The 288,358-nt window shown below is 31.5% G+C and overlaps 7 protein-coding genes across 15 annotated transcripts in view; 4 read left to right on the top strand and 3 right to left on the bottom strand.

Moving 5' to 3' along the window:
- The window catches only part of pr (6-pyruvoyl tetrahydrobiopterin synthase purple), a 12,598-nt gene extending 9,845 nt beyond the window's left edge, over window positions 1–2,753 (top strand). For all 3 annotated transcript variants that reach the window (XM_087165856.1, XM_087165855.1, XM_087165853.1), the window contains exon 7: window positions 2,533–2,753. In XM_087165856.1, the coding sequence (XP_087021982.1) occupies window positions 2,533–2,665 (133 nt within the window). In that variant the 3' untranslated portion in view covers window positions 2,666–2,753. The remainder of the gene's footprint in view (window positions 1–2,532) is intronic.
- Window positions 2,754–10,234: 7,481 nt separating this feature from the next.
- Window positions 10,235–17,313, bottom strand: RpLP2 (ribosomal protein LP2). Its single transcript, XM_087165852.1, has 4 exons — window positions 17,237–17,313; window positions 16,371–16,543; window positions 11,991–12,089; window positions 10,235–10,329 (listed from the first exon to the last, which is right to left on the bottom strand). Exons 2-4 carry the CDS (start codon window positions 16,540–16,542, stop codon window positions 10,256–10,258), a joined length of 345 nt encoding a protein of 114 aa, XP_087021978.1. The 5' UTR covers window position 16,543; window positions 17,237–17,313; the 3' UTR covers window positions 10,235–10,255.
- A 698-nt stretch (window positions 17,314–18,011) lies between these two features.
- On the top strand, window positions 18,012–55,153 carry Chc (clathrin heavy chain). Of its 2 annotated transcripts, XM_021148191.4 has the most exons (31): window positions 18,226–18,403; window positions 22,422–22,629; window positions 24,359–24,370; window positions 25,930–26,079; window positions 27,518–27,636; window positions 27,714–27,875; window positions 28,328–28,441; window positions 29,084–29,257; window positions 30,750–30,947; window positions 31,024–31,224; window positions 32,227–32,319; window positions 33,209–33,391; window positions 33,471–33,608; window positions 35,749–35,841; window positions 35,924–35,995; window positions 38,011–38,191; window positions 39,167–39,237; window positions 39,312–39,530; window positions 39,614–39,879; window positions 41,607–41,987; window positions 43,379–43,562; window positions 43,670–43,862; window positions 45,461–45,618; window positions 45,699–45,863; window positions 46,620–46,776; window positions 49,495–49,613; window positions 49,695–49,976; window positions 51,798–52,079; window positions 52,164–52,385; window positions 53,221–53,296; window positions 54,133–55,153. In XM_021148191.4, the coding sequence occupies exons 1-31, from the start codon at window positions 18,359–18,361 to the stop codon at window positions 54,234–54,236; spliced, it is 5,022 nt and encodes a 1,673-aa protein (XP_021003850.1). In that variant the 5' UTR covers window positions 18,226–18,358; the 3' UTR covers window positions 54,237–55,153. The 2 variants fall into 2 exon arrangements, with proteins under 2 accessions (XP_087021977.1, XP_021003850.1); XM_087165851.1 differs by lacking the exon at window positions 24,359–24,370 and having other exon boundaries at window positions 18,012–18,403; window positions 25,917–26,079.
- A 5,087-nt stretch (window positions 55,154–60,240) lies between these two features.
- On the bottom strand, window positions 60,241–71,424 carry Sbds (SBDS ribosome maturation factor). The gene is made up of 5 exons (XM_016062846.4): window positions 71,086–71,424; window positions 67,831–67,960; window positions 65,357–65,557; window positions 61,880–62,041; window positions 60,241–60,464 (listed from the first exon to the last, which is right to left on the bottom strand). Exons 1-5 carry the CDS (start codon window positions 71,211–71,213, stop codon window positions 60,336–60,338), a joined length of 750 nt encoding a protein of 249 aa, XP_015918332.1. The 5' UTR covers window positions 71,214–71,424; the 3' UTR covers window positions 60,241–60,335.
- Window positions 71,425–140,497: 69,073 nt separating this feature from the next.
- LOC107457372 (neural cell adhesion molecule 2) lies at window positions 140,498–173,461 on the top strand. The gene is made up of 10 exons (XM_043051556.3): window positions 140,498–140,651; window positions 148,181–148,255; window positions 149,694–150,035; window positions 154,533–154,640; window positions 155,986–156,201; window positions 160,128–160,421; window positions 165,666–165,956; window positions 167,659–167,946; window positions 170,747–171,037; window positions 173,309–173,461. Coding segments are annotated over exons 1-10 (2,040 nt in total). The 5' UTR covers window positions 140,498–140,650; the 3' UTR covers window positions 173,443–173,461.
- Window positions 173,462–175,936: 2,475 nt separating this feature from the next.
- On the bottom strand, window positions 175,937–236,139 carry LOC107457377 (putative carbonic anhydrase 3). Of its 5 annotated transcripts, none has more exons than XM_016075530.4 (7): window positions 236,002–236,139; window positions 197,864–197,983; window positions 195,702–195,869; window positions 194,705–194,856; window positions 184,176–184,253; window positions 179,767–179,994; window positions 175,937–176,081 (listed from the first exon to the last, which is right to left on the bottom strand). In XM_016075530.4, exons 1-7 carry the CDS (start codon window positions 236,078–236,080, stop codon window positions 175,959–175,961), a joined length of 948 nt encoding a protein of 315 aa, XP_015931016.2. In that variant the 5' UTR covers window positions 236,081–236,139; the 3' UTR covers window positions 175,937–175,958. The 5 variants fall into 5 exon arrangements, with proteins under 5 accessions (XP_015931016.2, XP_087021974.1, XP_042907487.2 ...); XM_087165848.1 differs by lacking the exon at window positions 236,002–236,139 and adding an exon at window positions 235,383–235,517; XM_043051553.3 differs by lacking the exon at window positions 236,002–236,139 and adding an exon at window positions 216,931–217,117.
- A 6,000-nt stretch (window positions 236,140–242,139) lies between these two features.
- Window positions 242,140–268,832, top strand: aub (piwi like RNA-mediated gene silencing protein aubergine). 2 transcript variants are annotated; one of them, XM_043051552.3, is made up of 19 exons: window positions 242,140–242,209; window positions 244,667–244,815; window positions 245,643–245,880; window positions 249,039–249,256; window positions 249,342–249,466; window positions 249,554–249,634; window positions 251,068–251,265; window positions 251,365–251,473; window positions 253,217–253,346; window positions 253,432–253,549; window positions 253,633–253,747; window positions 254,918–255,105; window positions 258,097–258,251; window positions 259,045–259,169; window positions 262,183–262,366; window positions 262,995–263,148; window positions 266,136–266,261; window positions 267,187–267,334; window positions 268,539–268,832. In XM_043051552.3, the coding sequence occupies exons 2-19, from the start codon at window positions 244,684–244,686 to the stop codon at window positions 268,653–268,655; spliced, it is 2,661 nt and encodes an 886-aa protein (XP_042907486.1). In that variant the 5' UTR covers window positions 242,140–242,209; window positions 244,667–244,683; the 3' UTR covers window positions 268,656–268,832. The 2 variants fall into 2 exon arrangements, with proteins under 2 accessions (XP_042907486.1, XP_071034776.1); XM_071178675.2 differs by having other exon boundaries at window positions 242,140–242,268.
- Window positions 268,833–288,358: the final 19,526 nt, after the last annotated feature.

Here is a 288,358-nt window from a genome sequence, read left to right as displayed (position 1 = left end):
ATGCTTACAATATTTAACATCATTTTTCTGTCAAGCCATTTACAATAAGACTTTTTGAAGCACTTTATGATACCATGATCCATGGGCTGCAACTTTGCTGTTGTGTGAAACTGCAAGTTTACTGCTTTCAAATTAGGTTGATCACTTTGCGCTGTGCATTTATCATAAAGAGTATCACTTTTCTTTTTTTAGTGAAGAATTTCCGATCCAATTTTCTTACATAGTCTTCAAATAAATCTGATGTCATCCAAAACTTTTTGTAAGACTTGTAATCCAAAGGATACGTTTTTACATTCTTGAAACATCGAGGATTTCGGTATTTTCCGATAACAAGTAAGGGCAATTTCTCTGTCCCAGACGCATTTCCTCCATCTAGGACAGTCAAACGTTCCTTGTTCATTTTACCCCCTGAGCAGTTTTCATCCATAACATAGTCTTATTTGGAAGACATTTAAAAAATAAACCCATTTCATCAATATTGAAAACATCATTTTAACCGTATCCTTAAAGTAAATTTGGTAACGTTTCATTTAACCACTGTTCACATACTTCAAGAGGGTCAGCTTTAGCTTCTCCATGAAGAGTGCGAATGACATTGTGTGTGTGTTGCAAAGGAAGGGGCAAGATATCAGCTCCTAGGTTTTTTTCTTGCTTTAAAAGATCCAAAAAAAATCGAGTTAAAGGGAGTAAAATTCAAGTAATCGAGAATAATTAACATGAAATTGAAGATAAAAGGGTTGGCACCTCATAAAAAAAATCGAGTTATAGTAATATTCGAGTTATCGTACGTGGAGTTATAGCGAATTGACTGTGTATATACTAGTGGGCTGCGCCCCCTGTTCGCTAACCCCCGAAAATTGCATCTCAATCTTATATGGTTTGCTTCGCAAACCGGGCTCGCTTCGCAAACCGGGCTCGCTTCACTCGCTACTGACTTAGGTACATTGCAAAAGCACAAAATTCTAAGAATTCAAATCCTTGCAATATAAAAACTTTTTTTGAAAAAAAAAATTACATCTTTTTAATAAATACTAAGTCATTAAAATAAATTTGAATTCAAATAAATGACATGTAATTGGTTAAACTTATTAGAAATGTGCTATAGTATAAAATGTTAAGATAACATTTTTTAAAACTGATATCTCTTTAAAAAGATAAAAATTTTGGCTATAATTAAGTCTATTAAGAATTGAAATAAGTGAATTGCAATGGAAAAACCTAAACAAATAAATTCTAGTAAAACAAATAAATTCGCGATATAAATAAAAAATCGTCAAATAAATTCGTGAAAAAAAGCGCTTTCGACAAAATACTAAAATAGAGATCTATCGACAAAGACTACTCAGTTCTGTCTAGCTTATGCTCTCTCTGGTTATTTCAGTTTTCGTTTTTAAAAGCGCTATATGTTGAGCCATCTCAGCTAGATTTGGCATGTGACATTTTTAGCAGCAATCATTGATCGATTTTCTAGCGTTGCCATTCGGGGAGTTGTAATGAAGTTTTTTTTGTCGCCGTGTAAGAGAAATATATATATAGATAGTACTCTCAGATATAAATAATAGTCATCCAAATAGTGTTCTCTTATAATAAAAAATATCACACAAAAAGAAGTCTAAGAAAATAGAGAATATACAGTGTTCTGTAAAAACTGCCCTAAATGTGTTTTTTTATAATCTAATCATAAATGAATTTAAAAAAAATATCTATATATTGTGTGATGCAAATTATTATTCAAAATAAAAACGTTATTGAAATCTGACTAATGAAAGTACAAGAAAGCAAATTTAATAAACAACAAGACTTGTTTGATTACATCGAGAAACAGAGGAATTGAAAAATGATTATTCGGAGCTCAAGTTTCTGCCTCCATTCAGGTTCTTAATTTATTTTTTTTTCCAATTAAAAAAAATGAAATTTATTATTTAAATGTAATTTTTTATTTAAGAAATTTGATATATTTTATTTTAAAAAACTGAAACTTCAGTTTAAAATTATTCAAATTTTATAATTATAATTGGAATATCATGAAATATGAATTATAACAATACATATCGTGTTAAGAATTGTATTATAGTAGATGATACATGTGTTTTTCAAGTTTGAATTTTCATATTTGATTATTTTCTTTAGAGAGTCTTAATGCACCAATTCAATCAACAGTCCATGTTGTTTTCTTGCCAGTTATCTACGGTTTTCTCAGATACCAGTATTTACTGTAAGCTTTCTTTTTTCACTTATTATTTTTCCAAACCATTTCCACATGGTTTTCAGAATTCCTATATTTAAAATATATAACACTTGAATTTCGAATTTGAGTAATCACTTTCTAGTGGGCAAGATTCATGACTCTACTATTCCAATCATATTTAAAAATATTAAGAGCAATTTTTTTTTAGAATAGGCGCCTTTTATAAAATTAGCTGTTCTAGCAAAATCGCTTTCTAGCTGGTTTATTTTTGTCACCAGTGGAGGCCCTGACATTGTTATCAAGTGATTTTTGTGTTTAATGATAACTTTGTAATTCTTTTACAGTACAACTGAAAATCTGTGTGTTTTCATATGGAAGCAGTTATCAAAGCATTTACCACCTGGAATGCTTCATTGTGTAAAAATCCATGAAACAGATAAAAATGTTGTAAAATTTTACGGCCAATTCGATTCATGAAGTAACTGTTCTTAATCTCGTTATATTTATATTTTATAAAAAATGTTGATTTAAAACTGGCTTTTATTAAAATTGTATTTCATTTAAATGACTGCTTTATTTATCTTAACTGGTAAATTTATTAAGTATTTGGGGTTTAGCAGTGGGGCATATACAAGGAGACAATGTACCTTTTCTTGTTTTTTGACAACGCCCATTTCATTTGTCTATTTTGCAGTTTTTAATGGATAGTAATTGTTTTTATTTATAGTAAGATTTTTTTATTTTATTTCTGCCTTTTTTAAATGTTTTGTTACTTTTTAAAGTTGATAACGTAAAAAGTTCATCATTTCTTTCTGCTGTTGCAAACATATTTTACACAAAATGCCAAGGTCACGAATGTTTTTTTAAATTTATTATTAAGCATTAAATTATGTCGCAAATTTCTATTAAATTCGAAAAACTTTTCTTTATATCAAGTGAAAAAATTCTAAATCAGATCACATGGTATTTTTTTAAAAAAAATGCTCACAAAATGTTTTACATTTCCACTTTGAAAAATTTACTACTACAACACTGATAAGTTTCTATGATGTATGTTCAAGAGGCAAGCCAGTAAAATTAATACAACTCCGTAGCCTTGAAATTTCGAACCCAATCTAGAATGCAAAGGAACTCCTGGATCAAGTATTGGGAAAAAATTACCTTTGTGGAGAACTTGTGGATGGAACTAACCCACATTTACATTACATGGAGAGGAAAACCTTCCACAGTTAGCCTGACGACAAAGAGATATTTCACATTGTCACTGTTTGATGCAGAATTCGTATCTACTAGCCATCACTGGGATTCGATTCCGGGTCATCTTGACTGCTCTATTCCTTGAACAACCACTGCCCATAAAGGATGTTTTATAAATTTGGGAATGTCCGCGATTCAGCTCTAAGCCGGCTTTGAAAAACACATGGGGGAAAATAGCATTTGTATCATTTATAACTAATTAATTTTAGAATAAATTTTTTTGTATATATGAACCATTTTATTAATAGAAACAAAGAAAATTTTTTAAATTAACCAAATATTTAGCTAAATTTGCTCACAACTGAATAGGTGGTGCATCTCATCAATAGCAAAATATAAAAACTTTTTCTTCTAATAATTTTTTATGTATAAAAAAATTTGGAATTTCAATTTCTGGACTCAATTTAACAAGCAGAGAAATTTTTTTTTTATAACTTAATTCAATTTGAAAGAAATAATGGAATGTGAATTAGTTTCATAGATGTTATTAACCCATAACAATCTGAAAATATTTCAAGTTTACTTCCAACCATTGTAATATTTATTATTTAAAAAAAAGGTATAATTAAATCAATTGTAAATAAGACAATAAATTGATTTTAGCTACCAGTTACCTGCATTGGATAGAAGTGAATGAATTTAGATATATTAAAAAATGCAAAATTAGTGTATCTAAAGCTAAGCACTTGTAATAACGATTTTATTAATTTAAAGGCACATTAGTATGCTCTTGAAACAATGAGAATGGAATTCAATTTATGTAACAAGTTGAATTATCTTCAAATATTTGGATGTCTTGTACTAAGTACAATAAAGTTTGAAGTGGGTCCACTTTGGTGAACTCTGGTAATAAATAAAACTATGTTAGTTCTTGCATTATAATAAAATTTTTATTAAAGTAATGTAGATAATTGGTACTGTCACTGTGGGTATGTGTATATTGGATGATAAGCCTTTATACTATTACTGAGGTCCTTAATATTTCAAAAAAAGGGTAAATTATTTTTTAAAAAAAAGCACAACTTTTAGTTTTGATAAAAAGAGTGAGAACCCTCTGTATTTTTTCCTCTGAATTCATATTATACTTTCCTTATACATTGTGTAATGTGATAGCTACCATCCCCTCTGCAGAGGATTAAAATTGTGATGACATGTCCCCAGGGATGCTTCCCAGACCGTTGCCAATAGCCCATTGTGCAGCTCTATTGCATCGTAAATGAACTACTTCTCTTAGCATCAGGTTAATTTTGTTTGAACAGGCTTTATGATAAAAACACCGATTTCTTGTAGACCAACAATATCCTTTCAAGAAAGTCAAACTGTTGTAAAAAATTACACCTATATATTTGAAAATTTCAGAGGAAAGAACCCGCAATCAAAATATATTAAGGGCAATTCCACGGTAACTTACATTACATTCACATAAACTTTATTGCACTGAGAACTTAGAAACAAACAAATAATACTAATACACATATTAAAATAAAGTTATTTCTTAAAATTACAATCAAAACCAAAAGGAACCTAATTAAAATAACTAATATTTTTCAGTTTAAACAGCCTAAAATTAGTGTGGTTACTTACTTTACTGAAAAAGGAATGGCATAAATTTGCAATATGCTTGAATACAAAATTCTGTTCGTGTATAAATGTTGTATGATTTAAATTATATGTATCATTTTTCTGACATGTTTAAATACTTCTTATGCCTAGATTTAGGATTTTATTTCAAAATTTAAATTAAATATAATTTTTTAAATGGGTAACTTACGTTACAAAATTCACATTGTATCAAACTTTTATTCCAATGATGCACAAATGCAAATTAAGATATTTTAACAGTATAGTGCAAGGGAGAAAAAGTGTACATGAAGTAAATTCAGAAACTTTTGATTTACACATTATTATGCAAACTTATATTGTTCTCTGTTATTAACTAGTACAGGGGGCTCAATTCTTTTCACCATGTTTTCATTCTGGTAGAATATTTCATCTCTTTTTTTTTGTGGACCATTTCCAATAGATTCCCACAGCAGTCATAACATTGACTCTAAATTCTTGCTCTTCAAGACATTACCACAGGAGGATATAACCATAGAGTTGAAATACTGGGTAGAGAGAGTAGAATAACCCCCGACCCGTGGACAAGATAAAGTCACGTGACTGTAGCCCAAACTTGCCGTTCACTGAGACCGCTTCGATTCCCGTCCATTCGTTTAGCATTGCGATCGTCTGATGCAATTAACTGTCTGTCTTTTAAATTCAGAAATAAGAATGGTACAAAAGTCCTGAGCATTTTGCTGCACGGAGAAGTTTTCTAGGGACTGTCCGATAACTTTTTACAAGAAAGGGCGACATTTTTTTTCACTTTTTCTATTTTAAAATTGATTTTGAAATTTTTCCGATACTCAGTCATGCTCTGATAATCATGTTTTATTTGCTTTAATAATCAATTACGCTCGTTTTTGCTCACTTTTTTTGCATTTAACATAAGTTTTTATTATTTCTTAAACTTTAAACTTATAATGTTTAAGTATATTTCAATATATACTCTATTTTTAGCTGCAGAGCTTTGTTGGCTTCCTTGGCGAGATACTTTAGCGCCAAGGAACAGTTGAGTAAACTTTCGGTTTTGTTTTAGTTCTCTTTAAATGTCGATATCATTTCTGTATATTCTGAAGATTTTGCATATCTTTACCTCTTGATTACTAAAACCCAATATTTATCTTGTTCTAAAATGTTTCCTTTAAATATATATATTTAAAAAAAAAAAATATGGTACATGAGAAGTTGTGTTTTTTAAATTACATAGGAATGCTTAAAAAACAAATTATTTGTATATTCTTATGTTTGATGAATAATTAAATTCTATGAAATATTTTTAGTATTTAAATATAAAATAGTGTATAGTAGTTTTAGTGTTAATTTTTAATAAAATTGTGTAATTCTGTTACTATACATAAAATGAATACAAATTATGTACTATTTAGAAAATAAATTAAGGTATATTTAATTATTAAGGTTATTTTTTATTTGTAAAATAAAATATTTTTAACTGTTACTTTTTAAGTTACTGGTTTTCTGTATAAAAATTATTAAATATAGATTGACCTATAATAGTTGCATAAATTTACCTCATAAAAAGTTGCATAAATTGCAATTTCTATCACAAATAAAAGTAAGATATTTTAATTATAAGTTCGTCATTAGTTTCAATCTCCATTTAGTACAAAGTAAAAATTCTAATTGCTTTCTCTTTTATTTAAATTTCGAAAGCTTTTCTACTAGTCTCTTTGTGTGTACAATTCAAATTCCTAGTAATTTATGGAATTAGATTGTACATGAAATACAAAGTAAAATTTCTAATTAAACTCTTTTATTATTTTCTTTGATTAGTTTAATGCTTTTAATCTTATATTTTTCTCTATTCGGAGCTGAAAACTTTTATATTAGAATAAACATTTTATTTCATATTTAGACAAATTGTTGAGTATTAAGTTAAAATGCAACAGCAGTTTATTTTTGAAAATATCTATTTTTAAGTGTCAGGAAAAAAAGAAGTCAAAATTCTAAATTAATAATGTAAATAATCTTTATTGTATAAATAATTTAATGTATTCAATATATGAATAAAATTCTAAACGTAATTAAATTTAATCAAAAATATGTTTTCTAACTAATCTATTCTACTAAAAACGGGTTTTATTTTCCTCGAAGCTATTTTTCCCGAAATTTAATATTACCTCTCGAGCAGTCTCTTGGTGAGCATAAATAAAAATGATAAAAGTGTTGCAACATTAACGTTATTTCTAAGCATCGAACTTTTTACAGACAATCTGTTTAATTTTACAATTTGTTTTATCTAACAGTAATAAAACTTTTAAAACGTAAAGATTAAATTTATTTTTTAAACGAACTTATGCTTCATTAAAAAAGAAAGGCAACATTTTCAAATTCACATTTTAAGCCCTGGTAGATTTATAAGAAATCCTGATTTTTGTATCGAAGTTATTATTTTTTTTTAAAAAAAATAACAATAGTTAAATGTAATAATAGTTATTTATTACAATATATATTGTTAATTTTTTTTTTAAAAATAGGTCTTTGCAATAAAAGCATTTAAAAATTTTTTCTTCTGAATATAGTAATAAATATAAGTGATGCAGAATATCGTTTTTTATTTTTATATAATGAATAATTTTTAAGGAATAGTGTTAAGGGTAAAGACGAGAACTACTGAAATTTTTTTAATAAAGGCAGTACTTTAATAAAAAATTATTTGTTAAGAAAAAAAAACTCCTCATGTTTTAAAAACCCATTTAATAATATTAAAGAAATGTGATTAACGAAAATATTTTTTTTCTCTCTTTCAAATGCTCCGATTATTTGCGCATCGGTAATATCGAAATAAAGCTGTTTAAAAACTTAGTGCGCCAACATTTGTGATACTGCGCCAAGTATTGCACTCTTTCCATCACGTGATTGTAACTCTTTGCTTGCTATCTGTGGCGCGTCTTTTCGGAAGGAATAAAGCGAACTTGGTTCCTCTACCTACTATTTCAACTCTATGGATATAACATGTCCTCCTATCTAACCATATACCAATCCCCCGCAGCTCTTATCTTGGATTCATCATTTTGTTTTTCAACATCTTTCACTAAAAAACCCCTTCTGGTACTCTTAAATCGTGGATATGCTTGATTTTTTTAATCTGAGGAACTTTTGAGTATAGACTAGACAGATGTAACTTTTTCTGACGTTTCTTAATAACTTCTGGTGTGATTTCTAATACATTTATTCTTGTTGAATGCTCTTGTGTTGCTGCCGCAAACTCAGAGGCATTGGTGTCAATATGTTTTCTTCTCAATGCGACATTTCCCACACTCCTTTAAATAGATCCACCTGTTCCATCAACAGGCCTTTGCCGTGTCACGTGGCAAAATAATTCCACGTCCATTTTTTCCCATGCTGAAGCTCAAGAACAGGCAAGACCTAAACTATATATCGATTCTTGAAATGGCTGCTTGGCCCATCTGACCATTTTTGATATCCGCCGGCAAATTTTCCAAAATGCAATTCCATGTATAGCACTACCGTTCCTTTATTGTGATCTCAATCATCACTTATATTGAGGTTTCCTTTTTGGGTTATTTTGATCAGTGAATCTTAAAGTTGATGAGAACAAGTTTCACATTCTCCTGGCCAGAACTCATCTTGTTTTTTTCTGAACATAAAATAAAATTTCAGAAGAATTTCTAAGATGGAATTAAGGCTTCAGTAGCCAATCCGTAGTTTTCGTGATACTTACAAAGACAAAAATTTCTTGGAAGCCTGCTACTAAGCAAGACATGCTTTGGTTAGTTTTCTCGATCAAATGGTTCATTTCTCGAACTGATGCTGCACCATTAACATCTCCAATTATAACTAGACCCTTAACTACTGGCGCTTGTCGAGAAATTTCATCCAATTTTGAAAGCATATCAACGCCAACACGGAATTAAATAATTTAGTGCAAAGATTTTTAGTGAAATTAATATCTTAAAACAGTGATAATTTACTTACATTGCATGCATGTCAGTAACTTACTTAGTGTTTTGAGCACTATTCAACATGTGTAATGTAAGTAATATTTGAAAAGAAAACTATTGCTGTTTATTTAGCGCTAACCTCTAAGAAAGAAAAAAATATTATTCTTACTTTTGTATTACTTGCTCTTCACCCAAATCAGAACAAATGCCAATGGGTTACCAACACTTAAAAACTAAATGATCGAAATATTATTTGAAATCTCCAATACTCATGGAATTGCCCTTAACTAGTTTATGCTCTGGTTAAGCTTGATAGTTAGAGCAACGACTCCCAAACTTTTGTCTGTTAGACCCCCTGCCAAGATTTTCTGTAAATTCAACAATATCAAATGTACTTTTTTGACAGCTGGTATAGCGTTTCTCTCTGAGAGATATAAATTCCTAACTGAAGTGTGAAAAAGAAAAAAACACGTTAACTTTACTATATAAAATAAGAAATAAACAAATGATTTTAGTGGGAGGGATGAGGCAGATGCACTTATTATAAACTATCCACATTTGGCATCAATTTAGTTAGGAAATTGGCAACTGAAACCCTTTCCACTAGGCATGAAGATACCATAATACAGGATAAGGATTTGTGTAAGTTTTAACAAGTTCAAATTGTCAACCTGCACTTACCCCCCTGACCCAGTGCACAGATAAAGTTGAATTCATCGCGCGGGGGGGGGGGGGGGTGTGTGTGTGCATGCAACCGTTAGTTAATAATAATTCAGATTCAGAAAAATAATCCTAATAAATTTTGATTTACAAAAGCAATGGTGTACATCTTTTCTTTTCGTAGCACAGTGTGTTCATCTGTATATTCATTGTTTTAATTCTTCATGAACTAAAAGTTCTTTTTAAGAAACAAAAATAGTAATTAAAACATTTTTTGGCTCTCCGAAAATACCCACTTTAATCCATAATTTCCGCTAAATTAAGGCATCAAAATTAATTAATCACTTATCTTTCAATAGACACATTTCATTCCCGGTTTTAAAAATTTAACGCTAAGTTTATTTTTTAATATTAGATTCAAAATATATTTATGTTGATGTATTATTTGCTCTGACAGATATTATAACTTGCAGTGAAAACACAGCTTAGCAAATAGTGAAAAGCAACATGCCCGAAACATAGGTATGAGTATCAGAAAATACTATTTATGTAGAACGAGCAAATGAGAATGGAATAAAGAAATCACAAAATACAAGCTGGATAAAAATATAAAAGCTATTTATTAATCAAACAGCCCGAATCCCATGTCATCATCAGACTCTTCAGATTCCTCCTTCTTTGCTTCTTTCTTGTCTTCTGTAAAAAGAAAGTGAAACAGATCAATGCTTAATAACTTAATATGCAACTCAACTTAATTTATAAGCACAAGCTTCTACAAGCTACAGGAAAAGCTTCTATAAAAACCCTAAGATTTGCTCCAAAAAAATAGATTAGATTAACTTTCCTTTCCGATAAGCATGCAGAGAAAATACCCTTGAAATATTTCCATATAACTTTATAATCCTTTTTAAGCTCTAATTACTACATGTTGATGCAACAAGCGTTTTATCCACTGCAATTTATTAAAAAAAGGTCAAAATTCCCCATTTCAATTCGGAGAACTTAAAGGATTGCATAGACTGATAGTATGTTAACAGGGGTGATTGTGAGCCCTACTCAAAATACCTGAAAATCCCTTCAGTAAAATTAATGAAATCCAAATAAATTATATGCAGCACAATTTAAATAAATAATTATTTACAAGCTTACTTCTATCTCTTATCACATTTATCATTCTACCAGAAAAAATATTTACAAATGAAAGAGATACCAAGCAAAAATTTTAGTTTTAATATTTTAGGTTAGTGAAAAATCATGAGCACAATTATCCCTGATTTATAACAATATAGCTTCATAAATCTTTTTGTTCTTATATATGCAGCATAGTTAAAAAATATTTACATTGAATGTAATACATTATAGTACCCACATCGATTCCATTCCCCGAAGTCATGAGTAATATACACAAATGGATGTATACCATTAGTTGAAAATGATGTCTCACTATCCAAACAAGCTTATTACAAGTAATTATCAAAAATTCTTTATCCTACCACATAGGCAATAATCTGTTTCACTATTTTGACAAGCTCAGAGAAAGCTCCTTCATAAAACAAATCAATCTATTAACATTCAGGTTAATCAATATCCAAACTACTCAATGAGAGGGTGCTAAGTAACCCCATGAGAAAGTAAACAGATCTGAATAAAGAGAACTAAAAAAATTTCAAAATTAAGTACAGTAGAGAACCGATTATCCGGAACGATCGGGACTATCGCTATTCCGGATAACTGATTTTTCCGGTTTTCTGAATCGCTACAAAAAGCCGTTTTTTTAGTGTTAAACCCAACTAAAAAAAATAAATATTTGGAAATAATCTTAAAAATAAGAAAAAACGATGAGGTAATACACTAATAATTATTTCTGAAATGATGGTAAGGTAAACATCTTTCAAAAAAGAAAGAAAAATCCTAAAATCCTATGAGGAAAAAAAATTTTTTTTTAAAAAATGTCGGGAAAACTAATTGAATTTCGTTCCGGTTTTTTGGTTTTCCGGTTTTCTGATTTCCGGATAACGGGTTCTGTACTGTATGACAATTATGTGAATAAACTAGTCCTAAATTAAAAGGTACCAAACATGTCAGGTTGAAGAAACAGATTCTATTATTCAAAATTAACATCTATCACCTCACCAAGTTCAGTAGTAGAAATACTGCCACTTTCTCCAAAAACTATGCAATTAAAAGATAATTTTTTGAAAACAGTTTGCAGAACTTTACTCTCCTGCTAACAATCGACCGTCGAACAGGACGACCACGGAAAATTGCCCTTCATTGAAATTATGTTATAGCAATCAATTTCTTAACCACTAATGTGTAAAAAAAAAAAAAAAAAAAACTGTACACATAATACACACCTTTGTCAGGAGCTCCACCAGCTGCAGCACCGCCAGCAGAACCTCCACCAGAGACAACTACAGCTCCACCAGAAGGTACAGAGGCAAGCTTAGATTTACCTACAAGAGAAGAAATTCAAACAATAAATATACTGCTGCATTACAGTGTAGGATGGGTATAAGAAAAGTGCCAAAATTATAAAGTATTTTATTTAAAATGTCACCTATTTAGTACATCAATCTTGAAAAAATAGACTAAATTGTAACAATGCATCAAGATTTTTTTAAAATTTAAATTTGGGGGCATTACCAACTTTCAAAATTTAAGCAGAAAATAATGTTTAATTTATACAATTTATTATTTTTATAGAACAAAAAGGTTTTAACATGCTACTATAAGTGGTGTTTGCAGAGTACCAAATAAAAGAAATACAGAATCACTCAAAAAACTTTGAAAAAGGATCGATATATTTTCATTAACTAAGAGAAATTCCAGATGACTATACATCAATAAACTTTCATACAGAGCCTTTTTTAAAAACTTTCACACAGAGCCCTTCCCTAAACAGTACCTGTTAAAAAAAATATATTGATCGTATTCATTTTAAACAAATATCCGAAGTCAAATTTTTTAATAAGGTTGTTTTGAATTAGCACTATCATGTTAAGAGTTGTTCAGCATTCTAAAACGAATGATCAAATGCAAAATTGCTTAACTTTTTTTTCCTTTTATAGTCAGGGATGAGATTAGCCAAAAGACAAAAAAGCTGAATTTCCACGATATTAAATTTTACGCAAGCACAACAGTGTTACCAGACAGTGTTATAAATGTGTTGACATACAATTGTGTACTAATCTATTATATAAATGATTACATTGATACTTAACATTTAGTAAAAATAAAAATTACCAATTGAAAAAATAAAGCTGGAAATTATATTCTTCCTTCAGTTCACACAAGAGACAATTATTACTTGAAAAACTACCCGGTTTAGCAAATTAAAACTACTGAGAATATACATTAATATTCCATTTATTTTAATAAATACTCAGTGTTTTCACTACAGCGCGAGAACCTCGCATATTTTTTTCTTTTCTCGCATTAAAAAATGATTACCGCGAGAAATTCGCGCATTCTATAAATCAATTTCAAAATTCGCGAATTTCTCGCATTTTGGAAGAAGCTTCGAATTACGCTATTTAGAATAAAATCCGTTTCACTTTTCTTCCTGGATCTCTCATCATTTTCAACATTTGCTCCGTTATCTAGCTTCCCTATTTACCAGTATTGTTCAGAACCTTTTTGAACAACCGAACCACGGAACCCCTTTCAGAACACATTTTTCTGCAACCACGTGTTTACCATTGGTAAAGTTTTTTCATGTAAGACGTTCAAATTTTTTATGCACTAATGTAAGAGGGACAAATACCTAGTAAAGGCAAAATCTTCTATGATAATGAAGCAAGAATATTCAATGCTTTAAAAAATAGAAGACGTTAAAAATGTATTATAATAAAAGAAATGATTTTTTTTCCAAGTCTATTTGTGTTTTTTAAGTTTTTGGAAATCTCACTTAACTTTCTGAAATCTCACCCTGTTTTTGAGAAAGGGTGAGAAATTCTCACCCATTTTTTTTCTATGATGAAAACACTGATACTGCTGTGATTTATAGAAAATATATCAGTAATATTACTTTTTAAATTATATTGGAGAAAAAAAAAAAACTTTTAACAATGGACCGAGTCATTATGTTCATATTATAGTCTAATCTAACTAGAGCCCTCTGAAACATATCAATAACAGTGAAGTAACATACAAAACAAACAAAAGATACAAACTTAACATACAAAAATTGCTATTTTAGTTTGACAAATTACATGACAATCAGCAACTGTTTAGACAATTGTTTTTTATTTGATAAGAATTTTGCATTTTATAGCATAAATAACAGCAATCATAAATAAAATTCTGATGATGAGTTAATTAACTCTTCATCAGAAAAAAAATTAAATCCCTTTTTAAGTGATTGCTTTTGTTTGCTTTAAGTCGTTAGTCCATCTTCAAACATCTTGTGACAAATCCCATTTTTTCTTCTTTGCAAGCACAGAATGTAAGTTTTGAATATATTCCCTTCCAGTTTCTCTGATGTTGTAACACTTACATATACTAATAATCGTCGTTAGAAAAACAGTCACCTTTATTGTAACTAATTTCAATAGTTGATCTTAAAATTGCGTGAACATGAATAACAATTATATGAATATGAAACTAGATATACGAATTTGAAAATGAGAAAATACAAACTGGGATAGAGAAATTTTAAAATGCGTAAATACAAATCACAATTCATAATTTTCAGAATGCGTGAATGTGAATCCCAATGCCTTATTTTAAAATCACATATAAATACGAAAATCAATGTTTGATGATATAAACCGCATGAGCAAATCAAGACATTGAATTTTAAAATTCCGTGAATACGAATCGCTACATAGGTTTTTAAAAAGGAGTAAATGAGAATAACAATATCGGATTTTTAAATATCGTAAATAAGAATCACAACGTACAATATTCAAATCGTGTGAATAAGAATCACAACACGCAAATATGAAAAGCTATGTTTGATATTAAAATCGCGTGAATAAGAATTGAGATATTAGCAGATTCCAGGCTTTGGACCTCTAAAAGGCTTGTCAGAAGCAGCGTCGTTTGAACTCCAAAAATCTGATCTGGAGAGCGGGTAAAAAATTAGGAAAATCTTAACTGCTGCGTGTAAAAGGGGAGAAAATTGCTAAAATAAGTAAAAATGAGAAAGGATTGGTAGTTATGTAGTTTGAATTTTCTGCTTCTCTTTGAAAATCGGTGAATTCTCTGAAAAAGCAGAATGCTTAAAAAAAAAAAAAAAAAAAAAGTGAAATCTTTAGAAAATCTGAATTTTTGATAAAAAAGCTGAAATTCAAGAGATAAAAGTGAAAATACACTAAAAAGCGGAAAAATCTCATCCCTGTATAGTGATGCAACAAGATATGTTCCTTAATATTTTAAATAATTCTATTCTAATCACACGATTATTCAGTTTAAAATGTTTTTACAACTATAAATCTGCACAGCAAAGAATAAAAAAAGCTTTGTTTCTTCTTAATAAACCAACAAATATTTTTTTAAAAACAGATATTCTAAATGTACATATCATTTAACAAAATTCCTAAACATTCCTTAGATTTCGCCAGCTTTCCAGGCTAAAAGAAACAGTTCTGAGAACATAATCTGCAGAATGCAAACACTGTGATTACTACACAATTCAAATATATATATATAAAAGAATTTCTAATACATATATGAAAAAGTTTCATGTGGCATTCTAATTTTACGAAGCTATAATGGAGCAAATTCCGATACAAGCTAAGTACTACAAATTCAACGATATTGCAACTGTTTGGCGATAAATTTCAGACGTGTGTAAAATAGGGAGCAGGGACAGAAAAACCACACAAGTTTAAATTTGTAAAATTGAGAAAAAATTCCCCGACTTTCAATCGAAATTTCCCACCGTAAAAAATTCACTGAAATTTTCAGGTTAATTCCACCCCGATATACCTATATCTGCAAATAAATAACTGTAGAGCCAGAGATCACGTAAGCTGTCTCTTAAATTGAAAAGTTAGCTTAGGAAAGAAGTTACGTGCATGTGAAATTGAGCAATAAAAAGTCATAAGCAAATAAGGATATCACAGAAATGTAAGAACTTTTCTAAAACTTTAATAACCAATAAGATATTGCCAAAGTATAAGAAGTCTTTGCAAGATGCAAGGAAAAAATTAGCATAATAGCCTCTGGCTTCATCAAAAACATTAAATGTTAAACAGAATAGACTGCATGATTGAAAAGAAAGGTGCAAAGCAAACCTTTGAAGCATGAGCGTCAACATAAACAGTGTCATTAATATTTCAGTATAATGCTATTATTTTTAGGCATTTAATATTGTCTTTAAGACCTCATAACACTCTGTACTTGTTTTACTGAGCTATTACTGTATAGTAAAATAAAGGAGCTAGAATGCCTTAAAACATATATACTCCTGAACAATAGCAACTATAAAAATTCTATGTTCCATGCAACGATACCTCAAACTACATTTAACACTAATATAATACAACATAAAAAAGCTAATGGAAATTAAAATGATCAATGGAATTCTAAAATATACTATTTCTCCAAACTGTGGATATTGAACACTACCAATTTTTTTCTAATAATTAAATTCATGAATAAATCTGAACTCTTAATATCCATAATCTAGGTAATTTTTCTTATCCAAACAACTGACCTACATTTACAATGTAATCTGTATAACAAAATAATGAAACCTAAAATGTAGAAATAAAAAAACACTCAATTACCAGCTTGAATCACTTCATTTATATCCTTTCCATTAAGTTCAGATATGACTTTCTTCACCTTTTCTTTGTCTACTTCAATTCCAACACTTCCCAAGATCTTTTCAACGTCACTAGCTGATGGACTCTTATTCCCGCCAAGGGAGGCCAACAAGTAAGCGGCAACGTAACGCATTCTGAAAATTAAATTTTATTAGATTTAGTAATGACATTACACTTGTCGAGTTACAATACTTATTTCCTTAGACACGAGACAATTAACTACTCAATTTTCAGCAAGAATTAAAATACACAGGTAAAAAATCAGTATCCACTTTCAGAAGGAACTAGTAGAAAACCACAAGGCATCTGATAAAACTCTAAGCAGTGGTTTCTTAAAACAATCGACAAGCTTAAAATTCATTTTGGGATCACGTGGTCTTCCATGTATAAAAGAAAGATTAAAAACGCAGTAGTGAAAAAATGGGATCTTCTTTTTTTTTTCATTTATTGGTGAAGACATCTGGGGGGAATAAAAAGTCAAATATATTGTCTACACAAACATATTGTCTATACAAAAACAATATACGCCGTCTAAGCCTAACATTCAAGAACACCTAAGGGCAGTTTTTTTTTTTATTTTTTTAAAATAAATTTCCAATGGAATTAATTGATAAGGAAGAAGGTTATTGGCAATAATCTTAATTAAATAAAGAAAACCAGGCTATGAGTTTAACATAATCTAAAAGCATTGTTCTCAAACACGTGTATAAATTTTATAATTTGGAAGAAATATAATCTCCATTAAAACTTACTGACATTTAGTAAAGCTTAATTACTATAAAAAAAAAAGTTTTTTTATATTTTAAATACAAAATTTAATACTTACTTTTAAGTCGCTTGGACACGAAACGAACACGCTTACAAAATACAAAGGGTGGTAGGTACGATAATACCGAATAAACGGGGGTTAAACAGTGAAGTTTAACACGCGATTGCTTTAAGCGTGTACAACTTGTGGTTAACAGTTAAAATGATAAATTATTTATTTCAGAACCGCGATAGCCAAGTGTTGAAAACTGGTCACTGAGAAACAGTTCTTGCTGTATAAAAAGGGTCAATTTCACTTGCTTGGAACTTTTCGCGTGCGAAAGTATCGCATGAAAAAATATATCCATGAAATTTACTCATGAGAAATTCAATGCATTGAGAGTAGCTCATTAATGTCATTCTCTTTCTCATTATAATGGCAAATTTTGAATTGTGATTTGAAAAAGATGGGATCATAAGCTCTTGGCTACCACAAATTATAAATTTTGTTTTGGTTTTCACTTTGAAAAGTTTTTGTTTTGTTTTTCTATGGATCTTTTTTTTTTACTCTGGTTAAAGTGTTTCAGTAACTTTTGTTGAGAAGCCTGTACTGATTTCTTTGTTAATGAACTTATTAAAATTGAAATTATTGTTAAATATTTCGAGAAAATAAAGAATTTTGTTAAATAACTAAAAATAAAATTTATAAATGCTATGGGAAATTGCGACTTCTCGAAAGCGTTTGCTCAGAATTTATAGTTTATCGTTCATTTTGTATAAAATTAAACCACTTTCAACAGTTTAATTCATTTTTTTCTATTTTTCCAGTTTAAAAAGTCGATACAAAATATTTTCAGACCGTTTCACACGACTTCTATATATAAATCCGCCTCCAATAAAATAGATATGGAGAAATAAATGATCACTTAATTGGATCACCGAAAATTTCGCATTTAATGATAATTGCTTTATAATTCTATGTTCATCTGATAGTATTTGATTGTTTAAATAATTTCTTTTGCAGATTATTCTTTAAATTTAAATAGCCGGTTGCTGTATACGCCATTTTGGATTTGGTTTGTACCGTGGCGCGGTGGTGGTCGTAGGTGGTTACATGTCAATCTGTTGGTCACTTAAATACTTCAAACTTTAGTGTTCATTACTTTTATTTTCATTTTTGTGGTAAACGTTTGTCGTTCAAAATGACGGCCCAGGGTTTACCAATCCATTTTCAAGAGCATTTGCAGGTAAATAATCCATTTTAAATACTAAAATCATAGATATTCAAGGGTGATGACCGCTTATTCTATACGATGAAGAGGAATGAATTTATACAAATGTTGAGAAACTCTTTTTAGTCATCATATATGTAAACCAATATTTTTTTATGCATGCACTAATAGCTGTCTTTAATGCCTACATAATTTTATTAAACATACTCTTAATAAACTCTATATCCACGTAGTATAAGAACGTGAAACGCCCCTATAGTAATAGTTGCATAAAGGTTCAGAACGTTCTTATTATCTGTTACGATAAATGGTTGTTTTCTGCTCCGGAATAATCTTAAACATTTCATGCTTGTTTTAATAACTTGATTTGATATCTGTAAACACATTAAACTTTATTGTAATAATAAATAATTTGAATGTTTGACATGAATTTTTCTTATACTTCTTGCTTAAATTTAAAGTTTCTTTTGAGGTGAAACATTAAATCGGCATAGTAATAATAATAAAAAAAAGAAATCAAAATTTAGTTTCTATTTAGAATTAAGAAATACAGAATGCTTGATCGCTACAGAAATAATTCATTTAAAAACAACAATGTTAAAATCATGGCACGTTTATTAAATCTCCCTTGCTGATTATGTTGATAATTTGATGTTTCAACTTTGAATTTCAACTCTAAAAGAAAATTTATACTTGATTTGTGTAAATTAAATTTTCATTGTAATTTCTAAGACTGAATTTTGACTCCTGTTCACATAGCTTATAAAAGTCTGAAACAGAATAAATAAAATGAATAATCAGTGTGTTATTCATTTAAAAAAATTTTGTTATTGGCTTAAGAAAGTTACACTTACAATGTACTACTTAAGATATGAAATTTTGAATTATATTTATTTTTAATAAAAATATTTTGCCTTAGCCTTTTTTTAATTTTTTTCTGTTATCATCAAATCTAAAAGATAGCAGACAATTATAAACTTTAACTGTTTGTTCGAAATAATGATGCTCGGCTGTAAAAGTTTAATTAAAAGTATGTGTAGAATTAATTAAATATGTGAATAATCTAGAAAAAGGGTTAGCATTATGTTTAAATTTTTTTTTATTATGCAAATTCATCTCTATTGTTAACAGAGTTTAACCATAGATTATACTGCTTAAGATCAAAAATGATACATATTCTAAATTTCATCATTTTATATTTTCTGTAAAATAATGCAACAACACAGAAATAAATTAAAAATAAACTTTTCTGACCCTGGGTGTGTCTATTGGTGGCCAGACAAATCATGCTAAATTTTTTGAATTTAAGTTTTATTTATTCATTTATAATAATTTCAACTTTTCCTTTTTGTTGATGGTAATATCAGGTACGTTTTAGTGTGCACTGCATTTAAACTATGAGGTAGTATCAGTGCAGGTTTTGACATTGATAATACAGTAAAATTTAATATTACATATATATGAAATTAAGAGTAATCTCTAATTTATTCCAATATTACTAGTCAAACATTTTAAGTAATAAAAATCTAAATTCAAAAGATATCTAAAAATAACAATCTGTAAAGAATCTATAAACAAGTTCATTGAATACTGACATAGAAATTTAATGAATAATTAATAAGTAGATTTTTAAAACTTGTTCTTCATTAAGTTTATTACATGGAATTATTATGAACCAGGCAAAATGCAATGAGATCTTATTTCTATGATTATTTTATGAGTTACACTATTCTAAAGTCTTAAAGTGTGCTGGTTGTGAGAGAACATACGTAACATAGATTTGAGTGTATTTATAAATAACATTGTAGTATATATGAATCGCAAAGTCTACTTTGAAGATTATGATTTTGTGTATTTAGAATATAGAGATCTTCCTAGAAATAAAAAGGACAGGACTCTTCCTATCTGAAAAAGGCACTTTGACTTTATCAAATTGTATAAAATTATGTACTGAATTTTATTCTCAATTTTTTTTAACTAGGTTACTTTTTTACTATTTATTTCTTATTTCATATCTATTTCAAAAAGTAATTCTTTCATTATCAAAATAAGAGAAATTTTAGTTTATAAAAATAAAAGGCAATTGGTGCTATTTTTTTTTTCAAAAGAAGTAAACTAAAGTGATTAAAAATAACTTGAAAGCTTTTTTCTATAAATATAACGGAAAATTATGACAAAATGTGCATTAAATTTTTTTAATAAAGAATTTAATGTTTAAAAAATAGTTTTAAAACTTAAAATCACTAAAAACATATTTTAATATCCTCCCGAGAAAAGATCATTATGAAACTTCAACCAGTTGAGAATTATCCTAACAAAGTAAATACAGTGGAGCATCGTTTATACGACGCCGAAGGGACCACCGAAAAACGTCGTATAAACGATAACGTCGTATAATCGATTTTTACTTCTAAAACTGAAACTAACTCTGTTTTCAGTTAATTTTAATGTTTAGCGTGTTGATTTGCATAAATTTCTAAATTAGACAAAGCAAAACAAACAAATAACCAAAGAAGAAAAATTGCAGTGAGCAATTTGAATGTATGTTACTTTTAATTATATTTTCTTGCTATTAGTCTCTACAATGCAATGCTTTGAATAGCGAGTTGAACTTACTGCTTTCTATGATGAAATTTTAGATTTCTAATCACGGCCAAATCTAATGGCTGAAGCGCACTTGTGCAATTTGCAGGAAAAAAGAGAGCTTTTACATTTTCCAAAATAATTAGTATCGATGGGTGCGCTGGACATTGGTCGATGAATAGCAAAATTTTTATTTTTTCCCTCTTCATAACATTGTCAAGTTTTTTCAGTCATTTAGTAAAAATTACGGTCGTCATCCAAGCATTCTTGTTGGCACCCTTTTCTGTATCACTCATGTTGGCAAATTCCGCCCTTTTTTAAAATACACAAGAAAAAATAAAAAATTAAATAAAGAACAAAATCTAAAAATCGACGTATAACCGATTCTGTGCGTCGTATAAACGATATATTTTTACATTAAAATGAATAGGAATGATTTGGGACCACACTAAAACGTCGTATAAATGTGATCGTCGTATAAGTGATCGTCGTATAAACGATGCTCCACTGTATTTGTAATAATAAACAGAATTAAACCTCTAAACACACATTTTATTTATTTAAGCAGTGAATTAATTTTTTTCAAAATGAATATGAATGAAAAGGCAGTCCTTTTAAAGAATAGTGGTTTATTTTTACCAAAAAGGCAAAAAGGGGCACATTTATTGCTATCAAAGGGCAGACAAAGCATAATGTATTTTTAAAAAAACTTAGAGAACATTGGAATATATAATCTGAAGACATTCAATACACTGTTTGTATATGTAGGTGGAGTTGTGATATTTTTTATTTGCAATATTAGGCACAGTAACAAAAACTATTAAAATGTTAGTGAGCTTTTTATTTTAGACTTGGCTTAAAATTTCTTGTATAGAAAATGGATTTGGCTCAAAATATGTGTTTAAAAGCATGGATAATTAAAGAAATCACATTTTCAGTGTTAAAGAATAAGCAAGATTTTAACAACCAAATCGAATGGGTGTTTCAGTTGATTTTTTAAATGCTTAGCACAGCATAATCTTTATGAAGCAAAGTCTTAGCCTTGAGGATCTACATGGCTGTGTGTATTACTTGTGCAAATTTTGAAATTATTTCCTTGAGTTATGAAATAAAAACAAACCAGAGTTTATATCTTAGGATCTGAAAATATTTTGTTTCCACCGTGTCATAAATTTTATAAAATTTTTGATCTTTTATTTAAAAAAATAAAAATGTTTCCCAAGAGTTTTAATGTAATGAAAATTTTTTCTAAACATGCTTATCTAATATTTGAACAATCCATTATGATCTGTATTTCAGAAGAATCTGAATTTGAAACTTATTTTTTTGAAAATTCTTTTGTGGGCTTGTTTTGTTATTTTTTAAATAGAAACTTTCCGATTTGCTATAATATAAAATCTATGTGAAGTATTTTAAGTATTAGAGTTTTGAAATATAAAACTTTTTATAGCTCACCACTGTCGGAATCAATGCAGCAAATATTACATTTAACAACCTTACAATGGAATCTGACAAATTCATCTGTGTCAGAGAAAAAGTGGGAGATTCTGCACAAGTTGTTATCATTGACATGAGTAATCCGACAAATCCTATACGAAGACCAATATCTGCAGATTCTGCTATTATGAACCCTGCTTCTAAAGTTATAGCTTTAAAAGGTAAGAAATCCTTACACTTTATAATGTAATTTAAAGTAAAAATTTTAAATTTAAATAAGTTTATAGAGTAAGTGTTTAAGTAACTTTAATTAACTTGTGTTAATTTTTTTGAAATTTTAAAGTTAATATTTTGAAATCTGACCTTTGAAACATTAATAATAATAATAATCTTTTTGATAAAATTAAATGCATTAAAATTAAAATACATTATATGAATTAAAATTAAACACATTAAAATAAGTTTGCTTCCCCCCCCCCACCGCATTTTGACTGTTTAAGAGTGAGGGTCATGAAACTATTGTGGCACCTAAATTGTTATAGAATTTCTCAAGGTTGAGTTTAAAGTTATGTTAAAACTAGATGTATTAAATTGGGCAAGTTCCCTGAATTGGCATTAGTAGTGCCCTAAAATTATTGGAGCAATTAAACTTTTCCATAATTAAAGAAAGGTAGGGAAATTTTCAACTGTTTATAATGTAAGATAACAAAGTTAATTTTTCTAAATTTTTTTAAAAATTTATGTGTTAAATTTTGATAGTTTTTATTAGTAATTGAAATATTATTTGAAAATTAAATGATCAGTGGTTTTGACCAGCAATCAATATGAATTGCTTTGTTTATAGAATTAGATTTGTTTTAATCACAAAGCAAATCATTTCTAGCATGTGATGAAATATGCTACTTTGAAATGATATATGTTCTCTGCATAGCAATTTTTCATTCAAATTCTTTTTCTTTTTTTTTAAAAAGCTTATAGAAACATCTAAACCGCCCAGTTAAAGATTTACTAACTAGTTATCTCTTAATTACTGGTCCTTAGGACTAGGGACTTAATTTCTACCCCTAATACAGTAAATCATCTATGCAATAATTTTTTCAAAGTGATATATACTATTAAATAAAATTTTATCTAAAATTAAAATAACATGAAAATATATATTTTTTTAAAAAATAATTTTAGTTTTTAGCAGATTTGTTTTCAACACTTTTTAGTGAGTAAATCAGTGAAAAGATCTTTTTCTTTTCTTTCTAGTTTCTCTACATTTGAGGTATTTTAACTTTTCAATATCAGTTTGTGGTATGTGTAGACCTGCTAACTGTTCTGGATATTCCAGAAGATTTTATTTTTATGCCTAATGTGCTAGCAAAATTTTTCAACTAATGCTTGATTTTTGTTTTAATAAATTTGATTTATTTTAACCACCATTACATTTTAAAAATATAAGCATAAGGAAAACCTGTTAGTAACTTTGCTATTGATCACTTTGTCTGATGAGAACTAAAGTTGCGTAGCATTTCTTAAATGGTCCTAAAGATGATGAATAATTTATTGTTGGATTTGTCTATTTAGGTTTTGTTAATGGCAATTATTGATAATTTGAAATGTTTTTTGATTGTTACTTAATGTTGTGTGTGGTATACCTTGTTTCTAAATGTATTTTTACAAAATTCTGAATTTCTATATTTAAGACTGATTGCAATTTGAAAATAAAGAAAAGAAAGATAAAATTTAATTTTACTTATAAATTTTTAATTTATCTTTTTTTTAACAAACTAGATTTAAATAAGTTTCATTTATGAATAAAACTCTAAAAATTTGTTTTGAAATTTTGAGTTAAGTAAATCTTTCTTAATTAGTCTATTCAGTTACTAAAATAGTATTTTAAGTTGTTAAAATAAAATTTGTGTTTTGATTTTATAATAATGTCCTTTCTCTTTTCTCCTTCAGCTTCTTCTGGAAGTAAGTTTGTTTTATTTATTACATTTTTAGGAAAAAATGCTATGTTTTTTAAAATTTTTGTAAGAGAAACTTTAAGATATCGAGAATATTAAAGAAAATTAAAAAAAAATGTTGATTTTTTTAAAAATTTTTGGCATCAGTATTAGCTGTTACTATATGCATAATGTAAAATATTAAATTTACATATGTAATTTATGGTAATTTCAATTTAATATTAAAACTTGTATTTGTTGTCTTTTCTGTTGAAGTGTTAAAATTTAATTTCAGTAAATTAACATTTTGTTTACGGCTGATACCAGAGTTCTCCCTATGAATAATAAAAGGGAAGGATTTTCCTCACAATAAAAGGCAATTTGAGTTTTGAAAGAGCACTCACCTTAAACATTTATCAAATTGTGAAATATTGCGTAATAACTGAATTTGATCCTCAAAAATTTTTAAATTATCCTCTTATACTAATGTATATTTTTTTTAAAAAATAACTCTTACATTATTAAAACAAGAGAAGAATTTGTAGTTTATAAAAATATTTAAAAACATGATGCTAAAAGACAGTCTCTAAGCATATTTTATTTTCAAAATAAACTAAAGATTAATAGATAAAAAACTTCCAAGTTTTTTTCTATAGTTTAAACTTAAAATTTTGAAGGAAAAAAAAGATCATTTATAGGTCTATTTTTTTTTAAAAAAAAGTTTTAAAATAATTTAATTCATTAATATACCCCTGTCGTAGAAAGAAAGAAACTTAATTGAGAATAATCCTAACAAAGTAAATATTTGCAATAGTAATTAGAATTAAACTTACAAACACAGATAATTTTACCAATATGTAATTATTTTAACAGTGAGTTATTTTTTAATTGGAATATGAGTGAAAAGGCAGTGTTTTTAAAGGATGGCGATTTATTTTTTACAAAAAGAGCAAAGAGGGTGTATTTATAGGGATAAAGGGTAGATAGGGCTGGCCATCCTTCTAAAAATGTTTAGGGAGAAGACTGCTAATACAAGTGCAGGGGTCTGTCTAGGTTTTTCTGAAAGGTACCTATTTTGTGAAAATTTAGACATAATTTGTGAAAAATTAAAAATTATATTAAAAAATCAATACAAAAACATGGTAAAAATATAGATTTATCGTTTCTTAAGGGATACAAAAATAAAATTTTAAGAAAAAGTATTTTGTGAAACTACCGTTTTTCCTAAAGTTGAATTTGTGAAACTACCGTTTTACCTAAAATTGAATTTGTGATTGTACCGCGAAACGGTAGTAAATTCGGCCTGGACGGATCCCTGAAGTGAACCATACTGACTGCTGGTACCCTGGCTTCACCATGCTAAGTGTTTTAAGCAAAAGGATAAAGAAACTTTAAAAATCACAATCTTAACTTTCTTCCGTTGTTTATTTTCTAAATAGAAAATAAGTTTGATAAAAATAAATTAGTGAAATTTTTATCGAATTAATATTTAACCATATTGTCTATGTTTAAATTATAAATATCTATTTTCTAAATGATTTTGATAAATTTGTCTATGTGATATAAGTTTTGAGTTATATTCTTCAGCCATGAGAACTTTACAAATATTCAACATTGAAATGAAGAGCAAAATGAAAGCTCATACCATGAATGAAGATGTTGTGTTTTGGAAGTGGATTAACGTTAATACCATTGCCTTGGTCACTGAATCAGCTGTGTTCCATTGGAGCATGGAAGGTGGGTCTTTTAATGCTATTTATTTTAATGTTTATTTAATGTTCTAATTCATTTAGTAATTTTATTGTTCAAAGAGCTGTGTAATTTAGGAATGGATAAGTTTTCAATTCATGATACCAAAATTTTTCTTTTTAGAATATTTAGTTTAGACAACGAAATTTTATATGAACTATGTGGTTAATATAAAACTTTAAATAAACTGCCAAATTTTATAGAAATAAAATGAATATACCATTCTATTTATACCCACTATACACATTCAAGTTATATATTCTGTAGAATTAACTTATGTTGGGCAACGCTAAGAAAATAAATTATGTAAATGATTATTAATGGGTTTATTCAGTACTGCATGTGTGTATTTTAAACAATAACCTTTTTTTTTCTTTTAAAGCTAAAAGCTCAAGTTTCAGACAATAAAAATTAAGTTAGCTAACAAAAGTTTTTAGCGCTTATGTGAAAGTTAGTGAATATTTTTATGAGCTACTGCTAATTTTATGGCTTATTTTTTCAGGCATTCGTTTTTTTTTTTTTTTTTTTTTTTTTTTAATACAGAAGATAGACAGGACAGAAATAAGGATTATAGTATCTTATTTAATCCACCAAAGCCAACTAAAGATTAAAAAACAGAAGTATAAAAAAATATTGTTGGACAATTAATGAATGTGTTAATTTCTTTTTGTAGCTTTCTTCATTTTTTTTTTAAAATTGCTATACTTTTGTCCCGTTTCTTTATTTAAATATTTTTTATGAATAAAAAAAAATCAGATATATTTATATAAACTAAAAAGCCTCCTTAGGATTTTTAATAACAAATATTACTTATACTTTCAATGAGGACTTTACTTTGATTACAAATAATAGCACAGAAAATTAACTCATATGCAATGTTTTTGAATAATTAAAGAATTGAAAAGTGCAACAAACTGAATTAGCAATAAATAATTACTATACAAACTATTTTATATGCTTTCTATATATAATAGGCAAAGTCCGTATAATATGGTATATTAATTACTGAGGAACCACTAGATTAAATTGTACCATATCCTGTACTATAAAAAATTTATTAATAATTTGGAAAGAGGCATTTTTTCCCCCAAAAAGTTAATGCAAAAAATTGAAGATCAAAACTGCAAATTGTGGAATCACTTTTATATTTTTATTCTTATTATGGTTTAAAATTAAACATCCATGGTTAGGATAAAATTTATTTGGTTTGCCAGTTTCAAGTCTAACATTATTTGCTATGCATCGCTGAAATGAAAAGAAATATGTGAAATCTATTTTTAATGTTAAAAAAAAAAACTGCATTTATAAAATTTTCATGCATTTTTCTTTTTTATTCAAATATTTTTTAATTGTGATCAGTTTATATTTCACATTAACTTATCTAAACTATTTTTTCTTTTTTCAAATTCATTTTGAACATTTTTAGGAGAATCTCAGCCATTAAAAATGTTTGACAGACATACTAGTTTGAATGGTTGCCAGATTATAAACTACAGGTGTGATCACAAGCAGCAATGGTTACTGTTAATCGGCATTTCCGCACAGGTATTGTACTCAATTAATTTGAACCATATGAATTTTCCAGAGTTCTCTTGATATTGATTAAAAATTTTTTTTAACAGCAAAACCGTGTGGTTGGAGCTATGCAGTTGTATTCTGTTGAGAGAAGAGTAAGTCAGCCTATCGAGGGTCATGCTGCCGCATTTTCTCAGTTCAAGTTGGAAGGTAACCCTGAACCATCTACACTATTTTGTTTTGCTGTAAGATCAGCCCAGGGTGGAAAGGTAATTATTGTTTGGTATACTTTTAGAAATTTATATATATTTTTTTATTTTTTACAGTTTGTGTATCTGTAGTTTAACCTAGCTGTAATGGGTTTATAAGAGAAAAGACAATATATAAAATTTTGTCTCTATTTAAAAAAAAATTTCTCATAGAAATGCAGCAGTGTTAGATGAAATGTTAAATTTTAGACATTTTCTTGAATTCACTGGTATTCTAAAATATTCATTAGTGCAAACTTACGTAAATCGTTTTGAATTATTATTATTTATTTTTAAGTGAACATATGTTATACATCTTTTAAAATGTCAGTTCAGTTATTAGTTTGACTAAATTTTTAAAAATGTTTGATTAGAATACTTTATTTTTAATATATTAAATTTTTTGGAATCTCCGTTAAAATTAGGCATTTCTAGATTTGAGTATATGTAGATTCATACTTTTTCTCCTACAGTTGCATATAATTGAAGTTGGTCAAGCTCCTGCTGGTAATCAGCCGTATCCGAAAAAGGCAGTAGATGTGTATTTTCCCTCAGAAGCGCAAACTGACTTCCCTGTTGCCATGCAGGTAATGATATTTTGTTTTTAATTCATTTTTTTAGCTTTTATCTTTAAAAAAATTATCAAACAAATTGTTAATTTTTATCCATTATAATTATATTTGTTTCTTTTTGTTGTATGAACTGTGTAAAGATTAAACAGCTTGTTTACTGAAAAAGGTTTTGGGCTTGAATTCGTGATAATCTTACTTCAAAATCTTACTGCTTTGTAAACGTTTGGTTCAGTTAATAACTGAAGTAAAAAAAGTAATTTATTAGGTATAAAAATTATATATTTTTTTACTTTATGAGGCTAACACTAGTTGTCAAACTTTTATTTAGCTTGAGATTTTAATTTTTGGTAGTTATCTTGAGAGTTTTGTGCGTACTATATCGGGCATTGGACGCTGTTCCTTGATAAGTGGGTATAAGTGATATATATAGAGTTAGTGCGTGGCGAACTTGGCTTTCGAAAGATAGTGAGGAATTCTGATATATTTGGTAGTAAAAAGTAATATTCATTCAGACCTCTCAAAGAAAGCCCAAACTAAAAAGTGGTAATTCTAAAAAAAAAAAAAAATTATTATATGTAATATAATATATAATTATTTTTAAAATATATAAAAATAATTATATAATTTTTAAAAACATTTTTAAAAATTTACTTCCAGATAAGCTCAAAGCATGATATAATTTACCTGATAACAAAGTATGGATATGTTCACCTTTATGATATTGAAAGTGCTGTTTGCATTTACATGAACAGAATAAGTAGTGAAACCATCTTTGTTACTGCACCTCATGAACCAACTGCTGGCATCATAGGAGTCAACCGCAAGGGACAAGTAATATTTTTGTTTGTTCTGTTAAGTTTTTATTTTATTGCCTATACTAATCAATTGTAGATTTCAACATAAATGCTACTTTTAATTCGAAAAAAAGTTTTTAAATAAATATTGAATTTTCAAATATCTGCTTTACTATTTATAAGTGCAGAGATGATCATGCTCTGGAAAAATCCGGTTTTCCGGATTTCTCACTAACCAGGATCCGGAAATCCATGGTCTAGAACAGGGATGGCGAACCAATGGCACTCGACACAATATTTTAGGCACGCCACCGATCATATTTGTTATTACACTATGAATTGTTATTACTGAAATGCTATTACACTATGAAGCGTTATTACTGAAATGCTATTACACTATGAAGCATATGTAACTATTAAATTAAAATTCACAAAAAACATGCAAAATAATAAACAATTAATTATTAATAAAAAAAATTTACAATAAATGCTAAAAAGCAATTAATAACCATAAAAAACAAGCTAACAATAAATAACTAACAAAAAAAATAAACATTCCTGCTTAAACTAACATCTTACAACCTAATATAAGTTATTTGTTATCTAATCTGCAACAACAGAAGTCATACTGATGTTACTTTAAGTTGAATTACGCGTATAACTGAGACATTGCAAAATATATTTTTTTCAATGTAATTAAAGAGTTTTGACTTGATAGTATTTAGTATTATTATTTTCCCAATAATCACGATGGCAAAATTATTTGACGGCACGTCTATGTCCTCATTAAACAATTTTCTGGAAAAAATGGCACGTTGCTGTATAAAGGTTCGCCACCCCTGGTCTAGAAGTTTCAAAAAGTCATCTATCACATTTATGTATAAAAATTCTTGTATATTTTATTTAGAAATATTAAAACTACTTGGCATCTTTTATTTGTAAAAAAATTTTTCTGGTAGAATAATGTGATTAGAGATAAAACTAAACTTATGCATATTTATTCTTTTAAATTATGCTGCATATAATTTATTTAGAAATTTATTTTTTGAAAATATCAATGATTTAAATTTATAAAGACATTAATTTTTTGAAATGTGTCATCAATGATTTTACTAAAGAAATTTTCAAGATTATTGAGTTGGGCTCACAATCACCTCTGTAAATGTTATTTTAAAATAAGCATGTATGACTTTTTTCTTGACCTTATCAATTAGTGATAAAGGTTAGCTCTTTCTTGTTTTGAACAATTGCCATATTTTTTTAAAAATTCAGCTTAATATATCTTACCAATAATTAGTTGGGTAATAATAAGACACTAAAATTAATGACACAGTCTTGGCATTTGTTTTTTTTGGTTTATAAGTTCAGTGTAAGTTTATTATGCATTCAGTGTTTCTTTTTATTCAGTATTTTTCCTATATTTTGAATCCTTCAACAAATTAGAAATCTCTTTAAATACTGGTGTTATTTTAATTCTCTAGCTCATAATATAGAAATCGTTCCATCCTGTAATAAATATTTTTTTGTAGGTACTTTCAGTTAGTGTTGAAGAAGAAAACTTTATTCCATATATTAATAATGTTCTGCAAAATCCAGATTTAGCTTTGCGTGTAGCCACACGTAACAACCTCTCAGGTGCCGAAGACTTATTTGTTAGAAAGTTTAACACATTGTTCACCAATGGGAATTATGCTGAAGCTGCTAAAGTTGCTGCCAATGCCCCAAAGGTATTGTTTATATTCTACAAAAAATTTTGTTATAAATTTGATTATTTTGTTTTACAAATTTATTCCTTTTTCATAGGGAATTTTAAGAACACCCCAAACAATTCAAAGATTTCAACAAGTTCCAACTCAAGCTGGACAAACTGCACCTCTTCTGCAGTATTTTGGAATTCTTCTTGATCAAGGACAACTAAATAAGTTTGAATCTCTTGAATTGTGTCGTCCTGTTTTGCAACAAGGACGAAAGCAACTTCTTGAAAAATGGCTTAAAGACGATAAGGTTAATATTTTCTTTAAATTTTAGGCTTGTCTTGTTTGCATATCCTGTAATTTATGTTTATTACCTTTATGAAAATATGGCTCTTCTGCAAAAAATTGTTTAAAATATCTTTATAAGCAAGTCTTGTTGCATTTTATTTGTTTCATAAAGAATATTGCAGTGGAAAAGTAACTTGCTGAACCATTGTGGCTGTATAAAATTAAGAAAACTCTTCTGGTGAAAGTTGAATTTGAAGTTTAGAGATTGATATTTAAATGACAAGAGTCTTGAGTCTAGTAAATGATAAAATTTTAGTAACCATTTCATAAAGAAAATCTTAAAATTTAAGTCACAAGTGACAGATACTAAATATTATCTAAGTCAAAATTGTTTATGTTCTGTGTACAAAATAGAAAACGAAGCATAATAGCACATTTACAGCAGGTATTAAGCTAGTTAATTAAAAAATTTATTGATAAATCATGATACATTTTTAGATGTAGTAAATTGTTTAATACATGTAAATGTGTGACTCTAATTTATTGCAATTTATTATTAACTCTTAATCAATTTTTTTTTCTTTTTCTGAAATTGCTATTTCACTTTTTTTTTTAATTATCTTAAATTTACTTAAATTTATGTTCACTAGCTGTGATAAATTTTCACTTTGTTCTTAGTTTGCTATCTGAAGAATTAGCATGAATTATAAGATTTGTCAAAATTTCTCCTTCAAAATTACTGTAATTTATTTCTTGTTAAATTACTAATACAACTTAATTTTCTAACACAGCAGTTTACTATAAATTTTAAAATTTCGAAAATCAATGAAAAGTTTAAACAATGTTATGTTAAAATGCTTTAAAAATTCTATAATCAATAATTTCCTTATAAAAATTATGATTTGAATCAAATTAAAATTTTAGTAAGGCTTTTATATGCTTTAAGTGCTTTGTATATAAACTAAATTCAGTGGCACGACAGTGCTTTGTATATAAACCCTTAAATTATACTCTTACATTTCAGCTTGAATGCAGTGAAGAACTTGGGGATTTAGTGAAGCAAGTTGATCCTACTCTGGCCTTGTCTGTATATCTGCGTGCTAATGTGCCCAATAAGGTAATTTATTTGAATATATGAATGAATGTATAAACTTTTACAGGGTTCCCACAGGTCAGTGAGAACAGGCTGGAATTGTCATGGAATTTTATTTTAACTCCAAAAATCAGGGAATACTCCAGGAAAGTTGCAATTTTTTGACTAAAACCTGGAATATTCCTATAACATACCTGGAAAATAACCAATCTTAAAATTGTTTGTCAGTTACTGAGATTAGAGTTAAATAATTTTTACATCTATGACAATTATTTTTATAAAAATTTCACATTTTAGTCAAACTAAAATGTTCCTCTCCTCATTCAATATTTTTAACACAGAAAATCTAATATTACACAAAACAAATAAAAGAATCAGTTTTCTGATGAAAATATGGTCTCAATTTTCATTGAAATTTACCTGGTATACCTGGAAAAGTCGGAATTTTTTTTGCAAATTGAGTGGGAGCCCTGTGTTAACTATTAAGAATATATTAACTCTATATTTATTGTTTGCAATAATAATTTCTGCAATATTTGTAGCATGAAAGTAAACTGCTACTTGCTATATATGTGGCATAATTTTAATGCTTGCGTAACTTATTGAATTATCTTTTGTAATGAACTTTATTGAAAAATTAGTACTTTTATGTTTTTATGCAATTGTTTTTAAAGAAAAATAAATTTATCTCTTGCATGAGTTCAAGGTTCAGGGAACTTTTAAAATATGTTAAACTTAATCCATAAATTAATTTTTAAAATTTAATTATCTGTTTATTTTTAAAGGAATTATTTTTTCCTTTAAAATCTGTATGTTTTCATTTTTTGTTGTATGAATTTATAAGTAATGCAAACTTATAAAATATTATAATTTATTTGGTTTATGTATAGTTTAAAAATGTGTTTGTCTTTAGGTTATACAATGTTTTGCTGAAACAGGGCAGTTTCAAAAGATAGTTCTGTATGCAAAGAAAGTGGGTTTCACCCCTGACTATATAGGTTTATTAAGACAAGTCATGAGGATCAATCCTGATCAAGGAGCTTCATTTTCTCAGATGTTAGTGCAAGATGATGAACCATTGGCTGACATTAATCAAGTATGACTTTATTGCCTTATTTTCATCTTTTCATTTAGTTGATTGTGGCTTAACATTTACAAGAATTTTATCTTTTTAGATTGTAGATATATTTATGGAACAGAACTTAGTACAACAGTGCACCGCTTTCCTACTTGATGCTTTAAAAAATAATAGACCTTCTGAAGGTAGTTTGCAAACCAGACTTTTGGAAATGAATCTTGTAACAGCTCCACAGGTAAAATTTATCAGGATGCATGTACAGTGTATTATATTTTAGCTTGAAATTACTTATGTACATAAAACTCTTTTGAATTTTTTTTATATTGAAATGTTAGAATTTTTATATTGAAATGTTATTGAATTAGATTAAATGAATAAAAAAAATTTCATTTAATGGGTTTAAAGGGAGTTCCATTCATGCTAAATTGATTTTTTAAAGGAAGGTAATTTTATTTTTGTCACTCCTAAAATAAGAAAAAATATATATATTTGGGTTGCATCTGTTTAGTACTTAACTTTTATAACCACCAGAATTACTAAACAGTACTTGAAAAAGATAATTAATCATTTTCAAACAATAGCGATATCTTAAGAGATCTTAAATTCCTAAATTCAGTGAATCAGTGTATGTACTTGAAAATGATTAAGTATCATTTTCAAATGCATACACTGAATTTAGGAATTTAAGATCTTTTTAAGTTGTGAATTTTTACTTAACAGAAACTTATATTCCAACTAAATAATTCAGTCTTGTAAAGTCTAAAATTTGAAATTTTAAAACTTCATCAGTCCTTTGGACCATATTATGCTAATTCCTCCTTTTTTCTGCTTGACCTCTATCCTTTTTCTTCATCTGTTTTTAAAAAGAAGGGTGATAATGAGTACTACTGCAGCATTTACACTGAATTGTTGCCAATGGAGTTAGACCAACTAAGGAAAATATGGGTCTTTAAAAAATAAATAAATCCTTAATAAAAAAAAATGTGATGTAGGATTCTTGCTAGCTTTACTTCAACAGCATACTTAAAAAAAAAAAAAAAAAAATAATAATAAAAAAAAACTGACAGAAGCATTTGAACTTTGTTGAAATAAAGCTTGGCAAAAAGTAATTACTCAGATGCTGATCACATGCTAAGTGTGACAATAATAAAGTTTTTAGTTCATTTTCATCAGGGTAATTTTTTTTTTTTTTTTTTTTTTTGAAACTTAGAAAAAAAATTTAGACTTTTTTTCAGATAACACTTTATGTTTAGAATTGAAGATCAGAATTATTTTGAACTTTTATTAACCAAGTATATGCTTTACAGTGAAAACATATTTAGACTAATCAACACTGAATTTTTTTTTTTAAAGTAAGGATATTGGGATTGTTAAATATTTTATATCACCAAACTGTTATGCAAGGTGGCACAATAAGTATCATGTGTATGAGAGAGAAAAATAATGTAAAAAAGCTTGAGCAGGTGCTCAAAACCATTTTTTTTTTTTTCCATCCTGAGATTTTTAATTGTCTGATTTTAAGTAGTTGATAGAAGTAGTCGGCAGGATCTAAGTCTAATATTCAGATTTTGAGTATATCTTTTAATGTTTTATGTGCTTCAAGTAATTTTCAAAAAATTGAAAGGAATACAGAGGTCCTTCAGTTCAAAAAGTGACATGCTACCTAAATGACTCATTTATAGAAGTTTTTCTTCCAATTACTAGTTTGCATGTTTAATTCCAAAAAGGGTATTATATCTATTCCTAAACGTTTACAAATATAATCATCCTTTCAAGAGGTTTTGCTTTAAATTAAATATTGCACCTCTGGTTTCAATGTTTAGAGGCAAATAATGGGAGAGAAAAAATTGACTTGTCCCTTATGTATTAATTTTAATTTATATGTGTGTAACATATTTTTAACTAATGTTATTTTTTTAATCCTAAGTTCTTAATTTACTATTCAAAATTAAACTCATTCTCACATTTTATTCACATCAGCCTTTTGATTTTATTTTTAGATTGATTGATGTAAGAATGGACATTTTTTAAGTTTTCCCTTGACCGAACCGTGATAACTGAAAAAATCCCTAGGCCTATTTTTTTTAGTCTAGAGAAATAATTCTGTTTTTGCATGTGACTTAAGATTTCACCAGGATATTTTTGCCAGATTTTCCCAAATTTTTATGCTGGAGCACTTCGATTTTGTGTCACTTGGATGATCGTTCTATTGACAAGTATGGTTGAGGAAACATTGATGTCCTTTTCCAAGGCTTCAGACCTGTTTTTATCCCACTTCTTGTGTGTATATCTATGTATTAAACTTAAAGAAATACTATACAAATCTATATTTCATTGCTTTAGAATATAGCTTAAACTGTAATTTGTTTTTACAGGTAGCTGATGCTATATTAGGTAATCAGATGTTTACTCATTATGATAGAGCTCACGTGGCTCAACTGTGTGAAAAGGCTGGATTGTTACAGCGAGTAAGTGTCATTGTTTAGATTTCAACTGTTTCAATTAATATTTTAGAAATATTATCATACTTTAATTTTTTACTTTTTTTAGGCGTTGGAACATTATACAGACTTGTATGATATTAAGCGAGCAATTGTGCATACTCATCTTTTGAATTCAGAGGTAAAAAAAAATTCTTAGTGGTATTTAATTTCTTAACCCTGTAGTAAAAACTTAGTTTTGAGCAATTTAATTCTTTTAAGTTATTAAATGAAAATTTGGTCTCATTAATTGAGTAATGCTATAATTTTTCACTTAATTTAGAGCAAACTTGATTTTCTTATTTATGCAGTTTAGTGCATAATAGTTGGAACATTATACAGACTTGTATGATATTAAGCGAGCAATTGTGCATACTCATCTTTTGAATTCAGAGGTAAAAAAAAATTCTTAGTGGTATTTAATTTCTTAACCCTGTAGTAAAAACTTAGTTTTGAGCAATTTAATTCTTTTAAGTTATTAAATGAAAATTTGGTCTCATTAATTGAGTAATGCTATAATTTTTCACTTAATTTAGAGCAAACTTGATTTTCTTATTTATGCAGTTTAGTGCAAACTGTTCATTTTTATATTAATTTAAAATTGATAAAAGTTAAATGATTTAAGCTTCTTTAAGCTGTTAGAATTAAATTGCTGTTTTGAAAAAATATTTCTGTGGGGTATTAAAATAAGATATCAATTAGGCTTGGGAGAAAAACTTAATAAAAATAAACAAAATAGTTGATTTTTTTTTATACCTACAAGTACTTATTTTCAGGTTATATATGTACAAATTTTATATATTACAAGTTACATACACTCAAGTTTCAGTTATAAGTTGTTGCTTTCATGAAAAAATATTTGTGAAAATTGTTTAAACTTCCGTTTTCTTAAAATCAATATGTAACTAAATGTTAATAAAGTGTTTAATCTTTTCCGCTACTCTAATTAAAGTAACAACATGAAGTTTTTACATGAAGTAAATTTTTTGCCATAGGACACTCTTTTTTAAAATAAATCTAATGTACATGTGACCTGTGTAAATCATTAAGGATGTGCCGAATTTACAATACACAAATACAGATTTGCAGATTATCGGAGCATCTGCAAATTATTTTTAATGACAGATTTAAAAAACAAGCCTAAAATATTATTGAGAGGAAAAATAAAATTATTTTTAAATCCCCTACTTTCTCCGTTACTCTTCAGATAAAACAAAGTGATGGCTTTCAAAAATTCTAACTAATGCTCTTTAACTTTAATTTTTAAAAATAGAGTTAAAAAAATAAATAAGAAAACTATAACTGTTTTTCGATTGTATAGGTACTAATTTGATTTTTTAAATTTCAAATACTCTATTATACCCTTCATTTAAAAGTGTTTAATAATTTTCAATTAACAATTTTTAAATATTTTTTTTTGCATATATTAAATTTTTTTTTGTCCTACTTCATGTGCTAATTTTGCAATATACATATTAGATAAAGCATAGTTTTTACATTACTAGTCTCTGTTTGTGTTATGGTCACAGACATGTTTGAATTTATGAAGATTGCTGCAGATTGACTCTGTAAACTCTTCTACACAGCTTGGACAATGGTTATTTGAAGACTAATATACCACAAAGAATGTGTAAAACATAACAGAATGTTTAATTGTATTTGGCAAAAAATAATACACTTCAATGATAAACCTGGTAATTCTAATAAAATGCCTCTTTTTTTTTATCACTATAATCTTCACACCAGATGTATCTCTAGAAAGAACTAGGAACTTGAGTCTAGAATAGGGCAATTTTAACTTTAAAAGGATATTGCAATTTTAATTTTAGATTAAGAGATGTTTTTACAATTAAGGCTTAGTTTCTGCACCTACTTATTTACTAGCAGATAAGACTTCGAAGTTTAGAACTTGATATTGTTTCTTCGATTAGTTCTAGCAAATGCTACTTCTTGTTCAATTTCTAACTGTTGATATTAGTCATTACCAATTTAAAATATAATATTAGACTATTTCTGAAAAGCACTAATTTATATTGCTTATATTTATATTTCTTACAACATGAAGATTTTTATGTTCATTCTTATAAAATTTAATTTTGTCAAAACATTTTTTGTTTTAAAACAGATTTTCCCTCAATATTTTGAATTTTTTTTTAGTGGCTGGTTAACTATTTTGGCTCCTTATCAGTTGAAGATTCTATTGAATGTTTAAAAGCTATGTTAAGTCACAACATTCGTCAAAATCTACAAATATGTGTCCAGGTAGCCACAAAATATCATGAGCAACTGACCACCACCTCTCTAATTGACTTATTTGAATCCTTTAAAAGCTATGAAGGTAAGTGTCACTGTCTCAATATTAGGTTGTTTAAGTGTATAACGCAAATGTGATACACTGGCTGTATAACACTTTAAAAAAAATAGCAAGTAAACATAAGGATCTATAAAGACTCATTAAATACACTGTTTGTTCATTGTTATGTTTTTATTAGGCCCTGTTTCCCCCCCCCCCCCCCGAAAATAATTTGAAAAATTTAAATTTTTGGCACTCTAGTATACTTTGCATATTCAGAAGGTTAGACTCTTTACTGATAGTCAAGCTTTTACTATGTGTATTGATTAGTGTCTGAATTTGTCTATAAATATGCAGTTGGACTAGTGTATCCACAGTGTCAAGTCTAACAAATCTAGGTTTTACTAAAATTTGTTCTTAGGTACTTTTAAGAGGTATAATAATTGATGCTGTGTTGACAAACCATTAGTATCTCATTTCCTCGCCTATCTATGTTCCCCTTTCAATGCTGCCTTAACAGTATATGCTGATGTTTCTGGTAATGAATTCTATGCGACTATTTGTTTGCCCTATGCAGCCTATAAGTTAATCACCTTCTATAATAGGACTGTACTCATCCTATAATAGTTGGGCATATTTTTTTTGTTAGTTTTCCTATAAAACTTTTAAAATATTCAATTGAGTTTTATAAAAAGCAGTGCTGCTCATTTACATTAAAATTGAGTTACAGGTTTCAAAAGAATTTTTTTGATTTCATTTTTATTTTGAGTTTTCATTAGTTGATTTCATAATCTGGTATTTCTTTCATTTCTTTCCAGCTGCCATGCAATATTTTCTGCATAGTGGCTTAATAAAACTTGTGCCATCAACCTTTACATTTAATCATCCAAAAATTAGTTATTTTTAATGCATCTAAAATTATTTATCATATTATGAATATCTTTATTAACATAAGAGAGACAATAATTAATAATATAATCAACTTTCATTTTATATGCCTAAATAGTTAATATTTTTCAGGTTTATTCTATTTCTTGGGATCTATTGTAAACTTTAGTCAAGACCCAGAAGTTCATTTCAAATATATACAGGTAACAGTAGTTTATTTCTTTGATAATTAATATTTATATATGCTTTTTTCTCTACAATGGTTTTTATTTTTTAGTCTGCTTGTAAAACTGGTCAAATCAAAGAAGTAGAGCGAATCTGCCGTGAGAGCAACTGTTACAACCCAGAAAGAGTTAAAAATTTTCTTAAAGAAGCAAAGCTTACTGATCAACTTCCTTTGATTATAGTCTGTGACAGATTTGATTTTGTGCATGACCTCGTCCTTTACCTTTATCGAAATAATTTACAAAAGTACATTGAAATTTATGTTCAAAAGGTAATTAACAATATTTTATTAATTATATCTTTCTAGACTTTATTTATTTTCCATTAATTTACTGCATATTAAATTTTTTGTAGGTAAATCCATCTCGTCTTCCTGTTGTGATTGGTGGCTTATTAGATGTAGATTGTTCTGAAGATGTAATTAAATCATTGATAATGGTAGTGAGAGGGCAGTTCTCAACTGATGAACTTGTTGAAGAAGTTGAAAAAAGGAACAGGCTGAAACTCCTGTTACCATGGCTAGAGACGAGAGTCCACGAAGGCTGCAATGAGCCTGCCACTCATAATGCTCTTGCGAAAATATACATAGACTCCAATAATAATCCAGAGAGATTCTTAAAGTTAGTGTATTATAAATCATATATTTTATAGCATTACTTAAAGTTGTATAGATTTGTCAAAAAAATAAGTTTTTTCTTAATCTGCAAAAGTTAGCTTGCAACTACTTACTTATTCCTTACTATAGTCAAACTAAGAATGTGTTTTAAAATGATTTTTGTCTCTTTAAACCATGGATGCCAAGTTTCATCTGGAGGGGGGAAGCAGCTTCCTTGAAGAAATAAGTTTTATCCAGCCTAAATGAAAGAAAATCTTTTTAAAAAAATATTAGTTTTTTAAAAAAAACAAATTGAAGTTTTAATCTAGTTTAAAAAATAGTACTAGTTTTTTAAACTAGTAAAAATTTAAAAAAAATAATAAAATTTGAATTTCTTAAGAAATTAAAAAAATTTTATTAAATGTTTTAACTAAGAAATTGTAGAATTTATTTTTTATGATTATTTAAAGAAATAAATATCATGTTTTTTTTAAAGTGCAATAAATTAACAAGTCACATACACCCCAGTCACAACTACAAATAGCATATATCACAGTTACTACTATAATACTAAGTTTCGTAATTATATACTGTTGAACATAAATATTTTAAATATCTTTCTGATATGCTACAGGTAATTTTAGTACAATACATATGAAATATTAGAAATATTTTGAGTTAAAATATATACTTAAGGATTTTTAGTCTGGAATTTTATTAACAAATTAGAATTTTCAACAATTCTTATTTCTAACTGCTAAATTTATAAAATTTCAAATGTTAGAGCTTTTTAATATTCTGAACTGAAAATTATGTAAAAATGAATATTTTAAAATTTAATTTATTTTATAAAGTATAACTTGTAAATTTTCAACAATATAATGCGTCATAGCAAATCAAAAAATTTAGTTCTTTTTCACATTTGATAATTTTATAAAAACAAAATAAATTTATTGAAAAATACATAAGCATGAAAAAATATGAAAATTTAACCAGTTGAGAAAATCCTTAATTTTTTCAAATTAATATTCTAAACATTTATATAATTTTAAAATAAATCTACTCTAAAACAGAATATTCATTTAACTAAAAATATGAGTACAAATAATTTGGATATAAATGAAAGAAGTTCATTTATATCAAAATTATTTGTATAATTATTTATTAAAAGAAGACTTGAATCTTAACTTAAAGAAAATTTTTGTATAAAACTGTAATATGCATATGATTTGAAGAAAAAAGATTGAAAAAACTTTTAAATTTCACTTATTATATTAAAATTAAAACTATTCTTATAATGCTCATGGCTGAAAAAATTTATTAGTCATTTCCATGATCAGTTTCTTTCATTTTTTTTTTCTCTCCAGGTTTTTCCACTTTCCTGAAAAATTGGAATTCTTCGGAAAGAAATCCTAGTCACGTTTTTATTAGATTTGGATGTTCAAATTGTTATGTATTATTAAATCTGTTTTTCTAAAATTTAATTTATATCTATCATATATTTCTTGCACAGAGTAGTGTCATATGTCAAAGCAAACAAAACATTAGGTTGCTTTAAATGTAATCTGAGAGATTTCTATTCATAAAAATAATTTAACAGAGACTTAGTGGTTTTAAACTGCTAGATTTTGAAACTGAATAAAAATGTTTAATAATTGTATATCTTTAATATGTTTATATAAGAAGGAATTAAGTATAGTTAAATCTAGCCTTAAACATGATTATTAATTAGACTTATTACATTTATTCTAGGGAGAATCAGTTTTATGATAGCAGGGTTGTTGGTAAATACTGTGAAAAAAGGGATCCTCACCTAGCCTGCATAGCGTATGAACGCGGTGAATGTGACAGAGAATTAATAAAAGTGTGCAATGAGAACTCTCTCTTTAAAAGTGAAGCTAGATATTTGGTAAAAAGGCGGGATTCTGAACTCTGGGCTGAAGTTTTAAATGAAAACAACCAATTTAGGAGGCCTTTGATTGATCAAGTTGTACAAACTGCTTTGTCTGAAACACAAGATCCGGAAGATATATCTGTAACAGTGAAGGCCTTCATGACTGCTGATCTGCCAAATGAACTGATTGAACTCCTTGAAAAGATAGTTCTTGAAAATTCAGTCTTCAGTGATCATAGGTAAGTTACTATTACGTTTGTAGTTCTTGTCTTGATTATCAATAATTTTTAATTATACTTTTCCAATAAAGTGAATATTTGATCTGGATGATTAGTCTTGTTGAAAATATTATTTTGAAGCTTACTGTTTAGGCCTGTGTTCAGAATTCATGCATAAATCAAAATAAATTGTTTTAGGCGCACAAAAGGAATGCAACATAAACGTTTCTTATTGTAACCAGGCATCTGATTTTTCTACTAATTCACAAAACTCTGTGAAACTGATTCGGGGATTTCCGTGAATCAGAATTTTTTTTTCAGACAGAATGTTCTTGGAGTTCTGCTAATCTGAAATTTAAATTTAGTAGCTTTCACAAAATACTGTTAATGAGAAGTTTTTTTCCTCTCTTACTAGCGTCCTCCTTTTTGTTTCAGAACTTCTTAGACACCTTAAGACTGAAAAGTCCTCAATAAATTCATAATGCAACAAATAATTTTAAAAATTGCATGCACTTAAGAGATTGTTTGGTTTTCCCAAAAATGCTGTTTAATTTTTTTAAAAACATAAATTTTTTGAATTTCTATTTGTTAACGAAGAAATATTAAATTAATGTGGTATATTTTTGTCCCATTTTTATTGCATTCAATTTGATTGAATCATTGTTTTTAAATGAATGATGTAAAACTTATGAATCTGGCATTTGAGTATCAACTTTTCAAAGTGCTAGATTTCATCGTAAATTTGAGCAATTTTACATTTAGAGAGAAAAATATTGTTAATTAGTTATTGTTTATTAGTTATTTTTACTAAATAGCTCTCCTCGGAAAATCAACATTGAAACAAAATTAAGAAAGATGAGAATGCTGCATGATTTGACACGAAAATACTTGGTTACTTTCAAGCTTAAAATCTGTTCTATATTCTGAAATACATATTTTCAGCCATAATTAAAGATTTTGATGTTTATTTCAGCATGGTTTATGGTTGTAAATTTCATTAATATTAAATGTTGAATACAGAATGTTGAAGTGTAGGAAAATTTAATATACTTGTTGAAAAATGTTTTTTTGTGATAAAAGTCAGATGCAATGAAATCTTACGAATTTTTGCTGTTTTTTTACTGGTTTGTAGAAAGTTTTTACTGTTTTTGGGAGTGCAACCAGTAAAAAAAATTAAGCAAAATACTTATGTAGAAGCAAGTTTAAAATTTGGTAAAAGTTTACAAATTTTATACGAAAATAAGCTTAATAATGTCCTTTAAGATTATCTTTAAATTTAATAATATATCTAAAAAAAATGTGGTTTATCAAACATAATACAATTTAGGTTATAAATAACATGTTTTTGAAATATTTGTTTCACATTCATTCCTTAATATGTCACTTTAATTGATAAGTGTTTTAATTTTTAGGAATCTACAAAACTTATTAATTTTAACTGCTATAAAAGCTGATCGCACCCGAGTGATGGAGTACATTAATCGTTTGGACAACTATGATGCTCCTGATATTGCCAATATTGCCATTGGCAGTGAATTATATGAAGAAGCATTTGCTATTTTCAAGAAATTTGATGTTAACACATCTGCTATTCAGGTATATTGAGTATAATCTGTTTTGATCCTTATGATATAAACTTGTGCTAATTGTACTTAACTCTTTTATGGATAGTTTTAATTGAGTTTTTTATTTATTTAAAAAAGGTGCTTATTGAACACATTAAAAATTTGGATAGAGCTTACGAATTTGCAGAACGGTGTAATGAACCAGCAGTTTGGAGTTTGTTGGCTCAAGCTCAATTGCAACAGGGCATGGTAAAAGAAGCTATTGATTCTTACATTAAAGCTGGTGATCCTTCTTCATTCATAGATGTAGTTCAAACTGCTCATGAAAATGGTATTTTATTCATATTTTTGTTTAATTAAATTTTATATCTATAATTTCGGGAAATGTATTTTATTAACACTGATAAGCAAAGATAGACAAACTTTTGAAATACCTTCCTAATAGTTTCTTAAAGAAAGATGAAACAAGTCACTTGTTGCTTTACTGAACTTTTTATACTACCACAGATAATTGTTCTAATACCTAAACAATACTTTTTTTTTTGTAATTTTTTTTGTTTACTTTGAAAAGATGTGGTTTTATTTAGGATTAATAAACATTTTCATTTTTTTTAAATTCAATTAACTGGAATATAAAATCTTAATTTTTTTTTTCACACATGAAAAGCATTGATTCTAACAAAAGCATGCGTAGTGAAAAATAATGCAGTAAAGTGTTTTTTTTTTGTGATCTTTAGTAATGCTAAAGTTGAACTGAAGTGAGTATTCTCTTGCTCAATAGGTCCTACTGCCTATTACTCTTATTGCAATTTTATCTATAGTATTTGAGTATATGATTTAAATACTATAAATAAAATAGAAAATTTATTTATGGCATTTGAGTATTATTATTATATAGTATTTTTTTATAATTTGAGAACAAATCTCCCACTTGTAAGATTTGTTCACAAAAGTATAATTTAATTAGATTAAATATCCTATTAAGAAAACTTAACTGTTTCTCAGTATAGTGCTGATAAAGGTTACAATAATTTTTATAAATATATACCTAATAAATAAATCCCATGTACTCACTAACAGGTGATAAGAAGGCATTGTTGAGCTTTTTTTAGAATTAGCATTATGGTTTTCATTGAAAAAATAACATAGTTGAAAAGTGAATGTCAAAAGTTATATAAAATTTTATGTTATAACAGAAATTAAAATCCTGTAACATAATCAATCATGCTACAAAATAGATGATATATAGATATTATAAACTGTAAAATAGATGTATCAAATTCATATTTTTAGATAAAGTATGAATTGAAAGATAACAATGTCTTAATTTAACTATTCTATGAAAAATCACAAAAATTAGCTGTGGTAAAAAAAGTTTTTAAGAATAATTTGAAGATAAAACTTAGTATTTTGACAATGGTTGATCATGCTTTGTTAAATTGAAAGTCTGGCAACTGTATGAACAATGGATGACAGACATTTGAAGTCTCGGGAAGTGTTTTTTAACAAATGCTAAGTTAAAAAGTGAACTTAAACTTCACTGTTTTGTAGTTAATCAACCTAAATTTTAAATGTAAACATTTAGCCATGCTGAAGACCCACATTTAAATACAGATTTAAATTAAATTATGTATTAGAATGTCATGATTCAGATGCAGGTACTTGAGATTTTGTGGTTAATTGAATAATGCAACTTTTAAATTCTATAATTTTTTATATCATAGGATTAGTTGCAGTTCTACATGAAACATCTGATACTTTGATTTGTATTAATAGTAAAGAAATTCTGTATTCTTTGTTAATAATTTTTTTCTTCGAATTATGTACTATTAGCAAATACAATTGTGTATTACTACTTTTAAAAAATATATAAATTTTTAATAAGTGATTTTTTAAACATAATTATTATAATCTCATTCAATTTTATAGAGAGCTGGGAAGATTTAGTACGTTACTTGCAGATGGCTAGGAAGAAAGCTAGAGAATCATATGTAGAATCAGAATTGATTTATGCTTATGCAAAAACAAACAGATTAGCTGATTTAGAAGAATTTATATCTGGCCCTAATCATGCTGATATTCAAAAGGTTTGATATTAATACTCAAACTAAAAATTGCATTTAAACTTGAGTGAAATGTTTTATCTAATTCATTGTTATCCTTACAGATTGGTGATCGATGCTTTGAAGATGGTCTTTATGAACCTGCTAAACTGTTGTATAATAATGTTTCCAACTTTGCTAGATTAGCAATTACATTGGTTCACTTAAAAGAATTTCAGGGTGCAGTGGACAGTGCAAGGAAAGCTAATTCAACTAGAACTTGGAAAGAGGTAATTCAAATTGCCTTTGCTGGAAATAAATGTAATATAATGTAATGATCGGGAGAGTGGGAAAAGCAATGGTTTTGACTTTTTTTTGTTGTCTAATTTTAAATGAGATTGCTTTATTTTAATTTGTAAGAAATTTTGCTACATTAATAGTTTTTATAAGGTAAAAAATTGCCTGGCTGTTAGAACTAGATTTTCATATTAACTTTGAAGTGATACGCATGCACGAAACCTTCATCCATGTTCATTTTTAGTTTAAATGCGATTGAAAAGTGTAAATATGCAAGGAATTGACTATACTGATTTATTATTATTTTTAAGATAAAAGAATCATCCAGATGTTTCTCAATCTATATACATTGCCCTAATAAATTAAGAATGCTCAAATTTTGAAGTGATGGGCAGAATCTTAATACATGAGTTTGAGACTATAATTTTTAGTTAAAGGTGTTTTGAAAAGCACCTGGGGATGTTGACATAGCTGAAGGAAGTATATTTGTTGTGTGAGAAAAAATATACGATGCCATTGGAATTAACTTTGAAAATGCATTGTTGTTCATTCGCTAAAACAGTGATTTAAGATTGGCATTATTTTAAGGTATATAAAGGATACTTTGTAATGCATTAAAACAAAATTCATGTTCTTATATTTTGATAAAATTCATAAAATTTGTCTAGGGGTTAAAATTTTTTGGGTCTACCATTTTTTAGATATTGTAGATATTTTTTTTATTCTTACCTAGGTTTTTATTTTTTTAGGTATGTTTTGCTTGTGTTGATAATGAAGAATTCAGACTTGCCCAGATGTGTGGTCTTCATATTGTTGTTCACGCTGATGAACTTGAAGATCTTATTAATTACTATCAAGACAGAGGGTATTTTGAGGAACTAATCAGTCTTCTAGAAGCAGCTTTAGGTAAGTCAGTTTTTATATAATATCAGGTTATGAGTTTATTGAAGAAAACCTTTGTCTTGAATGTTTCATCTTATAAAAGACAAAACAATGAGAATGGTTTAGTATATATAATAAAATTTTTTTGTTCTTTTATCTATTCAAGCTATTTTTTCTGCCTCACTTAAATTTTATAACTTCTGTTGTATTTCACATGCTACTACTATATGCAGGGTATCTGCGCACCTTGAAAGTGATGAAAAATCATGGAAAGTCATAAATTTCGGTATTGAACAGAATTTGTCATGAAATGTCATGATTTTAACTATTTAAAAAAAAAAAAAAAAAAAAAATCGTGGAAAGTCATGGATTTAGGTAGCCAAAAAATCTAATTTTTAAAATGGAATTTATCTCCCCCCAATTTAATGATGTTCTGAATATCTGAATTTGTAACTAAATCCCCACTCAGTCATATTTTATTAAAATATAAAATGTTTTTATCATATTCTTTAAAAATTATAATATTTAAAAAAATGAAAGAAAAGTATCATTTCTAGAGCAAAATATTTTTTAAATTTCTGTGATTTCAGAATTTTTTTTTTAATAAATTTAAAATTTTAGCTGAAGCAAGCCAGCCATTGGCAAATTTTTTTAAATTCAGAAATGAGAACAGAAAAATGAGGAGTATTTCTTTCCTTTCCGATGAACCAGAAAAGTATATTTAAAATATAATTCTGCAGAAAAAAAGAAAAAAATTGTTTTTTTTTTCCAGCTATTTTATTACTTCAACTCTTTCTTTACTCTGTTTTTTAAATTTAAAATCTATAAATATGAAGTAACAATTTTGGTTATACCTATCATTTCAATTAATGTTATTATAATGCTTTATTAAATTTATTGTGTTTTTGTCGGAGAAAATAGTAACTTTGTTAAGTCATGAAAAATTCTTAGAATTAGTCATGAAAAGTCATGGATTTGAAAATCTGAAATATAGCAAATATATGAATATTTATTGTATTTAAAAAGTATTATCATCTATGAATATTTCCTTCACTATTTGCATAGAACTAACTAGACTCAAAGCTTAACTTTTAAAATATATTAGAATTTAAAGCACAGTTTTCAAACAATTTCTGAGTTAGTGTAAGTGAAGTATTCTTGCTCTCCATTCTCTTGGAAAGTTTCAACTCTTTTCTAGACATTTTTTTTTTTAAATCTTCAATCTACTCTTGAATGTTCAGTGTGCTTGAATTCACTTTAAGAATTTCAATGACAAAAACTTAGACAAAGAATATGCTAAAGTAAATGAACACTATTTCAGCCCCTTTACAGGATTAAAATGGTGTCTTTGTTTTTTTAGTGTGATTGTCATGGTATTCCTGATCTTTTTTATTTGTTCAGAACCTACCATTTCAACTAGCAGGCGAAAAGAATCTTAGATAGTCTGATTACTAATTAGAAAGTGGTGTTAAAAAGATGAGCTTATTAAAATTTTGACCAGTAATTTTTTTCCTCTTGTTTGCTAAATTGTCGTGAAAACATAATTTTTTGTACTTTTTATTTCATTTTTTGCCACCAAAAACTTCAAGAGTACTAATGTTTATATACTTTAAGTAATGGTTTAAAACATTAGATTTTTTTTTCTTATCATTTTGATGAACTTCCAAATTATAATTTTATTAATTACAGTGGAACCTGCAAAAGTGACCACCTGGGTAAAGTGATCACCTGAGTAAGGTGACCATTTTCTATAAGTTTTATTTAAAGAATCCTTTTTAAAGAGTTTTCATAAAGTGACCACTTCTATATAGTGGCCATTTGACTTGGTCCCGAGGGTGGTCAATTTAGACAGGTTCCACTGTATATAATTTTGCATACATTTTTTCTTTAGTATGTAGATAATGTACAATTTTATTGTTGTTTAAGTACCTGTAAATATCAAAACTTATTTTGATTTTTATATTTTTTCACTGTATGTACCTGTGAGCAAAATCGTGTAATTTTCAAAATTCAAATCTGGTCAACTTGTTATCTTAATTATTTATTTGAAATCTTTAAATGTATTTTTTTTTTAAGACTTCATACATTTAAAGAAATGTTCTGCATAAAACCAAGTTTTCAAAAATAGTGGTTGTCAAGTATGTGTACCAAATTATTTCATTAAAATTCACAGCTATAAATAGTAAACTATTTTTTTAATACCTTTTATCTATATATTTTCTTTTTAATGCCTATTTAAAGTACTATATTCAGTGATGAAAGTGACTGCCATGTGTGTGGTAGGACTTAATTCTGATAAATTCTAAGCTAGCTCTATTTCTTACAAAAGTTGTTAAACTTTCTGCTAAAGATAACTAGTGAATTAATTTGCAGTTACATACTCATAAAAATATATAGTATTTTGAACTACATAGGTTATAATTTGCCATCTGTTTAAGTTCTCAAAATTTTCATTACTTAATCTGCATTTCTTTATTTTTAAAAGCATAGAATTTCAGCACTTAATTCTTTATAATTTGTACATTTTAAATTGTTTTGGTACAAATGATTGTCTCAAATATTTTCTTGCTGATTTAAGATTTATTAAGTATAATATTTTATTTGCAAGTGCTATTTACTATTAAGTTATAATCTGTTTTCTACAGCTGTGATTATCTTTTATATCTGTGATTATAGCCTTAATATATGCTTTTAATTTTTAAGATGGTGTTATTTATCTACATAATTTCTTTGTATTTGTAGGATTGGAACGGGCACACATGGGAATGTTTACTGAATTGGGTATTTTGTATTCTAAATATAAACCTTCAAAAATGAAAGAACATTTGGAACTCTTTTGGTCACGTGTCAACATACCAAAGGTATGAGTTTATTTGTGTTACGTTATGAGTATGTATTTACTTAAATAACATGAATTCACCTGCAATCTTATTAATGTTTAGGTGCTCAGAGCTGCAGAGCAAGCTCACCTTTGGGCAGAATTGGTGTTTCTCTACGATAAATACGAAGAGTATGATAATGCTGTTGTTACTATGATGAGCCATCCCACCGAAGCTTGGCGTGAAGGACATTTCAAAGAAATCATTACTAAAGTCGCAAATATAGAGTTATATTACAAGGCTATTCAGTTTTATGTGGATTATAAGCCTCTGCTGTTGAATGACTTGTTGATTGTTTTATCACCGAGAATGGACCATACCCGTGCTGTTAATTTCTTCACTAAGGTAATCGATTTGCAGCATTTTTCTTTTAGTTTTGATTTTAAACTAAATAATTTTATGCATTTAATTTTCCTCGTCAATTGTTTACATTTATTTTTTCAAACTGAAAATGAAAATGTTACCTAATGTTAGGCCAAGAAATTCATTGATCCAAAAAAATAATAAATGAAAATAAAAAAATAGTGGGATGGTGTAAATAAAAAATAAACTTTTGCTATAGTAACATATTTTAATGGTTTAAAGAATTTTACTTGACAGTTAAAGGATGTTTGTTACAAAAATAATTATCAGAAATGCTGATAATGCTTTTTATTTCCTTAAATTTTATTTATAATTTTTCATGTTTGTCATCTTTCAATTTAAATGAAGCTTTTACATGGTCTCATCTAATATTTTTAATTTCTGATTGTTGCATTTTACAGAAATGATTGGTCGACACTTTGCCATCATATGAATTTTTATAACTAAACAATAGTGTGCATGTTTTGCTATAAAATTTTTTTGCATCATTGAATTAAAATATTAAACTAAAAGGAATTAGTTATTTATTGATTTCCTAATTATGATTTTCTTAGATTCTTTATATTAAGTGTTTCATGTCATGTGAAGGCAAATCCATTTTATAGTTTGCTTATAAACTATAATTTTTCTCATGTTCAGTTAACTTTTTTCTTCTAAAAAAAGTCTGAGGTCAGCTTCTGTTTTGTAATTTATATTTAATATATATTGAACTATTGTGTAATGTGTAATTTATGTATTTAATATCAATATATATGAACTAATTAATTTTAAATTCTAAAATTTGGAGAAAACAAAAACATTTTTGAGTTAAGAAATAAGCTTCATATAATTTCATTGATTCTCAGTATTATATTCTCTGCACCAATGTAAAGCTGTAAGAATTTTGAGGTAATTATTGAATTTTCATATTGTTTGAGGGGTAGATATAATAATAATAATAAATAAAACAATATGAAATTATTTGAAAAATGTACTTCCTTTGAAGGAACGTACTTAATTTTTCATGAGCAGGAGATTCAGATTTTATGACCTTAAGTATAGAGGAACCCACAATCAGTAATGCATTGCCCCATTAGTTAAGTTGCAACTATGGTGAAAAATTTGAATACCTTTGTTAATTTCTATTTATTTTTTAAATTTTGACAATCTTGAATTTCTTTGAACAAAACGAAAATTTTATGCTGTTATATTACTTATTTAAAGATAATATTGTGTTAAATTTTTTTTAAAATTATTTTTTTATTTAATATTCAAGAAATTTTTGTAAAATGCATAAATTTGAATAAAATATGTTGGAAGTTTTAAAGCAAGTTTATTTTTCTAGAATTTTAAGATCTTTCGCCTGAATTTCAGTTTTTTTTCCCTTCATTATTGAAATAACATAGCTTAAAACTAAATGAAAAAAATTTATCTTATGGTTCCTAATTTTTTTTATTATTAAATAATTGTAGGCATTGAAGTTTTAAAATTGTATTTTGTGCTCAGAATTATCCTTGGATAAATGTGCTTTATAATTATGTGCAAAATTTATTTCACTTAAATCAAGTAAATCAAAAAGTAAATTAACATTTATTTTATGGACTCAAACTTGATACTGCTCTCTTAAGTAAACTATTTAAACCATATGTTTCAAATTGAGCTTTGAAACCTGAAACTAATAGCTTTTTCAAGCTATGATATTGCATCTTAGTAAAATAAATTTAGATCTATGAAAGTTAAATCTTCTATTTTTTATATATATATATTTTATGAATTGTAAATTTTTTTCATTTATTTTAAACAATTTGAGTGTTTGTGTTTTAGGTCAATCACCTCCCTCTCATTAAACCGTATCTTCGATCAGTTCAAAGTCTTAATAACAAAGCCATTAATGAAGCATTGAACGGATTACTCATTGAGGAAGAGGATTTCCAGGGACTTCGTACTTCAATTGATGCCTTCGACAATTTTGACAACATTGCATTAGCTCAGCGATTAGAGAAACACGAGCTGATAGAATTTAGGCGAATAGCTGCTTATCTGTACAAAGGGAATAATCGCTGGAAACAATCTGTTGAACTTTGTAAAAAGGATCGCCTATTCAAGGTTATAAATTTATGTATATTTTATAGACTTGTTTTATTTCTCAAATTTAGTGCAATAAAGTTAATTTTTAAATGATCTTTAAAGGATGCGATGGAATATGCAGCTGAATCAAAAATGGCTGAAGTTGCAGAAGAGCTCCTCTCCTGGTTTTTGGATGAGAAGAATTTTGAATGTTTTTCAGCTTGTTTGTTTCAATGCTATGACCTTTTGCATCCTGATGTTATTTTGGAATTGTCTTGGCGACATAACATCACTGACTTTGCTATGCCATACCTGATACAAGTCATGAGGGAATATATTTCTAAAGTAAGAGTTGAAAATGTATACAAAATTATAAATTGCATGCCAAAATGTTTTTTTTTGTAGAATTTTAAAAACTAAAAAAAAAAAAAATTTCTTTTCCTCTGACTGAGAATTTTTATTAAATATATTTTTCATTATTTTGTATTGCTTTAGGCCAAAATAAGTGAAAATATATTATATTTAGTTCTTTATTAATTTATGGTTATGAAATGCAGTATGAAACACTAATGTCTTTTTGCATTAAAGGTAAAATCTTACAAACGAGGCTCACTTCCAAAAAATTTTTTTAATTTGCTGTTATTTAGATCTAAGAGAAACAGTTATTCATCATTGAAATTTCTTTAATATACAAAATCAATTATTGATAAATTTTTCAATATGAATGAGAAAGTTTTTTTTCTTAAACTACTTTTTTGTGTTAATAATTCTAATAATTTTTAAGATGTTTTTAATTTACTATTATGTTAAGACTGTTTATGATTTAAAAATTGTGAAATATATTCTTGATTGAAATTAATCTAAAAAATATATAAAAGTGATACAGGGGAGGGTTCCATCTGCGTAACAGGGTTAAATATGGTGTAATAAACTTTATTGCTAAAATTTTACTCTATTTGTAGTGTCTTAAGTAACACCATGGAAATATTTAAAAGGGTTTGTAATCAATTTTCTATGTAAGAAATTTTTACAAAAATGTATAAAAGACTTCTTGATAAATTTAATTTTTAATACATTTTAATTGTTTTGAAATTACTTAGCTGAAGGGATTTTGTGACATGCTTGAGTTTAATAGCTTAAAAAATAAATCTTCTTAAGACTTAATATATTTTATTTACAGGTAGATAAATTAGAAGAATTGGAAACTCAGAGATTAGAAGAGTCTGCGCAAAATGAAGCCAAGCCTATCGTTTATGGTAAAAAAATATTTAAGCTATAAGTTTTCAATGTTTAGTTGTTAAATTATTCTTTAAACATTTTTTGTAGATTTTTTGATCTTTCTATTCAGATAAAAAAATTTAACTTAAAATTTTAAAAATATCGGAATGCAAATTTGTTTCAGTGCTATTTAATTTTATGCTTGTGATTATCATTAGATAACAGTAATTGCATATAAACACACTTAAATGTTGTCATCATTTGCTCGTTAATTTATATTTGAAATGTGCTTCTTTCTTATACTCTTACATGTCATTAAAAAATTGTTTGTTTTGATTCATATTTATATGCATTGCATTAACTGTTTCTTGGCGGGGGAAAAAATCCTAATAGTCTTAAAATGAGTGCAATGAGTAATGAAAAATAAAATATAATGAATAAATGAGAAAATGAAGAAAATAAATTTTATCATTATGAAATGAAATATTTTGCTACAATAAGGCATTAAAAATATGTTTTCATATTCATATAAAAAAAATCATATTTTAGTCAGTCACAAGCTGGGTATTGACATACAGTTTAGTATTAATGTTTTGTAATTTTCCATCATAAGATATCCAGAGTTTTTCATTAATTTATTGTAAGATTTCAAGGAATAATAACAGGTTTTATATGCATATATCTACATTGCTAAATATTTAGGAAGGATTAAAACAATTGTTGCTAAGAAGGGCTGTAAAAAAATTTCCCATGAAAATACCATGCAAAGTTAACCCAAACTCTAAATTTGTTTCAGTTTTCGCAATATAAGTTGAAGAACTAAGCATTAGATTTGAAAAAATTTATACTTTAAAGCTCTATTCCTTGTTTTCAGCCCCGGAACCGCAACTTATGCTGACTGCTGGACCAGGAATGATTGGTGCAGGGTATCAAGCTTATGCACCACCCATGCCAGGCTATCAAAGTTATGGAATGTAGGATACAAATATTAGTATGTTTTGTTTATTTAGTGGAGATAATCTGCCTGCAGGTACCGGGCCATCACTGGAAGAAATAGAACTATTTAAATGTTTGCAACTTGTTGTGTATATGAAACTGAAAAGGATATGGTGAAATAGATTATATGAACTATTATTGTAAATCTAACATTTCGTCATCTTGTCAATAGATCATTGTTTTTCCTTTCATAAATGTAAAATTTGTTAAAGGTGTTCTATCACTGCACTTAAAAATTTTAATTGATCCATTGACTCCTTGAGTTATTTTATAAAATTTAAAATTGGTTTTGGGTACCTCTTTACTTTTATTATTGTACATTTATTCAAAGTTATATTTATTGTGTGTTCCCAACCAAAGTTTAAAATTTTTTTTTATTTGTTAAAATACTTGTTTATCTGAAACTTAAACCTTGTTCTTTTAAAGTTTAACTCTGTTTTCTGTATAAGGTAGCGAATGTAACTTTCTAAAATATTTACTCTTGTTAGAATTGTATGTGCTGTTGATATTTGCTTTAAATTCTTATTATTTTGTAAATTGTGACCCTTGTATATGAGTTAACTTTGTTTTAGTTAACTGATAAATATATATTTAAAATCTCACTGTATGTATATTCTTTCAAGCGCAAGATTTCTATTGACCTTGTCTAAATCAAATTAAATTACAACTAAGTTTGCTACAGTGTAGATGAATGTATAATAAGAGGTGTATCATTTTCACGTCTGAATACTAACTATGCCACTCAATGTGTGCGTTTACAGGAAGTCTATTATTTTAACTTCCTGACTTCTGTAGCTGAAATAGACTTGACTTCTGATATGCAATGTTGTAAGTATTTGGTTAATGCATTCCGCCTGAAGTGTTTCACTGGAAAAAGAAAATAAATTTAACTAAACAAAGTGTTAGATGTTTGTTATTAAATGGTTATTGCGTTTTGTTGTTAGTGGTTCAATATTTATATTTTGCATCCTTGTCTTACAAAGCAATTTTAAGAAGAAATCATTGAAATATATATATTTCACTTACTAAAAGATCTAGAGTTGAATTTTTTCATACTTCCAATATAGACTTTGCTAGATCTTAATTTTGTTCCAGCCAACTTTCAAAGAACTTTTTTTTAATTAAGAAAAAAAATCTATGGAGTTTAGAATAGAAAAGGAATTTATTTTTCTTTTGAAGGTGATAGTTTTGATACTTGACCTGTGTTTACACTTTGAGCTTCTTAGAAGAAATTTTTAAACTGAACTTATTTTTTGACAGATTTAATCTGGCTAGCGTTAATTAGAGTTTTTTTAGAAATTTACAGCTCACTTTCCATCAAAATGGCCCACATGTTATTTCAATGATATGTATTGTTGTTTTCGTGAAGGAAATTTATTTCTCTTTTTATTAAGTGATTTTTTTTTACAGCAAACAAAACAGAAATAACTGACCTCAAATATCATTTTACATCAGTTGCAGGGTTGCATGACAAACTTTTTCTTGGTGCCATTTATCTTTGCTTTTTTCACTTCATCATTAAGAATTTTTTTTTAGATCTATAAATTTAACTTTTTTTAAAAATAAAAAAAAATCTTATTTTAACTTTGCTTTTAAAAAGTCTGGAAAAGAATAACTCTATCAGATTTAGATTCAATAATACAAAATTTGTTCAAGCAGATGTAGAAGTTCAGCCAAACCTATTTTTTCATTGTGGTGTAACATCATTACTTGATCATTTTGCAATAATTATGGAAACTAATGTTCTCATAAACAGTATTAATCTTGTTTTTTTTATCAGAAAAGAATTATTTTTTTAAGATGAATTTTTTTTTCGAAACTTAATTTAAAAAACAAATTGGAAATATTCATTGGAAGATGGAACAGAATCCATTGATCTTTTCTCAAGACTGATTTCAATCCTCAGGGCTGAAGAGTGACACACATGTTTAAGGGATATGTTTAAATTAGCGAAGATGTATTTAGAAAATAAACATCGTTTCGAAAGCTACTTATTACGTTATTTCTAACTTACAACTTTCTTATTACTCACTGTATTTTAAATTATGCAGAAAATTTTTGTCTTTGTTTTGTACAAAACCTTTTTTTATTCATTATCAGTAATTTATAGCAATACCTAAACTGGAATTTTTTCAAGTGCATAATAAGGTGAAGAAAGTTTGAAAGAAGACTAGAGAATTAAATTACTAAATGATCCTTGGTATATGTAATGGAAAGTAAAGCAAGGACAATTTTTTTTTTCTTTCTAGAGCAATGGTGACCAAATTACAGTGCAATGGATGATTATAAATGTAATTCCAGTTTTGATATTGCTAGTTACTGATCCTCTTACTTTTTCATGAACTTAATTTTATTTCTTTATTTTATAACTAAACTTATTGACACTGGATAAAAGTATTTACCCAAAAATTAATCATAAATATAGTACTCTGAACCAAATGGTCAGAAAAATTGTTGCATAAGTTTGACAAATAGCTATCTAAAGAATTTGGGATGGACTAAAAATGAATAATGAAAGTAGACAGCATATTTTTAAAAATTGTTAGAAAAGTTTGAATTTTCATATTAAAAATTTTCTCATGCTTGTCGTAATAAATAGAATTATAAATATAATAATTTGAACAAACACTAGGAAGTTAAGTTTTCAGTTCAGTGGACATTTTGAAGTTTGAGATTAATGTTCTTTTATTTTTCAGGAATCGGTTCATATTTGAATTATAATTAGTAGTTTTGTAACATGTAGTCATAAAGAATGATAGGCCACGTAATTTTTTTTTCTCTCTAGCATTACAGTACTTTTTCCTGAATGCAATGAGAATAAGTGATAGTGTATAAAAGACTTTATTAGAGGGGATAAAAGCCTTTGCCTCTTACTGAGCGTAACCCAGGTTTGAGTCCAGACATCGGTTTTTTGATGCGAATAAGTAAGAATTAAAGTGTGCCAAAATTATTTTTCAGACCAAGTAATAAGTAAAATTGGAATAAAGGATTGTTCAACGTTTAATTAGAATGAGGAAATTATTTAATAGGACACTTATGTTATTAATTATTGCTATTATAATGTTCAATAAACAGAATGCTTTGTGTGCCACTAGGCTGGAAGAGAAGTAATGTACAATAAAGTAAAAATTTATTTAAAGCTATATGTACAAGAACAAGTTAATTTTAAAACTTAATAAAGTAATTTTTTTAAATGTCTACAACATATAAATTGAAAGAATCTGTTTATTTATATATATACTAAAAATACAAAATTAGCACTATAATAAAATCAAATTTGGCAGGCAGGAGTTCTCGAGGCTGCCCTGTTAGTAGATGAAATCTCATTGATTATACATTGTTTCTATAAGTTGTACGGATATTTAAAATTTGCCTCTAGATGAAATAGTTTATTTCAGAATTTTGTTTCAGGTGACATTTTTAGTCATGCAGCAGGCGGAAACCTAAGTAAAATTGGTAAAAAAAATATTAAAGCTGAAAACTGGAATTTTGTGTGGTGGCTTATTTTTTTTATTTAGTTTTTATAATGCTAAAAATATATTTATATACTCAGAGGTAATAGTGAGCCCAACTCAAAATCTTGAAAATTTTTTGAGTAAAATCATTAATGATGCATTTCGAAAAAGTGATGTCTTTATAAATTTAAATCATTGATATTTTCGAAACCTGAAATTCTAAATTTATGTACAGCCTAATTTAAATGAATAATTATGTATAAGTTTACATTTATCTCTAATCACATTTATTAATCTAACAGAAAAAATATTTCCAAATGAAAGAGAAGCCAAGTATAAATTCTAGTTCGAATATTTTTAAATAAACTACACAAGAGTTTTTATACATAAATGCGATTGGTGATTTCTTTAAACTTCTGAACCTTGGATTTCCGGATTGCGGTTAGCGAAAAATCCGGAATTTTTTCTGGAGCACAATCTTCTCTGTATACTTTTATATTATGTTAGGATTTATGTATTCGTAATGTCTCTCAATTTAGCGTGATTGGCCATACATAATGCAATTATTGCCCATATGGTCATTGCGTAGCATGTCATTCGGTCAAATAAGTTATGTTTTACTAATAAAATAACAATTATACCTTTAATTATTAGTCTTTTATAATTACTTAGAATTTTTTAAAATAACTTACAAATAGAAAAAAATATATATCAAAAATCTGCATTTATAGGGAATTAACTAGTCTTGGTTTCGTTATTGCATATTACACTATCACAAAAAGACTTGTATAATTACTGAACTTATTCTAAATTTTATATCACTTATTGAAAGAAATAATTTAGCAGTGCACTTGTGCAATTCTAAATAAATGTAGACTAAAAAAAAATGGAGAACCTGGACTTTTTTTACATTCAATGGTTTTTCTTTTTTTTAAAACAATTTCTGGACGTTTCAGCAAAGACAATGCACTTTTTGATTTATTAACTTGTGTGTGTCTGTTATTTCTAGCAAATAGCATTCATTAATTTTTACCTGTTATCTGTTCTTCCATTTAGAATATTATTTAAAATACTAGAGCATTCATCAGACTCATTGTTACGGATGTACAAAATATTTTATACACTGAGCAATTGTTGGAATTTATGATTTTATTGCCGCAGCGCTGCATCTGATGGTCACTTGCTATTCATTATGGAAATTCAGTAAACAATTAATCTCAATTTTGCCATTCCATTTCTCTACACAGACATCCTTACGACATTGTAATACATTGATACATATTTGCCTTTTTTGAAACTATGCACCAATAATAAATTGGCAGCTAAATAGTTGTAATAAAAATTATCCATGAACATTGGCATTAAATTTTGCACCATTTTTTTTCTTTGTGGTCTTTCCCATTAGTTGCATGTAACATGCTGGTAAAAATTTGCTTCCTTTGAGTAGTACATGCAACTTCATTCCATATTTGTTTTTCTTCTATGATAAAATTTCTGAAAATAAGTCTATAAAACAATCAATTCATCTGATTTTTACGGAGGTGATAAATACACTCCATAACATTACTGAAATTATCTATTACTAATTTTCATTTAAAGAAACATATCTTAGAATTATTTCGAGACATATTTAGGAAAAACTGATTTATATAAACTGTGAATTTACCGACATCATGGACACTAGACCTGGAAATTTAGAGTCAGTGGCTGATATTGATAGGTCGCTTTCATTAAATAGCCACTTTTTACAAATTTTTTTTATAATAAAAATATAAATATGTGACAAAATTTAGTTCATCATATTGGCTTTAATGATTCATTTAAAATATTTAGCTAGACAAAATACATTTAATGTATACATTAAATTTTTGAAATAGTTAAAAAACTCTCTTTCTACATGAAACTTTCCATCATAAGTTGATTGATTCTGATGGATCAAGATTTTGAATGGTGCCATTGGACATTATAATGAAAATTGTTATCTAGTCTTTCTGCATTGATGTACTTTTATCATCAAGCGCTTTTTAAAAAAAGATGGGAAAAGTGGGCAGTTGTTTAGATAATTTAAGTTGCTTCTCCCCACCCCATGACTAGAAGTTATATTCAAAAGCAAGCACAGAACATGAAGGGGAAACTGGAATAACTAAACAAAGTCATCGCCTTGTCTGAACCGAATGGTATGGAAATATATAAAAACAGAACTTCAACCATGCCAAATCAACAAATAACTAAACGAAATCGTTGCCTTGTTCGAACGGAATGCACTACTGTGCGCACTGGCTAACATAAACAATAGTTAGCAATCATGTAAATTTTAAAAAGAATATATTCCAGAAATCTCTTTTTGCATAGAAAAATGTTGCTGTTACATAATTATTTCATCGTGATCGTTTGTATAGATATGACCTGTTCTGTACTCATTAATTTGTATAATTAATAATTTCCATTAGATATTTCGTAACATAGTAATGCTAAAAATGTTCCTGTAAGTAACACAAAAGAAACTAAGACTATTGGTGCAATAACTTAAATGCAATTAAAATCAATTTTTATTTACATAAAATATATGTTAAAATTAGATTATTAAACAAAAAAATAAATAACATCAACAGGCAGTATGAGACAATTATTCCAAGGCTTCATCACCTTCTTGCATTTCTTTTAAGCTGATTACTTCTAGTTGGCCTTTTCCCTTAGTTTCACTAGTAACAATTTCATCTACTTTACGAAAATTTCCTGGATCAATAAGAATCACCTAAAGAAAAAAACTTCTTTTGATAAAGAACAAAAATAAATCTAAGCTTGATAAGTCATTATGTAACAATTAAAATATCTTCTTTTTGGTGCTAGTATAGTTCTAATATTAAGAGCTTGGAGCAACAAAATGATAAGCCACATTTAAAAATTGCTTCCACTCACAAAAGCATTTTTGGTGTGGAAAAAAAAAAACATGGTTGTAAAATGTTTCTATGCGTTGCGCCATTTTCTAGTGGAAATTCTAGAAACACCTTAAAAATTGAAGTAAGAATCGTTTGTAAAATATTGTCCCACAAGCCTTCATACGTAATAATACCACAGCTAGATGAACAACTTTATATGGTCATAAAGCTTGAGAAATCATGGCACAGAAAAAATTCAGTAAAATAGCAACCATTTTTCAATATTCTGAATAACTTCCAATATTCGAACTAGATAATTTCAAAATATAATACATGGTAACCATAATAAAGTAATTTTAGTAATCATGCTTGAAAAAATTCAAAACAATAGATACTTTTCTTTACTAAAGAACATCTAGAATTTTTTTGAAGATAGTATTTTAAAAGAATATAGCTAAGAAAATTAAAATAAAAATGACTTTTCTATTAAAACATAATTCACGGTTTCAGAAAATTCGATAAGACAATTTTATAATTTATGCAATTCTAAAACAATCCTATTTAATGCAATGAAAGTATAGTTTGTTAGAAAATGGAAACTCTAACTATTTATCAATATATGAATTGAAATACTAAGCGGTACACTAGGATTATCACTTAGCCAGTTGTGACTTAAAATTCTAAATTCACTATTACAAATGTTTAATGAATGATCTAATTTAAATAACCACTAATGTGTAGATAGTTAAAAAAATAATTTTTTTTCCAATGTTGGCAAGAAAGAATAGAAATATCAAGTGAGTGAGCAGTTGTAAAAATTAACATTGAAACAAACATGTTAACAAATTTCTTAATGAAATTTTTTTCTTGCATAAAAAAGAAAGAACTGAATTATATTTTTGTTTGTTTTTATTATACTTTACTTCATTTTACGTAAGAGAGAAGTTTTATTTTATCAACGGAGATCTTTTTTTCTCTTCATTTTCTGAACTTAATTCTTTGGTTTATATAAATTTTATGATTTGAAATTAGAATAAAGGGCTTAGAACCTTTGAGCTTCCAAATAATTGTGTATATGGGAAAATTTGATGCATTATTTGTTTCTAATGTAATTTCATTTCCAAGCATCATTGAAATATATATAATGAATTGAATGAAATGTATGTAAATAAAAGGTTTTATAAAGGATGTACAGTAGAACTTAGATTATCTGATGCCGGAGATCCGATCCTTTAGTTTTCCCCTTCCTCTTCTAATGCACATTCACCTATTGAATATGTAAACCACTCACCATCTGTAAGTTACCATCATCCGTATTTTGAGATTCTACAGATGCAGCTAGGTCCTTCAATTTATTTCTGTAGCTTTTCCCACCAGGTATTGAAACTCGTAATTTCATCTGCGATCGTGCTATAGGCATCACATCTTCCAATTTCTTAATAACTTCTAAAGCCTTAAAAATTAACATTAATATTGGGTCACAAATCTTTAACATGAAAATACAGGGTAATATATAATAGAAAACTACAGAATCAAACATGATGAAATTTCAAAGCCAAAAATGTTATTGTAAAATATAAAATTTAAAACTAATTACAGAGCATCAAAAAAATAATTCTTCTGCTTTAATTCAATAGAGAATTTGAACATTTTTTCAAGAAAGTATACTTAGTTTATTTTTGAACCAATTTGCTTTTAAAAGTCAAACTTTTGTTTTTTTATTAAACAGATAAATGTCTGTATTTTACACAATTTGATTCTCTAATTTATAAAAATAAATTATTCGAATTTCTAAAAAATGTTATCAAAATAACAACAGAATGGGATATATGTTTATTAAAAAAATGTAACTACACATTTAAGATTTTTTAAATGGTTGAAAAATTCGAGGTTATTAGTGACAATGTTTGCATGATCAAAGGCAAATGGGAAAAAGTTATTTTATAGAATTTTTTTTATTTTTATATTATAGTAAGATATTAATATTGCCAGTTTCTACTGGAAATAGATAAAAAAAAATATATTTATATTTTACAAAACAATAAATATTTTATTGAATATAATATTTTCCCCTCTAAAAATTTATAATATGGTATTTAAAAACGCACACATCTTTATATTTTAAAGTTAATTTAAGTTTTGAATTTTGGAATAGCCTTTTATGTAGTTCATTATAAGTTTTTATGTTCGAAATTACTTAACAAAACAAGATGTATTTTGTTATTTTAAATATTTATTTACATTTGTTATGAAGCAAGGGTTATTAATTGCCAAAAATGATATTGATAAAAATATGGAATGTTCCATAAGCATGTCAGTGTTTTAAATCTTTCCCTGGATTTCTAAATATTATAAATGAAATGAAATACAATTTTGTGTGAATTTTTAACCAAATAATTTGTTAAAGCTTAGCGACATTATTTAAATTTGTACTAAAAGTTAATTTGTTTTTAAAACTAAATTTTGCTGAATAGATGGACAACAAAATGCAGAGACAAGACAACAATGCTGGATGAAATATAAAAAATATATTATGTATATATTTCTAATTAAACTTTCTTTTTCTTTTTAATTGAAAAGCAATTTGTAAGTATTAAAAAATAAAATAAAAAATCTTTCATAATATGAGTATGACTGCGAGAGCATATGAGAAATACACAGGTATTAAATTCCTGAAGCAGATAATGATTTAAAAGAAAGGGTATCTAATAAACTAATCTATAAACTTCCAAAGACTCTGCAGGCAATGTAAGCTTCAAAAAATAAATACGAATAAGCAAGAGAAAAAACAAAGATTTTTGAAGTTCTTCAATAATTGATTTAAAAATTATGTTTCTGTTTATTTAAATTTCAGACAATACTGTAAAAAAAAAAGATTATGAATTAGCTAAAAAATCCCTCTAACTTCATTTCAATCTGATTTCTTCCCTTTTTTAAAACTATCTTAACATCTCACTTACATAGTGAAAAAAAAACTCAAGTTTTAGAGGATATAATTAGTTGAAGCTCTATACACGCTGTTAAATTGTAAATATATCAAGTTATTACTATCTGTTAAAAATAAATGAAGAAATCCATAAGGAGAATCTTATAAAAATCTGAGAAATAAATAATACTAGGTGTAGTTAAAAAAAAAACTTTCAAGAGACAGGTAATTAAAATTTATCCGCAAAAGTATCAATAAAATTGTTAAAAGATCAAACGTGAATTCATTGTAAAAAAACATGTGCAAGGAAGCACCAATCAAACTGAAGGTTAGCTAATTATGTAGTGACAGTATACATTTGAATACAGAGTTTAATCTCCAGTAGACTTCCTTAAATGTTTTACAATTCTTAAAGGTCTACTTAATATTATCAAATGTAGATGAAAATCCAATACAGTTGCACTTGAAATTTCTTTCTCTTTTCATTAATTCAAATGTTATACAGTTAAACCTGTGTTACTGGACTGGCTAGAGTGCATTGCTTAAATGGACGTGGTCAACTAAGACCGATGATCAACTTGCATAATAGTTGAGTCATTTTTAATATGTTATTCTTACATACATAAGAATATTATATCTATACATTAATGTTTTTCTTTCATTAGGTTAACTCTTAATACTATTTTACCAATTTAGTGAAATTCTAATTCCTAACATAAAATCGCAGAAAATTTCTTAAGTTATTTTTTAGTTGGTCAACATATGAAATGTTTAGATCAGCATTTACTAACAGTTTAGACCTACAATAATTTGACTTCAGAGGATTATCTTTTAAAATGTTTTTTTTTTTTCTTTTTTTACATAACATTAATTGGGTTTTTGATAGTGAAGGTCAATTTGACAGGTTTCACTATATTACCAAAATGCCAAACCATGTAATAAGAACTGTATATCTCAGTTTATAATTCGACCTACTATATTTGATTATGATATAGCAAATTTCTGGCATGTCAGGCGTATCAAACGTGGAAAAAACAAAATATGACTAAAATAAAAAAATATTAAAAAAATTATTATGCCTACAAATTTTTTTAAATTAAAAAATATATCACCAGTGTATAACTTGACCACTTGATTTTCGGAAATAGTTAGGGGGTTTGGAAAATCAAATATACATTGAGGAAAATATACATCAAGATATATGGTAGTGAGAGTAACTAAGCAGTTTGCTGTAACAGCTAACATATGTTACATTTTTAAGCATTAATGAATGTTATTATCTAAGTATGTAAGTAAAAAATGAAGTAAAAAAGTAAAAAATCAAGTAAAAAATGAAACGAATTTCATACAGTAAAATGTTAGGGAATCAGTTTTTTATGTAACTATGTTTAAAAATATAATTAAAAAACTATTTTTATAGTTCCAAATATATAAACTTAAAAAATGAATATAAATTTATAATTTATTATCAGTTTGATTTTTTGCGTTTAATTTGCTAATTATTTGTTAAAACTTTTTTGAGTTTGCATTTTGTAAAATTGATATTAATTTTTAAAAAAAATTTAAAAGTATAAGTTTAATAATAATTTAAAACCAATTTAATAAGTAATAAAAAAACATAAATTCCTTAAAAACTCACTTCTGCTATATATTGTGCTGTATGAAATAGAATGAATAATTCATTCATTCTTCAGTAGTAAACACATAATTGCAAATCATGAAATTTAAAAGTGTTTCTCTGAGTTACAGTTGCATATTGCATTTATATATATATATATATTAAATGAAGTGAGAGTCAAAAAAATTACTGATTTAGTTCAAAGAAATTAATTTTAATTATACCTGTTGTTTTGAGTTTTTGTTGGGTTTCAAGGATATATGAATTTCTTTCATAGATTTCTCAATTATACTCATAGGATAAGGCCTTTTTGTGTCTGGATTAATACATTTATCAGCAACTATAGTCGCAACATCTTTAAACATGGACTCTAGTTGGACTGATCTTTCTTTTTCAGAAATTTGAAGTTCACCTTTAGCTAATATCTACAAAATAGAATGTAGTTTTGTAGAAAATGCAGATTAAAATAATACATTTATAAATTAAATAGTTACTAAAAATATCAGTAAATATTTTCTTTGCATATAAATAACTCCTTGTATACAACATTAGATATATAAATTTTGAAGCAGTGTTCAAAAGGAAGACAGAGACAATTGTCTAAGTGTCTGAGACTGCTCAGAGCCCAATCGAATTTCCTTCAAAAAATGCAGTAATTTTTAATTTTTTTTTCTAGTTAAAAGAAATTGTAGAGAATTCCATTACATCTACATAACTACAATTTTAAATAAAGGGTTTTCAAAAATTTTATAAAATTTGAAAACAAGACATTTTGTGCTCAGGGTAAGGGGCCCAAATAAATTTCACTCCTAGGCTTATAAAACCTGAGACTAGCCTTGCTCAATTCACATTCCTTTTGTTGAAATATTAATTTTTCATTAATTATTTTCTGATAACTTCGTAATAAAAATTATATTTGTTACGTTAGAGTATATCCTAGCTTTATGGTATGTTTCAAAAGTTTTCATTATAATTTTTGAAATACACTTGAAAAAAATTTTCTTATTTTTAATTTTTTTTACAGAACGTAATTTAAAGTATTGTTTCTAAGAAATCCTCTATATGCAAAGAAAGTAAGAAAATATAATGAGAGAGAATTCAAAATTACTTGTATGTAAAACATATTAAAATTAGTTTCTGAAAGGGGTAAATTGATACAAAGTTATTCATATCCAAGACATTGTTTATAATGCATTGATATTTCACGATCAACGAATGTCCGGCTATCTAGCCGAGTGTCTGATTTTCATCAGATTTTAGGGGTTTTGAAATATGAGTTATACATTGGCATGACATGGTATATCGTAAAAATATGTATTAATAAGTGATAATACAATAATATTTAAAATCCATTCGCATTTACACTGGCATGTATGGTATATCTTAAAAATATGCTTTAACCTTTTCGCGCTGACTGTCACCTGTATGTGCCAGCAAGAAACGCATCCACTTTCCGGCCGACACGACAGCGTTTTCTTGCTCACCCCCGGCCGTCATCCATTAGAGCCAGTGCCCTGGAACGTTTTAAAAAATATTTTTGCCAGAAGATGGCAATGTATGTCCATATGGTTTCAGATACATTTAGATTTGACCTTCTACTCAAAATGAGAGTAGTATGACTCACATACACGTAGTTTATAGGTGGAAGGAATGAAGGAGAAAGGAATGTTTCCGAATGGCATGCTTTATGGCGGCTCTTTAAATTTGCACGTGGTATTTGTTTACAGTAAGCAGGGGAGGTTTTTTTTCTTTTTACTACATCGTTGGGTATTTCGATTTGCGGTCCAGTTTTTAGTGGAATGTTAGTATTTTCAAATTTTTCATACGAAAAAAGAATTTTAAGTCATATATTTAGTTTTCAGATATATAATGTTAAAAGTTATTAAATGATAAGTGCATAATGAAAGTAAAATGTGTAAAATATATATTTAAACAAAAAATAACTTAAGTATACAAAGTATCTATAGAAATATATATAAAGCATATGCCATTTAAATACTCTACAGAGTATTATTAAACAACGCTTTGATATTTCAGTAATTCCATAGATTTAGGCTTAACAGCAAAAAAAAACCTGGGCTTGGACAGACACTCGCGAGAGAGACTGCCGGCCTCAGTGATAAGAGCATTTGCGTTTCCTGTTGCGAAAGGGTTAATAATTGATAATACAATAATATTTGAAATCCATTGGCATTTACACAGGCATGTATGGCATATCTTAAAAATATGCTTTAATAATTGGTAATAAATTTTATTTAAAACCCATAATTTATTTTGAAAAAAAAAAAAAAAAAAAAAAAAATTATCAAAATTTTTTGCCAGTTTTGTTCAAACTGAAAATGTTAAAACTAAAAGAAACATAGGAAATAAAATCTTCCATGATTAAAAAGATCCATCATCCATCAATAAGAAAATTTTATGGTACTTTTAACAACTGCACGATTTAAATTTAAAAAAAAAAAAGAAACAAGAGATTGAAGCTTAAAATAACTTGAAACATGATTTTAGATACAAATTCAATTTTCGTTTTTAATAAATCAGAATTTTTCACAATTGTTATCAAAATGGAGATGAATTGTACTAATTTACTCTATTCCCATTTTGCATCAATATTTTTTTTAATGAAAATTATCAATTTTATGTAACTATAATAAATAGTTTTCTATATTTTTTTAAAGAGTAAATACGTATAAAATACTTCTTCACAAATTTCTGTTTGATTGTCCTTTCCAAAACACTTTATAAGATCCTCCTTTTTGGCTGCTTGTCCTTTGGAAACATTGGTGAAAACAACGTGTGTCTGCAGAACTTCATCAATGTCTTTTTCACTGAAACATCATTTTATAGAGATATCACAAAACACATTCCAACAACTAAATGTTCAGATTGTAAAATTGATAGTAGAAATTTAATAATCAATTATAGTTTATCTGAGATAAACTTCAATAAAAATTGAATGTGTTCAAATCCCACCCATGGGAAGGAAACATTTTTTGGCACTAAGTTTTTATTTTATAATTTTTTTTTATCAAGCTGCGTAAACCGAAATCAACTTTTATAAACTGCAATTAGGCAAGACATTTTTTATTTACTTTTTCAATTTATCATTTCTTTTTCTTTATGTATTTCCAGACATGCCAACTGCTCCGGACAAGCCATAATTATTTAAAAAACGGTAAACAACTACAAATTAAAATTTGTAAATAATCATCTAATTTTGCTTATTTTTTAGACGGTGAAAATGAAGCCTGAAATTTAGAATATCTAACAAAATGCAGCACAGTTGCACATGAGAGTAAGAATCTCACAGAACTCAGCTCAATAGAAGCACGTGTGGACTTGCAAGTATTTTATCAAATATGTAAAATTATTGGCGCTTTCATACACTATGGACTGACAGGATGCCGAAATAGATTTTGGTTGAATGTAATGGGAAAATGTAGAATAGAACAATGTGAAAAGCACGCTCTGCATAATACGTGGCGAAAATTGACATGGTATAGAAAAGAAAATTGAACCCTTTTTAAAAACACCCAATGAAAAAAGCACCTTTAAGGGCATTAAAAAATGAAAATAAGCACCTTTAAGCACCTGATGAAATAATATTTTGTGCATTTTCTTTGCCTCACAAATGTTAGTTTAAAAATTTGTAGTTACGTATTTACAACAAGCCCTTGTAGTTACGTATTTACTATTACTATTTATTAGTAATCAACAAGCCCTTTGGTCATTCTCTAGAAATAGGCTATTTTCAGATAGCGACAAGAAAAAGAATTATGGCAAATATTTCTAATTTTTTGTAATAAGGTACAAAGAAGAAGGTACTAGACAAGAAAAACGTAAGTTTATAAAACTTTTTTAACTAGCCTTTTAAAACATTAGAATCACAATTCCTCACAAAATAGTCGTTTTCTCACAGTAAGGGAATCATAATATGGGAATAAGTTTATTCTCTTATAACAAATAAATAAAATCAAAATAATGTGATATATTCTTTAACTACCCCATTAGAGGAAATGAAACAATTATTAATACATTTTTAGAAAATAAACTTGATAAATTTAAATAAAAAATGAGAGTATCAGCTTGACAGCTATTCAATATGATAATACAGTTTCCTTTTACACGTTGATGAACTTCTCGTAATTTACTAAAATTTAATTTTCATTTTTCTAAGAGCATGTTCTTAAACATATGCAATGCTTACATACAAATAATAATGCCCTTGATGCAAAACATTCTGCACTTCAAAGTGTAGGGGAAAGATAGGACTTACGAGTTCAAACCTTTTTACAAAATTAAAAACCCATTTAAAAACTAAAAAATTAACTTAATACATAGAAACAAAACTACAATGTTTATTTTATTATAAGATAAAATTTGATTTAGAAAATTATATAGGTATTTCAGAGGAAAAAAACTTTTTTTTCCTTCAAATTTGTAGGTACAAGACAGAAGACTTTGTGAGTGAAGGTTTAAGATTTCATAGGCCCAAAAACTAATTAAAAAAATAGTTATTTCAAAGATTACTTCAGACTTATATACTGGACAAAGAACGTATTCATTTTTTTTTACAGAAAAAGCTGAGATATCCATCATTTTAGCCTATTTACAGAGAATTACTCCCTTAATTATTTTAATTGAATTTTAAATAATTTTATTAACTTGTTAACCTACTAAAGCTTATACCACAATCTTTCAATACATTTGTACATATAATATTAGATATTATGATCTAAAATAACATCACTAAAGTATAATCCAACAACTTTTTTTCTTCTTTATTTAACCTAAAAACTATAATTTAACAACACAATGCAAAAATCTAAATTTTTGTAAGAATCAACTAAAATCTTTGCTGAATGTATAACATAAAACAAAACTAAAAATTTTGTCAGTGAGAAAAACGACTTCTTAATTATACTTTATATAATTTAGCAACTGAACATTTTATTTGCAATTTGGATGTATACACCTTGACACTTGATTTTTATACAACTAATTTATTCCACACAAAAAACTACTGTGGTAAGTGCACTACTACTAATGTGAATAGTTTTAAATAAAAATTAACATCACACTTAATAATTCATTTAGACAATAGGGCTGTTTAACATGATTCTTGTTATTTACAAAAATAATCAATTACTATTACTACTAATGTGAATAGTAGTAATGGTAATACTACTATGGTAATACACCACTACTAATGTGAATAGTTTTAAATAAAAATTAACATCACACTTAATAATTCATTTAGACAATAGGGCTGTTTAACATGATTCTTGTTACTTACTTAAATCAATATTAAATCAAATAATCAATTATTATATAATTAAATCAAAATAATCAATTATTAAACCTGGAAGAATGTTTTAAAATTAACAAGAAAGCATCTGACAGTTACAGGGAAAATGCTTAAAAACAAATTTTTTATTTTGTGAAAGTACATAATTACGGTCTTTATTTTACCAGTTAAGTTAAAATTACGAATTTGTTGTTCAGAAATAGCAATTGTATGAATAAACCCAAAAGTTTTTATTTAGAGTTATAAGTATAATGTATTCACGATACAGCCTCTTAAAAGAAAAATGTCTTCACAAAATCAGTATTAATCATCATAATTGATTGTCAAGCTAAGCACTAAGTACAATGAATGAAATGCAGCCACAGTTCAAGATATTAAATTTTTAAACAGTTATTCTTATTATTTTCTAAAGCTTTATGGCAGATTATTAGCAAGTTGTCAAACAACAATATACTCTATTTGTATAATTACAATAACAAAATCTGATTTAAAATACTGATTATATCATATTTAAGTATGAAAAATCATTTAAACAAAAACTTAAGGTAAAGATTAAGAATTGCTGTGTAAGTAATAGTATACATATTTTAATATGTAAGATTCTTATAAAGTAAACTAACGAATCAATGAAAGAAAATTACATACACTTTATTTCTCCACGACATAACTTTGTTTTTGTAACATGCTATTTCAAAACGTTTACCCCCTTTTTTCATACGCACAACAGCAACGTTTGTTAACCTAATCTGGTTCGTTGGGGTAAATATCGACATAGTGATTATAAAAAAATTATTGTTCAAAATTACAAATGAAAAGAATAACTGGAAGTTTAATATTATTAAAACTTCCAAACTTGATTTTGTGTTTTCCTCTTTGGTATTTTTTATGACGCAATTTGTTTATTTCTAGAAAAACTCACGGTCACAACAATTTTGTAATGCGTCAGAGCCCGTAAAATTGAAACTAGATGGATGGTTGACCGAGCAAAGCTAAACACAGATGGCGCTAAGGGTTAAAATTCATCATAAGACTTCCGGGCTGCGTAATGACAAAACATACCGTAGATTATAAACGTGGCGATTGCAGGTGGAATTGGCGATGGATTACGCGTAAATGTGGTGGGAGAACGAAATTACATTAACCTAAACAGTGCAATTCGATATTCTTTTTCTCCCCCCCTCCTCGACTAGCCACGATGAATAAAAATAACTCATTAATTCTCTTTAGAGGAGAATTAAAAAAAGAAAATACCTTTTTACTATCAGGATCACTTTACAAATACACTGTATTCATATTTTATTAAACGCTATAATTTATATTTTATAAAACGATCTAGTTTATAACAGATTCAATTATAAAAGATATATTATACAAGATATATTTTATAAAACGATCTAGATATAACAGATTCAATTTTTTAATTTTTTTAGAAGAAATAATTTATTACTGAACCAATCACAAAAAATAACGTAACATTTTAATACTATGTTTTATTGAAACGCTATTTTGAAGAATTAATTCTATTTAGCTTTTATTGTAAGAAAAGATAACCTGTTTCATTTTAGTGATATTCTCTATTAAATCAATATTCTCTATAAAAGAATAATGTAAACTTTTTTATAAAGATTATTTTCTTTAGAAATTAACAAAGACATATTATTTACTAGAAGAAAAATAGAGTATTCAAAAATGTTATCACGCTTTAAAGTAATAGTTTCTTGTAAACGAAATAATCAATATTTTTAAAATAAAGTTTGAAAGCGTTTGTTTCATCACTAGAAGCATTCATTATAAAAAAAAATATATTAAATTATTTTGTTTGCATAATTTTATTAAATAACTTTTTTTTGCAATGAGATGAGATCTTAAACTTTGTGAAAAATTGATTTAATTCCTTAATATATATGAAAGTCGGTAAATACTTCATTCATTATGGAGGTCATAGATAACTTGATAGTTTTTTAATATAAGAATAATAAATGCAATTAATAGAAAATGCACAATTTTAAAAATATATTTTATTTACATATATTGCTTACAGGTTATTCTGCAACTATCATACGTAACATAAATTTATAGATTCCAAAATACAGTTATATGAGCTTGGTAATTAAAAATATAATTAAAAAATAACTTAATTAAAAAATAACATAATTAAAAAATAACATAATTAAAAAAATAACATAATTAAAAAAATGTCAACCTTCAATTAAAAATTTCCTGCTGCCAAATATTAATAATAATTATAATTTTTAACAACTTTTTTGGGCACAAATTTTTAATTCTCGAACTTAATACTATCCTTCATATGAAAATATCAGAAAATTTATAAAAGAAAAACTATATTTTAAAATTGAGACATTGGCGACAACAGAGGTTAGATGTATGTGCTGAGTTTATATAAATTATATGTTATAAAACTCACATTTAAGACTTAGATCAATTTATTATCAGGTCATAAGAGTGTTTTTTAGTAAATAAATGTAGTGATTGTTTGATTTACAATTGTAAGTCCAGGGTGTTTAATTTTAAGTTATACATTCCTTTAGAAATAATATTTGAAATATGCAAAGCAGGGCGGCATTCATTTCAACTTAAAAATCATCAACTTAACTTTAAATTACTATAGATAAATAAAAAACAAAAGTTTGATAAAAACTTTAAATGAAATACTTTTAGAAAAATTCTTTCTGAATAATATTTAAATAAAACACAATCTCTTCGTCTGAGTGATTTTGTAACGAATTCTAAACTTTATAATTTTACAAGTTAGGTGAAAAATAAATATCTTACAATAGTAGTAGGGAATTAAGGAAATTCTAAATCTAAAGTTTGAGTCCTAGAACGTAAACATCTGATCATTAGATCGAAAGTTAGTTTTAGATTTTTCGTTTACTGCTCACTGTACACTAAAACGTGATTTTTTTTTCTTTTGAAATTTTGATTTTAATGCCCTTACTTCAACCTCCTTCGAGTTATGCTTACTTTATAAATTTAATCTCAACTTTATTTTTCCCTTAAAACTGTAAAAGACTTTTTCTCCATTTGTAAATTATGAAAAAAGTTATTAATCTGATTGCGTAAACAGTTAATTTATTAAAATTGGATATTCTCAATTAATTCCTTTTAATAGTCATTTATATTATTAATAATAATTATTTGCACAAAATTATAATAAAGGAAAGTTTGATTAGAAATTTAAAAGTTCTTGCTGCAATAATTAAGGAATTTCTATTGACAAATTCAAGTAATTTTTTTTCCGGAGCAAAATGCATTTTTATTTAAAATGGAACAGTACTGACTGAATATTTATACGATAAAACTCTCTCTAATCGCTAAAACCGATGACAGGAAAAAAATTTCGTTTTTTTTTCTTTTCCACAAAAAGTTTGAAATTTAAAATGTTGTTCTTTCATTATAAAGCAATCGCATAATATTCAAGTATCATGTAAAACTTTATGACGAAGTTACTTATCTACCGTTTTACAATTATAAAATGAAATCATTATTGAATTCTACTTGCATTTTAAAATGTAATACTCAATCGTTCAATGAATTTTACGATTATTTTTATAAAACTGTGTATAATGAACATTTCAACTAAAATAATTAGTACAAAATAGCTGTTAAAAATTCTCTTAAACATTTATAAATATTATACATTTATAAATTTTAGCTTTTCGCATTATTGCTAAATAATCTCTACGTCGAAAAATATTTAAGGAATTACATAATAACTGAAAATTATATAAAATTTAAAAAAAATTGTAAATGGTTATCGAGCAGAACCATTAAGTTTAATCAATGAATATAGAATTAGTAACAAAGTCTCTGCTGAACAATAAATTTTTTTAAAAATCTTTTAAGTAAACAAACTTTATTGTATTAATCATTTCATTGTTAAGGATTAGAGATTATTGTGAAATTATTAATTTTAATTAGTGGATGAGAAAGTAAAGAAGTTCACTACTCGAAATACATTTAATGAAAGTTATGAAAATACAGAATTATGGATGTAATAATATATAATTTTTTTTATCTTAGTTTTATTACGACCTTAAAAAAAACGCTAATAAACACAATTATGTTAACAGATACTATCGATTATGTCGGCGCTATAACAAAAAAATACGCTTTATATTTCATTTAATGCAGAAGAATCTAATGAAGATCAGCTTATTTGAAGCTCTGAAATGTCACACCCATATGTAACTTGGTAAATGATAGATACGTGATACCAAAAAAACAAAACAAAAACATAAGCACACAGCTGTTTGGCGATTTGCGAGAACGTTCGTTTAACGCCAATTGAAAGTTTCACCAACCCTTTTATAATCTACGGTATGTTTTGTCAATACGCTTCCGGGCTGTTATTTCCGAAAATTTTTAATTTCAAAGTTTGAAAAAGGTCACCAGTGTAGTGTTTACAATCAGTGCCAGATTACCCATTAGATCAGACTAGGACATGGCCTGGGGTCCCCAATGATAAAGGGATGGATTTTTTGAAAAAAAATTTAAAAATTAAGAAAAATAATGATTTTTTAAAAAAACAATTTCAATTATATATTAATAAATAACACATATTTTTTATATAATGTTAATCATATTTATTTATTACTTATTAAAATTTAATTTAGTATTATTTATTTTAATTTTAAATATGCTTTCTTAATGACAGATGCGAAGTTACGTAAAGTTTGAGCTGAGCGTATCCCACCTCCACCAACCGACGCTACAGCATTGCAACGTGTAAGCCCAGCAGCATTAACTCCGGGAGCCACAGCTACCGCTACTCACCACAGTTAAAGATACGAGGCTCCATAGTAACGTTTGAGCTGAGCATATCCCTCCACCCGACGCTACAGTATTGCAACGTGTAAGCCCAGCAGCATCAACTCCGGGAGCCACAGGTACTCACCATAGTTTAAAGATACGAGGCTCCATAGTAACGTTTGAGCTGAGCGTATCCCACCACCCGACGCTACAGCATTGCAACGTGTAAGCCCAGTAGCATCAACTCCGGGAGCCACAGCTACTCACCATAGTTTAAAGATACGAGGCTCCATAGTAACGTTTGAGCTGAGCGTATCCCACCACCCGACGCTACAGCATTGCAACCTGTATGCCCAGCAGCATCAACTCCAAGGACCACAACCACCGCTACTCACCACAACTAAAGATACGAGGCTCCGTAGTAACGTTTGAGCTGAGCGTATCCCACCTCCACCTCCCGACGCTACAGCATTAATACCTCTATGCCCAGCAGCATCAACTCCGGGGACCACAGCCACCGCTACTCACCACAGTTAAAGATACGAGGCTCCGTAGTAACGTTTGTGCTGAGCGTATCCCACCTCCCGACACTACAGCATTGCAACGTGCAAGCCCAGCATCATCAACTCAGGGAGCCACAGCCACAGCTACTCACCACAGTTAATGATACGAGGCTCCGTAGTAACGTTTGAGCTGAGCGTATCCCACCTCCACCACCCGGCGCTACAGCATTGCAACGAGTAAGCCCAGCAGCATCAACTCCGGGAGCCTCAGACACCGCTACTCACCACAGTTAAAGATACGAGGCTCCGCAGTAACGTTTGAGCTGAGCGTATCCCACCTGCACCTCCCGACGCTACAGCATTGCAACCTGTATGCCCAGCAGCATCAACTCCGGAAGCCACAGCCACCGCTACTCACCACAGCTAAAGATACGAGGCTCCGTAGTAACGTTTGAGCTGAGCGTATCCCACCTCCACCTCCCGACGCTACAGCATTGCAACCTCTATGCCCAGCAGCATCAACTCCGGGGACCACAGCCACCGCTACTCACCACAGTTAAAGATACGAGGCTCCGTAGTAACGTTTGTGCTGAGCGTATCCCACCTCCCGACGCTACAGCATTGCAGCGTGCAAGCCCAGCATCATCAACTCAGGGAGCCACAGCCACAGCTACTCACCACAGTTAATGATACGAGGCTCCGTAGTAACGTTTGAGCTGAGCGTATCCCACCTCCACCACCCGGCGCTACAGCATTGCAACGAGTAAGCCCAGCAGCATCAACTCCGGGAGCCTCAGACACCGCTACTCACCACAGTTAAAGATACGAGGCTCCGCAGTAACGTTTGAGCTGAGCGTATCCCACCTGCACCTCCCGACGCTACAGTATTGCAACCTGTATGCCCAGCAGCATCAACTCCGGAAGCCACAGCCACCGCTACTCACCACAGCTAAAGATACGAGGCTCCGTAGTAACATTTGAGCTGAGCGCATCCCACCACCCGACGCTACAGCATTGCAACGTGTAAGATCAGCAGCATCAACTCCGGGAGCCACAGCCACCGCTAATCACCACAGTTAAAGATACGAGGCTCCATAGTAACGTTTGAGCTGAGCGTATTCCTCCACCCGACTCTAGAGCATTGCAACGTGTAAGCCCAGCAGCATCAACTCCAGGAGCCACAGCCAAAGCTTCTCACCACAGTTGAAGATACGAGGCTCCGCAGTAACGTTTGAGCTGAGCGTATCCCACCTTCACCACCCGACGCTACAGCATTGCAACCAGTGTGCCCAGCAGCATCAACTCCGGGAGCCACAGCCAACGTATACGAGGCTCCGCAGTAACGTTTGAGCTGAGCGTATCCCACCTCCACCACCCGACGCTACAGCATTGCAACCTGTATGCCCAGCAGCATCAACTCCGGGGACCACAGCCACCGCTACTCACCACAGCTAAAGATACGAGGCTCCGTAGTAACGTTTGAGCTGAGCGTATCCCACCTCCTCCTCCCGACGCTACAGCATTGCAACCTGTATGCCCAGCAGCATCAACTCCGGGGACCACAGCCACCACTACTCACCACAGTTAAAGATACGAGGCTCCGTAGTAACGTTTGTGCTGAGCGTATCCCACCTCCCGACGCTACAGCATTGCAACGTGTAAGCCCAGCATCATAATCTCCGGGAGCCACAGCTACTCACCACAGTTAAAGATACGAGGCTCCGTCGTAACGTTTGAGCTGAGCGTATCCCACCTCCACCACCCGACGCTACAGCATTGCAACCTGTATGCCCAGCATCATCAACTCCGGGAGCCACAGCCACAGCTACTCACCACAGTTAAAGATACGAGGCTCCGTAGTAACGTTTGAGCTGAGCGTATCCCACCTCCACCACCCGACGCTACAGCATTGCAACCTGTATGCCCAGGAGCATCAACTCCGGGAGCCACAACCACCGCTACTCACCACAGCTAAAGATACGAGGCTCCGTAGTAACGTTTGAGTTGAGCGTATCCCTCCTCCACCACCCGACGCTACAGCATTGTAACCTGCATGCCCAGCAGCATGAACTCCGGGGACCACAGCCACCGCTACTCACCACAGTTAAACATACGAGGCTCCGTAGTAACGTTTGTGCTGAGCGTATCCCACCTCCACCACCCGGCGCTACAGCATTGCAACGAGTAAGCCCAGCAGCATCAACTCCGGGAGCCTCAGACACCGCTACTCACCACAGTTCAAGATACGAGGCTCCGCAGTAACGTTTGAGCAGAGCGTATCCCACCTCCACCACCCGGCGCTACAGCATTGCAACGAGTAAGCCCAGCAGCATCAACTCCGGAAGCGACAGCCACCGCTACTCACCACAGCTAATGATACGAGGCTCCGTAGTAACGTTTGAGCTGAGCGTATCCCACCACCCGACGCTACAGCATTGCAACGGGTAAGCCCTGCAGCATCAACTCTGGGAGCCACAGCCACCGCTACTCACCACAGTTAAAGATACGAGGCTCCGTAGTAACGTTTGAGCTGAGCGTATCCCACCTCCACCTCCCGACGATACAGCATTGCAACCTGTATGCCCAGCAGCATCAACTCCGGGGACCACAGCCACCGCTACTCACCACAGCTAAAGATACGAGGCTCCGTAGTAACGTTTGAGCTGAGCGTATCCAACCTCCTCCTCCCGACGCTACAGCATTGCAACCTGTACGCCCTGCAGCATAGACTCCTTGGACCACAGCCACCGCTACTCACCACAGTTAAAGATACGAGGCTCCGTAGTAACGTTTGTGCTGAGCGTATCCCACCTCCCGACGCTACAGCATTGCAACGTGTAAGCCCAGCATCATAATCTCCGGGAGCCACAGCTACTCACCACAGTTAAAGATACGAGGCTCCGTCGTAACGTTTGAGCTGAGCGTATCCCACCTCCACCACCCGACGCTACAGCATTGCAACCTGTATGCCCAGCATCATCAACTCCGGGAGCCGCAACCACCGCTACTCACCACAGCTAAAGATACGAGGCTCCGTAGTAACGTTTGAGTTGAGCGTATCCCTCCTCCACCACCCGACACTACAGCATTGTAACCTGCATGCCCAGCAGCATGAACTCCGGGGACCACAGCCACCGCTACTCACCACAGTTAAACATACGAGGCTCCGTAGTAACGTTTGTGCTGAGCGTATCCCACCTCCCGACGCTACAGCATTGCAACGTGTAAGCCCAGCATCATAATCTCCGGGAGCCACAGCTACTCACCACAGTTAAAGATACGAGGCTCCGTCGTAACGCTTGAGCTGAGCGTATCCCACCTCCACCACCCGACGCTACAGCATTGCAACCTGTATGCCCAGCATCATCAACTCCGGGAGCCACAGCCACAGCTACTCACCACAGTTAAAGATACGAGACTCCGTAGTAACGTTTGAGCTGAGCGTATCCCACCTCCACCACCCGACGCTACAGCATTGCAACCTGTATGCCCAGGAGCATCAACTCCGGGAGCCACAACCACCGCTACTCACCACAGCTAAAGATACGAGGCTCCGTAGTAACGTTTGAGTTGAGCGTATCCCTCCTCCACCACCCGACGCTACAGCATTGTAACCTGCATGCCCAGCAGCATGAACTCCGGAAGCCACAGCCACCGCTACTCACCACAGCTAAAGATACGAGGCTCCGTAGTAACGTTTGAGCTGAGCGTATCCCACCTCCACCTCCCGACGCTACAGCATTGCAACCTCTATGCCCAGCAGCATCAACTCCGGGGACCACAGCCACCGCTACTCACCACAGTTAAAGATACGAGGCTCCGTAGTAACGTTTGTGCTGAGCGTATCCCACCTCCCGACGCTACAGCATTGCAGCGTGCAAGCCCAGCATCATCAACTCAGGGAGCCACAGCCACAGCTACTCACCACAGTTAATGATACGAGGCTCCGTAGTAACGTTTGAGCTGAGTGTATCCCACCTCCACCACCCGGCGCTACAGCATTGCAACGAGTAAGCCCAGCAGCATCAACTCCGGGAGCCTCAGACACCGCTACTCACCACAGTTAAAGATACGAGGCTCCGCAGTAACGTTTGAGCTGAGCGTATCCCACCTGCACCTCCCGACGCTACAGTATTGCAACCTGTATGCCCAGCAGCATCAACTCCGGAAGCCACAGCCACCGCTACTCACCACAGTTCAAGATACGAGGCTCCGCAGTAACGTTTGAGCAGAGCGTATCCCACCTGCACCACCCGACGCTACAGCATTGCAACCTGTATGCCCAGCAGCATCAACTCCGGAAGCGACAGCCACCGCTACTCACCACAGCTAATGATACGAGGCTCCGTAGTAACGTTTGAGCTGAGCGTATCCCACCACCCGACGCTACAGCATTGCAACGGGTAAGCCCTGCAGCATCAACTCTGGGAGCCACAGCCACCGCTACTCACCACAGTTAAAGATACGAGGCTCCGTAGTAACGTTTGAGCTGAGCGTATCCCACCTCCACCTCCCGACGCTACAGCATTGCAACCTGTATGCCCAGCAGCATCAACTCCGGGGACCACAGCCACCGCTACTCACCACAGCTAAAGATACGAGGCTCCGTAGTAACGTTTGAGCTGAGCGTATCCAACCTCCTCCTCCCGACGCTACAGCATTGCAACCTGTACGCCCTGCAGCATCAACTCCTTGGACCACAGCCACCGCTACTCACCACAGTTAAAGATACGAGGCTCCGTAGTAACGTTTGTGCTGAGCGTATCCCACCTCCCGACGCTACAGCATTGCAACGTGTAAGCCCAGCATCATAATCTCCGGGAGCCACAGCTACTAACCACAGTTAAAGATACGAGGCTCCGTCGTAACGTTTGAGCTGAGCGTACCCCACCTCCACCACCCGACGCTACAGCATTGCAACCTGTACGCCCAGCATCATCAACTCCGGGAGCCGCAACCACCGCTACTCACCACAGCTAAAGATACGAGGCTCCGTAGTAACGTTTGAGTTGAGCGTATCCCTCCTCCACCACCCGACGCTACAGCATTGTTACCTGCATGCCCAGCAGCATGAACTCCGGGGACCACAGCCACCGCTACTCACCACAGTTAAACATACGAGGCTCCGTAATAACTTTGTGCTGAGCGTATCCCACCTCCCGACGCTACAGCATTTCAACGTGTAAGCCCAGCATCATCAACTCCGGGAGCCACAGCCACAGCTACTCACCACAAATAAAGATACGAGCCTCCGTAGTAACGTTTGAGCTAAGCGTATCCCACCTCCACCACCCGGCGCTACAGCATTGCAACGAGTAAGCCATGCAGCATCAACTCCGGGAGCCTCAGACATCGCTACTCACCTCAGTTAAAGATACGAGGCTTCATAGTAACGTTTGAGCTGAGCGTATCCCACCTCCACCACCCGTCGCTACAGCATTGCAACGTGTAAGCCCAGCAGCATCAACTCCGGGAGCCACAGCCACATCTACTCACCACAGTTAAAGATACGAGGCTCCGTAGTAGCGTTTGAGCTGAGCGTATCCCACCTCCACCTCCCGACGCTTCAGCATTGCAACGTGTAAGCCCAGCAGCATCAACTCCGGGAGTCACAGCCACCGCTACTCACCACAGCTAAAGATACGAGGCTCCGTAGTAACGTTTGTGCTGAGCATATCCCACCACCCGACGCTACACCATTGCAACGTGTAAGCCCAGCAGCATCAACTCCGGGAGCCACAGCTACTCACCATAGTTTAAAGATACGAGGCTCCATAGTAACGTTTGAGTTGAGCGTATCCCACCTCCACCACCCGACGCTACAGCATTGCAACGTGTAAGCCCAGCAGCATCAACTCCGGGAGCCACAGCTACCGCTACTCACCACAGTTAAAGATACGAGGCTCCGTAGTAACGTTTGAGCTGAGCGTATCCCACCTCCGCCACCCGACGCTACAGCATTGCAAAGTGTAAGCCCAGCAGCAGCATCTCCGGGAGCCAGAGCCACCGCTACTCACCTCAGTTAAAGATACGAGGCTTCATAGTAACGTTTGAGCTAAACGTATCCCACCTCCACCATCCGTCGCTACAGCATTGCAACGTGTAAGCCCAGCAGCATCAACTCCGGGAGCCACAGCCACCGCTACTCACAACAGTTAAAGATACGAGGCTTCATAGTAACGTTTGAGCTGAGCGTATCCCACCTCCACCACCCGACGCTACAGCATTGCAACGTGTAAGCCCAGCAGCATCAACTCCGGGAGCCACACCCACCGCTACTCACCTCAGTTAAAGATACGAGGCTTCATATTAACGTTTGAGCTGAGCGTATCCCACCTCCACCACCCGTCGCTACAGCATTGCAACGTGTAAGCACAGCAGCATCAACTCCGGGAGCCACAGCCACCGCTACTCACCTCAGTTAAAGATACGAGGCTTCATTGTAACGTTTGAGCTGAGCGTATCCCACCTCCACCACCCGGCGCTAGAGCATTGCAACGAGTAAGCCCAGCAGCATCAACTCCGGGAGCCACAGCCACCGCTTCTCACCTCAGTTAAAGATACGAGGCTTCATAGTAGGTTTTGAGCTGAGCGTATCCCACCTCCACCACCCGACGCTACAGCATTGCAACGTGTAAGCCCAGCAGCATCAACTCCGGGAGCCACAGCCTCCGCTACTCACCAAATTTAAAGATACGATGCTTCATAGTAACGTTTGAGCTGAGCGTATCCCACCTCCGCCACCCGACGCTAAAGCATTGCAACGTGTAAGCCCAGCAGCATCATCTCCGGGAGCCACAGCCACCGCTACTCACCACAGTTAAAGATACAAGGCTTCATAGTAACGTTTGAGCTGAGCGTATCCCACCTCCCCCACCCGACGCTACAGCATTGCAACGTGTAAACCCAGCAGCATCAACTCCGGGAGCCACAGCCACCGCTACTCACCTCAGTTAAAGATACGAGGCTTCATAGTAACGTTTGAGCTGAGCGTATCCCACCTCCACCACCCGACGCTAAAGCATTGCAACGTGTAAGCCCAGCAGCATAAACTTCGGGAGCCACAGCCACCGCTACTAACCACAGTTAAAGATACGAGGCTTCATAGTATCGTTTGAGCTGAGCGTATCCCACCACTCGACGCTACAGCATTGCAACGTGTAAGCCCAGCAGCATCAACTCCGGGAGCCACAGCCACCGTTACTCACCACAGTTAAAGATACGAGGCTCCATAGCAACGTTTGAGCTGAGCGTGTCCCACCACCCGACGCTACAGCATTGCAACGTGTAAGCCCAGCAGCATCAACTCCGGGAGCCACAGCCACCGCTTCTCACCTCAGTTAAAGATACGAGGCTTCATAGTAGCTTTTGAGCTGAGCGTATCCCACCTCCACCACCCGACGCTACAGCATTGCAACGTGTAAGCCCAGCAGCATCAAATCCGGGAGCCACAGCCTCCGCTACTCACCAAATTTAAAGATACGATGCTTCATAGTAACGTTTGAGCTGAGCGTATCCCACCTCCGCCACCCGACGCTACAGCATTGCAGCGTGTAAGCCCAGCAGCATCAACTCCGGGAGCCACAGCCACCGCTACTCACCACAGTTAAAGATACGAGGCTTCATAGTAACGTTTGAGCTGAGCGTATCCCACCTCCCCCACCCGACGCTACAGCATTGCAACGTGTAAGCCCAGCAGCATCAACTCCGGGAGCCACAGCCACCGCTACTCACCTCAGTTAAAGATACGAGGCTCCATAGTAACGTTTGAGCTGAGCGTGTCCCACCACCCGACGCTACAGCATTGCAACGTGTAAGCCCAGCAGCATAAACTTCGGGAGCCACAGCCACCGCTACTCACCACAGCTAAAGATACGAGGCTCCGTAGTAACGTTTGTGCTGAGCGTATCCCACCACTCGACGCTACAGCATTGCAACGTGTAAGCCCAGCATCATCAACTCCGGGAGCCACAGCCACAGCTACTCACCACAGTTAAAGATACGAGGCTCCGTAGTAGCGTTTGAGCTGAGCGTATCCCACCTCCACCTCCCGACGCTTCAGCATTGCAACGTGTAAGCCCAGCAGCATCAACTCCGGGAGTCACAGCCACCGCTACTCACCACAGCTAAAGATACGAGGCTCCGTAGTAACGTTTGTGCTGAGCATATCCCACCACCCGACGCTACACCATTGCAACGTGTAAGCCCAGCAGCATCAACTCCGGGAGCCACAGCTACTCACCATAGTTTAAAGATACGAGGCTCCATAGTAACGTTTGAGTTGAGCGTATCCCACCTCCACCACCCGACGCTACAGCATTGCAACGTGTAAGCCCAGCAGCATCAACTCCGGGAGCCACAGCCACCGCTACTCACCTCAGTTAAAGATACGAGGCTTCATTGTAACGTTTGAGCTGAGCGTATCCCACCTCCACCACCCGGCGCTAGAGCATTGCAACGAGTAAGCCCAGCAGCATCAACTCCGGGAGCCACAGCCACCGCTTCTCACCTCAGTTAAAGATACGAGGCTTCATTGTAACGTTTGAGCTGAGCGTATCCCACCTCCACCACCCGACGCTAGAGCATTGCAACGAGTAAGCCCAGCAGCATCAACTCCGGGAGCCACAGCCACCGCTTCTCACCTCAGTTAAAGATACGAGGCTTCATAGTAGGTTTTGAGCTGAGCGTATCCCACCTCCACCACCCGACGCTACAGCATTGCAACGTGTAAGCCCAGCAGCATCAACTCCGGGAGCCACAGCCTCCGCTACTCACCAAATTTAAAGATACGATGCTTCATAGTAACGTTTGAGCTGAGCGTATCCCACCTCCGCCACCCGACGCTAAAGCATTGCAACGTGTAAGCCCAGCAGCATCATCTCCGGGAGCCACAGCCACCGCTACTCACCACAGTTAAAGATACAAGGCTTCATAGTAACGTTTGAGCTGAGCGTATCCCACCTCCCCCACCCGACGCTACAGCATTGCAACGTGTAAACCCAGCAGCATCAACTCCGGGAGCCACAGCCACCGCTACTCACCTCAGTTAAAGATACGAGGCTTCATAGTAACGTTTGAGCTGAGCGTATCCCACCTCCACCACCCGACGCTAAAGCATTGCAACGTGTAAGCCCAGCAGCATAAACTTCGGGAGCCACAGCCACCGCTACTAACCACAGTTAAAGATACGAGGCTTCATAGTATCGTTTGAGCTGAGCGTATCCCACCACTCGACGCTACAGCATTGCAACGTGTAAGCCCAGCAGCATCAACTCCGGGAGCCACAGCCACCGTTACTCACCACAGTTAAAGATACGAGGCTCCATAGCAACGTTTGAGCTGAGCGTGTCCCACCACCCGACGCTACAGCATTGCAACGTGTAAGCCCAGCAGCATCAACTCCGGGAGCCACAGCCACCGCTTCTCACCTCAGTTAAAGATACGAGGCTTCATAGTAGCTTTTGAGCTGAGCGTATCCCACCTCCACCACCCGACGCTACAGCATTGCAACGTGTAAGCCCAGCAGCATCAAATCCGGGAGCCACAGCCTCCGCTACTCACCAAATTTAAAGATACGATGCTTCATAGTAACGTTTGAGCTGAGCGTATCCCACCTCCGCCACCCGACGCTACAGCATTGCAGCGTGTAAGCCCAGCAGCATCAACTCCGGGAGCCACAGCCACCGCTACTCACCACAGTTAAAGATACGAGGCTTCATAGTAACGTTTGAGCTGAGCGTATCCCACCTCCCCCACCCGACGCTACAGCATTGCAACGTGTAAGCCCAGCAGCATCAACTCCGGGAGCCACAGCCACCGCTACTCACCTCAGTTAAAGATACGAGGCTCCATAGTAACGTTTGAGCTGAGCGTGTCCCACCACCCGACGCTACAGCATTGCAACGTGTAAGCCCAGCAGCATAAACTTCGGGAGCCACAGCCACCGCTACTCACCACAGCTAAAGATACGAGGCTCCGTAGTAACGTTTGTGCTGAGCGTATCCCACCACTCGACGCTACAGCATTGCAACGTGTAAGCCCAGCATCATCAACTCCGGGAGCCACAGCCACAGCTACTCACCACAGTTAAAGATACGAGGCTCCGTAGTAGCGTTTGAGCTGAGCGTATCCCACCTCCACCTCCCGACGCTTCAGCATTGCAACGTGTAAGCCCAGCAGCATCAACTCCGGGAGTCACAGCCACCGCTACTCACCACAGCTAAAGATACGAGGCTCCGTAGTAACGTTTGTGCTGAGCATATCCCACCACCCGACGCTACACCATTGCAACGTGTAAGCCCAGCAGCATCAACTCCGGGAGCCACAGCTACTCACCATAGTTTAAAGATACGAGGCTCCATAGTAACGTTTGAGTTGAGCGTATCCCACCTCCACCACCCGACGCTACAGCATTGCAACGTGTAAGCCCAGCAGCATCAACTCCGGGAGCCACAGCCACCGCTACTCACCTCAGTTAAAGATACGAGGCTTCATTGTAACGTTTGAGCTGAGCGTATCCCACCTCCACCACCCGGCGCTAGAGCATTGCAACGAGTAAGCCCAGCAGCATCAACTCCGGGAGCCACAGCCACCGCTTCTCACCTCAGTTAAAGATACGAGGCTTCATAGTAGGTTTTGAGCTGAGCGTATCCCACCTCCACCACCCGACGCTACAGCATTGCAACGTGTAAGCCCAGCAGCATCAACTCCGGGAGCCACAGCCTCCGCTACTCACCAAATTTAAAGATACGATGCTTCATAGTAACGTTTGAGCTGAGCGTATCCCACCTCCGCCACCCGACGCTACAGCATTGCAACGTGTAAGCCCAGCAGCATCAACTCCGGGAGCCACAGCCACCGCTACTCACCACAGTTAAAGATACAAGGCTTCATAGTAACGTTTGAGCTGAGCGTATCCCACCTCCCCCACCCGACGCTACAGCATTGCAACGTGTAAGCCCAGCAGCATCAACTCCGGGAGCCACAGCCACCGCTACTCACCTCAGTTAAAGATACGAGGCTTCATAGTAACGTTTGAGCTGAGCGTATCCCACCTCCACCACCCGACGCTAAAGCATTGCAACGTGTAAGCCCAGCAGCATAAACTTCGGGAGCCACAGCCACCGCTACTAACCACAGTTAAAGATACGAGGCTTCATAGTATCGTTTGAGCTGAGCGTATCCCACCACTCGACGCTACAGCATTGCAACGTGTAAGCCCAGCAGCATCAACTCCGGGAGCCACAGCCACCGTTACTCACCACAGTTAAAGATACGAGGCTCCATAGCAACGTTTGAGCTGAGCGTGTCCCACCACCCGACGCTACAGCATTGCAACGTGTAAGCCCAGCAGCATCACCTCCGGGAGCCACAGACACCGCTACTCACCACAGTTAAAGATACGAGGCTCCGCAGTAACGTTTGAGCTGAGCGTATCCCAACTCCACCACCCGGCGCTACAGCATTGCAACGAGTAAGCCCAGCAGCATCAACTCCGGGAGCCACAGCCACCGCTTCTCACCTCAGTTAAAGATACGAGGCTTCATAGTAGCTTTTGAGCTGAGCGTATCCCACCTCCACCACCCGACGCTACAGCATTGCAACGTGTAAGCCCAGCAGCATCAACTCCGGGAGCCACAGCCTCCGCTACTCACCAAATTTAAAGATACGATGCTTCATAGTAACGTTTGAGCTGAGCGTATCCCACCTCCGCCACCCGACGCTACAGCATTGCAGCGTGTAAGCCCAGCAGCATCAACTCCGGGAGCCACAGCCACCGCTACTCACCACAGTTAAAGATACGAGGCTTCATAGTAACGTTTGAGCTGAGCGTATCCCACCTCCCCCACCCGACGCTACAGCATTGCAACGTGTAAGCCCAGCAGCATCAACTCCGGGAGCCACAGCCACCGCTACTCACCTCAGTTAAAGATACGAGGCTCCATAGTAACGTTTGAGCTGAGCGTGTCCCACCACCCGACGCTACAGCATTGCAACGTGTAAGCCCAGCAGCATAAACTTCGGGAGCCACAGCCACCGCTACTCACCACAGCTAAAGATACGAGGCTCCGTAGTAACGTTTGTGCTGAGCGTATCCCACCACTCGACGCTACAGCATTGCAACGTGTAAGCCCAGCATCATCAACTCCGGGAGCCACAGCCACCGCTTCTCACCTCAGTTAAAGATACGAGGCTTCATAGTAGCTTTTGAGCTGAGCGTAATCCCACCTCCGCCACCCGACGCTACAGCATTGCAACGTGTAAGCCCAGCAGCATCAACTCCGGGAGCCGCAGCCACCGCTACTCACCACAGTTAAAGATACGAGGCTTCATAGTAACGTTTGAGCTGAGCGTATCCCACCTCCCCCACCCGACGCTACAGCATTGCAACGTGTAAGCCCAGCAGCATCAACTCCGGGAGCCACAGCCTCCGCTACTCACCATAGTTAAAGATACGATGCTTCGTAGTAACGTTTGAGCTGAGCGTATCCTACCTCCACCACCCGACGCTACAGCATTGCAACGTGTAAGCCCAGCAGCATCAACTGCGGGAGCCACAGTCACCGCTACTCACAACAGTTAAAGATACGATGCTTCGTAGATACGTTTGAGCTGAGCGTATCCCACCTCCTCCACCCGACGCTACAGTATTGCAACGTGTAAGCCCAGCAGCATCAACTTCGGGAGCCACAGCCACCGCTACAAACCACAGTTAAAGATACGAGTCTTCATAGTAACGTTTGAGCTGAGCGTATCCCACCTCCACCACCCGACGCTACAGCATTGCAACGAGTAAGCCCAGCAGCATCAACTCCGGGAGCCACAGCCACCGCTACTCACCTCAGTTAAAGATACGAGGCTTCATAGTAGCGTTTGAGCTGAGCGTATCCCACCTCCACCACCCGACGCTACAGCATTGCAACGTGTAAGCCCAGCAGCATCATCTCCGGGAGCCACAGCCTCCGCTACTCACCATAGTTAAAGATACGATGCTTCATAGTAACGTTTGAGCTGAGCGTATCCCACCTCCGCCACCCGACGCTACAGCATTGCAACGTGTAAGCCCAGCAGCATCAACTCCGGGAGCCACAGCCACCGCTGCTCACCACAGTTAAAGATACGAGGCTTCATAGTAACGTTTGAGCTGAGCGTATCCCACCTCCGCCACCCGACGCTACAGCATTGCAACGTGTAAGCCCAGCAGCATCAACTCCGGGAGCCACAGCCTCCGCTACTCACCATAGTTAAAGATACGATGCTTCATAGTAACGCTTGAGCTGAGCGTATCCCACCTCCGCCACCCGACGCTACAGCATTGCAACGTGTAAGCCCAGCAGCATCAACTCCGGGAGCCACAGCCACCGCTACAAACCACAGTTAAAGATACGAGGCTTCATAGTAACGTTTGAGCTGAACGTATCCCACCTCCACCACCCGACGCTACAGCATTGCAACGAGTAAGCCCAGCAGCATCAACTCCGGGAGATACAGCCTCCGCTACTCACCTCAGTTAAAGATACGAGGCTTCATAGTAGCGTTTGAGCTGAGCGTATCCCACCTCCACCACCCGACGCTACAGCATTCAATGTGTAAGCCCAGCAGCATCAACTCCGGGAGCCACAGCCTCCGCTACTTACCATAGTTAAAGATACGATGCTTCATATTAACGTTTGAGCTGAGCGTATCCCACCTCCGCCACCCGACGCTACAGCATTGCAACGTGTAAGCCCAGCAGCATCAACTCCGGGAGCCACAGCCACCGCTACTCACCACAGTTAAAGATACGAGGCTTCATAGTAACGTTTGAGCTGAGCGTATCTACTCCGCCACCCGACGCTACAGCATTGCAACGTGTAAGCCCAGCAGCATCAACTCCGGGAGCCACAGCCTCCGCTACTCACCATAGTTAAAGATACGATGCTTCATAGTAACGCTTGAGCTGAGCGTATCCCACCTCCGCCACCCGACGCTACAGCATTGCAACGTGTAAGCCCAGCAGCATCAACTCCGGGAGCCACAGCCACCGCTACTCACCTCAGTTAAAGATACGAGGCTTCATTGTAACGTTTGAGCTGAGCGTATCCCACCTCCACCAACCGGCGCTACAGCATTGCAACGAGTAAGCCCAGCAGCATCAACTCCGGGAGCCACAGCCACCGCTACTCACCTCAGTTAAAGATACGAGGCTTCATAGTAGCGTTTGAGCTGAGCGTATCCCACCTCCACCACCCGACGCTACAGCATTGCAACGTGTAAGCTCAGCATCATCAACTCCGGGAGCCACAGCTACTCACCACAGTTAAAGATACGAGGCTGCGTAGTAACGTTTGAGCTGAGCGTATCCCACCTCCTCCTCCCGACGCTTCAGCATTGCAACGTGTAAGCCCAGCAGCATCAACTCCGGGAGCCACAGCCACCGCTACTCACCACAGCTAAAGATACGAGGCTGCGTAGTAACGTTTGTGCTGAGCGTATTCCACCACCCGACGCTACACCATTGCAACGTGTAAGCCCAACAGCATCAACTCCGGGAGCGACAGCTACTCACCATAGTTTAAAGATACGAGGCTCCATAGTAACGTTTGAGCTGAGCGTATCCCACCACCCCGGCGCTACAGAATTGCAACGTGTAAGCCCAGCAGCAACAACTCCGGGAGCCACAGACACCGCTACTCACCACAGTTAAAGATACGAGGCTCCGCAGTAACGTTTGAGCTGAGCGTATCCCACCTCCACCTCCCGACGCTACAGCATTGCAACCTGTATGCCCAGCAGCATCAACTCCGGGAGCCACAACCACCGCTACTCACCACAGCTAAAGATACGAGACTCCGTAGTAACGTTTGAGTTGAGCGTATCCCTCCTCCAACACCCGACGCTACAGCATTGCAACCTGTATGCCCAGCAGCATCAACTCCGGGGACCACAGCCACCGCTACTCACCATAGTTAAAGATACGATGCTTCATAGTAACGTTTTAGCTGAGCGTATTTTACCTCCGCCACCCGACGCTACAGCATTGCAACGTGTAAGCCCAGCAGCATCAACTCCGGGAGCCACAGCCACCGCTACTCACCTCAGTTAAAGATACGAGGCTTCATCGTAACGTTTGAGCTGAGCGTATCCCACCTCCACCACCCGGCGCTACAGCATTGCAACGAGTAAGCCCAGCAGCATCAACTCCGGGAGCCACAGCCACCGCTACTCACCTCAGTTAAAGATACGAGGCTTCATAGTAGCGTTTGAGCTGAGCGTATCCCAACTCCACCACCCGACGCTACAGCATTGCAACGTGTAAGCCCAGCAGCATCAACTCCGGGAGCCACAGCCTCCGCTACTCACCTCAGTTAAAGATACGAGGCTTCATAGTAGCGTTTGAGCTGAGCGTATCCCAACTCCACCACCCGACGCTACAGCATTGTAACGTGTAAGCCCAGCAGCATCAACTCCGGGAGCCACAGCCTCCGCTACTCACCATAGTTAAAGATACGATGCTTCATAGTAACGTTTGAGCTGAGCGTATCCCACCTCCGCCACCCGACGCTACAGCATTGCAACGTGTAAGCCCAGCAGCATCAACTCCGGGAGCCACAGCCACCGCTACTCACCACAGTTAAAGATACGAGGCTTCATAGTAACGTTTGAGCTGAGCGTATCCCACCTCCGCCACCCGACGCTACAGCATTGCAACGTGTAAGCCCAGCAGCATCAACTCCGGGAACCACAGCCTCCGCTACTCACCATAGGTAAAGATACGATGCTTCATAGTAACGCTTGAGCAGAGCGTATCCCACCTCCACCACCCGACGCTACAGCATTGCAACGTGTAAGCCCAGCAGCATCAACTCCGGGAGCCACAGCCACCGCTACTCACCTCAGTTAAAGATACGAGGCTTCATTGTAACGTTTGAGCTGAGCGTATCCCACCTCCACGACCCGGCGCTACAGCATTGCAACGTGTAAGCCCAGCAGCATCAACTCCGGGAGCCACAGCCTCCGCTACTCACCATAGTTAAAGATACGATGCTTCGTAGTAACGTTTGAGCAGAGCGTATCCCACCTCCACCACCCGACGCTACAGCATTGCAACGTGTAAGCCCAGCAGCATCAACTGCGGGAGCCACAGTCACCGCTACTCACAACAGTTAAAGATACGAGGCTTCATAGTAACGTTTGAGCTGAGCGTATCCCACCTCCTCCACCCGACTCTACAGTATTGCAACGTGTAAGCCCAGCAGCATCAACTTCGGGAGCCACAGCCACCGCTACAAACCACAGTTAAAGATACGAGGCTTCATAGTAACGTTTGAGCTGAGCGTATCCCACCTCCACCACCCGTCGCTACAGCATTGCAACGAGTAAGCCCAGCAGCATCAACTCCGGGAGCCACAGCCACCGCTACTCACCTCAGTTAAAGATACGAGGCTTCATAGTAGCGTTTGAGCTGAGCGTATCCCACCTCCACCACCCGACGCTACAGCATTCAACGTGTAAGCCCAGCAGCATCAACTCCGGGAGCCACAGCCTCCGCTACTTACCATAGTTAAAGATACGATGCTTCATAGTAACGTTTGAGCTGAGCGTATCCCACCTCCGCCACCCGACGCTACAGCATTGCAACGTGTAAGCCCAGCAGCATCAACTCCGGGAGCCACAGCCACCGCTACTCACCTCAGTTAAAGATACGAGGCTTCATTGTAACGTTTGAGCTGAGCGTATCCCACCTCCACCACCCGGCGCTACAGCATTGCAACGAGTAAGCCCAGCAGCATCAACTCCGGGAGCCACAGCCACCGCTACTCACCTCAGTTAAAGATACGAGGCTTCATAGTAGCGTTTGAGCTGAGCGTATCCCACCTCCACCACCCGACGCTACAGCATTGCAACGTGTAAGCCCAGCAGCATCAACTCCGGGAGCCACAGCCTCCGCTACTCACCATAGTTAAAGATACGATGCTTCATAGTAACGTTTTAGCTGAGCGTATTTTACCTCCACCACCCGACGCTACAGCATTGCAACGTGTAAGCCCAGCAGCATCAACTCCGGGAGCCACAGCCACCGCTACTCACCTCAGTTAAAGATACGAGGCTTCATTGTAACGTTTGAGCTGAGCGTATCCCACCTCCACCACCCGGCGCTACAGCATTGCAACGAGTAAGCCCAGCAGCATCAACTCCGGGAGCCACAGCCTCCGCTACTCACCTCAGTTAAAGATACGAGGCTTCATAGTAGCGTTTGAGCTGAGCGTATCCCAACTCCACCACCCGACGCTACAGCATTGCAACGTTTAAGCCCAGCAGCATCAACTCCGGGAGCCACAGCCTCCGCTACTCACCATAGTTAAAGATACGATGCTTCATAGTAACGTTTGAGCTGAGCGTATCCCACCTCCGCCACCCGACGCTACAGCATTGCAACGTGTAAGCCCAGCAGCATCAACTCCGGGAGCCACAGCCACCGCTACTCACCACAGTTAAAGATACGAGGCTTCATAGTAACGTTTGAGCTGAGTGTATCCGACCTCTACCACCCAACGCTACAGCATTGCAACGTGTAAGCCCAGCAGCATCAACTCCGGGAGCCACAGCCACCGCTACTCACCTCAGTTAAAGATACGAGGCTTCATAGTAACGTTTGAGCTGAGCGTATCCCACCTCCACCACCCGACGCTACAGCATTGCAACGTGTAAGCCCAGCAGCATCAACTCCGGGAGCCACAGCCACCGCTACTCACCTCAGTTAAAGATACGAGGCTTCATTGTAACGTTTGAGCTGAGCGTATCCCACCTCCACGACCCGGCGCTACAGCATTGCAACGTGTAAGCCCAGCAGCATCAACTCCGGGAGCCACAGCCTCCGCTACTCACCATAGTTAAAGATACGATGCTTCGTAGTAACGTTTGAGCAGAGCGTATCCCACCTCCACCACCCGACGCTACAGCATTGCAACGTGTAAGCCCAGCAGCATCAACTGCGGGAGCCACAGTCACCGCTACTCACAACAGTTAAAGATACGAGGCTTCATAGTAACGTTTGAGCTGAGCGTATCCCACCTCCTCCACCCGACTCTACAGTATTGCAACGTGTAAGCCCAGCAGCATCAACTTCGGGAGCCACAGCCACCGCTACAAACCACAGTTAAAGATACGAGGCTTCATAGTAACGTTTGAGCTGAGCGTATCCCACCTCCACCACCCGTCGCTACAGCATTGCAACGAGTAAGCCCAGCAGCATCAACTCCGGGAGCCACAGCCAGCGCTACTCACCTCAGTTAAAGATACGAGGCTTCATAGTAGCGTTTGAGCTGAGCGTATCCCACCTCCACCACCCGACGCTACAGCATTCAACGTGTAAGCCCAGCAGCATCAACTCCGGGAGCCACAGCCTCCGCTACTTACCATAGTTAAAGATACGATGCTTCATAGTAACGTTTGAGCTGAGCGTATCCCACCTCCGCCACCCGACGCTACAGCATTGCAACGTGTAAGCCCAGCAGCATCAACTCCGGGAGCCACAGCCACCGCTACTCACCTCAGTTAAAGATACGAGGCTTCATTGTAACGTTTGAGCTGAGCGTATCCCACCTCCACCACCCGGCGCTACAGCATTGCAACGAGTAAGCCCAGCAGCATCAACTCCGGGAGCCACAGCCACCGCTACTCACCTCAGTTAAAGATACGAGGCTTCATAGTAGCGTTTGAGCTGAGCGTATCCCACCTCCACCACCCGACGCTACAGCATTGCAACGTGTAAGCCCAGCAGCATCAACTCCGGGAGCCACAGCCTCCGCTACTCACCATAGTTAAAGATACGATGCTTCATAGTAACGTTTTAGCTGAGCGTATTTTACCTCCACCACCCGACGCTACAGCATTGCAACGTGTAAGCCCAGCAGCATCAACTCCGGGAGCCACAGCCACCGCTACTCACCTCAGTTAAAGATACGAGGCTTCATTGTAACGTTTGAGCTGAGCGTATCCCACCTCCACCACCCGGCGCTACAGCATTGCAACGAGTAAGCCCAGCAGCATCAACTCCGGGAGCCACAGCCTCCGCTACTCACCTCAGTTAAAGATACGAGGCTTCATAGTAGCGTTTGAGCTGAGCGTATCCCAACTCCACCACCCGACGCTACAGCATTGCAACGTTTAAGCCCAGCAGCATCAACTCCGGGAGCCACAGCCTCCGCTACTCACCATAGTTAAAGATACGATGCTTCATAGTAACGTTTGAGCTGAGCGTATCCCACCTCCGCCACCCGACGCTACAGCATTGCAACGTGTAAGCCCAGCAGCATCAACTCCGGGAGCCACAGCCACCGCTACTCACCACAGTTAAAGATACGAGGCTTCATAGTAACGTTTGAGCTGAGTGTATCCGACCTCTACCACCCAACGCTACAGCATTGCAACGTGTAAGCCCAGCAGCATCAACTCCGGGAGCCACAGCCACCGCTACTCACCTCAGTTAAAGATACGAGGCTTCATAGTAACGTTTGAGCTGAGCGTATCCCACCTCCACCACCCGACGCTACAGCATTGCAACCTGTATGCCCTGCTGCATCAACTCCGGGAGCCACAACCACCGCTACTCACCACAGCTAAAGATACGAGGCTCCGTAGTAACGTTTGTGCTGAGCGTATCCCACCACCCGACGCTACAGCATTGCAACGTGTAAGCTCAGCATCATCAACTCCGGGAGCCACAGCTACTCACCACAGTTAAAGATACGAGGCTGCGTAGTAACGTTTGAGCTGAGCGTATCCCACCTCCTCCTCCCGACGCTTCAGCATTGCAACCTGTATGCCCAGCAGCATCAACTCCGGGAGCCACAACCACCGCTACTCACCACAGCTAAAGATACGAGACTCCGTAGTAACGTTTGAGTTGAGCGTATCCCTCCTCCAACACCCGACGCTACAGCATTGCAACCTGTATGCCCAGCAGCATCAACTCCGGGGACCACAGCCACCGCTACTCACCACAGCTAAAGATACGAGGCTCCATAGTTACGTTTGAGCTGGGCGTATCCCACCTCCACCACCCGACGCTACAGCATTGCAACGTGTAAGCCCAGCAGCATCAACTCCGGGAGCCACAGCCACCGCTACTCACCATAGTTAAAGATACGATGCTTCATAGTAACGTTTGAGCTGAGCGTATCCCACCTCCGCCACCCGACGCTACAGCATTGCAACGTGTAAGCCCAGCAGCATCAACTCCGGGAGCCACAGCCACCGCTACTCACCACAGTTAAAGATACGAGGCTTCATAGTAACGTTTGAGCTGAGTGTATCCGACCTCTACCACCCAACGCTACAGCATTGCAACGTGTAAGCCCAGCAGCATCAACTCCGGGAGCCACAGCCACCGCTACTCACCTCAGTTAAAGATACGAGGCTTCATAGTAACGTTTGAGCTGAGCGTATCCCACCTCCACCACCCGACGCTACAGCATTGCAACCTGTATGCCCTGCTGCATCAACTCCGGGAGCCACAACCACCGCTACTCACCACAGCTAAAGATACGAGGCTCCGTAGTAACGTTTGTGCTGAGCGTATCCCACCACCCGACGCTACAGCATTGCAACGTGTAAGCTCAGCATCATCAACTCCGGGAGCCACAGCTACTCACCACAGTTAAAGATACGAGGCTGCGTAGTAACGTTTGAGCTGAGCGTATCCCACCTCCTCCTCCCGACGCTTCAGCATTGCAACCTGTATGCCCAGCAGCATCAACTCCGGGAGCCACAACCACCGCTACTCACCACAGCTAAAGATACGAGACTCCGTAGTAACGTTTGAGTTGAGCGTATCCCTCCTCCAACACCCGACGCTACAGCATTGCAACCTGTATGCCCAGCAGCATCAACTCCGGGGACCACAGCCACCGCTACTCACCACAGCTAAAGATACGAGGCTCCATAGTTACGTTTGAGCTGTGCGTATCCCACCTCCACCACCCGACGCTACAGCATTGCAACGTGTAAGCCCAGCAGCATCAACTCCGGGAGCCACAGCCACCGCTACTCACCACAGTTAAAGATACGAGGCTCCGTAGTAACGTTTGAGCTGAGCGTATCCCACCTCCGCCACCCGATGCTACAGCATTGCAACGTGTAAGCCCAGCAGCATCAACTCCGGGAGCCACAGCCACCGCTACTCACCTCAGTTAAAGATACGAGGCTTCATAGTAACGTTTGAGCTGAGCGTATCCCACCTCCACCACCCGACGCTACAGCATTGCAACGTGTAAGCCCAGCAGCATCAACTTCGGGAGCCACAGCCACCGCTACTAACCACAGTTAAAGATACGAGGCTTCATAGTAACGTTTGAGATGAGCGTATCCCACCTCCACCACCCGACGCTACAGCATTGCATCGTGTAAGCCCAGCAGCATCAGCTCCGGGAGCCACAGCAACCGCTACTCACCACAGTTAAAGATACGAGGCTTCATAGTAACGTTTAAGTAGAGCGTATCCCTCCTCCACCACCCGACGCTACAGCATTGCAACCTGTATGCCCAGCAGCATCATCTCCGGGGACCACAGCCACCGCTACTCACCACAGCTAAAGATACGAGGCTCCATAGTAACGTTTGAGCTGGGCGTATCCCACCTCCACCACCCGACGCTACAGCATTGCAACGTGTAAGCCCAGCAGCATCAACTCCGGGAGCCACAGACATCGTTACTCACCACAGTTAAAGATACGAGGCTCCGCAGTAACGTTTGAGCTGAGCGTATCCCACCTCCACCACCCGACGCTACAGCATTGCAACCTGTATGCCCTGCTGCATCAACTCCGGGAGCCACAACCACCGCTACTCACCACAGCTAAAGATACGAGGCTCCGTAGTAACGTTTGTGCTGAGCGTATCCCACCACCCGACGCTACAGCATTGCAACGTGTAAGTCCAGCATCATCAACTCCGGGAGCCACAGCTACTCACCACAGTTAAAGATACGAGGCTCCGTAGTAACGTTTTAGCTGAGCGTATCCCACCTCCTCCTCCCGACGCTTTAGCATTGCAACGTGTAAGCCCAGCAGCATCAACTCCGGGAGCCACAGCCACCGCTACTCACCACAGCTAAAGATACGAGGCTCCGTAGTAACGTTTGTGCTGAGCGTATCCCACCACCCGACGCTACACCATTGCAACGTGTAAGCCCAGCAGCATCAACTCCGGGAGCCACAGCTACTCACCATAGTTTAAAGATACGAGGCTCCATAGTAACGTTTGAGCTGAGCGTATTCCACCACCCGGCGCTACAGCATTGTAACGTGTAAGCCCAGCAGCAACAATTCCGGGAGCCACAGACACCGCTACTAACCACAGTTAAAGATACGAGGCTCCGCAGTAACGTTTGAGCTGAGCGTATCCCACCTCCACCTCCCGACGCTACAGCATTGCAACCTGTATGCCCAGCAGCATCAACTCCGGGAGCCACAACCACCGCTACTCACCACAGCTAAAGATACGAGGCTCCGTAGTAACGTTTGAGTTGAGTGTATCCCTCCTCCACCACCCGACGCTACAGCATTGCAACCTGTATGCCCAGCAGCATCAACTCCGGGGACCACAGCCACCGCTACTCACCACAGCTAAAGATACGAGGCTCCATAGTAACGTTTGAGCTGGGCGTATCCCACCTCCACCACCCGACGCTACAGCATTGCAACGTGTAAGCCCAGCAGCATCAACTCCGGGAGCCACAGCCACCGCTACTCACCACAGTTAAAGATACGAGGCTCCGTAGTAACGTTTGAGCTGAGCGTATCCCACCTCCGCCACCCGATGCTACAGCATTGCAACGTGTAAGCCCAGCAGCATCAACTCCGTGAGCCACAGCCACCGCTACTCACCACAGTTAAAGATACGAGGCTTCATAGTAACGTTTGAGCTGAGCGTATCCCACCTCCACCACCCGACGCTACAGCATTGCAACGTGTAAGCCCAGCAGCATCAACTTCGGGAGCCACAGCCACCGCTACTAACCACAGTTAAAGATACGAGGCTTCATAGTAACGTTTGAGATGAGCGTATCCCACCTCCACCACCCGACGCTACAGCATTGCAACGTGTAAGCCCAGCAGCATCAGCTCCGGGAGCCACAGCAACCGCTACTCACCACAGTTAAAGATACGAGGCTTCATAGTAACGTTTAAGTTGAGCGTATCCCTCCTCCACCACCCGACGCTACAGCATTGCAACCTGTATGCCCAGCAGCATCAACTCCGGGGACCACAGCCACCGCTACTCACCACAGCTAAAGATACGAGGCTCCATAGTAACGTTTGAGCTGGGCGTATCCCACCTCCACCACCCGACGCTACAGCATTGCAACGTGTAAGCCCAGCAGCATCAACTCCGGGAGCCACAGCCATCGTTACTCACCACAGTTAAAGATACGAGGCTCCATAGTAACGTTTGAGCTGAGCGTGTCCCACCACCCGACGCTACAGCATTGAAACGTGTAAGCCCAGCAGCATCATCTCCGGGAGCCACAGACACCGCTACTCACCACAGTTAAAGATACGAGGCTCCGCAGTAACGTTTGAGCTGAGCGTATCCCACCTCCACCACCCGACGCTACAGCATTGCAACCTGTATGCCCTGCTGCATCAACTCCGGGAGCCACAACCACCGCTACTCACCACAGCTAAAGATACGAGGCTCCGTAGTAACGTTTGTGCTGAGCGTATCCCACCACCCGACGCTACAGCATTGCAACGTGTAAGTCCAGCATCATCAACTCCGGGAGCCACAGCTACTCACCACAGTTAAAGATACGAGGCTCCGTAGTAACGTTTTAGCTGAGCGTATCCCACCTCCTCCTCCCGACGCTTCAGCATTGCAACGTGTAAGCCCAGCAGCATCAACTCCGGGAGCCACAGCCACCGCTACTCACCACAGCTAAAGATACGAGGCTCCGTAGTAACGTTTGTGCTGAGCGTATCCCACCACCCGACGCTACACCATTGCAACGTGTAAGCCCAGCAGCATCAACTCCGGGAGCCACAGCTACTCACCATAGTTTAAAGATACGAGGCTCCATAGTAATGTTTGAGCTGAGCGTATCCCACCACCCGGCGCTACAGCATTGTAACGTGTAAGCCCAGCAGCAACAATTCCGGGAGCCACAGACACCGCTACTAACCACAGTTAAAGATACGAGGCTCCGCAGTAACGTTTGAGCTGAGCGTATCCCACCTCCACCTCCCGACGCTACAGCATTGCAACCTGTATGCCCAGCAGCATCAACTCCGGGAGCCACAACCACCGCTACTCACCACAGCTAAAGATACGAGGCTCCGTAGTAACGTTTGAGTTGAGCGTATCCCTCCTCCACCTCCCGACGCTACAGCATTGCAACCTGTATGCCCAGCAGCATCAACTCCGGGGACCACAGCCACTGCTACTCACCACAGCTAAAGATACGAGGCTCCATAGTAACGTTTGAGCTGGGCGTATCCCACCTCCACCACCCGACGCTACAGCATTGCAACTTGTAAGCCCAGCAGCATCAACTCCGGGAGCCACAGCCACCGCTACTCACCACAGTTAAAGATACGAGGCTCCGTAGTAACGTTTGAGCTGAGCGTATCCCACCTCCGCCACCCGACGCTACAGCATTGCAACGTGTAAGCCCAGCAGCATCAACTCCGGGAGCCACAGCCACCGCTACTCACCACAGTTAAAGATACGAGGCTCCGTAGTAACGTTTGAGCTGAGCGTATCCCACCTCCGCCACCCGACGCTACAGCATTGCAACGTGTAAGCCCAGCAGCATCAACTCCGGGAGCCACAGCCACCGCTACTCACCACAGTTAAAGATACGAGGCTCCGTAGTAACGTTTGAGCTGAGCGTATCCCTCCTCCACCACCCGACGCTACAGCCATACACCGTACAAGCCATGGTAGAACCGTAACTTAACTCTCTCGTTACGAATGAGTCCGAGAATTAGGTGTTTCCTGATACACATGAACTTGTTCAAATATCTTGTTAAAAATAATTTTCTTTCTTAGGCTCTGATGAAAAAATAATGATAAACGTTCCGAGAGCTTGCAAAAATCGGTCCACTTTTACTAATTTTACTTTTTGTGATAATAACCGTTATACATGGTAATAATGTGTTTTTTTCACGTGTAAAATATTATGACACACGCGATATCCAGACTTGTTTACTGGAACATGGCTTAGCTGAAAATTAATTTTAATAATTTATTATTTTTGATTAAATAGAGATTAAGGTTTTAATTAATTGTAAATTACATAAAATTTCGCACTATCCTAAAGATTAAAGGTCAAATTATCCTAAAGTGAATGAGTTTAATATTTGAGTCAATACATTTTTTGATTCCTACAACTAGATTCCGAGAGAGTGATAGAAAAACCGATGTGAAAATTATATTAAGGCATCGAAAGTTTCAACCTTTCTCTTTACTCATTTATGAAGGCCATATATTCCAAATTGTCACTTTTTGACTACTTGTGTTTAATTTTGCGTAGCAATCAATAGTTAAAATGAAATAGTATGCATATTCTAAGTGGATCTCTCATAACGAAAATATTACTTCTTATCATAAAATAGAATCATTACTCAAAATTATAAATTTGATGCGTTTTTAGAGTGTTTTATTGAATACAAAATCTTAGGATATTGAATAAAATAATTACAATGATTAAACTGACTAATATCAAGATCAACAGTTTCATCTTAATAAACTCGGCCTTCACATAACATGTTCCCCATTATTTAAGCAAGAACATTCTACGGCCTTCGAATAGCTCCATCGCCTTCTTTAACTTTAAATAAAATTATCACAAAAACTATTTCTGCATCTAGTGGCTACAAGTTCTCAAATTTTACTTGAGAGTTTTAATCTATCATTGTTTGAGGGTATTGTTAGAGATATATGGTTAGTTTATGATTCAGGAATCAGAAAGATGAATTTAGTATTTTTTCTTCTTTTTAGTTGAGAGAAGTTAGTTGTAAAAATAGAATACTGTCGCTTTAGTTAATGCGTACATAATTATAAGATATAATTTACTTTTAACCGTGTAAGTGTAATATTGTTAAGCAATTATTTTGACATTTATGTCTGATTGAGAAGCTGATTGTAGTGTATCTACCACTACAAAAATATTACTTCAATTCACTAGTATATAAGACATGTTAGCTTGTTTCCATTAAGGGGTACCTTGCCATAGATGAAGATCGACATTGTCGATATCTACTCTCCCCACATTGGTGACCCGGCAGTAATGTGAACACGCCTACCTTGACAGAAACTCACACTTCGATTTGAACACGCCTCCTTCGATGGATTCCCCATTGAACAGTTGACTTGCTACTTGTGACTGCGACATTATCCACCTTCTGGCACAGTTGTTACTCAGTCAAGATCACACGCAACGTCAGCCTGCTGCACTCGACTGCTAATGGCAACACTGGAACGACCACGACCGTGAACTTAATACATCTCTCACGATTAGCATTTAAAAAAGTCTGGTGACCTTAACACAGCTCTCTCGGGTTCTCCCAAAACAACAAGGAATCAACTAGTTGCATCCTTTCATCTAATTCCATCACAGATATAATTCTAGTGGGGGATTAATGTAGTGTATCTGCCTCTACAAAAATATAATTCCAATTCACTATATATAAGACATGTTAACTTGATTCTTAGGTGGGGTACCATTTCATAGATGACATAGTAGAGAAGACTCTCCCCACACTGATATACAACTTTTTTCAGTAAAATAAAAAAAAAAGTTTTTTTTTTAATTTGAATATATTAATTTGTCAAAGTTTTTAAACATAAGTGTTTTAAGAGTTATATATTTTTTTTCTTAAACCCATTTTGCCATGGAATCGAAATTTGTTTCATCTACGGCGCTAAAATTCTAAAAATGAAATAAAGAATATCTTTAGTTCATTGTTTTATAAAGCTCGACACATATTTTTTATTGACTTATTTTTTTAAAAAACTAAAATGTTTCATTCGTGTGGTTTTTTTCCTACCAGCTGCTTACTGCAGCTAATTGTGAGTGGCAATATTTTCAAACAAACAATTTTGCTTCTAGTAAAATAAATAATATAATTCCTGAGTTCAAATCTGCTTCATTTCATAAGATATCAATGATGTTAAGTAATTCTGATATGTTTGAAGTGAAAAATTGCTTTAGATATTTATAGATAGATTGCTGAAAAAGGCAAAATGGCTGCTGTATTTGAAAAAAAAAAACTCGTTTTTTTGGCAGTTCAGATATCACTTCGTTTGACTTATTACTCCTATTTGTTCTTAATGTGCGTCAAGCATACAATAGAGTTAGTATTTAGTTCGAGTACGAGACAAAGTTTATTTTGAAAAATATCATTTCGATTTAAATTTGGAAGTTTATACACCGAAGAGCCATTACATTATGACCACCCAGCTAATAACATGTAGTACCACCTTTAGCCCTCAAACCTGCTAGCACTCGCCGTGGCATTGATTCCACAAGGTGCTGATAGGTAGTCTGAGGTATCTGGTACCAAACGCTCACCAACTGGTCCTGCAATTCCCTCACATTGCGAGGGGGTAGCATGGCAGCACGAATTTGGTTTTCCAAGTAGGTACACAAATGCTCTATTGGATTGATGTCAGGCGAATTTGGGGGCCAAGACATGACTTGAAAGTCACTGGAATGTTCCTCGAACCAATCCATGACGATTCGACCCTTATGACATGGTGCATTATTCTGTTGGTAAACAGCATCCCCGCAGGAAAAACTGTTGCCATGAATGGGTGAACTTGGTCTGCAACTATGTTCAAGTAGCTTACAGACGTCAGGGATTGTTCTATGAGGATTATGGGTCCCAATGTGCCCCATGAAAACATTGTTCCTGGGCGAGAAACCATGAAAACCTGGGCGAGCCAATTGTTATAGATGGAGGGTGGTCATAATGTAAAGGCTCTTCGGTGTATAATATTGATAAAGTATTAAGTGTTTTATAGCGATTTTTATTCTAATCTTAAGTTTTTATCCCCTCTCAAACCACTTGTTTAATATCTTATGCAGCATTTATGTTTATTATTATATTACTACGTGTACTGCTTTCAATATAATTACTATCTATTTATTTTTCACAGTAGTAACAGTCGACACAGTGAACACGTTGAGCCAAATGGTCTCAAAATGCTCAGGATATATTAAGCCGAAAATATAGACGATAAAGAGTCTGTAGCTCTCCCTAATGTATAAAACAATTTTTCTTTCTTGTGTTTTCTGGCATAAAATTGTATTAGCGAAAAAGGATATTTTAATTGCTTTCTTTCACAAATGAATCTTTATTTATTAATTGTATGAGGTGCTCCTTCTCTAAAAGAATGGTCCCAATGTTAAATAATGAAATGGAGGAGAATTTCAAAAGTCGAAATGCTAGATAGAATATTATTTAATATTCTGAATAATATTAATGGATACATATTATGTATTATTGAATATTAAATTAGCTCTTATATTAGTAGTAATTAAGTTATTGCACAACATGTTCATATCAAAAATGTCATCACAGACTATTAAAAAAGCACATGATAGTTCGTTAATGTGTCTACTTCTCTATTTGGAAAAAGTTTAAACAGCAGATAAGCATAAGATGCTTATATATAGCTTATCATGCTATTGCTGTATAGATTAGCTATTTAGAACTTGATGCCGGTTAGCATTGTGAAGCATATAATCTTGCAGACATAAGATTGTAGTTATAACAATACAAAGCAGAAACTAGCATATTCCTGTTGTTACTATTGCTATTACTAGAATGGTATTTTTAACTTGGAAATCCTTAAATTTTATTATTATTATTAATTATCCAATTTATGATCTCTTAAATTATCTGATTTTAAATTTTTATTCTATTATTTTAAACTCTGTTTACTATGTAATTCGAACTTCATTACCTGTTCATTTGATTGCCCGATGTCTGCCATATTTTGAAGATAACTGTACTTCGTGGAATTATTTGTAATTGTTTCTATGATATGTCATATGAATCTACAATGATATTGATATGTGATCTTCTCGTTGATTCACTATAAGATAGCGGAGTGGTTTGGGAAATTATAATCAAGACCACTATAGAACAGAATTGTTGGGGCAATATAAGTAGGGTCCTATTATAAAACACTCTGTTTGTTGGAGCATAAATTTGCGATACCTACTATTTTGTTTTAGACTCTGTTGTAAAATAATTAATTAGATGTGCACTTTTGGGCCAGTTGTCATGCCTAAAAATTTATGTATTTTTTGGATTTTAAATTAACACCACGGGTGGTGGCCTGGCCGGGTGGTTTGACTAGGGAGCCGGACTTGGGTGGTTCCCTCCTTCAGGAAATTCGATGAGTTCACTAGATCAGCGTTTCTTAACCTTTCAGTATTCGCGGCCCAGTTTTCAATCATAATTTTAATCGCCGACCCCAGCTTACAATGAAATGTACACAACAATTATGCATATTGAGTATTTTGGATTCTGTTTTTAAATTATTTTTAACTAACTACCAAAAAACAAAAGCAAAATCGAGCCAACGTTGGCGAGTCACATCTCGCGTTTTGCCAAGCGGGCTGTGAACAGATGAAGTGAATAAAAGCAGGGGAAATTTGAGTATTATACTTAAAATGGAAGCCAAACAGGGAGATAACGTTAAAAAAATATGAAAGTAGAAAAATTCCTGAATAAAAGTTAGCCTAGACTGGGTGAGCTAAATGCAGAAACAGTGAATACATTTTTTCGAATAATAAAAGAAATCAAACAAAAACATAACTAAACGAAAGAGAAAAAAAAATACTAGCCCTTGATTCTCACAATGAATCTGAATGAGACTGGATCATTCCATTTATTTCAAAGGTGGGGAAAGTAGAATTTACTGCGCATGCGTCGGAATTTACTTTCATATGTAGTATTTTCAATAATATGTATGGCAAGTATTGTTTGACTTAAAATAGGGGTGTGGTATTTTTCGTAGTATTTTTTTTAAAGTGTTGTACTTATGCTTTTTTTAAAATCAATTTTGATATCTGTTACCGACAAAGTATGATATCCGGCATTATATATAAAGTCAGATGTTATTTAGGCAAAGTATGAAATAAACGTCCTGATGAGGTTATTATGTAAATGATGTGCATGTTACTGTGAATGACCGAAATCGGTGGTTGTTAACTTTCACCGGTGAATGTTGACAATCACATAGTCGCTTTGGTGAATGTCCGAAATATTTATTACATCCAATTTGATATTAATATATTCGTGGATATAATTACATTTATTCGATATTTTAATACTTACTGACGATAGATTAGAAGAAACATCAGTGTTTGGAGTATCGGGCAAATGTATACCGGGCAGAGGCACTTGACTTTAAAAAAGCATCAGTGTAGGGTATACCGGGCAGTGGAACTTGACTTTAAAAAAGCATCAGTGTAGGGTATACCGGGCAGTGGCCCTGACCTTAAATAACATCAGTGTAAGGTATACCGGGCAAATGTATACCGGGCAGTGGCCCTTGACCTTAAAAAAACATCAGTGTAGGGTATACCGGGAGAATGTATACCGGTGTAGGGCATCAGTGTAGGGTATACCGGGCAAATGTATACCAGGCAGGGCAATTCTATACAATGATTAATCTTTCTAGATTTTACTTAGATTTTCTTACCTCAACTTCATAAAAATACATAATGATATATAAAAAAATATTTCAGATACTATATGAAATCAGTTACGATTTAAAAAAAATGTAATCAGAGTGTAAAAAATATTATCTTTAAAAACATCCGATTAATTTAAAACTTTTTAGAAATGTATAAGTTAATGTATATATAAATCCAAATTGGTAAATGGCGCCATAGTTTTAATTTTAAAAACCTGCTTGCAGAAAGAATAGGAGCTTATGTGTCTTCAAAGAAAATATTGCAATCGGATTTACTGTATAGTTCCTGCGCCGAAATGATGCGCAGTAAATTCTATTTTCCCCACCTTTGAAATAAATGGAATGATTAAGTCTCATTCAGATTCATTGTGAGAATTAAGGGCTACTAAAAAAAAGTAATGTTTGTGGAAGGGAATACACAAGACCGATGCCATCTCGACCATGCGCAGAGTAAATGTTTTCTCAAAGGAAGAAGGAAAATTTTCGATAACGCAAGTTTCAATTCCAGCCAGTCTCATTCGAGTCGATCCTTCTATCGCTATTGAATCTATCGTGAATGTGTATGTTATATATGTTTTCGTGTTAATTGCAATTCACCATATTAAATATTCACGGCAGCAGATTTATGCAGCCTCATGGATAAAGTTTTAAGCTAAAGTAAGCGAGCATAAGACGATAGTCAAACATCAACAAGTACACAGACAAGCGTGGTTGCGAAAGTAAAATCAAGAAAATATTTTCAAGAATACTTAAATTTTGGATTTACCAGTACTGAAGTAAATAAGGAAGAAAGGCCTCTCTGTATCATTTGCTCAAAAATCTTGGCCGCAGATAGCATGAAACCTAATAAACTTAAACGACATTTGGAAACACTTCACAGTGAGTACGTCAACTAACCCAGAGAATTAAAATCATATAAAAAGCAAAAATCATTTTTTAAAGAAACTTTGTCTGCGAATAAAAAAGCTTTGATTACATCTTACAAAGTTTCATATAAAATAGCCAGATGTAAAAACCCTCCCACCATTGATGAAAAGTTTATTTTGCCAGCAGCAATTACAATTGTAGAAACTATGTTTGGAGATAATTTTTCAAAGCAATTGCAGTCCATACCTCTTTCAAATAGTACTGTTGCTCGTCGAATTGGTGATAAAGCTGAAGATGTACAGTGTCAGCTTGTGGCGTAACTACCACTACAAATATTAAATACCAAATCACTAGTATATAAGACATATTAACTCGATTCTAACTTGAGGTACCTTTTGATAGATGAAGGTTGACATAGTCTAAGATAAATCCCCCACATTGGTGACCTGCGGACGTGATAAGGACATGCCAATATCGATGGATGATCTACTTAAACAATAAACAGTTGATTTGCTTAAAAATATACTGCTCGAAAAAAAGTTGGTGAAGTAAATAAAGTCTCCTGATCAACAAACAAACAAAAAAAAAATAGCAAAATGCTATAAAAAAGCACCAAAAAAATAACGAGCAAAGAGTCATAAAGAAAAAAATATATATAATGAGCAAAAATGTAATAAATAAATAAACAGCATGAATCAACTAGTGGCATTCATTCATCGAATTCTATCACAGATAAAATTCTGGAAGGGGAGTAATGTGGCGTAACTACCACTACAAATATTAAATACCAAATCACTAGTATATAAGACATGTTAACTTGATTCAATCATGAGGTACCTTTTGATAGATGAAGGTTGACACAGTCAAATAATTAATTCCCCACAAGTTTTCTAGAAGTTGCGTGACAAATTGTTTTCAATACAGCTTGATGAAGCAACAGATAGTAATAAAGATGCTCATTTGATTGCCTTAGTTCGATTTTGTGATAATATGTCAGTAGTAGAAGAACTACTTTTCTGCAAAACAACAGTGCTCACATTATATGCTATTTTAAATGATTTTATGAGCGAGACAAACATAGATTTGAAAAATTGCGTCGGAATATGCACCGATGGTGCTAGTTCAATGTCCGACAGATTCCAAAGTATACAAGCACTTGTAAAATAAAAATTGCCTCAGTGCGTCTGGACACATTGCATGATCCACAGAGAAGCTTTGGCTTCGAAGGAAATGAGTCCTGCTCTGAATATTGTGTTAACTACAGTTGTAACCGTAGTAAATTATATAAAAATGAGACCCCTGAAATCGAGAATCTTTTCCGCACTTTGTAAAGACATGAATTCAGTATATTCAGTGTTACCATTTAATTGCGAGGCAAGATGGTTATCACGTAGGAAATTTTTGCAACTTGTTTATGAATTAAGAGAAGAAATCGCTATTTTCCCAGAAGATAACAGGAAGCCGAGAATTTTCGCGATAGTTTACTTGTGATGAAATTTAACTACTTGGTTGACATATTCGAGAAATTAAGTAACTTGAATCTTCAACTTCAAAGAGCAAATACACATATGTTGGATATGAGTGATAAAGTTAATGCTTTTGAAGAAATTGGAATTGTGGAGCAGAAATTTATAGTAAAAAAAAAAAACCAAACAATGTTTTCAAATGTGGATGATTGTACTAAAACTTGCAAAGCTGGAGAAAAACAAGAGAAAGCTATTTTTGTAACCATTGAAAATCCTTTAGCCATGCTGGCAAAGAATTTTAAAAAGCATTTTTTTGCTGATGACAAACTGATAGCAAGTTACGAGTGGGTTCCATTTCATAAGACTTCCGAAAGGTTCTCAATTGAAGAGGAATAAAAATTCATAGACTTCATGACAAGTAGCGAAATCAAAAGACAATTTAGTAATAATTCACTATTTGGATTTTGGGTAGGAGTAGAGGATGATTTTTATGCACTAAAAACAGGGGCTTTTCGCATTCTATTACCAATTTCAACAACCTACCTTTGTGAAACTGGATTTTCTGCTGTGGTTTCTTTGAAGACAAAATATAGATTTCGGATGAATACAAAAACAAAACTGAGAGTGGCTATTTCTAATATTTAACCTTCCTTCGAAAAACTTTGTTCTGCAAGACGGGCAAAAGGAAGTCACTAATAAATAATAAATTTGATTTTATTTGAGTATGTTTCGATTAAGTAAGGTGGTTGAGCCAAAGGTGGCCAGTGCTACTTACGTAGCCTACCCCCTAAAAGTAGAATTAATTTTATTTTGAATCGCAAGATGGCTCTTCTGCATTGTAAATCTTGTATCTGAGGTACATGTGACTGAATTGGAAGAGATTTCCTTGAATGGCCTCCATTGTATGAAGTGATTTAATTCTTGCAGCTGTCGTACTAATTTCCAGGTAAGATAATATTGTGATTTATATGTATTTAAATTCTTAGAGATTTGAGTTATGATATGTTTTCTGAAAGTTTATTTCTTTTTCTTTTACCACATTACTTCAATTCTAATTAATTTATCAGATTAATAGTCTTAAGTCGTGCAAATGGTGACCATATGCATATTCCCAAGGTAGCCCGACACCGGTGCCACCTTGGGAGCACGTGGGCCACTTTCGGAAAGAAGCTTGAAATCTCTGAAAGATTTAATTATAAATCAATATGTAGTATGTATTTTTCTAAAAGGAATGATTTAATTGAATACCAATTGATTTATTTCATTTTAAGCAATTGTGGAACTTTGGTATTTTTTAAATTTTTATATTTTGGCGTTTGCATTTTTTTCGATGTTTACTGCGCTTACTGCGATTTTGCGATGTTTTGTTTCAAGTTCTTTTGTTTTGTTTGCATTTTAATGTATTTTTTCAGGTATTTTTTGGAATTTTTGTGGTAGTTATTGGTGTTTTCTGGTAGATTTTGGTATTTTCTTGTAAACTTGGGTATTTTTATACTAGTAATGGGTTAGGATAGCTAACTCTAGTATGGTTAGTTAATTATTACTTACTAATTATGGTTAACTAAATCTTTTGAAAGAATTAACTCAGTAATTCTTGATTTATCCTAATGAGTTAGCTCAAAATAGAGCCCCTGAATTAGATAGGGCGACTCATCATCTATTTTTGCTCCAAAGAGCTAACATAAGCACAATACTAACATAACGTTAACTTGCAAACTTTTTTGCTCCAATATTGCTTGATAGGTCAGCTCTGATAGTATAGGAGCCTTAGCTCAAAAGAATAGCTAGTGACGTCACACACGAACTATCAATCTAAATGATAAAAAAAAATTATGCACTCTAAAAACAAATATGACCCTATCAGCAAGACACTTAAAGTGCCTTTTTAAAAGACGTTTGCCAGTCCAAGTGTCTTTTCTAAAGATAATTTGAGTAAGTGAAAAAGTGATTTCAATATATAGGCCACCTTTGGAACCCGTGGGCCACCTTAGGCGCAAAAGCTACAATTTTGAAATTTTACTATAAAATAAATGAAATTTTATTTTACAAATAAAAGTATACGTGATGCGTATTAGAGATGGGTGTAAGATGTTACAAAAAACATTTCAGCCACACTGACTCAACCAGAAAATTAAGAAAACCCTCTACGTAAAGCCACCTTTGGCTCCCCCACCTTAAGTTTTGATTTTTTTCTAAATCAAAACTTAAGGTGGGGGATTTGTGGAAATGTTTTTGCAAATTTGTGGAAATGTATTTTGTTTTCTACGTGTATGTGTGCTGTCCTTTCATCCAGTTAAAAAAATTTTAAAAATAATATTTTCTCTTAGATATTCTCGCGCCTCCCCTCCAGTGTGTTCGCGACCCCTTGGGGCACTCCCCAAAGGTGCAGAATCGCTGCACTAGATTACTTGTTAAGCATTTTTATGAGGAAATAATTAAATACGTAATTCTTATTCTGCTTCCTGAGTAAGTATAAAAGTAATCGAACTATGTATATAAATAACTGCAAATGCTGTATTGCAAAAATTTTGCAATATCTTATTAATTATAAGATATTTTGCAATATCTTATTAAGAAATCTTAATTTCTTTTAGGAAATCAACGTTGTTTGGATAAGGCCATGTACAAATTCAAGATACGTTCAATGCAAAGCTGAGAGATACAGTTGCAAGTTTTTCAGAAATGTTATACATACTGATATCGACACTTACGTCCCATAACTATGAATTAAGCACATAAGAAATCAATGACGGGTTGGATACACTGATCTACATATAAGTTTTTTTAATACTAAACGTTCGGCCAATGATCGAACTAACTAAAAAGTGATCTAATTGTAGGACACAGAGGCTATAATTAACCAAAATGAGAACGTTTTTCTTTTCAGTTAAAAATACTGAATTAAGGAGACTTAATTCGTACTACATAAAATTCTTTAGATGTAGGAAACTACATATTTTGAAAATAGCAAGTAGATAGAAGCATTTTTACTTATTTTATCTGCTGCCATTAATTGAGCGTGTTTCTATTCTTGAACGTTATTATTTGTAAGACACTAGATTTCGCACTTAAAAATTTTTAAATTAAGGAACATAGAATAATGTAAAAATGAATAAAGTCCTAATACTAGGACCTCAGACCGAAAGAGTGAAATTTTTTCTTGTATGTTTAAATATTTTCATTAATATACTGTAAAGAAAAATCATGTAATTAAAACAACAAAAACTGACATATTTAAAAATATCATTAAAAGGAAATCACTTACAATTTTCTTGCGAACTTCATAGTCGACATCTCTCCAGAAATCCGATGAATAAATGAAAAACCCATTATGATTTAAAAACAACCATTGTTTATATCATTATTAAAATGCATGATTACATTGTTAAAGCATATTGTTAAAGCATCCAATTTACTTAGACATTTTATACAAAAATGAATTCTGGTTTGTTGGAAAAAAAGAAGCAACAATGCTTGCTCGTGTTCTTTGTTTAAATAATAGATGTTTTAGTATTAAAATATGTTGGGGTATTTGATAAAAGACAAGGTATTAAAAAAATATGGAAACGATAAAATACCACGAGAAATACACACATTGACTCAAAAATTTAAAAGTACATTCATAAAATCATTTCAAATGGAGGAATTTCTACCCCGGTGGTAGTGTGGGGTCAACTTCAGCATCCTAAAATTATAATCCTGTTTTTTTATTTCAGATTTGAATTTGCCAGAAAAAAAAAATAGACTTGACTTGCAAAATGTTGCATTTTGGTTCCTAGGTTGTGTTATTATTTTATTTTGTATAATAACCGGTGTGAAAGAGCCAATCCATTTTCAGGTTTACAACTACCCATGCTCACCTCCGTCTTTAGCCCAGCCCAAAAAAGACAAGGGAACTCCTAGATCAAACATTGGGATAGACTAGCCTTTGTGGAACTTACTTCTATTTGCACTAAGTTCAGAGGAAAACCACGAAAAAGCCCAACGATTAGTCCGATGGCAATAGGATTCTAAACCCGCATTCAATTTACCACTGAGAATATTTTAAGGGTCATTCTAACGACAGGAAAAAAATTGCGTAAGCAAATTCGGTGATAAGAACGAGATGCCCGACGGGTGTAATTTTTCCATGTCTCATTTCACCAATCAAGCTCTTATTTCAATCTCTGAATTCTCTTACGTGAATGTTTCGCATGCTGTGAACGATGATACAAGTGAACTGTTCCTGACGGTTGGTTAGACTCTACAGATATATCTGTAGGAGCAGAATTCACATCTACCAGCTAAGAATGCTTCATTAAGCTAAGGATACTTCACTAAGCTAAGGATACTTCACTAAGCTAAGGATACATACATGGTAACACTATCGGTCGGTGGTTTGATATGTGATTTGGTCCAAGAACATATATTGTCATATAAACAGACATAATACAAGTACAGTCGGACCTCTATTTAACGAACTTCTATTTTGCAAATTTCTCTATTTTGCAAATTTTTTCAAGGAACCAAGAACATTTTAGAAATTTATTTGTGAAATAACTTCCAAATAGCGAAGTGAATTTTCTATTTAACAAACTTTTCTTTGAGATCCACTTTCCCTATTTCCCAAAATGTTTCAGAATATTTCAAACTGGTTAATGCATTTTATGGGGAAATGACCTTGAATTGATTTTCGAAGCCACTTACCTTTTAGAGAAAGCTGTATAATCCCTTTTTGTTTGCATTTCAAACGAAAACCTCAGACAAAATTAACGGATTTTATCAGTAGCGATTAAACCTAAGAAGGCATGTGGTAATATCTGTTTAAAACTATTTTATAATAAAAACAGCAATAATTTTATACATAAATTTAACTTTTTTTCAGTTGAAAATGTATGCAGCATGATAGTGTAACACTGGATAATGTTTTTCTCTATTCTTGTTCTTCATGCAGATTTCCTTTATGGTTATAAAATAAATGGCAGATACCAGTTTACAAGATGAAGGTGTATCCATTGCTATTTCAGTTATGTATAGTGTTTGTGAATTAAAAACTTGTTTTGTGATGCTTAAGTCTTTCAAAAGGTGATTTTCTATTTAACGAATTTTCCATATAAACTTATTACCGGGATTTAGCGACTTCGTTAAATAGAGGTCCGAATAATGGAGGTACTGTATAATGAACGTATAATGTTATATAAACAGACATAAGATCGTTTTCGGAATCGGCTTGTTAAAAATATCGAAATGGTGTACAAGACTCGTAGTATGAGATTGTTTCGTGTCAAAATATTGAAGGAAACTAGAGATTCACCGGGTTCACGGTAATCCCGGTACATAGCTAGTTTTTTCATCTTCCGATTATTACCCGAACTCGGCCGAAACATTTCATTAACCTCTACCGGGTGCGTATTGACAAAACATACCGTAGATTGTAAAGGGGTTGGCGAAAATATCTATCAGTGTTGAAGGAGCGTCTCGCAAATCGCCAAACAGCTGTGTGCTTATGTTTTTTTTTTTTTTTCGGTATCACGTATCTATCATTCACCAAGTTATGTATGGGTGTGACATTTCAGAGTTTCAAATAAGCTGATCTTCATTAGATTCTTCTGCATTAAATGAAATATAAAGCGTATTTTTTTGTTATAGCTCCGACATAATCGTTTGTATTTGTTAACATAATTGTGTTTATTAGCGTTTTTTAGAAGATCGTAATAAAATTAAGATAAAAAAATTATATATTATTACCTCCATAGCCCCCTTCTGTATTTTCATAACTTTCATTAAATGTATTTCGAGTAGTGAACTTCTTTACCAACTCATCCACTAATTAAAATTAATAATTTCACAATAACCTCTAATCCTTAATAATGAAATGATTATTACAATAAAGTTCGTTTACTTAAAAGATTAAAAAAAAATTACTGTTCAGCAGTGACTTTGTTACTAATTCTATATTCATTAATTAAACTTAATGGTTCTGCTCGATAACCATTTACAATTTTTTTAAAATTTTATTTAATTTTCAGTTATTATGGAATTACTTAAATATTTTTCGACGTAGAGATTATTTAGCAATAATGCGAAAAGCTGAAATTTATAAATGTATAATATTTATAAATGTTAAGAGAATTATTAGCAGCTATTTTGTACTAATTATTTTAGTTGAAATATTCATTATACAAAGTTTTATAAAAATAATCGTAAAATTCATTGAACGATGGAGACATTGACATTTTAAAGTGCAAGTAGAATTCAATAATCATTTCATTTTATAACTGTAAAACGGTAGATAAGTAACTTCGTTATAAAGTTTTACATGATACGAGAATATTATGCTATTGCTTTATAATGAAAGAACAACATTTTAAGTGCTAAACTTTTTGTGGAAAAGAAAAAAAAAAAAAAAAACGAAATTTTTTTTCCTGTCATCGGTGTTAGCGATTAGAGAGTGTTTTATCGTATAAATGTTAAGTCAGTACTGTTCCATTTTAAATAAAAATGCATTTTGCTCCTGAAAAAAAATTACTTGAATTTGTCAATAGAAATTCCCTAATTATTGTAGCAAGAACTTTTAAATTTCTAATCAAACTTTCCTCTATTATAATTTTGTGCAAATAATTATTATTAATAATATAAATGACTATTAAAAGGAATTAATTGAGAATGTTCAATTTTAATAAATTAACTGTTTACGCAATCAGATTAATAACTTTTTTCATAATTTACAAATGGAGAAAAAGTCTTTTACAGTTTAAAACTGAAAAGAAAAAAAAGGTTGAGATTAAGTTTATAAAGTAAGCATAACTCGAAGGAGGTTGAAGTAAGGGCATTAAAATCAAAATTTCAAAAGAAGAAAAAAATCACATTTTAGTGTACAGTGAGCATTAAACGAAAAATCTAAAACTAATTTTTGATCTAATGATCAGATGTTTACATTCTAGGACTCAAACTTTAGATTTAGAATTTCCTTAATTCCCTACCACTATTGTATATATTTACGTTTCACCTAACTTGTAAAATTGTAAAGTTTAGAATTTCTTACAGAATCACTCAGGCAAAGTGATTGTGTTTTATTTAAATATTATTTAGAAAGAATTTTTCTAAAAGTATTTCTTTTAAAGTTTTTATCAAATTTTTGCTTTTTTATTTATCTATAGTTATTGAAAGTTAAGTTGATGATTTTTAAGTTGAAATGAATGCCGCCCTACTTTGCATATTTCAAATATTATTTCTAAAGAAATGTATAACTTAACATTAAACACCCAAGACCTTACAATTGTAAATCAAACAATCACTACATTTATTTATTAAAAAACACTCTTATGACCTGATAATAAATTGATCTAAATCTTAAATGTGAGTTTTATAACATATAATTTATTTAAACTCAGCACATACATCTAACCTCTGTTGTCGCCAATGTCTCAATTTTAAAATATAGTCTTTCTTTTATAAATTTTCTGATATTTTCATATGAAGGATGGTATTAAGTTCGAGAATTAAAAATTTGTGCCCAAAAAAGTTGCTAAAAATTATAATTATTATTAATATATGACAACAGGAAGTTTTTAATTGAAGGTTGAAACTTTTTTAAATTATGTTAGTTTTTTAATTATATTTTTAATTACCAAACTCATATAACAGTATTTAGGAATCTATAAATTTATGTTACGTATGATAGTTGCATTATAACCTGTACGCAATATGTGTAAATAAAATATATTCTTAAAATTGTGCATTTTCTATTAATTGCATTTATTATTCTTATATTGAAAAGGTATCAAGTTATCTATGACCTCCATAATGAATGAAGTATTTACCGACTTTCATATATATTAAGGAATTGAATCAATTTTTCACAAAGTTTAAAATCTCATCTCATTCCAAAAGTTATTTCATAAAATTATGCAAAAAAGTAATTTAATATATATATTTTTTTATAATGAATGCTTCTAGTAATGAAACAAACGCTTTCAAACTTTATTTTAAAAATATTGATTATTTCGTTTACAAGAAACTATTACTTTAAAGCGTGATAGCATTTTTGAATACTCTATTTTTTTTCTAGTAAATAATATGTCTTTGCTAATTTCTAAAAAAATAATCTTTATAAAAAAGCTTACATTATTCTTTTATAGAGAATATTGATTTCATAGAAAATATCACTAAAATAAAACAGGTTATGTTTTCTTACAATAAAAGTTAAATAGAATTAATTCTTCAAAATAGCGTTTCAATAAAACATAATATTAAAATGTTACGTTATTTTTTGTGATTGGTTCATTAATAAATTATTTTTATTTCTTCGCAAACACAATTCTTGTAAAAAAAATTAAAAAATTGAATCTGTTTTATCAAAAAACTAGATCGTTTTATAAAATATAAATTATAGCGCTTAATAAAATATGAATACAGTGTATTTGTAAAGTGATCCTGACAATAAAAAGGTGTTATTTTCTTTTTTATTTTCTCTACTAAAAGGAATTAATGAGTTATTTTTATTCATAATGGCTAGTCGAGGAGAAGAAGAAAATATCGAATTACACTGCTTAGGTTAATGTAATTTCGTTCTCCCACCACATTTACGCGTAATCCATCGCCAACTCCACCTGCAATCGCCACGTTTACAATCTACGGTATGTTTTGTCAATACGCCTACCGGGTAGCCAGAGCCTGTATCAGACACTCGAAGCCAACCCTATTTATCGGGTATCCAGTGCCGGGTAATAACCATTTATATTCCACGCAACTATGTTCGAAATTAAACTAACCTTAAATCTTTTCATATAGAAATATTTCCTCTGTAGAGAGGCGCCCTAGTAGGAGACGGACGGACATGAGAGCTCAGAAACTTAATGCTAACGAATATTTTAACTGAATTAATAGGACAGTTAAATAAATATCAAACTAGAAATAAATAAGGAATTACAGTGATATTTTCTTAAAAAAAACTAATAATACTACATTGAAAAAATTCAAAAATAACTGATGAAAGAGAGGACATATATGTATTATTCTCGTACAAAATTTACTTTCATCAAATGAGTAAATGTTTGATAAATGATTCATCAAATGAGATATGTTTTTATAATTTGGATTAGCAGGCTTGGAATTTTAAATGAATATCATCAACAACAGTTGCAAACAGAACAAAAATATTTTCTTAAAAACAACATATTAAGTATTTAAATGCTATTACTAATTTTAATATCATTAAAGGAAAATTTCCTAGTGAATGAGCCTCTTGTTAAAAGCGATGCAATTGTCTTATAAAAGTTGTTAAATAACTTTTTTGTTGGTAGTTATAATTTTAAAAACCAACTACTCGGAAATGTTTAATCACATTTTAAGTATAAGCTTATTTACGATTAATATTGAAAAGAAGCAGACACGAATAAAAATGGCCATCTTTAACTTTAAGGAATGTGACTGGGTAAAGCAAAATTTTTATTGAAAACTGTCTTAATTAAAATTTGAATTTTATTTTAGATAAAATAGATAAAAATCTAAACTAAGATAAAAATCTAAACTAACTTATTAAGATAAAAATCCAAACTAAACTTTAAGGATGTATAAAATATGTTTTATTTTTTCAAAATAAGGGCAAATTTGAGCATAAAAACTACTGATTCTTTTATATTACGCTAACAGCTCTACAACGAATTTTAGAGCATAAATATTAAAATCATTTTTTTCTTCTGGATCAATGATATAGTTACCTGTGTTTTAAATTAAATCTTAGTAAAATTTTAAGTGTACAATGATTATTAATTAGCATTTAAAATTAGCATCATTCCAAAGGATTCCGCTGTCGACAATGATTAGGGCCAATAATATAACCAGCATCGAAGCTCTGCAGATACTGGCGGAAATCAAACCCATTCATTATAAAATAATTGGTGAAATATACTCTAAAAGATGGGGATTGCATTTGGATGATCTGAATTTTGTTAGCACTGATCTAACGCAAACTTAATATCTGGAACCTCTGCCACCTGCCAAGCACCCTCGGTGAACCCGGGAGCAAAGGGAAGCCGGACGATAAAAACATCGAAATCTACCCAGATGGATCTAAAATTAATGATAATGATAGTAAACTAAATCAGAGTAAAGTAGGGCATGCTATCGTCATCAAGCAAAATGGACTTACAATTGATCTAATCTTTAATAGATTAAATGATGAGGCAAGTATTTACCTGGCTGAGTTAAAGGCTATTAAACGAGCTGTGATTTGCATCAAAAACAAAAATTACAAAAATGCAAAATTTTATACTGATTCACTCTTCTCGTTACAAAGTCTGATTGACCCAAGAAATAGAAGCAAGATTATTGAAGAAATGAAAGAAAATATTACACCAAGCATTAGACTTTACTGGGTAAAAGCCCACATTGGGATTGAAGGTAACGAGGAGGCGGATCAGCTGGCTGGAAACGATGCCCTCTACGGAAAGAACTTTCATCATTAGATACATCAAGCAGGCCATTATGAATAAATGGAAAGTAGATTGGAATGAATCAGCAAAGGGCATGCATCTTTTCTTTAAAGATCTCACACTAACTCGTCTGCAGTCAAACTTCTACTTAAATCAATTCTTAACAGGCTAAAGGGTTTTCGAAATATATCAACAGAAATTCTTCAATAAGCAAGCAACTTGTAAATTTTGTGGGAAAGCGCAAGACATTGAGATGTTATTAAATTTTGTCCCAAATTCCGGACGCTCCGTGGCAGAAAATGGGACTAATATACTCAACATCAATTTTATGCTGATATTGACTGCAGGAGAAAAATCATTGAAATTCTTAAATATACCTTAGAAAATCTGCTTTCCCCCGAAAGCACACCTAACTAATTTCATCTGGCTTATGGCTTTTAGATTTCCTGGTTTTAATATTTGCCTTTTTTTCGCCGCGCGATCTGTGTAGGGGTTAGGGAACTGCCCCTGCATCAGAAAGGTTCTGGGTTCGAATCCCGGGCAAGGCATGGATGTTCTTTCCTTCGCTGTTCTATCTGTCTTTACTGTGGGAGAAACGTTGGCCCACTTAATATTGTGCCCCTGAAAAAGTGGCCAACAAATCTGCCTTTGGATGCCTGTATGATGCCCAAGCGGGTCATTCTAAAAAGGTGGGCATTGGGGAAAAAATATTTGCTTTTTAGTATTTGACCTTGGTTTTTACTGTGCTCTGGTGACTTTGCCCTCCTCTTGGACTAGAATCCTCATCATATGTTGAACATTCGAACTGAATTTTTTGATCTTAGTGAACTTCAGCACCCTCAGCTTCACCTGGTGTCATTTTTGAATTGTTATCTTATTAAGAGAAACTTTGGCATACCTCAGAACATTTTTAATCCCAGTGGCACTTTGCCTTGAAGATGGGACACTTGAACTTTTGAACTTTTAATCGACTATTTTAATTATTTTATTAATCGTATTTTAGATCCTATATGTTTTAATGTAATTAATCTTATTTTTACCATTTGATGTCTCACCTGACCTTACTTTATATGTTTTTTTACTGTATTTTTGACAATTTTATTTTTGGTTAATTTTACTCTTTTAGATGTTTCAAGCGCTTTCGACTTCCTTTTAAGAATTCTGATTCTCTTCAAGATCCCTTTGATCTTTTATTTTAAGCCGGACACTTGAACTAGTTGCTGTTCCGGGGTTTTTCCCTTCCATGGAGAACTATTGGTCATTAGTGACCTCTTTAGTGATAGCCATACACTTTGATGTCTTACTCCGAAATTTTTTATTTGTTTTAACTATAAATCCCTTTTGGAATTATTATGATTGATTTTAAATTTTATAAAACTCATTGGGGATGCTAAACTATCTATTCTTGCACATTTACATTTTGCGTTCATTTAGCCATTTCGTATTTTTCACTTTTCTACATGGTTTACAATATTTGATTTATTGTTTTAAATTTACACGTCATTGATATTGTGATAGTTTCTAATGTGTATCAATCTTTATTAGTTTGAATTTTATTTTACTGTAATTTTTAAATGTTTGCTTCTCACGTGGCGACGGGTCGAACCCTTATCCGAGAACTGCTCCGGGGGTAGGTCAGTCACTAATTAAAGAATGAAAAATTAAAGAATGAAGAATTGAAGAATTAAATATATTGCTCGATATAGATTTTTTAAACAAAAATTCTAAATATTCTTACTTAAAGTATTGAAATAAAGACAAAAATAGTTGTTTACAAAGCTATTGTTAGAGCAGTTCTATTATATGGCGCAGAAACCTGGAAACAGACTAAGATCGAAATACAAAAATTAGAAACCTTTCAAAACAAATGTTTAAGATTTATTTTCAAAATTTTCTGGCCTTACAAATTATCAAGTCAAAATCTATTAAAGAAAGCTAAAATAAAAACAATAGAAGATGAAATTAAAAAACGAAGATGGAGCTGCCTCGGACATATCCTTAGAATGCCCAAAGAAAAAATTACATCTGTTGCGCTTACATGGGCTCCTGATGGTAAAAGAACAAGAGGAAGACCCAGACTTACCATCCAGCGCATGTTTTTAGGCGAATTAAAAGAATGTAGAATATCTGGCTGGAAGGAAGCAAGATCTATTGCTAGAGACAGGAGGCGTTGGAGGGATATGTTAGAGGTCTTAAGTGCCCAAAGGCACGTAGAGGATAAGTAAGTAAGTAGGTCCTAGCTTTTAATTTGAAACTTAGTTAACAGTGTACGAAATTTACATTCGAACTTTCAAAGAAAAATTCTGTAAAAAAATTTCTTTTGACATGTGTGTTTGCGCAAAGAAATTTTCATAAAATCAACATTTTTCTAAAATTGCATTTAAAGTATGTAATTGCTATTCTGTTTTGTCTGTCTGCGAAAAAACAACTATAGCTTTGATTCCTAAGATTTCAAAGCAAAAATTTAAACAGATTTAGAAAGCCAACGAACCGAAGTTCAAATATTCGAAACACAACTACACAAAATAATATACTTTCCTGCTTTGTCTTAAAAATTGAACTTAAAAATTAGGATACAATATTCCTTAAAAGAAATGTTTAAAGAATTACTCTGCTTTCAAAATATTCAATGAAAACTTTTATTCGTTAGATTTACTCAAATTTTATATGTATTTAGTTTTCGTAAACTAAAAGCACGGAAATATTAGGGGAAAAAATATTTAATTTCCAGTTAGTTCTAAATCAAAATATGCAAGCAACGGAAACAAGTTTTGAATTTAAGGGAAAAAAACATTCATTATAAACATTCAATGACATTCAATTACTCAGGCTGAAAAAAAAAAGATATTTATAATATATTTTAAAGTTGAATGTTATTATTTGAGTCAGATGCTTACGGTAAAAAATATTTTAAGCTTCCTAATGATGCAGCGAAAAAATTCTAAAATATACGTTCGACAATATAAATGCTGCTCGAACGTTAAAAAAAGAATTTTGAAACACCTATTCATATTAAAAAAGATTCAGATTTACTGCAAAATATTTCTTTTAATTCAACAACTTAAACAACTTTAATTAGAGCAAAGGTTACTATATTTTAATTACCGATAGCAAACATGCTCATTTTCCATTTTCAAGGCTGAATTGCTCCAAGTCGCCAAAAGGTTCCCTGTGCATGATGATTTCAAAACTCGTGGTAATCTAAATTTTACTGAGTACACGAACGCTGGCCGAGTAAGAGATTTAATTTTCTTCGAGCTCCTGGTAAACAGGTTTCTTTTTTAAATTTCATGAAACTGTGTGTTATTAAAACGTTTCAGTTTATAAAAAGAAAAACTACAAAATTGTACATACCTTTGAAGCGACTAAGACATTCATTCTAGTAGCTGCCAACCACAATAGAAACTATGTAATCTGGTGTTGTAAGCAAATGTGAAGAAGTTGAAGTTGCAAAATCTAAAAGTTGAAAAGGTTTTTCCAGTTTATCGCCACCAAACATGATTATTTTCCATTTTCAAGGCTGAATTGCTCCAAGTCGCCAAGAGGTTCCCTGCTCATGATGATTTCATAACTCATAGCCGAGTATGTGGAACTGGCCGGGTAATCTAAATTTTACTGAGCAAACGAAAACTGGCCGAGTAAAAGATTTAATTTTCTCCAAGTTCCTGGTAACCCGGATTTATTTGAAATTTCATGAAACTGTGTATTATTAAAACGTTTCAGTTTATAAAAAGAAAAACTACAAAATTGTACATACCTTTGAAGCGACTAAGACATTCATTCTAGTATCTGCCGACCAAAATAGAAGCTATGCAATGTAGTGTTGTAAGCAAACGTGAAGAAGTTGAAGTTGCAAAACCTAAATGTTGAAAAATGCTTCCAGTTTATCGCCACCAAACATGCTTATTTTCCATTTTCAAGACTGAATTGCTCCATGTCGCCAAGAGGTTCCCTGCTCATGATGATTTCATAACTCATCGCCGATTATCTGGAACTGGCCGGGTAATCTAAATTTTACTGAGCAAACGAAAACTGGCCAAGTAAAAGATTTTATTTTCTCCGAGTTCCTGGTAACCCAGATTTATTTAAAATTTCATGTAACTGTGTATTATTAAAAATTTTCAGTTTATAAAAAGAAAAACTACAAAATTGTACATACCTTTGAAGCGACTAAGACATTCATTCTAGTATCTGCCGACCAAAATAGAAGCTATGCAATGTAGTGTTGTAAGCAAACGTGAAGAAGTTGAAGTTGCAAAACCTAAATGTTGAAAAAGTGTTTCCAGTTTATCGCCACCAAACATGCTTATTTTCCATTTTCAAGACTGAATTGCTCCATGTCGCCAAGAGGTTCCCTGCTCATGATGATTTCATAACTCATCGCCGATTATCTGGAACTGGCCGGGTAATCTAAATTTTACTGAGCAAACGAAAACTGGCCGAGTAAAAGATTTTATTTTCTCCAAGTTCCTGGTAACCCGGATTTATTTAAAATTTCATGTAACTGTGTATTATTAAAAATTTTCAGTTTATAAAAAGAAAAACTACAAAATTGTACATACCTTTGAAGCGACTAGGACATTCATTCTAGTATCTGCCGACCAAAATAGAAGCTATGCAATGTAGTGTTGTAAGCAAACGTGAAGAAGTTGAAGTTGCAAAACCTAAATGTTGAAAAATGTTTCCAGTTTATCGCCACCAAACATGCTTATTTTCCATTTTCAAGACTGAATTGCTCCATGTCGCCAAGAGGTTCCCTGCTCATGATGATTTCATAACTCATCGCCGATTATCTGGAACTGGCCGGGTAATCTAAATTTTACTGAGCAAACGAAAACTGGCCAAGTAAAAGATTTTATTTTCTCCGAGTTCCTGGTAACCCAGATTTATTTAAAATTTCATGAAACTGTGTATTATTAAAACGTTTCAGTTTATAAAAAGAAAAACTACAAAATTGTACATACCTTTGAAGCGACTAAGACATTCATTCTAGTATCTGCCGACCAAAATAGAAGCTATGCAATGTAGTGTTGTAAGCAAACGTGAAGAAGTTGAAGTTGCAAAACCTAAATGTTGAAAAATGCTTCCAGTTTATCGCCACCAAACATGCTTATTTTCCATTTTCAAGACTGAATTGCTCCATGTCGCCAAGAGGTTCCCTGCTCATGATGATTTCATAACTCATCGCCGATTATCTGGAACTGGCCGGGTAATCTAAATTTTACTGAGCAAACGAAAACTGGCCAAGTAAAAGATTTTATTTTCTCCGAGTTCCTGGTAACCCAGATTTATTTAAAATTTCATGTAACTGTGTATTATTAAAAATTTTCAGTTTATAAAAAGAAAAACTACAAAATTGTACATACCTTTGAAGCGACTAAGACATTCATTCTAGTATCTGCCGACCAAAATAGAAGCTATGCAATGTAGTGTTGTAAGCAAACGTGAAGAAGTTGAAGTTGCAAAACCTAAATGTTGAAAAAGTGTTTCCAGTTTATCGCCACCAAACATGCTTATTTTCCATTTTCAAGACTGAATTGCTCCATGTCGCCAAGAGGTTCCCTGCTCATGATGATTTCATAACTCATCGCCGATTATCTGGAACTGGCCGGGTAATCTAAATTTTACTGAGCAAACGAAAACTGGCCGAGTAAAAGATTTTATTTTCTCCAAGTTCCTGGTAACCCGGATTTATTTAAAATTTCATGTAACTGTGTATTATTAAAAATTTTCAGTTTATAAAAAGAAAAACTACAAAATTGTACATACCTTTGAAGCGACTAGGACATTCATTCTAGTATCTGCCGACCAAAATAGAAGCTATGCAATGTAGTGTTGTAAGCAAACGTGAAGAAGTTGAAGTTGCAAAACCTAAATGTTGAAAAATGTTTCCAGTTTATCGCCACCAAACATGCTTATTTTCCATTTTCAAGACTGAATTGCTCCATGTCGCCAAGAGGTTCCCTGCTCATGATGATTTCATAACTCATCGCCGATTATCTGGAACTGGCCGGGTAATCTAAATTTTACTGAGCAAACGAAAACTGGCCAAGTAAAAGATTTTATTTTCTCCGAGTTCCTGATAACCCAGATTTATTTAAAATTTCATGAAACTGTGTATTATTAAAAATTTTCAGTTTATAAAAAGAAAAACTACAAAATTGTACATACCTTTGAAGCGACTAAGACATTCATTCTAGTATCTGCCGACCAAAATAGAAGCTATGCAATGTAGTGTTGTAAGCAAACGTGAAGAAGTTGAAGCTGCAAAACCTAAATGTTGAAAAAGTGTTTCCAGTTTATCGCCACCAAACATGCTTATTTTCCATTTTCAAGACTGAATTGCTCCATGTCGCCAAGAGGTTCCCTGCTCATGATGATTTCATAACTTATCGCCGATTATCTGGAATTGGCCGGGTAATCTAAATTTTACTGAGCAAACGAAAACTGGCCGAGTAAAAGATTTTATTTTCTCCGAGTTCCTGGTAACCCGGATTTATTTGAAATTTCATGAAACTGTGTATTATTAAAACGTTTCAGTTTATAAAAAGAAAAACTACAAAATTGTACATACCTTTGAAGCGACTAAGACATTCATTCTAGTAGCTGCCGATCACAATAGAAGCTATGTAATATTGTGCTGTAAGCAAACGTGAAGAAGTTGAAGTCGCAAAACCTAAAAGTTGAAAAAGTTTTTCCAGTTTATCATTCACGAATTGAATTAACTTTCAATAACTGCGGATGGTGTTTTCAATACAAATGTAAACAATATCAAATTTCAAGCTTTTCACTTGCTCGATGTTCGGTTAAATAGTTTACAGCTGCACACAACAGCTTATTTTACGAAGCGATATTTTCAAACAGTTTTGTTCTCAATAAAAGAAATGAATAATAAAATTTCTGAGCTTAAATTCGCCGCATTTCATAAGATATTATTGATATTAAGTAATTGTGATGAATCTGAATTGAAAATTTGCTTTAGTTATTAATAGATATATTGTTGAAAAAGGCAAAATGGTTGATATTTTAAAAAATAGCTCGTTTTTTGGCAGTGCTTATTTGGTTTCTTTTAACTTGTTTATTACTACTTCTTCTTGTTATGCACCGTTCATACGTAAGAGTCAGTAGTTAAAGTAGTAGAGTTCCTTTCGTAATTTTATTATTTAGTTGTAAATTTAAAAAATATTTTTAAGGTATGTTTAGAATTTTGTTTAAAAGGCAATAAGTATTTTAGAACTATTTTTTAAAAAATTTTAATTTTAAATACTACCTGTGTTTTCTGGCATAAAATTGCATTGACGACACAGGATATTTCGTGGAATATTTTAATCTTGTGTTTTCTTTCATAAATAAATACTTATTATGCGAGTTCCAAAAAAAAAACTTCTTTTCCACTCTTTCCCCAAAAAGTAGTCTTAGTCCTTAAGTAATAAAATAGATAATTTAATAACATAACCTCTAATATTATTATATCATTTTATGACATTAGCTCTAATATTTTTTTAATTATTTTTTATTTAAACGATTGAAAACTCCTCATGCACCACATAGCATGAGGCTTACAGAAGTAAGTAGAAAACAAACAATTTACAAATTTACATTAGAAGCAAAATTCCGTAAGACAGCAAGACTTTCGATACTTGTGACCAGTTCTGATAAAACAGGAGGCCAACATTAGAAAGACGCTTCAAATCAGTCTTTAATTTAATTCGGGAACTCGCATACAGAGTGCAATGAAGAAGAATGTGCTCAGCATCGCCACAAGCACATATTCCACTGGTCTCCAAATGGAAACGAAATAAATATCTCTTAAAATTTCCATGGTTTGTTAAAATTTGGGTTAATTTGAAATCACTTGCAAAGAGTTTACATTGCAAACGGTGAGAAATGCAATCTATATGCGCTATAATAAACCTATATAAGTTTCTCGCTACTCCAATATTAGTAGCGAGAAACTTATGTGCAGAAAGTTAGCCTTTCTTACTGGCCCTTCCTAAGCTGCCTTTATAGCAGATTAAGCTAAAAATCATTGACAAGCGCACAATTGTTTATTGAAGTACCTACATTCTCAAGATTTAAAAAAACTTGCACAGCAAATTAACACTTCTTACAGGCGTATGGCATGCATTTTGCTCAAAGCATGGTATTCTGCATATATAGCATGCTGTGTGCTAGTACCATGGTATTCAGGGTTCTAGCACACAGCATGCTACTTCTGCCTAAGCTGCCTACGTAGCATACTAAGCTAGCAAGCATTTATAACTCTTTAAGGAGTCTATCTCTCTATGCTTTGGAAGAAGCCTGCTAAGTAGCAAATAAGCATAAGATGCTTGTATATAGCTTTACATGCTATTGCTATTTATATCAGCTATGTAGTATTAGATGCTGTCCAGCATTATGAACGACACAATAAGATGAAAATCTAGCGGACATAGCAATACATAGAAGAAACTAACTTATTGTTGCTGTTGGTACCAGCGTGAATTTTGACTAAAGAATCCTCAAATCTCATAATTAATTACTCAATTTATGATCTTTTAACTTCTATGATTTTTTTTTAATTTTTATTCTATTATTTTAAACTTTGTTTACTTTGTTATTTATACTTCATTACTTGTTCACTCGTTTTCTCAGGCCTGACGAACTCAAGTGTACTAAGTTAAAATGTTTGTAATTGTTACTATGATATGAGACCTTCTACTATGATAGTGATCTATAAGATATGCGATCTTGGCTCCTTATAAAACAACGGAGTGCTAGGGAAATTTTAATGAAGCCCTCGATAAAACAGAGTTGTGCTGGGGTAATATAAATAGGATTTCATCAGGGCATTAATCTGTGATACCTACTATTTTGTTTTTTTATTTTGTTGTAAAATAAATAATTGGAAGTGCATTTTTTGGGCGTGTTCTCATTGCGAAATCCTATATATTTTTAGAATTTTAGATTAACGCCCCGAGAGGTGAAGCAACCAGGTCACTTGGCTTGGGGGGTGAACCTGAGTTCCCTCCTTCAAGAAATTCGGTGAGTTCATTAAGATATTTTTTAAGCACTCTTATGAGGTAATGATTAAGTACATATTTCTAATTCTGGCTTTCTGAGAATGAATAAGACTAGTCAAATTATGCCAGTATCGACAAATATTGCGTTGTAAAAATTTTCATTTCTTAATTTTATTTCTTAGGAAATTAACGTTGCTTAGATAAGGCCATGCATGAATTCAAGAAATATTTAATGCAACACTGAGCGGTACAATTACACACGTTTCAGAAATGTTATATATACTGATCCTTACGGCTTATTATTATAATACATTTGGACAGATAAAAAAATCGATAACTGTTTAAATACACTAATCTATATTTAAGTATCTAATATATGAAGTATTATAACATTCTATCAATTACCAAACTAATTAAAATTGCTTTAATTGGCTATAATTAAAAAAACAGGCTAGGCACGCAGGCTATAATTTAAAAACAAAATAAGCACAATTTTTTTTTTTGTTAAAGTACTAAATTGGTCATTAAGAGTACCACTTTGTACCACGGAATAGTTTTAAGATGCAAAAAATAACGTAAAATAACGTTTGAAAAACTGCAAGTAGCTGGAAGCAATTTTACTTATTTTCTCTGCTGCCATCAATTGAGCAAATTTGATAGCGTGTTTATATTCTTAAATGTTATTATTTGTAGGACACTACGCTTTGCCATTAAAAAATCGTAAAAATAAGGAATACAGAATAATGTAAAGATGAATTCTAATACTAGGACGCCAAGGCCGAAGCGGTTTAATTTTCTCTGTTATATTCAAATATTTTTATTAAGTCGCTCTGAAGAAAAATCGTTTTATTACAATAAAAATTTAATAGTATTAAAATAAAATCACTTACAATTTTTGTGCAAACTTCATTGCCGTCTTCATTCTAGAAATCTGAACAATAAATGACAATGCAATAAAGTTATCGAAATAACATTTGTTTCTTTCATTGTTTAAATATATGGTTATATTGTTAAAGCGTACGAATGCTGCTACAACTTGCTTTTTCTACAAAAATAAATTCGTGTTTGTTTAAAAAGTATTAGCAACAATGTTCCTAGGTTTTTTCCCCTTTGTTTCAATATCAGCTAATTTCATATTAAAATGTTTTAGTTAAGCTAAGACAAGATGAAAAAAAAATAGTGAAACGGTCAAATATCACGAGAAATGCTCATCTATTCCAAAATTTAAAATTACACACGTGAAATTATTCTAAGGGAGGAATATGCAATTATACAGCGCTCGTCCTTCCAATCTCTTTCCTTTGGGTTAGAGTGGATCAGCTTCAATATCTTGATATACTTATAGATATAAATATCTACAAAATAATCTCATAAAACTTTTATTGAATTTTTACCTACTTCTGAAGCATTAAAGTTATTGTCCTAGATTAGAATTAACTGTCAAAATTTTTATTCCAAAATTTCTGTGAAGTAACCGGCAACAGTCTGTCCATCCATTTAACCGTAAAGTTTACGGTAAAGAACATTTTTACCTTTATGGTTTTGAAACCATATACGACTAGTATGGTTAAAATATCATTAATACAAAACTATACGGGTTTTTGACCATTTACAGCAACATTATATTTTCACATGTAATATTTTAGCTATCAGAGAAAACTATATGAAAACATGTTTAAATAATGATAAGTATGTATTATTATTAAATAAGAGTTAGTGCAAAAAAGTTCTTTGCCATAATGCTTTGACGAATCGCAAATCTATTTCATGTCACGTGCTTTATGAACCTTAATTTATTTAGTTGTGTTATTTCAGTCTTAATTAAAAAATTAGAGCATTTTTAGCCAGTTACATAACTAATCGCTACATATTGATAGTAGTTACTCTTGTAATTAGTCAATTGTGTACTTTATTTGACAAAAATAAAAATAAAAGAAATTCAAAAACAAAAATAAAAGATTCAAAAACAAAACAAAAAATTCAAAAACAATTCAATTATTAAAAATAAATTATTCGTAAGTACTTTGGATGATAATTAAATATTCATTGATCCATTTCTGCTCACGGACATTGACAATAAACATAATATCTGTTGCATTTTTTATCTTGTTGTTTAGCTTTAATCAATTTCTGTAATGAAAGTGAAAAAAAAGAGAATAATGCTTTGTATAGATGAGTCAACATAGCAGCAATTAATGTCCTTCTAATAATTAATATCTTTTGAGAACGAAATGAACGAAAAAAATAAATAAAGCAGATATTAATTTCAAAAGTTTTTTCTTAAACAGAACTATGTTTCGACCTTGTTTGCAAAAATAAATATGCTGCGATAATTAAATATAAATTCTTTGATACAAAAGAAGTAATTAATTTTGCTGTGAAAAGTAGTGCTGGATTTAAATGGAATTCATTGAATAATAAATAAATCACTTATAATACTGAAATAAAGAAGTCTTATTCAGAATAAATGGACAATAATGTCATCCTTAAATATTAAAACGTAATTTTTCCTTTAAAAAACCCCATAAGTATCATCTTTTTATTAAAGATAATTGAAAAACTTAAGTCACCACTCCTGGTAACTGAAGTACTCCTGATGTGCTTGTTTATGAATCTGAATTGCCTTCTAAATGCAATGAAAATTAACGTCCTTCTATGTACTTTTAATTAGAAAAAATAACACTTATGTTTTAATGCTACTTAGCGTTATATGCAAACATAAGTATCAGCATACTTAATTTTAACTAGCATGTTCAGTTATCATAATCCTCCTGTTAGGAGAAGAAGAAAAAGAACATTTGAAATTCCTCCAAACATTCATGTCGACGATTGCGTCACTATTACATCAAGTAAATCTTTAACAGACCCTCAGTACGTTCTCAGATTGTTTTTCCTGGTCCTTTTTGTGTTTGAAGTTCCAGATCCGACAAGAAATCCATTACGATATTGCTCAGTTCATGCTTTCGACGCATTCGCCATTTTGTTTTTAGCTTTCACGACTTGCTCCGATATCTACAACATAAATGTAGTGATTAAAAATATTCCAATAGGTATGATCTTTTCAATCATATTAACTGACGTTTTTGGCTTGTTGTTCAGGATAATTTTAATACGAAAAAGAATCATCGTGATAAAGATGTTAAAAATGCTGAAAAACATGAGTAACGGAAGAGAATTGATTCAGATTGAAAAAAATAAATTGTTCATTCATGTTGCCTTTTTTATTTTCATATTTACGAGGCCAATACTGTTTTTTTGGAATCAAATTAAAAATAGTAGATCTGCTGAATGGAGAGTACAATACCAAAAAGATACCTTTTTTGGTTGGTACTCGAACAATACGTTGTTAAGCTTAGGACTGCTTTTTGCTGTCGACATCATTCAAGTGCAACAAATGGAACTCATGCCGCTTTTGTGTTTTATTTTATGCTGGTATACTTTCAGCGCAATGTCGAATAATATTTTAGTTTTGAAAAAAAGAATAACTCTTTCCGGAGAAAGAAACTTTGAGAACATTTTGTTTCTTTTGAATCAAGAATCACCAAAAATAATTTCTATGATTTCTTTGATAGAAGAATCTCTTTCCCTGATTTTAACTCTGATTTATGCGTTTATGATTTGGAATATATTTAACGTTGCCACGTTGCTGGTTACGAGAGAAATGGTACAGATGGAACTTTTTTTTCTGGTTCAAGAAGTAGATTTTTTGTTGATTATTGTAGTAATTTTTGTACGTTTGAGTTTAAGTGCATCGAACGTTCATGATGTTGCTGTTTCAATTAAGCAATGCGTTTTTGCTTCTGTAGCCAGACAGAGAAGTTCACGCGAAAAAACCAGCTCATTGGTGTTGGAAATGGTCGATAACTTTTCTGCAAAAGTAATATTAACTGGATGGGGTCTTTTTTCCTGCGAGAAAGATATTATTTTGAAGATGGCTAGCGCAGTTATTACGTATGAAATTATACTTGCACAACTAGACACTTAAAGTCCGTCTAAGTATAAATTTGGACAGTATATCAAGGCTCTACAGTTTTTATTGCTATCTGACATTTGAACAATTTGGATTTCTTTTTTAATATTTTCAAATGTACAATCTTATACACCAAAGAGCCATTACATTATGACCACCCTCCATTCATAACAATGGGCTCATCCAGGTTTTCATGGTTTCTCGCCCAGGAACAATGTTTTCATGGGGCACATTAGGACCCATAATCCTCATAGAACAATCCCTGACGTCTGTAAGCTACTTGAACACAGTTGCAGACCAGGTTCACCCATTCATGGCAACAGTTTTTCCTGCGGGGAATGGTGTTTACCAACAGGATAATGCACCATGTCATAAGGGTCGAATCGTCAAGGATTGGTTCGAGGAACATTCCAGTGACTTTCAAGTCATGTCTTGGCCCCCAAATTCACCTGACCTTAATCCAATAGAGCATTTGTGGTCCTACTTGGAAAGCCAAATTCGTGCTGCCATGCTACCCCCTCGCAATGTGAGGGAATTGCAGGACCAGTTGGTGAGCGCTTGGTACCAGATACCTCAGACTACCTATCAGCACCTCGTGGAATCAATGCCACGGAGGGTGCTAGCAGTTTTGAGGGCTAAAGGTGGTCCTACATGTTATTAGTAAGGTGGTTATAATGTAATGGCTCTTCGGTGTATATACAAGTATATAGAATTTCGTATATACACATGTTGAATCCGAGAGATAAAATGCAAAACAAACGCACTATGCCTATCAAAATATTAATAAAATGAAGTTAGTTTGCTTGTTATAATTTTGTAGAATTTAAATAGTACGGGATTAATTTTCAAATGCAATAGAAGCTTTTAAAAAATTGATAACAGTCACCACTAGTTTTGCTAATAACAGTAAAGCATCACTTTTAAGTAATACTATTTTTTCATAGATATGTTTTTCAGCATAAAATATTAAGCAGTTCAGAATGTAAATTCTATTTTTTACTTCCCCTCTGCTTAGGATCAAAATTGTGGCGACATGTCTTCGGATCAACCTCAGGGATGTTTCCCAGACCGTCGCCAATAGCCCATTGTGCAGCTCCAGTGCGACGTAAATCAACTACATACATACATCTATTTTTTACTTAAAACTATTTAAAAGAAAATACGCTTTGCATGAACAAAAATGGTCTAGCAAACAAAAAAATTCACGTATCGTATGAATTGAAATGATCTTGGAAATTATGTATTTAAGTAGATAAAAATGATATGGAAAAAAAAAGTAACTTTTTGACGCAGAAAAAAACACCGATGTCCCTTTTATATATATTGTGTTTCACCAGTGTTTCATGTTGTCGTATCAACCAGACAACGCTGGGATTCGAATTCGGCTCACCTCATTAAAAGGCGAACTCTCTACTTCTGTATGTATTTTTATTTTGAAAGCTTGTTTAAATGCTATTAAATTTAAATTATTAAATAGTAACAATCTAAAATATAAGCAAACTATCAATGACCAACCTTTCCCTCTTATATATATATATATATATATATATATATATATATATATATATATATATATATATATATATATATATATATATATATATATATACATATATATATATATATATATATATATATATATATATATATATATATATATATATATATATATATATATATATATATATATATATATATATATATATATATATATATATATATATATATATATATATATATATATATATATATATATATATATATATATATATATATATATATATATATATATATATATATATTATAAAAGTTCAAAATGTAGAGAAAACAAGAGAAAAATTACAGAACAATGAAAAAAGGGGAAAAAAAAGAAAAATTATGATAAAAATAACAAAAAACCGGGGAGAAAAAAACAATTTCCCCCTGTTTTTTCTTATTTTTATTTTTTTTTTTTTCCTTTTTTCAATGTCCTGTAATTTTTCACTTGTTTCCTCTACATTTTGAACTTTTACATCTATATGTTACCGTTAAAGTATGAAATCCGTTATTTTATAGAATACCTAGTTATTCCATGAAATAACTGATCGTGTCCGTTAAAGTGTAAAACTCTCTAGTATTTCATGGTTTAACTAGTTATTTTATAGAATAACGATCTGCAGTCCGTTAAAGTGTAAAATAATCTATATCATATATCTCATTCTGATGCATCTGTGGGATTTCAAAGTGCCTGAAGTTGACAGAGGAAAAGGTGAAGCCAAATCTGTTTTAGCTATCATCATAAAAATAACCGAAGAAGGATTTTTCCAATTGGGCACAAGAAATGGCTGCATGAAACAATTATATTCCCGATCCCAGTTCAGTGTCTGCGAACAAAAATTAATTAAAATCGAAGAAGTACCGGATGTAGAAATATCGCTCCGGTCGGTTGCTACAGCTCAAAGTTTAGGTACTGGTCAGGGATTTAAAAAATGTTCGTGTAAAACCCAGTGTGTCAATAAAAAATGTTTTTGTTTTAGAAATAATGTTCTTTGAAATTCCAAGTGTCATTTTAGTAATCCTTGTTGTAACAAATGATTTTAAGGTACGTTTCCATAAATACCATTAATACGATACATAAATTAGATAAATTACTTCTTTTTCATTTTAATTGTCAATCATTAGTTTATTTATAGAATACCTAGTTATTTCATTTGAGATAAATTGTTTATTTTACACTTTAACTCTCTCTCATTAGTTAATTTATAGAATAACTAGTTAAAGTGTCAAATTAATAACATATTACACACTTTAACGGACACGATCAGTTATTTTATGGAATAACTAGGTATTCTATGAAATAACTGCATTATATACTTTAACGGTAACTTATATACAGTCAAACCCCCATTTAGAGAACCTTCAAGGGACCGAAATTTCTGTTCACTATAACCGGGAGTTCACTATATCCGTTCCGCAAACAATTTTAACTAATGGTTCCAAACTTCTTCTTTTTATTATACATTATTTAAATAAATGACCAATAAAAAGAAATACAAAAATGACTGAAAAATAATACGTAGTAACAAATAATGTGTTAACTTGCTTTTATTTCTTATTATTCTTCGTTTTGCGTACAAAAAAAAAAAAAAAGAAATTAGTAATCTTTAGCTGATGCAAGGAAAAATTTGTCCATACATCTGCCTGGGTAGGCCTTTGCGAATGGAAAAGTGTGATAAAAGAAGCAAACAAAAAAAATTCTTATCGCTACTTTCCACTGTATCGATGGTTTTAAAAAAGTATTTATTTTGAAATAAGTATTTATTTTGTATAAGTGTTTATTTTGGAGTAGACATTTCAAAATCATTAAAAAAAATCAGTCGAAGACAGAAAAAAGTTCATAATATCCAACTTCCTCACTTTTTTAGTTTACTATATCTACAAAAAATTACATTATGCGTGTATAGAAAGGCACGGGACCGAACATTTCGTTCACTATATCCGGGAGTTCACTATAGCGGGGTTTGACTGTATATATATATATATATATATATATATATATATATATATATATATATATATATATATATATATATATATATATATATATATATATATATATATACTCATTCAGCCTCATGTTCAATATCAAATTTCAGCAAAGTACAAACTATTTATTCAGAGCTTAGTCATTCTTTTTGGATGTTTTGTTTTCTCTTCATCAAAAAAGATTCTGCAATTCTATATTCATTCTCTTGGAGGTTAATTCTAATTTATGCACAAATACAAGAGAATCCAAATTAAACTTATCCTCCCCCACCTGCTTTTGAGAGAGGGAGGAAGAATAAATTACAATGAGCTTAACACTCTACTCCCAACCCGGAGAATTTATTTCGCTATTTTATTTCTACTCAAAATAAATCAATATATGTCCAGTTATTATTTTTTTGACATTTAAGAACGTAATCTATCGAAAATCTCCCAAAACGATATGGAAAATTGTTAACAAACGTCGGAATATTTAAGCATTTTTTTTTTAATAAATTATTTGTTGAAATTCCAAACGATCGAGTCATTTCTTTCATGAGAATTAAATATTTTAAATATAAATACGAATACAAAAATTAATGTTACTTCGAATGATATTATGGACTACAAATTTTATTCGAATTATATGTTCTGATAACTTAAATAATATATTTACAATATTCATATATTTTTTTCCTATTATTGGGTATGCGTCGTGGGGGCTCAGGAGATAGAGCGTTCGCCTCCAAGTGATGCAATATTGGTTCGAATCTCAGCTGTGGCTTGTTGATGCGAATTGTTTTTCTTCTGTGCAATCGATCATTTGATCGTTTCTGATCAATCATTTGATTATTATGATCAATTTCTGAGTTCATTTGTAGCTATAGTCATAGAATATACATATTCGGTTACTTATACCACAAAATTTTTTTGGATGATGTGACTCGTACACTGTTCAGATGCCCTAAGCTTCGTTCAAAAGTTGTTTTAAAAACATTACTATTGAACATTATTTGCTTGATCTTGTAAAAAATCAAGTTAGCAATGCTTATGCACACAAAAAAAAAATTTAACTTTTGGTCTAATAATCTAATTTTAGTTACTAGAACTTAATCTTTATTTCTTTATTTTATGGTCCGAGAAGATTACCTGGAATATTCAAATTTTCTGGTGTCCTCAATATTTTAAATTACGAAATCGCACACGCGAACGTACTTTTTTTTAATATACATATTTTTTGTCTCGACGGATTTGGATTACTGGCTCTCAAAATACGAAATTGCCGCAATCTAGTAAAAATGGTCCAAATAGTCTGCAGAGCGATAGAAAATGAAGGCTTCTTAACGTTAATTTCAATTTTGCTTTGTTTTGTTTTTCGTGTGTGTTTCGCCATTTCAAAGAAGTTGTATTCTTAAACTCTTATTTTTTTTATTTTCCAAACATATGATAAATATGGACAAAATGTTAAATTAGGATTAATGGATCCAAACTTTGGACTGCTCTCCTGCCTAAACTATCTGGAACATATTTTTCAAATTGTGGCAACCTCCCTTCCATATTTTGAGGGTTAAGAATCTAAATTCGTTGAAATAAAGATATGCTTACATTTTTAAGCATGATTTCGTAACTTACATATCGTTGTCACTAACATAGTTAAGGTTAGGCCCTCGAGCCATTAAGATTGTGTCCTAGTACATGAAACTAAGATTCTTAAATCAAAACTTATTGAAAGTGACATTTTTTTTTGACCTCTGTACAGCAAAAATAAAAAACAGTTCTTCATGATAGAACCGAAATTATATCTTGTCTATTTGCCCTCATTTTAATGTTTTTTGGTTTAATTCTTGTTTAGCACAAAGTTAACACATCCAAAGTAAAATTAATAGATGCTATAAACACATTTAATAGACATAAATTTTATGGACATACGTTTAATAGATATGTTCCAATAAGCCAATTAGGAATTAAAAATAATATACTTCATCTGTTTTTAATCCAGTCTCCTCTTTAATTACCAATATTTGAAAACAGTAATTGGAAATTATGAGGTAATTATTAATAATAACCGAGTTAAGTATTAAAAATAACTCCTGTAATTATAAATAACTGCCATTTTTTTGTCGTATGCCTGTTTATGCAGCGGGGATGCGATTGTTCCTGTTTTTCAGTGGCGCCATCTATGGCCAGAAATTCGACTTCTGCCACGCCATTCACACAACCATAACCCGTTTATAAGGCGGGTCGCATTTTCACACATTCACACACAATGGAGAAAGGACATAGAACACACAGAGAGAGAAAGAAACATTCATGCCTTGCCGGGATTCGAACCCAGGACCTTTCTCATGCAAGGACAGTTCCCTGCCCCCTACACATGCTGGTCGGTAATAACTACCATTAAACATAACTATTAAAAAAATTTTAGTGGTTATTTTTAATGATAGTCGGCTCTTATTAGTAAACACCAAACATTATTGATGGAAAATCATATTGTAATAACCGATTGATATGATAACATTGAGCATTATTTATAACATTTACCTAAAGACGGGTTAAATATTATAATAATTTTTGTTTAATTACCTTAACCCGAAGCAGGGATGCCATCCCCTATGCGGAGGATCAAAATTGTGATGGCATATCTTCGGATCATCCTCAGGGATGTTTTCCAGACCGTCGCCAATAGCCCATTGTGCAGCTCTAGTACGACGTAAATGAACTACAACTACAACAACAACCTTAACAGCTTGATATATTTATATAGGATGTTTCAAAATGACCGCTATTACCTTAACCCAAAGCAGGGGTACCATCCTCTCTGCAGAGGATCAAAATTGTGATGGCATGTCTTCGGATCATCCTCAGGGATGTTTTCCAGACCGTCGCCAATAGCCCATTGTGCAGCTCTAGTGCGGCGTAAATGAACTACAACTACAACAACAACCTTAACAGCTTGATATATTTATATAGGATGTTTCAAAATGACCGCTATTACCTTAACCCAAAGCAGGGGTGCCATCCTCTCTGCAGAGGATCAAAATTGTGATGGCATGTCTTCGGATCATCCTCAGGGATGTTTTCCAGACCGTCGCCAATAGCCCATTGTGCAGCTCTAGTGCGATTTAAATGAACTGCAACTACAACAACAATCTTAACAGCTTGATATATTTATATAGGATGCTTCAAAATGACCGCTATTATTGTGTATTTATTTGAATACTTGGCAAAAAATTAAAACAAAAGATGATATGCATTGAAATTAGCAAATTAATACTTAATTGGTGTTTTATTTTTTTTTTTTTTTTTTCGTTTTTTTTTCTTTTCTTTTTTTATAAGGTTTCTATTAAAAGTAAATACCTTAAATAACGGTTCATCTTCCTGAATGTCATTGTGATCAAATTTTCAAAACATATTAAACTAGAACTGTTATTTAAAAAAAAAAAAAAAAAAAAAAAAAAAAAAACAGATTTTGAGGATGAAATTTTGTTGCTACAGAGGAAAAAGATTTCAGAAATGAAAAAGCTGGCAGGCAGCTACGCTTAAAAATACTTTCATTTTTATAAGGACTAGTTTTAAGCGTTTCTTTCTTTCTTTCTTTTTCTATCTTTTCTGAAATTATTACATATATTTCAGTATTTAAGGACAAAATTTCTAATGAATTTGTATTATAAATACATTATTGATTGATAGATTATAGGCATAAAAGATAGAAGGTAAGATATCCAATCACTCAAAAAATTTTTCTTTTTTTTTAAATTCATAAATTTGATAATATCTGTACAAAAATACCATTTTTGTTTTTTTTAGTAGAAATCTTGATTAAACAAAAATCCTTTATTCATACTTCTTTTCAAGATTTTTTTTTAAATCATTGAAACGAAACTTTGTCAATAAATTTATACTTTTGTTTTAAACATTTACTTTCCTCGGGGAAGAAATTTGTCATTAAAAGGACAGAGAGGAGAGAAAGAATATTAATCGGTATAATTTGCTAATTGTTTCTTTGCTTCTATTTGCATATGCATATACTCGTTTTCATCCATTGTGTCACAACCATTTTTTTAAAGTGTTCATTTTCCGACTTTCTCCTTAAACATGTTCAAATTGCATAAAAGAACAAAAGAAGGGAAAAAAATCGTCTGCAACAAAGAAAAGCAAAACTTTTTAGAAGAAGTTCAGTAATAAGAACATATTAAATAAAAAAGTTTTTTAATTTTTTTTTATAAATTTTCATTTCAGCAATTATACGATTCTCTTTTCTAAAGCCGACGGGGAAAATATAATATCTCTTTTTCCCTTTTCCCCTACTCCACTACATATACTTTCCAACTCAATACACATATCAGAATATTCCATGCATCCCCCCACCCACTTCTTAAAAGGAGAGAAAAAAATGAATGAAAATTTAAACATAGAACACTAATCTGAATAATTAGGTTTTTGTCAGCCAGTACCGCGTACAGCTGTAATCACACTATCCAATAAACAATGAGACGGCTGATTTGCATTGCTTATAAGCGCCAACAGAAGCTCTCACTCATTCTTTGTAATTTTTATATTTTTTCAGAATTTGGATTCACTTAAATTAAAAAAAAATGCCCAGGGTATTTTTTTTTATTTCATTTGTTACGAAGTCGAGTAGAAACACATTTATACGCCTTATTAGAACATTCTTGTCCTTTCTTCGCATAATTTTGCAAGTCTCGGAAATTATCTTTTGCGTATTGCCAGGTAATTGTTAAACATGTGACATTCTGGGATCTGGCAATATGTGTAGGGATTCGAATTCTCATTCCGATTTTCAAGTTTTTGCTCCTCCCACTTGGATTAGAACTTTAATTTAAGCGCACGGGGTCGCAACAGTCCGAAAATTCTCCATTTTATACATAAAAGGAAATGATGAGTTTACTTTCATTTAACAGCAATGGTTTTTCAAACAAAGTTGGCAATATTAAAATGTCTTGTCGACTAAAGGTTACAATGTCTACTGTGAAACGAATAAAATAATTTGAAAAGTGAGTAATTATTATTTTTTCAAATTTAATTTGAAATGTCTTTTATGTAGAATATATCTTATGTATTTTGTGAACAGGAATTAATTAAGGTAATTTTAGTATTAGTTCAAATGTTACGTAATTTTCTTTAAGAATTAGTTATAATTGAAAACTATTATTATTTTTCTTGTATTCCTTTTTTATAGTTTAACTTTTTTTTAAGAATGATGTAATTAAAACTTATAAATACTAATTCCAAATCTAACAAAGTAGTCTTTTTCGTCTGCCTTAATATTTTTTAGCTTATTTGAAAAATGTTATTTAAAATGTTAAAGGTTGTTTTAAATTTACTTATACCTTTATTTAAGTGTATACATCTTTAATTTATTTGTCTGAATTGAAATAATGCAATTAGATAATAGAAGGAAGTTTTTTACGATGATGATTATTAGGATCTTAAAATGCTTTTTTAGGGTCCTCTGACTACTAAGAGGTTGTCGTACATTAACATTTTAACTAAGATGATTTTGATAAGTTTACGCAATTTGATTTATCGGGATAAACGACAGGGAAGAAATTATGAAGAAATTTTTTATGATTATTTGTTTTAGAGTTACCGTATTTAAATTTTAATTAAAATGATTACGATTTCACACAATTTGATTTTTCGGGATATATGGCAACATCGTAAAGAAAACTTTTTAGGATCCTTGGTCTTCGTGTTCTTAACCTTTATTAAAATTTCAATTATCATGATTATTCTAAACTAATACAATTCGACTTATCAGGATAAACTGCAACCTCTAAAACAGGAGAATTTTTAGCAGAATAATCTATATAAATGAAGTGGAATATTTAGATGTATGTGCGTGTGTCTATGTACCTTATATAAATTCGCAATTCTAAATCAATTCATAAATTTCGTGTATAAACGTTCGTCACGAATAAAATAAACGTAAATAATTCCGTGACGTATGATTATGACGTCACTGAATTCATATTTTGAAGGGTATATGAAACTATGCGTTTCTAGCATTGATACTTCGCTTTTAAATCTCTATAAATTTTAATGTTGGAAACTAAACAAGAAGTCTCTAAATTGTTATCTATTGAACTTTAGAAAAATTCTGGTAATTTTTTAATATAATAAATTAAATGATATTATTACATGCGTGCCAATAAATTAGAAACCTTAGTTTATTTTTTTTAATTTTTCTTATTTATTTATTTACTTATTTATTTATCATTATTATTTTTTTGGAGGGGAATTCCTTTTACACAGATAACGATCCATATTTATGAGGGCATTGATTCTACAAATTTCAGGAAAGCATTTATGTCCAATACATTGGCTACACTGACTTTAAATTAGATGGAAGAGGAGATTGCTGTTGGATGTGAGTTTCCAGCATGTCCTAAATATTTTTATTAGGTTACGTTATGGATTTTGTGGTGGCTAATGAAAGTGCTAGAAGTCAGAATGTTCATTGAACCAATTTGTACGTTTTTGGCTCAATGTACTATTCCATTATCGTCTATGAAGTATTCGTAACTTTCGGTGCAAAAATGTAACATTCTAGGATGAATTTAATTTGCTTATATGCCCAGGTGCTCGATGACTTTTTGTTTATCCTTGAGAAAAATCGAGGCTCCACTCCATACCAGCAGAACAGGTTTCATATCATGATACCCCCAAAGAATATATAAGAATACAAAGAATACACTTATAATACATTCTTTGATACACCAACTCATCTTGCTCAGTTAGAAAAAGGCATGAGAAAATCTCTCAAGTTTCTAATTCATTGGCAAGTGTGTGTATGCATATTTAACCTTTTTTTTTTTGCTCAGTGGGATTTCTAACTTATATTGTGGTAAATTCAACAGTATGAAACCTTAACGAAATATTAGTTCGCCGAAAATGATAACTAAAATATTCGTGTCTTTACTAATTTTTTTCCGAAATATTACAATTAAGTTATTTGGGTGGTAAGAAAAAAAAATGTGTTGAGAAGCTAAATTATTAGAGAAAAAGTTCTTATTCGTACATGTGAACCGTAAAAATGTGCCATACTGTTCTTGATCTCAATGATACTTCATTAATTTTGGTAGGCGGTATAGCTCTTATTAGGTTAATTGGTGTTTTTTTAACATGTCCTAATTGTTCGAATGCACCAAAGTACTTGCAGGTTTTGATAGGAAATAAGGTTTTCTCGGCCAGGAAAGACAGGAATAGGTACCAGAAGAAATTGTTGATTATGATAATTTTTGACTGTGAAGATTGACTTTAAATAACTGCATTATGCCAAATGATACGGAACATAATTAATCTTTATTTTGATGTGATGAACTTTTAAAAACTTCTTATGCTCAATTTAATTAACGAAAAAAAAACAGGAAGGAAAACACATAATAAAAAAAATAGCAAACATTAGAATTGTTTTCACTTAATTAATTGTGTCCGTACTTGTCTTCCAGTTCTGTGCATGATTTCGTAGAGTTGATTTATGACAATTTATTGATTATTTACCTTTTTTTCCAGCCTGTAAAAAAAAAAGGTATTCAACTAGTAATTAGATACTTTATAAACAAATAATCTTTATTTTTTTCTTCATTTTTTTTTCCTCTCCCGTTATCTTTTTATTTATAAAAATATCGATTTTTATATCGACTATCCATAGCTGAAAAGAAAGAACGAAAAAAAGATTAATGAAAGGCAACTACGGGGATAGGTGATCGGAGATTCCTAAAACAGCGGTCCCCAAAGGGTGTTCAGCGGGATCCCACGGTTCCATGGAAAAATTGCAGGGGCTCCGAAAAGTAGGGTTTGATTAAGCAGCAGTAATAATATTTATATCCAATCCAGAGTACATTACTTATTTTGATTGTTTTTTTGAGAACTTATTTATGTGAAATGCCAATAAAAAAGTAACAAAATTTAAAAATAGTAATATATTTTCTTCAATAACGATATATTGAATAAATCATGAAGAAGATATGCTATTATAAAAAAAAATTCAATAAATACTTCTCATCGAGCTTTTCAATTCAAAATAAAATAACTAAATTCAAGAATAGAGACACTTTTCTGTGATAACTATTATCAACGCTTATAACAGTTTTTCCTTGAAAACCGTAATTCAGCTTATTTTATTCATTTTCGGCTTGTGCATACATCAAGAACAAATTCAGAATACTAAATACTTCATTCTTCATAATAAATATTGTCCAACAATTAATAATATTATTTTTGGTTAGTATCTTCACAGTTGCTAATGTGCCGTGGTTCCGCTAAAACAAGCGTGATCCTTTAGGGTTCCATTGAAAGTCGGGGTAAAACTAAATTGTGAATGGTTTAACCTGATGATCGCTTTCATCTTCTAACTAGCAATCGAACTTAACGAAAGGATGTAAAAGTTTTTTCTTGTTAGTGAAAATGAATTTCAACCAATTTAAATTCGAGACAGGAAAATTTGATCTTAAAATAAAAGGGATTAGAAATTATACATTATTTTGGGGAAAAATTAGTTAAAATTTTTATAATTAAAAATATATTTACAATATATTAAAGAAACATTTACAAAAATGTATATGTTTAATAAATATATTAGTTGTATATTGTTTAAAATTTATTTTTCCTTCAAAAAAAGAAGAAGAAAAAAGCTCAAATAACTGTAAAGATGTTGCAACTTTTGTTTTCAGCCACTTGTTTGTTGAATTGTTGGATAAAATTGTTTTTGAGAAACGAATTTTTATTACAATAAATTTTGTACTCTATATATGGTTGTACAACGAAACAAATTTATTTCTTTAAATTCATTCTTATTGTGAACTTACGAATTTATTGAGCTGGTCTTGTAAAGTTCTGAATGGAATCAGTCAATAAGCATTAGAAGTACACTGTTCGCTTGCAACATAGCTGTCAATTCTACTGGATTTACCAGCAGACTACTGGATTTTGCCAGTTTTTCCAAGTCTACTAGTTTAATGAAAATTCTTCTGGATTTTTTACATTTTAATATATGTCCTAAAATTAAATAAGTTTCCTAAAACAGTTCCTATTGAAATAGAATTTTTACACAATTTATTGCTTGCTTGAGTGTTTAAATTAGTATTACTAATACATAATGGGCCAAGCCTCATTCATAGCAATCATTTTATAGCTTTTCTTTTTAACCTGAAATTTTCAGTTTATTTTTATTCAGAATTCCCTTTTTAAATTAATTGAAAAATCTTTTGCCCATCAAAATAATAAATTAATTTTCTATTACTATTCAAAGTAATGAGTTAACATAATAAAAAACATTTCAAATTAAAGTTCATTTAGTGTCGATCATAAGTGGGAAATATTGTAGACCATTTATAGTTATTAGTGCAGTAACGCTTTGTATTTTGATGACAATAAAAATTCCTAAAATTCCCTATATGTAAAATATTTAGCATATTATGTGAAACAGAAATTTATATTATTTCGTAAAGTCTACTGAATTTTTCTGAAGTATGTTGGCAGGTATGCTATTATAGAAACTTCCTATTTTACTGAACAAATTTTGCATACTAACAATATGATATATATATTTTTTTAAATATTAATTTTCAAAGCAATTGTTTCGTATGAACTTCAAAAATTTTTTTTTAAACACCCAGCCCCTCCGTACGAAGCTTAACAACACAATTGAAATGCTTGAGTCAAACGCACGATTGTTTGGAGTAAATATGCTCAGTTGTATTGTTTTGTTTTTCATTGTATGAACATTTCGTTGCAAGAGTGTTACCATTTTCTAGCGCTAAAACAACAAACAACATTTTTGAATACTAGTTTTGAAAAGCTGAATTTTTTAAAAGTTAATGAGCTTGTAAAATGATTTCATGCGTTCTACTTACATATTTGCATTCTTTAACTGACAATTTTAGTTAAGTAAAATATTTTTTTCGTCAAAAATAAATTTTATAGTTAAAAATTTCAAAAATTTTAGCATCTGTTCTTACTTTTGATAGCTGATAATAAATAAAAAAAATCCAAGTTCAGTCGGTTATTTCAAAAACACACTCAAACAAAAAATTTCCTTTGCTATAATATTTATTGTTCTATGAGCATCAAAAAATAGCTTTATCAAAATAAAATTATTAATAGTTTTTTATTTTCTTTGCTCCATCTGTTTTTCAATTCGACCATTGCACGTTTTGTGTAGGTTAATTATGCAATAAGGTTAATCAACACAAATGAATTCTCGATCTTTTGAATTTTGATTTTTTAGAACTTTTTTGAAGCAAATATGTGCAAAGAGACTTAGCACATACTTGCTCCAAAAAAAAGTTCTTATAATATTGAGAGAGACTCTCAATATTGTGTGTGTGTATTTGTATAACTGAAGAACTTGGAACAATATTGTGATAAACCATACTTTTTCTAAAGGTAATATTTTTACACCAAGCTCATCTTAAATATTGTTTTCAGATAAGAGTTTTACAAGTTTCTGAAATTAACACTAGATTACAACACAATACATTTAATCATCTCATTTCTTACTTACTTAAAATTAATGATATTTTGCAGCATAAACTCCTCCCTCAACAATAAAAATGAAAAAAACGTAAAAATATTGCTTAAATTATATTCCAAAACGCCCTTCATTTATTGTCAGCCAGGCATTATTTAACATTAGATTGCCTATGGAAGTCATTTTGACTGCTTTTAATTTCAATTGGAAAAACAATGATGTATATAATGACACAATTTCTTAGAATTTTGCGACTTTTTGTACAACATATAATTTTTTTATTGTTAATATTTACTAATAACTTGTTATATGACTGTAAATAATATAAAAAAATGTTAAAAATTAATTTTAAACAAATTTATTTATGCCTTCACAATTTTGACTGCTTTTGGGCAATATAGGTATATTATACTAATTTTCCGTTTTTCTAGTGTTAATACAAATAGCATGTTTCTTTCACTTAGTTTACTTAGTTTATTTCACTTAGTAGTCAAGTTAGCTTTCAATGAGTCTATGTTCGTTCTAAGTTTTTTATTTGTAAGCTCAGTAATACAAGGTTTTTCGTAACGGCCACTCTTACTGCGTATCTTTAGAATCCTTTTCAAACAGAAAAATGAAATGTATAAACATTTGGTGTCACATATAATTATCAAGCGATGAAAAAACAAAAACAAAATTGCAATCGAACTCTTAACTAATCACTACTGAAAAAGGCTTAAAAGGAATTACCGAAATTTATTTGTTTGACGGCGAAAACAACGAAGAGTTCTCAGCAGATTATTGGAAATACCCACACTGAATTTCATCAGGAAATCAAACTGATTTTGATATTTTTAGTCCTGCTTTCTTCAGTTTATTCGTAACTGTTTTTCATCATCTTTGCTTAAATATTAACTCGCGACCCTTCTATGTGTAACTGCCGTATTTGAACTTGCTTCTTTGTGAAAGATTTCCAGACTCCATTAACTCTCTGCTCGGATATTCATGGCAAATATATTGAAGCAAATATAAAGTAGCTGTGAATGATGGTACATGTAGTTAGGCAACGAAATCCATTTTGTTCCCAAGTCTGTTATTGATAGAGTCCAACTATCTAACGTAATTAGAAAGTTACGGCAAGAAGCTTCAAAGCTGTTTAAAAGAGAAAGATTTCGGAATCGTTTGTCACACTAGGCGCAGTTTATCTTTAGCTTCTCTTTTTTAGTCCGTGTTAAAATATGGAAACAACACCTCCTACAAGAAAGAATGCCTTCGCGTGGGTTACCATAAACGAAAAATCCGATCTTTGGTATTCCAAACGTTGTGACATTTCTTTACCCACCCCACTGCGCAGTTTATGTTCGCTCCTTCGGACTGCTAAAGTGATCCGTACGAAGACCTTCTCTCTTCTAGCAAATGTTGAGCGAGCTGAAATTCGTTTTCTGATTTTACTAGCCAAAGGATATGCCAAACTTCACCATGCTAGTGCTAGTGATTAACTTATTTACCTTTTTAAATATAAAAAATGTAGCTTACTTTTTAGTTCATTTGTAAACTTTTATTCAAGAAATAACTTTTTAGCGAGATATCCATCTGACGTTCTAGCAAAGCAAATAATTGCTTATTTGACATATGATGGCATAAATAACTTTATAAAAGTACCAAGCAAAGCTATCATAATTTTTAAAAGCTAATTATTTCTCAAAATTTACTGACATTTAACGTTATTTTTTTTAAAAAAAATAAGTACTTTGAATACTTAAGATTAATTTTCACAGCAAGAAAAAAAAAGAATACATACTTAAAATTTCGAAATTCCGCTGATTAAAGATGCCTTGTTGATCTCCCTATGTAAAATCTACAGGGAAATTTTTGCTTTGTACTCGTAAACTTTGGTTCCAAGCCAATCACAGCTTGTACCAAAAAGCCTGTATGTTAAAGGTATCTATATTTTACTAAATTTGATACTCAGACTTTCGTTTCTTATGGTTCATCAGAGCTTGTGAAGTGAATGATTTTCATACAATATTATGTAGTATAACCATAAAAGTATTTTCATGTTATTTTTAGTGAGAAGATTCTCTTCGCCCTTGAGATTATGTATAGATATTTGTTTCCTCTTTTGGTCAGCAAAGACAAGCAGTGGTAAATATTATTTTATAACACTTTTATTATTATTATTATTATTATTATTATTAAAAATATTCTTACACTTTCAAATTAAATGCCACCGATATTAAAACTGTTGTTAATTCTTGCAGAAGAGTACTTAAAAAAAAAATAAAAAAAAAAAGCTAAATCGATGCTCGTGCCTGGGCAAAAATTTTTTCCCCTTAAAACCTGTACCCTTTCTTTAGATCTGTTCAGCAAATGTAATGTTTCTCGCTGAAACTAATGTATTTTTAATATGAAAATATGTTTGGCTACGTATATTAATATTTTCAACGTATTCTCTTTTAATTCTCTATTTTTTTCTCAACGTATTTTCTATTCTCTCAACGTATTCTCATTTTTTCTCTACTTTTTTGTAGGTATCATTATTTAACAGTGATAAAACTAATATTTTTAGTTAAAATTGAAGATTGTAACCGGGTGTTTGATCCTGATGTTGCATTAGTAATGAGCAACTTAGAATCCGAAAGAAAATTAAATAAATGAACTGAAAAACGATATCAGATTTTATTATAGCATTAGAAATTGTAGAAAAAGAAAAAAAATTATTAAGAGCTTGTACAGACAGTAAACTAATAAAACTCTCCCTGCAATAAAATTATATCGATAAAATGTCGTTTCTTTTACCACTTTTGTTGTTAAATTTTGCACTAAACAATCCTCATTGCTCATGCAAGTTTCATAAAATAATAATAATGATAGATAAATAAATAAAGGCTTAGATACATTGAGAAGTTTTCTAACAGCTGAAAGGAGTTGAAAAAAATAAAAACCTCTTTTTGTCTAACAAAATTAGACTTTTGATTCGAAAAAATTAATAACCAAAAAAAAAAGAAGTTTTTTTTTCATAGAGAGCTTTGTTAGTTCCTTTTAAATGGTACCTAAAAGTAATATTCTTTATACGTAAAAACGCTTATAACTTTGAAACTATTCGTTCTATTGACTCGTGTACGTAGCCCTTCGAGCCTACGTAAAAGAATTACATAAGAGGCAATCTCCCCCTTTTGCTTCTCTTGTTTCGATAGCAATTTAAGATTCGTAAATAGGTACAAGTACAAAATTGTACTTTTTGCGCATAAAATCTATATAACGTCTTAACCATTTATCCGATCGTTTCTAAATTTGATCTCATTCAATTGAGTGTCCATAATTACATTGGAGACAATGATTCACTTGCCTGTTAAGAAGAAATTTAATCTCTGCCTCAAAAATGCCTTATATATAAATTTTTCCGAGGAAACTTTTCTTCTTATTATTATTTCTTGCCTACTCCGAAATAAAACCTGCTGTGGGATATCAACTTGGTGTTACTAGGTTAAAAAATAAAATAAATAAAATAAAATTTTGTAAATCATGACTGAATAGTTCGAATTTTTCCTTTTTACCATTAATCTAAGATATTCTCTTCTAGAAAACTTAAAAGTTGAAACATGTCCTGGATCGATCGCATCACTTCCGTGTCCAATTCTGACGCCAACTGAGGATGACGACAGATCTTTGGCAGCTTTTTGGTACAAGGATGATCACGTGGCACCTTTTTATATGGTGGATGGGAGATCCAGTGCTTCCATTGAGCAAGGGATTCACAGGCGGCTTTCTTCTTTGGGCAATCGATCCACTTTTGATGTGACAACCACACCAGCTGTCCTTCTTGTGAGCGTCGAAAATAAGGAGGATGCTGGGACTTATGTGTGCAGAGTGGATTTTTACAAATCCAATCCAAAACCATCCGTTGTCGAATTAATTGTTCTGCGTAAGATACATACTTGTTATTGATTTACATCTGAGTAATGCCGAAAAATTATACATTGATCTTTCTGATCAGTGTAATACCCCTTTTCTACGAGCGGCAGATAAACTAGATTGCTAGTAAGCTAGATCAGGGGTTTCCAACTTACATGAGGCCGGGGGCCACAATTAAAAACATAAATCAGATGGCGGACCGCAGCGTTATAAAAATTTTATGTGGGGGCTCTTTTATATTTGAAGGAACATTAAATACGTATTACTGTCAGATTTTTACCAAGTTGTACAAAACAAAAGCATTGAATTACAAATTAAAATAAGAAGTAGATTTTTAAAAATATTTAATTGCATGTTAAAAATTCGGACAACAATAACTTTAATGTGCACCTATGTATTAAACAATTAATGTGCAACAGATATCTAATTGTTAAGATATAAAAGTTTAAAAAGGTTGGTATTAAAACTTTCATAGTAGCACACAAAATGTTCAATGACAAAATTGAGGTTTGTCTGCTGCAACCATCAGAGAATAGATATTTACAATTAAAATTTACAAATTCGTGTGTGTAAATATTTTCGTCCAAAATGAGTGGTTCCAAAAAGTTAAATCGGAGAATTTCTTCGAGAAAATTTCTGGTACACACATGCTAAATTATATTCACAAAATGTAAAAAAAATTAAATAAAAAAGAGCAACATATACAATTATTTTTGTATTTGAATAAATATCTTCTTGGATGCAAAACCTGAAAATATATTTTTTTGCATCTATGGTATGTTAAACTTCACAGAAACGAAGAAATTAGGTTTTAATTAGCGAGAAAAGTATTTTAAACCCATACAGATTTTTTACGAAAATTGTCCGCAAAAAAATGACGACTAATATATTTTAGTTCGCGGGCCGCCAGTTGAAAACCACTAATCTAGATCATACCAAATCCGATCATCAAAAGAGCGTTTCCATTTATGTACTCTCGAACTGGATTTTACTAGAAATTGCATCTGGTACCAAGATTATTTAGGGTCAATTATGCTGAGGAAAATTAGCTATAGAGCTATATTAGCTATATTACAAGTGATCAAAAGGATTCGAAACCTAAAGTAAAACTCCATTTTGCGTATTTGATAGTCATTTCATTTTGATTTGTTTTGTTGTTATACTAAATTTTCTCTCCATTGCTCATTATTCAACATTTTAATTCGAGATATCATAATTTTCTTTGCCTTAATGACAAAAAATGTAATAGCAGAACAGAGAATTTGATTTATTTCATTAAGCGAAACATAATCACTTACTCAGTAGTAAAATTCCTTAACTTCAGTTGAATAGCAATCGGTGTTTTGTTAACTGAATAAAATGTCACATCGTTATTAATTTTTTGATAAAACTTTTCATTTCTTTTTGCCTTCAACGAATCATTCTGGTGTATTTTCCACAAATTAATTAAAAGTTCAGTTACCCTTTATGACTAAGAAGCTTTCTTTTGCTTATCATCCGCTTTTCGTTTGCGAATCTCGGTTTGTGCGGGCTAATCTAGTTTTTCAAACTGCATCAACTACAATCCAGATCACCCAGACTTAATTCATCACATGACCTACTCAAATCCAGAATACACTTTAACCCGGGATTTACTTGGGCTTGTAGAAACACGGTTTAAGAATTTGGGCCATTCTCATTGAATGCAATTCGCATATGTGATCGAACGCGCACATGCGAATTTGAATGTAGTTAGATGGGTTTCATCTGAATTATTCTACACACCAAAATTTTAAACTGCCCGCTTGTTGCAACAAGCGGGCAGTTTAAAATTTTGGTGAAACTTATAAATAAATTAAACTTGCTTTCAATTCTTTTCATAATTATTTTAATGCAAAATAAGTGAAAATAAAGTACATTACAATATACTTTAAAATTTTATTGAGAAATGTGGGGAGACAAAAAAATCTTGATAAAATTAAAACAATATCACGTAGTTCTTTTTTTTTACCCCCACTGGATTTTGGATCTGGAGATTTTGTAAATAGTTTCACGGAATCTCAATGTATTCCAATGCTGATCTTCGCAATTACACTTTGCTTTACGAATGTCATATTTTTAGACTTTAAACGCATAAATCTCATTTAAAAAAAAAGTCAAGTAACCCTCCAAAGTAAAATAATTCCTTACTATTTACTTATTAAAGTAATTTTTGGTGTAAGTAAGCTTAAATTTAAATAAAAATAAAAATTGGATATCACGGACGTAACATCCAGTTTTAAATTTAAGAAAAAAAATTTAAACTAACGTTTCTAAAATTTCGAGAAAATGTAAATTACATCAAAAGTTATTTTAATAAATATTATTGGAACTGCTTTTTATTTTTTTCTGTCTGAGTTATGTGTTATTAAAGTCTGCAAATATGACATTTGTAAGTAAGGGAATTGTCTTAAAGTTGCTATCCAACAGGTTCACAATAGTTTATCATTCTATAAATTTTTCTTCCTCTAATTTATTCAGATTTTTCTCTTTTTAAATCGTCATCTGATAAAATAACCGCAGTTTACAAAAATGCATTCTATTATGAGTACAAAATCTTGATTTTTCAAAAACAAAGAATATATATATTTATAAAATATTAAAAAATAAATAAAATTAGGATCTTAGAAAAAATGAAATGAATTAGGAGGGAAAAAATGAAAATTAAGTGGAGTTCCAGGCAGGACCTCATTATCGCCTAGGCCCCACAATTTCTGAGTGACTTTAAAAATTAGTAAAAGGTCTAATGAAAGGTGGCCTAGCTTGTGTTGGTCTAAGTATTAACTAAAAAACAGTGACTTTTGGTAAAAATTACTGATTTCAAATGTTTGTGGCCACCAAACTATTTTTATTTTGATATAACATTGTTTGGTTGTTTTATATTTTGCTTTAAATTATAGATACATAAACTTTATCTTAGAAAAATAATCATCAATTGTCTGCCTTCGAAATTTCTTAGGATGTTTCTCTTTAATCATGCAGTTCAATACATTATTTTTCATTGTTAGGACTACTTTTCAATAATTTAATTTCACAATATCTTGTAAGGGGCCCGGAAAATTTGGTGGACCTTGGGCCTGAATTTGTCTTGATCGGTCCCTGGTTCCAGGCTCAGGTCCCAAAAAGTACCGACAAGTTTTTCCCAGACAACAATTTTCTCAAATTAGATCTTTAATTATTTTGAAAAAGCTAGAGAAATTACGTTTTTTTGATCAAAATAAACTTGATCATTTATTTATTATTCCGATTAAATGGAATTCCGGATCGGCGTCCCGTTTCCCAAAAGTTCCGACGCGTTCTTCTCCGACTAACCCTAATAACATTTCCTTTGAACAGATCCTTTAATAATTGTTTTGCAAAAACTGGAAAAATTTCATTTCTTGATAAAAAAGCAAGTTCAAATTGATTATATAAAACAATTTCAATACGATCAAGCAATTTAACGAAATATAAAAATAGGATTTAGAATCTAAAACCGAAAATAATCCGTTGGTGAAATAGCTTCTTCTGAATTGAAAATATACTAAAAAGACTGGCGTTAAAACGTGTGATATTAAGTTTAAATAAAGATCTAATTTCTATCTAAAAGTACGCTGTAGATTTTCGAAAAAACGTATCTTATTTGATTTAGATGATAATTTATTTATTTATTTTTTTGGTTATGTAAAGAAACAGAAAACATAACTTAATTGCCTACCTTTAATATAAATAAACTTCCGAAATTATTTATGACCAATTCAAAGATTTAATAATGTATTTATTATTTATAAAAAATTGCAATTAATGTGTATTCTTAGCAAGTAAATTTTCAAATTAATTTTTTTATAAATCTAAAATTTATTTTGAGCTCATTTAGGTTGTAGGTTACAGTCTGTATACTTTCGATGTATTCTATTTTAACACCAGCGGTGATCAGCTGAAAGATTATGGATTTATGGCTATCAAGTTTATAATTTTGCAATTTTGAATCCTCCCCCCCCCCAAAAAAAAAAAAGATAAGGGAACTCTGGTCCAAGAGCAATCTGATAAACTTTTTGATGGAACTAACTCACTTTTGCAGACGCAGAGAGGATATATACGAAAACCTCCCGCAGTTAGCCCAATGACAAGACAGGGGAGATTCTAATCTTTGCTCAATCTACAAATGGAGAAGCAATGTGGAGGGGGCAAGCCGCGAGTATCACCCGGATTAGAATGGGGGTCACTTTATCTAGAGGCAAGCATCTATCTCCCGAACCATCCAGTTTCTTATTTAGGAATATTTCATTAAACCTGGTGAGCGAGTTACTGAGTCCTTAGATGAAATCTTTTCACTTATCTAATCAACATTATATTCAGATTATCGTTAGTTTGGAGTTGATATCTTTATTATATATTTCATGATTTATCTATTTATTGTTTAGGAATCCATATTTTTATGCATTTATTTATTTATTTTGTTGAAATATTGACTTAATTGTTTTTAAATTTTTTTTTAATCGTTTGACAGCCCCTACACCAAAGTTAATTATTTATGAAGGTGGCTCAATGCTTACCGGTATAGCTGGACCTTACAATGAAGGTTCTGATTTGGAGCTCTCTTGTGAACTGACTGGAGGTAATTATGGTTACGTTATCTCCTTTAGTGTCATTATAAAAATAAAGTTTACATTGTCACTTTATTTTCAAATCGTAAGATCTAGGTAGGAATATTTTGAATTATTGAAAACAATTTAGATTTGAAGGATGTTTAGTTACTTAGACATGCATACAGAAAATAAAAATGGATAAATTGTGCAACGGTACTTACAAATACCTTCCCTAAGCAGAAAAATTTCTCAATAAGAGACTCTCTCTATAATATATATATACACTGAGTGGCTAAATTATTATGACCACCCCTTCAGTACGGCGCAATACGCCCCTATACTGCGCAATGTGCGTCGAACAGTCCGTTCAGAGACGTTCACAGTTGCTCCTTGATTAAGATCACTTGCAATTTGTCACACTGTTGCTATCCTGTTGCTCTGCACAACCCTGGCCAGCCTTCTCTCTGACGACCACAAGTCTGACGTTGAGACCCGGTTTTTTGCTTGATTGTCCATTCTTTGTACACATTAACAACTGCTGCTCTAGAACACTCCACAAGTGCAGCCGTTTTGCTGATACTCGTTCCGACACATCTCGCACCCACAATCATTCCACGTTGAAATTCAGTTAAATCACTTTTCTTTCCCATATCTGAGCAAGCAACACAGTATAACTGATTACTCACTTGTCCAGCATTCCCGTGTTATAGTTATCTTGCCCTCTAGCGGCAGCGCTGTGACGCAATAACTCATTTGCATAAAACTCTGAGGTGGTCATAATAATTTGGCCACTCAGTGTATATATATATATATATATATAAGTTCAAAATGAAGAATAAAGCAAAGAAAAATTATAGACATATGAAAAAAAGGGGGGTGGGAAATAATAAGTAAAAAAATAACAAACATTTTATTAAAAAAAAATAAAAAAATATTCTCTACCTATAGCAACTCTTCGCATGCTATAGGTAGAGATTTCTGCTAGAGAATGGCATACATTTAATAATTACTTGTTTCGAGGGGTCATTTGCGTGTGGATAGTCATAGGGGATAGAAGTAAGTTTTGATTTTTTAACAGATTAAAATTTTTTTAAGTTAGGAAATTATATGTAACTCAAAACTGCATTAAACAGAGTTCTTAAAGAAAGCGTGGTGGAAATTTCAAAAAGAAATTTTTGTTGATAATTAAGCACGAAAAATATTATGAAAGGGGAAAATATGGGCTAGATATATAATCCCATTCAACTGAGCAGAGGTGGAGAGGAAAGGGTAGTGTCAGGACATGGAAGAGTGGCGATCCGAATAATGTTATTCATATTACAAATAACAACATAAACTGCTTTTTATTTTAATATTTTTTGCTTATTTTCACAGTTGAGTCGGGACCTATGCAAGTATTATGGATGATAAAAGGGATGGTTATTGACTCTACGTTTAAAGTGCTTCCTAATGGAAAACGGAGGAATGATTACTTAATTCGAAGTTTGGAAAGAGTTTTATGGATGGTGAATATTACATGCCTAGCAGCCAAGCATTTGAACTCAACATCGAATCCCTTCCTCACAACATCTATACAGCTTGATTTATATTGTATGTTAGTGTCTTATGTTCTTATAAATAATTTTAACAATCTGAATCATTTTATTTGGTATTTTACCATATTTTCTTTAAGTGCCAGTCTTTAAAATAGTTAGTATACTCTACGTTTGAGTTCTAAAATTTTACCAAATGGTTTTAAAATATCGATTTTTTTTTTTAACGAAATAACGTAGCTCATGTTCTACAACATTTGAAATTAACATTTAAAAATTAATATCATAAATTTGTACAGCGAAACCTATATCTTCATAACATATATATTTTCTGCGATTGGCATTTTGTAAAAAGGTGCTATGTAAGTAATTTCTATTTGTTGTTTAACTTTTAACACAACAAATGATGTTAGAAATTTAAAGTTAACGCTCTGTTTTTAAATGAAAGTTGGAACTTTTTGTTAGAAGTGAGATTAATTGAATTTTATTTATTTAAATAGAAAAATTTTCATAAAAAATTTCTTGTAAATCATATTAAATTTAAGTATATATTATATTAAATATTGCTAAGAGCAATAACAATTCTAACAAACTTCGATTCTAATGATTTATGTTAAAAATTATAATTTATAATCCAAATTCAACTCTTTTGTTTCTTTCGTAACTCTAATATTTATTATATAGCGTATTATACAGCATAAAAGTATGCTAAAAAAGGGAGGAATTAAAGTAACTTATGAAGTTGTAGAAAGTGGTCAAAATTATATCAAAGATTCGTGTGTGTGCACACACTATCTTTACTATCATTGTTTCCATTTGCAAAATCCACTAAAATAGTAAACATGCATATCATGCGTTGAATTTTTATTTATAACGGTGAAATTTTCATGCTTGAAAATTGTTGCGTATATATATATGGTTGCATAGAAACATATATGATATACATTCAAGCAATAATGATTTTAATACAATTAATTTTATTGTATTGTGGAATTTTTGATAAGGTAAACGTTAAATTTTTTTCTATTTACACAATCTCAGATGAAGTTCAAATATACTACTCTCAAAATCGAGTTTGCTGTGATATTTATAAAATAAATAATTAATCTTTTTTATGAATACAAACCGATAGTTCTAGTGCAATTTAATAAACTTTAATGGTAATTATTACCCAGCCAAGGTTTTTCATGCATTGCATTTTAGACTTGAAAATGTTTCAATATAAAAAATAAAAAAAATTAAGAATCCACATGATTGGTTAGTGACACTTACAATAGCTTTCTTGTCAGTCGACTATAATGGACTTTCATATAAATAAAAGGTTAAAATTAATTAGCTTGTTGGCATATAACGAAAATCTATTTATTTATACTTTCTTTATTAGTAGTAACTTTTCTTTAGAATTCCTGTTTTTACCTTAGCTTTGAAAACCGTCAAGTCCTAATGGGAATTCCTTTTCATAACTATCAAAAACATTGGGTATCTTTTATGAAAATGAGTCTTTTTATCGTAAAATATGAACAACCATGACGATGAAAATGACATTTTTAATTTACTTACAACAATTTCATTTCACTTTTACTTATAAACTAATGATTAATATTTAATTGATTTGGAGAAGTAGCTTTTTTTTTAAAAAATAATCTTTTAAAATACAAATAATAATAAAGGGGATAAAGTACAGAGTATAGTTAGTCTATCAAAATAAGAGACACAATAGTGAATGCCATATGGTAATGAAGTTTTTTTTCCCACAAATTGAAACAATGCTCACTAACAAACTATAACGCATTATGAACTTAACATTTTCATATTAAATATTATAAGTCTTTTTATTTTTAAATAATTGAAATAGAAATTCTTTTAAAACAAACAATGACTAAAAGTTGAAATAAAATATCACGACTTATCAATTTTCTTAAAACAAATAATGACTGAAAAACTGAAATAAAAAAACTTGAAAGATAAGCACAACAAGCAATAACTAAAAAATTTAAGTAAAAAATATTCAAATATAAGTTCTCTTAAAATAAACAATGATTAAAGAATTCAAATAAAAAATTTTGAATTATAAATTCTCTTAAAACAATGACTCAAAAATTTAATTGAAAATTGTAATGGGTACATTTGCACACGTACAGTGCCTAAAAAAAAAAGAAACACTTGAAACAACTTTTGGTCTCATGATCGGATTTTCGCGTATTCGACTCAATCTTAATGGTTCGAGAGAGTAACCTCAAATATACAAAATAGTTCGTGCGGACGATATTTTAAGGTAAGAAATCAGACACAAAGAAGTATCTACTAAGCCTTTTTTTTCTCTCGATTGATTTGGATTTTGAACCCCCAAAATATAGGGGGTAGCCGCAATTTTGGAAAAATTTTAGCACAGAATTATAAAACTCGTTTATTAAAAGACAATTTCATGCAAAAAATTAATTTTTAAAAATTGTTTAGAATTTTTCATTATTTTATCGAACATTTTTTATTATTTTATAATCTGAATCGAAAAATTTTTTCATTGTAAGGTGTACAAATGTTTACATCATTTTAAATAATGTACTGGCATGTAGCAAAATGCAAAATTTGAGTGAAATCGATTGTATAGTTCCTGAGAAATCGACTTTTAAAAAAATCATATATTTAAAATTTGATTTCTCAAGAACTATTTGACCGATTTGGTTCATATTTTGTCACATGAAATTACCTTTATTAAAATGATAAAAAATTTATAAACGTTAAAAGTCAAAAAATTTTCGACTGTTAAATATATAATAATAAATAGTTATTAAAAATTACTTTTTGCATGAAATTTTCTTAGGATAAACGAATTTTATAGCTGTGTACGAAAGGGTTTAAATTTTCTTCTATTAAAATTCTCGTGCTAAACACGCAGAAAGTAAAATTAACATTAAGGAATTCAAACTTAAGACCCGCTCTACTGACCAAACTATTAGAAAAATATTTCCCAGATAGCTGCTATTTCGATTATTTTATAGGTCAGGAATTTAAATTCGTCAAAAAAGAGGAATGTTTATTCACAGAAAATATGTTTTTGAGCCTGGTTTTGTAACTTAAAATATAATCTGCCCCTACTAATTAGCATATTTGAGGTCGCCCTCTCAAACCATTAAGATTGAATCCTAGTACTGAAAATTCGATCATGAGATCTTAAAATATTTAGGGTGTTTCGTTTATTTTTTTTTTGCGCACGGTACTTCATACATGTTGTAAGTGTGGGCAGAGTACTACTTTTTTAAATAAATAAATTAAAAAAACGAAATTTATCAAGCGATTAAATTGGAAAAGCCACAAATAATTGACTTAGCAATTTATTATTACAAAAAATTATTAAAACAACTAATTTTAAGAATAATGTTAAATAAATATGTTTTTATTAATAAATTTTATTATTAAATTTTTAATGCATTTTGTTATTGTTGTTTTAAAACCAAATTTTATTATTATATTTTATAAGGGATATTATGTTTTAATATTATTAATTAGTTTATTATTAACTTAACATTTCAAAAGTATTTTCACCGGTTGCATTGATCGCTCTCTTCTGTTGAATATTTAGAGATTCAAAAAGAGCCATGCAAATGCCAATTTATATTAAAATATTCGTGCAAAAAAATAAGTAAATAAAAAAGAACATTTTTCGAATATTGTGTTTCATAACAGTAAAAAAAAAAAACTGGTCTCCATTACTACATCACTTTTCACCGTTGAGCAATCAATCAATTCGTACAACAATTTGTATAGCAACTTTCATTCCTATAAAATTTCATATGCATCAATAAAAAATGCTTAAAAACTGAAATGCAGGCTCTTTTAAATAAACTCTAGTATAAATTGCATAAATCATAGTTTGTTATATAAATTGCATAAATCATGGTTTGTTATATAAATTGCATAAATCATAGTTTGTTCTATTCCATCCTTACATGAAATTCTTACAGTAGTCATTCATTACATGCGCAGTGAAACCTTTAGGAACTCGAATCACCCCAAGTCATGGAATCTGCAGAGAAGGTTCTGTTTTGGAACTACGGTGCCAGTCATGGGGATCTAGACCTCCGTCAGAAATCACCTGGTGGATGAAGAACTTTCGTCTCTTCAATGTGTCAGGGTACAAGTACGACTTGGACAGTACAGCCAGTACTCTGACCCTTCTACCAACCGCTGCTGACAATGGAAAAACCATCAGATGCCAAGCTCAAAACCACAAGCTACTTGGTGCCATACAAGAAGATAGCGTCATCTTGAATGTTACTTGTAAGTAAAATAATCTATCATATTCTATAGTAGACTGTTTACTACTGTTTTAGTATACTTTATTTATAGTGAACTGTCGACTGACTGAATTTAGAGTAGACTGTAGACATACTATAGGTGTTTAAGCATATGGTCGGTGAACTTATAACTTGGACTTAACTCAAAGTGCACGTTTAAAATACTAGACATTTTAAATGTGCGTTTAATAAAATGGATATACCTCAAAAAATACATTTAAATTAATCCAAAATCGAACTTTTAGCATCGTTAAAAATATAATTTCATTGCTTAAAATTATGCCCTACGAAAATTTGCGTACGGCGTACTTCTTTTCAAACATTACGAATAATCATTGTAATATTATAAATTATACTTCTTTAAAAACATTTTTTAAAAATAAATAAATACAAAATATATATATTAAAATATATATATATAATAGCCCTAACAGTAGTTTATATCTTAAATAAATAGAATTTGATTCTCAAATTTACATGATGTCCCACTTTCCCCCGCTCCATTACCATGGTTTCGGATCCCTCGTGAAGGAAGGTACAACGCTCAGCAGCGTGGACATTAATTGCCCTCTCACTAGCCACCAGATTAAAACTAGAGGGATAATTCACACAATGGGAAGCAAACATATAAGTTTTACCCAAAAATTAACGCAAAACTGCTTAGCTGTGAATTTTATTTAAATCAATTACATACTGCCCACAGAGTGTTTGGCAAAAATCAACCAGGAATATTTCAAAAATCAGGTAGTTGCAAATACTGTTTCAAATTTCAAACTATTACACATCTTTTAACTGAGTGTGAGAAATTCGCAACACTCCGTGGCAATTATTTAACAAAAGGGGAGCCATGGAGTCTTGGTGCAAGACAAGATATGTAGTGTCTCTTTTACTTGTACTGATTTTATATTTATTCTTCTTGGCATTTGCCATTAGTTTTTTCTTTGATTTTAACTGTCCCCATTTTACTATTTTATATATTTACACTGTTTTGGCCGATTGCCCATTTTAGAAGTGATTTTAGTTCAAATCTTTATTGTTTTGCAATATTGTTGCTCCTGCACTGTTTGTTTGCAGTTTTATATGTCAACTGGAGCTTGGTTGGGACTGCATTCGATTGATCATACATATACAACCAGGAATTTTAATGTTTTACATGATTTTGTAGATGATCTCGTTTTCGGCTCACTGTTAGGGATGATCTCATCGGCAAATGCACCATAAGATGGACACCCCGGAGCAAACTGATTTTATTATTTCGTTTCATCTTTTGCACTCACTTGTAATTTTATATGTAGCTTTTAATAAATGCCACGAGTGTGGTCTAGCCGACCTGGTTGGTCAGCCGGGCGCATGTGCTGGTGGTCTGATCGCGATCCTCTTGGGAGAGCTGTCGTGGCGCCGAATTATCCATACGTAAGCCCAAATGAGGGTAGGGCGGAATACTCTTTACCATGGTTTCGGTAAATATTTCGTTTTTTACTACAGTAGCACTTTCATTAAAGCATTGAATTATACTGGGGTAAGAAAAACTTTTGCTGTAATCAGGCTAACGGAGAGGGGGATGTGTGGCGATAGGGGAAATCGCATACCATTCAGGCGCCTATTTTATTTGCAAACAATATAATACAGTTAAAGGAAAAGCGTGTAACACTCATTGAATGAAAGCATTCCCTTTCAAAGGGAGTGGCCAAAAGACTATTTTTAACAGATTTAATCCATCCAACTTTGATTCTTCTGTAAATTTCATTAATGGCATTCACTATTGCACGCCACACCGGCCCTCAACAAGGCATTATGGTCTGGGGTGCCATTTCCTTTGACAACCGGACCCCTTTGGTCGTCATTAGAGGTACACTTACTGCACAGCGGTACGTCGACGACATCCTAAGACCTGTTTTGCTACCGTTCCTTTTGCAGCGCCCTGGGCTGGTTTTTCAGCAGGACAATGCCAGACCACATACGGCACGTGCTGCTATGAACTGTCTGCAAGCTTGTCAAACTCTTCCTTGGCCTGCCAGATCACTATATCTCTCTCCCATCGAGCATGTCTGGGATATGATGGGAAGGCGATTGCATCTGGCACGGAATGTTGATGACCTCGTTCGACAATTGGATCGAATTTGGCAGGAAATACCGCAAGAGACCATCCGGGAGCTTTATCGGTCCATGCCACGCCGTGTGCAGCTTGTATCCAGCTAGAGGCGGGTCAACACCTTATTGAACTTGTTACTGTAACTCTGCAATAAATTATTCAATTGTTCTGAAATTTTAATCATTTACTATTCTGTACATTGTCTTCCTATCCACCACTTTTCGTTTCAATCGGACAACTCCTTCTTGGTGCGTCGATTTTTTTTGTTATAGAGTGTATAATTTGAAAGTTTGCTGTGGAAAGAGAGTTTAGAGAGCGCGAAACTTTCACAATTTGTAACGTGTCGTGTCACAGTGAATAAAAATCAACTCAAAAAGTTAGTAAAGATACTTTTTATTCTCGGCAATAATAAAAGATCCTAAAAAAACTCCTGAAATTAACAGACTATTTGACCGCAGAAATATCATGATACAACAACCATTAGCTAGTTCAAGTAATTACGTTTGTATAGCATTGTTTGTATATCATTATGAATCTCACATGTACATCAATATGTACATACTCACAGAATAAATACTGTCGACGTTGACATAGATTTGGTCGAGTCATTTCATGAAAATAATTTGAGAAATGATATGGTAAAAGGTTAAATGAAGAAGAAAAAAATTATTCCGAGTAGCCACGGTATTTATACAAAAGAATAATTAACATGATATCGATGCCACAAACATTACCTTAAATAATAAATTGCATACAATTTACATAGAACACCTGCAAGACTACTACATTACGACAAATAAAGTAACCTAATCGTCTTTCCAAAAAGTTATTTAATCAATTCTTATTCAAATAAGTCGCGTTGTATAAATGGCGCAAGAAAGAAGTAAAACTAGTTGATTTCAGTAAGAAATCAACTATTTCCTTTTAGCAACAAATGCTTCTACTTTCGTCCAATTTTTATATGAAAGTAAAAAACGAAATAATTTTACTATTATTTTTGAACGCATTGACCCTATCACGTTCCTGTATTCTTCATTTTTTCGTGGGAAAGATATTTTACATAGTATTATTTCTCACACATATCTAATTACACATTTTTAAAAAAAAGGTACTGATTTTAGAACGAATGTAACTATGCACTGGCACAAAAGAAATAAGTAGACTATTTCAGCACTGAAAGATTTTCAATAAAAATGATAAGCCATATTTGTACACTTTTCCGAGAGAGTGCTTTTAGTGATTTCCATATAGAAGGGGGGGGGGATGTTTCTAGTATTTATGGTGCTATCATCTACAACAGTGGTCGCCAAACTGATCTACTGTACCATTGTTATATCTTACTGTAAATTACCTACCCAAAAAACTACCTGATTTAAGAAATAAAATAAAAATCTTACATTTGTTTAATTAGGTCGGTGGATGAATCAATAAGGTTGGCGCTTACGCAAAGTACCGAAAATGTCCCCTCTATGATTTCGCGAGCACTGACTTGGAGAAAATTTGAAAAACTAAGTACCACTTTGTGATCAATACTAAGGAACATTTTGGGGTTAAAAAAGTATGGTCTATCATCATTGGTTTTTAAAAAAAGTGTATTTATCACCATATTGCCTCATTGCTTTCAATTCAAAAATTACAATCAGGAATGATTTTTGTTATTTCAAATGAATCTTAAATGTTTTTATTATTGAGACTTTAGCTCTGTTAACTCTGATATTGTCTGTCTCTGCAGTCTCTTTAGGTAACTAACTACCATGGCCTTGATTTTTTTTTTCTTATCTACATACATGTATAAATATTTCTCATACACGATGACAAAGGAAACACTCATTACATTTTTGTGTTGGCCACAAAGAATGGAAATATTAAGCACGTGAGCGGTCTTAAGCATGAAAGCGTAAACGTACATGTTTAAGAATTTTTGGATGAAAACTTTTTCCTCGCATGGACTACGAAAAGCTGAAACTGAATAATAATTATAATTAGAGCTGTGGTGGCTCAGGGGATAAAGTACTCCCTTCGAATGAGGTGATCCGGATTAGATACCCAGCAATGGCTGGTCAATACGCATTCCGCATTCGGTCAGCACCGACCACAGTGTAATTTATCCTCAGTGGTTAACGGGTCATAGGTTACTATCCCTTTACCGTTATGCTAACCTCGGCAAATGTTCGTAGTTTTCCTCTTCATGTAACGCAAATGCGGTTTAGTTCCATCAAAAAAGTCTTCCACGAAGGCAAATTTCTCTAAATACTTGATTCAGAAGTTCCCTTGTCCTCTGGATAGGGTTCAAAATTACACGGGTACGGAATTGAACTTTGGTAGTTATAAACTCAAAAATTGAATCGACTGTTCAACGACGGCGATAAAATAAAATAATAATAATTATAATAATAATTGTCTTACAGGGATAGCTCAAAGTTCTAAAATTTATAATTGCGTTTTTAATAGTAATTGTTTCTAGAACAGTATTGTTTTGTTTCAGCAAGTTTTCCTATAGCGTGTCATTTATTTTAATTTTTAAAAAATTTATTTCATAAACTTATTATTGAATAAAATATATTTCATTTTTTTAAAAAGGAATTGATTTAAAAAACTTTAAAAATTAATTTATAAAACTTTAATAGTTAATTTAAATCCTTCAGATTTCGCGCTAGAATCAATTTCAAATGGATTTAACTTAGTAGCGATCAAAGCAAAAATGGTTTTGCAAAGATTTCACAGCAATCTCCGTAGGTTGGGGAGTCAACGAACATTAAATGCAAATTAATTTTAGATTAACAAATAGTTTCAGCTTGCTTTATACCTAGTTTCCAGAATTCCTAAAGACATAACAGGGCCGAATTTACTACCGTTTAGCGGTACCTTCACAAATTCAACTTTAGGAAAAACGGTAGCTTCACAAAATACTTTTTCTTAAAATTTTATTTTTGTATCCCTCAAGAAACGATAAATCCATATTTTTGTGTTAATCTTTTAATATAATTTTTAATTTTCACAAATTATGCCTAAATTTTCGCAAAATAGGTACCTCTCAGAAATACCTAGACAGACCCCTGCATAAATATCATTAGGTAAATGTTTAAATCCCGTTTGCATTATCTAAATATGTACTGACAATTATTCTTATTTCAGTTCCGCCTAAAGTATCATTATCATTGAAAACATATTCTACCAGTTCCCTTTCTGAAGGGGATACAGTTGCGCTAATGTGCAAAGTAACAGCGAACCCACCAGTTGGACTTACCTATTGGTCGTTCATGCAAGAGACTACTGTCAGATCGAACCAAGACCCCTTTCCTTCGCAGGGACGACAAACTTTAGTGTTAGAGAGATTAGAAGCATGGCATAAGGGCAGTTACCGTTGCAAAGTTAACAACAGCGAAGGTTCTGGTGAAAGTAATGCCTTATGGTTGGCTGTCAGACGTAAGTTTTGTTATGGTAGTTTTACTATATGAATGTGCTATTTATGTGGAGTTAAAAACATTTCAATTTTATTGTGTAGTAATATTTCCCCAACCAACAGCATGCAGAATTCATTATATTACAAATGCTAGCATAAATTTGGGTTGTTTAAAAATGTATGTGAAAATTTTAATGTAAGTAAAATAAGTTACACAATTTAAAACTCAGAGTTTAAAGCATATTTTATAGAATTTAAAATACGGAACAAAAACTATCGTATGCTTGAGAAACTCTGAGCAAAGTATATTAACATTTGTAGTTATAATGTAGACCTAGCTCTTAGGAGACAAAAAGATTTGTAGCTTACAGATCTTGATATGTTTATTTATTACTGTAGATCTAGTCATGAAAAAAGATCTCTCATTTAAATTCTAGACAATTGGATAAATTCGTCATCTGTTTTTCTCTTAGTTAAGAATATTTAACTTTCAAATTAATGATCAGGTCTTTTTTTAATTTTCAAAAATTCATATTTTAACGGTTCTGCTTGAAGAAAGAGCTTAAGCCTTTTTCCTCAAACCTATCAACAGCCGTAACAAATTAAAAAGTAAAGTAAAAAGAATTGTAAAGTGAAAAGAATTTAAAAGTTAAGTTTTTTGTTATTTTATTCCATTGTACTGGTTTAACTCTTTTAATCTAATCAAGAACCATCGTCAATTCTTTTTCAAATCCCTATTAGATAAACCCAGTTAGACCAAGTACATAAACAGGATCCAGAAGAGATTGAGGTGTATCTTTACGTTAATTACAATTAAGCGCTAGAATTACTGTACAATATTTATTAAGATCGTATATATTTGTAAATTAGCGCAATGTAGCATCAATGAAGGGATCTAGTTCAGCCACGGTCGATGTATCCTTTCAAGCTAACTATTAGATGGTGCATCACTGTATCAAATAAAACAAAAATTAAAAGAAAGATGTGTTCTACGTCTACAACCCCTGGCCAAATTATTAGACGCACTATAAGATTCTATGTAAAATCTTAATTATCAGGTGATACTGTACAGCTTTATTGTTTTTGCGCGACTGAAACCAGCTTGCACTAATTTACGCTCGTGTATTAATTGGTTAACATTGTAATGCAATACGTTAAAACTAAATATAAATAGGAATTATCTAAAAACCTCCTGAATAAAAACCCATTACATATATGTTTAAATATAAAAGTTTTGTCCATAAACTAGTGCAAAACATATAATTATTAAAAAACTACAGTGCGTCTGATAATTTGGTCTAGTTATTAAAATGTACTAATATAATACCCGATGTAATAAATATTCTATATTTATATAATCTATCGTCTAATTCATCTAATCGTCGAAATTATATTATATATCGCCTAATTTAACCAATATATATACACGAACGTAAACAAGTCCAAACGCGTAAAAACAATAAAGCTGTATAGTATCACCTGATAATTAAGATTTTACATAAAATTGTATAGAGCGTCTAATAATTGGCCAGGAACTATAAACATTTTATCTTGAAGAGTGAAATTTTATCCTGTTTTTAACAGAATCCTCTTTATATAAAATTAAAAAAAAAAATAATAAATAAAAAATATTAAAAAAAACTAAACCTTAAAACTTTTTTTTTTAAAGAAATTACAGGTAGTTTGATTGTGTAGTATAATTTGGATTGATTTTAATTCTTGCAGATCGACCTATATGTAAAGCTGATCAGCAGGTATCCTATGGTGCTTATTTCGGAGAAATCCTGAACATCCAATGTGAAGTTGAAGCCGAACCTGTCACCGTTTCTTTCCATTGGGGATTTGCAAACACCCTAGTCCAACACGACAATGTTAACTTCTCGAGCAGAGGACTCAAAAGCATTGCAACTTACAGACCCACAGAAGAAGTTCATTTAGGATCGCTATTTTGCTGGGCAAATAATACAGTAGGAGAACAACACGTACCCTGCACTTTCACAGTCTTCAAGCCTGGTCAGTGCATTTTCATTCTTATGAGATTTTTTATTAAAATAATGAGAGTAATCCATCCTTCGTGATGAAACTAACTGAAAACAACATATTAAATCATAAATGGTGAAATTTATAAAAATCCTAATTGCGTCTCGGTATTGGTTAGGTATGCACAGGGCGCAAAATGAAAAAAAGGAACACCTTGAATAATTTTTTATCTAATGATACTAAATCAGTTGAATAGTTCTCAGGAAGCATTTTTTTAATAATAATTCGAACGATTATCTACATCCTGATTTATATTTGGAATAACAGAGTTGTTTAGTTTTTCCATCATACGTAATTTCAAAAAATTTATTGTTCACACTAACCTCAATACACGGGGCTAATGTGGACAAACTATGAGGCTAGTGCGGGCAAACTTTATAACTAATGAAGTGGCTTTTTCATTGCAATTCAGAAAAGATTATATGTAGCCAATATCAAATCAATTTCAACCTAAGCCTTATTAGAGAAAAAATAATGACATATTTTAATTAAAATACTAATTTGTAATATAGCATTGCTATTATACTAAGATAGAGATTTGGAAAATGAATCACTGGATTTGAAAATCATTATTTAATTTGATTTTTTTGAAAGTCCGGAGCCAATTTTAAGTTGAATCAGTTTTAATAACCATATTTTCAACTTAATGGGGAAATTGTTCGAATGAACAGCACGCGTGATTAAGCGATATTGCACTGAAGCAATGAAAACAGATCGTAAAATAGAAGATGGCGCGATTTGTTAATATTTTGTTTTAGTATAATGTGTGGCAAAAATTCTTCTTTAATTCATCGATCTTAAATTATATTCTTCTAACAAACTTGGTTAAACATCTTCTTTAAATTTTCTTAAAACTTTAAAGAGTGAATTAATATAAATATTTCGCTAAATTTTTTATTTGAGATGAGCAAATAAAAAATTTAACTGTTCGCAAGGGTTTTTTACAAAATTATTCTGATTTAGAAAAAAGAATAACATAAAATGTAATAAAACTGTAAATATTTCATATTTCTTCCATTCAAATTTCATGTTATCTGTTTAAAATCATTTCTGCTTTCCTCATTCACGATCACGACTAGCGAGTCTTGAAAATAGGCGCCTATTTTGAGCACTCGAGATATTTAGACTTATATTGTTATCGCCATATACTTAAAACACAAGTGAGGGTTTTACATAATCAAATATATAATTTAGTTTATCTGAGCGAATAACATTGTATAGATTAATTTTCTAAAATCTTGGGAACCAAAGCTTTCATTTCAGGCATATCATCTTTTTTTCAAATAGATTAAAAACTAGTAAAAAATAAAAAAGAATAGTATAATTTTTATAATTTGTATCCACCGTAATTTATTAATAATTTCAGTATAATTTCCTTCAGTCTTAAAATAATTGTGAATATGATTTCTTGAAAACCTAAAGAGGTAACTGATACTAAAAAATATACAATAAAAATGTAACTAGGCCTGCCATAAGGCTGTTGGATGTTTCCACAATACCGTTCCATTAAAAAACATAATTCTCATTGGGAACCACAAATTAATGTTAAATCTAGGAAAAAGCACAAATGCTATCGAAGTCTACCTCGAATCACTAAAAAAGAAGGTGGGGTGAAAAAAATTTAAAAAAAATTTTTTTTTCTTTTGCCTGACGAAACTCAAGACGTTTCTAATAATCGTTTCGCGGCTTTCTTTTATTTACCCATCACAAAAGTTTCAATCCCGCTTTCCTCACCTCGGTATTGTTTTTTAGACCTTTTTTCACGATCCATTATGCATATATTTTTAATTTAATTTCGGCAAGAATTCCAAAAATATATCGGTCATTAACAGAACACCATTCAGCGTGAGAAAGCTTCATGGCAAATTCTGTTCTTCCTACATTATTAATTTTAAATACAGAAAATAATAAGATTAGATAAAGTTATAATAAACCATGAAGATTCAAATACCGAAGAAATGTTTTCAAAATCTCAGAATGCTAGCACAAAATAACGAAATTACTTTTCCATTATGGAAATCCTGCTATAATGTATAATCCTGATAAATCCTGCATAATCCTGCTATAATGTGCTTGCAATTTGATATTTAAAAAAAAAGTATTTGAAACACCATTGTTCATTCTAGGTTTACCAGTACTCACTTTGCTCTATATTTTAAATAACTAATATTGATATAACTTTGTCATAAAACATTTGTCCTGTGTTTTAACGTCCTCTTAAGAGAACGCTATACTATAGGAGAAACTTTTCGTCGTAAATTCTCTTTCATCTCCATAACTAATATGAAATTTAAAGTATAGAAAAAGTGAGTTTAGACAAGCCTAGAGTAAGCCATGAAGTTTCAAATACTGAAGAAAATTTTTAAAAACATCAAAATGAAAATAAATTATCAGAAGATAACTTAGGATTACGCAAAGTTCTCTTTTAATAATTTGTTCGCATTTTGATGTTGTAAATTTTTTTCCCCAGCAATTAAAACTTCGTGTCTTACTTTAGGTTTGGCTGAGCTCACTTTTTCTTTCTTCAAAACTTTAAATTACTATTGGTGGAGAAAGAAATTTTGCGACGAAACGTTTCACCAGTGATATGGTGTCCTCTTAAAGAATACTCTGTATATTAAAAACTTTAATTTTGCTAAGTTGTTCTCATTTAAAGCAGGGCAAAACTATGATATTCTGAACTTCAATCCACTGTAGCTTATTTTCACCTTACTTACGCGAAATGAGATTCAACGAAATAATAAATGATTTATTTTTATCTCTGTATATATAGTTGTTCCCAATCGCCCGAAGCATTGCAAGGCACTGAATCGAACCCACAGTTGGTTTTTAGTGACGTGTGAAGCAGGCTACGACGGAGGAGCTCCTCAGCATTTCCACTTTCAAGCTCGCATCAAAGGATCTGGCGAAAATGGAATAACTCTCAATTCGCCAATTCCTGTCTTCAGTCTCTCTGGGCTACCGTCAGGAACAAACTTTGAAGTCATCATAACATCCAAAAACAAAATGGGTGAAAGTCCAAAATTTTACATTGATGTATCAACATTGAGAAGTAGCAAAAAAGGTGAAGTAATGCAACGTAATATAATATATATTTTTTTCTTTTGCCTACAGTTTTTATATGGGATGTTTGATAATAAAAAAAAAAACTTTGAGACAGGTTGGACGTTGGGGTCGTGTTCGTGAGAACGATTTGAGAGTTCGAATCCTGCTGGCCGAAGAATCCCTGTGTATTAAATGGTGATTGGTGCACGTTAAATCCGTCGGTCTGGGTTTCCAAGTTCACATAACAAATGCCAAACATTCACATAACAAACATACCTCTTGGGGTACTGAATTGTAGATAAATCGTTCTCCGGTTAAGGTCAAAATTACCATCTGTGGGTGAATGAATGGGTTCTCCTTGTAAAATGGGCATTGACTTGTATGTGGCTGAAGTCGTATTCTTATCCATAGATGGCTCCACTGAAAAGAAAGCACCCCCTGCCTTGAAAATTCGCTTGATTTCAAGCAGGCTTGCTGGTATTAGCAAATGGCATAAGTAACAACAACAAATCTAAACAACAATTGACAAAATTTGTGCTACCGTAAACAGCCGAAATCTGTTCTTACGCATCCCGCTTACAACAACAAAAAATAAGTCTATTGCAACATTTGTAATTTCGCGTTTTTATTGGGAGGGTTAGGAAACACTCAAATTAAAATTATATCAAGACTATATAATGTTACTCTAAGGAAACCGATTACACAAATAAGTCTTAGAGAGATACAGTGAATGATTGAAAGGCGAATATATGAACCAGCAAATCAATAAAAGAGCATATCAGCAAATGAGCAAATCAACAGGTCAAAGAACCAACAAAGGAGCTAGTCGATGATTTATCAAATCATTAAATATACGAATCGTAAACAAATGAATAAGTTCATAAGCAAATTTTAAAATTTATGAACCTGTGAGACAATAAATTATCTAGTGAACAAATTAGTGAAATATTGCTTGTATTCCATGAATAAACAAATCAACAAATCCCTGAATCAATTAATTAATAATATGTTGAAAGGAGAAAATCGAAGGTAGAGTGTTTTAGCGAAAAAATGAATTCATATTTCAGCAGGTCAATAAATCAGAAAATCCTTGAATTATCAGATCAAGGATTCTACGACCTGCTGATTCGTATATTCATTATTCCGTTGTCTCGTCGATTTGTTTACTCACGAAATCATTGATTCATTGGTTCGATTCTCCTTATTGGTGCTGATTCTCCTTATCATTCATTCTCTAATGCATCTATCCTTTGTCCTGCTAATTCGTTTATTCATTGCTTCTATGATATTTTATTTGCTCATTAATTTATCCATACTGATTCATTGATTTGCTTGTTTATCAGATCACTCATTTATGTATTCCTTAATTTATTAATTATTTTTATTCGCTGATTCTCCAGGCTTACTGACTCTCCATTCATCAATCCAGTGATCTGCTGATTCATTTATTAATTAACTGAGTTGCTGAATCTGGATCCTCTCCCTCGTTAATTTGCCGTGTTAACGGTTTATTTAGTGGTTTGTTGACATTCTTACTCGTTGTTTTGCTTATTTATCGATTTATTGAGTTATTTGTTAGCAGTTTCAGTGTTTTCACTGGAAGTTTCAGTAAATGAACTCTTCTAATGTAATGTAAATGAATGAATGTAATTAATTTTAATGTAATGTAATGTAAATGAACTTTTTTCAGTAAATGAACTTTTCATTAAATAAACTTTTCTTGGTATTAAGAACGCGAAATAACTAATTGACAAAAATATAAATGCTCCAAGGAATTTTACCCTTAATTACACGTAAAATTATTTATAATATTATAATATTTATAATAAATATATAAATTATTTATTGGCTAATTATTTGTGATACATGAAAACTTTAGAGGTTTCAAATTACTATTTAAGCTAAGAGGAAAAAAATTGCGTTATCAAAATCTAACATATTTCTGAAAGGAAAAAAAAATATAAAAGGTTTGCAATCAAATGGTTCTCAGATCTTTGTGCAGATTAAACAGTAGTTTAATTTATTATTGCGGAGAATTAGCAAATTTATTCCAAAATCAATAAGCTTTTAAGAGAAGATATTTATAAGCTTAGATTTCAAATGTATCATGAGTTCATAATGCTCCCAAATTCATTCCAGTAAACGTTTTAAATATTAGTAAAAAAAAAAAAAACGATTTATATTAACATAGTAACTGAAAAACAGAGTGAGAAATACATAGTTTTTTTTTTTTTTTTTTTTTTTTTTTTAGTACGTAATATCATTAATATTAGTTTATTTTCTATTTTAGGTTCAACGGCTTGGAAAACCAGCAGAAACCTTCTCATCTCTTCAATGCTTATTCTTTTTATTGCTCTTTTGGCACTTGCAACAGCAGCTGCATTGCGTCATAGATCTCGTCCATTCCTCTTAATAATTCAATAAAAAGAAAAACACTTTGTATTAGACGTGCGTATGAAATGAAATTAATCGTAATTCAAAATCAAAATTGATTTTAAAAAAAGTAGTTTTCTGCATTGAAGTACATGAATCAATCATATATTTTGGAAACACACAATTTATAGGGATATGTTTTGTCTTCAATAAAAAAAAAATATGCAATACTTTTTAAAAGAGCTTTCACTCTTTAGGGCGTAAATTCTTCCTCGGCAATTTTCGAAAATTTCTTCACCTCTACACCGTACCTGAATCAATAAATGAGACTTTTTATTCTGTGATCCATTTTTGCAATCTTTTGATTGCAGAAAACCCAAACCCACAGATTCTAAATAGGATTAATTTTAAAACAGCAAATTTGATTTTATGGCATCAATCCTCCTTTTCTTCTTCTTCCATATTATTCTTTTTTAAATATTAGCTTGATGTAAAATCTTATAGAAAAATCCCCTCTTTGGACGAAGACACGTTGTTTAACTCTGTTTATTTTTTTGTCACATTATTTTCCATTACATATTAATGATCACTATTTTTTAACAGGTACGAGAGGCCTTTCTCAATCGTATTAAAAATATCCCCGAAAAATTATTTTTTTCCAATTCATCGAAAAATACAAAACTTCACCCTTGATTCAATTAATACGCTCACTGCTATTTATCACGCATGTCAAACTGAATACCGCGAATACTAAATTAGAATTTGCATAAAAACACGAAAAGATATAATTTCATCATCAACTCACGCAATTATATCAAATTACAGTGCTTTCTATTAATCTATTAATATAGCCAAAACAAAATGTATCAATAAAATAGTGGAAGCAACATTTAAAAGAAAAATCGATACGAGAAAGAAACGCATCTGGCAACAACAACAAAAAACAAGAAAATACAAAATAAATTAAAAATTTAAGAAAAACAAATAAAACGCAAAAAGTGAAATATTAAGAAGGAGCGAGATCAGACGTCCATTACGTACTGACATCATACAAAAATTATTTAAAAATATTTTCTTAACTAGTGTACCAGAACACAAAATATAAAATTAAAGCGTAAATGGAGGGTAATGGATTATATTTTTTAAGGCACAGTCTTACTGTAGTACAGAACCGCTTTTGATTTGTGTGTTACCTTGGATTGGTCCCAAACTGGATTTAATCAATGTAATTGGATATTATACAGGAAAGCTCCAAGATTAATAAAAGATCGAACTTAATTATAAATTTTAATGACCTTTTAGAGAAATTAATTACATTTATTGAATCATTTCGAACATTGTTTGAACAGTTTCTGAATCATAAAAATCGTTGATGAATAACTTATTTAGTTTTCTTTTTTTTTTTTTACATAAAATTTAAAAATAAATAAATTACAAATCCAAAAACAAGTAATCTCTAATGATATATTTTAAGTCTAGTGCTTAAAAAAAGTTGCTTACACAGAATGTTCCATAATTACCTATCTATATGTTATTAATTTCCATTAATTATTGTATTGTTTTAATTAAATCCCTTGCTAAAACTAAAGTTAAGCAAGTATAAGTGTTTGTAGTTGCAAAATAATATTTAAGAGAGGAAAAAAATTTCTGTCGAAATCTGACGAATCACTAGCAAAAAAAGTGAGATGAAAAACACCAAAACCTGTTTTGACGCTGAAACTTGGAGGTATTTCTAATAAACGCCTTTCAATTCCTCTTTTTTTTTTCTCTTACTATCACTCAGACTTAGAAAATTTCAGTTCCGCTTGTCTTAGTAGTGATTCAATAGATTCAAATAGCGTTTTTTTTTCATCCCGTCATAAGTTTGAATTTACAACCCCCTGACATGTAAATTTTTTTAACAAGGGTACCAAAATTCTGTCTTTTTGAAAAAAAAAATTTCTTTTTTAAATTAAGTATTACCGTTTTCTTTATGTCTTTCTTAAAATGTAGTTCAGTTCTAAAAAAAAAAAAAATAGGGTAATGTTACCTGGATTTATGAATTTATCAAAAGAAGAATGGATAAAACTGCTATTCGATTAAATAAACAATTTCTGAAAATATTGGTGCTAGTGTTTCTGCATTTAAGATTTAATTCTATTTGACTTTAATGACTCTACATCACAGACTTTATCACGCATTTATCCTTATTAATTAAATTGCGACAATTTTTTTTAAAATCATTTTTTTTGTTCTAATCTAAGACAACTACTAAGAGGCAGAAATATACAATGAATTCCATTTTTAAGTCTGATTCTTACTATGTCAATATGACCATCATTCCTTAAAAATCAAGACAGTAAGGATAAGAAAACTTACTAAAAATTTTGTGTATTTTATTATTATTATTTATTTTACTTTATTATTTATATATTTTTTTTATTTATTTATTTTGGCATGCCATATTTCTTGCCTTCTTTTTTTGTGCTTGTATTTTGAAATCTTCCCACTTGTAATACTGAAGTGTTTTGAAAAGTATTATTATTTATAAAGCAGTATCAAACAATATAACAGCAGTTTTTATTGTCTCAGTTCGAAATAGATTTTGACTCTAAAATTATTCTATTATTAAGTTTTTGCACTGGGCGATGGTTGAAAGATAAATTATGAGAAGTCTGGCCAATGAGGTGCAATTGTCGAAATTTTTCCATCTGAAAAAAATCAATAAAATTAATTTGGCTTGTTATAATTTCAGAATTATAATTTTTAATTAATAATTTTTAATTAATAATTTTTAATTAATAATTTTTATTAATAATTTTTAATTATTAATTTTTAATTATTAATTTTTAGTTATTAATTTTTAATTATTAATTTTTAATTAATAATTTTTATTAGTAATTTTTAGTTAACATATTGAAACATGCATTTTAAAATTAAAATCACAGAAGGGAAATGCTGGTTGAGCTGCAAAGAATGACCTTATTTCAAAGTTTCATCAGTAGAATTGATTGCACTAGGCTTTTTTTTTATCGTGACTCTGTACTGCTAATACGGTGAATTGTAACTTATATAGCTAATTCAATCTATTGGCGACTTCTGAAACTAATATAAATTGGCATCTATTGAAGCTTTGTAATTTAAAATGTTACAAATTTTGAAACTAATTAAATATTATTGGCAACTTTTGTTACTAAATTAATCATCAACGGGCATTTTTTGTAACTTACCTATCATGTTGACACCTTTTATAACTTATTTTATGTGTTGGTAGTTTTTTAAACTAACATATGTTGGCAACTATTAAAACTAATTTTATCAGCTGGCAACTTTTTAAACTTGAAAAATTGCCTCAGAAATTCTTACATATTTAATTATCAGAATACTGTTAGTCACTGCAATTTTTTTCGCTAGTTGTTTCAGAATTATTTACTTTTGAGAGTATTGTACTGTTACTTATTTATTCTATTTATCTATTTATTTTTTAAAATCAGTTGGTCACCATATTCCAATCATAAAATATTATGAATCATAATAATTTTCATAAGTTATTACTTCAGTGTTTCTAGATAAAAGGTTTAAAGCATAACAATGAATGCTTGAAATAGATATAAACTGTAATATAAATAGAGAAAATTATTCCAAGCTTGCTAGCCGTGAATTCTTTCCCTCCTCCAAAAGTGTTAATGAGGGGTTGATTTCATACGAAAAACCTTCCACTAAAGAAAGTTTGCTTTTGTAGGCCAATTATAAAACAGTAATTATCCTCCTTAAGTAGGCTTTTATTGCGGTGCATAATTACCATTTACATAGTGTTTATAACTGACTAAATTCTCCATCGTGCAGTAAAATACTATATTTAATTCTAAAAAATTGGGGTGGTGAATCACTTCATTTGACGACTCTGTAACTGATCATGGATTTATTTTGAATAAAAAAAGCAGGCAAAAATGTGTCTTTTCAGAACAAAGTAGTATACTGATAATTGCAAATGATAATACAGTTTAGATATTTTCTAATTAAATCTATTAAATTTACAACAAACCACACAACATTCCATGGAATATACAAGAAATAAGAAAAACATAAAAATTTTGTATTAGGTCCGATGAATATTATGATATTGGGGTACTTATCCATTGCGCTGGACAGTAAAAAGCCTATATTTGGCACCTATTTTAGTACGATAGGTTCTCATTACCACAGCAATACCAAAAGCATTGATACTGCCCCTAAAGGAGCTATAAGTGCCAAATAAGCTATAGTTGCCAAATGGCGTCAATAACAGTTTGGCGATTTTTTACGCTCTTCAAAATGAGTACCTATATATTAGTTCTCCAAAAATTAATAAAAAATATTTGCGCGGCTTCTATTTCTTTTCTCCCAAATTTACGAATAAATTGAAATAAACAAAAATTAATTTTGTGTTAAAAACCTAAATTAATGGAGAAAAGGTACTTATTCGTATATGAGAACGATAAAAAAAATTTCCAACACCACTTACGTTTAATTAATTTTGATAATAGGTACTACTTTTATTATATTAATTGGTGTTTTTTAACTATGTACTAAATATACTAATATTGGTGCCAAGATACTTATTATAGGCTCTGTAGGTTTCTTATTGTCCAACGAAATGATAAGTACCAGAAGAGATTGTTGATTGTTGACTAGTAATAATAGCATTATGTCAAATGAAATGAATTTTTTTCTTCTTTTTTTGATGGGCTGAACTTAGAAAAGCATGTTTTGCTTAATAAAATAACTTAAAGACAACGAAAAAGGCAATAAGTAATATTAATTGGTGTATAATTTCGTAATGTTTGATTGTTGATTATTTACTTTTCTTAAAAATCCGCAAGAAAAACGGCTATTCAGCTGGTTATTAATATTAAGTTCATTTAATCGTTTAAAACTTTCAATTTTTGAAAAAGTGGCTGCATGTCTTAAAAAGTTGTCTCTGTTAAAAAATGCTACTACTGGAAACTGGCAAGTAGCAAAATTTCTTGATTTTGCCCTATACATTTCAGCCTAATTATTATCAGTTCCTCATCATGATTAAACTTCAACTGACTCTCTTTGGAAATTTTGCTTTCATAAAAACTTAATTTTTCTTATTCCAAAACTTTTTACATTATCCTGAATGAAACGGAAACAATTGTTGTCAGTCTATCTGCCTGATTCTGGTGTTTTCATTATTAAAATGCGAAAGTTTCAATAAGATTTTAACAGGCGGAAAATCAAATGCAAATAATAAGAACTCAACAATACTTAAAGAATCTGTCCACCACTTCTCTGACATAATATTTTAAATTAAATGTTGTGATTTCGATCAAAAACTGGAAAAACTTAGTTCATTCAAAATGCCGTAGGATTAGAAAGCAATATCAGATAGCACACCAGTTCATTTGGTACGGTAGTATTAGGTACAACTTAAACATCTTTCCAATTTAGAAGAATGGAACATAAAAGCCATGTACAGAAACTTTCGGAGAACCATACCATATAGAATTTCACACATGAAAACTTATTTAACATGACTCGTAGTATACGTATACACATTTTGCTCGTTATTTCACCCTCTTCTTTTCACTCAGAAGACTAGAAAACTTCCTAACATTGGCACTTAAATAAATTTGTCGGGAACTCTTTTCAAGGAAATTTACATTACAGGAAGTTGAAAACTTCGTAAGGTCAGCTGAAAAGTGACAGAAATCTGAACTACATTGTTCATCTACTTTCTAAATGCCTCAATATGTATATTATACACTATCTACCTATAAGTATTTGGACTCGTGTGATTGAAAAGAAAAACAAACTTTATTCATAGTCAATAGTTGGTGGAGCCTCCACGAGAGGCAATTACAGCGTGAACCCTCCGGGGCAAACTTTCCACAAGTCCTTGTGTGACGGCTAGTGGTATTTTCTTTCACTCGGCCTGGAGAAGACATGTAAGTTCCTTCACCGATTTTGGACGGGTAGTACGCCCCTTAAGTCGGCGATCCAACTCTTCCCAGAGGTTCTCGATAGGGTTCAGATCTGGGCAGGCCAGTTCATTCGATTAACCCCATTGGCACCATACCTAGTCTTGGTGAAGCTCGGAACATGACAGCTGGCATTGGCGTCCTGGAAATAACCAGGGTCCACCTCCAACTGCCACAACGTAGGAAGCGCATTGTCATCCAAAATAGTGCAGTAGGCATCTTGCATGGGACTAATGCCGATGTTATTCCCTACACGATCTATACCGGCGTAGGGCGTGACGTATTTCAAAACCGCAGATATAGTCATTTGCATAGGTGTCCAAATACTTATTGGTAGACAGTGTATTTAAAGCTGATGATTGATGTATGAAGGGGAAAAAAACATCAAAATGTGAAGCAGCAAGAATTATACCTGTTCTTTAGATAATGATAAAGTCTCCGAAAAAACAGTCCATACGACTCCTTCTGTACAAGGTGGTGTTGTCAAAGAACCCTCGTACCGAAAGTATTTCTTGGTATTCCTTGGTAGGAGGTCACGTAAGCGGAGTTTGCTTAAAATTGGCTCTTCGTCCTCAACATTACGAATCTTCGTCAAAGTTCTGAATACAGGATCCAAAATAACGTTTTTTTCAGCTGAAATCTGAATACATTTAAAATTTGAAACTGTGCATATAGGACATACACCGAAGAGCGATTACATTATGACTACCCTGCTAATAACATGTAGGACCACCTTTAGACCTCAAAACTGCTATCCTCCGCCGTGGCATTGATTCCACAAGGTGCTGATAGGTAATCTGAGGTATCTGGTACCAAGCGCTCACCAACTGGTCCTGCAATTCCCTCACATTGCGAGGGGGTAGCGTGGAAGCACGAATTTGGTTTTCCAAGTAGGACCACAAATGCTCTATTGGTTAAGGTTTGGTGAATTTGGGGGCCAAGACATGACTTGAAAGTCACTGGAATGTTCCTCGACGATTCGACCCTTATGACATGGTGTATTATCCTGTTGGTAAAAAAACACCATCCCCCGCAGGAAAAACTGTTGCCATGAATGGGTGAACCTGGTCTGCAACTATGTTCCAGTAGCTTACAGACGTCAGGGATTGTTCTATGAGGATTATGGGTCCTAATGTGCCCCATGAAAACATTGTTCCTGGGCGAGAAATGATGAAAACCTGGGCGATCCCATTGTTATAGATGGAGGGTGGTCATAATGTAATGGCTCTTCGGTGTATATACATACTATATGCGAATAAAAATTAACAATTCTTTGCATCATGGATAGCCAACCAACCCGAGGTATGCTCGCCTTTTAATATTTCAACACAAACTGCGGTAGTAAAACATAATAATAAAAAAAACTGCTTTCAAGAACTTTATCAAAAATCGTAAATACAACTCAAATTGAACAGAAATTTTTATACTCAAAATCTACACGATTTGACTTTTTGATGTTTAGTAATTTTAGATAAGCACATAAATGTGTACGAATGTCTTCTGTTATAAATCAAAATATAGCACAAGAATTACTGATACCCACTTAAACACATAATTTTACAAATATCCTGGGGAACTAACCCTAATATTGACGTGGAAGAAAAATCAACTAATTCTAGAGTCATCAATTCAATTCATCACTGATTGTTTAGTTATTGTTAAGAAGTAAATGTTTTGTGTTATTCGTTTTTACTTAATACATGCCCAAACTGACTGCTCCTTTAAAAATGCTAATTAACAATTCAATTAAACCTAAGTTTGTACATTTAAGTTATTTTATTGTTTTTAAATTCACAATATTCAAACTTAAGGAAACAACTATATTTGTGAAAAATATCACATAATCAAGCCTGCAAATAATACTTTTTTTTATTATATTCTTTATATTTAAAAATATGATGGCATTGTTACTTTTTCTTCTGGAAGAGGCCCTCTTATCAAAAAGGTTGACCGCTCCTGCATGACATCCGGACTTGGTGTATTATTTTGACATCGGGGCTGTTAAAGTGATCGTGTGATTCAGATTGCAAGATAGTCCCTAAATTCGAGCGATGCACCCTTTAAACACAAGCTTCTTTCCTCTGAAAGTGGGTTTATTTCTTTAACCGGTGGGCGAAATTAGGGCAAATCATTGTTCCAGAAACAAAGCAGAGTTTTTTGTTATCAGATTCTGGAAATCAAAAATAAAACATTTCTTTTCTCTAAATTCTTAAACGAAAAAAATAAGAAGCCTTCCAGGACTTCTACATATCAGGAAAAGAAGAAAAAATGGTAATAAGAACATTTTATTTACACCTTTCTTTCGGAGAAAGTAAATTTTCCGTAACTACCACTACTTATTAAAAAGTAAAACATTTAACTTTACTGTTTATTTATGTATACATTATAATTCTTGCAAGAAGTAGTTCTTGTTAGTTTACATCGCTCGAAAGAAAGGTACAAAAGTAATATTTCTATTACAAATTTTTTATCTCTTTCGAATTGGTGGCAACTCCTACATTTCCTATATGTTCTGCTACCTAATAGAAATGGAATGCTCAATTCCCTTAGGGAGGAAGCTTGAAAACTGTAAGGTGCACCGTTCAATTTAGTCACTGGTAGTCATTACAGTGTTAGGTAAGAAGATTGATTAACAGTTTTTTTAAAATGAAAAACTCGTAATTCAAAAATCTGCAATCTTAATTGGTCTTTAAATTTTTAGTTCTTTGTATGATGAAATTTTGCTAATGTGTTTGTATTTCATGATCGATGAAATTTGACGTCACATAACAGGACAACAATGGTGCTTCGGCAATTTATCACGTGCAATTGTTAAGGGGACAATTTATCGCGCATGAATCGTCACGGTGACAGTTTATCGTGGCCGCAATTTGTCGCTGGAACAATTTAAGGAGGGCACAAAATGAAACTAGCAAAATAAAAAGTGAACAATGCGCGAATTGAAAAATGGACCACCCTTAATAACTTCTGATTGGATCATCCCATTCTTCTGATTTTCAAATATGGTCCTCATAGTTTGGTCATCCAAAGTTTGGATCACTTATTGTTAATTTTAGATTTTGCGTATTTCGCCATATCTCGAGAACTTTTTAAGCGATTAGAAAAAATTTTGCACCCAATAAAATTCGCTCATCCAGGGAAACTTTCATGCAAAATATAACTTTTATTAAATGTTTATTATTTTTTATAATTTTATTTAAAAATAGTCGAAAAAATTTTGAATTGCAAGGTATGTAATTTCTTACTTCAATTTTCTCTTATTCAATTTTAAATGGCAAAATGCAAAATTTGAGCAAAATCAGTCGATAATAGTTCCTCAAAAATCGAATTTTAAAATACTCGTGCTTCCAAATATTTTAATACGGTTAAAAAATTCTCGAGATGTAATGAAAGACGCAAAAAGTAAAATTAACATTAAGGGATCCAAACTTTAGACAGCTCTATTGACCAAACTATTCGGACTATATTTCCCAAATTGCGGCTATCCCCTATATATTATGGGGGTCAGAAATCCGAATGCGTTAAAAAAAAGGTCATACTCCGTCGAAAAAAGAAGTCAGTTATTCAGAGAAAGTATACATTCTTGTGTCTGATTTGGTAACTTAAAATTTCATCAGCACTAATTAATTAGCATACCCTTTTTATGGGTACAATTAATGGACTAGGATGTATTTCATGGAAATCGTAAGAAATTGTGCTCGCGATCAATTATGCCCTCGACAAATCGAGCTCGCGACGAATTGTGCCTACGGTGGATTGTCGTTAGGTCGAATTGTGTTAAACAACTAATTGTCTTTGCGACGAGTTGTATCCAAAACGAATTGTGCTCAGAATGAATTGTCAGCGCTACAAATTGCCTACGGCAAACTGTACCCGCCCGCAGAATCGATAACAATAACGAATAAAAATAAAATTTTAAAAAACGGTGTTCAAAAATTTCATGCAAATTTTATAAGTCACTCAGATTTAGTCCATGGCACGTCCGTTATATTTACTATCAATGACTTGATTTAGCATAGACGAATACAAAATTTTGTAAAATTCGCTGAAGGGAATTTTTCGAAAACTTCATCGAGCAGACAACTGGGAGCAAAACTCAACAAAATGTCACCGCAAACTCACGATTTCGATGACATTACTACTAACTCGAGAACTCAAATTGCAACTGAATATCTTTGTCAGATCATAAAACGAATTTCAGCCGTTTTTAAACTGCAACAAGTAAATCTTATCGCCAATTAAAATTTTGACCACTTTTTGACACTTTTGAAAGAGGAAGAAAAATAATAAAATAAGGTTTTGAAGTGCGCAAATTCTATTTTTATCACAACTAAAATATCAAACAAATCATTTTCGCAGTAATTTTGTATCAACACCTAAAATTTGCCCACGTGTTTTTCTTTTTTTTTAGATTTGATAAATAAAGATTTTCGTGCCCGATTTGAAATTTTAATGATGGACGACATGTTTTAATAAAGAAATGTATTTATCAGGTTTGTAATTCTTAACGTTTTTTAGAATTATCTCATGGTTTTGTCAAAGAAAATCGTAAGGGCAATTTTAATTTCTTCAACAAATATGAGTTTTTTTTTTTTTTTTTTTTTTTTTGCCGTAAAAACTATTCCACAGAGAAGGGAGTAAATGAAAATTTCCAACAATAGTAATATTTTTAAGAAATCTTGCGGACATGCCTAACAACACTTTAATTATTTACTTATTTCACACAATTCAAATCGGATACGAACTGCCTCCATCACTTAATAATAATTATTATTATTTCAATACTTCATAACTAAGCAGCTAAAGCAAAACGCTCACTACCTTGAAAAAGATAGCCAAAACTGCTAGTGTCTTTCCTCCATTCGTAGTATTTTTCAGACTTTCAAAAACCAAGTGAGTCTAGAAATAAAATACAAACAAAATGAACATGTATCTCTTAGGTGAAATTTTTATTTTGAACATTACTCAAAAGGCGTCTTAAAAATATTCATCACAGTTTAAAAAACATGTATCAAATAATGGATACAGCTCAAAATGCGTCTTTAAAATATTTATCACAGTTTGAAAAACATGTTTCAAATAATGGATATAACTCCAAATGAGTCTTTAAAATATTTTTCACAGTTTGAAAAACATGTTTCAAATAATCGATATAGCTCCAAATGCGTAAATAATTGCCACGGTTTAAAAAAACATGTTTCAAATGATGGATATAGCTCCAAATGCGTAAATATTTGTCACAGTTTAAAAAATATGTTTCAAGTAATGGATATAGCTCTAAATGCGTCTTTAAAATATTTGTCACACTTTGAAAAACATGTTTCAAATAATGGATATTGCTCCAAATGTGTAAATATTTGTCACAGTTTGAAAAACATGTTTCAAATAATGGATATAGCTCCAAATGCGTCTTCAAAATATTTGTCACAGTTTGAAAAACATGTTTCAAATAATGGATATAGCTCCAAATGCGTCTTCAAAATATTTGTCACAGTTTAAAAAACATGTTTCAAATAATGGAAATAGCTTAAAATTCGTATTTAAAAACGAACTAGATTTTCGTATTTAAGATAATGAAAATAGCACAATATACGTGTTTAAAAGAATTAACACAGTTCAAAATGCGTGTTTAAGAGAATTGATAAAGCACAAATTCAATGCTAAGTGAATAAATTTTTTTTAACCTCAAATCAAATCCATTTGGAATTTAACTTCCTTTTTGTCAACATTAATAATAATCATTATGGAACAGGCTGTCGAATTGAGTGGTTGAGGTTGTTGACCATATTACAATTGTAACTTTTATTTTAAAATCTAAAGATCACTACCAAGAAATTTAAACAACTGAAAAATCTGGAAGAAAAAAACCTTTATCTTCTCAATATTTTGGACTGCGTACCCTTTTGGACTGCGTACTCTTGCGTACCGAAAAATTGCCACCTAAATAAGATATCTTTAAACGCAAATATAAGTTAATCTTTAAAAGGGTAATTATTAATAGTAATAATTTGAATTTAAATACATATCACTTTGATAAATTAATGAGATAGAAAAATTGAACTTGTCTCAAAATAAAATTATGAACTTTTAAAGTTTGCTCAATTAAAAGTTATAATAAAAATACGTATGATGTCACTTATATATTAAGAATTTATTGAGATTTTTCATGAATTCTTTAAAAAATAAAGTTAGAACTGTGGTTTGAAAAACATAGTCAAATGCAATACCCATTTTCTAAATAGCTTTATACTCATCTTCATTTTCTTTAACACGCATTTCACGCTATGGCTTCCAAAACAAAAAGTCCACTAATAATTTACTCAATATTTCTTAAAAAGTACTGAAGGTTAAAAAATTCTGATAGAAAATTATCAGACCAACTTTTCCACGCACATAAAATAAATGAAAAGGCTAAGTTGTGTAATGTGCGCGTATCACAGAAATACGTAATGTGTAGAGCCCGGAAGTTCAGGCAAAATGCCATAAATGCCATTTTCTACCTTTTTTAAACGTTTTCTTCTGAAAATGCCTTTTTCTTTCCTTTTGTTCATAAATGCCTATTTCTGTCAAATTTAAAATTCTTCTGCAAAGCTTTTTGTGCTTTTGACCGAATATAAACGCAAAATGAAGAAATTTTGAAGTACAGAAATGGTTGACTGTCATCCGACGTATTGTAATGCATTTATAGAGATTAGGACTTATTCCTTTAGTCTTATTAATATTTCCTCTCCGTCTCTTCGTGGCGTCACCTTTGTCGTGGCGTCAGAAAACGTGGCGTCACATTCGCCCGATGCGCTTTGCAAGGAGAGAGAGAAAGGGAGAGAAAAGATTGAAGTTATTTTTACTTACAACCAATAGAATTTATTCTTACTTACGGCCCATATAGTCTACACCAGTGGTCGGCAAACTTTTTAGCCAAAGAGCCAAATATGAACATTACAACAATTTTTAAAACAAATTGGGAGCCAAATCTGCTTGTTTAGTAAACTTTTATTACACTAAATAAGTAGTACACTAAATAAAACTAAATTTCATACTTAATAAATATTTGTAAATGCGAACAATGTGCTTGCATCTCCTTGGAAAGTTTGAGTAAGTCAGATCTGTATGCTGTTGTTTTTAATTTTAGGCATGATTCCAAGTCGACGCCCGGTGGCTGAGCGGTAGCGCTTCGCGATGTCGTGCCACAGGTCCCTGGTTCGATCCTGGGGCCGGGCAAGGTTGATTCAGCCTTTCATCTCTTCAGTGGGTCGATAAATGAGTACCAAGCATGCTTGGGAACTAAACACTGGGGGTTCCGCGTTCGACTGACCACCTGACCAGAACATCTGCTCCTGCACCCCAGAGCATACCTGCTAACTCTCCCGTATTTAAACGGAGATTTTATTTTCATATTTAAAGTGGTAGTAAATATATACTATTTTTTCTTTTATAAATTTAATTTTTAAATGATTTTGATCACCACTATTCTTGCAAAAATTAAGCTTATATATTAATATGCGTTACTATCATGGTTGTCAGCTAATGTTTCTTCAAACACAACGTAATTTTTTGCTTACAATTGAAATTTTAATTCCATTTTACTACCACTGGGAAAAAGCGTAATGGAAGGGATCAAAAGTTGGCAGGTATGCCAGAGCCCAAGGTCAAGAAAACTGAGATGGGCACAGTAGGCATTGGCCCTCTATGGGCTGTCGCGCCGCTGAGTTTAGTTTGAGTTCATGATTCCAAGTTCTCATCAATAAGAGGACTTCTCAGTTTACTCTTGAGAATGTACATGCTTGAAAAAGATTGTTCGCATATATATGTAGAACCGAAAAGGGAAAGAGCAGCAAACACGAGCTTTATCAGCTGATCGTAAGAGTCAGAAATACTATTCCAAGCGTTGAATATGATCATGTCTTCCTTCTCCAGGTCATTCAAAGCAGACCACTTGTGTTGTGATGCCAATTTGTACCCCCACTCCTTTAGAAAAAGTATGTGCGCATGCTTGTGGTACTTTTGCATCACACTGGTGTACGCCGAAAACATGCGAACAATCTCAGCCTGTAGCTTGTGCATGGTTTGTGTTTACGTTTACGAAAACTAATAAACTTTAACTCGATGTTCGTTACGTATTTTTACTACAATATAAAATTTTAATTACCTATCTATCTTTTAACTTAAACAAAAAATTATACATGTTCTCGATTTATAGAAGAATTTTAATTTATCAAAATAAGATGTAATTATTTTTCTTACCAAGTTTTTTTTTAAATGAAAATATTATTGCGCCTTCCGTGGATATTTGTGCCAGAGCCGCACTTAAGGAGCCAAAGAGCCACATGCGGCTCCGGAGCCGCACTTTGCCGACCACTGGCCTACACCATCGAATAACTCGTATGCTCTCTTATCTACAAAACGAATTCACCAAGCTGGTTGAGCACATTGTAGCAGGAGCACGAAAAAGTTTTCTAGTACTAGTTATTTCAAAAATGCCTAAAGCAAAAGCCTGCACAAGCAAAAAACTGGACAGTTTTGTAAAAGAGTTTGGGTCGGATGTGTTTTCTACTGATTTGAGCATTCTATTTTGTAAGGCATGCTAGAAGTCAGTAAATTTTGAGAAGAAGTATTTTATATCTCAGCACTTGGAGACATCTAAGCATAAAACAGCAAAAGATAAAAAAGCTGAGAAAACACCGACTCTGATTCCCACCTGTTTTCAATTATCTTCTCGCAAATCGGAATTTGCAATGTATTTATGCAGATCATTTGTAGATGCCGGCATTCCGCTGTGGAAACTTGAAAATAAAAGCATACGAGCTTTTTTGCAAAAATATACAAATCAAAGTGTGCCCTGTGAATCAACTTTAAGGAAAACTTATTTAGATGACTGTTACACCGAAGTTCTTAAAACTATTCAAAATAAAATCGGAACGAAAAACATATGGCTATCTATAGATGAAACGACAGATGTAACTGGACGATATGTTGCGAATGTTATTGTTGGTGTTATGGACCAATTTGAAAAACATAAAATCTTTTTGTTGACATCTGAACAGTTGCAAAAGACTAACAGTACTACAATTGCACAGTTGTTCACTAATGCACTGGCTTTACTTTGGCCAAATGGTACTGAGCATGAAAGAGTGCTATTATTTCTTACAGATGCAGCCTCCTACATGAAAAAAGCTGGAAATGCCTTAAAAGTTTTGTTTCCTAATATGATCCATCTAACGTGCCTTGCTCATGCATTGCACAGGATAGCAGAGGAAGTAAGAGGTCTCTATCCTGAGGTAGACTCGCTTGTTTCTAGTGTGAAAAAAGTATTTGTGAAAGCCCCTTCAAGAGTTAAAGTGCTCAAAGAAATTGCACCAGACATTCAATTACCTCCTAAACCGATCCTTACGAGATGGGGAACATGGATTTCAGCAGTCTCATACTACTGCACAAATTTTGAGGAAGTTACTCGAGTCCTTACCAGCTTTTCGGATGAAGAGGCAATATTCATAAGAAAAAGTAAAAATCTGCTTAGCAGTTCTAAAATAAAAAATGAACTGACTTTTATTTCAACTTATTTTGGGAAGCTCCCTGAAGCTATTGAACACATGGAAAAAAGAAATATGTCTTTGTCCGAGTCACTAAAAATTTTCGACAATACTATTGAAGAACTAATGTCTGTGCCTGGACCAGCTGGTGACAGAATAAGGAAGAAATGTGAAAACGTCATCTCTGCAAATACAGACTTTGAATGCATCAAGGACATTGCAAAAGTACTTTCTGGTGATACTACAGTTGAACTTACCATATCTCCTACCATGGCAAGTTGTTTTAGGTACGCACCCATAACCTCTGCCGAAGTAGAAAGATCCTTCTCTTTGTTTAAAACTATATTGACTGACAGGAGACAAAATTTCTCTTTTGAAAATTTGAAAAAGCATCTAGTTGTGATGTGCAACAACAACCAATCATCAGAATAAATCTGCATACAATATTATTGTAAGTACGAGTTTTCAATTTTTATTTCACACCTACGCAGTTGAGGATTTTTTTTGTGCAATTATGTCCACTTCTTTTGTACTATTGCTACGACAGTCGAGTGAAATGAATATGTAGGTATACCGGATGCGATATTCCACTATGACTAACTCTGGGGCACTTCTTCGCCAAACTGCGCGATAACTGCTTAATTGTTATGCGCGCATATCTACCGAAGAGTCTGTGGCAACCCTTCACTGTAAACAAGGAACATCGTCTTTTTAAACTTGATTATCGTCTATATTTTTACTATCGTATTTATTTTTATTTAATTTTCCCCTTCTATTTCAGCTTAGTGTTGATAAAAGATGCAAAGATTAATTGTTTGGTTGAATACCTGATAAATGCAGAAAAGATACAGGCAAATATTTGGTAACCAATTGCGACTCGTAAATTCTATTTCGGCCAAAATACTATACATTGATTATAGTTTAAACAGCTTTTTAAATTAAAGCATTCTATTTGCAAGTTTTCCAAAAGATATTAAGTATAATTACCACTTTATTATAAATGTTAAATTTTAATAACGTAAGAGAATATACCTCTTAGAAACAACTTTTTACCATGCTATTTCTTTTTCCATTTTTGCACATTTTTTCCCACAATATATAAATATTTATTATAACATTCGGAAAAGGAAATCAGATGGTTATCAAATTTATAACTATATTTAAAATTTAATTAATTTAATATGCTTTTATATTTAAAAATTAATAAACACTAAAAATTTATTATGCATAAATACAACTGTAAGATTTCCCACCACTAGATGGCGATACGAGATATGAACAAAACTTCAGAATTAATTAAAAAAAAGAATCTCTCTCTCTCGTTTTGGGAAGGAGAGAAGCGTTTTCGACGATGTCATTTAGAATTATTTTTATATACTTAATTTTATGTTTGTGATGTAGCATAATTAGGTGTTTAAATAAATTTGTTTTAAGCCAAGAAAGGTTTAGCGTGAAAATTATTTCACACTATGAAAATTGGAAAAGAATCTGCAAGTTTTACTACAACCCATGGATTTTGTTGCTCAAAATACATCAATTGATATCGAAATGTATTTATGTTCGACCAAATCAAATATATTTGGTTTTTGAGGCAAATAAGCAAAATAATTTTTGCATTATTACTATTAATTCTAATTTACCATATCTTTTTCACTTCATAAATTTTAAAAAAATTGTAGTTTCTCAGAACATAATCGAAGACAAATGATTTCAAATGTGTTTTATTTTTATAATTAAAAATTCAAAATAATCTAAATAAATGAAAAAAATTAAAAAACACTTTTAAAAGAAATGCATGTGCATGAAAGAAAAGAATTCTCATTTCATTTAAATTTTAGTACATAATCATTAAAATAAAATGTACTCATTGAATTGCAGCATATTTAGTATTTTTCTCAACATTTTGTGGTTGTCTAAATGCTACACCATATAATTAAGCAATATATTTTATTTGTGAATCAAGTTCTGTTTAAAAATGTTTACTCTTTAAACAAAATTAAACGTTATCGCACCCTAATTAGTGTATAATTACTAAGGCCCGGATTTTGATGACATTTGCATTTTTTTGCATTTTTTGCATTTTTGGACATTTTTTGTCTTTTAGAGCATTTTTTTATATTTATAGGGCATTTTTCTTTAAATTTTGGGGCATATTTTGCATTTTAATGCATTTTTTAAAATTTTTTGTTAATTTTTTCCAATTTTTATTATTTTTTTTTATCAATTTTCATGATTACACTGGCTTCCAAACAATGAAGAAAATCTATAGGATATTAACAGGTGAAGCAAAATCTTTTCAAATTGAAGAAGAATTGTCAGTAAGTGAGACCGTCTTTTTCAAGTACTCACCCATAACATCAGTAGACGTTGAAAGAAGCTTCTGCAGGAATGAAAATTTGCTTTCAGACAAGAGACGCTCGTTTACATTTCAAATTATCAAAAAACATTTAATAATCCAATGTAAGTCTGATATTTAGTAATATTATGAGATGGAAGTTGTTATATTCATTAAAGTTTCTATACAAAATAAAAATATTTTGGTGTCAATATATTTTCCTTTTTTTGTTATTTTAGGATATAAAACATATTTTTCAAACTTTAATGAACGTAGAACAAGTATTGCAATGCTTTATATTTTTTAAATGACTCATTATAATTTTAAAGAGCAAAACATTTTTTTAGTTCAATATTTTTGCTTTATTTAAGGAACTTTTGCGCAATTTTTGAATTTTTAAGGGCATTTTTTGCCCTTTTTAAGGGCATTTTTTGCACTTTTTAAGGGCATTAGTTGAGATGTTTTAGGTCATCAAAATCCGGGCTCTAATAATTACAATATTTTATGTTTCACCTAAAGATTTAAAAAATGTGACTGACCCAGTTTGAACATTGTAGGTTAAAATATGGGAACCATACTGCCCAAAACAGAAAATATTAGTTATTAAGCAAATTCACTTAAGAAAAAATGCTCAGTGACTGTTTACAGGATATTAACTTTCTACTGGAATGAAATGTTGATAATTTCATATTAAAACGGTGAGACTATAAGAATCGTTGGGTTTTCTTTTCGAGGAGAACCATTGTTTCTTGCTGGTAAAAAAAGTTGGTCGAAATTAAAATAAAAACTAGGCAAAATTTAAGACACTGAAAGCAACCATAGCGAAATAATTCGTTAGTTTTCTGCATTGAGTTTTAAATTAAATTAAAATAAAAATTATTACTAAATGTATTAGTTTATCCTTATTCACCATTACAGTAAATTGGATTGTATTTAACTCATTTTGAAGACATTTTTTATTCAGATTTTAATTACTTTTTATTATTAATATGACTAGTAACTAATAAGTAAATATTTAAATAATTGGCATAGATAAAATTGTTCGTATTAATTCAGGTCTTATTTTTGATATTGATGAGTTATTTTTTAAATTGCAAAGAAGAAATCAAGAATAATTTTCAACAACTGATTGAAATATGGATATATTAGCCGTAATTTTTTATAAAAGGTATGGTAATTGCTGTTTAGGTTTAGTGCTAAACTTCTTGATATTAATTATTTTTGTAGCAAATTTATAAAAAAAAAAAAAAAAAAAAATCAGCATTTAGTTCTAAGCGGAAATATGATTCTATAGATGAAATCATAAATGGAAGAAATGTTTATTTATAAATATAATGAAATTGCGTTGCGCCACGTAAATACAAACTTATAGTTGTATAATTAATTACTGCTCCATTCTTACGTTACTTGAATTAAAAAAGAAGTTGCGTTATATGAAACAATTAACGTGAAACTAAAACATATGAAAAATACAATTTATATATCTTAAGTAATTTTATTGTTCATTTAAATTAACACATTTTTGTACAAATGAGTTCCACCGATCATTACTTACCATAAACAAACACTACTTGCATTCGTATAAAAAAAATAAATAATAGCGGCTGAAGTTTAATCTCGTACGATTCGAGAAAGCGTGAGATTCATTGATTTGGCGGGTTAAGAATTCGCACGCCAAACAGTGCCAATTGGAGTGCCCCAGAGTTAGTCAAAGTGGAATATCGCATACCGGATACTTCTATCAACTTTTTTTTATGCCTTGGATACCCGTATGGGCTTTTAGGCATTACCAACTACCATTTTGCTCCAATTTTAAATGCCTTTTTTAAGGGCCTATTTCAAGCTTTTTAAATGCCTTTTTGCCTGCCTATTTTTGCATTTTTTATTGCCTGAAATTCCGGGCTTTAGTAATGTGTTTCATTTGTGTGTAAAGAAACGAACATCAGCTATAATTAGTGAAAAACTTGAAGCAACACAAGAAAATCATTTAACAACATGTGAAAAACATGAAGCAACACATAAAAATTATACAACAATGCAAAAGATTTAGAACATTTCAGTTGTTTTTCAAGGAAAGACAGATTTAGAGTAAAATATTTAAATATCAGAATTTCACCGAATACAAGACGATTTTAAATTGATCATAGTTTTAATCATTATGTCGAGTAGAGAACACATACAACAAAAATATTTTCAAAATTCTGAATCTTTTTTTCGAGCATTTTTTTTAAAAATAACACAGTGTGTGAAAAGTGTTTTTTTACCAAGATCAATAAAATAATCATACTAATAATAAATCATAGTTTTAGTGCCTCAAACACATAAACAAAAATTTTAATTTTAAAATACATATCTATACCTATGTTGCAGCCTGAGCCCTCTAGCGTCAGAACACGAAGAGGACGAGAGAGTTTTTTAAAAAGGAAAAAACAGTAGTTGTAGAAACGAGGAACGCGCCTTACCGAACTATCTTACTAAAAACTTATCATCATCTCTTAGCTATCATACTTCATTAATGTAAATTCATCATCGTCATATTTGTTAATCAATCCAATAAATGTTTTTATAGTTATTCAAATTGATGATCATTATAGATATTTATTGTTAAATATATTGCATGCCAACCCCGAAAACAAAAGAGTATGGTTGGTCTTACTGCTTCGTATCATCACAGCAAGGTAAGTGATACCTTCCCTTGATTCATTTTTGGAAGTAGTGACGCCTCCAGTATAGAACAACCTATCTCCATTTAAATATTTGTCTAAATAAAAAAACATCAATATTCATAAAAATATTATTTTCAAACAAGCTTTATTTCATATAACGGCAGAGCCTTCGGAAAACAACCTAAAAATATGCTTATAAAAATAACTTTCTAAAATTCGAACTTATGCGAATTCATCTGCGGGTTAGTTTCATCTAAAAAGTCTTCCACGGAGACAAATTTCTCCCAATACTTGATGACATTTCTACCAATACTCGTGCCGCGGATACTCCACCCTTTCAATTGGATAAGTGCTCTTAGGCAACTGAGGTATTGTCGTTAATAGTGGTCATAGCAAGAAGAAATAGAGGTTTCTATCTTTGAATTGATGGTTGGAGACATATGACTCCTGAACAGGAGGTCATTTCCTGCTTGTGAACTTTTGAAAGTATAACAAGAACATAATTATGCTGTTCAAAAGCATCTAAATTGACATTTACCAATTGCTATCCAAACAAGTGGAAAAATAAATGGATACTTTTCGGTTTGCGGGCTTCAGGGAAAACTTTTCTTTACTTTGTTTTAATTTTTCTGTACGTCCATTTTGTTCAGTTTTAAAAAAAAAAAAATTTTTTTTAAATATTAAAAAAAATAATAAATTATAATAATAAACAGAATATGCTGTGTTGTGTGTTAATTGTAAACGTGAAGTAAAATTGTCACGCATGTTATTGGTTTTTGTTCACAAATTTATTATTAGGTCATACAGAAAACTTCATTTTACCTCCAAAGGAAATTGAATTCCATTAATTCGATGCTCAGAACCATCACTATCCGAGATACCCCAATGGAAATGAAGTTGCCGGAACAGAAAGGTATCATCTAGTCCACCCTCTTTTATGGCAAAGCTCCTTTTGTTACTGCACTTAATTTCAACTGCAAAACATCGTAACATTTTAGTATTAGCATATTACACTAGTGCAACTTCTACAAGTTTTTTTTAAATGAGATGTTCGGCACTCTGACTAGTTCCTAAAATTTTGTCATGTGTATGAATTTTACTTTTATAACTTCTAATTTGTGAACAGACAACAGACCAGAATAGTATTGTTTTTGCGTTTTGATAGTATGAGAGGGATTTGGTGTGAGAGTAAATTTTCATGTCTACAATTGTGATTGATTCCTCAATACATTTTAATAGCGATAAATGGTAATTTTTTCTTTTTTTCTCCTTCAGATTATTTTTTAGTCTCCTAATAATGAACGAGGGAAGCCAAGATGAACTCCTGTTTATAAAACAGAATAAAGATGTAAAATTATATGTAATAACATAAATTTATAGTGTGTAATAACATAAATTTATAGTCTGTTACAGTGCTTCTTTCAAATACGCTTCTAGACATGGTTTGGTTATGCATACCTCATACATGTTTAGACGATCAAACCACCACTAGCATAATGGTCGATTTTTTTTTTATTAGAAGGAACGTAAAATGTTTTTAATTTATACTTTTATATCATGAAACATACTTCAATATTTCAAAACTCAATTTTTTGTTTAACAATAACATTAACTGCCCTTAAAGTTTTCGCTTAGCAATAAGTGCTTTTACTGATTGTTTGGAGAACAGCACAGGAACGACCCTGGATTGAGAATCTGAGTGCATCGTTAACCAGTTTGCTTTCAAGAGTAAAAAAAAAGTTTCCTTGTACCACGTTAAATTATCTAATAACAAAATAGTCTTAAATATAATCAAATAATCTTAATTTTGATATTTTACCTGTTCGTCCATTGTTTAAAAGTCTAGGTTCACGTAATAGGAAGTCAAAATTTATGAAGCGAATGCATTTTATCCTCTCACTTTTGAAGGTGGTGTCCGTATCAATGTCTACTGGCGACTGATAATTACTGCTGCATGTTTTGTAAATTATATCCCATTCATTTTGACCTAAAAATGTTGGGGGGAAATGACTCACATAAATAGATATGTAAACCTTCATAATAATGCACATAATTGTTTAACATAACGTCAGAAAAAGACAATTAATTAATTTATAGTAGACAATTAATAGTCTTTAATTTTCTACAATTCTTTAATTACATTAAGATAAAATTTATTAAACTCACAAAACGGGTTATGGGTTATAGTCCCCTTGCCGTCCGGCTAACCGTTAGAGGTTTTCGTGGTTTCCCTCTCCATGCAACTCAAATGCGGGGTAGTTCCATCAAAAAGTCCTCCACGAAGGCAAATTTCTCCCAATTCTTAATCCCGGAGTTCCCTTGTCTTCTGGATTGAGTTCAAAATTACAAGGCTACGGAGATGAACATTGGTAGTCGAAAACCCTAAAGTGGGTCAGCTGTTCAATGACGGTGATAATATATATATACATCGTAATTTTAATACAAAAAGGCCCATTTCTACTTTCAAAATATTAGCCTTATTAATTCCAGTTTGGACTCATTCGATTAAATGGGAGAAAATACACAGGAAACAATACCTTACTTGTCTGTATAGCAATGTAAGATGCATAAATAAATTCAAATGCAGAATTGTACTTTTTGTTCTTAAAACCCTTATAACTTCTAAACTATTGGTCAGATAATCTCGAAATGAGTGCCATATAATTTAGTGCGGAAAAATTACATTGGAAAATTTGCGTTACATGTTATAGTACCTGACCTGTATAGCAAATGCAAAGCGTATATATAAGTTTTATAGACAAAAACTTTTGCAACTTTTGAACAATGTAAGCTATGTCTCACTTGTTTAGGTAGCAACATCAGATGCTTTAATAGGCACTATTATAAATTTGTACTTTTTTATTTATAAAACCCTTATAACTTCTAAACTATTAGTCTCATCCAATTTAGAGTGAAAAAATGCATCAGAAAATATGCTCCAATTGTTTGTTTAGAAACAATTCAATACTGTCCCTTAAATCAGCAGTATTTCGCTCATAAAATAGGAAAGCGTACAGCGAAGAATAGGGGAGTTCTTAGTCATAATTTATAATGACAGTGTAAAGCTTTCTATGAAGAAGATTATGATTTTTCGGATGTTATATTTGACTATTTATACAAATTGCAAAAATTAACTTTCATGATTTAATTTTGAAAAAAAATATTTTATTTAATAACCATCCTAGAACAACCGACCCAATTTTTGAGTTCACATTAACTAAAAATTTAAAATTTGATATCTCAAGAGCTATTCTACCATTTCGTTTAAATTTGTATTTTCGTATATAAAATGACATTCTTTAAAATGATGTAAAAATTTGTGTACCTACTGCAATTCAATTTTTGTTTACTTTTATTAAATGAAATAATAAAAAATAATAAATACTTACTCTAAAGTTATTTTTAGCATAGAATTACCTTTGGATAAACGAACTTTATAAATGTGTGCAAATTTTTTTTGATTTGTTTAAAAAGTTCTCAAGACATACCGATGTGCAAAAATTAAATGAACATTAGGGGCCGAAACTTTTGACTGCTCTTTTGATCCAACTATTGCGTTCATATTTCCTAGGTAGCAGCTATTTTCTCTTATTTTGAGGGTTATGAATCCAAATCTATCGGGGGGGGGAGTGTATCTATTCAAAGAGATAATGTTTTTGTGTTTGATTTCGTAACTTAAAATATCGACGTCCACAAACTAATTAGCATATTTAATGTAAGACACTCGAACCGACGCATAGACACATTAAGGTTTAGTCTTAGTATGTGAAAATCCGATCATTTGATCAAAAGTTAATCAGAGCATTCCCCTCCTTATTTTTCTCCCTTTTTTTTTTTGCATATTGTACACGTAATGCATAAATAATTAAAAACCATAAAGCTGCCTTATACATTTTGTGACACATTATTATTTGGGAAAAAGGCTCTTAAGATGACGGAACAGAAAACTGAAATAATTTAGAAAAACACTGAATTTAAAACCTGGTGTTTCTTCTGTATACATCCATGTGTAAGACTGTAGATTTTCCTTTTCTCTTGTCATGCTCTTGTCATCATTGCTGATATAGTTCTGGACTTTCTCACATTTAAATACACAAGATCCTACAAATATTGGAATAAATTTAGTCAAGAAAGTTATTCAAGTTCTAAAAAGTCACGGTTTTCTATGCTTTTTCATTTTACTCTTTTCATTAACAACACATTCTAGATAATATTACACTATCTGTTAGCACACATTTAGACAGTACGGCGCGGAATGATATAAACAGCTGACACACCTTAAAATTTTTATACAAGTTTTGATTTAACCATATAAAGCGTGACTAAAGGAGAGAGAAAAATAGAATTTAGATAGATGAAATTGAATGAGATGAAATTAGATGAAATTTGGCATATAGATAGATTGAAGCACGAGGAAGGTCACTGTCAACATTAGAGCATTTTATGAAAAACCGTTCGAGAGGGATGAGCTAAAAACGAAATGAAATTTTCTGATTAGTTAAGTGTTAGCCATTGCTTTAATTTTAACTGTGGATTATTCTATTTTGTCAAATATTTTAAAAATAAGTTATATTTACTTGCTTATGGCTCTACTTGATCGAGAAAAAAAGTTTATTGCACATATTTTAATGCTTAAGTTGTTGTTGTTGTTTTTTCGCTATGTCAGTTAAATCCAAATGTCAGCAAAATTAAAGGAAGAATGGAACTAATTCTCTTAGGAGAAACGTAAAAAATCGACAGGCTATTATTGACGTCAATGATATTAAGTTAGATAATAACTACTAATTGAAGTAACAGAAATGAGCTACGTAATACTAAACTTCAAAATTAAAAGAGTACTTATTAGTTCACCCTTAAAAATCGTTATACTATTTTTGACGACAATGATGCTTAATTAATGTTCATATGTATTTTATTTTATACCCGTCGTTGAACAACCGACCCAATTTTGAGTTTACGACTACAAATGTTCAACTCCGCAGCCTTTGAGTTTTGAACTCTATCCAGAAGGCAAGGGATTTCCAGGATCAAGTATTGAAAGAAATTTTGCTTTTGTGGAGGACTTTTTAGATGGAACTAACCCACATTTGCGTTTAATAGAGAAGAAGGTCACGAAAACCTCCCACGGTCAGTCTGACTGCAAGGAGACTAACACATGATCCATGTACCGTCTGACAAGATACTTCTTCGTTTGGGAGATATTATTCGCCGTATTAGAATTGATACTAACGCTTAATTAATAATGGTAATATATATTAATTGAAATTTATAAAAAAAATAAGCTACGTCTAAAAAGTACAGTTAATGAAGAAAAGGTTAATGGGAAATTCGTTTAGGAGAACTGTAGAAAATCTCAGTACGTTGACGACGCTTAATTAATTTAGGTAATATGTACTACTGATATAATGGAAATTGGTGCAGTTTTTATAAGAAATCTGCAAAGGGTTTTCCATAGTTTCATGTAATATTTTTCAAGTAGTAGAAAAGATAGGGTATTAATATTTTCACCACTACGTATAAATAATTTAAACAGTTATTTAAAGGTCAGATAAAGAAATGTTCGCATAAGGATTCTATTCGTTTTTAAAATTTCAGTGTTAGTTTGCTGCTACTGATAATGTATCTTGTACAAAACTCAAATTGTGAAGAGTTAGGAAAAAGTACCAAACATACAAATGTAGGTATAATGTATTTATTATATTGATCTATTTGGTGATTTTTAATTAATAGTTTTAAAACTATAAGCAGTTTTAATATCGATATTGCGGAAATAAGTGTCTTATTCACCCTTGAAAGGTATACCGGACTTATATATTTATATACTTATATATACTTGAATATACTTGATATTTACTTGATATTTACTTACGGACTTATATATACTTGATACCGGAGAAAATTACTTGATAGTGTTAAATTTTGATGAGTTGGCCGCGAGCAATATCTGCAAAGCATTAAGGGAGCTAAATACAGTTAATCTCTCTTCAGATGTGATTTACTTCAAAAAATATGTTTTGCTTATAATAAAAGCGTAAAGCCATCGGAAAGAGCAGCAAATAGCAATAAATAAATTAAATTAATTATTTTAGCCTTATTAATTGATCGTAGTAGAAAAAACCCTGTAAGTGATATTTTCAGAGATTTTCTAATCAGGGCTAAAAAAAAAGAAAGAAAGAATGATCTCCAATCTCCAAACTATTTTATTACCAATTAGAAGGAGAGATTAATAATTCTTTGTCTTATTTTATTTACCACTGCCTAATTTGAAAATAAAAATAATTGAAGCTTTTTAAAAATTAATGTGAATTAGTTACGTTAAGATTAAAGTGAAAGTAAGAACAATTACGTTACGTTTAACAGACCAAAATTGTGACAACCAACTCGATATTTTCACTAATTTATAAATACCCCTAAAAATCAAATTCAGATTCTTTCTACCCTACTTCTGTTTAAAAAAAAGTTTTAATGAGAACTTAAATTAAAACATTTTAATTAGTCTGTAAAAATATAATATGAGATAATCTCTAAAATTTAGAATTTAATAGCCATATTTATATAAAATATATATTTATATCTGAAGTTGATAGATGGCGCCATCATTTCAATATTAAAATATTTCTTGTTGACAAGGGTCGTCTGCCACGTGCCAAGAACTTCCAAAGGCCAATGAACAGAATAATTCTAACTGGTTTCTTTCGACCTACGGTGAGCGTGTGTTCGTTTGTTGTCTGAGGTTGATTTATTATATATATATATATATATATTAGTACCTCGTTTCATTTCGCATTTCAATCGAAGCAGTGGCATACAGATGCGCAAAATTTATAAATTTGCCCTATCTTAGACAGCACACAATTTTTTTAAAATTATAATATGTAACAAAACACAAAGAAGAGACATTCGGGTATTTCTAGTCATTCATTTTATTTTAATTTATGTATTTTAATTTTTTAAATATCAATTAATAAGGAATAAGTAATTGGAATGGAAAGACGGTATTTAGAAGAAAAGAAAAAAACAACAAAATTGGAGCATTGTATATACTTACCACTTTGAAATGAAATTTATCTTACAGATATGAGAAAAGGCCTCACTATCTAACAATGAATATATCAAAGTTAATGGTTGGTTATTATTATTTTTTGTTTTTTTTGGAAAGGAAATTTTAAAAAAAAATATTTTTTTGTAATTTTTATAGTAGGGGTACGCAACCTTTTTTAACAAGGATTGCGTGCTCAAGTGTTTAGAAATGTTGATGACAATTATGGTAATTTTAAAGTAAACATCAGTATATGAGACACAATTCCTTTCATCAGTCAACTTGGTAACATATTTGCATAAAATAATTCTTTTTAACTTTAAAATTCATTTAAAACCGAAGAATATAAATAGTCACTTTTCAAAATAAAAATATTTCCTTTTTATTAAAAATTATAATTTATTGAAAAAATATAAAGATAGGGATTTCTTTTATCCCATCATGCGGTACAAAAGTGCATTTTAAAATAAACTAACTAAAATGTTCTTGAATTAAAGTGAAAATGAAAAAAAAAGTAGATCTATATTTCATAGAGCAACAAAAATGTAACTTAAATTACAGAAATTGAATTGGTCTAAAATGATTTCAAATAAAACGCATTATAGCTCTGAATAAGATTCAACATTCAGTTGGGATTCAGATTAATATATTTTAAATTTAGTACACATTTAAATTTAGTAAATTATCAGATTAAAGAGATTTTATGAATGTTAAATCTTAAGACTTTTATTTTTTTAAGCCTTTTTTAAGATACAAAAAATTAAAAATAAACTCAAATTTAATAACAGTAAAAAGTTATAAAATACATGTTCAAATTTCGGGTTTTATATTAATATTGTATAAAAAACATCGATTTTTTAAAGGAAAAAAATTATACGGTAGCAAAAAAAAAATTTAAAAACAACATGGACTAACGATGAAATCGGAATAAATAACAAAGGTTACGTTAAAATTCCTGATTCGAAAATCATAAAATAAAATTGATGAATTTTTTTTTTTTTTCAATTGCACTATTTTATCAAAAATGTATTGAAAAAAGAAGAAATAATCATTTAGGAAAAAAAAAAAAAACTAGACCTTTCTTTGTCAAAATGCTGCCTATATACTAGTAGAAATTTGACTAATAATTGAAATCTGTCTTTTTTCTTTTTAGTATGCTACTATAATTGAAAAAAAAAAGTAGTATTTTTATTGAAAAAAATTTATTCAGTTATGCTAGACGGACAGGCTTAGCTCTAAAGGCAGCTTTTAAGAAAAAATATTTTTCTTCAACTGAAGTAGTTAACAAACTTACGATTCACCTCAACTCAATTTTTTATAGATATTAATGTAATAATTGTATTTACTGCTTATTCTTTGATTCCCAATTTGAATCCCACTTAAACATTGCACAGCTACATTTGCATTATCCTGAAAAACACTATAGCTCAAAATTTTTATTTATCAATCAGCTAGTACCAGTTCGTCGCACAGGGTAGAAATTAGAAAAGTAAATAATCAATAAAGTGATATTAATCAACATATCAAAATAATTAATAAAGTTAAAATAATTCAATTTTTTTTATTTATTATTATTTGTTGCCCTTTCCGATAACTTTACGTTATTAAATTAAGCGAAACACATTTTTTTAAGAAGTTCGTTTAAATAAAATATAGATTAACAATCCAAATTTCTCCATCAATTTTAGTCTCAAAAAAAATTATCTCTCTCTCTCTCTCTCTCTCTCTCTCTCTCTCTCTCTATATATATATATATATATATATATATATATATATATATATATATATATATATATATATATATATATATATATATATATATATATATATATATATATATATATATATATATATATATATATATATATATATATATATATATATATACACTACCGGTCAAAAGTTTGCGAAAATTTTTAAATCTGCAAAGAAAAGGCCTAAATTCAAATGTTCATAGAACTGCGAAAAATCATTCAAATGGCATGAAAATTTGATATGTTCTGAAGTGAACCCTCTACTGTTAGTTACATATGATCAAATTGCAATACTTTGTTTTTTGCGAACTGAATCCAGCTTTTCATCACGGATTGTTTTTATGGTGAAAAAAGTTGTTAAATTTGAACACTTGCCAAACTTGCAAAACATATTTTCTGTACTTTCTGTTAATAGAAAATAGTTATTTGAACAGTTCTATGTAAGCCCTCAAAATTTCAAATCGATTCGATTTTTTTTGACGAAGTTATAGAATTTTGAAAAACATGTGTACTTCTCTCGATTTTTGAGCATTCCACATATGCAGTCTTCTGGTCTATACATCTTCTATCAGAGAACTTTTTAATTTTTATGTTTCTATATTTTCAAATAATTAATATTTATCATAAAACAAATACTCTTATTCATTATTGTAATTATTATTGTTTATATTTATTGTTTATATTTATTGCTTACCTGTATTAGTTTTGTTGTGATATTTTTACTTTATATTAAATTAAATTAAAAAGTTATAACAATAATTACATAAATAATTCTAAAAAAATAATAACAATAGTAAAAAAAATTTGCATTTTTATTAAACTATTTTATTTACAACAGGTCAAATATTTAACATATTCTTATTCGTATTTTGTAATTAAATAAATTAACATTTAAATCTTAGATTCCTCGAACCATCCACCTTTTGCTTTCATTATAGCCTTACATATGCATAGCATTCGTTCTAATAAACCATTAATCACTTCAAGTGATATAGAGTTCCATTCCTGTTGTAAAATGTCCCATAACTGACTTCGATTCAAATATCAGAGCATCGTTTGCAAGAACAAACAAATTTTAGATGAAATGTGACATCTATGAGATATTGTTTTAATTATATTCATAATAAGTTCCTTGTAGTAACAATAATTACAATAATAAATAAGAATATTTGTTTTATAATCAATATTAATTATTTGAAAATATAGAAAACATTAAAATTAAAAAGTTCTTTGGTCGAAGATGTATAGACCAAAGGACCGCAAATGTGGAATGCTTAAAAATCGAGAAAAGTACACATGTTTTTCAAAATTCTATAACTTCGTCAAAAAAAATCAAATTGATTTGAAATTTTGAGGACTTACATAGAACTGTTCAAATAACTATTTTCTATTAACAGAAAGTACAAAAAATATTTTTTGCAAGTTTGGCAAGCGTTCAAACTTAACAACTTTTTTCACCATAGAAACAACTCATGATGAAAAGCTGGATTCAGTTCGCAAAAAACAAAGTATTGCAATTTGATCATATGTAACTAACTGTAGAGGGTTCACCTTAGAACATATCAAATTTTCATGCCATTTGAATGATTTTTCGCAGTTCTATGAACATTTGAATTTAGAACTTTTTTTTGTAGATTTCAAAATTTTCGCAAACTTTTGACCGGTAGTGTATATATATATATATATATATATATATATATATATATATATATATATATATATATATATATATATATATATATATATATATATATATATATATATATATATATATGGTTTTAAATGTGACCTTGGGCTAAATGCCAAATGCTTCAGCTTACCGTTAAACAAAAAATTTTCATTTTTAAAGAACTTTATACGACGTGTTTTAATTAAATCTAAAATTATATTTTTCGATTTTCTGCAAAATTATATTAGGAATTTCGGTTTTAAAGCCATGTTTTAAGAAGCATATTTGAAAAAACCATTTTAAAATAAATTGTATTAATATTATGGTTGGATATTAGATTACTCGTTCAACTACTATGACTAACTTCAATAATGAAAAATACTTACGAGACACTGCCGAAAATGCAATTATTTCAAATAATACAAAAACAAGCATCTTGGAGAACAGTTTACTACTAATACGAGGTTAAAAGCTGGACATAGCATATTTTAGGTAGATGCGAAGATTGATGAAAAAATCCTTATTACTTTGTTCAATAACTTTAAATTTTCATCAATTTACTTAAAAATACAATTAACTTAAAAAATGAAAATAATAATATAAAAAAAACATTAGCAGCATTTTTATTAATGTAGGAGAAGATTAATTTAAAAACAAACAATAATCTTTTACTTAATTTCTATTCCTGAAATTGAAGAAAGTAGGTACGTTGTTTACGTCGCACTAGAGCTGCACAATGGGCTATTTCGCGACGGTCTGAGAAATAGACGTAGATACCCTAAAAATTGAGCTCAAACTTTTCCGTAAAAATTTTAAAGTCAGTTATTTAGATGACGAAAAAAAATGGTAAGACTTCTTTTAGTTAGACCCCTCTACGTCGTTTGAAACCGAAAGAAGATTCAGTGCTTTAAGAAAACTAATAATGTATTTAAGATCAACCATGGCCCAAAACAGATTAAACCATGTAGCATTGTGTTACGTCCATAAAAACATTTTAGACAATACTGACAATAAGAAAATTGCACACATTTTTATTTCTCAAGTTTAATCTAAGAAAAATGTCTTTGGTGTAATTTAGTTATTTTTAATGTGTTAGCTTAATGTTACTGTGTTAACCTAATGTTAACCTTCATAGTTTTCACAGTATTTTTTGCTTATATTTATTTTTAAAAATTACTAGTTGTGTTAAATTTTTTATTCAGGCTGAAATACTAATTTTGCTTATAATATTTTTTTTCTAAAAATTACGTAATTACAAATGTTGTGTCTAGCGTTATTTCTTAACAATATACTTTAAGAATTAAATAAAAGGGATTTAAATTGTATTTTCTGATTTTTCTTCAATGTTTTCACTAGTCTAAATTTTTTAATCAGACTGTATTTTCTGTGGTATTTCATTATACATGCTACAATTCATTTGTAATTTTCTGTGCACTTACTAGTATTTTTTCATAAAATTGTGCACAGGATGTTCCGTAAAGACTACTCCTTCAATAAATTTCCAGAATTATTGTCACGCATGAAGTAATAAAAAGTATCACAAATTAATACTTAAGGAGAAAAAAAGAAAATCAAAACCTAACCATTCATCAATCCGGAAATCTAGATTAGAAGTGTATGTGTAACTGTCGAAGAAACATGGATCAGCTGTTTAAGAACGGTTATAAAATCAAACTGGTTTAGAGTCGGGGTGGCTCAAGGAATAGAGCGTTCCCTTCCCAATGAGGAGAACCGGGCTCGAATCCCAGAGATAGCTGGTCGATGCAGATTCTTGAGACAAACCAGTGATTTTATTTTATTTTATACCCGTTGTTGAACAGCTGACCCAACTTTTGAATTTACGATTATTAATGTTCCATCACGTAACCTTATGATTTTTAACCCAATCCAGAAGACGAGGGAACTCCTGGATCAAGTATTGGGAGAAATCTGTCTTCGTGGAGGACTTTTTGGAAGAATCTCACCCGCATTTGCGTTACATGGATCGGAAAACTACGAAAACCTTCCACGATTAGGCTGACGGCAAGGGGACTATAAACCATAATCCGTCTACCACTGAGAATATTTTACGTCAGCACTGTGGTCGGTACGAACCAAGAGCGGAATTCATATTGACCAGCCATCACTGGGATTCGAACCCGGTTCACCTAATTGGAAGGCAAATGCTATATCCCCTGAGCCACCACGGCTCAAACAAGCCTTTGTGGAGAACATTTTTATGGAACTAGCCTGCATTTGCGTTAGATGAAAAGGAAAACCTCGAAAACCTCCCATGGTTAGCCCGATGGTATAATGATTTTTAACCCATGTTCCGTCTACCACTGATGATATTTTACGTCTGTACTGCCTGTCCCGTTAGTGGGATGTGGAACTGTTGAAGGTTAAAAATACACAAACTTTTCGCTTTACCAATTACTAAAATCTGTAATTTTTCTTTGCTGTTCATACTAGACCCAACTAAAAGTGTCAAATGTTTTTTACTGTTTTTTTTCCCTCCATGGCAACGTCTACCCTTAAATGGATAAGATTTATGGGGTAAAAGATTGAAAAACATCCTACATTCCTCCATGTTAAAATATCCTTTGGTTGATAACCTTAAATAAGCTCACATAATTTAGCTTTCCGTTCTTCATCCTCTTTCTAAATCAACGCTGTTACAATCACCTATAATTGTTTTATTAACTAATCCAACTCATTTTTTCATCGGATCAATCCATCCATTTGAAGGCGTGAAATCAACGTTCAATTTCTCCACCATCTCTAAGGCTTTCCCTCAAATAGAGTTCCATGGACAGGAAAGTTCGAACAACTTGCTTGGTTAAACCATATCATGATTTTTTTTTCAACATCTTCGTATTTTCTTCTTTTCATTATTTTTATTTTCTGAGATACACCGGAACAAGAAGTGTTTAAGATGTCTTTCTTAGCAATAATGCAATTTAACGTAGTAGCGGGGAGATTAAAAATTTTCACTATTGAACCCTTGTTAATTGAGAATAGCTGTCAACAGCTTTTAAAGTTTTTACTTTGTCCTCAACAGGTAATGTTTAACGTTTAATGCCTCTACAGGACATTTTTTACAAAAATTTAATTTTTATTGCAATATTTAAGAGAAAAATCAAAATGAACCTTCACACTAAGAAAATTTCCAACGAAATGCTTGTAAATTTTTTGATGTATCTTTCGCATCAGTAACTGAAGGGGTGGGGACAGCAGTGCAGTGTCATCAGGATATATGATTTTCATTTACAGTGGGCAATGTCCAAGCGATTCACCACATTCTTATCTTATCAGTTTCATTGTTCATCTAAAGGTTCACATTCCTTTGCTCACACCTGCTCCTGATGAATCACCTTCTTTTGTGTAATGGAAGCAAGGAAAACCAGTGGTCTTTGTTAATTTTGAATAGTCCACCTGTATGTTTTTGCCACAGAAAGGTAAAACTAGATAAGACATTTTAAATATAAAGCTTAAAAAATGGAAAAAATTGGAAGCGAGTAAAAATTTATTAAACGGGGGAAAAAACTTCTTTCAAAGGTTTAACATTATGGTATTTGGTTTTTTAAAAAATAAGCTTCTTACGCGTGACTTGCCGTCAGGCTAACCGTGGGAGTTTTCCGTGATTAGTCTCTCCATGTATTGCTAATGCGTGTTAGTTCCATCAGAAATTCCTCCACAAAGGCAAATTTCTCCTAATCCTTGATCCAGGAATTTCCTTGTCTTCTGGATCGTTTTCAAAATAAAAAGGCTTTGGGAACATTGGTAGCCGTAAAACTTAAATTGGGTCAGTTGTTCAACGACGACTATAAAATAAAAATAAAAAATAAAATTGGTTTAGAGTCATGGTGGCTCAGGGGATAGAGCACTCGCCGTCCAATGAGATGACTCGGGTTCGGATCCCTGGTCGATTCGAATTACGCACTTAGCTAGCACTGACCACTGTGCTGTAAGTCCTCCACGAAGACAAATTTCTCCCGATACTTGATCCAGGAGTTTCCTTATTTTCTGGATTGTTCTCAAAATAAAAAGGCTATGGGAACATTGGTAGCCGTAAACTCAAAATTGAGTCGGTTCTTCAACGACGGTTATAAAAGTAAAAATTATAAAATCAAGATGGTTTTAAAGACCGGTTTTCAATTCCGTTTATTTTAATAATTCTTTAGATTTCCATATCGTTTTTACCCGATCTTAAGTAGCAGTTTGCGACCCCCAGTTTGTATTTTTTTAAACTTAATTCTTAAAGATGATTCTAAAATTATATTATATGAGGACATAGAACACGGACCACTCTTCATCGAATCAAGATGTCTCAGTTTTCATAATTATGTATTGAATGTTAGTGAAAGGTATTGATATGATTGTGAAATACAGGGTGTTTATAAAGTCCCGGACCCATTTTAATGTTTAAGAACTCATAAAATAATAAAGATAGATTAAAATTAATAACATAAATGGTTAGATAGACTCAAAACGTTTCATGACCCTTGTCAATGAACTTCCACGTGTGCCCCCTTCGTCGCACGGAGAATATCAAGTCGATAGTCAATTTGAAGCCAGGTAGCGGCAGGCATGTCGGCATCCACTGAGGCTATTGCGGTTGTCTTGTGGTGTATGCATTCTCCTTAATATCCGCTCAAATAAAACATCACATAGAAAAGTACTACATAGAACAAACGCATCAAAAGTAAACATAACATTGCAATAGTTGCCAAAAACAAAAGAGAGAAAAATGCAATTAATTAGCAGACGATATTTAGAAAAGTACTGATATTTAGACTGGAAAATGAAATTGGGTATAATATAGCCTACGTCACAGGTTGTGTTGTTCCTACTAAATTTAACCCATGAACGGCATTTTCTGCGAGCCTAACTTCAAGCCACAAATAAACAAACGAAGTGTTCGATCGTTTAAATAGCTGCTCGCCAGATTTTATTGCATTATAAAGAAAAGTTATTGAAACTAAATACAACTAAATAAAGAACAACAACTAAAACAAATAACAACAACTACTAATAACAATAACTAAATAAACAACAACTAAATTCCATTCATTTAGCATTGCGTCATATGTTGTTCCTACTAAATCGAAGTAGTTGTGTTTTTTTCATTTTATACCCAATTATCTGAAATTAACCACACGCGCAGACGAGATTTACAAAAGTAAAGATATTCAAACCTGAAAAGGAAAATATATGAGTTATTCCATCAATAAATGCCATAAGTTTGTTTATATCTTCATTATTTTATAAGTTATTAAACATCAAAATGAGTCCGGGAATTTATAAACTCCCTGTAATTTAACGTTTGATATCAAGTTTTTTTCATACATTAAGAAACAGTTACTTTTATCAATGTGTTTACGTATTTTGTTTCACATAAAGCATATATATATATATATATATAGAACTCAGAAAATAAGTTAAAAAACTTAGAGAAAACATGGAAAATAATAAGGCTTAATGAAGCGAGAAAAAGAATAAATATTAAAATTAAATATTTTTATAATGTATTTAAAAAAGAATTATATTAAAAAGCCGGAAAACAAAAATAATGAAAAGATATCTCTTCATCAGTTCACGCTATCATATCCGCAAAATTTCGGTGAGAGAACAGGCTTGATTCCTGCCAAATTAAAGATTTCGTTCAAAGTTAGACAACTTTATATCTTTTTCAAGAAATTGAAATCTAAATTAATCTTCAAGATATTGCCTTACTATTCATATTTACCTGGATTATATGATAGAATAATCTTACGAGTCATAAAAAAATCAAGATCACCACATTCTTATTTACTTTTATATTTTAATAAAAAACAATTCTATCGTTCAAAAATGTTGCTTGGTCAGATAACAGGGGTCTGACCAGGCATTTTGTGAAAGGTCCGTTTTTCGTGAAATTGTGAAAAAATTACTCACATTCTTTCAACCAGGGTCCGCTTTTATGAATTTGTGCAAATAGGGTCCGGTTATTGCAAAAAACTTTTTCAAGGACTTTTTAAATTGTAAATAGATACAAGATTATGCTCGGCACTGTAAAATTATAATAAAAAAAATAAATTTTCAAAAATAAATAGCAATTGCTGCTTCTAAATTAGAGATGCAACATTTGATATTTAACCTATACTGCTGAACGCAGAATATTCATTTCGGACGAATAATGGAAGAATCGTCTGCCGAAGACAAAACTTAATTCGTTTACATCCATCTTTCTTGTTTTCTGCCCTGGGAAGGGTTTATTCGATTAACAAAACAATAATGAAGATAAACAAATTTGTGAAGGGTCCAATTAAAAGAAAAGTCATTTTGTGAAGGGTCCGTTTTTAAGTTAAAATATTTTGTGAAGGATCCGTTTTTATGAAAAGATATTTTGTGAAGGGTCCGTTAACGGACCCAAATTTCCTCTAAACAGACCCCTGGATAAGCAACACTAATCTAGGAGTGACTTTCTTAACTGGAAATTTTCAAGATGGATTTCCAGGCATTTTTTAATGCTTAACTTCTTTACCGAAATCGTCATCCATTAAAAACGAACTAAGGGATTTTTTGAGTTACTTTCGGCTTCAAGAAGCTTGTAGTCTATAAGTGAGACCCATAATAATCAATAGCCGGTTCCGGGGCTTGGTCTCGTCTTTTTCGGAAATTCGGTTTAATTCCTATGGTTGACCAAGTAAAGAGACGCGCATATGGCGTTAGGGGTTATTATTCGTAGTAAAACTTCCGGCTAGATACTTCCGACTGTTTTTTTAAGCCAAAGCTTGAAAAAATGCACCATCCAATATTATTATACTTGTAGTGTTTTCAATAGGACGCGTTATTTTAATCTAACTTTCAACGAAACAAACAACACATTAAATTCGGAAGATATCCGCAAGCTTGCTATGATTCTACCCAAAATTGTGATATTAATTTAGTTAAGACCTAATTATTCGAATAAGATTGTGTGATTTTTTTTCTTCTCTAATTTTATTTCTAACGATGAACAACTTAACGTTTTTACCCAATTTTTGTTTAAAATTTTATTTTTTAATTTCCTTCTATTTAAATTTTACCAATGATAATATTTGGTATGGGGCTGTTAGAAGTAAGAAGTTTTCCTTTGATGAGGTCACCAATAAATAAAATGTAAAGCTTTTAGAGGTTTGACAGACCGACATTAAATTACGAAAGTAAACAAGAATTTTTAAACACCCTATCCCAGAAAATAAATCAAAACTAATAACTTGTATCGATTATTTTGGTTATTTGTAATAACAGCATAAATTTCAATTTCATGTACCTAGCTTAAATATTTATGGAGATATGGGCAATTTTAATAATAAAAATTATTTAAATTATTAATTAATTATTTAAATTATAATAAAAATTATTTAATAAAAATAATTTACTTCTTTTTGCTGTAACTCAAAAAATATTTAATACACCTAAACAAACTTTTTAGAGTAATTTAAAATTATTTACAAAATTATTAATTTAAAACTTGAAAAAAAATTCGTTAAAAATTGCATAAGATATGAGTATTTAAAATGGCTCTTTTATTCTGCGCAGACGTGGAAAATCTAACTTTTTTTCATAATTTTGTAACAATCGTATTTGGCCACAAATGAAAAAAGTCATATTTGAATATTTTAAAAATTTAAAAGGTTTTTAGCAATTTTCTAAGTAGTTTTGTACTTTTTAAAAGTAATCTCAAAACGATATGGGCTTTTTCTCAAATTTTGTTTTGTATTATGAAACATGTTTTGTTTAGAATGACATCGGAAGCAACAGCCGAGACTACAATATGAAAATTGTGGAAAACCCCTGATCTTTTTCCGTTTTCTTTTACAAAGTACAAAAACTACTAAAAAAATTGCTTGAAACTTTTTAAATTTTTAAGCCATACAATTTAGCCTTTTTTTTACAATTCATGCTTAGTATAATTTTTTCCTTTCTTTTTTTTCGCAAAAAGAAACTAAGCTAATAATTAAGAATAATTATTATAAGAATCTTGTTTCCTCTATGCCAAAGAATATATAATATGAATATATTATTCTTATTTGTCTATGCTTGAGTTCTACCACCTGCTCCAAAACTAGTTTCCTTTTTTACTTTTGTCCTACAGAGCAGGAAGTGAAAGACAAAACTTGCTACATCTGGCGGTTTATTTATTTATTTTTTATTTATTTATTTATAATTTCTTGTTTTTTTTGTTTTTGCATTCTGGGCATTATCCATAGAAAATTAGACTTCGCTGTATTTCTTCTACGGACGTGATGTTATAGATAGAGTATAGACAAATTCTCTAAATCCCTATTTATTTCGAAACATATTAAATTTGGCTTTCAAATTTAACAATACAGCTTTCATGCAATTGTAAAATTATCTATTTTCCAATTAAAGTTTGATATGTGATTTCTGACAAAAACAAATAATGAATTAGTTAAATGATTTATTAAATAAAAAAATAATTTACAATTTTTCAAATAAGCCATTTGTAAAATTGTTCTACTTTTTATAGCGATTTCAGACGCAATGTATCGAAAATAAATTACTAACGAAAAGAAATGTTTTTGAACACCCTATGCCAAAAAAATGTCAAAATAAATTTTTAACTCATAACTATTAATTTGCTTATAATATGCAATAATTGCACAAAATTTCGTAAAACTAGCCTAAATATTTATGAAAATATGGATATCTTCGTTAAAAACGACTCACGTTTTTTTTTTTTTTTTTTTGCTGTAACTTTGAAAATGTTAAATAGAATTAAACAAAAATTATGGATCAACTTAAAATCGATTACAAAATTGTTGCTTTAAAATTTGTGAAAAATTCATTAAAAACTGCAAAAGATATGAGTAATTAAAGTAGTTTTTTCATACAGCGCGTGCGCAAAAAAAATTTAACGAAAATTTTTCGTAATTTCGTAGTGAATGATATTTGGCAACTAATTAAAAAAAATTTGATTTGTATATCTTAAAAATTAAAGTAGAAGTAGAGTTCTTCCTTTAAAAACTGAAAACAATAAGGGGTTTTCCACAAATATAATGTTTATACTATTAACAAGATTTATCAACCAATGATAAAACACCTCTAATGTTGGTCTGGACAACAAAATGTGGACAGCAAATTAGGAAAAAAACATCCAAAAGAAAAGATACTTTTATGGGGGATGCTCCCCATCAATGCCGGTGTCATTTTTAATAAATCATGTTTAATAGTACAAAATGATATTTGTGAAAAACCCTTTATCATTTTGTGCTTTCTTTTAAAAAGTAAGAAAACTACTTTGAAAATTGCTGGAAACTTTTTAAGTTTGTAAGATTTTCAAATCGAACTTATTTTATTAGTTGCGATACGATACACTACACTCGTTAATACGATACACTACAAAATTAAGAAAGAAAATTTTTAATATTTTCTCAGCGCATGCTCAGTATACAAGAACTACTTTAATTACTCCTATCTTGTGCCGTTTTTAACAATTTTTCTCAAATTTCAAAGCAATCATTTCAGAATCAATTTTTAATTTATCCAAAAGTTTTGATAATTTTTTTAAATATATACAAAGTTATAACAAAAAAACGTAAGACAAAAGAGTTTGTTCTTTATAAAAAATGTCCCTATCTCTATAAATATTTAAGCTAGGTTTGCGAAATTTTATGCAATTATTGCATATAATAGCCAAAATAATAGTTATAACTTACAAATTTATTGCTAAATTTTTTGGAATAGGTTGTTTAGAAAATAGTAAAAACTTTTTCCAGTTCGTAACTTATTGTCCGTCCCTCAAACCTTAAAAAAGCTTTAAACTTCATGGATCTGTATGAGAAATTGCACGATCTAAACACTTCCAAATTTATAAATTGATTATCGATGTATTTTTTGAGAAGTATCAACAACAACAAAATGTGTTAGTATCGAAGTGTTCCCATCATTTTGTCCAACCCCTGTCGGTACTAATTAAACTTGGATTAAGACACCCCTTTTGAATTTATTAATAATTAAATTTTCCTTCGTTTTCAAAAAACTATTTTACCCCTTATTGTGAGATGTTGTTATGGTAATTCCAATCTTACCATGTTAGGTCAGGGCAAATTACATGAATATCAGTTTATTTCAATTGTTTCTAATTCCATTTCACAATTCATAAAATTAACTTTTCAATACGTAAATTTTTCAAGCAACAATTAATTTTATGGGACTAAAAATAATAACCCAAAAATAGTGAATAACAATAAAGACTGATTGAAATTTTCTACGTGATCTAAACATCTTGACTGAAAAATATCAAAAACTTTGGCCGATAACTTTGATATATTTTTATGGAAATCATCGCAGCAGCTACTGTATTTTGTACATTATTGTACGTTATTTTCCCAAGCAGTGACGATCAAAGGTTATAAAACAGTTATCTGTCCTGAAATTTGCTAACATTATAAAAAATACGATGTAATAGTTTTAAAGTTTTCGCATTCTCTGATATGCACCGTTTGTAAAGATGCCAGAGGCTGTTACCTAACGCCTCTTTCTTCACCCACGCCAAACTTCCTAATAAATGCAATGTTTAGGACTGGGCTATAAATCGATATATCGCGACATATCGATTTAACGCCTATATCGGCAAACCGATACAGCAACTTTCATTCCAAGCGATGCATCAGAAATTTGATTTAAGCCGTCGAACGAAGAAGACGATATAACGATACACGCAAGGACTTTCTCTTACGTTCCGATGCCAACTCGCGCTGTGGAAGACGATATTGTTTCGTTATGTTGAGACGACCTTGACTGATGGTAGAATCAGAATCACTTTTGAGACCTTATATCGTTATATCACATGTTCGTTTTCGCACCTTCGCGATTTGAAATCGCTTCTTGTAGATTATTTTCAATGGGATTAACTTCGTGATCGCCGTCGTAACCTTGTTCTGAACGCAATCTATTATTGAAAAGAATTTATAAAGAAAAGTTTCTTCATTAATTAGGTAAGTTTTTTATTTATTTTCTGACAAAACTTTTTTTATATTTTTAAATGTGAAAATTATCGGAAATCTAATTTAAGGCATCCGTAAGGAATTAAATTACAAAGTAAATAAATTTGTTAGGTTATTTTTTTACTTTCTTTTAATTTATTAAAAACCTTTCGGATAAAACTTCTAATAATTTAATGGGCTTCTATTACTGATTTTAAATTTATAAATCTTGAGTTGTTTTTATTTTTAGAAATAAAGTTAAAACAAAACTTATTTTTTGGACATAAGTCAATAAACTTTATTTGTTCAAAAGAATTTGAAAAGTTTGCGAATTTTATTCATTTCTTTTTTTTTTTTTATCAATTACTACTTCGTTTTATTAGAGAGTAAAATCATTATTTTTTTTTTAATTTTCGTTTTATATTATTAGTTAATTAGCTAAATATATTACCGAATATCACAATTCTTTTGTTTTTATTTTTAAGAATTTAGTTAAGAAACTTTGCCTTACTTTGTTTTTCGTTCATAATTCGGTCATTATTTAATTTAATTTTATTATTTATATGAAATAATAATAAAAATAGTGTTTAGGAAGCATTTTTTTTCTAAAATTTATTTAGCTCTTTGTTTTAAGCATACAAATAATTTTTTAACGAACTTATTTTTTAAATTTTGTTCCTATGCTGTTAGGTAAATATATTGATAAATTTCACTTTTATTTATTTTTTTATTTTTAAACTAAGAAATCTTTTGTTATTTGCGTGATCATTTTTAGAAAATATAACAAAACTTGTGTTTACTTCTTCTTTAAGAATTTGAACATTACGATCGAACTTAATAATTCTGTAATTATTTACGCATAATAGTACAAGCAAATATTGATTTGTTAAAAAAAGTTTCTTTTTAAAAAAAAAAAATATTTTTAACACTTTGTTTTAAATGTATAATGAATTTCTTAACAAACTTTTTCTTTTAATTTTTTAAATTTTCTTTCAATAATTTCAGCTAGATATCTTTATAAAATTCCCTTTTTATTTTTAAACTGAGAAATCTTTCAGAGAACGAAAATTTTAAGAAATTATTACAAATCTTATGTTTACTTTTTAGTTTAAAATTCGAACATTTTTAATTTTAAACTTCGGCTTTTAGTCAATCTAACTTTTATTTTAATTAAAATATATTTTGAAATTTTAAAATCAGCTTTTGTTTAATAACAATATTTTTTTTCATTAAGGGTGTTTTAGGGGTTAACTTAAATTAAGACTGCTTATACCTTATAAACGATAAAGTGCAAATATTTCATTCTGTATCTACACACATTTTTTCAATAAATATTTTAAGTAAGATTTTTACATCTTAGTCAATTTATTTAATATCTTTCTTTAGCAAAACATATATATTTTCAAATTTATAAATTGATTTAAATCAATATGCGTATGAAGTCTTGATAGAAATCTGACTTTCTGTGCCTTAAAGTAAATGAAATTCAAAAATACTATATCGCGATACATCGCTATATCGCGATGCAAAACTGACGATATATCACGATATATAATTTCTAATATCGCCCAGTCCTAGCAATGTTGTTAATTGTTAAAATGCTGCATAAAAATGGATTACATGGGACTGACCTGTTAGACATTCCAAAATGCAAGAGTAGTCAAAATACCATTTAAATATAAATTTTATCTCCATCGTTCAGCAAATTATGAACCAAATTAAAATACTGAAAATTCTCAGCTGCATAGAAAAGGAAAAAAAAATTTCCTTCGCTCTTCGAAACTGTGCATGCAACAAAATAAAACCGAACATGCTTCTCTGGTTTGATGATTGTCAGATTGAACGTGTATTTTACTTGCTGGAAAAGTTAGTTGTTTTTTTAAATTCAAATACATCTTCTACGGTGAATCTTATACCTATTGTTATTAAAGCATTATGTAATGTTCTGTCTCGAAACGCAAAGTTATTTATTTAATATGATCACGATTTTTACTTAAAAATTAAAGCTCATAACACAGAATAGGGAAAAAAAATGTAAAAAATATGAATGGAAAATAGCTCATATTTACTTCGTGCAACCTTTTCTTGACCAGGAAGTGGGAAAAAAAATTATATTGCTTTAATTAGTTTTAGAACTTTCAACTACTTTAATTTTTTAAAACTTTTTTTTGTTTTGTTTAGAAAAGATTTGAAAGATGTTACTCCATGCCCTTAAATAGGGTCCTATTATCGCAAGGACCTACGGGGCTCTGGGTTCACTGTTTGAAGAGGCATTAAATGATTGTTATTAATGTTTTTTTAGCGGTTTTTATTTTTTTTATTTTCACCTCACTGATTAATTTATATATGATATGCTTACTTCTACGTTTTGTAAAGGATTTTTGTTTGAATTATTAATAATTATTTCAGTGAACAAAAATCTTTCAGTTTCTATGACACTTTTATATAAATAATATAATTAGAATTCGATGTTTAAACCTATTTCAAAAAAGCACTATTCTGTACAAGATTGTTAATTTAGAGTTTTTTTTTTATTTTAATTGCAGAAAGATATAGTTTTATAAAAATTTATCCAAGTCTGAAAAAAAAAATTTTTTTTTTTTTTTTTAAGTGTGATTAATTTTTTTTATTTTTTTTTTAACAAAAAGATTACTGATTTTGAAAATTAAAAAGGATATAACTCAAGAGTTAGCACAAACCGAAATTTAAGCCTCGGGCACAAGTTCACCATGTCGGGCTCTGCGATATAAAGTCGGCAAAAATAAGTTAATAGACACGAAATAAAAAAAAATTTTAATTCTCTGAATAATTTTGAAACAAATAAACTACTAAGTTTTTATTAAGATTCAAAGAATTTGCATTATTAGAAAGACATATTACGCACTAACTCTATTTATTTAATTATTTTTAATTTTGCCATTAAATTTTATTCTAATTATTTTATTTATTAATTTTTTTTCCTTATTTATTTCTTACGAATTCCTAGGCATCATTACTGGTTTATTCTTATTTTTCTTGTATTATTATTTTTTTTTTCATTTCATTGTAATTATTATTTTATATTAGGATATACTATGAACTATTAGACTGTTTGAATTAATTTATGAGGAGGGGGGAGTTAACTGGTGCACACGGAATAACTTCTCCCCCATAAATTGATCCAAATTGTTTATCTTGCCAAAACTACACCTGTCAAGATACTGGTAATTGCTTTCAGGTGCGTTAGTGGGCATAGTGGGTATCCCATTGTCCTCCCCCCCCCCGCCCAGAATATTCTCTTAGCATGAAATAACTATTTTCTCAGGGTGTTTACCTGATAAAGAGGAAAGTAAGAAGGCCTCTCAGAAAAAGTAAGATCGAATTCTTAGCTTTCAGATGGAAAATATTCTAAAAATGAACGAAGCTAAAGAGCTTTACTTTGACTAACCACCATTTCATGAATAGCTTAGCTTGTCTATCGAATTGAGATGGATTTATGTAATGTTGTAATGTATCTGTAATTTTTAAGAAACTATTAATTAATAATTAAAATTATTATTAATTTAAAAAATTAAATAATTGAATAAAATAAAATTTGAAAATAGTGAACTAAATAAAATTTTGATTATCAGAACATTTTTTCTAAATATTGAAAATATTTTGACCTAAGCCGTTATTAGCAATCACATTAAAGGAGTATTTGAATTCTTTAAGAATTTTTTTAATTGCAGCTCATCTCTAATTTTTCATTAAGCACAATTATTACATCAATTAAATTTTACGGAATCGAGCGTAATGTTATTATGATTAATAATTTTAAACTATATAATTTATCATCTGTATCAATGAGGTTTGAAAATGAAAAAAAAAAAATAAGAATTTAACATAATAAGGTGATTTCACCGTGAAAACAAAAATTAAAGATTATAATTTTGTTTCAGGTGATTGAAACTATGATTGGAACTTTTTCTATGTACTGATATTTAAGTCATGATACAGACTTACAAAAGAAAGAACTACACTAAATTCATATGTCATGTTCAGTATAGAACTGAGAAATCGTTCAATAGTCTTTAATAGTATGAACAAAATTTTCTCAGCAATTTTATTTATTATTATATTTAAGCACAACATTGTTAAATACGGTTTAATAATTAACTCATTGTTTTTACTTATTCGTAAATCTTGACCCTGAAGTTTTCCTTTTTAAAACTTAGTTTTCTTTTCCGCAAATAAATGTTTCGAACTTCCAGAAAAATCCACCTTAATTTAAAAAGGAGTTAAGTATATTGGTTTTTGTGATACGAAATGAAGGAGCATAAACCAATTTGCTCAATCCAAACAATTTTTTAAATTTCTATGAAATTATATTACATACAAAATAAATTTTATGCACAAAAACACACTTTTTTTTTACACACAGAGTATTCCGTAAACAACGCTCGTAAACTAAATTATTAAAATTCTTTCGAAAGTAAACTTGAACTATTAGTCATGTTAGATGACATAAAATAACATTGAAGCGAGGAAAAATATAATAAAAACTGAAACAATAATTTATGAGGTAGGAGACATTCAAAACATTGAAAAAAGTTTGAATAGCAGAATTAAAAGAAAGCTATTTAGAAATATTTCTCAAGAAATACTTAAGTGGTGTTTAGGACATATAATTCCTCTATACTTGAAAAAAGTTTTAAAGCTTTCAAAAGCGTAATAGTCAATAAATTACGAACGAAAGCAAGGATTTTTGAACACACTAAAGCAATTAGATTAGACAAATTTGGTTGTTATTTGCCAACCCTTACGTACTTTTGGAGTTATGAACATTTTTATAAAATAAAATTCTTTTTGTCTTGTATTTTTTGGCTATAACTTTGCAAATAATCAACAAATTTTTTGGAACTATATTCAAATAATATTAAAATTGCTATTTTAAAGTTTACATAAAAAAACAAAATTGCTCAAAATATGAGCTTTTAAAGTAGTCTATCACTATCACTCTAAGCATGAGCGGAATAATTTTGAATTTTTTTTTTATATATATTTAAAATTTTTTTTATATTTATTATATATTCAAGAGATGATTAAAGTTTTAATGCATTCTTTAAAAAGTAATGAAAATAAGCCTCCGTATCAAACTTATCATCATGTAGATTAAGAAAAGGATATGTAACATGATTGCAAATTTATCATAGAAGCCAACTCAGAAAACAAGGAAACTCTTACTTTAGGAACTGGAACAATTTTTTTTGGTGAAATGCCTTCAAAAACAGCGTTTGCGCTTCATGGAGAGGAGCTACAAATATTGCATTTTTTTTTAATCAAAGTTTGCCATTTTTTTAATCAACAATATTTTGTCATGGTTCGAATGATTTGAATTAAAAATGTAAAAACAAAAGTTGATTTCAAAAATTTTGCTTTATTTTAGTCTTTTAAAAACTAGCTTCTTCTGGAAGCAAAAGAACAGACAAAAAACTCAATGTACTAACCATATTACATTGAGTCTTATGTTTTACGTAATGAATTATGTTAGTCATTGCGCTAGTTAGCAAGTATACTAACTTTTATTCTTTATTTAAGCAAAATAAGAAATAAGCAGATGAAAAATAGAGAGAGAAAAAAAAGAAAGAGCTTTTTTTTTTCCCAAAAAATTTTTTTGCCAAAATTCGTTTAAATGTGATTAATTTTTTTATATACAAAAAGAAAGAGAGACAAACTGAATAGATGTCTTTAAAACTAAATATGCTAATTCAAAAAAAAAGAAAGCAGTCTTTTATGGCTAATTTTTTAAAATTAAACCAATTATGGTGAAACTCTGAAAGTAAAATTATATTTCTACTAAAAGCTTAAATATTTCCTCTCTTGCTATTCCATGAATTATTTTTTTTTTCTATTTTTAAAAGCAACAACAAATTTCTCATTCTAAAAATAAAATAAGAAATGCTCAAGGATCGAGTTTCCTGTCGCTCCTTCAATGCTCATGAAGGGGAGAGGTACAAGATGGATGACCATAGTTACAATATATTTGACAACTTCTAGGAAACATGGTGATTTACTATTTGCGGTTTCTACTGACCCTTTTGTCATTCCAAAAATTTGCCACTGTGCTTTTCTTCAAACAGGAAGAACCATGCTAATTTACACCCAACTGAATCACACAGAGCGGAACCTCGTTAATGTAATCACACTCCTTGATGCAAATTTCTTTTAAACGAATACTAAATTTCGATTAACCATTAGATGGGAGAGGAAAATATAGAGCAAAGAACATTACGGTGGAAAACTGATGATTCACAATTCTTCATCAATATGAATTGGTATTTCTAAGAAATATTCCATATATTTTGCTTTAGTGTTGATTGTTTAACCTTAACAGCAGCTATGTAATAAATAAAAAATGAATGAAACCAGCTGTACAGGGAGTGAGTATAACTGAACCATTGGTAGACGGAAAAAAAGGTCCCGGAAAAAAAGGTACGGAAAAAAAGGTACCGGTAAAAAAGGTCCCTGGAAAAAAAGGTACGGGAAAAAGGGTCCCTGAAAAAAAAAAGGTCCGGGAAAAAAAGGTCCCGGAAAAAAGGTACCTCCATAGGGAAAATCTGTAGGGATATTTCCCCTCTCGCTTTCTGGGCAGCATGAATGCTTCTCAGTGTTTCAATGAATATTCTTTTTATCTGTAATAATTCAGATTAGATCATTGAGGTAAGGAGAAGGGTAAGGGGGGGGGACTTATGTGCTGGTTGTATTACGCTTTTTTTTTAAAATTTTATTTCATTTATTTATTCTTCTTTGATTATTTTTTAAAGCGGGAAGATACTATTTAAATTTTTCAATAATGTTTTACCTTTTTTTGTAATTTTTTAAGTGAAAAATGTGTTATTTTCTACGGTTCTGTGCTATGTTATCAATTGTAACTTATTACAAAATAAGAAAAAGCGAAAAATGAAAGAAAATAACATGCAAATACCTGTCAAAAAATTTCTATTAGAAGCGTTATAAGCGAAACACATTAATTTTACTCCCCCCCCCCTAAAAGTTTCATATAGCCTGATCACACTTTTTCAATAGAGTCAAGATTCCCGGTACAATCATGATCTTAGAAAATAAATAAACAATTTTATTGAACATTTTCATATTTAATTAACTTTTTAAGAATAAATGCATAAATAAGAAACAAAAGTTGGATAAAAAGCACTTTAAAAACGCTCGACGCGGAAAACCATGCAGAAAACCAAAAACCAGAAAATACCCACACAAAAAAACGGAACAGCAAAAAGCGCTTCAATCTAATCTTCTCATTTCAAATATTTTCCCCTACAGAATTTTCCCTACACAGGTACCTTTTTTACCGGGACCTTTTTTTCCGGTACCTTTTTTTTCCTAGAACCGAACCATTAACCATAATATAAATTAGGAAACAGCACTTTTTTATTTCCAATATGAATATAAAGCTATTTTTCCCCCTTTGGGTGTTAATAGTAACTTTTGTGTAGGTTAAGAAGCATGTTTTCTCAAAAAATCTCATATCCTAGCAGCTTTTTTCAATAGAAATGGCTGTTTTGACATCACTCTCACAGATTATTCGGAGAAATTGATACCCAAACTTTTTCTCATTTAGTGATTGACTTAAAAATTGCAAAGACTAGATTTTTTTCCATCATTCTCTGCATTCGTTATTTTCCTGTGGCACCATCTATGGCCAAGAATTCTGCCACACCCATACGTCACACCCGTTTTAAAGTACGGATCCATTCATACATCCATTTATTCATCTACAGATCGTAATTTTGACCTGAACCGGAGAACGATTAATCTCCAATCCAATACCACCAGAGGTATAATTTGTTATGGGAACATTTAGGGCTTTGTGACCCAACAGATTTAACGTGCATCTGTCACCATTTACTACACTCTTCGGCCGACTGGATTCGAGCTCCCGTTCTCACGAACGCAATCTATAGTTCGAATGTAGGTTCTTGGACTTTTTCTTGGCAAAATCAATAATATATTTCAAGGAAAATGACTATAACAAGCAGCATCGAAATAATATAATTACATAAAATCGTATTCCAAGCAATCGAAAATAGTTTTCACAGTATTGTCACTTCACTCTTATAAAAGTGTACACCATATGCGCGCGTTCATACCACCTTTAGCTAGTACACTCTCGATTATCCGTGCACGGATTATCCGGTTTGCGGATTATCCGTGTTCATTCCGGAGTCACACGAAAAATATAAAGAGAAACATTTTAAAGATTAAAGAAAATTTTATTCATGAAGTTTTAACACAACCAAATTTTTGGAAGCAATATTCGTTAGTGGATTGAAGTATATCGAATATCAGCAGCATGGTCAAAGGTAAAATCGTCTACTTTATCACGATCTTGGAGAAAGATAATATCGCTCGATGAGCAATCTTCTTCAGATGTTCAAGAAAAATATGATAACAGTATTCTCGAACAAGCAAAAGAAATCTGAGGTTTCGAAATTCTTGACGAAGAAAATTTTGAAGATTGGTTTCAAAGTGATGCATGTGAGCCTGGCTTCCTGTATTTGACAGATGAAGACATCGTTATGTTGTTAAATCAAATAGTGATGATAGTGACTGATGCAGAAGATGTAGTAAATGAGGGAAATAGAATTTCTATTTCTGCTGCTCTGTGGAAATTTTATTAGATTATATGGGAGGATTTCATTACGGTGACATTACTGCAGTTCGTAAAACATGTGTAAAACATATGACGAAGACGCATTACACAATATTTTAAAAGGAAAATTCCTAGTTTGATGTTATACAGCATGCAAATGTCAGTAATTTTTATATTTTTTGTACTGATATTGATTTTTTCTCTAATTAGAAGAGTTTTCGGATTATCCGTGTTTTTCGATTCTCCGTGCTCCCTGTCCCGGTGATTAACCCGGATAATCGGGAGTGCACTGTATTTTTGAAAATTTGAATTACTTGTTTGTCCACAGAACGCAACATGATGAGATTTAGACTTTTTTGTCTTAGACTAAGGTGACCAGCGTCTTCACTAAACTAAAAAGCTGGTTTTAATATTCTGAGAACAAAAATATATACGCAAAATAAAAAACGGACCACCCTAAATAACTTTTGATCTAATGATCGGATCTTCACTTTCTAGAACTCAATCTTAATGGTTCAAGGGGGTGATTTTAAATATGACAATTAATTAGTGCAGACGATATTCTAAGTGGTAGAGGGAAAAAATTTCCCGGAGAAAAAGTACTTGTAAAAAGAGTCTCGGTAAAAAAGGGGAATTTCAGGGCATTCAGTTTCGCTGAGTTGGATGTATTTCTTTTCTTGGTTTTTTTTAAGGGGGAAGGATTATTTCAAAATTTTTTAATGGATAATATGTAATTTTTTATTTTAAATAATATTTTGCGTAGAAGTTGTTGATGTGTTTAAATGAATCTGAGGCTTTTGAGTCAGGCCTATTTCTTCTTTCTTTTTACAAGAGGGAGAGTATTTAAAATAATTTTTATTTATACTTATTATTTTGATGTATTTCTCTTTTTTTTTATGAGGAAAGAATTATTTAAAATATTTTTTTTATGAAATACATGTTATTTTTAATTGTTTATTTATTTATTTATGTTATTTATTATTTTGCAGAAAGGACTGCAACAATTCTCTGTATCAAGAATAATTTTCTCATTATTTTATTATTATGATTTAGATTTGCTAATTGAGGTAAGGTACTTTTGGGTGCGACGTATTTTTTTTCCTTTTAAGAAGGTGGTTTATTTTAAAAGTTTTTTTTCTTTCCTTCTATTATAGATTTTTTTCTTTTAAAAAAAAACTAATTTTTATGAAGAAAGGGCTGAAAGAATTCACTACATGATAAATGTTTTTCTCACTATTTTATAATTCTGATTCAGATCCGCTAAGTGAGGTAAGGAGGAGGAATTTTCAGGTAGAACACTTCTTTCATTTTAAAAGAGAGATGTTTTTTTTTTTTTTTTTTTTTTTTTTACAAAAGGTGTTATTTTTTAATTTTTAATATAGAAAGTGCTGAAAATATTATCTGCTCAGTGAAAGTTTTTCCTACTATTTTAACAGGTATTGAAGATTTTGATAAAGGGAGGTGTCATTTAAGTGATAGAAATTTTTCTTTTAAGAGATTATTTTAAATATTTTTATGGACCATTTATTGATGGATATATGGGATAGTTATTCTGCTATTCCATGCAACACAAATTATTTTAATAATGAATTTAATTAAGATTACTTGTTCATAGTTAATACATTTTATTTTGGTATTTTAAATACTTGATTAAATTCTTTTTTTAAATGGTTAATTTTATAGCACTTATTAAAACGTTAGTTTGCGTTGATTACATTACATTAAATAGTGCATTAAAAAATACATTAAATAGTGCGTAAGAGCACTTTCAACTATTTTTATAAGAATTTTTTCCAATAACGTTTATATATATGGGTGATTCTCACGAAACATGACAATTCGGACAAAAAATTTCTTCAAATTTAAAGTCTTCAAAATAATCTAAAAAAATTTTTGTATACTTCTTTAGCTACACTTAATAATATCTTGTAGACAGCAGTGTAGTTTATAGAAATTTGTTCGAGAAAAAGAATAAAATAGAAATTCACCAAATCTTGAATGTCAGGAAAATGACATATTACCTTAGAAGTTTAAAAAACAGTCATTTTAAGTAAGTAACTCAACTTAAGCCTTTATGTTAGATGGACCATAAATTGCTTAAATTAATTCTTTTTATCCACTGTAGAAGGAAGCAAAAAAATTTTTGTTGCTGATATGTGCAGAATAAAATTTTGTATAATAATCAATCATTAAATAAATAAATAACTTTGATTACATCCAGGCCTATTACAATCATACATAAACTTGGAATTAAGTTAATATTTGCTTTCCCTCTTTACAGCAATACCAGTTAAAAAGAATTTCTGGTAACACTTCAATGTCCTGGCATTCATAAGCCAGGATAATGACAAATTCACCATTTTATAGCATATAACTTTACTTTAACTTAATATTTTGGCCAATGACTTTTATATTCTGCAGAAAACAACAGTATTTCTTAAAATAACTCAGATAAATCTATGTAGTTTTTGTTATTAATGATTTCAAGAAACCAGGAAAATGACAGCATAAAAACCTACTCACCTTGAAAAAAATTTTTAAATAGATTTTGAGCCAGAAAATTGGTTCTTTATTCATGCAACAAGACATGTTCAGTTAGTAGGGTATCTAATCAATCTGTTAACATAAGATATTGATTCCTGGCGCTATCGGTAGACGGAAAAAAAGGTCCCGGAAAAAAAGGTACTGAAAAAAAGGTCGCGGTAAAAAAGGTCCCTGGAAAAAAAGGTATGGAAAAAAGGGTCCCTGGAAAAAAAGGTCCCGGAAAAAAAGGTCCCGGTAAAAAAGGTACCTTCATAGGGAAAATCTGTAGGGATATTTCCCCTCTCGCTTTCAGGGCAGCATGAATGCTTCTCGCTGTTTCAATGAATATTCTTTTTATCTGTAATAATTCAGATTAGATCATTGAGGTAAGGAGAAGGGAAAGGGGGGGGACTTATGGGCTGGTTGTATTACGCTTTTTTTTTAAATTTTATTTCATTTATTTATTCTTCTTTGATTATTTTTTAAAGCGGGAAGATACTATTTAAATTTTTCAATAATGTTTTACTTTTTTTTTGTTAGTTTTTTTAAGTGAAAAATGTGTTATTTTCTATCTTAAATTATATTTTGTGAAGAAGTTGCTAATGTGAGGCTTAAAGTAGCCAATCGGGGAAGTTGGGAGAATTTATGTGTTGGATGTTTATTCGTGATTGGAGGTGAAAGTATTGGTCCTTTTTAATTAGTTAAAAATGGGCGACACGAAAAAAAAAACATGCACGGAACAGCAAAATGCGCTTCAATCTAATCTTCTCATGGAGTCTAATCTTCAATCTAATCTTCTCCATGAATCTTCTCCTTTCAAATATTTTCCCTACACAGGTACCTTTTTTACCGGGACCTTTTTTTCCGTACCTTTTTTTCCAGGTACCTTTTTTTCCGGGACCTTTTTTTCCTAGAACCCTATTTTGGTTATAAATCACCAAATAAAAGTAGCCAGGAAAATGACAGATTTTCATGGGACAAACAAATTATTGACAGAAAATTTTTTTTTAAATGAAGTTTTGGTAAACAATACCCTCTGCGTATATTCTAGAAATGCTAACATAGGATAAGATAAAAAAAAATAGATTTTGAAAAATGCATGGGAAGTTTTGAAGCTAGTTATTATTGGAAATATTGTTTGGGACATGCCAGGAAAATGACATTTTGATATTCAATTAAGTTTTTTAAGTATACAAAACAATGACTGCTAGTGCAAAGTCATTTTAAAATGCCAGCAGCAACAACAATGCTATTCATTAATTTTTTTTTAAAAAAAGTTCTTTTAGTATTATAGTATTAGATCTTGGAGCAAGGGACAGTGAATATCATGTTTCGTGAGAATCACCCATATATATATATATATATGAAAGGGTAGCAGTCATGGTGAGTGATGTTAGGCCACGCAGATAGCAGTTGGAAGGCAAAAAATATTTTATTAGCTTCACATAGTATATTTAAGACATTTTCTAGCAAAGGCGGAGCTCCAATTCGCACTCAAAAACTGTGTGCTCAAGTTTTTATCTTAGGGAAAGTAGCAAAGGAATTTCCCTCTATTTTGTTATATTTGAGGGGAAAAGGGAAGTCCCAAGGATTAGTATTGGTTTATGAAAGAGATCGCGCGTTCCCACACAAAGCAAGGGAAATATGTCCTGCTCTTAATTAAATGCATAGTTGAACCAAAAATAGATTTAAGAACAGGATGTGGCTTTTAAAAGTGTGAGAAAGTATTTCAAATAGAATAATTAATTAGGAATAAAGTAGGAGTTGTTTTATAGAAAAGAAACTAACGTAAAAAGATTAATAGAAGCTTTTTATGTTACATCCCCCCTCGCCGAAAAATTTTAACTAACATCAAAAAATTTTTTAAAATTATCCCTTTGCAAAACTTTCCTTATGATGACACAATTAAAATAATAATAATAATATTTGTAAAATCAACAAGATATAAAGTAACATGAATTATAAAAAAAACACACTTGCACACTATGTAAAAAAAGTTTCATACAGAGTTAGAGGAAGAAAAAAAATTTTGAAGTACCGCTACTATCGAAATGAAGTGTTAGATCTCCATTTTCAAAAAAATTTTTGTGATTAAGTTTTTTCAGTCCTTCTTTATAATCACAGTAAATAAAGTTATTCCTCATACTAACACAATTAAAATAAACTTTTCACTTAAGACAAGAAAATCTATAAAAATTTCCTAAAAGATGTAAATATTCATATTCAATAACAAGAAAGATACAAAAATATGAAAATGCAAGTGATATGAGATATAAAAATACAAACTGACACTTTTTATCAAAAAAATTTTCAATATAAAATGTAAAAATTTTTTGACACAATGGTCTTTAATCTGAAGTTTAAGACTTCAGTATTTTTATTTCAATGAGACAAAAAAAATTTGATACTTGTAAATTTGATGGTTATTTTACCCTTTGAGGTTAAATTTTTATTGTCTCTATAAACTATTTATTTTTAGCAAAAATATCTGAAAAATTTCTTAAAATTCCTGAAGCTGGAAGTTTTTTTTTTCTCATTATCTTGAATTTGCATAATTCCGTCAACATGATTTTGACAGTGCGGCCCCACATTATCACAATCAGTCTCAAAAACACTTGATAATTTCAAAAACACTTGATTTTTTCAGTTTTGCTATTTAAATCTTTATTTTCAGTCTATCTTTTGTTTTATTTTTCTTTAAACTGACTTTGTTGACATTTTTCTTTTTACTATTCTTCTTTTTTTTATGCCCAAATTTTTATTTTCTTCCTTTCTTTTTGTTTTTCTTAGATTTGAAAAAAAAAAATTTTTTTTTCTATCCTCTTAACCTTTTTTGGTTTTTTTTTAATTGCAAACATTAACCAGGATTTCAGGAAAAAAAATGTGTGAGAACAAATTGCTTTTACAATCAGAAAAGGTGATCAGTCTTCTCAGAATTTACATTACAACCCGTTTAACACAATTCATTATTAATTGAAATCCAAAACAAAGCTTTCAAATTCAATATGGTATTAGGTAAATCAGTTTTTTAAAATTTGACTGACCTAGCTATTTTCCTTATTTTTAATTTGAAGTGCAAGTTAGGTTAATTTGCAAATTACTTTTTGTTTGTTTTCATTTATCTTTCTTTTTGGACACATAACTTTTCTAAAATATTTGTTGGGTTTATTTTTAAAGTACCACCTGTGTTAGTATTTAACAAGATAGTTTTCTTAGTCACCATCGGGTAGTTGTTACTTTTATTATTTTTATTTTGAATGTATTTTGAGTGTATCCGGATACTATTCATTGTCAATTTGTGGTTTGGTCACTTTATGTTGGATTTGACTCTTTCTCTAATAAACTTGATCTGTTAATGGAAATGCTTGAACCTTCTCTGAGTCTAACTTCATTTAAATTCTAATTTTGAAAATTTTTGTATTGATTTTCAAAATTATTTGTTGCACTATTTTTAATTACCATCTTTAATTTGTAATTTTTGCCACTCCGTAAGGGCATTCAAATAACCAAAATAAATTTCATTAATTAAATATAACATTTAAAAGAAAAAAAAGTTAAATTTATGAATAGCACATATTTTGCTTTTTTAAACACCATAATAAAATAAAAATTTAAATTTTACTTCTACAATCAATATAATATACACTGTGATATATAATGCAATATAAAAAGTGATTCCTTAAATAATAATTAAAACTATAATCATACTGAATCATAAGTGGAAAAAAAATATGTGATAGCACTAAATTTTAATATCATTATTTAATTTAAACAAATAATATTATAAACCATTGAATAATATCATCAATAAATGGAACTATTATCAAAATATAAATATTAATAGATAAATATAATATTACCGGAATAAATATTTGGAACAATAAACATAAAATTATATGTTCCTATTTCAATATATGAGCGTAAATGATTCAAAAGTATTCACGTTTAAAAACTTAAACTTTTGAGAGTAAATACCAATCACATCTGTAATTAATCACCAATAAATCACTTCTAATATTTGATGAATCACGCGCACACGCGAGCGGAATCATAGCTATCACTTGAGATCACATTTTTGGTCATCTTCCGTTCAAGGAAACACAGAACACTCGAGAAAATCGCCAGAAAACGAAATCAATTCGACCATATGCTGAACCTTTATCAATCCTCAATGAGACCGACAAGCAGCAAGCAAGTAGGGCAACACAGCAAGCACTTGCTGTAAATCCGCAAGAAGCTAATTGTTGATGGTAACACACGGTAGGCGAAAACGAAACCAAAACAGCGAAGACATCAATTCTTTAACGGCGATTCCGGTACAACGGTGTAGAGGCAACGTCTGGACCCATTATGAAGGAAAGTCCCGAAATTCTCATTCTTTTAGTCAGGATATCTGTTTCACGAGCAACGCCGGCATCTCCTAAAACTTCATTCGATTATTTTCTTTCCTTTTATATTTATATATTTTTTACTTATTTGAAAAAAGCATTTTTTTTTTAATGGAGCCAGTGAAAAAAAAAGTGCCAAACCAACTGCAAAATTTATCTATCCTGCTAGGCTTGAAAGGGTAGCAGTCATGGTGAGTGATGTTAGGCCACGCAGATAGCAGTTGGAAGGCAAAAAATATTTTATTAGCTTCACATAGTATATTTAAGACATTTTCTAGCAAAGGCGGAGCTCCAATTCGCACTCAAAAACTGTGTGCTCAAGTTTTTATCTTAGGGAAAGTAGCAAAGGAATTTCCCTCTATTTTGTTATATTTGAGTGGAAAAGGGAAGTCCCAAGGATTAGTATTGGTTTATGAAAGAGATCGCGCGTTCCCACACAAAGCAAGGGAAATATGTCCTGCTCTTAATTAAATGCATAGTTGAACCAAAAATAGATTTAAGAACAGGATGTGGCTTTTAAAAGTGTGAGAAAGTATTTCAAATAGAATAATTAATTAGGAATAAAGTAGGAGTTGTTTTATAGAAAAGAAACTAACGTAAAAAGATTAATAGAAGCTTTTTATGTTACAATATATATATATATATATATATATATATATATATATATATATATATATATATATATATATATATATATATATATATATATATATATATATATATATATATATATATATATATATATATATATATATATATAGTTTACTTTTGAACATTTTCCCCCTTCCATTTCATGTTTGTTGCAGTTTTATTTTTAATTCTTTTTAAAACAGCATTAATGAAACATTTTTTAATAATAAATTGCTTTCACCAAGCACGAATATTTTCACGTAAAACAACAAGAAATGTATGTTGTATTTTAAAGAAATAAAGAGACGATATTGCTGTTAAGTACAATTCCATTGTTTTATAAGTCATGATGATCTATTTAACATTATCTATATCTAACTTTCCATTTTTAAATTCTCGGAGATCTGGTCAAATGGTCCTCTGCGATTTCCCCTCTATTAGATGACAATATAATTAAATTTTGGAAAAAAATTTGTTTCATTTTATTCGCTGAAGTGTGCCTTAACCTTGAAACAAAATGGCTTAATAAACGTAGCTACTAAAATGAAAATGTCATTAAGAATATACAAAAGTTTTTAATGCACTTTTTTTTTTTTTTGTACATCAATCGCAAATACTTGACGCTTCTTCAATCCAGTTACTGAAATATCTGTTTCCAGAATACGTTTCGTTAATCCATTAAATTTTTGAAGCCGATGATTATCTTGACGTGTGTGTGAATACACTTCTGTACTACAATGAATGTATCCAGGTGCATATTCTGTTAGAACATGTAGGAACAAACCTTCTTCCTAGAATGTTTCTTCCTGAATGTTATCATTTTAAATTTCTATTGTCCCCCCAAACCTTTCTGAATGACCTTTACTCGTCGGTCACTTTAACCTCATTTCTAGGAATTAGCAAGCACACGAGTTACACGTGTTACTGGTAATCGAACATGAATATACAGAATAGCGACTTCAACTGCAAACTTCAGTTTATAAGTGTTTTGCGCAAATATATTTATGTAAGTAAATCATTAAATATTGCTATTGATGATGTATGCAGTTATTTAAATTTGTTTAAAAAAGAAAAGAAAGAACATTTAAAAAAATATTTACAAAATCCTATGAAAAGCAATTAATCTGAATGTATATTTCTTGAACTTTTCGAACAAAACTATTTCTTGCTGCAAAGTTCATTTAAAAAAAAAAAAACTACCAAAAATGTCTTATAACTTAAATGAAAGTAACAACTGAATGTGTAGTCAATATGCGAACACAATTATTTACGTTAAAACCAAAATGCATAAAATTGCATTAACTCATTTACTACCTGAGAGCATTTCGCAAACTTTTAATATCCTGGCGAAAACGCATAACTGCATCTAAGTTTTCTTGAAATAGAAAAGAATATCTTTTTTTAAAAAATAAAATGAATCCTTCTTTAAGACGATGTCATATTTCGTTATATTAAAAATCGATAGTAAGTGAAATAATACTAGCAGAAACATGATTGGAAACGAAATATAGATTTCGAAACACTGTTGTCCTATATTATATGGAAATTATAGACTTTTATAGTTTCGGAAAGATGAAAACTTTGTTTTTGATATATATCATCATTTTTTTAAGGACAACAAAAACATAAGAAAACTTAATTTTAAAAGAAGATAACAATTTTTATATCATTGTCATGGATACTAGGGAGTGAAGTCATACAATTCAAATATAAAATATTCCAAATCAAGAAGAAAGAAAATTTAAAACGAATATATTTATTTAGAAATAAATATAAAAAAAAGACAATTATTTACTCTGAATTTTAGACATTAGAATCAAATTATTCAAAAAATTGTCACATACTGTAACACAAGGCACTAAATGTGTGTGTTTGAATTGTACAACTGTAAACTTATTGTTTTAAATAAATTACTAGAGAAATAAAAAAATTTAAAGCTTTGTTTAATAAATTCTTATTTAGATAATTAAATTCAATAATATTTAGGTCTTATGAAATATAATCGATTTTATTTTTTAATTTCCTTTCATGTCCTTGATTCGCGGTTTCCAAGGATTTCTTCAAAATTTATGGGAAGTTTAATCGATATTTTACGATACCACTGATGCTACACAGACATGCTTGACAGGGTATGTAAGGGTGAAAAACGCATGCCAAGCTATCGGTATACATCTTTAATTAATATCATTACTTGAGCTGTACACCACAGCCACAGCATGCTATTTCAGCAGCCAACTGCCTTAAATTCTACTAAATATCTATGACATTAGCTACAGTTCCTCTTGGGCAAACCCGTACCGCGGGTCGGTCTTTGAAATATTTTATCAATTTTTTATTCAGATTTCTCTTTTTAAACTAATTTTTTAAAAAAAAATTTCAACTATCATCAATGAATTACTTGTTTATTTGCATTCAAAATTAAGAGTTAACATGATAAAAAACATTTAAAATTAAAGTACATTTAATGTCTATCATAAATGGAAAATTTTGCAGACCATTTATAGGTTTTACGTACGGTAATAAAATTTTTGTATTTTGATTACAAAAAAAATCCCTACATGTAAAATATTTAGTATATTATGCAACAGTTATCAGGAAATTTATATTTCGTAAAATCTACTGGATTTTTTCCTACTCATGTTGGCAACTATGTATAGATAAATGTAAATATATAAAGGATGAACCGAACGCTTTTTTTGACAGTTTTGATTAATTCTTTCAAAGGTTCATAGGTGTGATATTAGTTTTTTGTATCCAAAATTATGACTTTTTTATTTTTATGAAATAGTAATGAAATGTATTATTGATGAAATTTTCATTTATGTAAATTTTTTTTAAATTGAACATTCTTGTTTAATTTGTAATGGAGCGAGTAACTTTTGTTTAACTTAGATCAATTATAATTTTTATTTATTAAAGAAAATTCATAAATTTGTGATCCTGAATGTTTTCCCATACATATTTTACTAATATTCAGTTTTCAATTGATGTCACAGTTCCATGTAAAAATATTCTTTTTAAAATAGTGATTTACTATATATATATATATATATATATATATATATATATATATATATATATATATATATATATATATATATATATATATATGTATGTATATATATATATATATATATATATATATATATATATATATATATATATATATATATATATATATATATATATATATATATATATATATAATATGATTGGATCCACACCGTTATTTTTTAGTTATGTACAAGTCATTACAGCATGATTAAGGAGTCCAGTTTCGGCATAATCTTTTATTTTACTAAACGATGGTGAAATAGCAGTTTCATCCACCTCCTGCCGGAGGGGGAAAGACACAGATTTCCGTCAAAACGACGAGTTCAGATGGTAAACATGAAACACCAAAAGACACGCGAAAAGCATCGCTCTTAGGTTTTATACGATACTTTCAATGGGTAAACAGGGCAGTCATATTGCATTAATTGTATTCCTACGCCTCATTAAAATTATTTATTACTCATGGAAAATCGTTTAATCTTTCCTTATATGATATGGAAGTGAAAGATCTTAAAATAACTCCACTTTTGAAACATAAATCTAATTATAATTCATTGGCATGTTTTCAGCCTTGAAGTCCCAAAATAGAATATCTGCATTTTATGAACACGAAAAGTTTGAATGCTTTTATTAATACATAAGTATTTTTATAACTTTTGTATTATATATATATATATATATATATATATATATATATATATATATATATATATATATATATATTATATGAAATCTATTAAATGCTATTGAATGTTCATGAATGTAAATAAACTTCTTGAGCTTTTGATAACAATAGCCGATTGATTACAATACAGTAAACGAAAAAAAATTTAAGCTAAAAAATGATTTTTTTACATACGTATTAAAATAAAAATGGTTTAGTTCTTCTAAAAAGGAGCTCGTGACAAACACCGACTCGTTACTGGCAGGTCTTCTTTTCTCTTTATTTAGGATTTCGGGGAATTTGAAATCGCACAGTGCTACGGAATTTTACAATGCTTGACCGAAGATGGCAAAATACCCCCCCCCCCCTTAAATAACACGTGTTTAAAAGATAATATACGTGCCCCGTTTGGACTTTCGGTAAGTTTCAGGAAACACTTTAAACAAAAAAAAAAAAGTTTTCCTTCTTGTTTTTATTGATTTCAAAATAAAATTTACATATTCACTAATAACAATAAACGAACATTTGATTACAATAAACGATGATTTTTCAATGTATTTTGATATAAGCGGACGGGACTAAGCGATTTTGATAACATTAAACGATTGATAACATTAACCGTGATCACATTAAACGGCGTCTATATAATGTAAAATGTAGAAGATACTCAAAATAGCATTTAAAAAAATAAATGAACTTTGTAGTATTGTTCATATTAAAAACATATAATGCTGAGGATTTTTAAAAACTGTAAAAGAAATAATTTTTAGAAAACATCTTAAACAAATATAAACATTCTCTAACAGCAGATTACCCTCGAAACAAGTTCTTATCACCCTGGAACCTGTTCCCTTTCGCTCCTTACGGTTGCTTTTCCTGCAGTGCTCGAACATCCCACAGTGGAGGTAACTGGTTTAACATTAGGTCTATAAGAGCTGTCCTTCTTCTCCCCTCTGTATTCTTTGTCGGTACTTCGAGTCGAGGCAACACCCATAACAACGGTTGTATGGTAACAGAGTTCATAACAGTATTTCCCAAACAAAATTTTAATTTTACGCTTTCATATTTAAAGTGTGAACGTCATTAATAAATATAAACTTTTAAAGACGAATAAATAAACAACCAAAGGGAAGAAATATGTTGAATAAAAAAAAACCTTATCACTAAAGAAAAAATATGTCGAAATTGAAATTACGAGGAATACTAAGCCATTTTTCACTTTATCCTTTATTTTAATTCAAGCATTTGACTAGATTAGAGGCAGTTTAGATTGAATTATGAATATTAGTTTATTATATCATTTTATTTCTCCCTTGACTATCAATGATTGTATGGTAATGAATTTCTCTCATAAAAGCTTCGACTTTTAAAAGGTTTAATATAAATAAATTTTGCGATATTTATTATATTGAAAGGGAAGGATTTTATTTCTTCCGTACCATCCGCGGGGTTATTCCATCTGCAATTATTATTATTTATGCAATGTTTTGTTTTGATTCAACTTCTGAATTCAAAACATCTATAAAGTAATGTTAGTCCTGATAAAATTAGTAAGTATGCCGGTAAAAATGACTGCTTAAAAAAAGTAACTATAAATTTTTTAAATAAAATTATGTTTTATTACTAGACATTAATGTAGTTAATACAATTTAAATAACTGGAAAGACATTCATTCCTCTCCCATTCTGGTTTCGGATTTTCTTAATATCAATGGATTCATTGATCTGGTCTAACCCCGTCAGACCAGATGGGAATTAGCAACAACAACAAATAAATAATTTTTCTGTAATCTTAAAATAAAAATATTTCACTTACCTTAAGAGAAATTACCTTAACCTTAATTCACTTACCTTAAAGGGACTCTTTTTTTTTTCTTTCGAATGTTAAAATTCAAATTTTAAATGAGACAAGCAATCTTGCTTTGAAAAACCAAACTCATGGACGACTACATTCCAGAAAATGGGTACAATACCGAAGTCTTAATTTGTAATCAACGATCCCTTTTACCCTTTTCAAAAAATAGAATGATATTCACTTCACCTGCTTTTTCAAACAGCTGCTTTTTCTAGCACCCACGAGTTAGTAGATGGAACAAAAATACCCAAAAACTTCTTGAAGCAGACGATTATTAAGTTAATAATTTAACGCCTCATTCTCTTTTCAAAAGTTGCCTTTTATCTTTGATGAATCCAAACTAAGTAAAAAAAAAATAAAATAAATATTGATATTATCTGAATCACCTAAGTGGTGATTATAACAGAATACGTTTATTTTATTAATGAGTTAAAAATAGTTTTTATACCATGAAATTATAAACATCTAACTAACAACATTAAATTAAGAAATTGAAGCGGCAAGATGAAACTTGATACAAAAACTTCTTTTACTTCAAAAATATAGAAATAGTAAATAACATAGGAATAAATTTTTCTATTGACATATTCTCATTTCTTTAATTTATTGATTTTATTTATTTACTTTTCTTGTCTTTTCTAAAAAATGTCATGAAATAATGATGGAATGATAATGGATACAATTTCGATATAAATAGAAACAGGAGTTTCCGTCTAACTAAAGTTAACTAAAGTTTTTTTAGAGGAACTACTAAAAACCAAGTTATCAACCACATCATAAAATGTTTGTGATTTTGTTTTTAAGTAAAAAAAAAGATTTTATTTATTTAAAAACACTTCTCAATTAATTAAACTCTATCAATGTAATTATAATTAAAATAATAATGAAAAGCAAATAATAACAATATGCTTTATTATGATTATTATGACGCATTTATTATCACACAATATTACTGGATTTAAAATTGCTTCATATTAATACATAGTACTGGTAAATGTTTAATTCTAACTAGTTTGATGGAAATGTATCACAATTAACAACTAAAAAACAGCTAAAAAACAAACCAAGCAAACTGTTTTGTTATTTAATTTTTTATTATTTGAAATGACAAAATAATTATTGCTTCTTTATCCGTTTTTACGTCTAATTTTTTAACTTAAAATACCGTTTACACTAATTAATTAGTATGTTTGACGTCCCCCTCTCGAACCATTAAGAATGAGTCTTAGAACATGAAGATCCCAATTTTAGATCAGAAGTTATTCCGGTTGATCCATTTATTTTTTGGGGCACGGTACATTCATTTGAAGTATGTGTCAATATTGCTGATAATAGCAAAATATTTTTTCTTATTAATATCGAAAGGTAATTTAGCTGGTGGTTATCCACATATATATGCTTTGATAACTTGATTGGAAGAGGAAAATAAAGTGAAATGATGTTCACTTTCGATACTAACATCAGATATAAATAATAAAAAATGTCTTCCATTTTGTCCTCTTTCGTTAATTTTAATAATAGAAAAATGCATTTTACTCAAACGAAAGTTTGCCGTTATAGCGGAAAGCTAATATATATATTTTTGTACCTTAAATGTTTTGAAGGTACCGTAATATCGGACATCTCGCAATATGAATCTCGATATATCAAACTTTCAGTGTACTTTAATTTGCGAAAGTACGAAAGGAAATTTTGGTTAAAAAAATAAATATTTGCACCATCAAAAATGTATTAAAGTTATATTAACTAGTTTTGATATATGTTGCAAAATATTTCTGAGAAAAAAAAATTACAATCTTTATTTTAATTGAGAAGTTTTTAATGCGTTTTTTAAGTTTCAAAACATATTAAATTTAGTCTGTATTAATCGTCAATCTACAAATGAAAAAAAAAAATGGAAAGGGAATAAATCTTGCAATGTATGTACATTTACAAAACAAAAATAAGTTAATTCTAAATGATTAAATGAAAATATTTTTCTTTTTCATTTCACACAAAATTCTTGCTAAATAAACAAATAGAATTTACGCTTTACCAAACATAAGTAAATAAATAATAACAAAAAAAAATTAATTTATTGCATGGCTTAAGGTATTTACTTTATGTTAGGTATTAATTCATGTAGATGATTTTTGCTTTTTACACTAAAACCCGTAGATATTTTGAACCGAACTTAGAGTACAAGGGAACTTGTTGGTAAAGTTCTACGACAAATTTACTTTCATGGAGGACATCAGAATCGAAACAAGTTCATATTTGCTTTACATCTGTAAAAGAAAAAAAAAAGGAAAATACTCCATGGGTAGCTCGAGGTCAAGATTATTCTCACACATGATCCCTCTACCAGTGGAGGTATTGTACATCGGAATTGTTGTCAGTGCAAACCGAGAGCAGTAAATGAATTAACATGGGAATTCGAACCAAAGTCTCATCAATAGGAAGTGAAATCACTTATCACATAAGCCATATCGGCTCTAGAATATTTAATATTTAAATTGTAAAAAAAAAAATGGAAAACTTAATATGCAGTATTATAAATTTCGTTACAATGTAAAAGCGCTATATATGTTGAATAAAGGAGTTGCAGGGAAGTTTTGCCATTCCTCCATCTCACAATTTTGGAGGAAGCGGTGTCTACAATAATACAAAAACCAAGCAAATAAATAAATAAATTCGATGTAATAGAATAAATTTTTATTTTTGTCGGGTTTTTTTAAAAAAAATTTCTCGCTTGGAAGATGGACTTTTCCGACGAGAGCAGAGATTGCAATCATGATTTGTATATCCATTTTGTTAATCCCAATTTCTTTTTATTGTATTAAAAACAAAAATGTCTTTTCATGACTAAAAAAAACTATTTATGATGACATAGCACGTGGATTGTAACTACAGAATGATTGAGGTCCTCTTTATTATAGTTGAGTTCATGAAACAACTTGGTAGTTATTACAAATCTATTTTAATATTTTAACTCATATATGAGTAATTATAATTTAATTTATTAGCATATATAAATATATACGCTATTTAAGAGCAAATTAAAAAAAAGAAGATTGACAGAACAAACTTAGATCTTCACTATTTCCAAATAATTCAAAAATTGAATTCTGTACATTAAATGGTGCGACGTTTAACAAAATACTTTTCTTTATTGAATGCAGAGAAAGTGTGCATGCATTATAGTCAGTTTCAAAAAGTGTGGAAACGTGAGTAGGATGATGTAGGAGCTGGGGCAGTCTTCTTGTCTCCCACTATCCCTCAGGGGTGTTGAATAACTTTCCATATGAGCACATATAAAAGACTTGTCCCTCAGAATTTTTTGAGGAAAAGTGAACAGGAAGTTGACAGTAAAATGCAAGTAAGAAGAACACATTTTCGTCCTTAAGTTTTTAATTTGTTCTCATTTACGAAAAAGAATCAAATAAAAAAGCTAGATTTTTTTTTTAAAAAAAAAGTAATTATATTTCTTTTCAAGACGGTAGCATTTTCCCGACGACGACATTTAAGTTCGTCCCGATAGGGGGGCAATTTCCCCCTCTGACCCACTATGGATGGTGTTTTCTACACTAGGGAACGCTGCAAGCTCGGGACTGCCTAAATTTCCGGGTTACTGTTTCAGTTGTATTTTAAAGCCATTTGGCATCATTGTGTTTTGAGATTCTCGCAAACAATGTATTTGATTACTTATGTTTACAATGCTAACAATACTTGTGTTTACAATACTAAAAGTGTTAACACTAACGTAAGATGGTTCACAGCTTGCAACACGAACAAGCAGTAATAAACAAATGGAAAGAGGCCAAATCAAGACTGCCAAAAAAGCGAGTTATTCAAAATCTAGCAACCATGTCACCTTTTTTAATAATAAATAACAAAACAACTAAAACAAATTTTCACTCCAAACTCCTCAGAATTACATAATAACATTAATATCTTATGAAATACGGCAGATTTGAGCTCAGAAATTATCTAATTTATTTCTTTTATTGAAAACAAAATTATCCGTTTGAAAACATCGCCTATCCGAATAACATGCAGTAAGCAGCTGCAAACTTTTTAACCGGAACTAGAGTAGGTGCCGAGCTCGAGATTGTTTACATTTCTATTGAAAACACCATCCATTGTCGTCGCCCTTGTCCCACTTCCAGTGGTTTTTCGAACTTATGATTAACTCGCCGTTCTTCTTACTCGAACCTTGTTCTTGTTCCTTGACATTCGCAGTTTGATGCGAACTTGGAGATCTGAACGGAAAGAGAAGCGGGAGTAAGAAGTTTTGTAAATTTTATTTGTCTTGCAGGTACCACTAGAACACTCACTTATCAGATTCTCGCTTTCATTTCCGAATTTACACCCGCAAATATTTCACATCTAGTGAAAAATTTAAAAGGCCTACGATACTCGTTGTTGTTAATTTACGTCGCACTAGAGCTGCACAATGGGCTATTGGCGACAGTCTGGGAAACATCCCGGAGGATGATCCGAAGACATGCCATCACAATTTTGATCCTCTGCGGAGGGGATGGCACCCCCGCTTCGGTAGCCCGACGACCTGCGCGCGAAGTCAAGCACTTTACGGTAGCACAGTTTAACGAGGACCAATACCGCGCACCCTCGGTCCCTACGCAGACTGATCCAAGTGGTCACCCACCCGCACACTGACCGTAGCCAGTGATGCTTGACTTCGGTGCTCTGCTGGGAGCCGTATCTTAACGATCAGTCCACTGCGGGACTCGATACTCGTGAGATGGATGTTTCGCATGCGAACCAGAATTTCATTTAGGAGTTTTTCGCGGGTAAATTTTTTCCACTAATTCGGTGCTTATTCCCTAGTGAAAAAAAAATCGTATTTAGTGGAAATGGTTCTTACTTGCCCCTTCTCGGGTGGTGCGATTTCTTTTTCGCATAAGAATCTCATTGGTGAAGCAGTTTAACAGTGGAAAACTCACCACTCAGATTCTTACTAGAAGATCGAAAAATTAAGAGCAGTAGGAATAGCACCTAAGTTAAGATTCTTGAAGGGTAGTTGAGGTATTATTAATTATTTATTTTGCAGCTGTGGCAACCTTAGTAATTCCTGAATCCAAATCCCCATTTGTGTAGATTTGTAAAGAAAAGAATGTTTTAGGAGTGTTAGTTGGCTCTATGTTACCCGCGCATTTTTGTTTTTGGTGAGTTTTTATTTTCTTTCCTTATTTAATATTTAAGAATTACGCAATCTTATTTACTTGTAAGTAATTCATTTTTTTATTGAATATTGTTGAACTACACTTAAGCTATTATTTCAATTTGCCTTAGCGCTAATATAGCTCTTGGCTATTAAGGGTATCTTTGTTAGCCATGTGTTAGCCTAGCTGAATGTCCAATTCCATTGTTTCTTCGAATTCGTCTAGAACATAGATTCAATTACGTTATGTATTGTACCTTCTTTCGTTGCATGTAATCTGTAACTTCAAAATTTCTTTACGGAATTGGAAAAGGCTCGCGAGGATTAAACTGTATTTTCGATTTTGGACGAACTTTCAATATTCTGTTCTTATTTGAAAGTTGAGATTTAGCAAGAGTTTTCTAATTTTAACGAAATTTTAAGATCAAATTTATAACTTTTTTCCAAAAATTACTAGAATTTATTGCCAATTTTAATTTTGAGTAACCTGTAGCTTTCGTTTCTCGTAGTAATAAATGAAACACACGTGTGACATTAAGCTTATTTTTTTGACCAATTGTGTCAATCAGGCTTTAAAAAAATCGAAAGCTTGCCGCCTGTCATCGAGTTCAACAAAAGTTTAGAGCAAATGGAGTAATATTGGCGAAAACGAATTGACCAGAGCAGAGCAATGTAATTAGTGAGGGAACAATTTTATTAGAATCTTAAAAAATTCAAATTGACAATTTCTCTTCTCAGAAATGAATTATTTAGAATTGTTTCTTAAAGATGCTACAAGGTTTAAATTGAGTTAGATTATATCAACAGAAAATGATAAAATCTAAGACTGAATATGCAGATGTTCTGAATCTTACATATATGCAACAAATGCAGTGCAGCCATTTTTTTTAACTTTTTATTTTCTGTATTATATGAGCAATTTATATAGTATGTTGTGGCACATATTGTTGATTTAAATAAGCGTCAGGATTATGAAGGGTTTAGAGAATGCATTCCTGCTAATATACTTCAATTATTGTTGTAAATTTTAGGTTACAGACATTAGGAATTGATGCGTCCTGATGGATGCATTATTATGTAGTCCTGGAAGATAAATTAATTGCACCGGCAGAATTATATGGGCAAGAGTTAAAAGAAACTTCAAATGTGTACAAAAAATTTATACTTAAAAAAAATTGAGAATCATGAAACTTAAGGACAGATAGTTTTCAAACTCAATATTTATAATGAGATTTAATACGACCAGTACTCAGCATGAGTCACTTTCTCACTTAATGTCTCCGTCTTATAAATTAGTATTCATTATTTGTATATAAGGCTTAGTCACTTATCTCACAATTGGTGTTTCATAACAGATTTCATTTTTCCTTTCATTGAACCTTTTTTTATGGTAGGAATCAACTCAACCAAACGTGAGAGGCGTGTATAGGTTAAATATGTGGTGCTGTCATTGTAGAACAGTAACTGCCATTTTGAAATCAATGCGGCTTAAAGCAAGAGAGCCCAATCACTTTGTGGAGCTGCTAGAACGTATCATATTTTGCTTGATTTTACATATTTTTGCTTGAAATGAATTTTCTTTCCCTATCGCCTTCATAGGCAGTACCTAATAGGGCTTAATTTTGCATTATAGAAATTAAGCACTTTTAATAGTCGTTACTTTTTTCTTTTTTTTCTTTTCAAAAAAATAGTTTAAATAAATTTTTCTATTTAAAAATCTGATCTTTTTTTAAAAAAGATTTTATTACACCATGTGAATTTTTGACATTTAATTTTATATTGTGGGATGTTTTTATTTATTTTGAAGTCAGTAGTTATATAGAATTTTATGTTCTTACTATGTGGTTTTTTAAGTTGTGCTGGTTTTTATGATAAAACCCTGTGGCGGAATATCTGTGACGTTGTCGCTGAATATTAGTTATGCTGAAAGAATTTTCCATAAGAAAGTTTTTCTTTTTTTTAAAATAATTTTTGCAGAAATTTTCAAATTTTTTCCTCTTAAATTATATTTCAAAGATGCCTTTCTGCCCATCAAAAGGGATAGAAAATGTTCCTGATTTTTTGGTTGTCATTTAAGAATAAAAAAATGATTTAACAGATAAGAATTAAGTGCCTGGAACAATGTTTCTTTAACAAATACTACCAAATCAGCTCTGCATTTGGTCCTTCTCTGAAGCCCCTCATTTATGTTAGTATTTTGAGTGAAAAAGTGGATATTTTTAAATTGTTTGAAAGACATTGATAGTTAAATTGAATAGTTGAATACTTTAGTATGATTTAGTTATTTGCAATTAAGGACTTAAAATATATAATGTATATATATTGGTATCAAGAAACCAAAGAACCTGGGTTATACCAAACAAATTTTTTTAATTTTTTCCTCAACCGTACAGGGTTGTATATTAATTAAATATTAATTTAACTTTATGAATTTAGTTTTGGAAATTTTATGCTATTTCAGGTTATAGTTGAATAAATATGTCTGACGAAAATCCAGGAAGAGCTAGAGGTAGGGCAAGGGGAAGGGCTCGTGGTCAAACTCAAGATCAGTCTCGAAGGCCTGGTCAGGAACAACCACCAGCTGCAGCAGCACCTGTTGGAGCACCTCCTGTAAGTTATATAGAAAAAGTTATGTGTATTTTATATTTAGTAACAATAAAAATAAATAAGCTATTTCTATTAGTTAAAAATTTTGTATTTATTAGCTTTACTAATATGGTTATTTTTGTACTAAATGTTTTTTTTTTTTTTTTCAAAGTGAGGTTTGTTTTTCTTTAAAACCTGCCCAAAATCACCTTAAATATATTACATGCATGTTCTGAAACGTCTTGCTTTAAATTGTTCCAGAATAAACATTTTTCAATAATTGAGTTAAATCTTTTTATCTAGGATTTTTACATAACTATTTGATTTGTGCATAATAATGGAAATATATTTGGTTGTTAAAATTTATAATTCCAAGTTGTTTAATATTGGTCTTAACTGTTGAAGGTGTTTATTTAAAGTAACAAGTATTTCTTGTTTGCTATTAACTCAATTATATTTTAAGATGTACTACGAAGATAATGAATATTCCAAAAATGTGTCAAAACAAATCTATACAACTAAAGATAAGAAAAAAGTGAACAAAAGGAAATTACCATTTTCAAAAAGGCTTTTGTGATGTGCATTGCATCATAGTTTAAATTTGCTGAGCTCTGTGTGTAGCTTTGTTTCAGATAGTTGAACTTAAGTTTTTAATTTTAAATGTCTTATTTTATCCTTAATTATTTGTGAGTTTTTTTTAAAAAAATGGTTCTATATTTGAAATTAGTTGTTGACTAAGGAGCTCACTGAATCAACGAAATATGTGTCAAAACCTTTCATTTAAGCACTGATACATTTAAAGGAAGAAAATATATTAAGGATATAATCTGATTCACTTTTCTACTATTTAGAGTGCTGTCCATCCTGGTGGAAATGGTGGTGGAAGAAAAACACACAGAGGTGTTCCACGTACTGATCCTGTACCACCTGCTCAACCAGAAGCAGTTTCTCAGGGACAGGTCCCTCAGCTGTCTCAGGCTATGTCTGGTTTAGCCTTGTTAGATTCTGGTGGAAGAGGACGAAGCAGGATGATGCGGGATGAATATGGTGATGATAATACCAGACCAGATCACGTTAAGGACAAGAGAGGTATTTTTTTTATTCAAAAGTGCAATATGTTTAAAAAAAAAATTTTTTTTTTACAAGTACTTTTAAAAGTTTTTTTCTTTCATAAATATTATTGTAGTTCAATTATTCATACTTACTAATGACAATTGCTAGTTGTTAATTCTCCCTCAAAGACTTCTGAATTTTGGAGGAATCCAGGAATCTTCCAGTCTTATAGAAAATATTCAAATATCTTAAAAAATTTCCACCATATAAAGAGATTTAAAAATTTTTGCTGATTAAAATATTTTTAAGTACGATTGCTATTTTTATTCAAGGGGAAGGGAAGCAAATATGCTGAAAATGTCTAGTAGGTAGTGTAATTTAATTGCATTGTAATTTCTATGACTTTTTTTTTCAGTTGCTACTAAGGATGAAAGCAATATGAGCAAACAAAGATATCCTATGGTAGTGGCTTTTTTTAAGACATTATCCAGTTGAAAATGAATTATGAGTTTCAATTTTACTTTACATTCAATTCAGCCTTAGTCTTATGAATAATTTTTGGAGCAACAGATTTATTGTCTTATTAAGATATGTATGTTGTGTCTACAGTAAATCAGGGTGGCCACTCACCTTGAAACCCTGGAATTATCAATGAATTTTTTTATTTTGAAAAGAAAGTCTAGATAAGTCTAGGAAATTTGTAAAAATCAGGGAATTTTCATGGTTGATTTGGGATAATGGTAAATTTAATAGGTAGGATTGTTCAAATTTTTTTTTAATGAAGGTCATAAAAAAATTCTTTCAACAGCAATAAAAAAATTTTTACTACTGTTACAGACCTGCCAGCATTAGATAAAAACCCTCAATTACATATCTTGAGCCGGGAAGGTTCTGATTCAAATTCTCCATCCAGCTTGTACCAACCATAGACTTACAGGTTGGGCATTTCCAAGAACAGGGCTTATCGACCGGAGGTCTAATGTACCCAAACCCTAAATCATGATTAGCAAAAAAGCCCTATAACTGAAATAAAATTCAGCAGAAACATCTTGCAGTTTCTAAGCCTTAATACAATATTGCCCTAAATGCTCAATTCTTCGAGCGGAATAGACCTCACAAAGTCTGTCGTGATGTCTCTTCAAGGTGACAATCTATGCAAAGATTAGTTTCAATACTCATTGCGTATAGGTGTCTCCTGAGGATGAAGTGTACAGTGAGAAGACCAATGATCTTCCTCAAGTTGTTCCTGTTTAGCTTTAGAAACTTTTTGACATACACTGGGATAGTCATGATTCAGCTCCTTAGCTTGTCTCGGACCGTCTGCGTCATGCCATTGCTCATGATATGGAATATACCGCTTGAATATAGATGCCCTAAAAGAGGTGAGACATTCCCAAGGCTGGTTCAGGGCCAAAATTGCTCTAGAGCCAATGAACCATAGTGCTGATGTTAAATAGCCTCAGTGATAGACGGATTGTGTGTTAAAAGTCCCTTTGCTGTTAGACTAACCGTAAGATTCTCGTGGTTTTCTTCATGTAACGCAAATGCAGGTTAGTTCTGTCAAAAATTCCTCCCTGAAGGCAACATTTTCCCCAATACTTGATCCAGGAGTTCTCTTGTCTTCTTAATTAGGTTAAAATTACATGGCTACACATTTATAAATTAGTAGCTCTAGACTCAAAAAATTAGGTCCGCTATTCAACGGTGATTATAAAATAAAGAGCGAGGTGTGTAGCTTTTTTTTTAAAAGTCCTTATTTTTTAATTACGTTTTTTAACAGCCCTTAAGGTGCTTTTTTTTTATTCGAGGTTTGTAAAATGTGCTCAATTTTCTCTTTTAAAAAAAAAAGATTAAAGGAGTTCTAAATTACAAGAAATGCGTAACTTTCACGATTTTCTCTGCAATATTTATCAAACTAGTTATTTTAACATAATCATGTAATGTTTTTGAATTTTATTGATTTTATGTTTATAAATTAAGAGCTTTAAACAATAGAAAAATTATTATTTCTGCACAGATCTTAGTTATGATTTTTTTAAGTGATTAAAAATGTTCTAAGTGCTTAAAGAGTACTTTACTTAAAAGTTGCTTATTTTTTGTTGAAAAATCTGGCTGCACCCTGAAGTGTATAAAGCCTTTCTGTAGTGTATCCTACAACAAAAATTTTATCAATATGTGATAAGTTTTCATGTAATTAAACTTGAAATAACTATTTCTTAAAATGCTGAATATTAAATATTCCCCCCTTTTTACATTCTTTTCATTTGGTAACATTCTATATATTAATTGCTAACATTGCCTGATATTGAAGTCTAAAGTTAATAAATAATTCATGAATAACAGATGTTTCAAGCATGAAAAAGATTTCATTGATAGTAGGTGTGAACAGAGCTCATTCTAGGCAAAAAAAAAGGGCAGGGTGCAAAAGTTTAAAAAAAGGGCATTATTATTCTAAAAAGGCAATTTCTTTCCAGGGGCTTTACACGTTTTATTAAAAAACATTGTCTATTAGTAAAATAAAATTTTTTTTACTTTACTAAAAGTAGCAAAGCAGTCATATTAATTACTAATTTTCATTAATAAATTAACATATGTATCGAGCTAATTATCTTGGTAATTTATTTAAAATGCATGCATATATTAATAAAATAATAAATGTATGTTTTTAAGTGTGTATAGATAGTTATGATTTAATAATTAAAATGATTAATAATAATTATGATTTAATGATAGTGAAAGTAACTGCAAACTTTCAAAGACAAGTGCAACAAGGGGGTTTGTTGGCTATTTTTCCTTTCTCATATAAATCTTTGTATTGACAGCAATGACAAACTAAATAAAAAGAGTTAAAAATAAAAGTTTGAGAAATCCACTGTAGAGTTTGGGGAAAAAATAAAGAGTTGAGGAAAGAAAGAGCAAAAAGGGTATGGAGTCTTAATACATCAGGACACTAATTTACTTCAGGGGCAACAGGATGGATTCTTTTGACTAAAAGGGCAGTAGGGTGCTGCGCCCTGTTTACCCTGCCTAGAATAAGCTCTGGGTGTGAAGATAAGTGTTTCACATGTTTTTTTTTTCTTTATTACCAGATTCAAATATTTTTTATTATGTAGTAATGATTTTATTTTAAAAGTTTATTAAGTTTATTTTAAAAAATTTTCAAGTTCTAACGTGTACTATTTTATTTTGTTAAGGCACTTCTGGATTTGCAATTCCTCTTGTTGCTAATTTTTTTGAGCTTTTGCAACGACCACAGTGGTGTGTTTATCAGTATCATGTGGATTTCTCTCCTATTGTTGAAAGTCCCAGAATGAGAAGGATTTTTATGAATGAGAATCGAACCAATATTGGTGGTGCTTACCTATTTGATGGCATGTCAGACTTGAAAACAGTTAGAAAATTGCCCGACCAGGTATTAAAGAATCATTGCTTTACTTTCTCTCAATTTTTTTAAAAAATTTATTACAAGAGAACTTAATGATGGTAATGTATTTCAGACTCTTGAGTTCTTTGCAACTCGCAGATCAGATGATGAGAAGATCAGAATTACGCTGAAACTTGTGGCAGAGTTGGCTCCAAATCATCCTGAACTTGGACGATTATTCAATACTCAAATGCGAAAGTATGAACCTTATCTTATTTTGTGTCATCTGTCTCAAATCTGAGCTTAGTTCAAATTATTAATCAATGTAATAATTTATTTTTGTAGGAATTTACAACATTTGAAATATCAGTTGCTTGGTCGTTATTATTTTGATCAGAGTGCTATTTCAGAAATAGCTCAATATAAGTAAGTACCTGCATTTATTTTCCTTATAGCCTATTCAAATTTTGGAGTGTATAAACATTTTTTTTTTAATTAAGCATCTTTGTCTAATTATAGTGGAATACCACTTTATCTTTTTTTAAGTAAATTCAAATTTTCTGTACAATGCAGGTAAGTCTGACAGCAGAATTTACTGAGTAAATCTGCTGCACTATTCAAAATTGTTTTAAAAATTGGCTTATTAAGAAATATTTATTTATATTTACCTGAGTCAGTTTGTTATTCTAAAACATTTTTTTTAAATTTGTTCATTGAGCCTTTAACTTTTTATGCCTTTTTTGACAGCGACTATTTAAATTAAGAAATGCTAGAAAATTATCAAATTCTCTTTTGAAATAATGTTAATGTTTCACAGTAGTTTGCTTGCATGTGAAAGTCTGGCCTAAGTTACAAATAATAGTTAAATTATCTATTGTTTGTAATAACTAGTTGAATTTTAGTTATACATTATTTTAAATACATAATTCTTGCTACCGCTCAACCACAGGACCATTTTCATGTCTTATGTGACCAACCTGCAGAGATTTGTACACATGAAAATCAAAAAACTAGCTGTGTTAGAACCCTGTTTCATTACTAAGCTAGCATTTAAGTTTCATGGAATCGAACCTCCGACCCTAAGTTTGAATTTGCTAATTTCAGTTTAACCATTAAACAGAAAAAGTGTATATTTAAATTTAATTTGAAATATTAAATTATACTACATAAAAAAGATTATTTAAATTAAATTAAAAATTTCATTTAGTGCTACAAGTATAATTTCTGACTTAAAGAAGAGCATATATATCGCATATAAGTTTGTTATAGAATAAAAAGAAAATTTTATTTTATAAACTGTACCTTGAGTTTTGTAAATATTTAGTAATCTCGTAAAATTTTAAATAATTTTTTTTTTTTTTTTTTCAAATTTGGCTGCATGCTGTTTATTTGCAGCACCATTGCTGTTAGAACAAGATTTTGATATTCTTTATAGCTTTTGTGTTTCTGATGTTACTCTAGTTGGTAATTGTTTATTCTTAAGGCATACCGATTTTAAAGTGTCTTAATAATATATTTTTTAATGTTGGTGTAAGAGTTGGCTTTTCAAACCCCTAAATAAAAGTAAGGGAATCGATTTAATTAATTTTTCCTAAATTTATTAACATATTTTTTTTTGTCAAAGAAATATTAAAGTTTCTACTATGAAATCTTGTTACTGATGATTGAATCTTATTTCCAAATTTGGAGAATTGGTGGGAATTTCCTATTCCTCTTTTAAACATGTACCTATATTCTTTTTCATTAATATCAATTAATTTATAACCTCAATCAGCAGAATTCTAAAATAAAGGTATACATATACTTGTTTTGCTAAGACACTTCATACTGGTTTAATCACTAATAATTGTCCGTTTCAGTTTGCAGATTTGGCAGGGTGTCATTACTTCTATCCGAACTTATGAGGAAAAATTGATGATGTGTGTGGATACTATTTCTAAGGTGGTTAGAAAAGAGACAGCCATGAATATCATAACACAGTGTTTTAATGAGAGCAGGGGAGGAGACTTTAAAGATGAAGTATCACGGAACTTGGTGGGCCAAATTGTAATGACAAAGTAAGTGTGTTTGAACAAAATTCATGTATAATTTTAAATTTTATTTAATCTTGTGCATTATTTAGTTTATTTAACATTTTTGATTTTTTCAAATTTTAGTTACAACAATAGAACCTACCTTATTGAAGATATAGATTGGAGCTTGAATCCTTCTAAAACATTTGAAACTAAAGAAGGACCTATATCATATGTACAATACTATAAGAAGGTGAATAATTTTTTCCTTAGGTTTTAGTCATAAATATTATTTACTTCAATTTTTTTTCACATTGTATAGAGAATATGATTGTTTAATGCAACATAAATTTGCTAATTCTTAATATAGTTGAACCTAGATCCTTAACTCTCATGTAATTTGCAGTCCTGTATGCATCCTCAGAGTTCTTAGGAATAAAAAAAAAAGGCAGAGTGCTTCCTCACAGAAAAGGGGCATTTATCAAAATCATTAATATTATGTAACAACTGAATTCGATGTACAATTTTTTATTACCCTCTCGCACTATTTTATGCAAAGTAATTTTCACTCATCAAAATAACGAAAAAATTTACAGCTTTTGAAAAATAAAGGCCTTAAAGATTTTTGTAAAAACTTTCTTTAAAGAAGAGTAAACTAATGGTAAAAGTAATTGATGAACAACTTGAATGTTTTTCTTTATGTTTTGAACTGAAAATTATAAAAGATTAAATATTTAAAGGTGCATTTTTAAATAAAAGATATTTGACAAGACTGGTAAAATTTCTCTAAACTCATTATGATACCCTCCTCCCCTATTGAAAGTGAATATCTGTAAGGCTGAATACAATGCAGATTTTAACTATATAACTAGACAACATTAAAAATCAACTTACTAAAATTAAGGAATGAAATTAAAGTTAAATAATTATCATTAACTAATTTTTCTTTGGAACAAGTAGTTTAGAAAAACTCCCAAACAAATAAAAGGCAGAAGTGTTGGTGGTGTATTTTTATAGAAAGGGCATGGGATCAAGAAGGGAGCTGCCCTTTTAAGAACACTTAGGGAATTTGTTAATAATTCTTAAGGTCATTTTGAAATATGATTCCCTCTTCTATTCTACAGGAATTTGAAAACAGTATTTAGTTTATTTGTTTTGAGGAAAAAAACTAACTTTTGATGCCAGTAAGGTTACTGTTTTGATGAAATGCCTCAAACAAGTTTTAATACTCGTGCATCAGTCGATAATGTTGAATTTTGTGGTATTAATTGTCCATTCAAGAAAAAGTTACAATAGCTGAATGAGGTCTAAGTGATTCAGATGAAGACTGAAGTTGACTAAACCAATTACAGCAAACATTTGTAGATTGCCTAGAAACCTTTAAAGCAATGAAAAACTTTTTATATTCCCATGGACATTCAGTAAATGAACAGTAGTGTGTAACATATGTTGAAAATTTAATTGTTCTGGGAAGAAACTGAATTCAAATATTTTTATCCTTTTGCCTCGTAAATATTTTTGCAGGAAGTACAATTTTTTCACCTAAACTTTTTATATATAACATAGATTTATTAAATTTCCCATATTTTCCAGTTATTTAATATTGCAAGCTGACCCACATTTGTGGTTTGACTGTATCATCATGAATGGTCCCTTGAGAAATGATCATTGTCTTGCTGTATAAGAATTTTATTCCAGTTTTGGTTTCATACCTCAAACTCATCAGTTACTGATTTTCATTTCTCATGCAGTTATTTGTGTACCTGACTGTAGGAAGTTTTTAAATAAGTTTTATTTTTTGTATCACTTTGGCTTTTTTAGTTCAGAAAATTTGCATTTGTGTCAAATGTTTTTTTTCCATCCTTGCTGCATCTCTTTAGTTATTACAAATAATTTCTTTAATAAGTTCAAAAAAATGTTTTTATTTAAAGTAAAACAATGTTTGGTTACTACTTTTGCAAATAAATATACTGAATTAATTTGTTTCATTTAACAGCAATACGAAATTGACATTAAGGACCACAAACAGCCTTTAATGCTCTGCAAGTCTAAGGAAAGAGAAATTCGACGTGGTGCCAGCATGCAAAAAAATTGTTACTTGGTTCCTGAGTTATGTTGCATGACAGGTACTTTATTAAATAGTTCAATGGAAATGCTGCTTATTTATTACAAGTATTTTCTCGGTTTTGTTTAACCTTTTTATTTTTGTAGGGTTAACTGATAGAATGAGATCTAATTTCACCATGATGAAAGAGCTTGCAAATACAACAAAGTTGGATCCTGGCCAGAGAGTTCGCAATTTGCAACAGTTTATGGGTAAAATTAACACGTAAGTTTTTTTTTTCTTTGAAAAAAATTGTTTAGTAACGTTGCTTTAAGATCTAGGTATTATTAATAGTATTTTCTACCTAGGCATCCAGATATTTCCAAAGAAATGAATGACTGGGGATTAAAGTTTTCAAGTGATTTGGTAAAATTTCAAGGTAGAATTATGCCAGAAGAAAAGATCTGCCAAGGTTCATATACTGTAAGTTACGTTGTTTCTTGATATTATTTGTAGAACCTTGTTCTCTCAAATGCTTGATAGGCACTGGGGATTTCGGGTTCGGTTGACCACAAAACCAATCTGAGCCCAAGGTCAAGAAAACTGAGATTTGCAGTGTAGACCGTGGCCCTCTATGGGCTGTGTTGCCCCTGAGTTAAGGTATTTTTACTCTCGGGCAAAAAAACAAAATCTGAATAAATATAACATTTGTCACAGATAATTTTTGAGCTGTTGTCTGTGATATATCATTAATCTGAAATGTTTTCAAATATTTAAAAATGAGTTAATTGCATAATTTGAATTAATGCCTTTTTGAAGCTTATTAATTTAAGAACATAGTTCCTTACCAATGACCATAGAGCAGTCTTTGAAACAGAACAGTCTGTGTGACAGAAAGTCCCCTTATCATAAATTACTGTCACAGTACCAATTATCCCCCAAAGTGCAAAACTTACCACTGATTTTGCCAATTTTTATGCTTTAAATAATTTTTCTCTGAGTAAGGTGTGCTCTTAAGTTCTTCTGACTCAAAACCAGTTCGATTATCACCAGGGTGCTTTGTTTGACGTATCAATAATTTAAAAGCATAACACATTAATAATACATAATTTTAAAAAATCTTTTTCAGTCCATGTTTTGAAGTTAAGCACAGTAATTTTCCTTTTCAGGTCAATTTTTGCTTACTAAATTTTGTAGGACTGTGCTAATCAGGCTGTTCCTTAATTTTTATTTAGTTATTGTCATATGAGAAATATTAAAGGAACTTAGTTCATAAAAATTGCATGCCTGATTGAAGCTTACTTAGAAGCTGTAAAGTAAAATTAAAAAATAACTGTTGCTGCCAATTCTACATTTTTTGCATCAGTGTCCCATTTTTTGCTCTGGATTTTTGAATTTTGAAAATGTGTATTAATAGAAATATAAACACATGCCTGACAGAATGAAATCTTGAATTTTGTCTGTGCTTTAGTCGGGGTCAATGGGATAAAATGTAAAGTGGCCAGCATCTGAATATAAAATTTTTTTTTAATTCTAATTAAGATCATTTTGAGTTGATAGGATTAAAATACTACATTTCCTTCTGTATTTTAAAAAAGAAGTTAGGAGATAAGCTGTTATATTTGTTTTATGAAATGTGCTTTTTACTTTTAGTATGGCTATCAACAGCGAACTGGGGATTTTTCAAAAGAAATGAGAGGTAAAGCAATGCATGTTCCTTTCAACCTAGATAATTGGATTGTTATTTGTACCAGAATGGATCTTCCAAAAGCTCAAGATTTCCTTACCAATTTGTATAAAGTATGTCCACCTATGGGCATGAGAGTGAACAAACCAATATTGTAAGTAGAATTTCTTATATATATTAAAGTTTTTTTTTTTTAATATTATCTATTAAAATGGAATTAAAGCTCCGTAAACCTTAAAAAGGAAAATTTCACATAGGTCTTGAGGAAAGCATGTAGTGACTATCAGTGAAGAAACTACAGGCACAAGTTAAAGACTAATCAAATTGAAATCTTGATTGCTAAATAGTTTTTTAGCAGTTTTTTCCTAGTTTAGTTTTTTAGTAGTTAAGTCTTACAGGGCTGATTGTGCTCCGGAAAAAGCCGGATTTCCGGAATTTTCGCTAACAGTGATCCGGAAGTTTCCGGAGATCGAAGGTACAGATGTTTAAAAAAATCATGGGCCACAGAAGTTTCCGGAAATCAAATTTTCAAAGGTGGAACTTAAAACACAGTTTATTTTATTTGTTTGTAAAGGTCTGGTTTCTTAGGACAAGCGCCTTATCTGGGCGTCGGCGTGACGTCAACGTCACGCTGACGCCAACAAAATACTGGTTTGTTAGCTCAAGACCTGGTTTCTTAGAACTAGCGCCTTATCTGGGCGTCAGCGGAAAGTTGACGTAGATCTGACGCCAAAAAAATACTTTTTTGTTAGCTCAGCGTGAGCAGTCGGTCTAACGCAGACATTATCTCTCATTGCGCATGCGTTAACAACGTAAACAAATATTTATTTTGAATTTGCATTGATTTTGTTATTGTCGACCAGTGTTTTAGAGAGCAAATAATGACTTTGTCCAAGAAAAAACACATTATAGCTGAGCTAAATGAAGACTGCTATGTTAAACGAAGAAGCTATGTTTAATGTCAAAATCAAAATCTTGGCTGATTTCAATGTGCTGTTGGATGTTGTCCGCCATTGCTTCTGTGGTTAACGTCACGCTGTAATCCAACTACAGTTGAGTTGGACGGCAATTGTAGTTCAAGATGAGCGTTCGATGACGTATACTATCAAACTCACAAATGGACCAATCAGAGGTTAACGCTGATTTCCAGCTGACGGCGTCCTGTCCTAAGAAACCAAGCCTTAAGGGAGAGCCAGAGAGATACTTTATAAGCTTCTATTATGATTAATATTCATTTTTTATCAATAAACAGTTATAATCATGAACTCAAGAAAGACATTTGTAAATTTTAATTACTTCTCCAGGTCATCATAGATATGTGTAAAATTTTAAATATATTTTAAGTAAACTAAGAAATATTGAGAAAAAGGGAAAAAAACCTTGTTCAAATTTTTTTCTAATTTTTCAATTTAAATTTTCCGGAATTTTGACTTGGGCTCACAATCACCCCTGGTCTTAATAAGATTTATAAGTGACCTAAATCATTTTTCTAAGTAATAATTTTTTGAAATAACCTTTAAAATTGTTAAAAGAAATTTAACAAGTTCACAACTGTAATTTAATCTTTTTGCTTACTAAATGGGCGATGTATTTTAAATAAAATTTTTGTATTCATTACTTTGTGCATGAAGCTGAAAGTTAGGTTCTAATTCATTTAACGAATCTCCTTAAACGTAATTCATAACAGTTATAATGTAATTCGCACCAAAAAATAATTGTATAACTGTTAATATGATCACAGATACTTTTATAGTAGTTACATTATTCTGATAATAATTAAAAATAGAAGCAATCCTCCTAGACTCTAAATTTAAAAATCAAATAAAATTAAGAACGTAATAACAGTACAGGTATCTTTTTAAATTAGGAAAACAAAAATATTTATAGGAAAACAATAACTTTATGATTTATATCAATTTTATGCCGACATCCAAACAAAAAGTGGAAAAATTGGATCCTACCCTGTGATTTTCCTGCCAATATAAATGCATAGCTGCCAACCCTTCTGGATTTTCCAGTAGACTACTGGATTTTGCTAGTTTTTCCCGGTCTACTGGTTTAATAAAAATTCTCTTGGTTTTTGTACATTTTAGAAAATTCCCTAAAATTAGTAAGTTTCCTTAAAAAATACCTATTGAAATAGGATTTTTGTGCAGATTATTGCTTGCTTGAATATTTAAATAAGTGTCACTAATGCATAAGGAAGCGAGCCTTATTTATGAAATTCAGTTAACTATCTTTATTTTTACAGAATTAAATGCCTATTACTATTCAAAATTGAGAATATGCATAATATATAACATTTCAAGATCATTTAAGGTGAAATCATAACTGGAAAAAAATTGCAGTTTTTCTACTTTAGTGATGAAAACCCCTACAGTTTTCTATGTCTAAAATATTTAATATATTTTGCAACAATTATCATGAAATTTATATTGTTTCGTAAAAATCTACTGGATTTTTTCCTATCCATGTTGGCAGCTATGTAAATGTATTGACTACAATGGTAAACTGCAACGCCATTATTAGATTTATATATATAGTAAGATATGTTTTAATATGTATCCTTGTAAAGTTACTTTTTTTCTGTGTGTCATACAGTAATTTATATTGTGTTGACTTTGTTTTCTTACATTATGTTTGGAAATCTTCATAACTTTTCGACTAGTAAATAAAGATATAGTAACCTAACTTAATTTTGAAAAATTTTTGATAATCATTAAAATATTTATGAAAGTAACAACCCTAAGTAAATAAAATTATTGTTTTGTTCTATTTTTAAGATGGTAATTTATTGTTCTGTTTAAGATGGAACTTTCTGCAAATAACTAGCTTTTTAGATATATGTAAAGTATTTCTGCTTTTGTCATAGAAATATGCACAAAAAAAAGTAATAACTCAAAATTCTTAAGCAATAAGATCATATAAGAATTACCATGTGAGATAAAAAAAAAAATTCATCCTCATTTTCATCCTTCATTAACAATTATATTTAAATTATTATTAATGGCTGATTCTACTTCAAAATTGTCTGAATGAGAAATTCATCATTCTTACCTTTTTATTTTACTCTTAATATTTTTACCAAAGGAGTTAGTAGTTTTTGTATTTAAGGAGCATAATTCAATGTTATTTATTTTAACAGAGTACCTATCGAACAAGATCGCATCAACCTCTATTTAGATGCTTTCAAACATAACTTCCAAAGAAATGTTACTTCTATGGTTTGTTTCATTGTGCCTAATAACAAAAAAGAAAGATATGATGCCCTTAAAAAGCACACGTGCCTTGAAAATGCAGGTAATTATAACACTTGATTTTAAGTATTATATATTTTTATATACTGGTTATATAGTGAGGATTGTAGTCTTATTTGTCTCCTGTCCTCATTATAAGTTTTGACGCCTTAGATGGCCAGGATTAAATTATTCCTTGCTGGTGTTCAATTAGTAAGTATTGAAATTTCCTATTTTTCGATAAAATAACTATCCAACTATTAAAATGAGACTTAAATTGCTGATTTCTTAAAATAAGCAGTTATTGTGAATGATTTAATATTTCAAAAAATAAAAGTATATTAGGAATAAGCATTTAATTTTTCAACAGTAGCAGTTCTCAAAAACAATTCTGATTAATTCTGTCATGAATTTGCTTATATTGTTAAAGAAAAAATCATGTAGTTAAATTTTTATTAATTTTCTTAGTTTTAAAATTAATAATAGATATATTACTGTGTTAGTATTTTTTATTTTACAAAGTCTTATTAATACTTATTGTCTGCATTATAATATTTATGAAATTAGTACTTAAAATTTTTTGAATGCAGACTGAAAACACTTAAAAAAAAAGTTTTAATCAGTCGTCTGTAAATGTTAACAATTTTTAATTACTCTAATTATAACTATTTTTAAAAAATTATTTAAAGGAACAAATTTTAGTGGTTTAAAAACTCAATCTGATTTAATTTAAATTGAAAGATTTTGTTAAATGATATTTTCTTCTTTCAGATTTGGACCTTGAGAATGATCCTAAACACTTCATTCCTAAATAATGGTCTTAAAATAATCTTAATTTTCATCTTATTTGTTTTCAGTTGCCAGTCAGGTTGTGGTTGCAAGAACTCTTAGCAAGAAACCTATGTTGATGTCTGTTGCCACTAAAATAGGCATTCAAATAAATGCTAAACTTGGTGGGGAACCATGGGCTGTTGAAATTCCAGTAAGTGTTTCAAAATCTTTTTCTAAGATATTTTTGACTTAAAAAAGTAAAAATATTGTAAATAAGCTATACATTATGTATAGCATGCAATTTTTTATACTACTTTAGGTATCTGTGTCATGTTTTAACTATTTAGTGGAATGCTAGGACAATCATAAAATTGTAAAATCCCATGGTGTTAGCCTTTACCTAATGGGTCCATGCTTTACCTTTATACCTAAAAACTTTCTTTAAAAAAATATTTTAATAAAAAAGAAAAATAAAGCTAAGTACTGTAACTCACTACCTTCATTTTCTAAACAAGTCTTGAAAGAATATTTCTTATAAAGTGAGCTTTCTTATATAATTTAAATTATTAAAGTGTCATCTCATCAAAATTGCTGTTGCAGAGATCGCCATGCTGCCCGATATATTTTAGTCGTGTTATCACTCGGGTCCACACCATGAACAGTGCAAAGTCACGATGCATTGTGGTTGTAGAGGTGCCAAAGTTTTTTTACATCCAGTTATCTTTTTTCCAAGTCCCTTAATAATTTTAACTAATCTTAGGAAATTTAAACATCTGTTTCATTACTCTTCTCTGATCAAGTCATTAACGATGCTATGAATGAGCATAAACAGAAAGAGAACAGCAGTCCTTATATAAAAAAGCAATGTAAGTTTTCAAAAAGTGTAAAATTGATTTTAACTTTTCATAAAGTATTTAAAAATTATCAATTTCAAAAGTGTCTTATATTACAAAAATTTTGAATTATTGAAATTTATTTGTTGTGCAACAGTTTACAAAAATCAAATCAATTAATAAAAAGTGGTTCAAATCATAAAGTGGTTACTAATAACAGGTATTTTATTTACCGTATATTCCAGCGCATAACGCGCACCCGTAATTTCTAATAACTTTTTTTAAATTTTAAGATATACTCTTCGTATAATGCGCACAAATATTTGGATTGCACATGTGCAATATCTCGTCTAGTATCAATAGAAAACCAGAAAGTCTTTTATTGTGGGACATGTTTAGGTCCCACCTTACAGATAATACAAAAAAATTGTTGAAGGAATGTAACACCGATATGGCAGTTATTCCGGGCGGATTGACACCATTAGTTCAGCCATTGGACGTCTGCTTAAACAAACCATTTAAAGCCAATTTAAAAAAAAACAGTGGAACACATGGATGTTGGAGGGCGAGAAAACCTTTGCGAAAGGAGGGCATATGCAGTTTGGAAACAGTGTGCGAATGGATATTAAAAGTATGGGATGAAATTAAGCCTGAGATGGTTAGAAAATCATTCAAAAAATGCACCATTTCAAATAATTTGGACGGATCAGAAGATAACTGTTTATTTATGGATGAGGGTAACGCAGATGATGAAGACGAAACAGATTGTGATGACGTGCCTGAAGAAATAACGGAAGACGAATATAATGAACTATTTATGTAATAACGAAAATCAATAAAGTATATAGGTAAAGGTATGTTATTTCTTTAAAATAAAAGTATTTTCTATATTTAAATTTTTTTAATCTATAATTTTTTATATTCGGCGTATACCGCGCACCCGTAAATTCCAATGTTAATTTTTTTATTAAAAGTGTGCGTTATACGCCGGAATATACGGTACTAATTATAGATTTAGTTGTAGGGTTAAATATATTTTGTTTGCGTTGATTACATGGAAAAAATAACATGGTTATTTTCTTTTCTCTCACAAATAATTCTGTACTTGGGGATTTCATTTACGTATTAATATATATTTTATTTATGTATAAATCTTTTTGTTATCACTCAAAATATCTATTTTTCATTATTTATTCTTAATTTTTTGCTTATTTATATTTGATAATTTTGAAGCAAGAAAACTAATTGTAAGATATTGACTATGAAACTAATATGCAATTTTTGTTTGAGGTAGATAAATTTATATTCCTTAATTCATTGGGCCTCCCTTTAAATCAGCCATCTTTTCTGCTAATATGATATAGTTTTATAAAATGGTGGGAGTAAGTTACAGTTTAACTTTATCCCCAATTATTTTCAACCTATTACAGGACTGTAACTGTCACACCCACATATATATATATATATATTGTGAAAAGTAGCAAAATTATGTGCCAAACTGAAATTCTTGTGTGAAGTTGCTTAATACTGATCTTTGTATTTGTTAAGTAGTTTATATCTATACACTCAGACCTCGATATTAGGTCATCCGCATATAAGGTCGCTTTTCCAAAGTCCCGGCTCACTGAATAGGAATTCTTTGTTACAGATTATCGGACATATGGTCAAGTTTTAAAAATCGTTATTGCTTATAAGATCATTTTTATCTGAGGTGAGGGAATCCCTCTTTTCTAACTAATGCCTATTTAAGTTCCTTACAAGGCAATTACCCCTCTCGAGTTCTAGGAAAATGTTGCAGCCAACGAACAAGCTACAATTTCTGAAATTGTTTCACTAGTTGTAGACAGTGAGGACAATGACAGTGATTCTGAGACCGAGCTGTAATGCAAGTGGAAGCTTTCAGTGCAAAAAATGTCTAATGAAATTTTTTTACCAACCATGAGGGAACTGAGGAGCATTTTGAGAAGTTACAAAATCTAGAAAACATTGTTCGAAAAATGAAGCAAAAAACGAGACAGGCCTGCGTAAATGATTATTTTAGATAAAGTAAGATGTAATGTATATATCTACACTTTGAGAAAATATGTAAACAGCTTTATTTTAAATTAAAAAAATTTTTAAAAATCTTACTTTCTCTAATTCTTATACTGTTAAAATGTATAGACTTAAATATTTAATTTATGGCCGATCGTTTTCGTTTATATTACCATTTTTAAAAAGTCGTGTACTATTTGCGTGCTTAGTTACGAACTGCTAATGAATCGGTTAAAAGGTCAACCTGCTTACTAGCCCTTAGGGTGACCTTATATCGAGGTCTGACTGTGTATATATATATTCTTTAGTAAGTAGCTGATTGTTTTATTTTTGTATCTAATTGACAAACATTTACAGTTCAAGATGAGGATAATGATCATTGGTTATGATACTTACCATGATTCAGCAAAGAAGGGTCGTTCTGCTGGTGCTTTTGTTGCTAGTATTAATCAAAGTTTAACTAGATGGTATTCAACTGTAACATTCCACTCCTCAGGGTTTTCTGAAGAGCTGTCAAATCATGTGAGAATGAATTTCACAAGTAAGTGCTTATAGTCTGTATGCATTAGTCTTTCAAATTTTGCATGTATTTTAATATTCATAAATGGATAAGTATGCTTTGTACTAAAGTTATCCCTTTTTTATTAAAATCTGTAAAATATAGTAAAAAATGTATTTTACAAGCTTGCTACTTAGACTATTAATGATATTATAATACATATATGTTGCTGTTCCATGAAGTGAAATCAAAATTTCTTTTGTAGAGTGTAATTTTCATGCATATTAAACTATACCTTTTTTGCATATGTTATTAAATATTTTATGTGTGTATTTAACAAGCCTAACTTTTCACAGCCAATTTTAAATTTTTCTGATAATTTTCATTTGTGAACCACCACTCGGTTGGGTGTAACTAACATTTCTTGAGATCTCAAAGAATTGGTTGCGTACTCTGCATTGCAATGACAGCTGCTAGAGCGAATATCTTTTAGCATGAAAAGTGGTCCTCCTTGCTTTTCTGCATGTATGAAATAATCTTATTTTAATGTGCTTGGTCATTTAATAAAGTTATAAATTTAACAAATTTAATTTTTGCATAATATTGAAAATTGACAGTTTGTCTACTCCTATATTGTGTATAGATAATAATTTGTTTAATTCTTTTGCAGAAGCTTTAAAACAGTACCAACAGGTCAATAAATGTCTCCCAGATTGTATTATATACTATCGTGATGGTGTTGGTGATGGTCAAATCAAGTATGTAATGGAACTGGAGGTTAAACCATTCGAGGATGTGATAAACAGCTCTATGGCTGGTAGAAAGTGAGTTTCTCATATAATTTTTAATTAAATGATTTTATGGTGTTTGATGAATAAATTTTGCTCTATGACGAATTTATTGTAATAGTGGTTCGATAAAGTTGATATTTGCCATTTCTTGATGTGCCAATGTGGGCTATGGCTTAATTGCCCACATTAGCTTAATATAAAAACTTTGTTATACTGATCAACTTTATTATATAAGGCTATCTGAACAAAAATTGAAATTTGCTAACACTGTTATTGCACATGTGTATTTACACAGAAAAGTGTTTTACTTTTTAAATAAAAGCCAGAACTACTATTTTACTGGAAAATCTACTTAAAATTTATCCACCACAAATATTTTGATTAGGAGGATGGTTTTGGAGTTGTCATTTGTCTTGTATGAAATAGGTAATGTCTTGTAGTTTTATTTTTTTCCCCTTCTGTTTCTTTATAAACATTAATATACAAAATAGTTTTTAAAATTTCTATTCAAATTTTGGCTACTTTAAAATTAGTTATTATTTTTCGCCAAATAGTTTGATATGTAAAGCTAATTCCTAATAGCAGTTTCGTCTGAATTTAGCTCTTAAAAGCATGGAAAGTTTGAATTTTTTTTTTTACAAAAAACCTGCAAAATTCCTATAAATATAATATATACCTGGTAAAATAACCGGTTTTTGAATTTTCAATAACAGCAATCAGCAGCGTGCATAGCGTTTTTTAAAGGTGCTTATTTTCGTTTTTTAAAAGCCCTTAAAGGTGCTTTTTTCATTGGGTGTTTTTAAAAAGTGCTTAATTGTTTTTAAAAAAAATTTGAGTGCTTAAAAGGTACTTGTTTGTTGAATATTTTGGCTATGCACCCTGAATCAGTTATTAAGATTGGGCAAAATAATTGTAGAATCTATTACAGGGTTCCCACGGTCCTTAAAAACTGCTTAATTAATATTTTGAAAAATAAGGGCCCTTTAATGTACTTATTTTGGGTACAAGGTTTTTAAAAGTTCTTAATTTTTTAATTTTTCAGTTCAATTTTTTAAAACAAAAGGTCATTCTTATATCACTTAGTATTGGACCATGCATCAAGGGTAACACATTTTAGAGGGACAAAAAATAATGTGGGGGCAAAGGGAGAAAAGCACATTCTTTCATTAATATATTGGTTCTTTCATTAAATTAATATATTCTGCTTTCAACTAGAGTGATATTCTATGAGGAGAGTGAAGCATTCTAAAAGAAAAGAATAATGTGGACTGGGGAGATACTGCACATGGAAGAGAAGGCTTTTTTTGGGAGGGGGGCAGTTTTAAAGTACCCAAGTAGAAGACCTACTCAAACCTCCAAAATTGACAGAATTCAAGAAATTCAGTTCTACTTGTAACATGTCTGCTTATAGGAATTAAGTAAAAATCTAAGAAAAGAAGAATCAGAAGAAATTTTTTTTTAACTAGAATCCATAACGAAAACTATATCCTAAAATTTTGAAGTATTCAATAAATTCGTATAATATTTCAATGCGTAATAAGTAACTGTAAATTTATAAAAGGCATAACATTTTTAAACTTCATGATTGTGCTGAAAATTAAACAGATCTGAAAGAAACAGGGTTTGAAAAATCCCAGCCTACCTACGAGTACTAAATAAGAAAGCACGATTTGCTTCTAACAAGAAAGTTAAATATTTGGTAATTATTTGTTTTGTTGCATTGTAAAATTATTATTAGATTGTTTCACTATTATTTGTTTCACTATTATTTTTATTTCTTAAGGATAAGCAGATTGTTACATACAAATTTAAATCTCTTCAACTGAGAGGTCCTTAGATTTTAATACTCATTTTATTCAGTTGACATTCCTACTTTACTGCTTTTAATTTTTGTTCAATTTTTAGTTTCTTTAAAATTAGTTTATGTATTTCGCGAGAATAATTAGTAACATTATGTTAATTCCTAATAATAGGTTTAGCTGGAAATAATTTTGTTCATCATAAAAGTAAATATAACACATTTGCTGATCTAGTAGCAAAATATAAAAACTTGTTGTTTTTGCCAAATTTTTTTATTAACTCTTTTTTTTTTAATATACATTAAAAAAAATTGCAAATCTTAATTTATGCATTTAATTTTATAATTAAATTTCTATGAAATCATTAAAAATAGAATACCGATTAGTTTCATTCGTTAATTTTTACATTCTGAATGACTTTAACTTTTAACAATCTGAAAACGTTTTTTAAAAAACCCGAGCTGGGTTTGCAAAGTCCTTAATTTTTTCAAAAAAAGGTCCTTAAAAGTGCTTAACTTTGCTTTGTTAAAAGAGTGGGAACCCCTGTATTACAATTATTGTTGTAAAGAATTTCGCATTTTAGTCAAACTGACAAGTTCCAATCCTCATTCAATAATTTTTTTCTCTCTCAAAATCTAGTATTTGGCATTAAGGATGGGGGGAAAAAATTCTTTTTTTGAATGGATTGAATGTAAACATTTGATATTACAGAATAACTTGATCTTTATAATACTAAAAATACCGCTTGTAATTTAAAGCTGTTATTTTTTTATAAAAATCTAATCATAGTAAGGGATGATAAATAAATAGCACAAGTAAATACCTTTAAATGATGAAAATAATAAATTTGTATTTATTTCTTAATTAAGAGACCTTTCCAATTTTCTGGTGTTCGCCTAAGTTGCCTGGGCTCACTTTGGCGAAACCTGGTGATAAATACAATTATATTGGTACTTTCTTTATAAAAAATTATTATAAGAAAGGTAAATAATTGGTACTGTTATTGTGGGTATATCTATAATTGATGATAAACAATTATACTTTTTTTTCATATTCTTAATTTTTCAAAAAGTCCTTAATTTTTGCTTTGTTAAGAGTGGAAGGAAACCCTACTATGATTCTCAGCTTTTAAAGGAAAATAAAAACTAAGTTCCATAAAAAGTTATTTTATTGAAGCTTCAGCTTTCTGAGAAAGTGATATACATTTATATTTCTTTTCAGTACACGCTTTGCTTTCATTGTTGTGAACAAGAAGATAAACCCTCGTTTTTTCCACGCTACAAATAATGGTTACACAAACCCTCCTGCTGGTACAGTTATAGACAACACAGTAACTCGTCATGACCGGTAAGTGAATATTAATTTATTTCTAATGCTGTGGCGGTACATTGTTTTGATTGTAAAATTCATATATATTTTATTTTTCTGACTTGTGCATTAAACATCCAAAATAAGTAAATGGCGCAGTGTTTTAATGCATCATCTGAAACAGTTTTTGTATGTCTTGCGTGTTAGCTTCAGCTTTAAGATTGTCCAATTCTTTTCTTCAATATTTAAACTAACTAAGAAAATGATAGTTTAATCTGTTAGTTTATCTGTATTTTTAATATATTTAACTAAATGTAGTTCTTAATTTGAAATATGGTATTGAAAGTGTTTGAGCTGATTCAGGCTTTTGACTTGAAATTTTCATGTAAATCCCAACTAAACATGTGTGCGAAATCTAATATCGTCTTAATAGTCATTTCATAGAGAGTCTAGTCACTAGTAAGTCATTTCATAGAGAAATGTCATAAGTAGAAAAATTTCTCCATCTAAAGAAGTTTTTTTTTATTTTAAGAGTTGTCATCAAAATTGTGATTATAATTAAATTCTTAATTCCTCGCTTATCTTTAATAACCTTTTGTTTCATTATCATTATAAATCATTATCATTATTATCATTATATCATTATAAAACTTACATAAAATATGTGTAGTTTGATTTAACTTATTTAGCCCTATTCCCGTTTTGAGTAATTTGGTGACTAATAAGTCGCAATTTGTCATGGATTCATCTGAAAGATGTATATATATGTATAGATTTACTGTTTAAATTCTTTTACTTTGTTAATGGTCTCATCCAAATTTCCATAAACTCACTTTTTTGTATATTACTGTCTATAGTAATGCTTGCACCTTTTTTACTTTAATCACTTATTCATGTTGCTAAAATAGATTATTTTGTGTTTTATAAAACATTCCTTTGTGTAATTAATGCTTTTTTTTTTTAGTTATGATTTCTTCTTGGTATCACAAAGTGTAAGACAAGGGACAGTTGCACCTACTATGTACAATGTCATTAAAGATTACAGCAATTTAAAACCAGAACATATGCAGCGTCTTTCATACAAATTGACTCATATGTATTTTAACTGGCCAGTGAGTATTTTATCTATATTTGCATAGAATACATTATTAAATGATCAAATGTGAAAAACAGCTCGTTTTAGCCCTCTGTTGGTCTTAAGTAATTCTCGTAACAGTGCTAAATTAGTTTTATTAGCATTAACTTGAAACTTCGACATAAGACAAACCAATTTTTCTTACTAAAAGATTCCTTCAACAGTTTTTCATGTATGTAAGCAAGAGTGGTAAAATACCAGTAAAAATAAGATTTTACAGAAAGGATTTGATAGGATTTAAATTTATTTCTAGATTTTATTAAATCAGGATAAGCGTGATTTTTCTTGAAATTTAGTTAAAACCTTAGGAAGGTGATTTCCATATAAACAATTAAAAGGAATAAAGTAAAAAAAAAAAAAAAAAAAAAAGTTTCGCTATGATCTAAATTGAAAAGAATTCAATTAAATTATACTAAAACATTTACTTAACAATTTCAATTTATATTACCTTTTGGCATCTTAAATCTCCTAATTCTAATATTTTTAAAGGTGTTTTTTAAGTATCGTAGTAATACATTACCCAATTTTTTTTTCCTTTATTGAAATTTGCTTCGGTTTGATTAAAAAATAACATGCTGTGCAAGATTTTTTGTAGACTAAAGTTAGTAAATATAAATTTAATCAAGGGTTCTGCAGCTGAATTCTAAAACTTATCAGTGGTTTTGCAGATCAATAGATTTCTGCTTTTGGAGCTTAGTTGCTTTTCTTCATCGAAAATTTTTTCAGAATGCATTTCAGTAAAATTAAAGTAACTGCTTTTGTTAGTAATTTTTTCTTCCAAATTAAATGTTATTTAAGCATATTTATGCGAAGTAGTGCATTTTATTTTGAATTTAATGAATTTCAGTGATAAACTTAAGTTTTCACATAGCATTGTGATTAAATTGAACATGTTGATTTAAGTTGAAAAAGTATTTCCCTTTATTTCTTCTGTCTTAGCAAATTAAAGCTTTGTAATAGTGATAGAATAATAAATTGAAATATCAGCTGAATGTTATTTAAATTCCTCCCAAAAAATGTTGCTGGTAATGCTTACTCTTTGTTGTGTTTTGTGGTAAGTTTATTCTAATATTTTGATGTATAGTCATTTCAAGAAGTTATTATACCTTAGTTATTTTCTTTTGCAAGTTACTAATGTATTTCTTTTGATGCTGACTTATATATACATCTTTTTAATTTAGGGAACTATAAGAGTACCAGCACCTTGTCAGTATGCCCACAAACTGGCATTTTTGTCTGGCCAGCATCTCCATCAGGAACCACATCCAGATTTGTGTGATAAACTGTTTTATCTCTGAACTTTGCAATTCATCTGGATCATCATATGTCATAGCTAAAGAGATGCTATTTTTTTAATTTCTCTCATTTGTGTTCATTTTTTGTTATATACTTTTTTTTTATGAATATCGTGGAAGATTGTCCTTTCAGTGTAAAGGGTGTACTGTAAGTTTAAAAATAAATCTATTTTTACTGTTTGCTTATTTTCTTTATTGGTAACTCAAGTATTAGACATAAACATCTTAAGGATTTAAAATTTTGTGTCATCTAATGTTTTCTGCTATTGACATGACAGAATGGATTTGTAAACATATCTGAAAAATTTTTCTATGAAATTTTTAAAAAGGCATTTAAATATAAGTATGTAAAAAGAAACTTAGATACTGTGATAACAAGATATTTATTGCTAGAAGCTTTATATATTTTTTTTAGTAGATTTAAATTAGAGTTGATTAATGCAGAACTTCCACTGATGACTAATGTAAACTGATCAAGGTTTAATAATTGTCTGCTTCAAAAAGCTATTGTTAATGAAGGTATGTCATTTTGTTGGTGTTGAAAGCAGATGTCCTAACAACATAGATTAATAGGGGGTGCCAGGTCCTTGTTTAGTAGATTATATGCACTTAAGACTAGAAATATGCCTTTAAAATCAAAGTTCTAACTTATTTAAATGCTTCTACTTACCTCTTGAAATTAATTAGTCAGCAAAATATTTATTACCAGATTCTGCATAATTATAATACATAAGCATAGCAGTATGATAAATGAGAAAAGAAAATCTTAGCATTTTCCAGACAGATTTTACTAAATTGAATAATTTTTGTTATAGTACTAATTATCTAAGTGCTGATCCAAATTCTCAAGGGTAAATTGTCATCAAAGATAGTCTTATCAGCAGAAAATGAGCTCTCTACATCTACGCGCGTTATTGGGCGAGACTTTATACTCGGTGATTTCACTTTGTCAGGAAAGTCAATTTTCATCGAGGAAATCTTTTATCTTAACTGCTACCAAACCCATATTTTTGGTTTAAACGAAACACCATTTTTCTTTTCTTGGAGTCTGAAAGAGCATTGCTCAATGTTTCAACTTCAGATATGGTCTGACTTTTGGGAGTTGCCTCCTTTCTACATGAGTGAATCTTCTAGCGAATCGTTGTCTGGCCTAAGATAGTTTATTTTGTAATAAAAGAATGGGAATGGAATTCCTTAATAAGTCTTATCAATCGTACCATAGTTACTTCACATACAAATTACAATGTCCCCATCGGTTGTAATGTCTTTCCCATTCTCTGAAATCTTCATTAAAGTTGATTTAGCTGACTTAATTTTCGGCATGCAAAATTCAGCAGTCAAAGGAGTGTCTTTTTCTCCCTACCACTTGTGCTTTATCTTTTCCAGTCAGATTGACACCTTCATTTGTTCTGTCACAAAGGCGTAGGAACACCTAGCCAAGAGATTTGACCTGCCCCTTTCTGAAATTGTGAACAGAAGAATTTCTGCTTTAAAAGGGTTTGAAACCCTCCGACACCACGCCTCATCTCTCAGTCTTTCTCATGTAATTGCAACCAGCCCCAGTAAAGCTCAAACAAGTTGACCCTTTCAGGTGATAAGGAGGACAAGGCAAAATTGAGAGCGTCCTATGCTTATTCTAGCATGAAAAGAATAGTAATAGATATGATCTTAGAGTGGGGGAACCATAAAATGCTGCAAATATGCATTTGCAATGGAGAACCCTTTTTATGCAATTTGGGGGATTCTCAAAACGAGATCGTTTTGTTTCATTTTAAGTTTAATATTTACAGGGTTGCCTCAGGCGACTATTTGCAACTATGGCCACTTTTTTTGCCTGAAAAGGCTTAAAAAGCAACTATTTTCAGAAAAAGGAGACTTCTGTGCTCCCAGCTATGTTTTTTTTTTAAGCATAAATTGGGTAGACAGCTTGCGGCAGCTTCTGAATACAAAATAAATGTTGAATTGCAAATTTGAGTCATCACTTTTAAATGCGCTCAATTTGAACACGTTGCATTGTAAATCTATTTTCTTTCTCTATCTCCTTTTCAACGGTTATTACTACTACGAAATTCTACATGATTTCAGAAAATCCAATTTTTAATACGATGTGTGAATTTCAAATTTAAATCATCAATTTTCACTATATATATATTTGCTAAATCAATTATTAAACTGAAAATTTCTTAGAGAAAGTATTTTTTTTTTAAATAAAATACATTTTTTTGAATGACTTCTAGTAATTAAAAGTATTTAATTTTCTTCAAATATACTAATTTTTTTATATAAAAATTAAGTGCTAGAACACTAATGTTTATATAAAAATTATCATATCTGCCACCAACATGACTAAATTGATCATCGTATACAACAAAAGTCATTTAATAAAATTTTAGTCATATTTTTGTTCGTATTTAGGCAACTATTTTCATGCTTTAGGCTACTAAAAGCCACTATTTTGTTTCTTTTTTCTGTGGCAACCCTGTATTTATTATATGAAGAGAAGGAAACAATTCTTAAGAGCTTGCTCTTTTTTAATGCATTTCTATTAAGGTATATGAAATATTTTTATTTTCAAAAATCCTTAATTCTAAAAGTTTCTCTTTTCTAAAATTCGATTTTTTTTCTTCTCCTTTGTCATGAAATAAGCCAAGAGCGTGGTTTTCTCATTGTTCCATTCGTGGTCTTCGCAATTCATTTGTTCACAACTTATGTCGACAAACCGTCAGTTCAATTACGAAAGAAAGCTAATTATATATCAGGGGTGGCCAAGCTCCTTGATGTCGAGCCAATTTTCACCATTTGAAATTTTTCGCGATCCGCAATGAAATACGTATTTAAAAGGTATTACATTTTTTTACATAAATTATATTTATTGAAAACATATAAGTAAAAGTACAAAATATGTGTATTGAATTTAAAAATTAAAAACACATTTATTTTACTTCTCTTGATAAATCTTTAAGATTTGGTGAATAATTGTGACAGCACTTCTCAGTAATTCTTTGAGATGCTGGTTAGTTAATAGTGATCGGTGTTTGGATTTCACGAATTTTAAAGTGGAATAAAATGATTCACATAAGTACGTTATTCCGAATATTGAAATAATTCGACAAGCAGCCGTTTTTTTTATTCAGGATACTTCGATTCTGATACAAATTTCCAAACTTCAGTAATCGCCGTCGACTTATATTTAAATCTTATTATTCTTGCATCTCTATTAAATCTAATTCTTCAGACGCTTTTTGTGTCATAATTATATTGGAAATGGAAAACTCACCTTGAATTGAGCAACGTTGCACTTAGTTTTCATATTTGTTCTCAGTAATTTAAAAGACATTTGAAACGCATAAGGAACAATAATATTTTTTAAAAATATAATAGCACAAAAATGAAAAGGGAACTCGGGTACATTTATCGAGAGCCATAAATAATCCTTCAAAAAGCTGTATGTGGCTCGCGAGCCGCAGGTTGTCCACCCCTGTTATATATGATTGATTAAATACTTGCTGGTCTGCACAGAGCTGGATTTGGTGGGGAAAATTCTTGCTCTCCTGTGTTTTCTGCCCACTAATATTAAACCGAAAAATCCCTCGAGTATTTGCTGATCATTTGGACCAATTAAAAATTGCCCAAATTTTTTATTGAAAAGCAAATGAATTTTTTTTTTTTTTTTTTTGCTAACTTCATCGTTGGTGAAACGCCATCGTCATCCGTCACTGGCAAGCCAATCATGCTGTTTTGGCAATAGATCAGTACTATAATTACGTATTTTCATGTAAGTCCAAAGCTTCACCTTAAAATCGCGCACTAATTGCATTGCTTAATTGCTTCAGCATTCACCGGTGAAAGTCAACAACCACCGATTTCGGTCATTCACAGTAACATGCACATCATTTACATAATAACCTCATCAGGACGTTTATTTCATACTTTGCCTAAATAGCATTTGGCATTCTATAGAATGCCTAGGCAATGTGTGAAATATAAATCATTTCATACTTTGCCGGCTAGTTTTAAGCATTAGATACAATGCCTAGGCATTCTATATAATGCCGGATTTGAAACTTTGCCAGTAACATATATATTTCCGATCCTTAGAACTTTCAACAATAGCAAAAAAAATATTTTATTAATGCACGCATCCTAATTCTGATATATATTTTTTAAGTTGCTTATTTTTTGTTGAAAAATCTGGCAACGTGCTCTGATGTTTTTCTTTCACGTATTAACATTTTCTTTTTTGAATGGCAATTTTTACGGATATATTTAGCCAACTTTTTCTGGGGTCAATAAGTTCATAGTTGTTACTTATAGTATATACTATATGTATATACATATAGTATATACATATAGTATTATACTATAGTTACTTATGGCAGTGAAAAGGCAGTTGAACTCTAAAAATAAAGACGAATCTAACCAACTAATCTCCGAAAGGAAAGTTCTGAGAAGAATGTTTAGACCAATTAAAGTAATAAATATGAGATGGGTGTCAATGCCTACGTTGGGTTGCCTACAGCAGCACATCACTTCTACAACACGGAAGTCATTTTTCAAGAAGGTAATATTCAGCCACACGCAGCAAGGATGTCACAGGAATGCCTCAGCAAATAACAACCCTTCCCTGGCCAACTGAGTATCCAGATTTGTCACGAAACAAGCATATTTGGGGAGGCAAGTAGGATGGCCTCCGGATTCAGTCTATTTGATAACGTTTTAACAGCAACTATGAAATGACTTGCCGTAGGACATACGGGACATGTATCTATCAATGCCCGACCTTATCGCTGCATTCGCGCAAGCTATGGTCCAGGAGGGTACTAAAACCTCTTTTCCTGCAATTAATGATAATTTTGCTTTGGTTTTTTTTATCATTTAATTATATCAACGTTGTTCTCGCGTATGTAAAATTTCGTTTCATTCTGACGACTCTTTCTAGGTGCAGTTATTCTTATGGCATAATGTATATGTAAAATATGCATGTTTGTTTAAAAACAGAAATGTCCAACTAACCAATCATCCATCTCCCTACATACTTGAAATTCTAAGCACAGACTTGAGTTTCCGTCTGCTAATTTCATGAAACGGTCTTCTTTATCTACCACACTTTATTTCTGAGAATAGTTCCATATATTAAACAATTCTAATATATATGCAAATTATATTATGTAGTATTGCAAATTACCCTACCTTATAATCGGAGAGCAAGAACAAAATTGAATTTGTGGAAAAAAAACTTATGATTTCGAGCTTTGAAGTACAAAAACTACTTCGAAAATTGCTTTAAACTTTATACGTTTTTAAAATATTTAAATCAATTTTTTTTCACTAGTTGCCAAATACGCTTCACTATAAAATTACGAAAAAATTATTTTTAATTTTTTCCGAGCAGAGGAACTACTTTAAATACTCATATCTTAAGCATTTTTTAACAATTTCTTTTCATGTTTAAAAACAATGGTTTTGTAATTAATTTTATACTGCTCCAAAAACTTTGTTTAATTTCACTAAATATTTTTAAAGTTATGGCAAAGAAACATGACAAAAAAATTAGTTTTTCATAAAATTGTTCATATCTCCAAAAATGCTAGATTTCCGAAATTTTATGCAGTTATTGCAAATAACAACCAAAGTACTCGATACAAGCCACAAGCTACTTGCTTAATTATCTGGCATAGGGTGTTTAAAAATACTTGATTTCTTTTGTAATTTATTTTCGGTCACTAAACCTCTGAGAACTTTAAACTTTATTGCAAAGTATGAAAAATAGTAGTATGCTTATTATTGCTATATATATATATATATATATATATATATATATATATATATATATATATATATATATATATATATATATATATATATATATATATATATATATAGCATTTCCTATGTGCTATTATTTTCAATGTAAATATTCACAATAATTCATTCTTAGTTTTTGCATGCTCTGTGTATATGAACTTACCTTTCCTTGTTTTGTTTGAAACATCTGTGCGCTATTTATACAGAATGAGAGTAAGCAAATAAAAACAGAAACGTGTTGTTAATTTCTTTCACATTACTCACCACTTACCACGCGTCCAAATATTATCGATCATGCTTGAAATTCGCCTACAGTTAGTTTTAAATTTGAAATACACTGATTGCTTTGATGGTAATCACATCCGGAATTAAACATCCAACTTATCCAATTTTAGAAATTACAGTGCTTAACTTGTAGCGAAATTTCTATGAATATATAAAGCGTACAAACATTTTAAATTAAATTTAATACTTGCTAGAGGGGTTCTAGAAATAAAGACGCATCTTCTTTCATCGCTGGGTAGAACATGGACATTTTTCTACGCAACAACCTTTCTCATTTTGCTCGAGTGAAATTAAACTTCAACTCTACCGCAAAGCCTTATTATTAAGGCCCGGATTTTGATGACATTTGCATTTTTGGACATTTTTTGTCCTTTAGAGCATTTTTTAAGATTTATAGGGCATTTTTTTCTAAATTTTGGGCCGTATTTTGCATTTTAAAGCATCTTTTAAGCTTTTTGTTAATTTTTTCCTATTTTCATTATTTATTGGGGCATTTTTATTACATGAAATGCAATATTTGTCTTATAATTTTAAATTTCATATTGTAGCTCTCAATACCACCTGCATGCCATTATGTTTTTCCACTATGTTATTGATTGATATAAAATCTTTAGAAGTAATTCTTTGTTACAGCTTTCCCATTTTCTCTGTTTTGTATAGTTTAGAACATTACAATTTTCTAGGAAATTTTCTTCTCCAGGAATAAAAATTTGCTTTAAGACAAGAGACGCTCGTTTACATTTCAAAATATCAAAAAACATTTAATAATCCAATGTAATTCTGATATTTAGTAATATTATGAGATGGAAGTTGTTATATTCATTAAAGTTTCTGTACAAAATGAAAATGTTTTGGAGTCAATATATTTTCCTCTTTTTTTGTTATTTAGGATGTAAAACATATTTTTCAAACTTTAATGAACGTAGAACAAGTATTGCATTGCTTTATATTTTTTGAAATGACTCATAATAATTTTAAAGAGTTAAACATTGTTTCAGTTTAATATTTTTTCCTTATTTAAGTCATGTCATAAGGCATTTTTAGCACATTTATCGCATTTTTAAGGGCTTTTTCCTCACTTTTTAAGGGCATTTTTTGCACTTTTTAAGGGCATTAGTTGAAACTTTTTAGGTCATCAAAATCCGGGTTCTACTTATTATCGTACGGGCCTAGAAGAATTAGGCACAAGTGTCCGAAGAGGCAATAAATGTCTGTTATTAATATAATATTTTATTGGGAGTTATATTGGTATTTGATACGCATACTCGTAAGTTTCATGAAAACATTATTAGTTTGATATATTATTAATTACTTCAATAAACAATAATCTTTCAAAATATTAAAAATGTTAATACAAGTTTTACTAACATTTAGAAGTTATTTTAAGGGACTTTTTATTTTATTTTATAACCGCCGTTGAACAGCCGACCTAATTTCGAGTTTACGACTACCATGTTCAACACTATAATTTTGAATTGAATCCAAAAGACAAGGGAACTCTTGTGTCAAGTATTGGGAGAAATGTGCCTTCGTTGAGGACTTTTTTTGGCTCATTTATCTTCTAACCCACATTTGCGTTACATGGAAAGGAAAACCACAAACGGTTAGCCTGACGACAATGGGACACTCACCCATAATCCATCTATCACCGAGGATATTTTACATCACCACTGTGGTCGGGAGCGGAATTTGTATTTTCCAGCCGTAGCTGGGATTCGAACCCGGTTCACCTGATTGGAACGCGACCGCTCTATCCCCTGAGCCAGGGATGGGCAAACTACGGCCCGCGAGCCAACTATGGCTCACCGGAAGGTTTTATCCGGCCCTCGGATAGAATTTGAACTTGCAGATCAGTGGCAAATATAAACAATGTTTTCTTAGTTAAAGCTATTTATGCTCTTTCTTCTTTTTTAACAAAGTACTGGTGACCTTTTTACTTTCTCTATTTTTCGTTCCACAAAACATAAATTGATGGAAATAGTTAGCACAGACAGCTTCAATTGGTAAAATGTTAAAAGCAGAAGTTCTAGCTGTAGATTGGCTCCAAATAGCGTTTGTCTCTCTCGAGGAGCAGACTTATGGAATCTAATATAGGTGAATTATACTTCACATGTGGCAGGCTGCGCATTTCAAGCTCCAACGAGCAGACAATCTAACCAACATCTGAAGCAGTTGTTTCTAAATATGCCAAAGTTTGAGTTTTACAAATCATTACCAAAAGCAAGTTTCCAAAATCTAATATTCCATGCCCAGAAAATCCATGCTAGCTATGTTTGCTTAATCGTATATACGTGAACAAGAGTTTTCAACTATGAACCATAGAAAAAAATCTTTTCAGAAGTAGACTAACAGACAAGCATTTAGCATCTTGCCTTAAAATAAGTGCACCTCACTTCGACCCTCAATATAAGGAACTTTTAAAAATGAAATCGCAGTTTCATTCATCTCACTAAATATTTAAATTAAAACTTGTACATCGCTTTTTTTTCTTTTAAATTTTGAAGTTTTTACTTGGCCCACCAAACATTTTTTTTCTCGATTTTTGGCCCTCAACCAAAAAAGCTTGCCCACCCCTGCCCGGGGCCATCTCGGCTCGACTTTTATTCTATATTTTATTTTATAACAGTCACTACAATAACATTTTACATATTTTATAACAGTCATTACAATAACATTTTACATATTTTATAACAGTCATTACAATAACATTTTACATATTTTATAACAGTCATTACAATATTATTATAACAGACGACCCAATTTTTTTGGGTTCACTACTAATAATGTTCAACTACGTAGCCTTGTAATTTTGAAACCAATCCAGAAGACAAAAGAACTCCTGGATCAAGTATTGGGAGAAATTTGCCTTCGTGGAGGATATTTTGATGGAACTCACCCGCATTTGCGTTATATGGAGAGGAAAATCAAGAGAACCTCCCAAGGTTAGCCAAATGGTAAGGGGACTCTAACCCGTGATCCATCAACCACTGAGGATATTTCCCGTCAGCACTGTGATCAAGTTATGGTTTTAGAAGGGCGTGACTACAGTCAACACTTACTAGACTCCTAGAAGACTGAAAGCCTCAGCTTGGATCAATTTAGTAGTCCGACGTAACAAGCATAAACTGCTCAGTGGAGGAAATACAATATATATATATCGCACTACGTCGGGCTATTGAGATGCGCAGTAGGGATAATACGAAAGATGTCATTACGTTTGAACTACTAAAGAATCAAATTTCTCGTTCATGGTAACCCGTGCTGAGGCCTCCTCTCTTCTAGGAGGTATTGGTACAGCACATAATGGGATGAGTTTTCAACCTCCTCTCATACTTTCGGTGATTTAATGGCAAGCTTTAAAATATTAAAGTAAATTTAACAATATCACGGACATTCCATGAAAATAGTAAAATTTAAAACCAAAGTAATTTACCTCGGGCAGAGCAGCGATCAACATTCAGATGGTGAAAAAATGTAATTAATCTTCTTCTTCTTCTTTGTCAGCGCAACAGCCCCTTGCAGGCCTTGGTTGCCTCAACAGCTGACAAACACCAGCACCTCCTATCCATGGCGATTCCCAATTTCTAATCTTTAGGGTTTTCAAATCATTTTCGATGTCGTTGAGCCATCTAGTAGGGGGTCTGCCTCTAGGACGTGACCCCTCGGGGCTCTTAAAGGTGACTATTCTCATGGCGCTATTAATGTTATTAATATTCTATTTAAATTAGGTGTTAGGATTGGAGGAAATAAATTAATACCTTTAAATACAGTTGTGCTGTGCCTTCGGATTGACAGCCATATATATTATTATAACATATTAATTATTATAATATATTATTATAACATATTATTATAACATATTAGTAAACATATTAATGGCCATAGCCATTATATGTTTTATGAGATAATTTTGTAAGCTTTTTACCGAAGACGCCTAGTTTCAATTACAACTTATCGCAAAGGCAATTAATTTATCGAATTCAAACGTTTTTAAGCCTGTTTTTGTTTAAACTTTAAAAAAATACATAAATTTAAAAAAAAGAAAAAACAAGTTTATTTATGTAAATGAATTCCATGCATCATTTGTATCAGTTGTCCAGTCTCAGAATATTACCTAAAGAATCTTGTCATAATATGTTTATAAATTTGCGATCGTACATGCAGGATATAAACATCTAGTTATTTTCTTAATAGGTTTTATATATTTTGTAAAGTTTATTTCTTTAACTATCATGTTATAAAATATGACACATCATTTTAAATGAATATCTTTAAATTGTGCATATATGTATAATGAAACTTAGAAATAATGATATTTTCCGAGAATTTGGTGAAAGTTTTAATAAAAGAATCGAGCTCTCAGAAAAGTTTGGAATTGGTGTTGAACATTTCAACTTCAAACTCTTCAGCCTGTTTAAAATGAGAATACCACTTGAAGAGGCAAGGGTGGGTTAATTCTCTCTCTTTACCTCTTTTGAAAAAAAAAATCTAAACTGTATTGTAGTTGGCTTTCAGAATTAGTTGTATTTATTTTCATTGCTTCGAGTTCTGTTAAGAATTTATGAATGAATTCAAATTCAAAAAGAACGAACAGAATTTCGTCTTCCTTGAAAGTAAGAAAAGTAGAAGTTTTCCATCATATGAGCACTGCTGGATCTAAACTATATTGTAGTTGACTTTCAGAATTAATTGTATTCATTTTCATTGCTTCGAGTTCTGTTAATAATTTATGAATGAATTCAAATTCAAGGAAGATGGACAGAAGATGTAAGAGAAGTGCAAGTATTCCCCCATATGAGCTCTGCTGGATCTAAATTATATTATAATTAGCCTTCTTATTTAATTGTATTTATTTTCCTCATTTCGAATTCTCTTAATAGTTTAGCAAGAAGACAAGCAGAAGAGATAAGGGAGATAGCATTAGAGTTTTGCTGCATCTAAATTGTATCATAATTAGCTTTTTATTTTAAGTGTCTTTATTTCCAATGTTGTGAATTCAATTAATATTTTTTGAATTAATTAAAATTCAAAGAGAAGAAGCTTTGAACCTATTCTGTTTTACTGTTTTCAAGTTATTCCATTTTCACGCATCAATTTTTTTCTCCAAACAAATCATAAAATTACAAAACATAAATACTGAAGCTCTTTTCCTGATAACATTATATGATAGATTTATCCCAATGGGAAGGAAAGGAATCAATTAAACCTTATCGAAATAAGATAGAAATGAACCCTGTTTTTAAAGTATGTTAAGCAAAGTCCGATCCATTTTAACTCAAATCATTCAATCAGATCGGAAATTGACTCATTTAAAGCACATGACCTGAGGGATGAATTTACTACACACAAAAATATTCATTCATGAAATGTGGGAAGATCTTATTCCAATGACCACACGTGACGTTAATGGTCATTCATTAATATGTAATTGTGAAACCAAAGTCCACTAGGATAAGGAATATCGTTCCATAGTTTTGGTATCACTTCTCGGAAGCTGTGATAACTATTTCTTTAGAAGATTTTTTTTTAATAAATAAAGATTAAAAGTAAAAATTTAGGGTGAATGACCGATATTTAGATGAAATAGTAAAGGTGCGAGATTTTCTTGTCATACTTTTGATGAAATGATTATATTAACCGCCACTAATAAAACTCTATTAAAAAAATCAGCCGTTTTTCAAAATCATATGTGCGAGAACAGATTCAATACTGTGAAGCCACAATTGGCATTACATATTTCCTACCTTCTAAAATATCTTTTATTACTTAAACTTATTTTATTAATCGAATTATATTTAAATTAAATTTAAGAGTCAATCTTTTAAAGCGAACGTAAAATATTTTATTCTTTTCTTATCGATCTATGTAACGGCTTACTTTTTATTTCAATACTAATGCAGACTCATTAATTCATTGCCGCGCCTAATCGAAAACAAAAATCTATTTAAAACTCTTTATTATTAATTTCTTACCTTAAATATGCTTCAGTTACAGGGTTATTATAATTCCCACAGTTTTGTTGGCGGCTGTGATCGCCAAAGTATTTTCAAACCCAATATTGATTATGCTGGGTTGGCTATGTTATATTTTGATAATTCGCCAATTTTGGATCTCCTATCCATGCTTCTCCTGAGTCCGTTGGGAACTAATACACTTACTTTTAATTTGTCTTTTGATTAGGCAGGTCATGGGGGATTTGGCTCCCATGCCTGTCCTTATAAATATTATTATGTGAAATTTTTACAACGTAAAAGTCCTATGGATAAATATATAATTTTGTATCTCGAGATCTAAAAATACTACTAAATAAAAGTTTTATTTATTATGATCCAGTTTTCATTTTCAACTGTCATTTTCATTATCCTGTTTAAATCACAATCTTTAATTAGAAGGAATCAAGAATACCATGCAACCTCCAACCACACCTGAATTTCCGTATCAACAAATACAATATCAAAACAAGCTAAAGACGTTCGCTAAAATCATCGCCGTTTTGCAGAATCAAATTTTCCCGGTTCAAGTGTTCTTATTTTCTTTTCTAAACATTTTTTTTCTTGTTCAAGTTTTAAAAAATGTATAATATGAAAACAGCAACTTTCAATCTACCCTCTACGAACAAAAACAACAGAGTTACAGGCGTGGATTCTGCTTCTTAGGGTTATTGAAGGGTTAGAAATTAAAATCTGAAATATAGAAAATAATTCAAATGAAAACAGTTTATGAATTAAGAAATGATTATCATCACTCAATGTCACTGATCACCAATTATTCAATATTAAGGCAATCTATCTTTAATAGAGATGTTAAAAAAGTAATCGACATTTTATAAGGAATTCCGAGCAAAGAGAAAAAGCTTTTTATGAACTTCTATAGTTTCTAGTTTTGTTAACCAAACAAATACGCTAAAATTTTAAAATACTTCCACAAATTAAAAATGTAACTCAAGTTCGATAAAACTGTCAAGTGTAGATTCTTTGAAAATAAAATATAAATATATTTAGGAATTAAGCTTTCAGCGTATTTGTGAAGTTTAAAGTTTAAAATTTTTTTGCATATATATTTAGGTATTCCGGTTTATTGACTCAGCCGCATTATGAAATCAAAAGTTCTCTGAACGAACGTGATTTTGAGAAACGATTTTAAGAATGTGAGGATCTTAGGATGAAACGATTTTAAGACGGACGTGATTTTAAGAAATTTGTGATACATCTAACTTATATTTCCGAATACAACAATACTCATTGAAGTAAAAATTGACTAAAAAAATATCCCAGAAAATGTGCGAGATGTTACACAAACGTAGACATACTAACAAAGACAGAGCATGCCGTGTCAGAAGTAGGTGGAATTAATGCGATTCTGTAAAAAATAATTTAGGAAAAGTTATGCTGGCAACTGAAATATATTTAAAGAAGCTATATCAAACTTTCGTTACATCGCAATAAGCTTTGTGTAATTCTGTGCAAAGTGTATGAGACTTAGGCTAATTGAAAAATCCAGTTTCTTGCTAACTGCCGACCTCATTTATTAGGATTATCGCGGTAAGTCTTTTAGGTGCTATGAAGTCCTGAAAAAATACGATAATAAAGAGAACGGTCTTCATATCTAGAAGTAGTAGTACTAATCTGTTGCCAGATTACATAATTACGAATCATTTTTCGTATTAACATGCATCAATACTTTCCCGTGTTAAAAAGGAAAAAAAACTGAACTACAAATTTCTAAGTAACATTTAGTTCAGAATTTATGAGAATCTCATCTTTTCACATAGCTTTAAAAGTCTTGGTTTGGGAAAAGGGCTTTGTCAATATATCTCCAGTTTGCACCTCCGTTGAGATCTGCTGCACAGTAATTTCTTTTTCTAAAACCTTTTCACGAATGAAGAAATGTTTTATACCGATTTGCTTTGTTCTACGATAAAACTCTTGACTTTGAGCTAATCTGACAGCTGCATTATTATCAGCAAAAATTGTTGGCACTTCTTCCAAGGAGGAAATTCCATTGAATAGTCTTTTAAGCCAAATTAATTCTTTTGCGGCTTCATTTGCAGCAACTATCTCATCCTCCGTGGTTGAAAATCACTAAAACATTCTAGAATTCCGGGTATGTAGCCTGATTTACAGACAATGCACTTTTGCTTGGAACAGTGCCCCCCCCCCCTAGCTCTTGGGCGTATTCTTGGGCAAATTCTAAATTCCCCCTCAAACTATTCGTTTTATTTAGTGTAAAAATCCCCCCCCCCCAAGCTTTAAGTAGGCGCATCGTGCGCTTCCCCCCTGATGGGGGCCCCTGGCTTGGAACTTGCGATATCGAAATACCCGCTTTACTTTAACAAAATCTTCTTCGGATGGATTTTCTAATTTGCGTGATAAAACGCTTATAGCATATGCCAAGTCAGGTCTAGTGCCCATCATAAGATACATTAATGCACCAACAGCCTCACGACAGTGGCGTAGTGAGCTTAACTCGCGCCCGGGGCACAATACCTTTTTAGCGCCCCTCCCCATTCGAAAACCATATAATATTATATGTAAAATATATATGGTTTATATATAGGCGACTTGGATTATAGCAAATTAATAAATAAAGTCATAGACTCAAGCTAGGCTTTAAATTTGAGACAAAAAATGTAGCTGAGAGAGCAAGACTAAATTTTGAAATGTATATGATCATCTAGAATTAGTCAAAAGATACCTATTATTTATTTTACATATTTATAAAGAAATATTTCAAAAACACGCAGTTTTTAAACAATAAAAAAGTAAATATTTATTATCTCTAAGGAAATACATATATTTAATAATCATATGATACAATACATTAATAAAACTATTACTATGTCTAAATTTTCCGTGCTTTTGATGAAGCAAATGTATCAATAATATCATCAAAATTGATCATTTAAAAATTTTCTCTTTCCACACTTAAAAATGCTAGGTCACTTAGGCGATCTGTCAAAATTAATTTTTTGCTGAATGAACGTTCGCAGCTAGCAATTGATACTGAGATAGTCAGGAGTATTTGAAATGCCGCTTGATTATAAAAGTAAGAAATTCTAATGGAGTTTTAGGTTTAATTTCTTTTCTACTGCGGAGTAACATTTTGCTGTCACATATTTTGATAAAAAGTTCTATTACATTGAAATCTGTATTATGAAATTCACCCAGATTTTCAAAAAAATTTTTCGAGGTCGTTATCAACATTATCCTTGTTTAATAAATTTTCAACGTTTAGTAGAAATCCAAATTTGAAATTAAGGTCACTTAATCGTGTACACATTTCTTGTTGGAGACGATCAAGAGTGCTTTTCATAACGCGAGAAATTTCACTTTCTGCGGAAAGACCACCATAGCCGATTCTCCAGGCACGTATTGTTGTATCCATATCCCATTTTTCACAAAGAGACTCTGCTTTTTCTATCACCTCTTTACACTCTGCTTGTCTCAAATTTCGGTTAGTTCAGTCGCTAATGATTCAAAATCATGGAATACTTCTCTAAAATTCATTCTAGGATCTTGTAATCTGAGCTGCGCACGATCAATCCTTCTTAAGATTTCATACCAGAAATGAAGTAAAGTTATAAAACTAAAGTTATAAACTAACTTCACTTCTGTTGTCACTTGTAGTGGTAGTGTGCTCAGCTAACTTTTCTATTAGTTCTTTTATATTCTCTGTCTAGCCCATAGATGATAACGATAACCACTTGTATTCTAGCGCTCCATCGCGTTTCAGATGTGTGAGCTGCCATCACGGCAGCATTATCGTAACATTGTGATCTGCAGTTAGTTAATGAAATTTCATCGCGATTTAATTTCTCTAAAATTGTATTTTCGATCGAGGCTGCATCTTTAGCATGTATTTCAATAAAACTCAAAAAAGATTCTTTGATGGAAACTTTTTTATTGATGAAATCAGCATCTACATACCTAGCGACTTGGGACATTTGTTCTCGATGAGAGATATCAGGAGTTGAATCAAACAAAAGTCTATAATATTTATCTCTTTTGATATCGTTTGATATCGTTTGTTAGTTGATTTCGAACTGTAGATGCCAGAAGATGAATGAATTGATTTTGAATCCGTGGTGACAAATATGAGAACAAATATTTCTGTTAACGAATTTTTCGATACTCTATTTACTTAATAATAGAAGCGTCGAGTAGATGTAAAGTAATCTTATTTGATTTATTACTTACCAAGAATGCCTTGAACTCGAAAGGTAGTAACATAGTAAAATGTACAATATAATTTATGCTGACATTAAACTTATATATAATATTTAATAACATTTCATTTTTATTCTAAGCAGAGCGCGATGACAAGGATGTGAATTAAATATTGAAATATATTTAATATGAATATGAATTTAATCAGGGGTCTGTTCAGACATTTTGTGAAAGGTCCGTTTTCAGTAAAATTGTGAAAAAATTACTCGTAATTTGTGAATGTAAAATAAACGTTAAGTCACATTCGTTCAACCAGGGTCCGCTTTTGTGAATTTGTGAAAATAGGGTCCGTTATTGCAAAAAAACTTTTTCAAGGAGTTTTTAAATTGTAAAGACATACAAGATTATGCTCAACACTGTAAAGTTATAATTAAAAAAATTAAATTTTAAAAAATAAACAGCAAATGCAACTACTAAATTAGCGATTCAACATACAAATATTTTGGTATTTAGCCTATACTGTTGAACGCAGAATTTACTGCTGAATGCCGAAGACAAAATTTAGTTCGTTTATATCTGCCTTTATTCCCTCACCCCTACCAGGGAAGGGTTTATTCGATTAACAAAACAATAATGAAGATAAACAAATTTGTGAAGGGTCCGATTAAAAGATAAATTATTTTGTGAAGGGTCCGTTTTTAAGTTAAAATATTTTGTGAAGGGTCCGTTTTTATGAAAAGATATTTTGTGAAGGGTCCGTTAACGGACCCAAATTTCTTCTATACAAGACCACTGATTTAATATAATATTTAATATGAATTAGATATTAAATATTATGAATAATATTTATGAATTAACATTTATTATATTACACTGGCACAAATTTAAATATATTTTCCAGAAATCAATTATAATAAAAAAAAAATTATCCAGCAATTTTTTGTTTTGCGGACCATTTGGCGCCCCTTTGTGAGTAGCGCCCGGGGCATGATGCCCCCCCTTGCCCACCCCTCGCTACGCCACTGCCTCACGATAAGGAAACACTGTTTTATTTTCTTCTTCAGTAGTGCATGATTCTTCTTCTTTCAAAATGGGTGCATGAACTGGCCTACAATTACTCATACCAAACCGCTGAAGTATCTTTGTAGAGTAAGCTTCTTGTCCAATTTTAATGCTTCCATCATCAAGTTTATATATTTCTACTCCTAAAAAATATGAAGCTTGTGATTTTAAACTGAGTTTTCAACTGATTTGTGAAGTCTCTTGAGTCTTCTTCATGAGTAACAGCAACTAGTCCATCATCTACATAGAGAGCTACTAGTAGCTTTTTATCTTCTTTCTCGCGAATGAATAAGCACTGCTCCGCTTCATTAACTTTAAAATCAAGGTTTAACAGGAATCTACCAAAGCATTTATGCCAACAACGAGGAGCTTGTTTAAGGCCATACAAACTTTTCTTGAGTTTACATACATCGTTGGTGCCATTAGGGTACCCTTCAGGTTGATACCCGTAAATGGTTTCCTCTACATCACCATATCAAAAGGTAGTTGATACATCAAATTGCGTAAGATGCATGTCCTCACATGCTGCAATACTTATTATTGAACGTACAGTTCCTAACTTTGTAACTGGACTAAAAATTTGATTATAATCAATACTCTTTCTTTGATTAAAGCCTTTAATCACAAGTTTTGCTTTATACTTATCAATAGTATCGTCTGAATTTTTCTTGATACGAAACATCCACTTACAAGGCAAAGCTTTTTTTTTCTCTGGAAAAGGTGTTAATATCCATGTCTGGTTTTCTTTTCGTGGTTTGATTTCAGCATCCACGGCTTTTATACAACAATTGTGTTCTTTACAATTGAGAGCTTCTTCGTATGAGTCTGGCTCAATTGAATCTGATATGGAACTTTCAGCTGCCATTACATAATCTTCAAAACTTTTAGACTGTTTTAGTTCACTTCGATTTCTTAGTTTCATGGTTAGTAAATCTTCTTCGTCTTCATTTTCTGAACTGGTTTTCTCTTTTAAATCATTTTGATCAAGCTTTCCCTCATTTTTAGCTTCAGTAGATAAATCACTCATTGTATCAATCAAAGCTATTTATGCAAAATCTTCAAAATTAATTCGAGGTTTCTCATGAAATATTACATCTCGAGAACAGATAACATTATTGTTTTCCTTTATCCAGATACAATTTTATATATGATCATCGTTCTATTTTGCTTCTTTTTATACTACGCTGGATAAACAGTTAATTTAATTAATTGACGCAAGATATTAGATTCAGTTACTACTTGTATAACTCAATAATTTCTACAAAAAATAATCTCCCCGAAATATTTTCCGGAAATCTAGTTTGGCGAGATTTTAAAAAAAAAATCGCCACGGGATGAGCTATTCTAGGATCCACCCGATGTGTGTTTGTGTGGGCCAAATAAATGTTTTTATATGTAAAACGTTTCTTCAGTATAGCTTGATTCGTTACAATGCATTACAAAGTAACACACTCCATATAAAAAGAGCCAGATTTGTACCTTTAGAGATAATTGTGTTTTATAATGTCTGACTGAGATCAACTATGGTGGCCCAGGAGATATAGTGCTTGTCTCCCAATGATGTGATCCAGGTTTGAATCGCGCTGGTCAATACGAATTCTACACCAGACACATACCGACCACAGTGATAACATCCTCAGTGGTATATTGATCAAAGTCCTCCACGAAGGCCAGTGATTTTGATCCAGGAGTACATTTTTCTTCTGTGTTGGGTTCAAAATCACAAGTCTACGGAATTGAACTTTGATAGTCTTGAACTTTATATAAGGTCAATTGTTCAACGCCAATTATAAATTAAAATAAAATGTCTGATCATGAAATACGTTATTATCTCCACTTCTTTAAGCTCTACGCGTTTATGCTTTTCTGAGAGAAAGATAATTGAGGCGACGATATTGTCAGTAAATAACTTCGAACAAGTTTGTTTGTTATGTGATTTCCATCTTCACGAAAAATAAATAAGACACACAAAAGATTAAAAGAAAAAAAACCTTTTCACTGGTATTTCCTAACACTTGCCGATCAGCGCTTTTTTTCGAACAGAAAGTAAGAAAAAAATTCTCTAAAAAGGTATTCTAATGAAATTTTTTAACCGCCGTTCGTTTAACGGGGTCGAACAAAAATGTTAAATTGACCGTAATAGTTTGTAACACAAATGTAAAATTAAATAATCAGAAACTTTGGTGTAAATAAAATAAACTGCATATAAAATAAATAAATAAATAATATTTTTTAAAAAAGTAAAGGAAGTTATAAGCATAAATGAAGTCGGTGGCTGAGTGGTAGCGCTTCGCGCTGTCGTGCCGCAGATCCCTGGTTCGATCCTCGGGCCGGGCAAGGTTGACTCAGCCTTTCATCCCTTCAGTGGGTCGATAAATGAGTACCAAG

Source organism: Parasteatoda tepidariorum, chromosome 6, assembly GCF_982258835.1.
Source record: "Parasteatoda tepidariorum strain Cologne lab strain chromosome 6, Ptep-v5.0, whole genome shotgun sequence".
In the NCBI taxonomy this organism is placed as follows: domain Eukaryota; kingdom Metazoa; phylum Arthropoda; class Arachnida; order Araneae; family Theridiidae; genus Parasteatoda; species Parasteatoda tepidariorum.
The sequence above is the reverse complement of the archived record's forward strand: the minus strand, read 5'-3'. Positions and strand labels throughout refer to the sequence as shown.

What these genes read in the sequence shown, in the direction of transcription:
- RpLP2 (XM_087165852.1), bottom strand. Translation starts at nt 16,542, where the DNA reads ATGCGTTACGTTGCCGCTTACTTGTTGGCCTCCCTTGGCGGGAATAAG. An exon ending in AAATGAAGTGATTCAAGCTG is followed by an intron (nt 12,090 to 16,370) that starts GTAATTGAGTGT and finishes CTTCTCTTGTAG; the next exon opens with GTAAATCTAAGCTTGCCTCT. An exon ending in TGGTGGAGCTCCTGACAAAG is followed by an intron (nt 10,330 to 11,990) that starts GTGTGTATTATG and finishes TTCTTTTTACAG; the next exon opens with AAGACAAGAAAGAAGCAAAG.
- Chc (XM_021148191.4), top strand. Translation starts at nt 18,359, where the DNA reads ATGACGGCCCAGGGTTTACCAATCCATTTTCAAGAGCATTTGCAG. An exon ending in ACTTCCCTGTTGCCATGCAG is followed by an intron (nt 28,442 to 29,083) that starts GTAATGATATTT and finishes ATTTACTTCCAG; the next exon opens with ATAAGCTCAAAGCATGATAT. An exon ending in AGGCTGGATTGTTACAGCGA is followed by an intron (nt 35,842 to 35,923) that starts GTAAGTGTCATT and finishes TACTTTTTTTAG; the next exon opens with GCGTTGGAACATTATACAGA.
- Sbds (XM_016062846.4), bottom strand. Translation starts at nt 71,213, where the DNA reads ATGTCGATATTTACCCCAACGAACCAGATTAGGTTAACAAACGTTGCT. An exon ending in ACAAAAACTCAAAACAACAG is followed by an intron (nt 62,042 to 65,356) that starts GTATAATTAAAA and finishes TTAATTTTTAAG; the next exon opens with GCTTTAGAAGTTATTAAGAA. An exon ending in ATGATGGTAACTTACAGATG is followed by an intron (nt 60,465 to 61,879) that starts GTGAGTGGTTTA and finishes TTTTTTCTTTAG; the next exon opens with GTGATTCTTATTGATCCAGG.
- LOC107457372 (XM_043051556.3), top strand. An exon ending in GTCAGCAAAGACAAGCAGTG is followed by an intron (nt 148,256 to 149,693) that starts GTAAATATTATT and finishes ATTCTCTTCTAG; the next exon opens with AAAACTTAAAAGTTGAAACA. An exon ending in TATACAGCTTGATTTATATT is followed by an intron (nt 156,202 to 160,127) that starts GTATGTTAGTGT and finishes TTACATGCGCAG; the next exon opens with TGAAACCTTTAGGAACTCGA.
- LOC107457377 (XM_016075530.4), bottom strand. Translation starts at nt 236,080, where the DNA reads ATGTTCGAGCACTGCAGGAAAAGCAACCGTAAGGAGCGAAAGGGAACA. An exon ending in GAATTCAATTTCCTTTGGAG is followed by an intron (nt 184,254 to 194,704) that starts GTAAAATGAAGT and finishes TTTTATTTCTAG; the next exon opens with ACTCACTTGGTTTTTGAAAG. An exon ending in TATCATTATCTAAAGAACAG is followed by an intron (nt 176,082 to 179,766) that starts GTATAATTCTTG and finishes GATTTTTTTCAG; the next exon opens with ATGGAAAAATTTCGACAATT.
- aub (XM_043051552.3), top strand. Translation starts at nt 244,684, where the DNA reads ATGTCTGACGAAAATCCAGGAAGAGCTAGAGGTAGGGCAAGGGGAAGG. An exon ending in TGAGTTATGTTGCATGACAG is followed by an intron (nt 253,347 to 253,431) that starts GTACTTTATTAA and finishes TTATTTTTGTAG; the next exon opens with GGTTAACTGATAGAATGAGA. An exon ending in ATATGTATTTTAACTGGCCA is followed by an intron (nt 267,335 to 268,538) that starts GTGAGTATTTTA and finishes TTTTTAATTTAG; the next exon opens with GGAACTATAAGAGTACCAGC.